Genomic DNA, 275,000 nt, shown 5'->3' with positions numbered 1-275,000 from the left:
AGCCCCTGCTATTTTTACGTTGCATAGCCTTTTCTTTGCTTTTAAGGAAAACCTGTTTCTATTTAAAATACCCCAACCTATCCATTTAAAATATAAAAAATATAGGGGGCGGAGAGTATTCTTGCCTGGGTGTCTTTGCTCTAGGTCTGGTCCTGCAACAGTTTGTAGATAAATCTGAAGCATACAGTTATCTAGAACTACACTTCTCATTACACACAACAAGACCCCAGCAGCAAATGTTTTCACACTATCATGGCTACTTCTGTCTGAATGTATCTCATTCCCATGAATAATTTCACAAGGTTTGCCTTTGTAAAAATGTTATCAAAATATAATTGAAAAAATAATTGGACATGTGTCTACTACAGTAAAAGATAAAGTCCCTTTGGAAAGATCTTTCCCGACGCAAACATCCAGGAGGCCCAGATGAGAGCAGGGTTTGTGGGAAGTGTCATGTGTCATGGAACACACACGAATAATGCAATGGGGGTCTTTTGTGACAGCTGTCATCTTTTTCATGGAGCATTTACTAGTTTCTAGCATTATTAACATAAATATATAGCTTTATGGTTCTAGAAACACGCACACATTAACATTGTTTTCTTCTTCCCATTTGTTTTCATGTACTCAGATCAACACAAGAACATACAGTTAGCTAACGAAATTCTACCTTTAGCAATGCGTTATAAAATATGTTCTCCTTAACATATAGAGTTTTAGTATAGTCGTGTGCATTTAACTGTTATTCTTATGCTTTCTTTTTTCAAATAGTTTCTTAAAATATCCTACATGATTCCATAAAATACACCACATTCACATATTTACAACCATTCATGCATGACACAAATAGCCTGTCTCCAAAGCTTCCTGCTCCTGCCTTTTTAATAGAGTGTGAAATATATTTATTATAAAGCTTAACTGTATTTGGCACCAATATGAGACTTGATATATTTGCCAGATTTAAAGGTTTTGGTTCAGTTGTGTTACTACTGGTCCACAAGTTTAGTACATCTGGAGAATGATGAATAATGTCATCTGCTTACAGCAAGTCCCCAATTGCCCTTCACGGTTTTGTAGAAAGGCTTTGCAACACGGGCACTTGCCAAACCTATACATGTCTCTTTAGCCTTTTTCTCCCAATCTCTTCTCCTTAGTTCCGTCTGTTTCTTTTTTCATTCTGTCTGTACTTTCATCTTTCTCTGTCTTCTATTTAACCCTTCCTAACCCAACCTTTAGGGTTAGAAAAAACAGGTAGTGATTTAAAGCACGTTGAAACAACTTCATATGTTTTTATTCACCTTCAGGCATTCTGAGTTTCCAGTTTACTCCATAAACATTTCTTTTTCATCCCAATAAATCTTCTTCACCACATTATCCAATAGGCAATCAATTCTTCTCATGTCATGACGTTTACAACATTCGGCCTGTTTAGGACAGGACAAAAATCCCAGTGGTTTCCTCATTCTAAATGGACGATTTTCACATGTTACAAAGTATTACCACACTGTAAAAAAATGTCCATTGTACAAACATGAAAATGTACTCATTGAACAGTCAACACTGGGAAAAAATTCCCTAAATCATTCAGCATGTTGGAAACAGTGAATTCAACCCAATGATTTATAGTGATCGAGTTAGTGAGCTTTGCATGATCTTTAAAAACCGTATTGAATGGCAGGATTTGAAGGACATAAAATACAAACATTTGATTTCGCAATGTTATTGAGCATTGATAGAACCAAAATTGTGCACACTATGAGCTAGAGTAGAATGTTACCTGTATTAAAGCAGGGATTCAATCTGTGATATACACTACATGACTAAAAGTATGTGGGCACCTGACCATCACACCTACATGAGCTTGTTGGATATCCCATTCCATTATCACAGGCATTAATTACATTACATTTATTTATAAAGCGCCGGCAGCAGGCCCGGACTGGGACAAAAAATAGGCTCAGGCATTTAAGACTGAGCAGCCCATTTTTATTTATTGTTAAAGCCCACCCTTCATGTACCATCTTTGCATTTCCCCAAATCACTTAAACATTCATGATAGACACAAACACTTACTCACTCATTCACACAAATCATTTACACATATTCATTAATGCAGTCTCACAAATCATTCAAGCAATTCATCCACACATGAATTCATTAATTCTCATGCGCATTCACACACTTCATCCACACATTTATTCATTCATTCTTGTACGCATTCACACTACCCCCTCTCCCCATCCCCTTCTTATCTGCCCCTTCTAACTATGTTCCCCCTTATCACTATGTACCCCCTTCCCCATTTCTCAATCTGTACCCCCTCTCACTATCTATCCCCTCTACGCCTTTCTATCTAACCCCTCTCCCCCTCCTCACTGCACCCCATTCCTCACTGCACCCCCCTCCCTCACTGCACCCCCCTCCCTTACCCTACTTACCTTGTTGCCGGAGTAAGCACCAACTGCGACCGGGTCCGCCACTCTAGGAGGCCGGGCAGTCCCCACCAGGGCCGGCCTTAAGGGTGCGCGGCCGCACAGGGCTTAAATTAAAACATCGTGGTTTTTGTGTTTTTTTTTTTTAACTTTATTTAACATCCTCCATGTTTGAGAAAGGACAGTTCTAGCAAATTGTCTTGAGCTGTATCCACTCATTGAGAAGAATCTGTGAAGAGTAGTGTCATGGAGCAAGTTTGTACAGGACAATGGAAAAACAGAGTTGAAAGAGATAAAAAGACACAGCCTGGGGACATGTACAGAACTCATCGAGCAATGACATTTTTACTAGAACTTTCCAGGTAATAGATTTTCCTGACATTAAGTTACCTTTTGTTGCATGAGAATCAAATATGTTTCCCTTTAGGAAAAAACAAACAAGTAATGCTAGAGGTTGTCAGTGCCACCATCTACAGATACAGCTGCTTCATCCCAAATTATTCTAAATGTTGCAAACTCTCATCACTGAATAATAACAAGTTAAGTACCCAGTCAAATGTTTGGAAATATTTTCAAACTAGATTGTAATTGGCCTAAAAACACAAGTGGAAACACGTGGCTATGTTCCCAGACTGGTCATCATTGAAAAGATTACATTTGTATTTAGGTTACTTTTAAAAAATACACTATATGACTTAGTAATGGGTATGACTGAAACACCTAAACTAACAGGTGGATAAAATAAGCCCATAGGCAGCAATCTCTATAGGCAAAGATTGGCAATAAATCGGGTCATACTGAAGAACTGACACTAAACTGACGCCACATTAATGCCCATGGTTTTGGAATGGGATCTCCAACAAGCTCATACAGTTGTGATGGCCAAGTGTCCACAGACTTTTGGTTATATCGTGTATATGCAAAAAAGAAATGTAAGGCGACCGATGGAAAGGGAAAAAATGTTTATAAATAAAAAATAATACCCAAAGTGTCAATATGCTGCAAAAGTGCAAAAAGAGGGCACTGTCACTGCCTTCCCCATTGAGGAGAGTGCTTTTGGAGTCAAATTAAGTTAAAATTTATTATAAAAGAAATTCAATATTTAAAATTAACAGCCGAAAAAAGTTTTTCCAATGGATTAAGGTGAACCTGATTCTTCCTGAAACGCTGCTATACACAGCTCCACGTTTGATAACTGAGTTGAACCATTTATTCCTTTTTCATTTTATCAGTCTGTTGACACTATTGCACTGTATTTTTCTCTTTTCCTTTTTTATGGTTGTCTTTTCATATGTGAGACATTGAGCTCTATAAGTAAGTTGTTTTTTCATTTTATATCTCCTATGGGGTATTTAAGTTACCGTGTTAACCGTGCAGGGTCCAGTTTATTTTCTGTCATATCGTGTATATATCATTACAGGTGTAAACGGATATTAGTCTGCTAAGCAATGCCAGGAGAAAGTGCCCTATTACTGGAGGAAAACCCCTCCATAAGTTTGCCGCAGGACAGACATTCCTGGCAGGGCAATACAAATGGAAAGTGATTTAAGTAAATTAAAAGAGAGCACAGCAGAAGAGAGAACAGAGTAAATAATTCACTTGGGACTAAAAATCCAAATGCTGAATGTAGCATTGGGGGGCCTGTGCTGCCAGCGACAACAGGAATGAGGAACCTGGGGGGTAGTTGTTTCTGAGGACTTGTTTTTTGTTTGTTTTTTTTTTTTTTGGAGCCCGAGGTGCGTGCTCCTGGGTGGAGGGTCGGATCTCGAGTCTCACCCCGAAGAGTGAGACTCCATTGCCTTCTTTGGAGAGAAGAGGCCAGAAGGCTCCCAATCCTCCTCCAGCAAAGTCCAGGCTTCACTGCCTCTAAAAAGAAAACAGTGTCCAAAAACGTAGTGACCAAATCTTGTGCCAAATCGTGAAAAGGGCCTCGCCGTGAGATCAAAAAAAAAACGTGAAATCAAAACAGGGAAATTAATTGGCACTCGTGAAAAAACGAAGTGATGTATAAATTAAAGAAAAATAAATAAGGACAGGCCATTTCTGGCCTACCCAGATACAAAAATAAATCATCTTAACCCCAAGACCTGATGGTAGAGGGGAAAAGGAAGTGAGAGGGGTCCGCCAGTGGGATCGTGTGCTCACCGTGTGCAGGGGCATGCAATACATGGTGACTCCAGCATTTCTGCCGGGGCAAATCAGCACCTCGGGCTCCATTGCTTTCCCAGCCCTAAGGCCAGAGGATCAGTGTATCTCCCCCCCAACATAGGGGGACTGCACTTGATCTTAGCCAAAAGGCCAAGAAGAGGACTTGTTTGTACACCCAATCTACACCAGGATATTGATATTCTGAAGAGAGGTCAAAGCAGGTCCATTTAAATGGTAATGGTTTGCAGAGTAAAAATTATCAGAAAATACTGAGGCATCTCAATATTACCGTCTTGAGGGGAGGAGAAGATAATAAGGGGATAGGAGAGAAAGAAAGATGGGGGAGAGGAACGAGAGATGGGGAGAGAGAGGAGATAGAGGGGATGGAAAAGATAGAGGGGATGGGAGAGAGATATTTATATACATAAGGGGATTTAACAAAGACAGAAGGAAAGTTTATTAGGGAAGTATTAGTTTCAAAGGACGAAAAATGTTGCAACCAGAGACCATAATCTAAAACTAGAGAGTCAGAGGCTTAGATGGAATGGAAGGAAGCTTTACTTTTGGATGAGGTGATAGATAAGTGGAACAGCCTCCCAGCAGAAGTGGTACATGGTAATACAGTGAGCGTATTAAACAGGCATGGGATAGACATATGGCTACTGAATACAAGATGAGACCCAATGACTGATTAAGTCTTAACAGCAGAAAAAAAGGACAGATTAGATGGTTAGATGATCTAACAGCAGGTTCTATGTTTCTATGAATAATCTAAACATGTGGGGTATATCCATAAATACTGTGTAAAAAAATGCTAAGCTATTTAAAAAAAAGCGTAATCATTGCAATCATTTTGTCAGAAATTGGTGGCCAAATGGCTACATGCCGAATCCTCCTAGTTAAATTCTCCGGGTTGACGGTTTTCCAGGAGTATTTACTTGTGTGGGTAATTTGGCATTAAAATTACAAGCCACATTCTCTCTGTAAAAAATCAAGGCTTCCATCCAGTAGCTTGTACCTCATAATATTACCCAGAAAGATTTGGGAATTCTATATATATGAGGTATTTCCAAGATCAGTTTGAGGGTATTTCTGTTAACTCAATAGATGAAAAGTTGTTATTAGGAAGAAGCCAGTCATGCCCTTGTTTCACACGTTCTCCGTTGAAAGCCGAAGACTAAAAAGAAAGTATTTTAAAAAATAAAATAAACAGGCTTTCTGACAAATAAACACTTCTTAAAAAGACAGTCTAGTGTTGCTGTCAACATCGCCAACAAAGGATGAACATTTAAGTACCTTGAATGTATTATTTAAGCTCTCGTGAAAAAACTTAGAAGAAGCTGAAGTGGGACACCACCTCCATGGTCCAATTTTTGCTTAAATCAGGCAGTAAAGGACTGCAATTGAAATCGATGGGAGCACGTGCAGAGCAGGGGTCTCATTAGACACCCCTCAGAATGGTTGTTGAGGCAGTGCTGGAGCTGGGTGTGAGTATTCCTCATGGGTGAAGGCGTCCGAACATTCTCATGATTCCCTGTGCATATGGAAATTCAAAGGGATCGCTTTGGCATCATATACATTAAATAGATGGCTAGCCCTTTAATTCTGATGAAAATACACTATTTTGCACCACATTTAACATGATTCCTCTGCAGTAAAAATACCTGGGGAGGTGTTGCCTCTATTACACCTTTAGCTCCCATCAGGTCTCCCTGGGAGTTCGGCGCGACTCCTCCTTGCTCCCCCCCTTCTCTCGTGTCCCCCCTTTTTCCTCTATGTTTCCTTTCTTTTCTTTTCTCTTATACTTCTCCTCCCTTTCTTCTCTCTTCTCATCTCTTTTTTTTTACTGCTCCCGGTTCGCATTTCTTTTATTTCTGTTGTTTTGATTTCTATGTATAAAAACGTGAAAACCACATCTGTGATATGCTCTGTCTGATACGTCTCTCATGTCAGGATTGAAGTGACTTATGTCTGCCGGTTGTACCCGGCTCCTCTGCTTTATTGAGACATTTGTTTGCTTCGTCATGTTTTGCTGATGTAACCCTGCTGGACATTGTCTCTTGCGTCTCTTCATGTGTTGTACGACATGCTTTGTTTTGGTCAACAGATGTCAATAAAAACGATTTAAAAAAAAAAAAAAAAAATACCTGGGGAGTTGCAAGGCTTTCCTTTGTCTCACATGGGTTATTTCCAACTGGGAAAAAGGGGGCATCAGGGGAGAAAACGGGCTCATGGCAAGAGGATAAGGGGCCCGGGACACAGAGAGGGACTATTGGTAGATATGCACATCCCAAACCCATCTGCACACACTGTGCCTTATCCTTCCTCAGCAGCTGCTGATGTCATCCGACAGACTGAAATCTAACACCAAAAGGCAGGGTTTTGTCTCCCCTCTCAGCACTTGCATCCCAGCTGCTCAGGAGCCCTCGCTCAGCCCCTGCCTGCAATGCAGCCCAGTTCCCTGCCTGCCCTGGAGTTGGACTGTAGCTGGTAGCCCAGGAAGTAATGCTCAGGCTCTGGGGTTACATGGACAGCACCTGAACCTCTGATTTCGGACAGAGCTTCGCTGTGCGGACAAATGCAGACAAATGCATTTAGGGGCCCAAAGGACCAGGAGTGGAAACATCTCTCCCCCAGCAAACAGGTAAGAACCCGGTAACCAGCAGCTTGCCCTGGGCTCCTTGCTTTGCTGCCACAGGCTCCTCACTCTGCTGCTCTGGGCTATTTGCTTTGCTGCTTCCTAATCTTAAAGCAGGGGAATCGATTACATAGGAAAGATCTGCCATTGCCAAGGTTAAAGCCAAACAGGAGCCTGAAACAAGCACTTAGCAGGCACTGTGGCACTTGTACAGAGCAGAGCCCCTAGACCATTGTGACTGTGTGACCACCATGACTTTCATTCTGAAAACAGGTTGCATTACTTTCCGCTGCTATGACTACGATAGATTGCCTGCTCTTTGGAGTCTGTCATTCAATAACATTGACTGTATAGGAAACATCAGCTGTAATGGGGATTTAAGGGTTAAAGGAGACAAATATTGGAAGCGCGTGGCAGTAGATTCATTTGTTGGTAGAGCGTGTGCTGTAAATACAGCCCGGACCTGACAGAGTAAATGCTGCTCAATATCCCTTAGGGCTGGACTTGTCTGTAAAGTATGTCTTTGAAAATAGCAGAGGATTAAATGGCAAAAAACGGGAGCCAGCAGGACCAGCACCAGATGAGCCCAGGGCTATTTATAGAGGGGAGAATGTGCCTGGGTGTCTGTTCCACACTAACCCCAAGGAGTGCATCTGTCACGTAATGCCCCAGTGCCAGAATGGATCTATTTAAAGGGCTGCATGATTCTCTGTTACAGTGATGTGCTCTCTGGGATCCCTGACATATCTGTACGGACTTGTAAGAGGGGCCAAGTCTGTAGCGTTGTTTCAGCAGATCCTCTACGTCTGTGCGGAGTCGGGTTTCACGATGTGTTTAGATTCCTTATCCCTTTTTATGTTGGATTTGCCTGGTTACAGAACTGAAGTAGATATAGAAATTATGCCCATTACTTGTAAGGAGCGATTCAGATGCAAAGTCTGAAAAATGATCATAGAGATACCAAATTTGACAAATTTGGCCTATTGAGTCTATTCTGCTCCTTAGCAACCAATGGAATTGCTTAAAAAACAGGGACCGTCCTTTGGTTGCTATGGTAATAGGGCCACTCTTCAAACGTTTTATACTAAGCTGCTTTAGTCCCTTTACCTGTATCAGAACCTGGTGCTTATTCAAAACATTGCCTGCGTTTGAGCCCCAGGACCATGGCCAGGGGCATTGCTAGGTTCCAAAAAGATATGGGGCCAAAGCACATTACCTGTTGTGACTTTGTCCTGGATGAGCTGACCATCATTATGGTGGCTGTAGGGCCCTAAACATAATAAAACAATTGTTGGATATTTGATACATTGTAACTGAATGGCAACAACCGAGAATTATTACTATTACAGCCTTTGTGGTTGTATCTCTCTCTCTTCACTGCAAATGGACATCATCGTTAAATATGCCAACTCAGCATTTTCCTGAGAGGGATAACAGGCAGACTTTTTTTACCGCAAGAAAACAGATATTTGGAGGATATATCTGTGGAAGCAGAAAGTTATTCCCTAGCATAGATTCACCACCAGGAGCTTCTCAAACATACCCTGCCTTAAAGACGCTGATGTCCTACAGAACGCAGCTTTACTAAATACTAACAGGATTACGAGGCCAACCTACTCTGTCGCCTATTCACCTGCCACAAAATCCAGGTCTGCCATTAACGGATGGATGAAGAGACCTTTTTAATGGTCAGTACTGGAGCCCTCGTCACAGTCAGCTAAGCAAAGCTCATTGGGAAATCTGAGCCAAGCAAACATTAATCTGATAAAATCAAATACCAGGTTGGAATATTCTCAAGTATTTGGGCTGCATGACAGTTTGCAGATTAAACATGTCACTCACCCGATGAGGCTGCCGTAGCCAGAACTCCTGGCAAGAAACTGACTTTTCCTGGATCGGTCAGGATGTAGGCGCATGCGTAGAAAAAAACCTGGAAGTAGCAACAGATGATGATTAAATCATTATGTGCCTTTTATTAGTTTTTAAGATCAGAGATTAAACTAGGATCTGTTCCATCTGCTTAAAAATGATTAAGAGACACTGGATAGATAAAAGACTCATTGCTCTCAGTATCGGGCAAATTAAGTTATTTCCTTAATATAAACTATAAGCAATGTATATGATGCTTGCGCGGAACTTTCACCCAACTCATATTCACAGAAACATAGAACCTTCCGGCAGATTGGCCCTGTTGGCCCGCCTAGTCATTCATCTCTCCTGCTGTAAAGACTCAAACCTTAATCACTCGTTGGTCTTGTCTTGTCTTAGATTCAGGAGCCGTATGCCTATCCCATGCATGTTTAATACCCTCACTGTATTACCCTCTACCACTTCTGCTGGGAGGCCATTTCATTACTTAAATCACTAGCCATTTGATGTGTTGTCTTAGAAATGGCTGCCCTGCTGCAGACTTTTGTGTCATCTGCAAAAAGACAGACCGCACCGTTAAGACTTTTTGTAATATCGCTAATAAAGATATTTTAAAAAATGAGCCCCGGTACCAACCCCTAAGGGGCCCCGCTAGTAACTTGTCCTTCCTCTGAAAATACCTCATTAATCCCAATCCAGATAGGTCATATCTACTGCCCCCCCCCGGGTACTATTTGTTACTAAAAACTAGACTTGGGTGATGGCTAACTCTTCGTGTTCGTCTTTGAGGGGAAAAAAATCTTCAGATTCCACGAATATTCGCCCGTTCCTGTGTTCGGTTTGGGCGAATATTTGTGTACATTCTTTGTGTCCGTTTTGTTTCTTTGTTTCTTTTATTTTTAGAAGGGGTTAATATGGGGTTAACGCGGTACACAGCAGCTTTGGCGCCAGGATTCTAAAGGTCCGTAAAAGGTCCAATTGGTTGATGCCAAAGGAAGTCCGTGTAGGCAACCAATAGAGTCGCTCGCACGGCCCTTTACCTCCTTGCGTGATCCTATGGATTCCCGCTCCCGTTAGCCACTGCATTGCTGCATAGACAAGGTAGGCTAGAAAGGGGACGGGACCGGGGAGATTAGTTATTGCACGTTTTCATGTTCACCCGAATATGAATGCACAAGTCTACTAAAAAACAGATATGTCATATCTACTGCCCCCCCCGGTGTATTATTTCTTAATGAAATCCTGTTTCTCACACTTGTGATACCGAAATGTTTTGCGGGGACACATTCCTCTGGATTTTTGGCTTAGTAGCAGGTTGCTTCCCCTTTAACTACTACAAACACAACCTTTAAAAATACCCCCATCCATTTTTTTCTTTGTAAAGTTGAAAAACACCTGTTGGGGCAGCTGCTTGGGAATTACAGTCATTCGTTTTACTACCATTCATAAAATACTCGCAGTTTTTATGTTTGTGGATGGGATAAGGGTGCCTTCCTATTTATCACTTACAGTGTTATCCTCAAAAAACAGGATGATATCAATTCAGTTTCTTTTTGCTGTTTTCCTAATATTATTTTTGTCGATAACTTCTCCCGTGTACATAAAATTGGAATATTTCATTTTTATGAGGAAAACCTCTCTACGGATTGAAAACATGTACTGTTTTTATTATACTTAAAAAGACAGAGCTGGATAATTATCAGGAATCTGGCCTTTAAACCAAAATGTCAAAAGACCACAATTCTAAGAATGGCCTGGAGACATAAACCGCGCAGGGGGCTGGGTTATCCTACGCAGTGGGCGGGGAAATCAGGTGCAACGGGCAGGGTTTACCTGCAATAAAACGTTTAGGACATTTTTCACAGGTGGCAGGATCTCTGTTCCCAGCCAAAAAACGCTCCCATCCGAAAGGAAAGGAATGTTAGGCATGTGGAGGGAGATTACTCAGGGGATTGCGAGGTTAAAGGCCAAATATCATTCATTTTCTTTTTCCATGTGTCATAGAGTTCAGTGATAGCGAAACCAAAAACACTTTATTTTACATTCTGTGTACTGAACTCTTTGAGTGTGTGGAATGGCAAACCCTTTGACGTTTTCATTTCGCTCATACACACACATTATTTTTTGTCATTTCTCTAAGTTCTTCGTGTAACTCTGACCATTGTGCTTCCAACCATCATGATGGGCGATAGGCCTGAAATATCCCAGTGCCCCTGACTTACTGGGAGCTCAGACTCTGCTGAAATGAAAGTAACGTTCTTTTCTGCCCTAGACCTGGGAGCCGTGCAGTCTTCTATCCCAACATTATAATAATAATGGCAGATTTCAGAGCAAGAGAGGCACAGGTAATATAAAGAATACTGCTGGACACATGTACATACTAAATGAGGGGCAGCGCCACCACCAGCTCCCCCCTCCAAACCACTATACAAACTATGACATCAGCATAAGACATCATACTTGCCTAACCCTAATCACTGAATATATCCAGAAAGATTAGCAAAGAGTGGTGGTCCTTGGATTTAACAGTGAATAAGTTATTGTTCACTTTAGTAAGAGTGGTCTCAGTAGAGTGTCAAGAGTGGAAATTCAGACTGGAGAGGGCCAAATAAAGAGTTGGAATTTAGAACGTTAATAATTTGGATGTATGCAAGTCATCCAAGAAGCTTGTAGATAAGATGAGAGATGGGGAGGCAGTTTGACAGACTTTTCCAAGATGGAAGTTGTGGTGGCACGTTTGACGGAGGGTGTGAAGGATCCAGTGGCTCTGTTTAAGATCTCGCAAAAGAAGAAACTGACCCAGAGATTCCAGGTCAAACCCAGAGGGTTCCCAGCTGGCTAAGGCTGGTTAAGTGTGGATAGATTTACCCGACAAAGGTGCAGACGACAGAAAATACAGTGGTTGGCCTTGGAGTTGTTTTTACATTTTCAATTTAGAATTAGGACAAGATACTGTTTCCTGATGTTCTGTACATTTATTTCTTGTATTGGAAGGTCAGCTGCTGCATTTTTTACAGCTCCATTCAGCTTGAGGTACCTGACTTGTGAAACTTGCAAAATGATGAAGTTGCTGAGGTTGCTTTGTTTAAAGTTAGGGATGTGAATCCCTAAACTGTATTTGCATCCCATGACTAAGTCTGCCAGCACTTGTTTTTTATACTTGTTCTTCAGATTTTTTTGCTTGTTCAATCAAATCTAATTCTTATCTCCTTTGTATTTTTTAGGATAACATTTATCTGTTTAATTGCAATATGCACAGCTTTTGGTGCTGCAGAGACACGAGGTAAGACTATTTATTACTCTTTATAATAATAATGATCTGAAAGGTTTTGACATAGTTGGGGGAGCTTCACGGAGATTGCGGTTTAGTTGCTCATAAGTGCTGCGTTTTTTTCAAGTGACCAAACTGGTAGTGGAGTCAGGACTGCCCACGTACCTTACCTGAAAAGACACCTTGCAATGCTTCAGAGCATCACAATGTGGCCACATGGGAGATGAGATCAATTTGACAGCTCCCTGGAGAAGCGACGGGCACTCAGAGGCTCTCCCCAACCATCCTGTGATCCCCACTAGGGACTGTATGTAGTATACAGCTCCTGCACATTGGTAGTGTTCATTTTGCTGGGTGGTTTTACTGGGATCTGCAGAAATGTACTTTTTTTTTACCTCTTTACATCTTTACTCTTTGTTAAATGTTGATGTTTTGCTGGATTTATGGATCTTTATCATTTTCAGGGTTAACACAGTCTCAACCTTTCTGTAAATGTCTCTTAACTTATTGCTAAATAGCAAACGCCAAACATGACCAAGGATATTCTGTACCCGTTTAATTTTTTCTAGATGTTTTTTCTATTTCCCATTTAATGTTTTATTTTAATGATAAGTAGGACCATGTTTCTTATGATTTGCACAAGATTTTCAAGGGTTTAAGCTATTACCCTGCAGGGTGCATGACAGAAATGGGATGAGTACTGTAGCATGACCTATCCTGAATTTAAGACAAGATCAAGGAGTAATTAAGACTTAAGAGTCTTACATCAGAAAAAATGGGCAGACCAGATGGACCAAATGGGTCTTATCTGATGTCAAATGCTATGTTTCTATGACTGTGGCTTTTCTAAGGTTCCAAAACAATCAGTGGAAGATGTGGAGACATCTGAGCCTTCAAGACCACAGACACTTTATGCCTGAAGAATGGATCTCTGAAGACTCAAGTGACTCTAGGTTTTACCTCATAATGATAGCCACAAAAATTCTCAAGCCTCTTCCATATTTTTGTAAAAAAAAAGTTTGCTGGAAGGAGAAAAATACAGTACCAGGTATTTTCATGTCATAGTGTCGGAGGTTCTGGAATGTGTGCAGATTATTTATTCTGGATTATCTGAGGTTTTTTTAAATGTCACTTAAATGTGCAGTGAAAGCTTTGCTGTGAGTTTTGGAGAAGGTTAAGGTTAGCCTTTTCATTTATTCTTTCTTATTTGAAGTTTGAAACATATTTGAAGCCAAAGAGTGTGAACTAATCCATCACCTTTTCCATTCTAGGTCTAGATATTCTTCAGAAGATTGTGGTAGACCACAAGAATTCTGCATTTGTTTCCGTTTTGAATGCTAATGCTTGGCCGTTTCTTCCAAAAGCTCAAGGTCTTGACCTGAAGGAACCAGGACTCGTGTTAACAAGAAATTCCAATTTTGAATTTTCAATCGACAATTTTTCCTTAGCTCCGAAGCAGCCTTTTTTAGTGTTAATAAGTCTCCGTTCAGACAGGGAAAACAATGCTTTTCTTTTCAGCATCAGGAACAAAAGCCATCTTTATTTTGGCGTGCAGTTACTACCAAGAAAAGTAGTTGTGTTCACAGGAGGGAAGCAGTCAGTGTTCTTTAATTACAGCGTCCAGGATGGAAGATGGCATGACTTTGCTATTGGTGTCGGAAAGCAGTCTGTCTCCTTGGTTGCGGAGTGCGGGAAGACGTACTTCAGTAAAACGATTGTCTTTGATAATCAGACGCTCGGGGCTGGTGGCCTGATTTCCGTAGGGAGGATGAACCGTCGCTCTGTTCAGTTTGAGGGGGCGATTTGTCAGTTAGAGATTATCCCATCGGCAGAAGCAGAAGAAAATTACTGTCAGTATATAAAACAGCATTGTCGCCACGCAGACACGTACAGGTCCATGGGACATAGACCAGAAGCCACGCTGGGCCAATCTGCACTACATAAATTTGTGAAAAATCCCACTAATAAACCCAGCCTGCAGTCTGAAGGGCCAGTATCATCTCATAAAGCAGAAAGTCTATCAGCGAATGTTACTTTTGGCGAAGCAATGTCACCGCACCATGTTCAGGAGTCTGATGGCAATAAATCTCCCCAAATTAAGAATGTACATAAACCAAAGTACCAAAGCCGTATGGCTGAAAGCATCCCAGACATGACAGGGATACATAGTAATTCATCAATGAATGATGCCATGCCAGCGGAAATATCACTGGACAAATGGATCAAGGGAAAGAGCAGCAGCAGGAAAGACATATCAGTTATAAGGCAAATCTACAACAGGACGTTATACCGGGATCCCAGTGACTACAATCTGCTGGATCAAGACGAGCTCTTTGGGGAAGACGATGATTATAATTTTGAGAACGCTTATGACAATTATGATTATGATTATGAGGAGATCAATGCATTGTTCGAAATTGAGCAGCTAAAAGGAGAAAAAGGAGACCCAGGGCTTCCAGTAAGTAACCATTACCCTTCCAGACAACCAGCAATGGCTTAAAGAAGTGACAGTAAGATCAGTGAAATTAATTTATTCTATAATAGTTTCAATGTTTTTTTCAATACATGCTGGATTGACAAACTGCTTTAGCAAAGAGATGTTGTTAAAATCCCGAGAGCTGCACATCCCCTCTCCCTGCCTACCTTTTGGAAAAGTAGGGTCAATTCTCTATTTTGGCTTTATTGTTGTTGAATGAATCATAACACGGTGTAATATGTCATGTGTTTTTGTTCATCTGAGGTTGCATTTACCTAATTTTTAGACCTACAAAGGAACATATGATTGTTAATATGTCCTGATATGTAAAACCATAGAATTTAAAGAAGGTGTACTTTCTTTTTCACACAACTGTATATATACACTATATGGTCAAAAGTATTTTGGCACCTGACTATTACACAAACAGAGACATTATAATGAAGTTGGTCCCCCCCCCCCTTTGCAGCGATAATGGCTCCCGCTCTTCTGGGAAGGATTTCCACAATATTTTGGGGAGTTTCTATGGAAATTTTTTTCCCATTCATCCAGTCGAGCATTTGTGAGGTCATGCACTGATGCTTGATGAGAAGGCCCGGCTTGGAACCTCCGTTCCAGTTCAACCCAAACCAAACTCCTTTAACTATGTCTTTATGGAGCTTGCTTTGTGCTCCAGACCCAGTCATGATGGAATAGAAAAGAGTTACCCCAAACTGTTTCCACAAAGTTGGAAGCTGAGCATACTAGACCGGGGCCTAGTCTGTCTAGGCCAGAAAATGCCACTGGTTGGTGCCCCTCAAAGATCAGTCGCATTCCACCCCTTCCTCACCCAAGAAGCCACAAAAACCCTGATTGTAATGTAAGCCTGAGCAGTAATGCTGCTAGGCTTACATAGTATTCATCTCCACAATTTTGAAGCCATCCACTGGCTCCCTATTACCTCAATAATACAATTCAAAATCCTTATATTAACATACATAGCTGTCCGTGGTACTGCCCCCCCTTACATTTATGCCCTTGTTGGAAAATACTCCACTAATTGATCTTCTTCCCATGGGACACAGCTTTCCTTCTCCCTTGTCATCTCTTCTTCTGCCCCAACGTGCCCCGTACCCCTGGAACCCCAGCTTTTGCTTTCTCTTAATATTCAAGAAAAATTGTACCATCTTTGTAGCTAGAACTTTTCTGCCACAAATAGAGCTCATATTTCCCTAGACCGTTCTACACCCCACTCCCTCTAGAGTGTAAGCTTTCAAACTGGGCCCTCTTTACCTAATGTATTGGTTCATCTTTGTCTGTCATTTCAAGCTTTGTCAAACTCTTTGAAGTGTTGCATAAAGTGGGCGCTATATAAAGAAAAAAGAAAAAAAATATATTACTTTATCTGAGACAAAACATTAAGAGCTTGGTAGAGGCAGGGACTTGGCATTTGGTCTGTCAGGAGCCGGGTTAGCTGCAGTGACGATGTTGGTGTCTTTTCCATTTATTGTGTTCTTTACATCTGTTTTAAATATTGTATTATTGTAATATTTAATTTTATACATTGCTTCTCAAATTGTCATTTTAATGTTCTCATAAATCCAATTGAGATCTGCAGCAGTAAGTTTCACTTAATTCATACAAGTATAGAAAACCAGTTTTAAAAAATTGACAAAAAGAAAAAAAAAGTAAGACTTTTTTAAGTGCTTAAATCCAGCCACAACTTCAGCCATGTTACTCCATAAGGTTTTTAATGTCTTTCCGAAATTCCAATGCTTATTTAAAGTGTTAGTAACACAGTAAGATAGATAGTTACAGACTATGGCACAAAACGTTTTAAGAATAATATATTTCTGTATTTCTTTCTATTAAGGGCCCACAAGGACCACCAGGATTACCAGGCCTGCCGGGGAAAAGAGGTCCAAGGGTAAGTAATCAACGCATTTTCAATGTGGCAAAATATAACAATTTAACTTCAAAAAAGCCTGCTCTTCATAGATTTTCTTTCATTTTGTAAAGCAAACGCTGGTTTACTAGGAACTACCGTACCGGCAACCGCTGCCTCCTTATGGCTGGGTCCACATTCTTTATTTAATTCTCTAGCACCTCCCCCAACACATTAATAAGTTTTGGTAGCCGTATAAACTGCTTTGTGTGTCCACTATGTAGGAGGTGAGAGTAGGTTCTCACCCTATTGAGAGTGTGCCTTGACGTGGCGGGTGAGCTTAATTATGCTTTGGCCAATTCATATAACCAAAACCTCTCATTTATATTATGTTTATATATTTGTTGCCAACTTTATTAGGGTAAGAAGCGCAGACAGTTTTTGTTTTTTGTTTAATTCTCTAGCACCAGGCAAAAGAGCACATAATTAAACCCCTAATGATGTTGGCTGTGTCAGTGGCATGGGAGCCTTCTTACTGGACTGTTACTATAAATAACATCATTCATCAAAATAATATCTAACATTATGTTTGGCAATTTTATCACATATTCTTCGACATCAAGTTCACCCCAAGCCAACCCTAACCCAAACCCTCATTATAAGCCAACTGGTTCTCACCGTTGCAGATAGCATAGATGTCCTGCATCACCTTGTTGGGATGCTGGTGGGGACTTAATAGTACTTCCAAAATACGGCTTCTGTCTGAGCTCTATTCGTGTCAATTGCTGATGGGAACATCTTGGAATCTGGGATTTTAAGGCAGCAGCAACAGCAGATAGTTTGGATCTCAATGTCCGACCCATTAACAGCTGTGCTGTGTGATATACCATTAATTATATACCTGTAATTGATGTTTCGCGTAGCTCTAAGAGTGCTTATGCTGGGATCTCCAGCTCTTTCCCATGACTTTTGCAGCATAAATGTAATCACCCTTAGAGTCCTCTCTATTAAGTCATTTCATTAGTAGTAACCTGGACTAGGATAAGTGAACTTTACACCACATTTTGCAAATGTCCCGGTTTCATCACACGCACATAGTCACTGATAACTTTAGTAGGGATGCTATGCTAGACGGTCGTCTTAGTCTTCTGTATTCCTTTCATGGGTCACCACAATTTTCTCAAACAACAGCAAAAGTCCATCTTCCATTCACAGCATGTGCTTTAATTGCCGGAATGGCTGCAGGCTAGGTGTGAATTGTTTTTTTTCCCTTGGTGACCAATAAGTGAAGAAAACTTTTTCAAGTCACTTATGTCATCTTCTATGGAGGCCTGCAAGTAAGGGAACAACTCTACTCCAATTGTTGTGGATGCAGATAAAGTAAAGGTGATCCTCTCTTTAGAGCGCATGTCCTGTTTTTGCCTTGATGGGCCCACTGTAGCCCTGGACAAGGGGTTGAAAATGAGCATTTTACTCACTTGTTGTATACAATGTTAAGGTCAGATTTTTGAAGTTGTAGGAGCATCCCCTGAAACCTTATGTTGATTAGTGGTCTCATATCTATTGCTTTCACTTACTGGACTTACTGGACTGTTACTATAAATAACATCATTCATCAAAATAATATCTAACATTATGTTTGGCAATTTTATCACATATTCTTCGACATCAGGTACAGGAGCTGATGGAACTTCTATGTGGCATATACTTTGGCCACCAGTTCATTCTCAATCTGTGCATAGTCCTACTCTGCAGCAGTCATTGCCTATGATGCATATGGGATTGGGTGATCTTCTTGTGCCAAACATGCATCAAGACAGATTTGGATGCACCAGCCTGAAGCACCACATGTTTTGTTGGATCACAGAGTCTACTGTGTGCTGCGAGCCCCACTACCAAATTACATGCTTACAGAGCAGTTGCCTCAGTAGTGTGAGCCTTCCCAGGGATATATTGGTGGGCACTTTTCTATTTTATGGATTATGCATTTTGCCAACAACTTGGACTTCTTCTTTATCTGGCTGCGTTACTTTTGGAGTGATCACATATCCCATATATCAAACTTCAGACAATTTGAATTGGATTTTGTCTGGATTAAACTTAATATTTGCAACGGCTGGGCTGTGAGTGTTTAGTGGGGAAGTAAAGTCACCCAGAGGCTGGTATTCCAGAGATTCAAGGTAGGTAGCAAAGATTCTTATACGGGTTTACAAGCCAAGGTAGTGGGACAGGAGAGAGACCGGGCAATCCAGAGAGCAAGCCAAGGGTCAGAAGCCCGAGGTGAATTGAGGCCAGTGAACTGTAGCAAGGAACACAAGGGACCACGCTAAGACACCACTGCTTGGCAACATACAAGCACAGACTGCAGTCAGTAGGGGGTTCTACAGGGCTGTAGATTAGCGGCTCCTTCTATTAGCATAAGTGTGCCAACCTCTCAGATTTACTGTGAAGGGCCTGAAAGATTCTGCCCCCTTCTTCCCAGCAATAAGGAAGCATCATTGGGAGATAAGACACCCTCGTCAGCTTCAATACCTTCACTCCACTGAACGTGACACGCAAGCTACATGTTCTGCAACTGCACAGTCCGGAGGATGCTGCCCCACGCCGCTCAGAAGCAGGACCCGGAGCCTGACAATATTTTTATCCAAAGTTCTAGTTATCACCTGGCTAAGGATGCAATTGTGCGACAATATAAACATGTGGATCCAACATAAACAGCCAATGTTGTGTTTGTGTCATGTGCACATTGCCAGGGATCTTGCTGGTAACACATTCACCTCTCCTCCAGGGATCAATTTGGAGAAGATCGGAGTGCCACCACAGAGCATCATGCTGACCTTTGTTGTTTGTCATGGTCAGACTTTCGTCTTTTTTTATTGCTCCTACAAATAAAGTCTTTACTGCTGCCCTGGTGTCTGCTCTCTATTTTGTAATGAGCAGCATTTTGCAAAGTGGTTCTTTTTATTGCAGGTGTACAAAAATGCACCCAAAGCTGTGTGACTCTTTGGAATACGAACCCTACTGCGTTAAAGCATGTACCCTGCTGCGCATCTTTAGAATATTGATTCTTGTTGACTTTAATGTCTGCTTTTTTAATGTAGTTTTGCTTTCCAGCGCATGAATAGTCTGATCTGTGCTTGCAGACTTTTGCGTTTTGGTGGCTTCAGCTCATTGACATTTCTCCACGGCCTTTTGTAGTGTGAGGTTAGTTTTTGTGAGAAATCTTTTTGAAGCTTGAGATCTGTAACACCGTAAAGACTAATTTGTCCCTTGGTGTGTCATCTAATACAGGTCCAACCTCATAGGTCTTCTCACAGGCTCCTTCTGAGCTCTGTCATGAATCTCTAAATGCCTTCATCCTCCAAATGGAGAATGTGACGGGAACGACCTGTACCCCGACTGGGTACACCCGCCAAACGTTGCTTCCTCCTCCCCATGGCCACTGGGACACCAGCGATTAACCCCTTCAGCGCCAGACAGAACCAGCGTGCAAAGAGAAGGGGCTGCTTTATCACCGTGGCTAGCCGAAGCTGAGCTACACAGTGGGGCTTTTGTCCTGAAAAGGACAATAAGTGATCATAGCAGAGGACACAGCTCTTCAGGAACCTCGGCGGCACTGTAGTATACAGAAGTATAGCAATACAGAGCTCTACCGCCCTGATAAGGGCAGCGCCGAGGCTTACCTCAATAACAAGACGAGACTCGTATTGAGGTTGAACAGGAACTCTTTATTTGGGAAACACACAGGCTTATATATAGGTTAGGTGAGAAACAAACCGAAAATCATGTCCACATCTTTTGCCCAGCCCAGACAGTCCGGCGCCACACTTAGGCCACAGAGCCCTGCAATGTCCGAATAACTTTAGCCGTCATTCTCGAGGTGATGCCGAGGGGGCGACGGCGATCCCAGTGTACCGAACCACCCCTGGTCTGTACTACACCACCTGTGGGTTAACTCCATGAAAGGGGTGCTCCGGTGTGGTTGATGGTGTCCAGGCTATACAGGGATAAAGTCTGTGGGCAGGGTATGTGGAATATGAACAGGGCAGTACATGAGGGAACAAAAAGCACAACAATAATCACACATATACTGAGACAAACAGAAATCAAACAATAGCTACTACAGACGGCACTTATTAACCCTGGGCCATCATAGAGGTGTCCAGAACTGATGTCTCTCAAACGCAACATTTTTTCAATCGCGGTAATCCCTGAACACTTTTAATAACTGTCTGTTTGCTGAACACCTCTTGTGCATCTGCTGAACATACAGAGCTATTAAAGGTTCACTCTAATGCCTCTTGACCAACAAAGAATGAATATTAGAGTTTATAAGAGAAGGATATACCTAATGAAAAAGCTGCTGCTATTTCACATGTGAGTTAAGTGTATATACTAAACCTGATACAGAGCTCTGGGATATGATGTCATACTCTAGTAGCTGGCACCACACAGATAGCAAAGCAGGAAGCCTTAATGGAAATATCTGTACCAGCCATTGCAGAGAACTGTCACCTCTGGGCGACGGAGGTCCCGGGGAGGAAGCTCGCCCAATGCCCCAATAAGGTGTAATGCCCTGATGAAGTGCCAGTGATTGCTTGGGGGCAATTGCCTTCTGAGCCACAGCAATTTCTACAACCAGGGTTGTCTGGTATTACCCTTGGCACTGGACTAGCCCGCGGGAGGCCAGTGGAGTCACATAATGCAGTTACGTAACCCCATAGTAGCAGTGCAGAAGCTCACAATATGCGCGAGCAGAAGAGAAACCAGGCAGCAGATGAGTTAAAGGTCTGGTGTGCGTGATTTTTTAAGCATTGGTGGGTGTGTAGGTAAATTCATGTGGGGTTGGGGTGGTGGATGGTCACTTAGCTGCATGTTCCCCACAGACCAAAAGATACTAGCCCTCACCTGCAGAGATCACTGCAGGAAATTTTTAAGGTGCAGCCGATGCTTATCGAAATGCCACAGAAGTGTGTACCCAGAGCCATGAGTCTTTGGGACCTCAGAGACTTCTTCTTCGGAGACACAGGGGTTCCAGGATTAGACACTAAACTAGGACCAACACCCTTGGACCATAAAACTCATTTTGCAATCCGTGAGGGGCACAGATGGTACCCCTTGTTGTTGTCCTGATGATGATAATCTGTATATACCCAGTCCAGTTCAGGCAGCCTAAGGGTTCCCCAACTGTCACTAATTTACTGATGGCAGTTACTTGCCTCCCCCTTCTACCCAGGCGCAGGTAGGTTCCAAAGGGAGCACTGCTTTTATTTTAATCAGGGATATGATGTGGCCCTGGTGCAGGCACAGGAACATGTGACATCTGAATTAGGGACTGTAATGGACATTCTTTGTTACATGGTTCTCCTAATTAAAAGGGGCATTCACATAAAAAGAAAAAAATCATTTGTTTTATTAGGAAGTACCTTTTTCTTGAATGAAAAATACTACAGTTTTATCAAAATCCATTCCTTACTTTTAGGGAGAGATTGGACCTCACGGGATCCCTGGTTCACCTGGTCCACCTGGTCCCAAGGTAGGTAGCATTCAATAATTTGATTTATTTAAAACAAGGTGATAAAATGATAAGTAACTGATACAGTAACTGCTACAGGGAAGTACCTGAAAACAGAATGGGCTCTGAACACGCATATTAAGACATTACCTGACCCATTGGGCTCATCGTATGAGGGCCACCTAGAGCTCCCTCTCCTGGTTAACAGCAGAATGCCACCTGCCCAGGAAAGCAAAAGGGAACACGCGGGATCTCTGTACTGTTACTGTATTGTGGTTCTGTCTGACATGTGTTCAGGGCAATGCTTTGAAGAGAAGCGCGTTGTCTCTGTGCTGGGGGTTAGCGATCCACATGTGTTTACAATCCTTACCACAGCATGTGTCAAACATCCGGGAAAAAGAGGTTCAGCTACACAAAGGGTTTTTAAGTGCACATAGATGAAAAACAAGAAACAGGAATTTAAGAATATCCATTATAAGTGAAAACAGATGTTTCTGTTAAAGTCATTCTAAAGAAATAATAGTAAATGCTTCCACCTGCCTTACTTTAACACAGTCATTGTCCAAAATATAGCAGGAATAAGATACAATGATACAAATGATATCCCTGGCTGCAATAAATTAGTAGCTTTTTTACTGCGTCACTCATATAAGAATATAATAATTTACTAGAAAAAGCTGCCTAAAGGCCCTGAACTACTGCCAACTCCTGTCCGGAGACACAAATGTACAGAATGTCTCAATATGTAACTCCTCTACTACAAGGTGTCTTGCTTTCTGATTCCGTACCTATAGTTCCATAGGTCCCTCATAATATGCCCGCTATTACGGACAGATTTATGTAATCTGCTTGCTTTGTCTCAAACTCTGTGACCCCGCTCCTTAAATAAAATTATTGAGTGTTTCATCTATTTCAAAAGAATGTGTTTTGAAACGGACCACTTAAAAAAACAAAAAGTGACAAAAAGCTATTCCTTCTTCTTATTTTTACACAAACATTTGTATTGCAGTTAGAAATGTCTATTGTGATAAACCAGGGTTAGGGTTTTAAGTTTGTGCTCCAGGAACCTATGAATCCCAGGAGAATCACCATTCAAATTTACCATTAAACAAAATAATGCGTATGTTTGCATTTATTTACTATTATCACTGAGTACACTATTATGTGATGTTTTTGAAAGAAAATAGAGATAAAATCAATGATTATACACCCAACCTGAGAGAGTAGTCTTTGGACTTTGCAGGGACGACTGTGATTACAGAGTGTGGAACAGACAACAGGAAGCGGGGAATCTGGAATACATTTCAAATCCTCCTCTAGATGTCTTTGAATAGACCCAACATGATAACTTTGGATTCTATCCAGCTATAGTCCTTCTAGAATGGTGTCTATTTCAGAAACATGTGGAACTGATACAGATTCCTTTTGTGTTTCTTTCCTGCTCCGTGTACTGTGGGCAGAGGCTTTCAACCTTCCCGTGAATGGAATGTTATTTAAGGAGGGGGTAGCAGAGTAGGAGAGCCTCTACTGTAACCTGAGAGAAATAGAACAAAAATAACAAAACATTAAAACTGACAACATACAATTTGACAATAAGATTAAGAAACAAGGCTGCTTGGCTTGGTTGATCTCACTGTAGAGAGCGTGATGTGGAGAAGTTAGTGGACAGAGATCTTGAAGGTGGAGAGGACAGATCGTTTCTTCATGGTATTAGGAAATAGATTATCAGCTTCTCTGAACAGATGGGCTTTTAGTGAGTGTTTAAAGTTAGAATAAGCAGGGGAGAGACAGAATGCTGCAAGAAATTCCAGAGAATAGGTACCGCGCAGGTAACATCCTGGAGACAGGATTGGGAAACATTATAAAAGTTGAAGAGACGCTGGCCACGGGAAGGGTGGTTAGAAGAGTATTTGGAGATAGAGAAAAGGTAAATTGCTGTCAGCATAGAAGTAGAACTATGCTGATAGAGATGAGGCCCCAACAGAGAGGTAGGGGAGAGGAATAAGGGCAGAGAAGGAGACGTTAAAGGAAGCCAGGGAAATTCAATGCCATGGATGCCACATGTTAGAAGGGTTTGCAGGAGAAGAGGCTGGACAGCAGTGTCAAAGGCTGTAGAGAGGTCCAAGAGGATGAGCAGGGACAGGTGACCAGTGGTTTAAGTGGTGAGGAGCTTGTTCGTTACATTTTTGTGAGGCCTGTCTCAATAAAGTGTTGCAGGAGACAGAGTGAACCTCAAAGGAAGATGTTATTAGTGGCAAATGGAAAGGTGAAGCAGGGAGAGAGAAGCAACCAACATCCCCTCCCAGTCTGCAGGGCCCGGCCTTTGGCCGGCGTGTCGGCCACAGATACAAAGAGCAGCAGGAGAAATATCAGAGGAAAGAAGTCGGTTTCAGTGCTAGGGATGAGGCTGAAGAGTAAGAAATAAAGAGGTCATGAACAGCAATGAGTTTGTTTTGCAGAGAGTGTGCCTACCAGAAGGGGCAGGAGAAGGGGGTAGTGGGGCTTCACTACCTGTGAGGTAGGCAATGTTGCTCGGGATGAGGAGGTCTTTTAAAATTTGTGAGGACAGGGGCAAGTAAGGATAGGGAGACCCCAGAACATAGAATGAACATAGAAGGAGAAGGAGGAAGAAGGATAAGATGTGTGATCAGAATCTGGATGGATGGGCTGCCTTCATCTGGTATTAGTAGCAAATGTTTTAAGAAAGCAGAGTGCATGTGAGGTGATCTGGGGTGATGACAAAAGGAAGGGGGAGCTATGGGTTGCCCTGTGGTTGTTATGAGGGGAGGAATAAGCAGTATATTTAAGGGGAAAGGACCAATAACATGAAGGACGTCATGACAAAAGTTGGAGGAGGTAAGATGAGGAAATTAGGCAGAGTATCTGGTGATGCTAAAGTTGATGGTGTTTCTGCTCTGAACATATTGCTTGGTTGTCTGTGGGTCTTTCATGGTCATAATGTCAGAACACCGTACCTTTCCCCCTCCAGGAGACAGTGGCCTCTGGACATCAGTTCCATTAGAATCAGGAACATGGACACATGTGGCATCAAGGGGAAAGAGGATTTCTTGGTCCATTTTTCTTTGTTAATTTTATTATCTGGCATTAATAATAAGCTTCTTTACACTCTGCGCTGTATAATTGAGTCATTTATTATAAAACCAATTAACAGGCCAATAATCTCATTTCCTTATTTACTTTTAATGTCTTTAAAAGGGTCCAAAAGGAGATCCAGGATCCTCACCTGGTCAGGCAGCACCTGGACAAAAGGTATTGATACCAGCTCTTGGAAAGTCACATTTGTGGCAGGTTTCTCTATAACATTGTCACATGTTGAGTGGACTTGTAAACACACACACATGCATATATACACTCACTGGCCACTTAATTAGGTACACCTGTTCAATTGCTTGTCAACACAAATAGCTAATCAGCCAATCACATGGCAGAAACTCAATGCATTTAGGCATGTAGACGCGGTCAAGACAACTTGCTGAAGTTCAAACCGGGCATCAGAATGGGGAAGAAAGGGGATTTAAGTGACTTTGAACATGGCATGTTGGTTGTTGGTGCCAGACGGGGTGCTCTGAGTTTTTCAGAAACTACTGATGTACTGGGATTTTCACACGCAACCATCTCTAGGGTTTACAGAGAATAGTCTAAAAAAGAGAAAATATCCAGTGAGTGGCAGTTGTGTAACAGAAATGCCTTGTTGATGTCAGAGACTGGTTCGAGATGGCAGAAAGGCAACAGTAACTCAAATAACCACTTGTTACAACCAAGAAATGCAGAATACCATCTCTGAACGCACAACAAGTTGAACCTTGAAGCACATGGGCTACAGCAGCACACCGGGTGCCACTCCTGTCAGCTAAGAATAGGAGACTGGAAGAACGTTGCCGGGTCTGATGAGTCTCAATTACAGCTGCAACATTCACAAGCCCGGGTCAGACTTTGGAGTAAACAACATGAAAGCATGGATCCATCCTGCCTTGTATCAACGGTTCAGGCTGGTGGTGGTGGTGTAATGGTGCGGGGGACATTTTCTTGGCACACTTTGGGCCCCTACCAATTGAGCATTGTTTAAATGTGATAGCCTACCTGAGTATTGTTGCTGACCATGTACATCCCTTTGTGACCAGAGTGCACCCATCTTCTGATGGGGACTTCCAGCAGGATGATGCACCATGTCACAAGGCTAACATCATCTCAAACTGGTTTCTTGAACATGACAATGAGTTCACTGAACTCCAATGGCCTCCACAGTCACCAGATCTCAATCCAATAGAGCACCTTTGGGATGTGGTGGATGTGCAGCCGACAAATCTGCAGCAACTGAGTGATGCCATCATGTCCATATGGACCAAAATCTCTGAGGAATGCTTCCAGCACCTTGTAGAAAGTCTGCCACAAAGAATGAAGGCAAAATGGGGTCCGAACTGGTACTAGCAAAGTGTACCTTATAAAGTAGTCAGTGAGTGTGTGTATATATATATATATATATATATATATAAAAATAGATTTTTAATAGTTTTTTTATGTTTTAAACATAACCCAAAAGCAAGCAGGCAATGGTAAACTATATTACAAATAAAGCCTTAGTATGTGTGACGTTCAGTTCAATAAAACCTCTGCACTTGCAACATTTTATTGGATTTAATTTGTGTGCATACATCATTCGAGAAACTTTTTTCACTAGAAATATATTAATTGAATTTTTTACGAAAAATAATAATATTTAATGCTAATATTTTCTGCATCATAGGGGGATCGAGGGTCAATGGGTTTGATGGGGGAGCGGGGTCCTGAAGGCCAAAAGGTAAGAACAATTTTTACTTTTAATATGTTCCCTATTTGACCCCAGTTTTTTTGTTACAGTAAGTGGCTTATTTACCTTTGGCACTGCCCTAGGCCTAACCCAGGGTAGCCTTACCAGCCAAATCCTCCATAGCCGTAGTGGGCTGGTTGGGGAGATCAATGATCTCCCTTTTAATAGGCCCATTGAACAGGGGCCCTACAGGGAGATAGTTACCCTGTTTTGCAGCACACTGGCTGCTGTCCCCCTGGGCCTGCCACCCTAGGCCTGGGCCACAATACACCTCTGGTTAAACGGTGGATCCCCAACTGTGCCTAAGCTCCTTGCTCAGCAAACTTGTGTTAAGGTTTTGATCAGTTCAATGATCCATCTGTAATTTAGATTTTTGCTGTTAAAGGCTACAATGATACTCACAAGTAAGCAATTCAACACACACAACACAAATCTAAGAGACAATTGTGAACTCAAATACACATAGACATTTGGCAAGTATTTCATAATTAAAGGAACGCTTGCAAGATCAAAGGAAAACTTCTCATTGACATTAGTGTGGATTTTGCAAGAACAGAAGTTAATTAAAGATAATGAGATACAGCCAGTAATGGGAGTATTTGCGTAAGTATACTTCCTGCACATGCACTGTAGCCTTCACTATTGAAATCAGTAGGAATACTGACAGCCAATGACATGAATGCTAACTGAACACTGAGATTGGCTGCTGCTCCTCCAATGGGAGGACTATGGCGCATGTGTACAAAGTGTAATCATCTAGAAAACATGATTATGAAGACCAAGAAGGTATAAAACAAGCCTAGAAAACAATCCTGGACCAATCAGAGGTGGGTTATAATACCCCAAACCAGAAGCATCTCCAGAGTGCTGTTATATCCGTTAGTAAAAACAATATATTACATCAGATCTGTCTAGTCCAAGAGGGCAGAGGAGCAGTCAAGAGGTTGGTGGTAACTATGAATGAGCCACGCAGATTCACCATGGGACACCTCACCTGGTGCTGGAATATATATGGCTGGAAGCTATTCCAGAACAAAATCATATATAATCTTGTTTAGATGTTGCTATGCCAATACTGCTTAAGGGAGAGAGAAATACTGGGGTTAAACAAAATGGGGATGGCTTCGTGTTGGGGATTCTTTTTACTGGCAAGTCTGGAGTGGTTACAAGAACAAAAACGACTTGGAGTGGCCGATAACAATCCAGATCTTGTGATAACACCTGGAAAATGTTGTCACCCCAAAGTCCCATCAATCCTAAGGGAACTTCATTAGGAGCACAGGAGGGTACAGGTATGAGCTAGACCTTATTGTGGTTGGACAGGAGCAAGTAGGTAGATAGATTGGCCAGGGTTGCCATTAATGACCTCTAAACATAAAAGGAGCATAGAAGGAAGAGGAATATGGTTAAAAGATATGGTTGGCGGTTTGGGTAATTGAGCTGCCTTGACATCAGTTAGGTTGGTAGTTGGGAATGTTTTAAGATTGGGGCAAGATGCTCCAGTCCCCTGCAGTCTCCATCAGTTGAACAATGTAACCCTCATCAGGCCACCTATGATGTCATGAAGTAATCTGGGTCAAGGCCACAAAGATCTCTAGGAATCATTTGGATCTGCCCCAGGAGGACCAATAAATAATCACTTTTGATGAAATCAGTGACGTGTGTAGCTTACTTCTATGCCATACTCCAAGTGTTAATATTAAGGTTCTTGCTTTTACCTCCGCAGGGTGCGAAAGGTTATCCCGGACCCCCTGGTCCTCCCGGAGAAAAGGTAAACATTGTAAACGGTATATATATATATATAGAGAGAGAGAGAGACAGACATAAGAACATTTCATCTACGGTTATGAAAATCGTCAGGTGACAGAGAGAGACAGGGGGTTGTAGGTATCTATAGATTTGTGTCTATGGAGAAAATGGCTTCACGCGAGCAGCTCTCCACTTTCCATACCTCTCAGCCTTGGAAGTGGGATGTGGGCTACAGTCATATCTGGGATGCTGAATCGAGTTAAGGGTTAGCTGGGATTGCGTGCCCTTGCATGCTAATGATTGTAAAACAACCTGCTTACTCAATAATATTTATGAGTGCACGTGTGTGTCTGCGAGTGGAATAAAAATGTCTTCACCCGAAACTGAATAAAAGGCTTAAAAAGTTGCTCAAAAACTATTTGATGATAATTGACCCCTTTCCATGAGCAGAGGTGCAGGTAATAGAATAAACGTGGGAAGTATAGGGCTCAGGTATGCATTAGCCCTAATCCGATACCCTGGCCAGGAGGATGACAAGGGTTAAAGTCAGGACTTCCCTACCATGGGTCCGGGTGGGGGTTATATTGGGTTACAAAGCCCATTTATAGAGCATTTGGCGGAAATGTATTGGGGCCATTCGCACATATCTGGTTTGTAGTATAATAAAGGGGATGTACAGTAAATGCAGTCATATAATAAGTAGATGATGTAATAAACACGGTTCAATAAATAAATACATTCGGAAATCATGTTTACAGGATTGAACCATCATCCTTAACAGCTGCATCTGCTTAATTCTTTCTGCAATTGGTGGGTGACTTCTGGTAACCATTAACATGGAGGTTAAAAGGAGCCGGTGTGATGACAAAATCTACCCACATCAGAGGGCTTTTCACTACGGAAGGAACAACGCTAACTGTATTCATATAAAAACTTGGAGGCAAAAAACATTTACGTAATCCGGGCCCTTTAAGTAAAAATACATCTGCTGGGGCTGACAGTCAAGTTTCTGATACAATCTGCACTGAGGGATCAAGAGAAATGGAGAGGATTTACACTTTTATGTGAAACAAGTAAATGCAGCTGAGGAATAGCCTGTTGACATGCTAAATCTCATCCCGTAAATACTCCTCTACCAACAGGGTGTAAACTGATTGTAAGCTCTTATGTCCAGCTATTTCCTTGTCGGGACTGGTTGCCAGCGCCTGGTTTTGTTTTTTCCATTCAGCTACTACTTTGGCCTCTCGTTTTCTTGCGATCTCTGTTGTTTCGCTATATTTTTAGTTTCAAGGCGTTGTTTTTTTCTGTGTTTTGCAGGGAATTCCTGGCTTGTCTGGATACGCGGGGGCAGTTGGTTACCCTGGCAGGCAGGTGCAGTGAATGTGCTGTAAATATTGTACCCATAAAATTTGCTGCTATAGGTTGAGGCAAAAAAACAATATTATTACTAACAAATTCTGAACGATTGGTAAAATACTTGAAATGGTTACTTTCCATGAAACTTTTCTGGAAACTGTAAATTATTCCATTGTAACTTTTATCTATCTACAAATATACATTTATTTTGGTAAATAGACTGACAGATTTTTTTATCCAAGGAGTGGTTATTGTCATATTTTATGTGAACGTGGAGGCGCGTTATATATATATATATATACATATATATATATATATAGAAATAATATTAGGGGTGATTAGAATGTGTAGAAACATTTAATAAAGTTTAATTCATTTAATAAATTAATGAAGTGAAATGTTGTCATGTTGTTGTTAGGGTTCAGCTGGACCTGAAGGATTTCCTGGCCCTAAAGGCATTGGGGTAGGTATTCATAAGACTATAGAGCACCCAATTACCAACTTTTAGTGCATTACGATAAAATATAGGGGATGACAATAAGCACAATCATATTTAGTAAAGTCCCTGTCCCAAAGAGCTTACAGTTAGATAGCAGTTCTTAAGCTACTTGCTTTATGGAAAAGTATGAATATTAAGGGTAAATCAGACATTTTGTCTCGAATAGAAATATACAGTTTAAGTTCATTTTGCTATATTTATATGAGGGGAAATAATGTAAAGGCTCCCGAACATGCAATCGATGCCCCAGGACACGCAGTCAACGTTTATTTCATGCAGAATGTTTGTGGTTTCCACCTCCCTTTTTGCTGTGGTTTCCAACCGAAGCCCTCAAGTTCTGCTGTCGGTGATGGAGGAGCCGTAAGGGTCTCAGCTGGCAGTGAAGGCTGTTTATTTGAATTACTTTTCTAGGGCTTTATTGGAATAGCTGGGGTGCCTGGACCCCCTGGACCTGAAGGGGAGAGGGTGAGTTGTAAGCTTCTTCCACACCTGCTTCTGTCTCATTGTTATGTTATATACTAATTGTCATGTCCTGATTGCAAAATGTACAGCGCCACGGAATATGATGACGCTATATATATATATATATAAAACAATAAATAATGATAAGTTCCTACCATGCTTTCCTAAAGTGCCACAACTAGTCCTGGTGAATTAAGTGACATTGTCCATTGTTCATTTACATTTCTCTTTGATCAAAGGGAGCGTCGGGGGCCCCGGGGATCAAAGGACCCAAAGGAGTTCAGGTAAATAGTACAGCATAGTACACACCACCTGATACACGCCATGCACTAAACTATACACATTACATTACATTACATTTATTTATGGAGCGCGGGCAGATTCTTCAGCGCTGCACACGCCATGAACTCAACTGTACACCATGCATAGAACTATACACACCATGCGCAGAACTATACACACCATGCACAGAACTATACACACCATGCACTGAACTATACACACCATGCGCAGAACTATACACACCATGCACTGAACTATACACACCATACACTGAACTATACACACCATACACTGAACTATACACACCATGCACTGAACTATACACACCATGCACTGAACTATACACACCATGCACTGAACTATACACACCATGCACTGAACTATACACACCATGCACTGAACTATACACACCATGCGCAGAACTATACACACCATACACTGAACTATACACACCATGCACAGAACTATACACACCATGCGCAGAACTATACACACCATGCACAGAACTATACACACCATGCGCAGAACTATACACACCATGCACAGAACTATACACACCATGCACTGAACTATACACACCATACACTGAACTATACACACCATGCACTGAACTATACACACCATACACTGAACTATACACACCATACACTGAACTATACACACCATGCACTGAACTATACACACCATGCGCAGAACTATACACACCATGCACAGAACTATACACACCATGCACTGAACTATACACACCATGCGCAGAACTATACACACCATGCACTGAACTATACACACCATGCACTGAACTATACACACCATACACTGAACTATACACACCATGCACTGAACTATACACACCATGCACAGAACTATACACACCATACACTGAACTATACACACCATACACTGAACTATACACACCATGCACAGAACTATACACACCATGCACTGAACTATACACACCATGCACTGAACTATACACACCATGCGCAGAACTATACACACCATGCACTGAACTATACACACCATACACTGAACTATACACACCATGCACTGAACTATACACACCATGCACTGAACTATACACACCATACACTGAACTATACACACCATGCACTGAACTATACACACCATACACTGATCTATACACACCATACACTGAACTATACACACCATGCACTGAACTATACACACCATGCGCAGAACTATACACACCATACACTGAACTATACACACCATGCACTGAACTATACACACCATACACTGAACTATACACACCATGCACTGAACTATACACACCATACACTGAACTATACACACCATACACTGAACTATACACACCATGCACTGAACTATACACACCATACACTGAACTATACACACCATGCACTAAACTATACACATTACATTACATTACATTTATTTATAGAGCGCGGGCAGATTCTTCAGCGCTGCACACGCCATGAACTCAACTGTACACACCATGCACAGAACTATACACACCATGCACAGAACTATACACACCATGCACTGAACTATACACACCATGCGCAGAACTATACACACCATGCACTGAACTATACACACCATGCACTGAACTATACACACCATACACTGAACTATACACACCATGCACAGAACTATACACACCATGCACTGAACTATACACACCATGCACTGAACTATACACACCATGCGCAGAACTATACACACCATACACTGAACTATACACACCATGCACTGAACTATACACACCATACACTGAACTATACACACCATGCACTGAACTATACACACCATACACTGAACTATACACACCATTCACTGAACTATACACACCATGCACTGAACTATACACACCATACACTGAACTATACACACCATGCACTGAACTATACACACCATACACTGAACTATACACACCATGCACTGAACTATACACACCATGCACTGAACTATACACACCATGCACAGAACTATACACACCATGCGCAGAACTATACACACCATGCACAGAACTATACACACCATGCACTGAACTATACACACCATGCACTGAACTATACACACCATGCACTGAACTATACACACCATGCACTGAACTATACACACCATGCACTGAACTATACACACCATGCACTGAACTATACACACCATGCACAGAACTATACACACCATGCGCAGAACTATACACACCATGCACAGAACTATACACACCATGCACTGAACTATACACACCATGCACTGAACTATACACACCATGCACTGAACTATACACACCATGCACTGAACTATACACACCATGCACTGAACTATACACACCATGCACTGAACTATACACACCATGCACTGAATTATACACACCATGCACTGAATTATACACACCATGCGCAGAACTATACACACCATACACTGAACTATACACACCATACACTGAACTATACACACCATGCACAGAACTATACACACCATGCACTGAACTATACACACCATGCACTGAACTATACACACCATGCACTGAACTATACACACCATGCGCAGAACTATACACACCATGCGCTGAACTATACACACCATGCACTGAACTATACACACCATACACTGAACTATACACACCATACACTGAACTATATACACCATGCACTGAACTATACACACCATGCACTGAACTATACACACAATATACTACACAATGTGCACCACATACCATGCTATACACACCAAGCAATACAAAGTACACAACACATAGCTTTACGATACCTTATTATAATATGATGCCCAAGGACCCAGTTATATGAGTCATGAAAAGATTTAATACCTTGTTTTTTGGGGGGTTTTTTATTGTTTTTTTTTTAAGGAGTTTTCTCCTTTTTAGCACGGTTCAGCAAGTCCCATAAGGATGTTGTTTCAGTGGTTTAAATCAGATTGAATGGATCATATACATGTTCAGCCCCAGTTGTTCAGGAGGTGTCACGTATGTGCCTGTGTTTGGGTTAGAACCCCTTGTTCTATAAATAAGTCTCTGCAAATAACTGTGGGTTTCCTGCCGGTAACCGTCTGGATTCAGTTTTCACTGTGTGGAGTTAAGTTACAAAGAGAAGCCCTCACTGGTGGCGCCTGTTGGGCTGTAAATATAGAAATATATAGAGAGAGCTTCTCCATCGTGAAACATTCTGCTTTTGTGGTTGACGCTGCGTGTGGCTCGTGCCTTTTAACATGGGATGGAGATTGGTAACAAAATCCTCAGATATGTGCAGTAGATGCCTGTGTATCGCTGTGTTAGCGGAAATCAAAACAACCGTATCACACACACACACACTACACCTCGATAAAGCCGCTTCAATCAAAAACAGACCTATGTCTCAGGGCTGAGGGTACACAACGACATCATATACACATATATAGTATATATATGTAAGGCCTGCATTTCTTTCAATGAGTCATTGATGGTCTTTTGGATTCATTTTGCTCGGCTGACCACCCCTGGAAAGGTTCATCACCATCCCAAGTTTTCTCCATTTGTAGATAACGGTTATTGCAGTGATTTGCTGGAGTCCCAGAGCCTTAGAAATGACATTGTAATCCTTTCCAGACTGATAAATGCCAGTGAATTGTTTCTCATCTGTTCTTGAATTTCTTTAGATCGCAGCATCGCGTGCTGCTTTTCGAGACCTTTTAGTCGATTTTATGTTTAGATTTAGTGAGGTTGGCAGTAATCACGACTGGGTGTTTCTTGTGAAACTGAACCCAATTACCAATCAAATTTGGTTAATTAGTTTATTTATTAACTAAGGGGCAAATATAAATAGATATATAACATTTACTACACAGCATCACTTGGGGTTTCTCAAAGACACGCCATAACACAGTATTCCACAGTGACCTGGGTGGGCAGTCCATTAGGGTTAGCACATTTCGACATTTTAGTTATTAAAGTCAGTGCTTAATCATCAGCCAGTACCGGCCCTTCTAAATCAGATTTTATCCTTATGAAGAATTGAAATCCCACTCCTGCAACTCAAAGGTACAGGTTCTCAAAGGACCGAGCTGGAGTCCCCGGTGTTCTCTCCTGGGCTTAGGAGACCTTACAGCAGTTACTATGTTCACTCAACTACACAGTAAGGCTTCATTCCTGTATAGTGCGGGTGCAGCAGGCCTTTAAAGAAAGGCAACCTATTAATTAAATGAGGGGGGTTAAAATGCCACTGATGCTCCCACAGATGGTTTTATTGGCAAATGATACTCTGAGGCCAGTATTTTTAGATCTTGCTTACCCAACTGTCTTACGAGACACTTTCCTCCACTCCCTACCTTAATGGTCTTTTCCATGTTTTAGGGTGTTCATGGAGACTTTGGTGAAAGAGGCCCCCCAGGTCCAGATGGAAGCCCCGTAAGTATTAGATCAGTGCACATCTTGATAATGCTTTAAGGTGTCCAGCTGCGGGACTCCAAAGGTTTGGTTTGTTTGTAAATCAGATTTTATTATGGATTTACAAAGATGTACTTGAAGGACAAAACAATGTGAAGCACCCATTGCCACCAACTGTAGTATAACGTCACAATAATTCCCTGGGCTAGCTCACTCAGGATTTCCCCATATGAGAAGAGGAGGACAGCAAACTTCCTTGAAATAAAGAAAATGGGTGGGGAAAAGGTGAGAAGAGGACTCCAAACATTAGGTTTGCTTCACTTGGTTCAAATTTCTTGGTTCTTTGGACAGGTTAGGAATTCCATCCCATATCTAATGTATACAATTAGGGTAAATATAACAGGTCATATTGCATCGGCATGATTGCACATTAATGGTTCCTCCACCGATAAGAAGAGATCTAGTCAAGGCTATTCAAAAAACATATACAGAATTCCAGAACATGACTGTCAGGCTACTGATATTTAAAAAAAAATAAAAACCCATCTCCCTCAAATATTACCGGGCACGTTGCATATAATTACATTGTCTTTTAAACCCCAGTCCCAAAATCATTGGGGCAATGAAAACCACAATGTATGCAGGGTTGAGAGAGACAAGGAAGCAGAGATAATCCTTTTAGTTTTAGCCCAAATCCCATCATGTTCAGGATGGGGGGCCTGACAAAGATTATGTATCCCAACCCCCTTGATTAATTTATAGGACAGGTTAACAACATTGAATTTGTCCAGTATTCTCTTAACAAAGCTTTTTTTTAGGGACCGGTTGGAGGTTTAGGGCCACCTGGATTTCCTGGTCTGAGAGTGAGTAGAGTTTTTTACATGATATTTATTTACTGGAGCACCTAATAACAAAGCCTTTTCTATGTTTAAAGGAACAGTCCGGGCATTTGGTTTTTTATATTCCAGATGTTTTTTTGGTGTTTCTTTGTTTTCCATTCAGCAATATTGGGATCTAAACTCAGAGATCGCAGAGATCGTCTGTCTGATCTCCCTGACCTAAACCGGTACTGCTCCTGATCCTGACTTTAGATTGTGATGGAGACCCGGGTTCCTGTCCTCAATTGCTCAAGGGATTAACCCTTTGTAATCACCCAAGCATTAGTCGATACTTGGCGTATGGTGCAAACAGGACTAGGTTTATTGAAAACAACAAACATAATCAGATAATCCCATCAACTACCAGATAGCCTCCAGCCAGCAATGGCCACCTGGTAAAGAGTCTTTATTTCAGGGTGATCCCGAGGGAGCCGCAGCATTCCAGGGGTACCAATGGAGAGCCCAAGGTCCTTACCGGCTTGTAGTTCCCACTCCTCCCTACTGGCTTTCTTGTCAGTGGGCAGAACATACGTGATTAACTGTGACTGGTTAAATAAATTCGTTACCGGTTTTGCTAGTAACCCACTAAGCTTATTTAATAACTTTGGGTGAATCTCATCAGCCCCCACCGACTTGTTTGTCTTTACGTTAGACGGCTGAAACCCTTTCCTATGTTTTCTGTAAAAACTGAACAAAAATGTATCTTTTGTCCTCTTAATTAATGAATTGCCCTCTACTTGCAGGGGGATGTTGGTGAGGTGGGACCAGTTGGACCATCAGGGATTCCTGGACCTCAGGTATTACTTAGTATTTTATGGAAATCATGTGACATGCCATGGGAATCTTCGCTTTCAGAATATTAACGGCCATTCTTTGCCCCGTAGGGACCTCCTGGGAACATGGGAGCACCTGGAATCAAAGGTGATAAGGTGATCTAAATATATTTCATTATCATAGAGACAATCTCTGAACCTTTAGCTGCTTTATTTATAATACAAAATGGTTTAAATGTAGAATAACTTCTTTGCACATTATTCCAGAGTCACATAATTATAAGCACAGGAATCATTAAATAAAGTCATGTTTTCAGGAATTAAGCTCCAGACAGAGCATTTCATCTTTTAGATGCTTTCTAGGATATTTGAAATAAAAGGTTTAGGATTTCACTGGATGTTAGGAGGGGGAGAATCATTGGAAACGGCTATAAGCTGAGCGTGAGATAATTATTTATTATATCATAGCGGGTTATTATACTTTTATATTATATTATATTAAGCACAACAAAATCCTCAAACACATTTCCAAGTCGTTTTTACTTATAGAATCTGTATCTGAATGTAAGTGTTTTATCTGTGTCTGCGTAACAATATGTTATTTAGGGTGAACGTGGATTTTCAGGAGAACCAGGAGAGCTCGGGTACCCAGGAGATAAGGTGTATATATATCCGTGATATAAAATTCCAGTGTTTAAATGGTAATGTGATGATACGGTGACAGGAGGGTGAGATCAGACCAAAAGGGTTGAAAGAGAGCTTAGAACTAGAGGATGGAAGAAGAGGTCAGAGTGAGAGGATGGAAGGAGAGGTCAGAGTGAGAGGATGGGGAGAGGTCAGAGTGAGAGGATGGGGGGTCAGAGTGAAAGGATGGGGGGAGAGGTCAGAATGAGAGGATGAAAGGAGAGGTCAGAGTGAAAGGATGAAAGGAGAGGTCAGAGTGAAAGGATGGGGGGAGAGGTCAGAATGAGAGGATGAAAGGAGAGGTCAGAGTGAAAGGATGGGGGGAGAGGTCAGAATGAGAGGATGGAAGGAGACGTCAGAGTGAGAGGATGGAAGGAGACGTCAGAGTGAGAGGATGGAGGGAGAGGTCGGAGTGAAAGGATGCAGGGAGAGGTCAGAGTGAGAGGATGGTGGGAGAGGTGGGAGTGAGAGGATGGAAGGAGACGTCGGAGTGAGAGGATGGAGGGAGAGGTCAGAGTGAGAGGATGGTGGGAGAGGTGGGAGTGAGAGGATGGGGGGAGATGTCAGAGTGAGAGGATGGAGGGAGAGGTCAGAGTGAAAGGATGAAAGGAGAGGTCAGAGTGAGATGATGGTGTGAGAGGATGGAAGGAGACGTCAGAGTGAGAGGATGGAAGGAGACGTCAGAGTGATAGGATGGGGGAGAGGTCAGAGTGAAAGGATGGAAAGAGAGGTCAGAGTGAGACGATGGTGTGAGAGGATGGAGGGAGACGTCAGAGTGAGAGGATGGGGGAGAGGTCATTGTGAAATGTTAATTACATTTTCTTGTAATTTTTTTTAATAGGGCGCAGCAGGTCTCCCAGGGCCTCCAGGACCCAAAGGAAAGCAGGGACCTCTGGTACGTTGCCCAAACATTTCTTTTAAAAAAATCATTGGGTGTCAAACAAAGATCATTCATTTTGTTTATCAGGGATAGAATGAAATATAAAGGTTACTTTGTATTTTGACTTAAATAGATGCCAAAAATGTTTACGCCCTGAGTGCTGCGAGCTCTGGGATGGTAGATTGGAGAGATGGCGCCAGTCTAATGGGAACTGGTGTAACAGATCAGAGCACTGATTGCTCTAGAATTGCATGCTTACTTATTTGTGGATACATGGTATTAATGTGTAATGTGGCGGAATCTCGTGCAATTAACACAAGATCCCTTTGCTGCAGAACCCTGTTCACGCAGGTGTCACCCACAGATACCTGGAAGCTCCGGACTCTACAATTCACCTTCCCCTTTCTCCAGCCATGCCCACTTCCCTCCAACTCCCAGTTTATTTAAGCCTATGTGGGGCTAGCCCCACCTCCACAGATGATTAGCCACTCCCCCAGAAGATTGAGCCCACCCTGGGCCCACCCTGGGACGTTTCCATGTATGCACAATGAGCTCCATCATTATCTGCATGCTCCTCGCTCCATCCTGTGCTTGTTATCACGAGTGAGAGAGAGTATCTTCGTTGTCCTTCCGCAGGGAATAATGTATCAGTATTTTCTTTATATATTATGTATGTATATTTTAGTTGTAGTGAAATGTGTTCCAGAACAATCCATAGCTGGAGAATATACAGCCTGACCGGAGCACTTTCATCTGCTAATAACAGTCGTGTCCTGTATCCTAACTTTTATATGATTCAATGCAGGGTTTATATATACCGTATATATATATATATATATATATATATATATATAATATTATTTATGTGCCTGATTGGAATACTTGTCAAATGATTCATTTTTATGTGTATAACATTTTAGGGGAAAATTGGTGATCGAGGTCTCAGAGGACCCCCTGGACCCCCCGGGCCTGAGGTAATAATATCAGCGTTAAACTTGTTTGGGTTCCTTAATGCTGGTTGGCTCAGTTAGTGCTTCATAGTTGCTGCTGCACATGCTGACCTCTGACCAAACCAAAGTCACATGACATGTCACATGACAGGATATCAGGAACAATACTTACTTATTATTTACATTTTATTAAAGGTATAATCTGATTTACCCGCAGTGCATAAATCCGTCCCCTTTAATCTTAAAGTATTCTTCTGCTTTTTTAGGGGTTTCCTGGAGACATTGGGTTACCTGGTGTGAATGGACCCGAAGGGCCAAAGGTAAAAACTTACACTCCACCTTTCATTATTCTCAAATTAGAGCTGTCATTCCCCGGAAGTTTTTCCAGTTGAAAAGCCTCAAACCTTGATTCCTGATATATCTGCGTGAAAAATAAATTCATTAAATAACAAATTGGTACCCAAAAGGAGGACTCTCCCATACAGAACATTTCTCAGAACACAAACCATGTCCAGGTTTAGTGTCAATAGATATTCACAAAAAGGGACTATAATGTAGTAGAGTTGTGTATTTGGATTGGTACGAATTGCAAAGTTACAGATTTTTGGCCCTTTTACTCACTCTCTCTCTTTCTAAATGTTTCCCTACCTTCTCTGCTGACCACTTCCGCTTCTGCATCTTCCTGATCTCAATCTTCTCTTTTACCTTCTATCACTGCCTGCTTATCTGCGAACATAACTTGGCATGAAGTTCTGAAATATGGCCAAGCTTCCTCTGACTCCATCCTCCAGAGGGGCACGTCACCGAAAGCACTTTGGCGGAAGTTCACTTTAGGGCAAAATGGTGGCACTTCTGGTCACATTCTGTCACCTGATTGGAGGATTGGACATAATCCAGTGCGAGAGGGCCATTTTGGCAGAAGCTCGTGTAAGGTGATGTCTGTGGAGATGCAGACGAAGATAGAAGATAAAAGAAAGAATATGATGAACAAGAACATGCAAAAGCAGAAGTGATCATCAGAGAACATAGGGACACAGTTAGAGAGTGAATGCGAGTGTGGGAGACGTTATTGAGAATAAATGTGGGCAACAGGCAACAAATGTGAAAAATAACTCATTCTAATCCATGTTCTACTAAACCTTCACTGTTTCTTACAGGGTGTTCCTGGAGACAGAGGGCCAATGGGCCCCCAGGGTCCAAAGGGTGTAGAGGTAGGAAACATCACTGCCTGTGTCTGCACCCCCACCCCAATATATCATAACTACCAGTGTCTGCACCCCAATATACTATCACTGCTGGTGTTTGCACATCTTACCCTCTTGCCAGCATGATTTTTTGTCCTTTTTGTATTTGAAAACACAATCGCTGCATGGTGCAAATCGCTATTAGTTTATTTATTTTTCTGACACCATCTCTGCATAAAGATCATTTTACCTTAAAAAAACTATTTAACGTGCCCCCATATCTCCAGCGCCCTCTATATCAAATTATATTTATTGGGGACTTTAAAACCTGCAATGCTTATTTGTCTCATTCTTATAAAACAGGGAGAAGAAGGACCAGAAGGACCTCGAGGTGCCATCGGACCAAGGGTAAGATGCTATTAACTCTTTCTCCAGGGAGATCTTTTACATCCTGCAGTTACATATTTTTTTTTGGGGGGGGGATTGCACTGTGCATTATGAAGGGTGACCACAGGGAGCTTCTTTCACAGGAAGGGCAGACCCCGGGAGGATTCTCCTGGAGCACCCAAGGGAGCTTCTCCTGGAGCAAGGGCCAACCCTGGGTGATTCTCCTGGAGGAAGGACCGACCCGGGAGCTTTTCTCAGGAAGAACTCACAGGCCTCTCCTGCAGGAAGGACCAACCCCAGTGAGCTTGTCCAGGAGAAAGGGTTGTGCCCAGGCAGTTTATTTATTGAGGAAGGACTGACCCTGGGGAGCCTCTCCTGGAGGAACGCTGACCCTGGAGAGCCTCTCCTGGAGGAAGGGCTGACCCCAGGGAGCTTCTCTTGGAGGAAGGAAGGTTGACTAAGGGGAGCATCTCCTGGAGGAGGGGCTGACCCTGGGGAGCTTCTCCTGGAGGAAGGGTTGACCATGGGGAGCTTCTCCTGGGGGAAGGGCTGACCCTGGGGAGCTTCTCTTGGAGGAAGGGTTGACCCTGGGGAGCTTCTCCTGGAGGAAGGGCTGACCCTGGGGAGCTTCTCCTGGAGGAAAGGGCTGAACCAGGGTAGCTTCTCCTGGAGGAAAGGTTGACCCTGAGGAGCTTCTCCTGGAAGAAGGGCTGACCCTGGGGAGCTTCTCCTGGAAGAAGAGCTGACCCCTGGGGATCTTGTCCTGGAGGTATGAGCGATCCTGGGGAGCTTCTCTGCAAAAATGGCCTATTGCAAGCCTTTAGGAAATAAATGCACTATTATGTTTCAACAAACCTGTGGACTGAACAGAGAGCAATGGCAGTTACCCCATGGTCAGTCAAGCCCATGGTTTGTACTGTATCCATGCCACACATTACCAGTCCTGTCTTTCTGAGAGATGACAGTCTGTATAACACATTAATCAGTTAATGTAAAGAGGAAGCAAGCCATATTCTAAATGTTTAGGTTGCCAAAAACCTTGAAATAGAGCAGACACATTACCTTTCCAAGTAGGATCAGTAAAGCCCAGTAGGTCTAGAGGCTAATGGAATCTGAGGTTTAAAGCCCCTTTCACCTTATGTATCCCCTTTGATGGTTACAGACATACCTGGCCCCTGTTATGCAGGAAACCAAACATCTGGTAAAATAGCCAGGAACCCCTCGTCCGTCCCGGGTGATTGATGAACGCTGATTCACTTCCCTGCCCTGCTGTTCGCTGTTATTTATGTGGCAGACATTCCCTTGGAGTCGCTGGAGTTTGGGGCCCTTTTTTTTATGTTTCTCTTGTAAAACTCGTACAATCTCGTGATGCAGAAGGGCCAAAACATGGGATTAACAGCCTCACCGACCCGTTTTACCTTATGGGCTCAGCTCTGATTAAAGACTTACAGTTCAGTAATGAGTATGGTTAAAAATATAGTTACTAAGACTTGTACGTTGGTGCGAGATCAGGAATTGTGCATGTCTAACACTCAGTTCTTTACAAATTTCTATGTAAATAATGTTTCTTATTTTTTTGGGCAGGGAAGACCAGGACGGAAAGGCTATGCCGGTGAACCAGGTCTAGAGGGATTAAAGGTAACTTCATCAAGTTTAATTGTTTTGATCTGTTCACTAAGAAATCAAGGAACTTGACTGAGGTCACAGACCCGCGCATGCTAACAGCTTTCCTAAAATGCAAGTTGTTAGTGAATGTGAGTGTCTGCTACTTTAAATTTTAAACAACCCCCATTTATTTATTTTTTAAGAAGAGGTTTGGGGATGGGGGAGACTAACACCTCTCGCGACCCCTGGGGATCTTAGTTGCATATTTCATTTATAATTCACAGGTTAATGAATTTGCAAGTTTCTTGTTTTTTTCAGCTCACATCCAAGGGGGGTAAGGGGGCATTGACATAATTATTCCCCAGGTTCATTTAATTACACCGTGCCTCACCTTGCACAAGGGCAATAGTGACTTTGGTTAATAGATAATCTGTAGAAGAGTCAAGTGGATGCGAGCTGAAAAATCAAGTAACTCAGATTCATTAACCTGAACATTGCAAACCTAGGAGGTTGCGAGACTTGTGAGCACCCCAGCAATACAAGCAATACTAACTAACTAAATAATTACATTTAAAAAAGAAATGCGGTCCCAGTACCCCTACTAACCAATGTGGGGTAGTGACTGTGCGCTCCATCACACCCTCATCCTGTTAAAGATTCTAAATTATACTTTGGGGGGCACTTCCATAATCTAACCTGGAGATAAAGATGTAATGTAAAAAAAATTTAACTTTATCAAGTATGGGAGCTAAGCAGAATGTCCTCCCACTAGACTAGATGGGCCGAATGGGGCTGAACTGCGGCAGGGTCTATGTTTCTATGTTTACATCCATAAAGACTGTTCCATGAGATGAGGACACAAAGTGTGCCACTTGTAAACCAAGAAAAAGTTACTTACCTTTTTAAGGGCCAATCCAGTGATAATCTCACAATTTTCAGGCCATTGAAACAGGCCATCCAGAAAAAATAAGACTTAACCTTGCTGGAACAAACGCTCCATCTTCACGTCATGGCGCTGTCAAAGGTGGCTGCTACCTGTGCTGGATATACACTAATGCACAATAGTGGCCCGCAGTGTTAGAAGTCTGTATTACATCTCCATTGACTTAAACTGACTAATTAGACTTGAATGAGGTACATTGAAGTAAATGAAGATGTAATGCAGACATCTAACACTGGGGGCCACTGGTGTGCATTGGTATATGAGAATGGTCCTGCGCAGCCATTCCAGAAAAAGTGCCTCCGGCAATAATGTTTTTGCTCCCCTTTTTTGGATGGCTCCTTTCCATGGACTGAAAACTGAGGCGTAAGAGCTTTGTGAATTATTCCTGGATTTGCCCTTAAAAAGCTAAGTGACTCCTTTTTTCTTTACAGGTGGCATCCTTTAGGGTTCGAATTTATTTGAGAGTTGTCTGCGTTCTTAAACTTGCATGCACTCACATATACTCACAACATCTGTGTGTACAGGCAGATACACTTGAGGAGACGGGAACATGGTCGGGTCACATAGCACAATGTCACACAATCCTGCAGTAAAATGCAAGGCTCAAAAGAAAACTCCATGCAAGGGGATGGAGTAAGAGGGTGAGGGGGTTAGGAAGGGACTTTGTATGTGTAAGTGTGTGTGTGAGAGTAAGTATGTGTGTTAATGTGGGAGTGTGCCAGTGGATATATTAGTTACCGGGGTCTCGGGGGGCTAAATGGGTCTTTTGTCTTTTTCTGTGCCCTGGACCAGAAGATGCTAATGCGAGTTGGCTTTAGTGAATTTGCGAGCTGAACTTAGTGAATAGACCCCAAAGAGTTAATTGAGCAAAAATATTTATAGCTCAGCTCTTCCAGCCTGTCCAGCACAATACCCACCCATGGCCAGCATCCCTCTGAAGCCCCACAGTCAGCTGAGACCAGTTCTGCATCCCCCAAATGTTGCAATAACGTATCTACTGGTACATTTCCCATTAAGAGTGAAAAGATCTAAAATTTGGGATATATGCAGTTATACGGAGTCCTGTGTACCTTAAAGACAGAGTTAGGGTATCACACTTTTAGATTTCATAGGTGGACTAACTGTCCTGACAAACATAAAACAATATCATATCATGCTCTATTGACCTGTAATGGGATATTAATTATACATCATATTCAAATTGTGCTTTATATGATTGTTTGTTGCATTAGAATTTTAATGACCTTGTTCTTTATTAGGGTGAAACTGGAGACTTAGGAAATGTTGGAAAAATCGGTGAAGCCGTAAGTTGTATTTTTTTCTGTTCTTGGTATTTGCTTTTTAATGAAAAAAGTTGATTGGAGTTTATACTGTTTAATGTTTGTTTTCAATGTATAGAAACATTTTAATTTAGAATGTAGATCAGTAACATAATTTTAAAAAGCACTAGCGCTCCCAAAACATAACACTCAGATATTGGAGATGGAAGTGTATGCGAGTTGAAAAAATCAGGCGACGAATTCACTAGTTTGCATGCAACTTTAAATGTGAGTTCTAACTAACAAATGGACGGATGACAATTATACCCTACCTTCCCACACTCCGTACATGGAGGAGGTAATAAAATTACCCATGGGAGTTTATGCAGACAACTGTATTGGTACTAAGCTGGGAGGGAAATTTTGTTCCAGAAAAGGATCAGCCTGGGCAAAGGCTTCCCCAGTGAGAGTGACATGATGAACAAGAGTCTGAAATCATGGTTGACAAAAACGTGATGTTGATTACAGAAGTATAATACTTCTGTAGAACCCCCGACAGTGCTTGGGACCTCGTCAGAGATCTAGCAATGGCCCGTGTAGGTCTAACAACTACTAGTCTCCAGGAGGACCCTTGGTCTGAGACAACTAGGGAGTCCCTAACAGTGCAGGTCTTCATACTGTGTCGGTTGAGCCTCCAGGTACTATGGGCACATGGACTTAGCAGCTATTCTCCAGACTCCAATGAGCCAATCCTAAATCATAGTCAAGGTTCAGGCCAAATGGCCAGGGCATGCTGAGTTTGAGCAAAGTCCAAATAACAAGGTCAGTGACGTTAAACCAAGGCCTGGAATACCAAAAAATCAAACCATTGCACACCCAAAACATTACCAAAAGGATCACTACAGAGACGATGATACGCATCTAGTACCTGGTTTAAGTAGTCATTTGATCATGAAATTCCAGATGAAGCCAAAACATTTTGATACCGGAATGTACACAGAGGTGCAGTAAAAGACATCCAATGCGTAGAACGGTGCATATGGATTAGACGCTAAGACGTGACTAGGAAGGTATCTCATCTGCACCAGGGAATGAGACAGAACCCAATGACATCACCTAAAGCCCAAGGACAGGCAAGCAGCGTAAGATGTAAGGCCCTCACGACAAATGCAACTTTGTTCCCACTGTAATAAAGAATGAGCTCAGTGTGACTGACAGCAATGGCGGCCTCCAGGTAATTTAATGGAATTCGCAGGGTATTACCGCAAAATAAATAGTATATTTCTGACCATGAACAACTTCATCTAGAGTCAAGACACGATGAACTATAGGAAGCTTCAAAAACACCCTGCAAAGGCATGAAAAACCTCAGTATACCAGTTACAATTTAACCTTCTAATAATAACACATGGTCTGCACTAACATCATACGTCGTGCTATGCCTATGAGATATGTACGCTAATCATGTACATTTCAACAATTAGTGATGATTGCTAAGTAATTCGCTCTCAGTGAGTTTCATTACGTAAGATTTTGGTGAAATAAGTCAGTTTTGTCTTTATGGTAAGCGCATTGTTTTATCAACATTATTCTCAAACTGTCTTACAGGGGCCGGCTGGGTTACCTGGAGAGGCTGGACCTCCTGGCATTCCTGGAGAAAAGGTAAGATTTCCTCTGTCACTCTAATCCTAACATATATACCCTAACATTTTGAAATGGCATTTTAGCAACATATGTTTATTTAAGGCTGCGTAATTCCATCAAGAGGCTTCTCATTTTGGGTCTGTAATGGTAATGTTCTCTGTTATCTAGAAGGGAAATGTTCGCAGGGATCTGTAGAGGGGTGTTCTCAAGGATCTGGAGGGGCAATGTTCTCAAGGATCTGGAGGGGGGGATGTTCTCAAGGATCTGGAGGGGGGGATGTTCTCAAGGATCTGGAGGGGGGGGTGTTCTCAAGGATCTGGAGGGGAATGTTCTCAAGGATCTGGAGGGGAATGTTCTCAAGGATCTGGAGGGGGAATGTTCTCAAGGATCTGGAGGGGGGGATGTTCTCAAGGATCTGGAGGGGGAATGTTCTCAAGGATCTGGAGGGGGAATGTTGGCAGGGATCTGGAGGGGGAATGTTGGCAGGGATCTGAAGGGGGAATGTTCACAGGGACCTGGAGGGGGAATGTTGGCAGGGATCTGGAGGGGGAATGTTCTCAAGGATCTGGAGGGGGAATGTTCTCAAGGATCTGGAGGGGGGATGTCCTCAAGGATCTGAAGGGGGGATGTTCTCAAGGATCTGGAGGGGGAATGTTCTCAAGGATCTGGAGGGGGAATGTTCTCAAGGATCTGGAGGGGGAATGTTCTCAAGGATCTGGAGGGGGAATGTTCTCAAGGATCTGGAGGGGGAATGTTGGCAGGGATCTGGAGGGGGAATGTTCACAGGGATCTGGAGGGGGAATGTCCTCAAGGATCTGGAGGGGGAATGTTCACAGGGATCTGGAGGGGGAATGTTCACAGGGATCTGGAGGGGGGATGTTGGCAGGGATCTGGAGGGGGAATGTTCACAGGGATCTGGAGGGGGAATGTTCACAGGGATCTGGAGGGGGAATGTTGACAGGGATCTGGAGGGGGAATGTTGGCAGGGATCTGGAGGGGGAATGTTGGCAGGGATCTGGAGGGGGAATGTTGGCAGGGATCTGGAGGGGGAATGTTGGCAGGGATCAGGAGGGGGAATGTTGGCAGGGATCAGGAGGGGGAATGTTTGCAGGGGTTTGGAAGGGTATTTTTTCACTGATCTGGAGGAGTTTACCTATCCTAAGACATCATCAGATGACTTCATGAAAAGTGTGAATGATATGTCAGATATTATATGGATATTGCTCTTGGTCTGAAATAGGTTTCACTCAACTAAGCCTATGTTCATTTATGAAAGAAGCTGTCAAATTTTCCACAAGACAAAAGCTGCCATCATAGAGAAACACTCAATCTTGGAGACCTTATAGGTTGTTAGGAGTAACAGAAAATTGATGTTAAAAACACCCAAATGCGATGAATAATGGAAATAATTTCAGTGAGTGTGCCACTTTACAAAGGTCAGCAGAGAGCAATATATCCAGCATTTATAAAGAGATGCTAAGCACTGCATTGAGTAAAGAGCTTACAGTCTATCTCTAGACCTGCACGGAAGGTTGGGATGTTCATGGTCCTTTATGAACGCTTAATGGCGGAGCCTGCGGTCAATATTTGGATTTTACAGAATTTTGAGGCTTTACAGGTTCAGCTCACAGCAGCAAGAATCAAGGTAGATAGAAAACTCACATTGTAATGTTTTACAGGGTGAGCGAGGAACTCCTGGTCCTGAGGGACCTTCTGGTGAAAAGGGAACAATAGTAAGTACCAAATAGTCACTACTCGGGGGAACGGGATGGGGACCTTGTTGGAGAATGGTGTATTTATGGTATCCTATGGATCAGCCCAACTCCCGTCAGTTTGCTCAGTGTTTGGCAATTAGACCTAATTGTCTGATATGGGGTACAAATAATTCAAGTAGTGTTGAAACTGTCTTTGCGTGGTTTTCTTTCTGTTAATTCTGTGGAATGGTTACCCCCTCAGTAAACCATTTACCGTTTTAGTCAAACACTGCAGAGATACCAAAGGCATAAGTAATACTACTCTGCCATCTATTATTCTTACTGAACTATGTCCCAGTGAGTCCAAAATTACTTGTTAAATTCTGTGTTTTAATCTCCAGGGTTATCTAGGAATTCCGGGATTGCCGGGCGTGATCGGGCCCCCAGGATTACCTGTGAGTAACAAGAACTCAATTTCCATTAGACGCAGATGGCTGAATGTTTTTTTTTTTAGCCATCTGATCTAGAATCAGACAGTCTGGCCCAGGCTCAGGTCTCTTGTCTTGCAGAGTTGTTCCATATTCGAGCAAGGTGGTTGGGGTCCCTCCAGACTCCTCTTGGACCTGTGACTATCTGTGAATATCTCTAAACTGATCATAGACGTTACTTTTCCACAAAGTGATAGGACCTCGATTCAGAAAGGCTTCCTAAAACCATGGTCCTCTCAGCTGTCAGGAATGGGCACTGGGCACATTAGGAGGTCTTCTACTCGACTAAGTGATTAGACCCTTAACATAAAGCTGATGATTGTGAGTCCTTGAGCCACGGCTTTCTAAGCCTGAATCTTTCTATCCATAGAGACAAAACTGCCTTCAAGGGTCAAGACTATAGGCATTGACCTCTAGAACAACAACAAACGCCAAACTATTGGTCCGTGAGGTTATGGACCCACTTGCTAACACTTTTTATTTCACACTGTCTGACTTAGCATTGGAATTATTTTTATGTTATAATTTATTTTGTGTTTTACTATATTTTGTTCTAAAATCTTTTCATGTTAGGGGCCATCTGGACCACGGGGGTCTCCAGGGGAGCAAGGACCAAAGGGCTTAATAGTAAGTTGGCAAAACTACAGTATTACAAACCAACAGCACTTACCATTTATTACTGTGAATTATTCTTGTTATGGTCATGGTGGAGTCGCAGTCACCAGATATTATTATTACATTTTATATAGAGAGCAACAAGAGGTTGGAGGGGAATAAGACAGAATGAGATGGATCGTTCCTAGTGATGCCATAACATTCATAACACCTTTATTAAAATGTCACTGCACCCAATACCCCACTAAGTCTCCCAGTTAGAAGGGGATGAGCTCCATCCAAGCAACCATTGGTTGCCATTAGGGTGGCCAGTGAAAATCACCACCCCCTTGCGCAGGGCTGCTGCTCCGTTCCAGAGATCTGATGCTAAAGTCCTATAGTAACAGTGACGTATAATGGTCGCCAACATGTTTACCCTAACCATAATCTACATTTCCTGCACTTCTCCTTACCGCTGCCACCCACACGCATTCTAACACCATATACTAACAAACACACTCTTACACTAAACAGTAACACACACTCACCCTAGAACAACATATGCTTACACACATGCTAACACTATACACTAACACGTGCACTCCAATGGCATACAGTCGCACACTCTAACACCATACACTTACATATGCACACACACACTCATTCTCCTCCTCTCCCTCCCTCTTACCTTACAGCGAGCTGCTGCCCTACTACTTCAGTGTCACAACCCCTCGTTTACCAGGGCACCTTAATGCAGGACTGGTGGGAGTATGGGGTGAGGAGGAAGCAGCAGGTGGCTCCAGATACTCTGGGCTAGAGTACACTTCAACCTCATAGTCCACTTTTGGGTCTGCCCAGCAAAACACTTGGGGCTTCAGCCTCCTTAGGCCATGCCTAGCAGCGCACTGAGTATATATATATGTATATATACTCAGGGATACTCACAGGTTCATGACTTTGTGAGCCACTTGCTTTTTTCACTTTGCATCCACTCGGCTCGGTTTTTGCAAGTGTTGCTTGTTTTTTGCCAGCTGGCAAACAGTTGCAGTTTAGTTCTCCGGACATTTCTTTGTGGGTTTTTCATTTTTTTAACAAAATCTTTCTGCGTGACTGCTAATTATTTATCCAGATTGCAGAGTGTGGTTTATAATGTTTGTTAAAGCAAGCTGAAATATGTTTATTGCCGTTTCTGTTTCTGTTGTGTTAGAAAATAAATGGATTGTGAGTGCTAAATAATATGCGAATCTGATATACATTTCCACATTTTCCTGGTTGCGCTCGGTAGTTATAATCAGCTTGCATGTAAATGTTGCCTTATGGGCTAACAATTATTTGTATGCAGTGAACATAATGTTTGCTGATGCTGATTTGTTTATTAAAATGGTTTTGGAAAAATATACTAATTAGATGACCCTCTGCTATGTCTGTAAGAAGCGGTAAAGCTGCAGAACATGGACAACCATCAGCCTTTCAGTCTGTACCCGGCAGAGAAACAGTAGAACAAGTTTATAGAACGGGGCAGAAAGAGGAAAATAAGAGCGGATGAAGAATGCTTCCAGGGACCCCAAAACACGCATCCAGTGTGTAGAGCACCCCAACTCCCATGGGCCCCAAAACAAAGCTGATGCATGCATAGAACTCCAACTGGATAGGACCCAAACATGTGAGCACCCCAACCCCCAAGGCTTAGTGTGTAGAGCTGGCCCTAACCATCAATCCCCTCCCTTATCTCCTATTAAAAATATATATCTGATGCAGAGTACACTTAACAATTGATCTCTTTTCAAGTTGACTTTTCTCCGTGACCTGCCTTTGGGTTCCACGCTTTCGTCTTTTGTCTGTCCTGTAATGCAGTAAAAACCCAAATAGACTTCAGCCCTCTTCATATCAGAAACCCCTGCAAACAAATAGACCATGCGTGGGTATAAAGGCTAGACACCATGGGAGGCTGGTGGGTGAACATAGGCTGTCTGGATCTGCCCCTGAGTAATGTCAGAGGAATGGACCCAGACGATTTCATGTTGCTATTTCTGGTTTATCTTTAAATAATGCAATTCCATGGAAATTATTTAGCTGTAACAGCATGGGGTCATGTTAAGGAATATCCTATGTAATGTGTCATGGTGTCCAATTAGCTCAGATTTACATTCACAGGACAGGAACATAAATTCCGAGACAGCCTTGTTAGAACTTGCAAATACTAATTACACGCACTCCTCGGAATTCCTGCGCAGATGGACGTTATCTCCAACTTCACTTGGAATCACAAGACACAAACTTGCTTTGGGGGAAATGTTATAGATCAGAGGCAAACACTTTAAATTCTCTTCTGTCTCCTTCAAACATTTGGTTTTACAAATACAAACCGAATAAAATAGGGAGAAGTTTAGGTGCGGTTTTCCTTATAAATAACAGATGTTTAACCAATCTTTCCTCTTTCGCAATATGCGCTTCGGTTGCACCCAGACAATATTTTTAATGTGAATCTGTGTTTACAGATTAAAATAAACAATGTGTGTATATATATATACCATATATATATATATATATAGTGAGAGAAAGATACACACACATATATACCTTATCATTCAAATGTTTCGGGGAATACTGATTTTTAATGGAATCTCTTCATACAGAGGCACTTTATCAGTCCCATCACTCCTGCGTTCCGATGGCCCTTTATTACTCCCATCACTCCAATGGCACGTTGTGTTCCTTAATCCAAGTTTAAGTTTAAAAGGGTAATTGATTGTTAGAAAACCCTTTTTTGCAATTATGTTACAGCTAGAAATGTATATATATATTTAACTTATATATAAATACAGTACCAGGTGTGGCAAAATGCAGTAAAGTAAGAGTGCTTTAAAGAATAGACCTGGTAAAAGTTTATTTTTATCATTTAACAATACAAAGTGAGTGAACAGAAGAAAAACCTAAATTAAATCAATATTTGCTTTGCCCATCCTTTGGTGCGACCACCCACAGCATCGATTCTTCACTGGCACACAGTTTTTTAAGGAACTCGGTAGGTAGGTTGTTCCAAAAATCTTGGAAGACTAACTGCAGTTCTTCCGTGGATTTGGGCCCCTCAGTTGCTCCCCTCTCTTCATGTAATCCCAAATAGAGTCAATGATTTTACGATCTGGGCTCTGTGGAGGTCATAGCATCACTTCCAGGACTCTTTGTTCTTCTTTACACTGAAGATAGTTCTTAATGGCTTTGGCAGTTTGGGTCATTGTCATGCTGCAGAATACATGTGGACAGTAGATGGTGGCTTCAGGGTCCCACTGTTTTCTGCCAATGCTGAGCTGATGGCACCTTTTCTGATTGCAAAGGAAAGTAAGCATGATTTGTCTTTCATTTGCTGCACTGTTTCCTTGGCTGACCACTGTGTCTACAGTCCTTCTACAAAAGATCTTGGACAGAAGATCCAAAATCCCCTGTCTGCCTTGGACATTCTGCCTGGGAGAGACCTTATTAATGTAGTACAACTACTTTGTGTCTTGTTGCTGTGCTCAGTCTTGCCAAGATGTGACTTTTGATATTAAACAGCAACCTCACCCGGTTTTATTCCTTCTACACAACTGTTGTTCAGTTAATGATTGTGTTTCAACCTATATATATTACATTTATGATCATGAGCACCTGTTTGGTATAATTGTTTAATCATACACCTAAGTATATAACTACAAAATACCTGACTTCGTGAAAGTGAATTTACGCTGTTTTAAAGGCAAAAGGGTGTTGACACTAATTATTGATTTGATTTAGATTTCTCTTCTGTTCACTCTTTGCATTTTGTTAAAAAAAGATCTTTACATCTCAAGTGCATTACTTACATTACTTAAATTACATTTATTAACATTAAACTGCAGCTGCCGCACTCGCAACCATTCTTCTAATTTATTTTAGTCATTTGCCGCCTGACTGGTTCCACCTGCTGCAGACCTTTGTATCATCTGCAAAAAGACATTCCAGACGGTTAAGACCTTCTGTAATACCACTAATAAAAATATTCAAATGTTTGGGTCCCAATACTAATCCCTGAGGGGCCCAACTAATAACAATAAGTCCTTCCTCTGAATATACCCCATTAACTACAACCTTCTGCCTCCTGTCATTATCCATTCAACTATTTGTACATCCAAACCCAAAGAGTGCAGTTTGTGTATACATTTTCTATGGAGGACAATGTTGAAGGCCTTACTGAAATCTAGAGCCTCCAAGAGAGGCTCTCCAGAGTGTGTCCTCCAAAACAAGTATTCCAGGCCAAGTATTTCAGAGTATTTCCTTGTTTTATAACATTATTTTTACAACCTAACACAGCCTGGTAAAGATATTAGCAGAGTTCTGGGGGGACATTCCCGACTGGTTAGGTCTGTTCTGACCTCTGATGGGATAATTAGTCACTTTAGATCACAACCACATCTAAGGTCCTGCCCCAGCTGGGATTTTAGGGATATGGAAAATAACAGAGAGGTGAGTCATGGGGGGTCTTCACGTCTTCCCTCTGTTGTCTCCTGAGATGTAGGCCATGTTTATCTTTCCTAAATGACCTTTTATTTTGTTTTAGGGTCCAAGGGGTCCTGACGGTCCACTAGGAGAACAGGGCATAACAGGACCCAAGGTAACTAAAGATAATCAATCAATCAATGTACTTAAACTTATTTTACTTCTGCAAAAATAGCTTCATTTTGCTTTGCTTTTTAGGGTGAAAGAGGAGAACCAGGCAAAAAAGGCATCCCTGGACGGATTGTAAGTTTATCTTGGAAACAATATTCTTTCAGCATTGCAGCATCATATTAGCAAATAGCTCTGAAGAGAAATGGGTTTTATCTAATTTTGTCCCCAAAAAATCCCCCTTTATCTGCTGACCTGGGGGCCATTATTGTTGTCAGTCATGGGATATTTTGGGTGACTCTCAGCTTAAACAGCACACTGAGCTGATTCTTTATGGCAATGCTAAAGAAGTCAGTACAGTCCCCAGTAGTGTAAATATGACAGCTGGGAAGGTGTGAGATCTCCTGCTGGCCTAAGCCTAGTCGACTGGCCAGAATACACCGCTGCTAGTGACGGATGGTAGAAAAAGTGACTTTTCTACATTGGTCCTTCTCTGCCATCAAATTCTATTTCTGAATTTAAGTGAAAAGAATGGTTTTCTCGTGGACGTATTCTCTGGCTGATGAAAGTTTTACAAAAGCTTTTTTTTCCAGGGAAAAGCTGGAAATCCTGGAGAAAGGGGTGACCCAGGAAAGCCTGTGAGTAAAGTCCTGATGTTTCCAGATGTCCACATAAATAAGACCGATTGTAATGTACAGATTTTAGGTCACTGGAATGTGTCTTTGTGTGTTATTCGTAAGCCTGTGTGATTTGCATTGTCTTTAGGGATCCCCAGGCCCAGCAGGAAGCACCGGGGACAGGGGAGCGAGTGGAGAGCCGGTAAGTATCCTCCAGTTCGTCTAATGACTTAATACTGATTTATACAAAGCTCACAAGGAGTTAGGAGAGCCAGAAAGTGTGATTTATAACTAAAGAAGCTTTGGGTACTTATAACTAATGGAATTCACTGAGCCTCATGTAGCGTGTCCAGCGCCACGTGCTTCGCCTTTGTGGACATACGTGTTGAGAGATAGTAGTCAGAGGGTCTTCTGTGTTTGGCTTCACATTCTTATTTTTCGCATTTGTGCTTTAGTTAAGGAAACTGCCACATGAAGCTTTAGTGTTGGTTTGAAAGTTTCAATGCACAGGGTGTCACTCAGTAGGATAGCAGGAAAAATGGCTTTCCTTGAAATCCCAATTGGTGCAGAAACATTTCTGTGAAATAGAATTTGAAAGGGCTGATGATACACATCATGACTGCAGATCTCTTTCTGTATTTTAACCCACGGTATAAACGGCACTATATATGTAAAAAAAATCAAGAGCTGATGAATCCCAAGTTTAACGGATAGGAATATATTTGTTGCAGCGCTACGGAATCTGTTAGCACTATATAAATGTAAATTCGCACTGACTCATCACCGGGTTCTAGAAAAAGATTTGTTGGCTGTGGCAAAACCCCAAAAATTCACCTTTACACAGTTCCTCTGCCAGATAAACTCAGAGCCGTTACCAGTAGCAAAGTCCTAGAATGAGGCACAGGTTCATTCGTACGCTTAGTTACTTCCATCCCCCACGCGTTTCCTGTGCTTCAAGTAATGCATGAAACATGTTTTACTTCATAAACACGACTCAGAGATGGTCTATTTTTGTTTGGTTGCACAATAATTCAAACTACAAAGGAGCTCTCTAATAGAAGACAAAGCGTATGGAGAAATATAGAGCAGATTTACTGAATCTGCCAACATTTTCCATATGTTTATCATTTGTTAAATTACCAAGTAAATGTGCTGAGCTTAATGACACGGGACCTCACACGCGGTTATTAAGCCAACTGAAACATGCATGTTTACATTAAGCTCCATTGTCTTAAAGAAATTTTACAGTGAATCTGACCAGAAGAAAAAACAACAAATTATGTGCATTAGAGAAATGCTGTTTGAAGAATAAATTCAAAATATTAGAACTGGCTAACGTGTGATTTCTGTTACACTTAAAGGGACCAAGGGGCCTGCAAGGAGATCCTGGATCCCCAGGAGAAATGGGATCTGAGGTCAGTTACATGAACTGGAAATATCTCTTTGGAAATTCTTATAATATGTTTTTACTTAGGCTCATTGCAAAATAATTAAAATAAATGCTGCATAAAAGCCTTATGTGGCCTGTTTACCGGACTCAAGAAGGTACTGTAAGATCCCACTAGAAGTGCCACCTACTGGTAAAGTGGCAGAACTATTTATTAGGGCATTAAAGAGTCCACCTAATACCCAGGGAAGAGGACTCTCAATGATCATGTGACATCACTGAAATTTAACAGCTATGACGTAACTTTCATCAAATAGGGTCTGCCTGGAACTGACGGGGAAGTTGGTTTACAAGGAGAACCTGGAGGAAAGGTGAGCTGGGTCAAAAAAAGCCTTGGAAAGAAAGAATGGTGGGTAGAGGGCATGGAGAGAAAGAATGGTGGGTAAAGGTCTGGGTGAAGTGGACAAAGTAATGTCTGGGATTGTAAATGGGGATTCAGATAACGCGGCCCCTTCCATTGTTTGGGAGTGTAAGGGGTAAAAGGGGTATAAGGCTTCCAGGGCGGAGGAGCTTGCTGATCCTAATGGTTGCAAAGTTAATTTTCCATCTGATGAGGAGAATTATCCAACATGCCTCAGCTTTTTAGGGTAATGACATGCCCTCCAGGGCTTCCCGCTGAGCTGTGAAAACCGGCAAATTCTACAAAACAGACTTCAAACACAAAAGGTGAATCCCACGCATCCCACAGGCCGCTTCTGCTTATTCAAAGCTTACAATAAACACAAGGAAGGGACATGTTTCAATCGGTAGCTGTCCTTTCAGATCATACGTGTAGCACGACACGTAGTGCATGGATTTTCCATTCAGAGCCTGTCTGTTCTTTATAGGGAGTCCTTGGACCTCCGGGGAACACTGGGGAGCCCGGCGAACCTGGAATACGGGTGAGATAAGAATGAACACCACTAGAGACAGACAGAGGGACAGATGTGGGCAAACACAGCAGGAGGGAGTGTAATGGGGGCTCTGACTGACTGACATAGGTTGGGCAGACAGACATTGGGACAGAGAGGAGTGGATAGATGGCCTGACTATATCTAGGCAGAGAAAGGGAAACATAGAAACTCAATGTAAACGCTTCTCATAAACCTGAGTTACACTTTATGGCTGATTGGGGAATATAACCTCTTACCCGGCACAGGGGGTGGATTATAATGTTATATCAGAACTCAGTGTCCCCAAGCAAAAAGCTTCGCAATTAAGGCCGTAAATAACGCGTCTCCAACCAGGCGACCTGAGACAAATCCACCCCATTACGCAGCAGGGTATTGTGGGCGATCCAACAGAATGGGGAGGAATTAGTTACTGGTGATGCCACGATGGACAATCAGTATCAGAACAATAATGTTTAGTTTGACATTTTGAATTTCATATTCAAATAACATATTTAGTTTTTTGTTTAAATGTAGACTTTGTACACGTTTTTGTACTGGTTTCTAGTAGATTTTGGGAAACATGCTACATTTTAGTTACTGGGTAGAAATGCATTTATTTCAATTTTTTTCAGGGGGATCCTGGCCCTCCTGGGGAAGATGGCGTTCCGGGCAAAGATGGATCAAAGGTGATCTATTTGTTAGAATTAGATCAAGAGTGACTGGATTGCCTGGATTGATTCAGGAGTCTATTCCAAGCAGGTTTAAATTTGTTAATAAATAACCTCCTAAATAATATTTGTGTAAATAACCTCCGTCACTTCTGCTGGGAGATTGTTCCAGTTATCCACCACTCTCTCTGTAAAATAAAACTTCCTTCTATTCCATCTAAGCCTCTAATCCTGTAATGTTAGGTGTTGTAATCCATTAGAATGCTCGTTTCTTGTGACACAAATTAACATTCCTCGGAAAACTTGTTTTCACAGGGAGAACCAGGAGACCCCGGTCTGCAAGGAGAGGACGGCGAAAAAGGAGACCCGGGGATTCCTGGAAATCCTGGTCCTAATGGAGAAACTGGCAGAATGGGTTTACCGGTAACTACGCTTTACACCTACAGTGTGAAATATACCGGTGCAGCTACAGTGTTACGCATAATGTGCCCCGGGATCTCACTTTACAGATATAGCTAAATATATATATATATATATATATATATATATCTGTATTTATGTGTATATAGTGTAACGTGCCCCAGAGGTTACAGGTTATCACAGTGGATATCTGTAGCGTAATGTGCCCCGGGATCTTACTTTATAGATATATCTATCTATCTATATATATATACTGTATATATATATATATATATATATATATATATATATATATGTATGTGTATATAGTGTAACTGTTTTGGATGCTTTCCAATAAAGCCTTTCTTCAATTGTTGAACTGCTCCAAATTATGTGAATATAAATGTACGTGCACGGAGAGAAAAATAAGACACACGACACACTCTGGGTCAGGTCCAAAATCACTCTGCTTTATTTTGTTTATATTATAGATTATATAGTCCCCGGAAAGAGGGACGTCAGGTTACGTAAAACTTATTAATTGGTTAATCCTGAAACTATGCGGAAATAGGCAGAAAGGCAGAAAACCGTTAGAAACAAATATTAGATACTTTCCTGCAACAAGATATAGCCAGAATGGCGCTTGCGATTAGTAAAATATAGATAACTGAATACACTGCTACTTGCGTCTCTCATGTATCTGCGTGAGGTGTAACCCTTTATTGGTCGAGGCCAGCTTATATTCATTAAAGCAATAAGCGTTTCTTGCTGATATATATAATGGTTCCATAACATAACATGCCCCAGAGGTTACAGGTTATCACAGTGGATATCTGTAGCGTAATGTGCCCCGGGATCTTACTTTATAGATATATCTATCTATCTATATATATACCGTATATATATATATATATATATATATATATGTGTATATAGTGTAACATGCCCCAGAGGTTACAGGTTATCACAGTGGATATCTGTAGCGTAATGTGCCCCGGGATCTTACTTTATAGATATATCTATCTATCTATATATATACTGTATATATATATATATATATATCTATATGTATGTGTATATAGTGTAACATGCCCCAGAGGTTACAGGTTATCACAGTGGATATCTGTAGCGTAATGTGCCCCGGGATCTTACTTTATAGATATATCTATCTATCTATATATATACTGTATATATATATATATATATATATATCTATATGTATGTGTATATAGTGTAACATGCCCCAGAGGTTACAGGTTATCACAGTGGATATCTGTAGCGTAATGTGCCCCGGGATCTTACTTTATAGATATATCTATCTATCTATATATATACCGTATATATATATATATATATATATATATATATATATATATATATATGTATGTGTATATAGTGTAACATGCCCCAGAGGTTACAGGTTATCGAAGTGGATATCTGTAGTGTAATGTGCCCCGGGATCTTACTTTATAGATATATCTATCTATCTATATATATACCGTATATATATAGATATATATATATATATATATATATATATATATATATATATGTGTGTGTGTATATAGTGTAACATGCCCCAGAGGTTACAGGTTATCACAGTGGATATCTGTAGCGTAATGTGCCCCGGGATCTTACTTTATAGATATATCTATCTATCTATATAAATACTGTATATATATATATATATCTATATGTATGTGTATATAGTGTAACATGCCCCAGAGGTTACAGGTTATCACAGTGGATATCTGTAGCGTAATGTGCCCCGGGATCTTACTTTATAGATATATCTATCTATATATATACCGTATATATATATATATATATATATGTATGTGTATATAGTGTAACATGCCCCAGAGGTTACAGGTTATCGAAGTGGATATCTGTAGTGTAATGTGCCCTGGGAGTTGCCGGTATCACCATGCATGGCTACAGCATAACGTAGCATGCCCCAGGGGTTATTTCATATTGTATACGATAAGTTTTATTATATGATCTATATAGTGAGCATAGTTATATTATTCTGTACCATACTATTTACTAAAAATGGTATATCATTTATATGGTGAGCATTGGTATACAAATGCTTTTATATACTATAAAATGTAATGAACATTTTTATACTATACTGTACTATACTATAAATGTTATATGAACTATATAGTGAGCATTGTGCAAATTTATGTTATCGACCATAAATTTCTGTGAGAAGTTTCATTTTTTATGGTGCATTTTAGAAGTAATCACTCAAATCTCTTCTGATCAGCCATGTTCTCTCACACAGGGGCCTGAAGGAAAAGCTGGACATGCGGGTCAGAGGGGTCGACCAGGCAGAAAGGTGGGTTTTTAATCTCAGCATTAGGTGTTATCTTTACCATGGCTTTGTTAGCCCTTTGACAGAAAGAATTACCCCAAAGTCCCTCCTTTCTGTTGTTACCGACAGCACAGGGGCCCCTAATGTTATATTCTGCCTTTCTGTCCCAAGTGCATTATTTTACATTTATCAACATTAAACTGCAGCTGCCATGCGCTCCCCATTCTTCTCATTTAATTAAATCATTAGCCATTTGGCTTGTTCAACCCTGTTTCAGACCTTTTTTGTATTCTTCACAAAGACACCCTTCACCATTAAGTTCCTTTGCAATGACACTAATAAAAATATGGGTCCCGGTACCGACCCCTAGGGGCAAGGCCTTCCTCTAACTACACTCCATGAATCCCAACCTTCTGTCTCCTGTCACTCAGCCATTGCCTTATCCATTCAACCATTTTAACATCCATACCCTGAATTTTTTTTTGGAGTCTTCTATGTGGGACATTGTCAGATGTCTTAGTGAAATCCAGATAACTACTGCCCCTCCCTGCTTTCATGTGCACTTATTGTGATGTCTGTTACAGGGAGAGAAGGGGCAGATGGGGCCAGTTGGTGAAATTGGAAGCCAGGGTCATCAGGGTATCCAAGGCAAATCAGGATTGAAGGGGACTCGAGGAACAAGAGGGCTATTGGTTTGTATTAAAGTACATGAACCCATTGAAACGCGGTATAACACTGATAAACCTATAATAATCGGTTCTCTGGGGCATTTACCCAACCTGTACGGCATATCCTGAGAAACAGTTATTACCCCAGATACCCCCTTCATAAGATCAAGCGACTGTAAACATTTCCCAGGGTACTCTCATGCAGTCAGGGCCTCTGGATAGAGGGGCCATAGGCAGAAGTTCCTAGTCTCGTCATCTACTCTTTGCTTAGCGGATGTCCTCCCTCAACGACCATCAGGTAGACTGTATGATGATCATATTCCATGGCATGTGGCAACCTTCAGGACATATAAGAAGGGTGGTAATCCCCGTTAAGAAGGCATCGTCAGGAGAACAGACCGGGACCTTTGAATAAAATTTTCAGATTTAAGAAAGATTACAAAAGGAATGGGAACTTTGGATCATAATCTTGAATATCAGGCACATTAGATTGCGAACAGCCATTCAAAGCATCCACTTCAGGAACATGAACCAGACAGAAACACGATTAGGGGATGATCAGAACCAGATATAAGCGGGGGTCCAGAGTGCCGGTTAATATCCAGTTGCAGATACCCTTGGGACGAGACCCTTCTTGGCAAACTGTCGGGGGTCATCTACACACATAATGCCAGCGGTCTGCATAGAAAATCTGTGGGCAGAAGGGGTCCTCGGGAGGCTTTTGACCTTTAATTACAGAGCACTAGCAGATTCCATATAAAAATCCATATACCTTTATAAAAGGGGTAAACGTTAAAGGGACAATATATTTATTAAACTGTAGTTATTTGTAGCATGTAAATAATGCAATAATGAATTAGAATGGGCATCTCCCGAGGGGATATAGATCTATGGCAATGCTGAGTTGCCCCGTAGTTACTAAGCATCACATGGGTAGTAGTTTCACATCTGGGACACTCAGCGGCTTTAGGCTTTAGAAACTGAATCTCTGCCCCTCGCTTAGTGCCCACCCGGGATGTTTCACGCTTTGCCTGACCTTTACTTGTGTTTAACAGGGGAGTTCAGGTCCACTGGGGCCCGAAGGAGAGCCTGGAATTTCGGGGTACACGGTAAGGAGCTGCTGCTTCTCTGCTTCTTTATTCAGTACGGTAATATTATTGGGCCTCTCGCTTTGGCTCGCCGCTGCCCCCTTTTGCTTTGAGGTAAAGACAGTCTGATGGTTTCCACTGGGTGCCAGAACCTGGCCAGTGCTAATGCTTGTATCTCCAGACATTTAAGATCCGGGAAAATGAATTGTCTTCAGACTGACCTTTGGTTCTCGTGCAAAGATCCTTCAGGTCCTTTACAGGCTGTACAAACAATATAGACTGTCCAGAATAGGAGCACAGAAAGGACCTAGCCAGTGCGGAAATGCTGCCGAAATCCTCATTACTGTAGATCTTTCTTGTCTCCTGTTTATTTCTAACAATTATTAAAAAAATTGTTTTATCTTTTTAGGGTCATCAAGGTCAAGCAGGACACCCAGGTGCCCCCGGAACTAAGGGAGAAAAGGTATGTTTTTGCTAAGTACTTTGTGGCTGACTTGCTGTTAATGGGCCGAATGGAATTGATGAAGTGCCTGCTGATGCCTCCTTACGTCTGCCCTGGGATGGCGCAAGAATCCGTCCTCTGCTCCGAGCGGAGAGAAAAGTTTCCAGCACCCAGGCGGCACGGACGGGAGCTCTTTGTATGGCCGCTCTGACTCAAAGACCTTCCCAGCAGGGCTGGAAAAGACATTGGGTTCTTGGTATTAATAATGACCGGTGACTACAGGATGGGGCCGGGTGTAGATAAAGTATTAAGGCCCCAAACCTTTCTCTAGTTTGCACTAGAGCCAGAACCTCCTTCCCAGAACCCTAACGCTAACAACACACCATCCTAATGCAGATAACGCAAAGTTCTATATATAAATTCTATAAGAAATCTTTTTGTTTTCCAAACCATAAAAATATTGTTTTGTTAAAGTGTCCCGGACTGTCAAACGCCTTCTTCCCATTAAAATGTTTGTTACGTTGCTCTCATTACAAATGTAGGATCAATAACATCCCTTGGAACTCTGCATGCAAACTGGAAGATTATTTCCCATGACGTGTAAATTCCTCTGTTGCAGGGTTACCCTGGAGAGGGCAGTACCGCGATGGGTCCAACGGGCGCCCCAGGTGAACCAGTAGGTTTTTCTCTAAAACATTCTTGTGCTCGGAGCTAAATGCATTCATTGCTCTGACGCGATTTGAACCAAAATTTACTTTCAATAGTTTTTTATTAATTTTCAAAGAAATAAGAAGTACAAATAACACCAATAGTAATACATGGGAGACAGTCACAGCTGTCAGTTATGATCAAACCAAGACAGTTGCAGCTGTCATTACAGTGAAAATTCAAACCATCTTGATAAGCATGTATCTCAGTTACATTGTAACGTTATAAGGTAATAAAAAACGTAAACAAGAAAACTTCCCTGTAAAGGAAGAGGAGCAGAACAGTATGCCTGAGTGAATTTTTTAAAAATGCTCAAGTATTTTATAGTGAATAGTTTTAATAGTTGACATGCCATACCAGTGAGGATGACTGTAGTTACAGATAGCATTTGTTAAATTGTAGAGAGTTGGTCTGGAATATACTAAAGAACCTTAAATATCTATACAATAGGATGAAGAATACCATGGTTTCCATATGATAGAGAATTTTTTTGTGTTGCCTGAACCTCTAGCTAGAATTTTTTTGAACCAAAATTTAGAATAAACTATAAATAGTTTACGAGGAGAGATTCTTAAAGCTTTGGAGTGGGCTGTAAGTGGTAGGTATCACTGGGTGGCCCTGGTGACTCTGTGAGACTGTAGAACCTGAGTGGAAGGAGTCAGTAGATGGCCCCGGTGACACAGTGGGACTGGGTGGTAGCAGTCAGTAGATGGCCCAGGTGACACAGTGGGACTGGGTGGAAGGAGTCAGTAGATGGCCCCGGTGACACAGTGGGACTGAGTGGAAGGAGTCAGTAGATGGCCCCGGTGACACAGTGGTACTGGGTGGTAGCAGTCAGTAGATGGCCCAGGTGACACAGTGGGACTGAGTGGAAGGAGTCAGTAGATGGCCCCGGTGACACAGTGGGACTGAGTGGAAGGAGTCAGTAGATGGCCCCGGTGACACAGTGGGACTGAGTGGAAGGAGTCAGTAGATGGCCCCGGTGACACAGTGGAACTGAGTGGAAGGAGTCAGTGGGCGGCCCGGGTGACACAGTGGAACTGAGTGGTAGGAGTCAGTAGATGGCCCGGGTGACACAGTGGGACTGAGTGGAAGGAGTCAGTGGGCGGCCCGGGTGACACAGTGAAACTGAGTGGAAGGAGTCAATGGGCGGCCCGGGTGACACAGTGGAACTGAGTGGAAGGAGTCAGTGGGCGGCCCGGGTGTCACAGTGGGACTGAGTGGAAGGAGTCAGTAGATGGCCCGGGTGACACAGTGGAACTGAGTGGAAGGAGTCAGTGGGCGGCCCGGGTGACACAGTGAAACTGAGTGGAAGGAGTCAATGGGCGGCCCGGGTGACACAGTGGAACTGAGTGGAAGGGGTCAGTGGAATTGTACCTCCATTCTTCACTTCTTTCTGTCTAATCTGTTTACCCAAAGCCACCCTGGCACCCAACCTGCCATTCTCACCCATTAATAATAAACTAGTATCTGCAGATATATAGAGAGGACATGGTCTGTCTTAGATCATCTTGCTGCCATTATCACTGAAGTGTTCATGTGGGTAGATTGCATTAAATAGAACATTTAAAATGATGATGAGGGTATGAATGGTGTAACGGGTTCACCAAGAGAGCTGCAGTAACTCTCAGAGATTACCCACATGTATCCTCCTGTTGTCCCCGGAATCGCTTCCAGCACCAGCCAGCATGCGCACCTTGGAACCCTGCTATGTGTACCCAATAACTACCTTGAACTGAGTACAGCAGGAATGAACAGTTTATTGTAAACCTAGACTGATATAGCCACAGAACTTCATTAACATAAATTAACAGATACATGTATTCAACCCAACCTTTAATCCCCTTTAGCTACTGAATATCCCCCTGGTAGCCATCCTGTTAATGGGATTAGTTTAACAATGGAGTTCCTGCCTGTTTGGCAGCCAGGCTGGAGCCATCTCTGAGTACTTTGGGCTCCTGTATGACAGCTCATTCTGTCACAAATGGTCTTTAGTTTTAAACAATATATCTGCGCCATGATCTCAGAGTTAATGGCGCCAGGCATGCCTCCTCCATTTTCAGTGGCGTTTGTACGGGTGGCAGCTGCCTGTGCTTCTGTTACCTGGAGGGGTTTCTGTACGTTGGGAGTGACGTTACCTGGAGGGTTTAGTGGGTTTGTACTAACACTTTGCTGTTACACGCAGGGTCCATCTGGGGTTTCTGGAGACAGAGGAGAACCAGGCGATGAAGGTTACCCGGTAAGAGACGCTCCTTTTGGGCGGCTGGTTAACAGGGTGGTAATATTATGGCTTCCCAAGAAACCTCTGTGATGTCTTCCCTTTATGTCTTAGCAGAGACAGCTCAGTGCTCGGGGGGACAGGGAAATGTCTTAACTTTTCACAGAAAACCAGCTTTGCTTTGTGTTTTTTGTTAATGGGGTTAATGATGGTTTCCTCTGGCAGCTACTGACATCTAGTGGTCAAAAATAAATTATACAACAAAGGCGCCAGGAGCATGTAGGTCAACTTGTCAACTGAATAATGAGATGAAATAGTTTGGTTTTATATGATTTCTGATATTTATTGTTTCTTGTACATGTTTAGGGTCATCCTGGTGTTATGGGACCAAGAGGAGCAGTTGGTCAGCAAGGAGAACCAGTAGGTTTAATATTTCTGGGAAGGGACTTTTTAGGGTACTGGGACAGATAGCGCAACATTAGTATACACAGAAAAAGCATCTGCAGGGTTAATATGTAGTAATATTGGGCAACAGAAGGGAATGTGCAGGATTAATATGTAACAGGTAATATCATCAGGAAGGAACCCAAAGGGCACATGTAGGGTTATTATTTAAAACGGTCAGGTAGGGAATGCACAGGGTTAATGTTTAATAAGACGTTTTAAATAAACATTTGTTGATTGCTGTACTGAGTGCCAGGAGCCAGAGAGAATGGAGAAAACTGGCACAAAATTAACCAAATCCTCTAAATTGTAAAACCCATAAGAATGACTGCTCTGTTAAACACAATTTATATATTAATAAAACATTAAAACATAAAGAACCGCAGATAAGACCAGCATAACATGGTATATGGAATTGCCCCATCCCGGGGTAACTCATATTCTTCAATATGTTTATTAAAAGGGTGATCCTGGTCTGACTGGTGAACAGGGAAGGAAGGGGGTGCGCGGCGAGGAGGTGAGTGTCTTGTGGGGATAGTATTGGGAGTCCATCATACATGTGATGCCTGAAGCCACAATTTAGTGAGACTAATTATTTTTAATAAAATATGCAGATTGAAATAGAGTAAATAACACAAAACCTTTACTTTTCCTCTCACTGATTTCTGGGCCTAGAAAGTTTTGTCCTCTGAAGTGACTACAAATTTAAGAAAGAGTTTTAATTCTGGATAAGTTCTATTTATCCCTACAGTAAGTAAAGTACCAGGAAACAGATGAGCAAACACACACCAGGACAGGCTCTGCCACACCGACCGACAAACACACACACACCAGGACAGGCTCTGCCACACTGACAAACAAACACACACACCAGGACAGGCTCTGGCACACCAACACCCAAACACACACACCAGAACAGGCCCTGCCACACTGACCCACACACACCAGGACAGGCTCTGCCACACCGACCGACAAACACACACACACACCAGGACAGGCTCTGCCACACCGACCGACAAACACACACACACCAGGACAGGCTCTGCCACACTGACAAACAAACACACACACCAGGACAGGCTCTGGCACACCAACACCCAAACACACACACCAGAACAGGCTCTGCCACACTGACCCACACACACCAGGACAGGCTCTGCCACACCAACACCTAAAAACACACATACCAGGACAGGCTCTGCGACATGGACACGAACACACACACACCAGGACAGGCTCTGCCACACCGACACACCAAACACACACACACATGCACCAGGACAGGCACTGCCACACTGCTTTGTTGTTGACCATGCTTTTGTGTTTTTGCTTGCTTGTGTATTTCCCCAGCCAGCCCCCATTGTGACATTGTTGTCACAACGATGTAATGTCATCTTCAAGGGGGCAGCACGAAGAGCTTCACTGAGGCATTAGGCGGCATGGCACACACAAGCCAGCGACCTTAACAGCATTAGGTAGCCGTTGGAGGTGGTCGTGCAGCCGCATTGCATCGCGCAGCTCCGGTGCTCCACCGGTCCCCAGACCAGTCAGCCCACTGGGAAATCCCCCTTTTTCCCAGTTGGCCTGTCTGGCCATTGGGAATTTAATCCATATCAGAGTCTAGAACAGGAAATGTTTCTGCTCTGTGACCTCAGGCACATGCTGTCACAGCTATATATATACATGTGCTCGGTGACCTCTGCGTGCTGTCTCCATTTTGTTGCCAAGTCTGTGATTTATTTTGCCAAACTCCCTGTGATTATAGGGTGTTCAAGCAGACTTTTTTAATGCAGTTACCCTATCCTCCTCTTACATCCAGCTGTTCCCCAAAATGCCCCTTTACATTTAACATTTCTGGGTTCCTTGAAACCTGGAATTTGAGCAATGGCAAAAATGTTTTGGCAACTTAACTGAACGACGGCCTTTTTATTTTTAGGGAGAAAAGGGGAAGAAGGGAACGAGAGGAGCGATGGGGAGACCCGGAATTCCTGTGAGTCGGATAATAATTTCAATATGGTTGTAATGCTGATAAGTATTTGATTAAAAGCCCCGAGCATCTGCCCATAGGCACATGATGACCCGATGTCAAAATTCCATGTTTGAAAAATTGAAATGCACATGTCCCAAGTGTGTCCTTGTAGCCCCAGAACAACTGGGGTCGCAGTGCCGGCATTTCATGCTGAGCGCCGGAATATGATGCCGGGATATGACGTCATATTCCGGTGCTCAGCAGTGAAGCAGCGCGCACCGCGGCAGAGCAGGAAGACAGAGGCCTTGTGCTCATAGGTGTATAATTGATTTGTCAAAAAGACAAAGATGGTATAAGCAGGGTGTTTAAGCATTGGGGACCAAGATGGCACAGGCAGGGTGTTTATGGGACAAAGATGGTACAGGTAGCGTGTTTATGGGACAAAGATGGCGTACGCTCGGCTGTTTGGGGACAATAAACTACTAAATCAATATAAATCAATATGTAAAACGTGTTGTTCACACCCTGTGATATCAAAAATGAATATAAAAAATGGATACATATAGTTATATCCGAATGTGGAAGGACCATATGTATCCATTTTTTATATTAAGTTTTTGATATCACAGGGTGTGAACAACACATTTTACATATTGATTTATATTGATTTAGTTATTTATTATCCACAGCTCACCTACTCTAAGTTTCTTTTTTCACTTTATTGTTTTTGGGTGTGTTCAAGGGAGACCACCTTGAGTATTTCACTTCAGGTGACTCTTCAATCTGAATCAATGTCATGGAACTTTCTTCCGCTTTTAGGGGACACCAGGTCCACCTGGAGTCAGAGGAGCAGAGGGGTATCCTGGACCTGATTCTGTTACCGGAAATCCTGGAAAGCTTGGTTTGCCTGGACATCCTGGTCTACGGGTCAGTAGTCTCTTTCTCCATTGGTTATTTCTGTATCCAGATTGGGGATGATAAGGGTGGATACGTGGGTACTTGGTGCCAGTGACCTAGCCAGCTGCATGTACCGTACACTTTATATATATTGCTTTCCTCAAAGCATGTTGCGCTGTCTTTTAATTCCGTCTCTCTCTGTCTTTCTGTCTCTCTCTCCATTAAAAAGTTGCTCATTATAACTTTACTCGGCTAATGCAAAAAAGCAACGAAAACTGAATGTATTAATAACAGTATTTTCATTTACTACCATGCATGTATTAGGGATTGTGTTGTCTAGGTGGCCCCCAGTGGAAACCCTCTCTGCCCCCATTTATAAGATGTACTACCTCCCCCCAAACATCCATTCATATATAAATTATAAAATATTTTTTATATATTTATTTATATAAAGATCCACTCTTTGCCAGAATACTAACATGAGTGATCAGAACTGTAGTCCTCAAAAACATGTGTGTCAGTGGTGCAAAAAAGTTGGCATAAGTTATACATTCCCCATACTATAGGGCAGCATTTTATCTGGGCTGGTCAGCATTATGTAAAAATGATGTGTGTCCTGGAAAAGATGGCCGATGTGGTCACCCTACCATGTGGGATCCCAATCAGCGTTCTTGAAAGGGAAGACTCCAGGTAGCCTGAGACTGGATGTTCTTACCCCAGACGTCTCCAGCGCTGAGGTCCCAGGAAATTTAAAGAACCTCTACCTTTTCCGCCCCCATCATCTCTTAGCTGAGACAGGGGGTAGTAAGCGACTCTGTTCATTGAGAAATAACTCCTTATTTCACTCACCTTATTGCACACAGGCTGTGATTCCCTACGTTTGGTGGCCAGCACTGATAGGGACCCGTTATCTATGAGTTACGTGTGAGCTGCTAACGATTTTCTTTTTCTAGGGTGAGAAGGGTAGCCCAGGTGTAGATGGACTGGCTGGCTTACCAGGCCCCCCTGGCAAGAGAGGCATGATGGGCATTCCTGGCTCCACAGGACCTCCGGGATTAAAGGTATATACATATAAACATGATTAAATTAATTTAATATCACTGGTAACTCGACAACAGAGGTGAACAGGGCCGGCCAACCACCAAGTGCAAGTCATATCCAAGTACAGCTCCGTTAACCAATGAGAAAACACAGAGGAAATTTCATGGGATCACAGAAAGGATCCAGCAATGGCGAGAATGTTGCCCAGATCCATGAAGTGGTTCTTGCTTGTTCCCATAATGCAAATAACATCACAAATTTAGTGGTTAGCTATTCCAAGCATCTTGATCACAAACATTTCAATAAATTCCATGTGATTTCCCCTCCATATTGGCAGGTCACCGTGTGCCTAGAGCTCATCCTGCGCAGCCACGATTCAGACTCACGAGCACAATTAGGGTTCGTTGTCATAATTTATACTTTCTTGTTTGATGCACCTTCTTTCTCCTTTCCCTCGCAGGGAGAACATGGATTACGAGGCCATCCAGGAAAACCAGGTGGGAGAGGTTTTCTGGGAACACAAGGAGACCAAGGGCCCAAAGGGGATTTGGGAATAAAGGGACTTCCAGTAAGTGGATTGTGATTGAGTGAGTGTGTAATAAAGTAAGCAATGTGTGTGCGTGTTAATACCTATTGTGTTAGATTCATGCAGTGTGTATGATGTGTTACACCTTTCAGATGATGATTGTTACGCCAGCCTTACATATTCCTGCTTCATTCCCCACTTGTTTTACGTGCGGACTGCGAAATGCAATGGAATAAAAGTTAAGCAATTCTTTCTTTTTTGCAGGGAGACGATGGTGACTTCGGCCTGATGGGGTTTCAGGGTTTTCCAGGTCCAAAGGTACGGATTTCCATTATTTTTATGAAGGCCTGAGCTAACGCAAAGCTTGGCAGCTCCCTCTCGGTCTATGACCTCTTCATTTTCATTCTGATGCTGTTTGGGGTATTTCCACCCCTCTTGCTCAATCTCAGCTGCCAACTGATTCTGTCTGTAGAAGCATCAAATCCATAAGCAGAAAGGCAGCAGAGTTTTGACTAATTAGGTACATGTTCACTGATGAATTAAAGTCATGCATACCGTATTGTGTCTCATATTGTAGGGTCCTACTGGAGACTTTGGCCACGTGGGCATTACTGGCCCCAAAGGTCCATCCGGACAAGCTGTAAGTAGTGCCGTTGGCTTGTGTTTCTTGAACAAATTCAAGTGAAACTTGTTGATATCCTAGAAGAATTGCTCTAGAAATAGTACCTCAATCTCTGATGCATAACTCCCAAGTCTCCTCTTTTTAAGAGGGATTTTCTCGAGTTTTGGGCACTGTACCACAGTGCTGCCCCATTGTTCTGCTTTTTGGGCACTATAGATCATGAGCCCATTGATGAAGTCAGAGATCTCCCCTGGCCACCCATTGAGCTGTAAAATGGAGATGTGACATCATATCACTGAGTTCTCTTTCAACACATCATGGGGTGGCTAGATAGGTAAGGTAGGTGAATTGTCTTGCTCCTGGCCCCCTTAACCACATCACCCAAGTGAAGGTGTCCTGCCTGGGCACCTGAGTTGCTGTGGGGGGGAATATACTGGTGGTGAAGACGTGGAATAGTAGTATATATATATATATATATATATATATTCTGTTTTGCTATATATAGTAGAACATTATGTTATATCCTAGAAAAGGCACACTTAGTACTGGGAGCAGAAGCTGGAAGGAGAAGCCTCGTTTCAGCTCAGTCCTAAATTCAGACAGCCAACCACCTTCAATATGCAGGATTAGATGTAACACATTTTAAAGCTGGCCCCAGGCTAAATTCATAGACGCCCATCCGCTTTCTTGTCTATAGGTCTTGGATTATTTAATAATTCTTTAATCCTCACATTTCATTTTTAAAGGGTTCTAGTGGTCCAGCGGGGCCAGATGGTATTATTGGACCCACTGGTTTATTGGTGAGTACAGATTCTTCCTTTCACCTGTATGTCTCGCTGCAGACTCCTTCTGCTTCATGGCTGAAGTCACTTCCTTTTGCATACCTCTCAAGTGTCCTATTTTAAGTAGCAAAGTCCTAATTGTCAGGCATTGTTGCACCAAGTCTGTCCAGTAGGAATCATGGGCTGGTTGAAGAGGATAAGAGATGGCCCCTGACCACTCATTGAGCCATAAAATCAATGGGGCCTGTGCCAGCTCCCGTGTGGCCATCTTGATATCCTGGTGCTTTAATCCATTGCAATGTGCCTTGACTGGTAGGGTAGGTGGGTGAGCCTGTCTCCAGCCCCGCCTCTAACCATGCCCCCCCCCTTAAAATGGTGGGGGACAGTGTTGGTAAAATCTGGTGCCAGAAGGGTAGGTCAGGGATGACGGAAATCCAATCTCCTCATGTCCTGATGCTTCACCTTGAGGTTGCTTCCTCCACCTGGTGGTTTCATGCCAGTTGGCCAACACAAGCATTACACGGCAGCATATATACATACGGCTTGTATTCAGAAGTGGTAAAGGCTACTCCAGCGAGGGAATTTAACACGCATGGGATGTCGTCTTCAGTATTATTTACATTCATTTATAGGTGTTGTATTCGGTAAACAAAAATCAGCTGCTGCCATTGTTGTTAAAATTGTTGATTTCTCATTTGATTTAAGAGGGTTTATGGAGCAGGGACCAAGGCCAGGAGATCAGAGACATCGCTATGTCTTCAGCTCATGTGACTCTGTTAGGATAATTACATTATTTTGGACTCTGCTTTTCTTGAAGGAAGTGGCTTTTTCTGTACCTTAATTTACTAAATTATGAAGTTGCTTTTGTTTTATTAGGGATACAAAGGAGAAAGGGGCACAAAAGGAGACATGGTGAGAATTCTATTAATTAATGTGATATTATGGGGAAAAATATGATTGTGCGGCTCTTGATTTGTGTGGGCTGTGGTGTGGAGTGGGAGCCATCGTAAGCTGTGGCAAGGAGTAGAAGTCAGCGTGGGCTGTAGTGCAGACCAGGAGCTAGTATGGCCTGTGGTGTGGAAGTTGGAGTGGCCTGTGGTGTGGAAGTTGGAGTGGCCTGTGGTGTGGGATTTGGAGTGGCCTGTGGTGTGGGATTTGGAGTGGCCTGTGGTGTGGGATTTGGAGTGGCCTGTGGTGTGGGAGTTGGAGTGGCCTGTGGTGTGGGAGTTGGAGTGGCCTGTGGTGTGGGAGTTGGAGTGGCCTGTGGTGTGGGAGTTGGAGTGGCCTGTGGTGTGGGAGTTGGAGTGGCCTGTGGTGTGGGAGTTGGAGTGGCCTGTGGTGTGGGAGTTGGAGTGGCCTGTGGTGTGGGAGTTGGAGTGACCTGTGGTGTGGGAGTTGGAGTGGCCTACGGAGCGATAGCCATTGTTGGTTGTTTTACCAAAGGGTGTGAAAGAATTTTGTAAAATGTTCGCAATAAGCTCCAGTAAATACACCCAGACTGATTACTTTGTCTTTTTTCAGGGACCTCAAGGACCACCAGGTCATCCTGGGCCCCCGGTGCGTATGATGTCATAGTATTATTGAGAAATTGTTGCTTTCTGATCTGTAGGGAAGGTCACCCCATGTCCCATAGAAAGAAGTTATGAGGTTCTGGGGATGATACCAAAGCTATGGGGGTCTGAATCTGAGATTTAAACGGGATTTAAAAACATTTTCATAAGAATGTGGGAACACATAATGAACGAATTCTTATTTGGGATATTGTCTCTTAATCCGTGTAACGGATCAGGGAGCCGCTTCCTTTAACTTCTTCTGTGGAACCATAAACAGGACTATGCCCGTCAGTCCCAAGCATCGCCCCTCTAGATGCCAGTCAGAGGCTCACGGTACAGAATAAAGCTGGTTGGGGTTAATTGATCACTAATGAAGGCCCCAACCGATCCAGAGGCTGTAGGTGCTGGAAGGAGATGAAAAGTTCCAATCCTTTTAAGGGAGAGGATTAGAAGTTAAACACTTGGATTAAATAACATAAGGGAACGGATCTAAAACAGAGGATAAAAATAATGAAATATAACACGTTCTTTTCTAGGGTCCTCCAGGAATTCCAGGGCCAACAGTAAGTATATTTATAGAAATAAATCATTGTTTGTATGGGATTGCGCTCAGTGCCAGCTGTGACCATCGTAAAGGGACATTTCAGGCATTATTCAGGAATAATTTCACCAATCTTTATGGATGTTCAGCTTTTGGGTCACACTGGCGAAGTGATTTGTTTGAACGTTTGAGAAAAATCCATCCAACTAATTTTAAGTTTCTCTGAAATGAGACGATATTCAGCGGCCGTGGGGTGACCCATGAGAGATGCCCAGAACCGCCCCAGCATGGGGACCTTTCACCCGTAATATTAGAAATGTTTATCCAAATGATATGATTGGCAGGAGAGTTAAACATTGTCCTTGTTTCCTACAGAGGCAGCTGAGTATAAACTCTGCCATCCAAGCCCTAATCGAGTCGAGCGCCGCGCTGCACATGGAGGTAGGCACCACCCCGGCAGTCCCGGCATTACTCACTAAACCAGTATGTTGGAGGAACGGGCTGGCATCATGGGGGTTCACCTCCTGTTGCCATGCCCCAAAGCCTGCAAGGACCCAGACATGTGTAGCGGGCTGCAGAAGGCCATGTTGGCCGAGTACCAGGTAGTGAGAGAGCCCATGGCAGATCAGGAAGGCCGGGCCCCCTTGCTTACCTGGGCTCCATACATGTGTATTGGTTATGGTGGCATAACACATATTGGTTATTATTCAGATGCTAGCGGAAGGCGTTTGTTACTAACCAGATAACGCACTTAACCTTTATTTGTGTAACTCACAAGGCCTGTTGGAAAACACACAGAGGGCTCTCTACAAGCATTAATCTGAGATATCCCAGCATGACGGGACCAAAAAAATAACACACATCATAAACAAACCTTTAATATTATTAACAATCCATCATGAAATGCACCACGGAGCGGCTGAATATATCGGCCCACCGCTTGTGAGCAGTTAAAGGAACAGATTTGTTTTCTATTATTTTAAGTGTCCTTATCTCTCATCTAGTGATGTTTAGCAGACAAATCAGAAATCATAGATTAATAATATTATTAATAAATAATATTAATATTACTGTAACCGCCCTGCTCTGATTAATAAATGAATGCCTGTGTACGATTCCGGATGTAATTCTGTTTCCCGCATTAATCATTGCCTGTTGCTCTACTTATGGGACAGAATTACCAGAATACGGAGGTGACAGACTTCAGCGCAGAGATATTTAAAACGTTGCGTTATCTGGCTGATTTAATGCACAGTATTAAGAATCCACCGGGAACTCGGGAAAACCCTGCGCGGATCTGCCGTGACCTGCTGAGCTGTGAACACAAACTCCCCGACGGTAGGTACCGTATTAAACGTATTCAATTCTGGATACATTCTACCCACCTGAAGTGTATCCATAAGACTTCCTTAGGTTTTTTAGTAGGAAAATGCTAGAAATTCTAGAGAATGTTGAGTTGGTTGGTGAGAATCTGACTTTATCTCCATGAACAGAAATTCCAGAGAATGTAAAAGATGAGCTTTTGTTTTGGTGCCAAATATTACATTAAACAGCGAGGAGTGAATTGTTAATTTTCCCTTAATGCTGAGCCTCTATAATGTCGTATTTTGTGCACAGTGTCTTTGTACCTCCTGCCAGTAGGATTTCCAGTCAACCTGGACCAGCAGATATTTTACATTACTGAATGATAGTTAAGCAGAACAGCCTCCTAGCAGAAGTGGTAGAGGGTAAAACAGTGAGGGTATTAAACATGCATGGGATAGACATACGGCTCCAGAAGATGAGCCCAACGACTGATTAAGTTTGAGTCTTTATGGCATTAGAGAAATGAACAGATTCCATATGGTCTGCGTCTTTTACCCGCCAGGAAGCTTTAGGCTCCTCTGTAATCATCTGTTTCCCTTTTCAAGGAAAATACTGGATTGATCCAAACCTTGGATGCCCTTCAGATGCCATTGAGGTTTATTGCAACTTCACAGCCGGTGGGCAGACATGCCTGTCACCAGTTGCCATTGCAAAGGTAACATCTTTTCCCCACAAACTATTTATTAAATGTGTAAACCTGTTCTGCAAATTATCATTTACCTTACGTAGCGCCGTCACGTTCGCTGTACAATGGGATGATTACGAGAGATAACCCCCGTTTTCTCACTATATCTTTCTCTGAACATGAGTGAGGAAATTGCCCGTTTCTTGAGGTTATTTAAAGGGATCGGCTATTATTTGCCTGCTCTTGGCATGCATGCACTCCCATTCTCCCCTATGAGATGAGTTCAGGACAGATCACAGGAGTCCCATGTTTGTCCAGTGTGCTGAAGCATGGAAAGAAGAGGGACAAGAATCCCGCAGAGGGTTTCTCATAGGAGTTGGACTATGGAGTCAGGGGAATAGTTTATTTTCACAAACTATAAAAGTAGGGCACCTTTACTACCTGTACTGTAAGACCATCATGCCTTCCTTGTCCCCCATTGGGTAAATTGGAGGTGATACATGTAACAAAGTATATAATAATATTAATATAACATTGATATGGTCCGGCTGATAGAGGCCTGAAACACTGAGGTTTCTTCATGGCTGCTTTACTGCAGAATTTCCTACAACCTTAGAGGACACATATTTTATTCAGATCCCTGTATACATGTCCCACAGATGTCTTATTTCCAGAACAATTCACGGGTCGTGTAAAACTGTAATGATTTGGGGGGCTTTTTTGCCCCTTTTTCTTACCCCAGCTGGAGTTTGTTGTGGGGAAAGTGCAGATGAACTTCTTGCATTTGTTGAGCTTGGAGGCCGTCCACACGATCACCGTCCATTGTCTGAACTCCCCCGTCTTAATACATCAGCCGACAATCGTCTTCAAGGGATGGAACGGTCACCTGTTTGAAGGAAACAGATTACTTGAAAGAAACGTTATCACAGACGAATGCCAGGTACGACATTTCGGGATGATTGTGTAAGCCGTGGGAATTCCTCCAGGCTTTGTCCTTTTTGGCACGAGTACCCTTCCTATGTGACCAAAAACATACAATTATAATATAATATATAATTATAATATAACATTCTATTGTTCCGATCTTTGGGGAGTGTGTGTGTGTGGGGAGATAGTCCCTTTCAAACCAAGGATCTCCAAACCAATTACACCCAATAACCAACAAAAAGCACGAGCTGCATCGTTTTAATGAACGTAGCAAAGTGCATGTGATAGTTTAATGGAACAGCCATGTTTAATGTGCTTAATTCTTTAGCCATGAAAGAGCAGAAATTACAGCTTTTTGCACATTTTTTTCTTGCAGATTAAGGACGACAGGTGGCACAAGACGCAGTTCATTTTTCGCACTCAGGAAACAAATCAGCTTCCCGTGACCGAGGTTTCAGGGCTCCCTTCTCAGGAAGGCGAACGCCACTATTTAGAGAGCGGCCCAGTTTGCTTTTTCTGATACATCTGGGGAAACTTTCACCCCTCGATCCCAGTATCGGACAGCTCTGGCCGGTTTATGGCAGCTGTTTGGAAGTCCTGCTACCAGATAACCACAAAGATGCCACTAGTGACGGTGAAATGGAAGCCACCACTGCCTTCTTGTTGACGGAGTAGTATGTGCAGGGTACGGGCAGGTACTCGGTACCTTTTTAGGAAACTTATTTCACGGAAATCCTCATCATAATTAGGGCGACGCTTATTAAATGGGACAGAGTAATAAATTCACCCGATGCTCTCCAGGAGCCCCTCCAGGGATTGACGTCTCAGACAGGAAATAGTGAACGGTGATTTTTACGCAGCCAAAGGTGACCTGTGCGACCGTAACACCAACAGCATCGGCTGAAGGATCGTTTCGAACAGTATTGGTTTCCTTGCGGAAAATGGGTTATTGTGTCCATGTAAAAAGCATCTTTTAGCACTGCTGCATATACCTCTGGGTAGAGGTGTCCGACCTCACCCCCCACCACAAGTTCCCAGTGACTTTAATCCTGTATGTACTGGATACATCACAGTAACTCCTTTAAAAGCAGGCTGTAGTTTAAGCCCAAGCATTATTTATGTGAAGTTTTCTACGTATGTAAAAGTGATTTGTGATCCTGCTCCATTTTATAGCCCGAAGAGGACTGCGTATCAGCAGAATATGATAAGCAGGATTTATTACACTTTTCTGTGACTGGGATGTACTTATTTTTTCAAACATCCAAAGATGTTAACATGTATATATTTGTAACATTTAAAAAAATTTTAATTCAGCAAATATTTAAAAAAAAATGCTGATTTTAAGTTATAATAATCAATTCTGATGTGTTCAGCAATATTACCTGGTGCTAACTTTTAATTTAATTTTATTTGTCCCAAAATAAAAATGTTTTAATAAAATACTTTGGAAAAATTGTTTATTTTTGCTGCTCATGGTTCAAACATCTTCTTTTATTCTGTCTTAGGAGGCAGGAAAATGCATTGTTTCCTATACAGTGACAGGTTCATAATCAGGACAGGCTCATGCAGCGCCAGGTTTGTATCTAAGATAGCAGAGGGTACTGACCATTATCAGGACAGGCTCACACAGCTCTGGCTCTGTATCTGATACAGCAGAGGGTACTGACCATTATCAGGACAGGCTCACACAGCTCTGGCTCTGTATCTGATACAGCAGAGGGTACTGACCATTGTCAGGACAGGCTCACACAGCTCTGGCTCTGTATCTGATACAGCAGAGGGTACTGACCATTGTCAGGACAGGCTCACACAGTGCCAGGTTTCTTGACTATCACTAGGCTGCTTATCCAATCTGTGCTCTGTTGTACTGGTGCTATTATACCTCTTTTCTGAAGGTCTTGGAGTTCTGCTTTCAGAGGGTTTACCATGGACACAGGCACCCTCCTTTTGGGTAGTTTTGTTGGTTCAATTCTATTATTCACTTCTAATTTATATCTACCTTCCAGACATCCATCTCCCTCAAACACATCTGAGAATGGTGCTTGTAAGGTATGCAAATCAATAGGTGCCTGGCTGTCAGTTTGCTGTGGCCCTGTGTGACAATCCATTGCCATAATGTTGTGAAACTGCACTTGTATTAAATTCATTGCCTGAACAGCTTTTATTCCCAGCAGAGGAACATGGTCACCCTCATTTACCACTGTAAATTCCAACCTATAACATTTGTTGTTACGTGGGTTTTGCAGTTTAATTCTGCACTTACCCACAGGTTTAAGAATTCTTTCATTGTACATCATTAGGACTTGATCTGTAGATTGTATGTCTACTGTCTACTGAAATTGGATGGGCTTTTTATCCAGCATCATAGTGGCAAAGAGCTGGGTTGCTCTGTTTGTAGTTGGTTGTTGTATTACATTTACACTGCCTGCTCCAGGTTGTAACTGAATCCACATCACATCCTCATAACTATCTGATGCTGCGTCCTCTGTGACTGCATGTACTTTCATGTGCTTAATGTTTTCTTTCAGCTTACACTGTGTAGAAAAATGGTTGCTTTTGCCACGACTCCTGCATGTCTGTCCATAAGCTGGGCAATTCTCTTTGTTTCGCTCATGTCTTTTCTCACAGTATTTACACAGCAGAAGATATCCAGTACTCTTACTTGCATTAACATGTGCCTTTCTTACTTTTGGTGTTACAGCATGCACCATGGAATGAGAAGGACTCTCTATCATTTTCACACTTTCTCTTGTCAGTTGTGAGGCTCTACATATTTGGAGACACTTTTCAAGATTCAGCTCATCTTCTCTTAAAAGTCTCTCTCTTAATTGGGAATCCCTTATACCACAGGCTATTCTGTCCCTGATTAAAGAGTCTCTTATATCCCCAAACTCACAGGTTGTTGCTAACCTTTTCAAATGTGTGACATATGAGTCCATTTTCTCTTCTGGCTCCTGATTCCTTTAAAAAAACTTATATCTTTCCACAGTTTCATTCTTTCTTGGGTCACAATATTTATCAAATGCTTGTATAATGTCTCTCAGTGCAGGGGTCTCTGTATCACCTGGGATGCTTAGTGTCTTGGCTATTTCTCTACCTTCCACACCAATCAAATAATAACATAGTTTTACCTTCTTGCTCTCATCTCTCGCTGTCAGTGTCAGATCCACATACAGAGTAAACTCCTCTTTCCAGCTTCTCCAAGCTTGTGACAAGGTAGCAGCACTGAGATTCAAGCTTTCTGGTGGTTTTAGGACAGCTTCCATGATATAATCAGTAAGCTTACAGTGTTCTCTGCTGTATATAAGTCTGCTACTCAAACAGGCTTCCCGGTGCTCTGAAGGCCTCTCTGTGCCTCTGCTGTATATTGCTCAAAAGCTCCAGGTTTTCTTTTGCAGTTTAGAAATTCAGTATTATCCACATACCGCTGCCACCGTGTTTTGATACCTCCTATGCATAGATTGATGCACTCCATGCTGAGCTGGTTAGCTCCCAACTACTCCAGTTACTACAACTCATGCTGAACTCTCTAGCACCCTCCGCAGGTTGCTTGTATAACATTGCTACAGCTAGGTCAGCTGGATTATTTGATTTGGCGCTCGCCCGAATGATTTACATATCTGATTGTTGAGATGTTGGCCATCCTGAGAAGGACACAACAATGCAGTTTTTTGGTTCTAAAATATGTTAAGACAAAAGAACCTGCTTTTCCAGCTACCAGTCTCTGGTAGTCAAATGACTTAAATGGGTCCCCTGACCATATAGACTCTGAATAGGTTCTATAACATCTGGAGTTCGCCAAAATCTCTTTCCCGTTTCAAGCTTAGAAATGTTTGTGCCCCAAAAGTGTTTTACACTTGCATTGGTAGATAAGAAGATGTCTGAATATCACAAACCTTTCAGAAGATGTTTGGCCTTCAACCATTGAAGAAGCCTGTAATGTAAAGGACCTGGTATAGATACAGAGAGCACTCCTACTACGTACTCATTTGTCTTATAGAAGATGAGAGTTATCCAAATTTATTTTTTTATTACAAAACACAGACCGGACGGTCAATGCGAAGCCGATTGGGTATGACGGGACATTTGAAGGAGGTTTTGGATATGAAAAGAATGGTATCCAGGTAAATTCTGAGCATGACACCTCCGCTCTGCCGAATATCGGACAGCAGAAGCTTGAAGGACCGACTGATCACATACTTTATTGGGGATAGTAGGTCTAGGATATTCCTGACTTACTTCGAACTGCTTTGTCCGGGGGCTTTCTGATGGAATTTGCTTTACACTTAGAGAAATTAGGTGTAAGGACCCATTCTCAGAAAGGGGGGTCAAAAAGCATTTCCCAAAAAGATTATTATCAGGGTAATACAGAGAAACATTTAGATTTTAATCTACGGTTCTATCAGATTCTGAATCGGCAGTCGTAGGAAAATCAGGGTTACTAGAATCTTACAAAGAGAAAGGATCTGGGATTTATCTTTTAGGATAATATTCGCCTCCCGTCTATAATATAAGTTAGCGGAAAGCGGATAGGAGGCGCGGCACGAAGCAGGGTGTCCAACAGGACATGTGACGTTACCGTACGGCACCGGCGCAGGGGGCAGCGTGTGGATCAAATCACACGTTGCAGAGGGTGGCACATGAATTATGTGACATGTATGTGACTCCTGGAAGACACGACCGACAGGCTCGCCCGGGGTGTTTGGGGGGTTATTGTCCGTCCTTATAGGGAACACCGAGCTCTGACTGTAGGGATCAAAGTGTAAGATGTGTGGCTGAGGAGATGAGATTTACCCCCTGCCATGGCCAGACCCTGATTCCCCCTGAAGGCGGCCACGGCTTAGAACAGTGAACACCGAACAGACATCATAAACGCTGGGGGCAGCGCGACTGATACCCCAGGGATCCCTATAATATATTTATATATAATCTATACAATGTTCACCGCCAGTGGTTTATCTCTCGCCACAACCGCTCAGTAGCGCCGGAAGGATTAGTATTCCCGTCACAACATGCCAGACGCAGCGCTTGCCAGCCATAATATGGCGTCTCTTCCGGCGCCCGGAAAAACAGGAAGTTCGGTGCACGTGTGTCACCAGGACCGGCATGGAGGAGTCGCGGGTTTCGGACAGTGTGGGATTCCGGGAGGATCCAGAGGAGAGTCAACAGACAGGTTGTTCCAAACGGAAGATGTCTTTCCACAGGTGAGAACGACCCCAGGCCTGGGATCTGCCTCCAGCAACCCACGGTGTCAAGCTCAGTAACTGCCCCATACGCTGCGTGAACTATGTACAGTGGGCCAGACGGCCCCTGGGTACAATGTGCTTGCCTCCCCCTTATGTAGTGCTATCCTGGGTACAGTGTAAGTCTCCTTCTGTACTCTACCCCTGGGTACCATGTGCTTCCCCTCTGTAGTGCTCTCTTGGGTACCATGTGCTTCCCCTCTGTAGTGCACCCCTGGGTACCATGTGTGCCCCCCCCTCTGTAGTGGACCCCTGGGTACCATGTGTGCCCCCCTCTGTAGTGGACCCCTGGGTACCATGTGCGCCGCCTCTGTAGTGCACCCTTGGGTACCATGTGCGCCGCCTCTGTAGTGCACCCTTGGGTACCATGTGCGCCGCCTCTGTAGTGCACCCTTGGGTACCATGTGCGCCGCCTCTGTAGTGCACCCTTGGGTACCATGTGCGCCGCCTCTGTAGTGCACCCTTGGGTACCATGTGCGCCGCCTCTGTAGTGCACCCTTGGGTACCATGTGCGCCGCCTCTGTAGTGCACCCTTGGGTACCATGTGCGCCGCCTCTGTAGTGCACCCTTGGGTACCATGTGCGCCGCCTCTGTAGTGCACCCTTGGGTACCATGTGCGCTGCCTCTGAAGTGCACCCTTGGGTACCATGTGCTCCCCCTCTGTAGTGCACCCCTGGGTCCAATATGTGCCCCTTCTGTAGTGCACTCCTAGATACAGTGTGTTGCCCTGGGTACCCCAGTATGTTATCCCTATCCCATTATAGTTACAGCTCTGTCCTGGTCACGTTCTTCCTGTAGGTGTGAGATCTGCGGTGGAGAAGAAGCCAAGTACAGATGCCCCGGGTGCCTGAAATATTCATGCAGGTAAACATGCCCAGCCTGTTGTCCGTTTGTCGCTTAGGGACCCGAGGATTTTTAATATATATATATTTTTATTTCTCCCCAAGTTTGCCATGTGTAAAAAAGCACAAGACAGACGCCGGGTGCAGCGGGGTCCGAGACAAGACGATGTTTGTTCCGCTTAACAAATTCAACGAAATAAACCTTCTGAGCGGTGAGTGAGGCCCTGGGGCCGGCGCCATGTGTTTCTTATGCTTTACCCTTTTTCCTGGGAAATTAAGCGGCTGGACTCTTTTTGCTTTTGCAGATTATCGTTTTCTGGAAGATGCTGGGCGAGTGAGCGAGAGCGCAGCTCGAGACCGCTTGTTACCCCGCCAAACCAGTAACAAATATGTACGTTCGCATTTAATACAGATTGCTTTTCCATGGAGTCTCTTAACCCAGCGCCGTCCACACGAGGCTGGTGCTGGAGCTGCCCCCCATAGCAGCACGAGGGCTGGAGGTGGTCCACGCTATGGGGCAGCTTCAGAGTGGTGTGATGCGGTTTGGGGGTATTTTGTGTGATATGAGTGTCATAGAGTATTCGTAGCGATGCCATTCAGATGTTTTGTAAGAGGAGTTCTGTAAAATCTTGTGCGATCCGTAAAGTAAACTCTGCAGATTTAACGGCTTCGTGATCCTGGGTTGTAACTTTTGTTCTGCAGCTAAACTTCATGAAGAACCGAGCGAGGAAGCAGGGCATCGATCTGAAGATACTGCCGATCGGTTTTACGAAGAGACGAGCAAACAGCACGTTCTTCCACAAGAAGTAAGTCTCTCCTACAGATAAAAGGGACCCCCAGCCCCGGGGAATATAAAATTGAATACTCGAGGAATCTTCATCACAATAAAGCGTCTTTAGAATAATTCTGGGCAGAACGGGCTTTTGGAGTTTGTTCACAATAGAAAACTTTAGAGGGCTTTGAAAGATGATTTGGGGTCTGGAAGAATCTTATTTCGGGGGCCCCAGGTTTCCCTGAGTACGCAGGTGCCAGTCTGTCATACCCAGGTAACTGTTAACAGATTGCATCCCGTTGTACAGCGCTATGGAATATGATGGTGCTATATATATAATAAAGGATAATAAGCAGTGCCGCTTGCTCTGGTTATTCTCGCTGCTGAATGCTGCGTTTGCGGGTAGGTTTAGGGGGAATGCTGACCGCTGCCATAATAATTTGGTCCGTCTTCTTTGTGTTCTCCACCTTGAGTTCTTTGTGTTCTCCACCTGCGGGAATAATGTGAACGTTCCTGTATCTGCAGGTTGTGACCCTTTCTAGGTTTGCTGTTGGACTTGTTAACTAGTTTGTCAGTTTGTTCCAAGAATTCGTGTCAATGTGAGAGTTTCCGGCCGGCGTATAATCTGAGGCCGAGGAATTTCTTGTCTGCGGCCCGGAGCTCAGCTTTAATGTGTTATGTCGTCTCAATGTTAGCTCGTTCTTTGCGGTCTCCTGGCTTTAGCTAAAGCTCGATACTCTGGGCACCGGCGCACACCGTTCTCTTCTTTCCATCATAAAGCGTTTCCTAAACCGGTATGAGAGAGGGGCAGAGAGGTAACCTGGATGATGAGTAGGGGCAAAGGTTGCCATTCTTATGTGCCCCGTGTAACACCGTGTACCGTAATGCTGCATGAACAGACTGCTTGTCTTTTTTTTTTATTTATTTTTTTTTTTTAAGACTTTTAGATGATGTTTGGGCCAAAGTGAAAATGTCTTTTTATCTCTTTGCAGAGAGCAGAGGTTTTATTGGCATCTGAAGCTGCAGTTCCCCCAGAGTCAGGCCGAATACACAGAAAAAAGGTACAGTTTGGGGACATTTCAGATAATCGTTTTTGTGAACTAAAGACCCAAAAGCTGTTGCTTGCAAATCAGATATCTGATGCAAATCTTTCTCCTTGTTTCGGGGCAGGATACCAGACAATAAAAAACTTGAGGAAATTCTGCAGAAATACATTGATCCGGAAGCATCAGATGCAGTCATTCGACAAAGGTATTTATACAATGACTAAACTTTATACAAAGTCAATACTGCCCTCTGGTAAAAGACAGCAGCCAAATGCCCTTCCGGGTAACGGTTGGAGGGGACAGCTTGAGAACCCCGGTGTATGTATTATGCACCAGGAATAAACCCCACCATGAATCTTCTGTCTTGCAGGTTGAGGGTTTACACGTCGTCTTCGTCAGGTGTGAAAGTCTTTATGGTGCTTGAACAGAAAGGGCCGGGCCTGGACAGGTAGGATGGTTTAGCCCCTTGGAAGGGTCATATTTATCACCGTAGAGCCATGCAATTCGATTTTCTTTTTTTGTTTGTTTTTTGCTTTACATCTCATGTTTTGATCCTGGCTGTCTTCTGGGTTTTTAATAAATGCCCCGAAGAAGGGGATATCGCAGTGGTGTAGTACAAGGAATGCATCTATGGACCTCTTTGTATGCCAGCTGACCACAAATTATTTACAAAAAATTAAAATTGTCGTTGTTACTGTGATGTACGTATGACCATGACTCCGGGGGTAATGGGAGCTCACGTTGTATTTTAAGGTTCAGTGAACTGGATCTGAATAAATCCCTCCTGGAAAACCTGAGGAATAAGACGGTAATAGAGTATCCGACGCTGCGCGTGCTGTTGAAGGACCACGTTGGTGACCTGCACGTGCTGTTGAAGGACCACGTTGGCGACCTGCGCGATGTGGCACGTGGTAAGCTGCCTCCTGACACCCCCTGCACTTTGGGTTTGTTAGATTAGTACCATAGTTCATAAGGTTGAAAAAAGACCAAAGTCCATCAAGCTCAACCTATATACATATTGTGTCCCTACTGTGTTGATCCAGAGGAAGGCAAAAAACCCTTATGAAGCCGATGCCAATTGCCCCGTACCAGGGGGAAAATTCCTTCCCGACTCCAAATATGGATCCAGAATAAATCCCTGGATCAACGTTCTGTCCCTAATATCCATAACTTGTAATATTATTGCTTTCAAGAAACACGTCCAGATTGTGTGGAGACTATTTCTGGGGGCCTCTAAAAAGTGTATTTTAACCCTAAACGCTGGCTTTTTTTTTTTATCAGATTCATATTAAAATTGGAATTCCGTATGAAATTATTGTGTTCGAGTAACTTGTATAGGAAGTAAGATTCTGGGTGTGATAAATGGTCTTTTTTTACTCGCTGTCTCGTACGATGAGGCCATTTTCTGTGTTACTTAAATCCTGGGAATAATGTTTTCCGTGGTATTAGTTAAGTATCGTTTTAGTCATCTCCCTTGGATACATGTATTGTAAAACGCTCTGCGTGAATTGATTCATACGAATATTATTGCAGAGTGTGAGCTTCCCGCATCCTGATTAACTGGATGAGAGACGTCTGAGCAAAACCCCCACCTTGAAGACTCATGGACGCGGATGCTTCTGTGACATGTATTTATCAGAAGACATCAAACTACTGGATAAACTGCTATTCCTGCCCCCCACAAACTGCTATTCCTGCCCCTACGCATGTTTTTTGTTTTAATTTTTTTTTTTTTTTTAGCCGTCAATCTGAGAGCAGCAACGGTAATAAATATCTATCGTTTTCTTTAAGTCAGATTCCTAGGGATGGAATAATAATGGCCCCGTTGCTCAATTTGCCCTGGATTCTGGTTTATGGACCCTTCTGGTGTCTTGTAGATTTCTGTAAATCCACAGTCTATGCCCAGATCTGCCGGTGGGAGATTTTTGGATTCCGTGATCATTTGGATTAATGGGGCAGTTCGGTGTAAACCTGATGTGACTGATTTTAATCTTCCTGTAATGTTTTTGGGGCCGATGTCACCCCATGGAATGCATTTATCGTGCGCGGACTTTGCTTTGTCGCAGGCATCTTCCAGATGAATCTTGCGCAGGGTGGAATCTTTCTCTTCCGCTGAAATGTATTTTGTAAAACGTCTGCCGGTTAAGATCCTGACTTCCGTGAAACGCGTCACGTTATCTCCTTGATCCTGGATGCTCCTCATGCCGCAGTCTGACCAGATGTGAACCTGCGCAAGTTTCCAGGAACTTGATTGATTCTGTATCTCATTTATTACGTTTATTTTAATTTTGTCATGTAATTACGTTTTCGTAATGGTCATAAACATGGTTGCCATGGTAACGATTCTTCTTTCTCTAGTATATTTTTGGCATTCATTTTTACTGATTGTTCCTGGAAACCGATAAGGAGCAGCTGCGTCTCGTTTCAGTTGTTGTTGTTTCCAAGTATTTGTTTGAACTTTTTTGCTTTTAAGTAACCTTTCGTTTTTTCGTAAACAATCTACGCTGGCCGTTAAACGGTCATTAATGCCACAGATTTACCTGCGCAGCCACGTTCTTTCAGCCCTGTCAACCGGCGCATGAAGGTTCCATAAAGATTACCGATCTGTTGTCTCGGTATTATCCTCTGCGTCCGTCTGCTTTCCCAGGGCCCCGGTTTTTATCCCTCCGTTTAGATGCATTTTATGTTTATTCTGGCGATGTGGGAACCTCCATATTGCTTTAATATCTGGCTGCTGAAATCTTGGCGGAATTCTCCGCTGACTCTTAGAACAACCGTGCGGAAAATTGCATGTGACGGACAAAGATGGTTCCTCTTGAAAAAAAATAAAAAGGGAACGGAGCAGAGCTTAGTTAACAGCTGGAAGAAGGACCGGGATCGTTCAGTCTTAATCACTAATGAAAGTCTATGGAGGAACGGACTTCATTACCATTGCCATAAAGCATCAGCTCAGTGTGCTGAACGATCTATTAGTACAGACATTGGTGCCGCATGTCAGGAGTTGCCAGCAAAAATTTTACATGATTAAATATTTTTGGGGCATTGAGCGGGGCTTATATTTACTTAGAAAAGGGTTAAATTGGGGGACAGCAGAAAAGGAAGTTGCCTATTATCCCCACTAGATGGCCACTTTTACTGTATTTCTTTCTCTGCCGGCAGCTTGGACCCCCGTCGGCCGTCTACTCTCACGTTTCAACTGCTTTTAAAGACTCAAACCTTAATCAGCCGTTGGTCTCGTCAGGAGCCGGATGTCTATCCCATGCATGTTTCATACCCTCACTGTATTACCCTCTACCACTTCCACGGGGAGGCTGTTCTGCTTATCTACCACCCTCTCTATGTTCAGAAACCATATGATTACCCCACACATGTTTAAATTATCTCGCTGTATTACCCTCTACCACTTCTGCTGAGAGGCTGCAAAGTATCTAAAGTTCAGAGACCTATTGCAGCCCAGTGTGGCTGGAGGGGGTGGCATGTTATTGGCGGTGTGGCTGGAGGGGTGGCATGTAATGGGCGGTGTGGCTGAAGGGGGTGGCATGTAATGGGCGGTGTGGCTGAAGGGGGTGGCATGTAATGGGCGATTTGGCTGGAGGGGGTGGCATGTAATGGGCAATGTGGCTGGAGGGGGTGGCATGTAATGGGCGGTGTGGCTGGAGGGGGTGGCATGTAATGGGCGGTGTGGCTGGAGGGGATGGCATGTAATGGGCGGTGTGGCTGGAAGGGGTGACATGTAATGGGCGATGTGACTGGAGGGATGGCATGTAATGGGCGGTGTGGCTGGAGGGGGTGGCATGTAATGGGCGGTGTGGCTGGAGGGGATGGCATGTAATGGGCGGTGTGGCTGGAAGGGGTGACATGTAATGGGCGATGTGACTGGAGGGATGGCATGTAATGGGCGGTGTGGCTGGAGGGGGTGGCATGTAATGGGCGGTGTGGCTGGAAGGGGTGACATGTAATGGGCGATGTGACTGGAGGGATGGCATGTAATGGGCGGTGTGACTGGAGGGATGGCATGTAATGGGCGGTGTGGCTGGAGGGGGATGCATGTAATGGGCGGTGTGGCTGGAGGGGGCGGCATGTAATGGAGGGGGTGGCATGTAATGGGCGATGTGGCTGGAGGGGGTAGTATTTACTCGCCAGGGTCCTGAGCTGGAAGATTGTAGCTGTGAATCTCTCCCTGTGAGGTGTAAAACTGCACGGAAGGCATTTCTGCCCCAGGGGCAGGTGATGCCGTCGCAGACATGTCCCGTCCTGTTTTTTTCCATATCATCCAAATTTTATCAGGTTTTTGAAATCCAGAGAATTTTATAGCGTAAACGATTATCTGTTTAAAGGAGTTAAATGATCTCAGACACGGAGCGGGGAGAGGGTATCTGGAGATTAAATGGTGTTTGTGCCATAGGAGTCGTTTTTGGGCTGTGCTCTGAATACATCTTCTCGGCACCGATTTCTGAATACAACACAGAATAAATGCCGGAGTGAATGGGGAGGCGGATTATGGGGTATTTACTACTAATCTCATTACTGTGCACGTGTGAAGCCATCTGGTGGGGTAATGGTTAGGAGGACTAACTACCAGAGACAGGGTTGCTGGCGCTAACCCTCATGGCTCCTGACACCCAAATTCCAGGTGGAAGAGATCAATCTTATCAAACAGATCCCAATACGTGTTCGTTGGCAAAGTCGGCCCTCCACATGCGCACGCTATTGTGGAGTCCTCCAAGTCTGATAAAAATACGTTATTTCTAAACATTGATAAACAGTCTTAATGTTGCTTGAAACAAGAAAAAAATCCCAAATGAGAACTACCCATTAAACCGGCCCCTATTCCTAAATAGTGAAACATTTCTATGAATTGAGGTTAAATGTAAAATAGGGGCCGCGCACAGAAGCAAATCTCGCTTAGATCCCCTGCTAAGAAACAGATCGGGCAGCTAAGGACGTGGGCTACCAATCCACTCCACAAACCCATCCGACAAACGAAACACTTTCCCTCGGCCGCTTTATTCTCCAACGTGATCACCGTCCCCATCACAGCGGCACTAAAAGGACTAAACCGGCCGACATCGATTCCTGGTGCCCCCTGCCCGGGCAGTCCGCTCACCTTGGCTCCCCAACATCTCCTACAACCTCCGCTCCCCCCCAGTGTCCTACCCCTGGTTCCACATTCCAAGAAGGCCGAGACGCTTTCTCCTACAGAGACACCACATGATGGGGTAAATACCTTTAAATACTTTTCGGAGCCGGCAGATCACGTAGAAGATGTCAAATAATTTGAGTTTTTTATGAAGCAGAAATGTTCGCCGGGGGGGGGGTTGGGGAGAGAAATTTTGCATTTTCGTAACCCAAGAAGAATCCAAGTAACCAGGAGGTGACGTTTCTAATGTTTTTAAACTATTTTGTCTATTTTTCGTTTTTGAGAATTTTGTAAGCCCTTTTGTATTCAGCGATGGAAATGTCTTAAGGCTCCAAAATATTTTCTTCGCTAAATCATTGGTAAATAAAACCCAGGAATTTTGGGGTCAGCAGATGTGGATGGTTCTCATTACCAGATACAAACGCCATGTTCGTATAAATCAATTCCAGAGCAAAAACACAAAGCTGATTCTTCGTCATGCGTTTTTGGGGGTTCCCAGGTCTGCTTTTCCCTGATCAGACGCAGCTCGATTTTACTGATCTGGAAGCGAAGGATGCCGCAGGTGTCGGTAATGTTCTTGAGAATAGGTGAAGGGGTGTCTATAATGTTCTTGAGAATAGGTGAAGAGGTGTGGGTAATGTTCTTGAGAATAGGTGAAAAGGTGTCTGTTATGTTCTTGAGAATAGGTGAAGAGGTGTGGGTAATGTTCTTGAGAATAGGTGAAAAGGTGTCTGTTATGTTCTTGAGAATAGGTGAAGAGGTGTCTGTAATGTTCTTGAGAATAGGTGAAGAGATGTTGGTAATGTTCTTGAGAATAGGTAAAGAGGTGTCGGTAATGTTCTTGAGAATAGGTAAAGAGGTGTCGGTAATGTTCTTGAGAATAGGTGAAGAGGTGTCTGTAATGTTCTTGAGAATAGGTGAAGAGGTGTCTGTAATGTTCTTGAGAATAGGTGAAGAGGTGTCTGTAATGTTCTTGAGAATAGGTAAAGAGGTGTTGGTAATGTTCTTGAGAATAGGTGAAGAGGTGTCGGTAATGTTCTTGAGAATAGGTGAAGAGGTGTCGGTAATGTTCTTGAGAATAGGTGAAGAGGTGTCTGTAATGTTCTTGAGAATAGGTGAAGAGGTGTTGGTAATTTTCTTGAGAATAGGTGAAGAGGTGTTGGTAATGTTCTTGAGAATAGGTGAAGAGGTGTTGGTAATGTTCTTGAGAATAGGTGAAGAGGTGTCGGTAATGTTCTTGAGAATAGGTGAAGAGATGTCGGTAATGTTCTTGAGAATAGGTGAAGAGTATGAAGATTATTGATGGTTTGTGTAGGGCAGATACTTTGTTTTCCTTGCAGATAATGGTCTTTGAGGTACGCATGATGAGGCCGATGGTAGCTGACGGGCTGTAGACCCCGTGACGACTCGCGTGGCGTTAACACTAAAGAGATCTGTTTGTTATCAGCGGCAGACGATAAATGCTTTGAAGTTAACGTTATGATGACAAACCCCCCAATTTCCCTTCTGTTTCCCCGAAATTTGCTGCTCGGGCCGGGGATGCGGTAGAACTCGCGCATGCGTTCAATGGAACTATTTGATTATTTGCTGAATGATCTGGACGGAGGGGCTTTTCATTTTTAAACTTGTAGAACTTGTTTGTAAAACATTTTTGGATGAAAAATATTTACGCTTCGACTAACCTGAAAAATAGGTGAATCCCAAAGAATCTGCATTCAGCAGAACGGCCCTGAATATGAAACGCGATAAACCGTGGGAACCGTCCAACGTGTTTTCATTCCACGCGGACCCCGATCTTCTTCTCGTTTGAAGGCCTAATCCCGGAATATGTGTTTATTAAGGTTAATCTGTTACGTGCCAGATCTTTGAAGCTCCTGCGAAGGAATGTCTCCAGGAGCTTGGAATACGGGCAGCGGAAGCCACAGCATGCGCCGTCTGTTTAAATGGAAACCAGAGAAACATTTCAAGAAATACTTTCTCTGTTTCTCTAGAAAACAGGAAGGCGAAAAAAGTTTTTCCAGATTCTTGGCCACAAATCTCTTTACACAAACTTGTTTTTGTCTTTTAATGAAGGTTCCTCCAACACAGAGAGGCTGTATGCAGACATTATTGCTGCCCTCAGGGTCTGCGGGGCCCTGGTGCATGGAGGGTTTGTGGGGTCCCTTTTTGCTTAGGAAGAGCGGTGGGATTCTCGCTCTCCTCCACGCTTACCGTCTCTGCGTCGCTCGCAGCCAGGGCTGGATGATGCAAGCATTAGAGCGCTGTAAGCAGTGGTACAGCGGGGCCCTCCGATGTGTGAAGCCCAGGGTGGGAGCCACGCTCAACCCTGCCTCTGCAATCAAAAAACAACTGAAAGTAGTATAATGGAGAAGTGGCGTAAAACCCCGCGGAGATAGCTGTACAAAAATCTACAAGTGAAAAACAGGGATTTTAGGAATTTCTGCGGGATCTGCAGCCGCAGGACGACTCCTAATGTTGATCCTATGGAGCTGGAAGGGTCTGTGGATCCGGCCTCCTCTCTGCCCCGTCTCCATTGCTCACTGGGGGGTCTCTAATGGCCAGGGGGTATCGTTCTCCCCCTAATGGGGTTGGGGATGCGACTGCATTAGCTGTGTTTGGTTAAGAGGTTGCAGCGCAGGAATGCATAAACATCATTGTGGACGGCACAAAACATGAGTTGTTTTTTGTATTGTTGCTATGGGATTGGATTAAAGCGAACGCGGAAGAGACGCCGCTGTTTGGATTAGATGTTACCATGGCTCAGCATATGGTTTTATTTGGGATAATTTGCATTATGTCCCAGGACAGCCACGGAGATGAGAGCGTTCACAATAAATAAATGACTGCTGCGGAGACGGAATAAATTCCCCAGAGATGGACAAACATCCTGTTTGGGGGTTTTGAGGAAAACTTTGAGGATTTCTGTCCTAATACTGTCTCGGGATGCGTTCTGTATTTGGGGAGCGACCCCCGCTGTACTCACATCACCAGACGTGGCCTCATCCCCTGGAGGATGATGTCCAGTCAGACCTATCACCTAAAATGTCACCGACTAAACTTTCAGTGCCTTCTCTAAGGCCGAGCGGAGAGTCTTGGCCAGATATTGCCAGATGCCCGTCCTCTGTCGCTTCGCTCACTGCAGATTTCCGGGAGTCTTTGGGGCAGATCTGGGTTTGGCAGATGCCAGGAGGGCGCTCTCCAGCGGTATTCATAGCGCCTGCGGTAACGTTTGGGGGGAGGGGTAACGGTCTGGGGCTGTTTTCAGGGTTCCAGTGAAGTGAAATCTTAATGGCACCATACCAAGACATTTTAGGCAATGGTATGCTTCACTTTTTGTGGCCCCAGTTTAGGGAAATATTGTTCCCGCTTGCGTAACTACAGTGGGCGCAGCTGCGATGGGGCCCGTGTCTCTAGGGGGCCCAGAGCAACCCTGCGACCCCTTGTTCCTTGCTCCTCCTACAGGTCAAAATAGTTTAGAAAGGGCTTTCTGACCTGAACCACACCGCGGGGAGACAGGAGCGAACCGGGGTCACGTGACCCAGCGCTAAAATATAGTCTGCCCACACCGTGTGAGATAAAGCTGCGGGAGTGGGGGCAGCCGGGATGTATGTATCTGTGTAAATATGTATGTATGTATGTATGTATGTGCAGTATATGTACAGTATATATATCTATGTCTAAATATATAGAAACGCACACACATAACCCCTGATTTCAGCCATATTATACAATGTTTTTTATTGTTTTTTCAGCTTCACGGTGCTTGAAATTCCTGAATAACCTGCATATATATTCCGCAATTAGGAGGCACACGTATTTCTGGAGTTCTGGATCCCAGTTGCATGCCAGGAATAAATGCCGGGGATTTGAAGGGAATGTCTGTGGACGGCAGGACAGAGCCGCGTGTGTTCAGCCTGAAAATAACTGAGGAATGTTTGTTCTTCTAACTGATGAACGGAAACTCAGGAAGTTCTAGAAAGAATGTTTATAAACCAGACTGGACCCTCCATCTGCCCCATCAGGAAAAACTTCATGAGATGTCAACAGCCCCATTCCATACATTTCAGCTGATGTGGAGGTGGCATATATATATATACATAACAGTTAAACTTAATGACAAATCATTGAAAAAGGAAAAAACCCTAAGAAATGGATTCGAGACATAATCTCAAAACTTTTAAACTGTGACTGACAAACCCGGCGAAAACTTCTCAATGCCATTTTTAAAATCATTTTTCCGTTGTTCTGTGTGATGTCGCCACTCGTTGTGGAGTTTAACTGATTTTTATCTTTTATTGTGTGAAAAGCCTCCTTCTGGGAGGCTTGGGCTCTAAAGTGTAGATAGCAATCCACGATTCAGCATTAATGATGGCCGCACATGGAATGTCATTAACAGACACAGGGCCCACGTTCAAGTGAGTGGGGATTGGGCAGAAGGCTTTAGTGACATCAGAAGGGGTGGGGCTTGTGAGCAGGGACCATGGGTGGCAGTGGCGTGTTCTTCCCCAACTGGCCCGTTAACACCAGGATAGACTGTGCTGGGTCATCACAGTCCACCATAGCTTCCTTTTGTGCCGCGCCAGGATATGATATCATATCCCGATGCCTAGATGTAAAGACAGCATGGCGGAGGGGGTGGCAAGTGGCGCTGCCCTTAGTTAGGCCTAGGGCAGCGCCAAAGATAAATGCATGGCTGATGGGAAGCTTTACTGCCTGACCTCTTTGGAAGAATCTGTTTCCCTACCGTCCAACGGCCCTGCTCTGTCCCCGTATGCTCAAGCGCAGTTCACAGCATCCTTCATATATACAAATGTAAATGTGACTCTCCCAGCTGGGATCAGAACACGTTGCCTGCATCGGGCCACCAGGCTTCTGTCTCATCATTGGGGTTAAAATAACCCTGAAAGTCCTTTATGTGTTTTGTTAAGTAATATTAGAGCAGAAGACATTCCTCTAAATCCTAAAATGTTCCAGTTTTCTAATAATTTTTGTTCAGACAAGACCACCTGCTCTGCAGCGAACATCGGGTGGTATTTTGGTTCCATAACAGCTAAAAATGTACAATGCCTTTGGCAAAAAATTCTGATCCTGAGATATCGGCTGTAACTCCTCGGCTGTCAAGAAAGTCTCCTACATTCATTTTAAACACGTGACATTCTGCTCCAGGAAAGAGACTTCTCTATAATTCTGCGGCAGCTCCATGTCACCTTTCTGTCATGGAACCTCTTTCTTCTCACTGTAGGCCTCAGTCCTGATTCTTCAGCTGCTTCTGGGTTCGTGGCTGTGCCTCATGAGAGTGCAAGCCGTAATAATTCATCGAAAAAACAGACGTCAAAGTCCAGCTCTCTGCTACTTGATCCCAAGATCCAGGACCCCACATAATCCTGACCCAAAACCCCAACAGACCGAGGACCCAGCAGGAAACCCTGTGAAAAGGTGAGGAGCCTCTCCATGAAGCCTGTGTCGTACCTTCCCCTGTGGATATCCCAGAATCTCACATGTCGGGACTTGGCTTAATAAGCACAGGGTAATTGGTGGAGCCATGGGGGGCTCTGATACCCTTCAAAAACCTGGTTGAAGTGCCACATCTGCAGCTGTCAACAAGCTTCTTGTGACACAACTGACATGGCCTCCACCGGCCAGAAAAGAGGCCTTGTCCTCTAACAAGTGGAGCAGTAACAGAAAGAAAACTTTTCACTTGGATTGCCTTTTATACGAGGATCGTAAACAAAAGTGCCCCCCTCCCCGCAATGACTTCCTCCACTTTCTGCCCATACCCCATGTATCCTCTCCCACATCTTCCTCTGCTTCCCTTCCTATCTTCCCTCTCCCTCCCCTCATCTTTCTCATGCTCCTAATTACCTCACACTTACCCCTTGCTGCCTCTTTTGCCCCCACCGCTCTCCTCCTTCATCCACCCCCGAAACTCCCGCTACTTGACATTCTTTCACCCCCTGCATAGTCTGAAAGTATCATGTAATTAAAAAGCAGGGTTTTTTCCTGGCCTTTATCCTCATTTGGAACAGCAATTCGAATTCTTGGCATTCCCGTCCATTAATCAGCATTTTCACTTGTAATCAGTTATTAGGCTCCAAGCTCATTAAGTTAAAGCAAACTCTCCCCTGCTGGGGTAATTCTGTTTTTATCCGCAGAACCGCAAACCCCTCCTGACACAGAACCTGTAACGATAATTCTATGGAGTTTATGATTACAAAACCTGCTCCGTGTAAATACCCCGAGGCTCCTGGACACAAACTTCCAGGTCATTGTTGTTTATCTGAGAAGGTCAGACTCTCCGGTCCCTGCTTGGGGTGATTCTGCTCTCAAAGCTCACGGTTCTGGAATGTGATGGAAAACGATGGAAATCACAGAACTTGACGTATAATCCGACCCCATGGAGGTACTGGCAGGGGATTCTATACCCTGGGAAAGACACATTTGGGGGGCTAAAGTGCTAAACAGGCTAGGGAAGGGGTAATCACCGGACCCAGGCAACTTGGGACTCGCTGGGTTTTCCATCTGATGGCGGATTTGGCCGAGTTGCCAGATCAATGAGCGTTGTGCTCCAAGCTCACTAAGTTACACTCACAGGTAAATCCTTAGAGTGGTCGCTCAATGAATCCACGTTTAAGAAATGTTATTTCTCCTGCCTGTAATAAAACTAGAAGACATTAAATCCCCATTTCTTCTCGCTTAAGATCTCCGTCCCTCATGCTAGTTTGTGGATTCAGTTCTCACGTCTGAGTTCAGGTCAAGAAAGAGACAGACAGTCATTCATGGAGCTCAAGACTTGGCCGCCCTGTGACTGAGCCTTATATTATTATTATTATGTATAGTTTTATATAGCGCCATCATATTCCGCAGTGCTGTACAACGGGTATCCCGTTAATTGTTTAGGTTATTTAATGCTTCAACAGAAAATGACTTTGCTGCTGGGGATTCAGTTAAAGTTAAAACGTCACATGAGTCTCCTGTCTTTACGTTGCATATCATTTACATCTAAATAAAAACCCAAAACACTTAGTAATATTCAGTCGATGGAAGCAGCCATCTTGGTCTTTCCAATTCAACATTCCTGCGACCTATATTGATCTATGCGGGAATGACCCGAGCCCACCTACTTCCTGTGGTCTATGGCCATCCGCCACGTTTTCCTGGACATGTTAAATTTTCGTACGTTACTGACCCTGGTGGCACAGGTAAAGTGCTGCCCCCTGCAGTATGTTGGCTGTATAGACTCATGGAAGGGAGTCAGCAATATGTCCCGCATCCTGCAGGGGGCAGCACTTCACCTGTGTAGATTTGCACCAAGTCCTTTATGACATGGCTGATGTAGTCACGGATCCGCCATCTCAGCTAGTACTCAGCTATACTTCTCACACCCTGCAGGGGGCAGCACATTACCTACTCTGATCAGCAATAAAAAAAATGGCTCATGTGGTCAGCCTACTCTAGTCGGAGCCAGTGGTCAGAGCCAGTTTATTAGCCCTGTATTCGTACACATGGGAACAGATACCCTGTGGAGGGGGGAACCCTCCCCAACATGCTCCTATTCCTCTTACCTGCGGCAAAATAATAGGCCATACTCATCTTAAGTTAAAGACATAGGTGACAAACCCTCCATCAGCTGAATACCCCACGTAGGGGCATGAATGCTGCCCAAAATATGTCTTTAGGTCAATTTTGTGATTTTTTTTCACAGTGGTACTTATAAACTGCCCAATTTCACACAAAGTGATATGGGGGCAGGGGGCAAATAAGATCAGCCAATTAGGATGTGTCACTACAGGAAGCATCAGTTATACACCTTGTGCTAAGTACATAACACCCTCTGGTACCACGAATGGGGTAGGATCACAACTCCAGGTCCAGGAATAGAAGTAAACCAGAAACTTAAAAAGCAGGTAAGAGCCGTCAGTCCTGCCTCATCTGCCCCTTTTATTCAGTTCTTGGCCTTGTGCTCGGGACCTTATGCCTGCCCTGCGCATGTTTAAAGGGGAAGCCCACGGAAAATCTATTTTAACTGCATACAATAATATACCCCCAGCACTGTATACAGTAATATAACCCCCCAGCGCTGTATACAGTAATATAACCCCCAGCACTCTATACAGTAATATAACCCCCCAGTGCTGTATACAGTAATATAACCCCCAGTGCTGTATACAGTAATATAACCCCCAGCGCTGTATACAGTAATATAACCCCCAGCGCTGTATACAGTAATATAACCCCCAGCGCTGTATACAGTAATATAACCCCCCAGTGCTGTATACAGTAATATAACCCCCCAGTGCTGTATACAGTAATATAACCCCCAGTGCTGTATACAGCAGAATAACCCCCCAGCACTGTATACAGTAATATAACCCCCAGCGCTGTATACAGTAATAGCCCCCCAGCGCTGTATACAATAATAATCCCCCAGCAATGTATACAGTAATAACCCCCAGCACTGTATACAGTAATATAACCCACAGCGCTGTATACAGTAATAACCCTTAAAGCTTATTTTGTATTAGAAACAGAGACAAAAGAGAAAATAATATATAAAAATAGGTAAATATTTTTTATTAATTGATTATTCCATAAATAAATTCTTCAGTTCATTGAATATCAAAATTAAATCAATTTACAATTTATTCCAGTATTACATTTAACACAAACGCTACCTTTTGATAAATAAAACGACATTTCATTAGGGAGTAAAGAGCCACGCAGGCTTGCAGGACTGTAGTAGCTGCCACAGGCGTTCGCTCCGCCAGGAAGGAGCGTGACGTGGAACTGACTCTCGCCGGCGTAGGAATAGCTCTTAACAACACATAATTTACTAACAAAAACATGAAAATATTATAAAAATGCTCCGAAAACGAAGCGAATCGTTGGCTCCAGTACTATGAAGCAGTAAATTCTCAGTCCAGATGTCACGGCCGCAGTACCCCAAAACGTCCATAGGGGGAGCAGAGCTTCCACAACAGTAACATCCTTAGAGTTAAGTTCCTCGTGTTAAGGCGCCGGGCCCCGCTCCGAGCGGGACCGTGGGTTTAGTCTCGGAATTTGTGGATATCATTGGATAATCTGTAATAGGGGTAAGCCTCGTTGGCGTGGGGGCAGTTGTAGTTGCACCTGCAGGTCTGGATCATCATGACATTTTTGGAGAAGGTCTCCCCGTCCTCGCAGCGGAATCTGATCTTAACGGTCTTTGTCTCCTGGGGGGTGCAGCACCGTCCATCAACGCACGACCCGCAGTATTTAGGACGGTATTTCTTCATGCTGGAGCAGCCGGCGTATGTGTACCTCACTGGAGCGTGAGACCTCTTTGTTTTCGTGCATTTCTTTCCCTTCTGGGGGAGAGAGGAGACATACCTGTGTTAGTGAACTCTCAGAAACTGCGCAGCACAGTGCTGGACTTCATGCAGAGAAGAGGCCATCCCACCCACCACAGGGTCACTTCTTACCTTTAGACTTGCGTAGCTCAGCTGCTCGCATGGCCGGACCTCGCAGATACGAGACTCCCTCACCAGCCGGCAGTTACTGTTGTCATTGGTGACTCTGGTGGAGATGCCCTTCCCGCAGGTCTTTGAGCACTGAGACCAGGACGTGGTCTGAATGATACACTTCTGACTGTCAACCGTATGACTTTGGGGGTCGGACGCAAATACTATAGAAGGACAATAAAGTAAAAACATTTAGTCTATGAATTAACAATATGTGCCAACAACCCCGGGCATCGGGACGGGCACTTTACCAAGAAACCCCACGGCCACAGAGCAGCCACTTCTCCCCATTTACAGCAACAAGAGCAGAGGGACACTCACCTGGTAACATCTTTAATCCTCCTTTGACGAAGGCCACCAGTTCGTTCTTGCTGGTGAGGTCTCCCTCGCTAGGGTCCAGTCCCAACCCCTTATTGAAGAAGTCGTCCAGCTCCTGCATGGTTTCCTTGGCCGAGTCGCACACCCACTCCTCGCAGCACTGACCGGGCACCTTAACGAGGCGAGGGTTGGGGCAGCCCAGGTTGGGCAGCGAAAGTTCTTGGGGGCACAGAGGGAGGCAGCCGACGGCCCCGTCGATGCACGTGCACTGGTGCTTGCAGTTGGGCTGGAAGCTCTCCCCATTCTGGTAGATCCGGGAGTTGTACTCGCAGGGTCTGCCCTCCGACTTGGCTGCAGAGGAGAGAAATAGCCCTTTAGCTGGAGGTGCCTTCCCACCCAAGGTTTGCTGTGGGGGGCTGTTTGGGAAACTGCATGCACCCAGTTGTGATGTGCCACCTCTTACCTCTGCAGATTCCCTTGGTGGCCCTAGGGCTGGCCCCGAAGTTGCACTCCAGCCCCTTGGTGTGGTCGCATGGTTGGCTGGAGCTGCAGTCGTCGTTGAGCTGCCCAGCGCACACCTTGCAGCAGCCGCATCCATCCAGGACAAGCCCGACCCCGGGGGCACACTGGGGCACCGCTAGGGGGCAGCGGCAGACGGAGGGGCAGGAGCCCAACACCTGGGGGAGGAAGCAAGAAAGAGATTTAGACACTGTGGCTCCAAGGGCATCATGGGATCTGGGGGCCAAACAATAACTGGGGCCCTAGGAGGAGCGGAGGATGCACATTAACTAGGGCCCTATCAGGAGCGGGGGGGGCACACAATAACCAGGGTCCTATCGGGAGCGGGGGGGGGCACACAATAGCCAGGGCCCTAGCGGGGGGCTACACAATAACCAGGGCCCTAGCGGGAGCGGGGGGCCACACAACAGAAATAAGAAGAAGAAGCGTACCTGCTCCGGCAGAGCGGCGGCCGCGAGAAGGAGAACGGCGGCAAGAACGGGGCAGCTTCCCGGCAGAGCCATCGGTATGAGCAGGGTCCGTGCGGGAAAAAGTCGGGGGTCTCTGTCTGAGCTGGTCTCCTTAATGTATTTTACTGGTTTCCTTTCTGGATTATACTGGTTTCTCTCCCTGTGCTCGTGTCGTTTGCTGGGATATACTGGTATCCTTTGCTGGGTTATACAGGTCTCTTCTCCCGTGCTGGTCCCGTTTGCTGGGATATACTGGTATCCTTTGCTGGGTTATACTGGTCTCTTCTCCTGTGCTGGTCCCGTTTGCTGGGTTGTGCTGGTCCCGTTTGCTGGGTTATACTGGTCACACTGGTCTCCCCAGCGCTCTCCCAGTTTATATAGGCTGTTGCCACGCGTGACGTCAGCGAGTTCCAGCATCTGCAAAGAATCCGAGGAATGCGCGGGGGGGCGAACCGCGGCCGGGGGGGAGCACGCGGGCTGCAACACCGGATCCCGGCCAATGAGGGGGGCAGGGGGGACCCGGTGAGGTGAAAGAAAGTCAGGGGGGACCCGGTGTGGTGGAAGAGAGCCAGGGGGGACCCGGTGAGGTGAAAGAGAGTCAGGGGGGACCCGGTGTGGTGGAAGAAAGTCAGGGGGGACCCGGTGAGGTGAAAGAAAGTTGGGGGGGGGCGGTGAGGTGAAACAGAACTGGGGGGAACCCGGTGAGGGGAAAGTCGACCTGGTGATGTAAAAGTCGGGGGGGGCGGTAAGGCGCACCTAGCAGGGAGTGAAGAAAAGTAGTGATAAATAAGCAGATATTCTCCTTCCTATATTTGGGTTTTATTGATATGGCACCAACAGGTTCTGCAGAGATGTACAAAGAGGCGCCAGATTAAAGGGACACCCCAGACAGGTGATGCGCAGTGTCCTGGCCATAGAGCTCGCAATCTAATGGAGCCCAGCACACGGGGTGCAGATGGCTGGCGACCGTGGGTGCTCAGAGATCAGGGCTTACGGTGGCCAGCCGTCTGCACCCCGTGTGCTGGGCTCCTTTAGATTGTTGAGGGACCGGGCCACCTCACCCCGATTCCTCTTTGTCTGGAACAGGTAGGAAGGAGCGCGTCACCGGACAAGAACTGTATGCCTCCTCTCTCCATGTGTTTAAATGGATACTTTGAGGGGTAAGATTGCGATGGGGGGGGGTATTTCTCCATATATTTAAAAGCCAGACTGTATCCTAAACTAGGGTACATCTACCTATGGAGCTTTCCTAATCTGCCCCTTCATAGCACAGACTCAGGGGGCAGATTCTTGTGGCATTAGCTGCATTCTGGGCATTTTCCTTCGACATGACATTCATTTCTCTGCTAATTAAGTGACATATTTTCCTGCACGGCTCATCCGGAGCCCTCAGAGGCTTCTCTTTCCTTTTTCCAGAATAGGAGGCTTAGGGCTCAGACTTCTGGATGTTGTGTCTCTGGCCGCAGCGCTAACCGTTTCCAGATGCGGAGTCACTTTTAGAATATTTCCATATTTGGTTAGCACGAGGCCTGCGTTTTTTGCATTTTTTCCCCCTCTTATCCAACCACAAGATGTTCTTGACAGCTTTAGATGCTGTTAAATATAGACGTCGCGCATGTTCCAGGGCAGGAAACTCGGTGGAATTTCTGTGTTTCTTTTTCACGCAATGTGTCTTTAGTGAGATTTTGTAGACAAACCCACTGGCCGCGTGAGGTGTTCAGATATGGAATAGGGACCAGGCATCCAGACGCCCCACGGCATGAAATAAATATTATCGCGCAGATTTCTCCCGTCACTCTGCTGCTTGCTGTAAACAAGATGGATCTCCGGCAGATATTTACCCCAACCGGGACCGCTGTGCCCTGCCACGGAGCCCCAGAGCCCACGCAGGAGGTCCCGTGGCTGTGTGTGGGGCACAAGGAGGACACGGCAGGAGGGTGATCAGAGGCCGTGTGAACGTCATCCTTGGGGATCCAGCACTGCGAAGGTAAGTCGGCCACGACCTGCTGATTTGGCAGCGCAGTTTGGTACCTCCTGGTACCAGTTATCCTAATACCTGCCTGTTACTCCCATTACCTGCCTGTTACTCCTAGTACCTGCCCGTTACTCCTAATACCTGCTTGTAACTCGTAATACCTGCCCCTTACTCCTAATATCTGCCTGTTACTCGTAATACCCGCCTTTTATCCTAATATTTGCCTGTTACTCCTAATACCTGCCCATTACTCCTAATACCTGCCCATTACTTATACCTGCCCGTAACTGGTAATACCTGCCCATTACCCCTAATACCTGCCCGTTACTCATAGTACCTGCCCTTTATCCTAATACCTGCCCGTTACTTGAAATACCTGCCCATTACTCCTAAAACCTGCCCTTTATCCTAATACCTGCCTGGTACTCCTAATACCTGCCCGTTACTTGTAATACCTGCCCATTACTCCTAAAACCTGCCCTTTATCCTAATTCCTGCCCGTTAATCCTTATACCTGCCCGTAATGCCTAATACCTGCCCGTTACTCCTAATACCTGCCCGTAATGCCTAAGACGTGCCTGTTACTCCTAATACTTGGCTGTTTGATACTCTTACCTGTTGGTTGTAAGTGTTAATACCTTTCTCTGCCTCGTCCTGAACCTCAATAACTGACCTCTGTGCCTCCTGGTACCTGCCTGATACACCTCAGTACCTGTGTGTACCTATTGCTGGCTATTTTTGCGACTGAGTGAGGAATTTAGAAGAAGCGTACTGGCTTTTGTTTACCCCGTTAAAGAACCCTGTGATACCCTCACATCCAGTAAACACTCTTAAAGAGGAGCATTAGGGAAGGAAAGAGGGCATCAGAGAGGGATTGTATTAAGGAACCGGGCACCTGGAAGGTATGTTTTAGGGTGGTGCCTATGGCAGGTAATGGGCTTCTTATTAATAAGTGAGGTAGATATTAATGAGATGTCAGTCATAATGATGATAATATTTCCACATGGATATCCGCTTGTGTTCAGAAAGGCTTTTCGTGCTCCTTAGTCCTCTGGATGCGAAGGAAGACTTTACTTACTCGAGCCTTCAGAGCCCTTGTGTAGATTTGCAGTTCCTTCGGGGGTTAATTAACCCTTAGAGGAATCTTGCCTGGTGTGAATACTCTGCTGTCTCTGATACTCTGTACCTGGTGCAGGAATTTTTGTGTCCTCACTTTGTTGGTCCTGATCCATCACTCGTGCCAACTTCCCGAGTGCCATACGGCGCGTTTTGGGAGCGCATGTTCCATGGTGCTTTTGGAGGGACATGGGGGGTATCTGACATCTTTACAATCTCAGCTTTCTCATAAAATGGATCCTGAGAATTCCATGAACTGAGTTAGATCCTATTCCAGATACTGCTGTTCTAGAAACATTTCCTCTTGGTGGTTGCTTGACTCACATCAACCTTTTCTAGAGCACTTTTGGGCCATTGTGCCCATGTTATTCCCCTAACTATTCTGACTGCAGCCAATAATGTTGTAGGAGTGACTTAATATTAACCGGGTCACTGAAGGGACATTCGTATTTCAGAAGGCCTAAAACTGCCTTTTGTGCCATCAGTTTTACAGTTTTCCGCTGCATGTTCTTTGAGAAGCCCGTATAGAGTGAAGCCAGAACGACTGGTTTAAGTAACCGGAGTCCAAGGCTTTCTTATAAAATCATTTGCCGCTCAGCTTGAGATGATTTTGTATCTAACGGCCCCTGGGAGAGCATCCTGGCAGAGGCCTTTGTGACGGGACCTGAATGTATGTGGAGTCTGTGGTGTATGATTGAGGTGACTGGCCGGGTCAATTCAGGGCATGAATTACAGTCCTAGGTATGGGGATGCAAGGGGCACAAGGGTAAAATTGGGAGCCTTTCACCCAAATCATTTACTCCCTCCTGATTGAGCTGGTGATGGCACCGAGGAAGAGATGTTTCTATCAGCCGGTGGAAGGTAGGATATGGGTGAGTACCCAGGAGGTCTCAATGTGATCCCAAGTCTTGGGGGGTTTTATTCACTCTCAGGGTGGATGGGCAGATTCCCAGGGTTCCACTGTCCATTGGTAATTACGGGACTGCATGGGCCAGCTTTCTAGCTGGTGGTAGTCAGTGGTATTTATTAGTCATCAGTAGCAGTTATTGGTACTTGTAGTCAGGAGTAGTTACTAGCAGTCAGGAGCAGTTATTAGCAGTCAGTAGTAGTTACTAGCAGCCAGTAGTAGTTACTAGCCATCAGTAGTACTCAGTAGTAGTTAATAGCAGTCAGTAGTAGTTACTAGCAGCCAGTAGTAGTTACTAGCCATCAGTAGTAGTTAATAGCCGTCAGTAGTAGTTACTAGCCGTCAGTAGTAGTTAATAGCAGTCTATAGTAGTAGTAGTTACTAGCAGTCGCTAGCAGTTTGATACTCAAAGTAGCAGATCTTAGGGTTAGTTGCCTCTGGAGCTCTACGACGAAGATTTAGTCTCATTTCCATGTTACAAAGTTAAAATTTAAAATCTTTAAATTTGCGTGGTTCCACCCTTATTTATCTCAATAACGGTGAGTTTGATGACAGTTACCATGGTAATGCGTGTGATCAGCTCATCTTATAATATATGGTGTTTTTGTTTGCGGATATGCCGAACCTCGGCATACCAACCACAATCTTGCCCTGTTTACCAATGTTTAACCCTTCGGTACCCACCACATGGCAGTACCGTGTTTACGCTGGATGGTACTGATGGAGACTTGGTTCGCTGGCTGACTTTTTGTGCTGCATACACATTTTAAACATTCTGGAAAAACTAAGAAAACTGTGATTTTTATTGAAGAAAAATAACTTTCTTTCATTGTATTTGGCAACAGAACAGTAAAGGAATGATGACTTATTTAACTGTTGCATTTCTGGCTGGAGAATGAATGCAGCCTTTTCATGCCAGTCCTGTAGGTGGCCAGATCCTCCATGTTAGTGTCTCGGATGCGAGGAAGTAGCTGTTTTTGGCCGGGACGTGTGTCAGCCCTCAGGAATGTATCAGACGCCGGAGAGAAAGATTCTTTGTGCTGTTTGTTGCGTGAGCTGCCGTTCTGCCATTAAGAAAAAAGTTTGTACAGAGTTTCTTCTAGGGCCCTCACCTCTACCGCTCTGTGATGACCTGTATTACTGGGGGTCCCTTACCTGCTGACATCTCAGGGGTTAGGTGACTACAGTTATAATGTATATAGGTGTGTATATATATATATATATATGTATGTATGTTAGTGAATTATATGGTAAGATTCCTTTCTGCAGCCTGTGGGTCATCATCCCTGAATACAAGTAAAGGAATTGATTACAAATTAGTGGAGAACTCGTGACATGTATTGGATTTACTGTCTCTTTAAGACAAGGTATTTTTTTATGTATAGCTAATTTAGGAACATTTTGTGGGCCCACAGGTGACATGGCTTGTCACGCGTGCATTTGCTTCATGTAAACTGCTTTACAATTGGCTAATATAAACACTAATATAACCCACATCAGGCAGACAAGGGGTTAATGGCTGATTAGCTGATATTTTTTCTGATATTTCAGTCCCTTCCCTGATTTTAAATATTTCGATGTGGAGCATGTAGACTGAAAATCTTGTTCTAAGAAGTTTTGTCTTTAATTAAAACATTTTTTTTAATAAACCATTCCTTTTGTTTCATAAATCAAACGTGTGCGATTTTTACATATTCCCCTAAATATTTTCCAGGTCTCCAGGCGAGGATTCCTCTTCCTAATGTGTCATTTCATGTTTGGCGCATAGTTTAGTGTCATTAATCCTTGCGTTTTGACACATGTGAAGTGCCCTGCGCACGCTCGGCTGAGCTCGGCTCCCTATACACGGTTAATAATCTCGATGTATTTACATATCTCTAGCCGGAGGACAGTGTAATTGAATGTACAGCCATGATGTCGTGGTACAAATATGTGAAGAAGCAGTTTAGAATTTTCCGATCTCCAGAGAATTCCAAACCTACGTGGAATGGTTTTCTGTGCTTTTTGAATCTCGTAATCCCTGAGGATGTATCGCTTGGCCGGACATTTTTCTGTGATGGTTCTTCCATCCAGTAGTCTGTGGACATACTTTGTGCGTGAAGTAAGTCTGCATCCACCTGAGACCAGACAGGATGTATTAAAACGAGAAGTCTGCATGTACCGGGGTAATTTATTGCAGTATAAAAGAGAGTAAATATAGAAACAAGAGATCATACTTACACAGAGTGGCTGCATGATGGCGACCTCCAGCGCTTTTCGAGGGGAATAGTCAAAGTACTTTAACTCTTTCCACCTATAGAGACAATATGGGTAGTTGGCTTTGTTTATGGTTGGTATAGACAGGTGATCAACCTGGAAGTATCAAGAGATCCAGGATGACTCCAGCCTTTGAAGGCAGAAAACGACCCAATGTTACGAGACCCTCTGTGTGTTGCACATGTTGTGAGCGATAACGTACGTCACAATGTGCTAATAAGACACCTGATTTGAAGCCATTTAACCCATAGAAACAGTTTGGGTTTTGTTTGTAGTTCCTTTCCAAACTATATCCCATAGATAATTCCATGAATTTAGCATGTATGCTATATGTATGGCTGTCTGTGTATGAAGCTTTCGGGGCTTCCAGTTCATTATTTGTCTGGAACAAGGTCCCTCTGTCCTTCCAGCAACAAGATAAATCCTCAAGGTTTCTGTGATTGCAGAAAGCAGAGGAGACATTGAATATAATGAGGGACTGGGGTATAACGAGGCACTGGGATATAACGAAGCAATGGAATATAACGAGGCACTGGAATATAACGAGGCACTGGGATATAACGAAGCAATGGGATATAACGAGGCACTGGAATATAACGAGGCACTGGAATATAACGAGGCACTGGGATATAACGAAGCACTGGAATATAACGAGGCACTGGAACATAACAAAGCACTGGAATATAACGAAGCACGGGAATATAACGAGGCACTGGGACATAACGAGGCACTGGAATATAACCAAACACGGGAATATAACGAGGCACTGGGACATAACGAGGCACTGAAATATAACGAAGCACTGGGACATAACGAGGCACTGGAATATAACGAGGCACTGGAATATAACGAGGCACTGGGACATAACGAGGCACTGGAATATAACGAAGCACTGGAATATAATTAAGGACTTGGATATAAAGAGGCACTGGGACGGATGGCATTACGTAATGCCTTCAGAACACATAAATATTTAGTCTGATTCCTGATGAGCTTTTGCTAGGAATGTCTGACAATAGACAGTGAAACATAAGCATCAGTATGGAAACTTTCCACATTCCTCCCGTCTGAGAGAACTTTTCCCTGGACAAAAAATGAGCAGGCGTATAACTCCCAGCGGGATCTTTCCAGGCGCGTTCAGCCGAGTTTCCGACATGTGGCCAAACAGACTGAGAATGAGACGTGATGCTGGAAAAACAGTTCGGCTCCAGGATTAGATCCGTGTCCGACACGTATAGCATCATTCCTTCCCAGTATAAAGCATGTATAGCACCAAGGATATATCTAGAACCCAAACTACATGTATGGATTTTATACGTACATAGCATGTACAGTGTATGTAGCATGTGCACAGTAAATGTACATGCATATGCACGGGTACAGGCACAAAAACACCAGGTCACTCATGGGCCTCACACGTGGAAAGTATTATCTCCTGTAACATATTGGTTCCAGTGAACGTATCACGACATTGGACAATACAACAGAATGAAAAACATGACCCTATCTAATATCACAAAATAGTTAATTTAACTGTCTTGGAGCAGGGCATCCGATGCTTGTCTCTGTTGAGCCCAGTAGTAGTTTTTCCATGTCTGTGCTGTGTGTCAGATGAGGTGGTGTGAAGTCTTTTTGGCAGTCTGTCATGTCACTTGCTCTGTGTATGTAATCGTAGGAAATAAATCAGGCTGGATGCAGTACGAGCTAAAGTGCGAGACTTCATAATAAGTGAGAACTGTAAGACCGAGTTTCTTATGTGGCGGGTTCAGGCTTTCAGGCGAGGACATGCTTTTTCATTAAGTTTGAATCCCCTCAACTGAAACTCACAAAATTTAAAGTGGTTTGTTCTGTGAGTTGTTTTGGAGCTGGTAGCATGTGACCGCCATTGAATCTTGTCAGTTACCCCAAACCGGGACACCTTTGTTAGGGGGGGGTCAAACTTGTGGAGGGCTGGGCAGGAGGGAGGGCGAGGGTAGGATTGCCCACTTACCTTTCCCTGAAAAGCCACCTTGCGGCACTCAGCTTCCGAGTGCCTCAAGGTGACCACATGGGAAGCTTGACTGGGGTCACCTATTAAAAGCTCCCTCTCCCTCAATGATCCCCACTGGCCTCAAAGCAGGAATGTGCTGTGAAAAGAGGACATATGATGTAGTGGATGCATGGAAGGGTAATCCAACAGAGGTGGTTTGTTTGTGTAAGCATTGAATGGGTTAATCTGATGTTGATTTAAATCAGTGTGCATGCCCTCTGTATCTGTTCTGGCTGGAGGCATCATCTTCCCAGGACCCCTGTGGTGATTCATGGCCCGACTGATAAGGACCCTGAGTTATAGGAATTCCATTCCTAGCCTAAGTGGAGGGGTTTCTATCACTTTTACCCCACCATAACTTATTGGCAGATCAAAGATGGGAACCAATTCTTTGAAAAGGTGTCATATAATTGGTAATGTGGCCAGAGGGGTGTTTTAGGGGCAATGCAGCCACCTCAATGAAGAACTCCACAATTTACTCTGATTGGAAAAACATCGTAAGAAACCACCTGGACTTAAGGAGTTCCCACAGGCCGGCTTATTGATGAACCCGTGGCTGAGGGGCCTGCTTATCGAAGAAACTTGTGAGTGAGGGCCCTGTGTTTAAGTCCCATTGTTTTTAAGAACTGTTTGCTTGTTTTGTTATTTTTTATAAGCCTTGTTTTTTGTAATTGTGGCACTGTGTAATCTTTGGACTCTAGTATTGATATCCACAAACCCTAAGAGAGGGTAACACGTTACCAAATTGTTATTTTCTAATTTCTAGAGGATATATATATATAGAGGGATATTTTAATTCGGGTATCTCACGAATCCGGTATCAAAATCGTGATGGTGGCAGACTATCTGGGGGGATACAGGCAGGATTTGGGGGTTAATTTGGTATAACTGATGCCTTGTTAAGGAGTGAAGTTAGTAAATCCAGAGGCCTGGTGCTATTAACCCCTTCATGCCCACGCCCTCCACACAGTCACGGCTTGACAAGTAGTCCTGACCGTGACAGGGACCGTCGGGAAGTATGTAATATGGCCATTCTGCAGCAAATTCTGCAGTTGATTTTGAAAGAACTTTGTGGCATGAAAAATATGGACTTTTGACCCAAAATAGTTCTGCATTCCATTAATAAGCATATCCAATGTTGACATTTCTTAGTGAGACGTGAAAGGCGAACCTGAGCAGCTGTCTCTCCATCTTACTCCATCTCTCCATCTCAATACCGTGGCACAGACTGACATGATTTACAAAAATGTCCTCGTTGCACCACACACGTTTACTGTGAATGATCTCATCAGATGTGCATTTGTTTATTGTTAGGATTAAGTGCTTTGCTTTGGATCGAAGCCTTTGTTTGCATAGATTTTTATTATACCAGGAATGTTATAAACCTCTTCTCTTCTGAGAACTGGGTTGAGAACCAGTCTAGTGGTCCAAGAAATATAAGATGTCTTAGGGTCCATGAGATGAAACTTGTGTATAGGTCCACGAGATATTATGAGTCTAGAGGTCCACGAGATATTATGAGTCTATTATGAGGTCCACCAGATTCAGCACGTTTTGTAATCCATGAGATATATGGTGTCTCGGGGTTCATGTGATGTAACATGTCTAGAGGTCAGTGAGATGTAGCATGTCTTGGGTTCATGAGATGTTACATGTCTAGCAGTCCATGAGATGTGAATTGTCTACCAAGTGAACTACCGCTTCCTTACATTACGTATAAGCCTTTGAACCTCTAGTTTTAGATTGTAGATTTTAGATTCTAGTTCTCCTTTGAAATGTTACAGTTTAGGGAAAACAGGACAGAGAGAGCGTGATAGGAACATTTAAATGCATAAAGGGGTTAAACACGGCACAAGAGGGAAGGACATTTTCAAAGGAGAAGAAATGCGTCTATGTTATCACTATTTACCAGGAAATTTAGCTGTTTGTTACAAGGACATGTAAACATAAGACACATTGGTAGGGATGGAAGGTCTTGCTCTTGTGAGCTTACATTCTATTAGACAGTCATCCTATCTGAGATAGAAGGTCAGGGCACAGATTGAACAGGAATGACTTAATACTAGTGAAATTACAAAATGGCTGTTTGGGTGCCTTTTCTCCCCTGCAAATCTTAGAAGAATTGGCATTTCAGGATGTTTTAGGCTTGCAGGAAAAGAAGCAGAGGGTCCCCAGATAGGGCCCCTTCCTCTCGTATGAGGCACCTTTGTACCCTTTGGGCTGCATTTTACTCACAGTTATGGATAAGGTTACAGAGGGTAACTGACATATGATGGCATTTTATGTTAAAGACCCCAAAGTAATTGGCCTCGGGCTCTCTCTCCTTGACTGTCCTCTTCACCCACATTGTGACCTCGAAATCACAAAAAATAAGGTTATTATGGGGCTCGATGCTCGATGTACCTGAACGTCTGGGGGTAGGTAACACACAATACCTTCTCCCCACTGAATATTAAAACAACTTTTTCTGTCCTCACACCTTGGAAAATATGTCAGGATGACATGTATGTATGACATGTATGTTTGTGTCAGAGATTAATGACTTTCTTTTGCTGTAGACTGGAATGTCATCAATGGAAAGTGGATGGAAAGAAAAAGACAGATTATCTTTCCAAATTTTCCAGAATTCTGTGTAGAACGTTCCTGCAGTTGAATGGAGAGATCATTCCTTTTGAAGGGTTGATTGTCCTTTACTTTCCGTAAATATGGAACATACTTTCCTGTACATTGGAAAATACCGCGTGTGAAACATTTAACAGAGAATCTCTTCATTTTGTCATTAAATCTCTTCAGCTGTCATAAAGAAAGGGGTTGTTAGGAGGGAAGTTTTATTTCAAAGGAGGAGAAATATTACATCAAGAGACCAGAATCGAACACTAGGGGGTCAGAGGCTGAGATGGAATTGGAGGAAGTTTTTCTTTACTGAGAGGGTAGTAGAAAAGTGGAAAAGCCTCCCAGCAGAAGTGGTAGGGGGTAATACAGTGAGGGGATTAAACATGCATGGGATAGACATACAGCTCCTGAATCTAAGACAAGACCAACGACCGATTAAGGTTTCAGTCTTTACAGCAGGAGAGATGGGCGACTAGACGGAGGCTGAATCGAGCTGATCTGCTAGCAAGTTCTATGTTTCTATGACAGATGGACAGCCACTAGAGTTGTGAAGGGGCTTGTATTTAACTTGTTTGACTGTTTTTTAAGGGTCCAGTTGATTTGAAGCCATGACTGGTTCTATAGAGGGGCTTTTTTTTTTTTAAGGGAGGAGGTTGTATTTGCAGCCATCACTGGCCTCTCACTGTCACAATGTAATGGCTCAAACATTTAAAGGGACGGTGGAGTCGTCATATCCATTTTAATGTATACGAAAGACTACCTTATGCCCAGAGACGATGAGCTCCAGGATTGATTAGCGAGAGGGGCATATCTCACCTCCTTGGACATAATCTGGGAATGCTGGCTCCAGACGTAGTCTCTAAAGCTGTGGTCATCATACTGTTTCATTTATACCAGTTCAAGGTAAAACCCTTCGAGAGGTACGTAGACCGTCTATAGGAAATCTTGGGCCGGCCATCTCAAGCACCTGGATCAGGTGCCGGGCCACATCCATCCATGCAGAAAAATTAACAGCATGCAGAAAAATTAACAGGTGTGAAGACATAGCGTAGCCCAATGACGACAGTGCCTGAGATGAGCAAAATACATAAGTACTGGCATTCTTTGGGTATTATCCCAATTTGGTTTCCTGCTATAGGGCTGACTCCATCTTTGGGCTCCTGGATTTGGCCTCCTTGATTTAAAAAAAGATTTTTGGTAGGGTTAGGCCTCAATGTCTGGCTTGGGAGCCAAATCAAGCCAAGTGAGGATCGAGTGGTTGGTTTACGCAGTCATAAAAAATGTATGTCTAGTCCTGGTGTGGGCTCTCAAGAAACTGTACCCCTGCCTCGATTGGGGGAACTTCATGGACCATAAGCTCCAAATATGGCGCCTGCTGCGTTGGAGCCTGTCCAGAAACTTCACCATTCAGTAGTGACCCGAAAGGGACAACGCAGACGGAATGTCCAGACAACAAGGCACAACATTGTGTAACATGGAGTTATCTCATTGTCCCTTCAATCTTTTCCCCCAAATAAAGCTTCACAAAGGGTCTTATTATGACCCCAATGCAGCAGGGGTACTTTCCTGGGACCCTGTAAGAGGAGCAACCAGCAACCACAGCCAAGATTTAACCCTTGTAACCCTGGTTCCCAACCATGTCTCCCTGCCCCCACAAGCAGGTGAGATACAATGTAACCAACAAATGGCACCTCTGTCCAGTCTGTTCTTTTCTGTGTGCTTAACCTCTTCAGTGCCAAACATTTTGTGTGCATGTGTGTGATTAACATCTCCAGTGCTGGTGTCTAAGCCTTCCTCATGTTTGTGTGTAGTTAACCTTTTCAATACTTCTTCAGTATTGGCGTGAAAACCTTTGTGAGCGCAATGGCATATCGTAAACAATGTGCCAAGGGTGGGTTTGTGGCATCCTTGCTGCGATGCAGGGCCCAGGGCATACTTACTTACATACTTTGATAAGGTTGGATTTTTTCTGTTTTGAATTTGGGGACTCGTAACAGCCGTACAAAGACGTACACAGACATTTGTTAGGAAGGAAACAGTTAAATGCAGACAGGCCAAGACTGAGACAAACAGGGGTTTTCCCCTAATCTCATAGGCAGGTCCTTAGAGAGTATGGTGGATTCTCTTGGTGTATGGGGCAGATTCTATGGGTGAATAGGGCAGCTACACAGACCATTTTAATGAGGTTAATGTGGAATGTGAGCAGTTACATGACTGGAAGAATCCAGACTGGGAAGTGCATTATGTGTAACTCTCCTGGATGGGATTGTTTATAAGGTGCAAGCAGTGAGGCATTAAAACGTTCCTGAATGCCATTCATGAGACACCTCCTGGGAATAGTCACTTTTAGGAGAGCAGAGAGGGTCAGACATTCCTCAGAGTTCAGCAAATAAATTCACCACAGAATAAGACACAGAAATGTCTCTTCAGGAAGACGTGGATTCCTCTCACACGCGTGTGCGACTTTTCACGTTTCCTGTAAGATATGATTGTAAGATGTTTCTTCAGCCAGGACGGCTCAGAAAGGAATGTGTCCAGCCCTGAAGGTGCAGCCACCGAATAGTCAAATGCTTCTATGCTTTAACCCATGAAGATGCTGGAGACCTTCACATATACATTCAAATCTATGCCGATCCATTATAAACTAAAAGCCACTATGTGGAAACCTGGAACAGAAACATGAAGTCGTTTCAGACAAGTGGAATTAACACGCAGCGACTGCATTTCGTCTTTAACCAGCAGACATATCAATTCATAATGTTAAAGCAAAAGTTTAAAACTAAAATCTTGAAATGCAGATATCCTAAACCAATCTGCTGCACTAAGAATATGTTCAAGTCTAACTGCAGAGGAGAATTCCTTAGACTCTAGCTCCACCGGCTGAGTGAGATTTAAAATATGTAGTATTTAAGAAATTAAAAGTTAAAAGGTGCAACACTGCTGTCCTATCCAAGTAATGTTGCAAACATTACACAACACATAAATTGGGGTGATTAGGAAAACTAGAATAAAAATGTCTCCACCTGAAGAACCTCAATAACTGGGAATTCAGATGGGTTCATATTTTGATTTCTTGCGGCTAAAATCTTTGAGGTGTCCGGAGTACCTATCTGCAATTGTGTTCGAGAGGCCAGATATGTATTCTGTTTGGATGGTAATGCCTCGAACCAAGCAGGAATGGCAGAATTTTTTTGCCAAATCCATTATTAGCTTTGATTTTATGCAATTCAAGCAATTCTAGATAATTGATGTGAAGATCTGGCGTCTGACTCAAATGTTCGTCAAATGAAGCTTTCTTTACCAGGATGGACTTAATTTCTTTCTTCCAATTCCAGTTGGGTTTGAGGAATTGCCATACATTTTTTCCAATTTATGAGGAAACCTAAGTCCATGAAGGTTTTATTGTCCATTTGGTATGTAATAGCTTCGTTTTCAGCCATTCTGAGAATGTTGTCCCAATAGATTATCTTACCCCTCTGCTTCTAAAAATAGAAATCACAGGTTTCATCAGTTTTGTAAATCACAAGGAGGCTGATGTTAGGCCGGAAGGTAATCTTCATCCTGTTGCCCGGAAAAGATTTGTGTCTCTTAAACTGTGTATCCGTTCCATTCTGAAATGATTATAAGAAACCCATTTGTTTAATTCTTCCTTTTTTTTTTACAAGAAAGGGATTGCTGGCTGGAGCAGACGCTGGAACAGGCATGATCACTCTTTTTCCTCTAAATCTTGTACCTCTGTGTTCATCAATCTTACACCCATAGACATTCAAATCTATGCCGATCCATTATAAACTAAAAGCCACTATGTGGAAACCTGGAACAGAAACATGAAGTCGTTTCAGACAAGTGGAATTAACACGCAGCGACTGCATTTCGTCTTTAACCAGCAGACATATCAATTCATAATGTTAAAGCAAAAGTTTAAAACTAAAATCTTGAAATGCAGATATCCTAAACCAATCTGCTGCCCTAAGAATATGTTCAAGTCTAACTGCAGAGGAGAATTCCTTAGACTCTAGCTCCACCGGCTAAAAAATAAAGTGGATGAAGCGGTTTTGGGGTCTGCGGTCATTTTTAACCATTACTGGGAAAAAATTAGTCTGCCACCTACTTTTTCCAGAGAAAAAAGAATGGTTTTAAATCTTACCTGAAGCAGACTTGGATCTCGGATATCTTCTGCCTCCCATGGACCTCTAAAAATGTCATCTTGATGGGAAGAAAGTGGGTCTGTTTAATAGATCCATTTGCTGGAACTGAATGTCGTTTCCGGAGCCTCTACTCAAAGTTGGGGTATGAGATATTGAGTGGCACGAATATCGGCTCCATCCTTTCCCAGGCCTTTTTGAAAACCTTGGGGGAAAAACTTTTTGATTGAGCTTTTAGCTTTGTCAAAAAAGTGAATGTATTCACTAGACTTGTGTTCGGTTAACGCGGTACGCAGGCGGAAATCCGTTTTGCCGTCAGGAGTTAAAGGGCCATAAGAACGACTTTATTGGTCACCGGCAGGGGCCTCCTCTAGCATCAACCAATTGATAGCGCCATCAGATTCTGCAGCACTGTACAATGGGTAGGCAGGACATAATGGTATATAACATAACAAGATGACATACAGAAACAACAGGTCAGGAGGGCCCGGCTTAAATGAGCTTCCAATCTAGAAGGTGGACCAGGTTCTTTATTAAATAACTGCGCCAACGGAGGATCAAGATGAAGCAGAAGAAAGCTTCCCCTTTTTATAGTTAATGCTGAGTTAGCACTTCCCAGCAGGCACACGGACCTTTGTATCCACGTATCTTCTTTACATACCCACATCAACAGGAGAGTTATTTGTTTTAGGGGCTCACCCACTTTATGGTTCCACGGGCTTACAAATCGAGCATTCAACAAATGGGGTGTTGGTTTCCTTTCCGAGGAACAGGGAATGTCGCTTTATGTAAGGCTTTTCCCGATATTATCGCCAATAACTGATGTTACAGGGGTTTGGGGAATCCCTACAAGGGAGTCTCAGAAGTGTTTTAATCTTTTATAACATGTCCGACATGGCTGAATGTATAGCTTTGCAGATTAATTTGTCTCCGTAAGCGTTGGAAATCGCATGTCTGTATAACATGAATCATTCTCCCTGTCAGGAGATAAGCATCCATATAAGCAGAATTGGATCTTGGAGAAAAAACCTTCAGTATATATATATATATATATATATATATTGTGACAAACCCTATAGCATTAGGGCCACACATGTCACTTTTTAGGGGTCCTAAGCACAGTCCTCTAGGGCAATCAGAGTCAGGAACAGCAGCTTTGAACAAAATAGCGCTTTATTTTTAATCGCTCAAACCCCAAAACCAAATCATAAAACGAAAACCTAGCTCCTAATTGGAGCCCTCTCTAACTAAACTACGCTGGTGCAGACTGACCAGCCTAATCACCCACTATCTCAACCTCCCAGCCAGACCCAGCTACGCCAGGCTCTGGAAAACCTCCCCCAGACAGCACACAAAAGAGTCCAGGCAGGTATTGCCTCACTTGGCTCAGGGATGATCTTGTTCAGGGCCTCTCCTTGCCCTGGGAGTACAGGGAACTTCCTCTTCCCCCAACAGTCTCCCTGAGTATTAGGCTCCAGGGGTTTTTAATGTCCAGCACCTGTGCCTGATGCCGGCCTCATAGAAATCCCGGACCGGATCCTGCAGATTTCTTGCCTGCTGAAAAACCCGGCATGGAGTTTCCACAGAATGGGGGAATGGAGCATTGGCCCACCCTGCTCTCCAATTGCTCCACCCCAGGGACCCTTACCATGTTTTGCAAACTGCCAGTAGTGCAGTTTGTAATAAAACATCTTTCCCTGGGACATATTTTAAGGCAGACTACTATTGACCAAGGCTGGTCTAATATACCTGCCATCTACCACTTTACCAGACCTTGTGTCACAATATATATATATAGGGAATATCCCAATAAATGTATGTAATAATAAATAGAATAAATATAGTAACTAGAATTTATATGATGTATATAAATGTATTTTGTATAGAAATAAATATTATTGTATCAAGTTTTCTTTTAGTTTACAACTATAAACGACCTGCAGGAGAGGAAAAAATGCCACTGGAAACGTTAATAAACTGCACTTTTTGATCATGAACCAAATAGCTGCATTGAAGTATTTGTTTCCTGATCATGATCAGCTATAGTGCACAACCTGAAGTACCGTGCATGCGCAAAACACCCGCTTCACGCATACCCGGAAATAAAAGAAGGAAATCAACAACATTGAAAATCAGGGCCGCAACGGACCCTCAACCGCCGCTGCCAGAAGCCAGCACTTCAACATGACTCTCCGATACCGAGACATAGGAGTAGACGCAGCCGCTTCCACGGAAATAGACGCGCCCAACAAGGTAGCAACAGACAAATAAATATAAAATATGTGGCATAAAGCTCTGTTGTAATGTTATTGGTGCATTGAAGATCCCTTAGTAAAGGGATCACCCAATTACCTCCAAGACACCCCTGATCTCCTAAACAATCTTGCCAACATCGGCACAGTTCCCGATTGCACCATTCTTGCTATCACGCTGCAAATACCTGCAACAGGAGAACCTAGGAATGGAACCCATAACACAACTAATACAGTTTATCCTCAATCACAATTACTTCATATTTGGACAGAACTATTATCTCCAGAAAATGGGGACTGCAATGGGCACACGAATGGCACCACAATATGCCAATCTGTTCATGGCCAAACTGGAGGAGGACTACATCTCCAACTGCCACAACAAACCACTGGTATATCTCAGCTACATTGACCATATACTAATCATCTGGACTGGTAGCGAGGAGTATGGTATAGAGTTCCCAACTCTTACCATACAAATTATGCAACACTGTTACATTCGCAGTGACATAAAATATACAGGTCAAACATAACAAAACCTCACCTCCACTTAAGGGCAAAATAGATTGGAGTACTGGGCTTAGACTCTTGTAAGCAGTTAACCCTTTCTTCAGGGAACCACTTATACACGCCATCACAAATGCCTTTCATCCTAATACAAACCTGAAACTGACCTACTCCAACGCTAACATCCAATTCATAGACACTACCATTTACATTAAGAACAAGTCCATTAAGACTTCACTCTACCGTAAACCAACAGATAGACCAACCTGCTTGAAACACGTCAGCTTCCATCCCAGACATACCAAAAACTCAATCATCTACAGTCAAGCCATCTGATATAATCACATCTGTTTAGATTCTATGGACCAGGATAAACATCTCCAGAATCTCACGAAGGAATTTATAAACCATGGGTACAGTATAAAAAAAATCACAGACTCCCGAATTCAGAAAGCTATCAGTGTCCCCAGAGAAAACCTCCTGAGATAGCAGCAGCCACAAAAAAAGAGATTGAGTACCATTAGTGGTCACCTACAATCCACAAATGTAAGCCTTACGCAAGATCTCAAGGGAACTACAAGCAATCCTGCACACTACAGACTTCGGACAATATTCCCACATCCCCCAGTACTTTCATTCAAACCCTAACCCCAACCTCAAACAATGTATGGTGAACTGCCAACAAAACAGATGTGAGACCTGCGCCCACATCCCCACCACAGATAAAATACTAATACCAGACTCACACTTACACCACAAAATCAATGACTGTTTTACATGCAAATCATCTAAAGTGGTGAACCTCATTATGTGTGTTAAATGCCCAACACTAACGGTTTAATTCCAACAGACATCCCATCAATCAGAAACAAACAGATACACCTGTTGGAGAGCATTTCTGTCAGCCTCGACACAGCATATGAAATGCAAAGCTCTAAGTACTGATGGGATCTTAGTACTAATGGGATCGTTCCGTACCCAGAGGGAGAGAAAAATATGGGAGGTCAAACTAATATGTCGGTTTAATGCCCTACTCACTGACCTCAATAGAAACAGAATTCATCTTCCATTATAACATTACAAATCATTAATCCTCTCAAAAACATTGGGTTAACTACAGCTTATTCCTGCTAACATTTGACACCTTCATGGATCTGGCATGTGTCAGATGGTTTTATGGCCCCTCTAAACAGGGAGTAAACTGACCTAAGATGCTCTGACTGAACCCTATCTGTCTATTAGATCTCTGTTAGTCCGGCTAATTTACTGCTGAGCAAATCCCCCAATACCTCTGTGTTTATTTAAAGTTTTTGTTAACGTGTCAATTGTGCTTTTGTATTTAGATAACTCTGTTTTAGCTTCATTAATGCCGGAGGAAGGGACCGGACAACTTGGTCTCGAAAGCTAGCAATTAAACTCTCAGCCAACAAATGGTATCATTTTAACTATACTTTTCTCATGTTTTCAACGGCTAACGTGGTACAACCTTTTTTTATCATTGGAAGATTAAAAGCACCCATTGTTGAGCTTACAGTGTACATAATACATGTGCGTTGCTCCTATGTGCTCAGACATTATTCCTGCCCGAGGTGATGAGTTAAAGGGACAGTGCAGATTTCCTGCTGCTCCTGATTGTCTGAGAACGTTTCAGGGGGGAGGACTTGATGCCTTTCATTTGGCTGGAAAGGAGAACCTATCACGAGAGCATGTCCTGTCAAGACACAGGCACACCAGCCAATGAGGAGCTTGCTTACATCTCTGCATCAGAAGCTAGCTTTCATACAAGTGGGTCTATACATTGAATGAGTGGCTGCCCCTGTCCACACGTTGTGTGTTTTTTTTCCTACGTTGCCATCAGAAGGGTTTTATAATTAACCGTTTCCTGAATTATGGCCGGCCTGGCTGCCTCCCAGTTCGGACTCTACACGCATGCCGTAGTCCGTGCCATTCCCAAGTCGCTGTGTGCTCATGCTTTGAGGACTGACACAGAGAAATCGGTTGAGTTTGCGCGAAGCGTGCAGCAGCACGAGCAGTATATCACGGCGCTGAGACACACGTTGGGCCTGAACGTGGTGGAACTGCCAGCTGACGAAGATCTTCCAGACTCGCCATTTGTGGAGGACACAGCAGTGGTGTGCGGAGGGACGGCACTGGTTACCAGAACGGGAGCGCCCAGCCGTCGGAGAGAGGTACCATGGTCAGCTTACCCAAACCGAGCCGGATTGCGGCAGAGTGATCCGGGAACGTTCGGTGTGCAAAGCCATCGGACTGGTACAGGTTACCTAAAAATATCAAAACCTACAATCTTTTCCAATGACAGTTCGGCCCCCATTCGGCCCCTGTCCAGTCCCCTATTTTTCCTGCTGTTAAGACTCAAACCTTAATCAGTCGTTGGTCTTGTCTTACATTCACAAGCCGTATGCCTATCCCATGCGTGTTTACATTTCTTCACTATGTTAACCTTTACTGCTTCTGCTGGGAGGCTGTTCCACTTATCCACCACCTACAGAAAAATGACTCTTGTGAAATGCTTTGGGATACAGAAATCTGATGTTTACCTTTTATACCTAAGAACAGCATTCATAAAGGGCTACTAGTTAAGTCTAATTAACAGCACTATTATTATTATCTTTTATTTATATAGCGCCAACAATTCACACAGCACTTAATACAATACATATATTCAAGGGATTTGACGGGAATTGACAGACTAAGACAAACCGATACATTAGGTTAGAGAGGCTCGGCTCGCAAGCTTACGGCACTAACCCAGTGTATCTGCTGATATTAATGCTGCGAAGACGCCATCATTTTTCATCTATGGGTAATATCAGGATGGTTATTATTGACCTTTAGTGCACACTTGCCTTTCATGCACCCGTTTGTAGCGTATTAAAGTGAATGTTATGTAACCAGCGATTGCGAGGGACTCCTGTCCGCTTTGAGAAACTTTTAGCGCCACGTTTTCTGGTGACACGGAACTGAAAGGCGCGGGACCGTTTACGCTATGCGTTAGGCATGACGTTTTGATGCAGAGTCTGGCTGATTGCATTCAGAGCTGGAATCTGCCCATCCGGTGGGATTTAATCATTTACGTGAGATTTTAGTATCCTTTCAAAATCTAGAGACGTAATGTTTAAAAATGGCCACTTTACGTGTTTAAAAACTCCTGCCGGTTGCTTTAGTAGCGTTGTATGCCGTGCATAGATTGCGGCGACCTGATAACATGGTGGCTGTGTGTGTGGCACTTGGCTCTTTGTGGCATCACTTAGTCGCTGACTTCTGGCCCCGTACTCCGAATGATATAATTAGATTTAGGTTTCTTTTTGTGCAGCTGATTTTGTGTTGTTTTGTTAAAATGTTCATTTGCTTTAAACCATTCAAAAATAAATCAAACCTCAAGGGGATTATTAAAAAAACGCTACTCCCATCATTCTTATCCTGACAACGGGCTGTAAAAGCATGATGAGTTTGGCTGCCAATTTGAATCCCAGTGAGTGTGATGGGAGTTGCAGTACAGAGAAGCTAGTTGACAGGCACAGGTTTATTCTGGAGCTCCGCATGTTGACATTAAGCTGCGCCACGTTTAGTCAGTATCTGGCTGAGAGTAATGTGAGCCGAAGTGGCTGGCGGCAGATACACGCACTTAACAATGAATAAAAAAATGCCTGTTGGTTATGTTCTTCCCTAAACTGGAAGTGTTTAACGGGCCCTAGATTTCAGGTTTGGGGTGACCATAAGTTCTGCTGAGGGACTGGTTGAAATTTCTCCCTGTGGCTTCTCTCGCCCGTCAATCTCCATCCTGCGCAGAGATAAATGTGTCAGGTGCAAAGCTTCTGCCAAATGTGAGGGTTTGCGCTTCTTCCCAGGCAGCCATACGTATTCTAGGAGACGAGAGCTGTGCTGCTTGGGGGGTATCTGTACAGCCTGGTGCTGCCCCTCCTTGGGGTTTGTTCTACCTCCATCACCAGCCCTGTGCCAGGTCCTTGGGGTGCAGAGCCCATAGTTCAGGTAAATTCCACCGCCCATGAGTACCAGTGCCGGGGGAGGTGAGGTGAGAAGGGAAAGGCGACAGGCTAAAAGGGTTAAAACCAGATAGTTTTTGGGGAATGTGGATGGCTTTGGGACAATGAGTCGGCCTCTCCTCTCCGTTATATATGCAGTGGGGGAGGGATTCTGCTGCCAGGCTCCCTGGGGATGGGGTTATTTTGGGGGTCTTTTGTGATATTTCCAGATTTTCTCATTTGTTGGCTCCATTCAGATCTGTCACATGTTGCATAACAATTCTCAGGGGCAGCGAAGAGTCCGTACCCAGTGTCCATGACAATGCTTGTCGGAGTCATCGTTACTTTAGGGGCATTTAGTCAAAATCCCTTCACAGAGAATGTCGCTGCGTCTGCCTGCCGGCAACTGATGACTCTCTGGCCCTGACCGGCGTTCTGCCTGGAAGGGGTGAAAGTCAGCTTTTAAAGCCCGAGCTGCCCGATCAGTGGCCAATCAGGTGCCAGTGATAAGTGACCAATTGCAGTCTTGATTACATCTCTGTTTTAGGGACCGCTTTACATCCTGCTGCCTCCCTCCAGTGCATTGTTATTGGGGCTTATTGACCGTGCCCCGTGCAGTCTGTCCCTGCTTCCTTTGGCTGGTGCATTTGTTACTGGGCTTTGCAGATCGTGCCCCGTGCAGTCTGTCCCTGCTTCCTTTGGCTGGTGCATTTGTTACTGGGCTTTGCAGATCGTGCCCCGTGCAGTCTGTCCCTGCTTCCGTTGGCTGGTGCATTTGTTACTGGGCTTTGCAGATCGTGCCCTGTGCAGCCTGTCCCCGCTGCCTTTGGCTTGTGAATTGTCTTTGGGGGTCCTTTTAATTGTGCCCCGTGCTGCCTCCCTCCTGTACGTTGTTACTCGCGTCTGCTGGTTGTGCCCCGTGCTGCCTCCCTCCGGTTCGCTACTGCCGAGGTTCTCTGATTGTGCCCCATATTGCCTCCCTCCAGTGCATTGTTATTGGGGTTCCCTGATTGTGCCCTCGTTGCTGCTATGGCTGAGCAGAAGGTATCGGACTTTGGGCAGTGCACCCACGTCGTGGTGCGCTCCATCCCGGACTCTTTCAGCCAGCAGGCTCTCAGGATGAATGATTGTGGCACCGTGAACCTGGCCGGGGCGCGCCGGGAGCTGGAGCTCTATGTCCGGGTCTTAAGGGACAAGCTGGGGCTGCAGGTGGTGGAGTTACCCTCCGACGACTCCATGCCAGACGCCGTGTTTGTGGAAGACGTTGCTGTGATTTTGGATGAGACGGCGCTAATAACCAGACCGGGGGCTCCCAGCAGAAGGAGAGAGGTAACCGCTGCAGCTTCCACCCTCACGAATTAACCCCTTCCCTGCCAGCAGGGCCTGATGACATTTCAATATACATGTGGACATGCCGGCAGTGGTGAGGTTAAATATGTCATTGGGAAACTGTGAAGTGGCCTCAGCGTTTGATGCAATGTGTGTGTTTTGTTGATGCGACAGTCAAGGGTTAAAGGCGTGGCCACTTCCTCGGTGCTACTGGCAGTGAAAGGGTAAAACACTCGCGTTTGGAATACAATTCAGCCATTGCTTGTCTTTTAGTGTAAAAAAAAAAAAAAGGCACATTTTGTGTGTCATGTCGCAGGCAGCGTGTGTAGCGCAGAGTATAAGGCTGGTGCTGTAGAAACCAGGAGGTAGCAAACCCTTACTTCTCTCGAAATATTATTCTAGCTGGGGGTGATGGGCATGGGGTGGATTGTTCAGACAAGGTGTGGTATGTCTGCAGAAAGATGCATCTAGCGCTATGTCCATTGAAGGACTGGACCTTTAGGGATGTATCTACTAAATGGCTGGAACTTTGTGGGATGTGTCCACTAAATGGCTGGACCACCCTGGTGGCATGTCAGCAAAATGGATGGAACTGTGTGGGGCATATGTGCTAAAGGGCTGGACCCCTGGAGGGTAATTCTAGGAAATAAGAGGAACCCCTGGGCCATATTCTTTAAATGGCTGCACCCTTGGGGCAATGTCTTCCAAATGGCAAGGCCACAGAATTCGCTTCACGACTGGTGGAAGAATATACAGAAGATAAATGGTGGGTGAGTTGCGTTTTCATGGTGACTGCTCCACTTTGCGGAAGAATTGCATCTTATACAGAACCCATATAGTTCCTCTCCAGACCACCGTGAGTCTCTTTAGTGGATGGTGGCCCTCGGTGGGGCAGGTTTTAAGGGTCCTGGTGGGTGGTGTGACCGAGTTGGGAGGCCCCTCAGGACAGCAAAGCAGTTGGATACTGAAAGTCGAAGTTTCTTCTAAGATATGAAGGTTATTTAGTGTTTCGAGACGCCAAAATGTTTTAGTCGCGATTCAGTCTAGAAAAAGAAAAAAAGAAACCTGTAAATCGGGTGGGCGCTGACGCCCATCCGTAATATGGTTGTAAAAATGTTTTTTTCTGAACTCCTTAACCATTTCTTGTGAATCCGGTGGAAAGGCTTGTATGTTATAAGTGGCTGTCCTTTGTTTACTTTAGTCGTTCTCAAGACAAATCCTCATTATGCAGGTAATTTGATTATCGTCGCCGCGCCCTGGTCCTCGGACCCTCAGCCGCTCTCTGTCCTAAACACGAGAAAAAGCCACCTTTACCTTTTTCTTTACATGTGGCTATAGTGACAATAACTTTTGCGATTTATATATAAAATAGTAACTATGTTTCTAAAATGTTAACCTGTTTCGCAGAGTGAGCTTGATTTCTCATGGTAAAGGGACTTATAGCACGTGTCCCCCCCGAGAATACAACGTCAATAAATGTATGAAGGGGACATCCTCCTTCCGTCAGGTTGCCGACGTTCTTTTCTCCTTTTATTTTTTATATTTGGTGGCAGTGGCTGTGATTCATTCTCTAATCTTAGAGTTGCCCTGAATCCTCATCAGAAGTGTTCCCTGAACTTGCTGCCCCCGGGTGTCCCTGCCGCTCAGAACGCGGGAGTCGGAGCTCTGTGACGGGGATCACACTGGCCCACAGGGAGCCGATCCACCATGAAAGATAGAAGTGATCTAACCATCTGCCGTCACCGGGCTGTTGCCGTGTGTTTCTGGATAAAACCTGCAGTCTGACAGCCTGGAAGAACCGCCGGAACAATCTGAAATAAAAGCCCGTTCAGTTCTTGGCCTTGTCGAACTGCATGCAGTTATGTTGATTAACGCTGCCAAAAACTTGGGTTTATTTCATTTTGTTACAATAAACTTCCTTGGCAGAAGCGATGCCAATACGGTCGTTAAATTCCGATATAAAGACACAGAGGTTGGAGATAAAAGGCCGCAGGTTAGATGAAGCAGCTGATCATATATGTTCTCTTAAACTGATGAGATTTTTGATGATTGGCTGGTGTACCCTGAGCCCGCCGACCTAGGCGTAGCACTGGGGGGTCCCTGAGAAGACCGACCAAGGTGTAGCACGGGGGGTCCCCGAGACGACCGACGTAGGCGTAGCACGGGGGGGGGTCCCCGAGACGATCGGCATAACATTCCATCACAGTCGGCACACTGCTTACCACTCACCAGAGATCCGACCTGCAGTACTTGTGCTAGTGATGTCCGAATTCATTGTACCTCAATCAGCTACGTGCTGCATGGATGCCGGCCCTCAGGGGCCCCTGCCATCACCGATCATCTTAATCTAAAACAAATTAAAAAGGGAGGGGGGGTGACAAGTTTATCCAGATTTATCTCTTCCTTTTATAACCTTCCATGGTTCTGGCTCACAAGCCCCTCTCCTTTCCAGGTCTACATCAAGCTGAACCCCGGGCCCTGTGTATGATAATGATATTTAATGCGTAGTAGATTTGTGCATTCCAATTCACACAACATTTTTAACTAATGTTGCCTAATTTGTGCATTCGTATGAATCTCTGAAAACGAGGAGGAACCCCCAACCAATCAAAAGAAAACAAAAATTAAGATGTTATTAAGATCCAATCAGCAGGGTTTTCTATAGTGCTGCTTGCTGGCCCATCCTCACTAGGACGATCCCTGCCGCGTGTCTGTAGTCGGGGACTTTCATACAAGAGTGTATTGAAGCCTAATTCGTGAGATGTACTCTATGATCTCCTGCCCTAGTGGATAACTTATATATCCCTCATATACTAAATGCTTTATTAAAAAATATTAGGCAGGGTGCTGGGAGTTCCACTGTAAGGTATGTCTCAGGTGGAGTCATTTCCTAGAAAGTCTTGCCAACAAAGAATTGAACCATTATAGTAAAATTGGTAGAGAAAATAAGATTTCTCCCTCGTTCCCCTGCCATGGTCTCCTGAAGCCTCATGTAGGCAGCGACATGTAAGGTGTAAAGCATTTGGCTTTCAAGTTGTTTTTTAATTCTGTATTAAAAAGTCCTGGTTTACATTCCATGACGCCCCCTAGTGGGATCCCAGTGAGCTGCACAATGAAGCCACTTCTCATGGGAGATTCTGGGGCCACAGTGTCCAAAACGGTAGCCTCTTCCTGGACAAATTCTGTGGGTTTAATATTTTTTTTGCTCTTCTTTAGACATATGATCTATGGATCTAGATAATGAATATATTTAATTTTTTTGCTCTTCTTTAGACATATGATCTATGGATCTAGATAATGAATATATTTAATAAATGGGACACATTGGTTATTTATTTTTTATACAACGTAGGGTTACAACATAATTGCTGCTACGGCCGTGACCCAGGAGCGCTCACCCCAGTCCTGAAACACCCAGCAAAGTGTTGAGTCCTAAGATAAGCAAAGCCTGGATGATCCCCAAAGTGAGGAGGCTCAGGTAAAGGTAGATGTAAATAGTCTAAGTAGCAAACCACTACAGGAATAGACAGATACCTGTATAGGGAATGCCGCAGGTAAATGCCAGGACAGGTGCCACAGAAAGCCAGGCCAGGTGCACAGAGCAGGTAGGATAGCCAGGTATGGTGCACAGAGCAGGTAGTCAGGATAGTTAGGTATGGTGCACAGAACAGGTAGTCGGGATAGCCAGGTATGGTGCACAGATAATGTCTCCAGGGTATGAAATCGTAAGGCAGAGGGTAGTCAGACAAGCCAGGAATCAAATTTCATATAAAGCAAGGAGCAAACCACGGTGCCTCTGCATAGCAGTTCCTGATCTTTAAATCCTGTGCCTGCCCCTTGCTGCCCACAGGTGCGCTTCTGGCGTTTCTGGACCCGGCAGCAGGCTGCTTTCATCTAAGTGCATGTCGAGAGGTCCCAGTGATGTCGCAATAATATTACCTCACGATACTGGGGTGAAAAAAACTAGGAATTTAAGCTCCTCAAAACTTGCTATCAGTTGCAGTCCTCCCCACAGCACGTACGAGCTCCATACACAAGCCAATGTGGCCAGTCACTTATTTATCTTTGGCGCTGCCTGAGGCCTAACCCAAGGCAGGGCCACCTGGCACCCCGCTTTTGAAAGTACAGCTGGCACAGACTTCCATGTTGGGGAGATCAGCAATCACCCTTTTAACCGGCCCATTGAGTAGTGACGATCAGACTCCCTGTTATGAGGGGCCTAGGCCTGAATACGCCACTGCATGGAGCATGGAGGGAAAGGGAGGGCAGTAAAGCAAAGGAAGAGCAAACAGCCAATTGGCGTGAATGCTGTACATTAAAGCCCTCCCGCACCTCTCTGCCGGGGTCCTCACCGCTCAGGCTACTAGTAATCAAGAAAATTTACCACAGGATGGGGCCTAGGGCCCCTAACACTCAGGGCCCTGGGGCAAAGGTCGTCCAGAAATGGGAAGTGCCCACAGCATCATGACTATTTCAGCACAATTTCCAGGGTGACGGGGTGACAGGGCCGCTATAACCGTCGCTTGGAATGTGGTGATTCAAGTTCTCGAGCAGAGAAGACGTCAGTCTGTAGCTGTCGGAGGCGGCATCGGCCTGGAGGAAGTAATTTCTGTTTATTTAAAGCATTTTGAACACGATGGCAGACTCCATTCCGGCTGAGCATACAATGCATATTATTTCATGCTTTATGTAACAGAAACTGCAAGGAGGTGGTTACATCATCTCTGCTGGCACCGCACTCCGCATCTGGTCCAGAGTAAAGAATTAAAGCTCCGACGGCAGAGATTTCTTCCCATTAGCAGAACGCGTTGACCGCTTCTCTCTGTATCTTCTAGTGATATCCGTGTAAGGCGTGACCTAAGCGTGTTTGCGTTTGTTTGTCACGCTGCAGCAGTATCTGGATCAATGACAATAATTACTGGCTGGCTTTACAAACACATTGAATGTACTGGGATTGCATCATGGCGAATAAATACGAGGTCACAGAGTCAGCCATGACGAGCTGGGATTCAGGGGTTGTACATGTATGTGACGTGTACATACAGGGTACACGCTGGGAATAATAATGCGCTGGGCTTTGGGGTACTTGTTCCACATTCTGCCTCCAACACCTTCCTGAGAACAATGCCGATACCGATTTCTGCCCCGTCCGTCACAATCGTCCGGATGAAGACACTTGTTGTGGCCGCTTGTTGGCGGCCGGATTTCCTCCACGTTTGCTCCAATATCGATCTCCAGTGGAGGACAGAAAGTGACTTTTTCTCGAACAGACGTTGATGAATGGCTGTATTTTCAGGGTTACCTGCGCTTTCATACGGAAAGTCATTACTTTTGAATAAATGCCAAACTATTCCTGGCCGCTCGGTTTGCTGGCCGCGGACCAGGATTCCTGTATAATACCCGTCGCTGCCGAGGACAAGGAAAGGCCTATTTCTGTCTTGTTTTTAAGGGTTCAGTCCCACATAGCGAATCCAAGGAAAATATTGTGAGAACAAATTGCCTTTCATTCCTCAGGATGTCGGCCCCAACCGCCCTCTGAGCCTCGAATGGAAGCAGAACGTTCTGGAAAGATGTTCTCAGGTTCAGATAAACATTCGAGTCACTTTGAGGTCTGAATGTGCCTCCCCTGACAGGAACCGCTCTCTCCATATACGCATGTGTGTGTGTATATGTGTGTGTGTGTGTATATAAGTATATAATATATTTGCCCCTCGTTATTTACCCCGTGTTAATGCCTTCATCCAGCTCGGCCACATATGAAAGATGTCGGAATGGCTTGATAAAGACTGTAAGGTGGAAACGTTGCCGTGTTGCTGAATTAAATATACCTCACTGGAGTGCTGAGCGACTCTATTTGTGATATTTTGGGGCAGTTCAGGCACCAGAAACATTGGAGTGCTGTTCTGCTGTTTCTACGTTGGAAAGCTGGGGCATTGGCAGCACCGGAGTCCTCTTCGTAGCCCAACCTGCGTAACGTGCTCAGATAATATCGTAACATCAGCTCTACGCTAACATCGCTTGGATTTATAGGATGTGCCAAACGAGACACTCGTTTTAAACACGGAAATTACTGGAAATAATGTTACAATAAATCTCCGGTGTAAACAGCAGGAATTCCGTTTCATCTCAGGACCTGTTTTCATGGCCTGTGGCCTCTTTTAGTTATTAAATAGATAATGAGGATTCTGTCTCCTCCCCGGCTGTCTTGGCTGAAAGAACGGAGCGTACCTCGGTACACCTCTTGCACGCGCTCAGTAGCTCTTCCATTTTTGTTAATAGGAGCAGGGTTTCCATTTAAATTAGTAGGAGTAGCAGCAGCCAATCACATGCATGCTATTTGAGCATTGATGTTGTTTTTTTTTTTTTTTAGCATGCATGTGATTGGCTGCTGCTTCATTGTGTGTGCAAGATGTGTACATGAGAATGCATCCTGGGCTCGGTAGAGGCAGCCGTGGGAAGAGTTACATGGGGCAGAAACTCCATTTTCTGTCTGCCATAACTAGAGGATGCATGCGCCGATCTGCATGCTGGAAAATGCATTATAATATTCCTAATAATAATAATATTCCTAATAATAATATACGTAAAAAACTGTCCAAAAAGGGACAGTTTTGGCCTAAACTGTCCCTTTTTAATTATGGATCGCATAAAATCTCATGAATCTATTAAAATAATTGCCGTGAAGCTGCTGTCCTACTGTGACATTAAATGTCCAGAACTCACCAGGAAGGGCCGTGTTGTGCTTTGGGGTTTCCACTTTGCCTGCCTGGGTGCGTTCGTGGCAGTTCTGGAGCGACGCGGGCAAAGCCGCCTGTTCTGGATGAGGCGCTTTCTTGGAAAGATTATTGCGGTTAATGAGCAGACTGGACCGGCGCGTTTCTGGTCTTCTTTAGAATTACACAGTAATTTATATTTTTGGTTCATAAAGCAAAATAATGGAGGGAAAGTGAATGTGCAACAACTAAGTTATATCGGGGAGGAATGGGGTGCCCAGGGTGGGTGCCTGCCTAGGCCCCAGAGTCTGCCTGTTACACCTCACAGAGCAGAAGGTTCAGCTTCACAAACTGACCCTCATCTGGCACTCACACTCCCCAACTCACACTAACTGATCACTCCCCCTCATACTTGTCTCACTCTCCCCCTCACTCTTGCTTAATCCCCCACTCACCTTGCCCCTTCCCAATCTCCTCACTCTTACCTCGGTCCCATCCCACACTCTTCTCACCCTCCACTCACACTCAGCCCCCCCGCATTCTCCTCTCTCCCCCTCACACTTTCCTCGCTCCCCCTCTCACTCGTTGTCTGTTTTTCTGTTCTCTGCTGTTTTATGGTTTTATTTTTCCTGTCGAAACCCTGAATGTGGAACATGCTGTCCTCAGAAACTGCATGAGACGGGTAAACGCATTTTATGGGGCAAAGGATGTGAGCGCGAGGAATGCGGCGCGGATATAACCGAAAGAATAAAGTTTCTGTAATTTGGGTATAAAACAGAAATGTTGCCCCCCCCGACGCATTCCTCCGGGGTGATTCATGAAATAAAGTCTCTGGAAAACTCCTCATCGTCCAGATCCCAAAGCTTTGTGTCTAGCATACAGCCTGTCCAGCTGGCCCTCTGTGTACTGCCGCATATACTGGCTGGCCGGCCCTCAGCAAAATCTTGGGTCCATGTTTTTGAGCTTGGCCATACCTAAGAGAGAAACGGGGGCCACATCACAGAGGCCACTAAGAGCCCTCTGATTGGCTGTTCCTGACATGTGGCCCTTAATGGCATACAAATGGCTGATATGACGCTTTGTGAAAACATTATATTATGGGGCAAAAAAGGCAACTGGTTTGAAAAGGAAAACATTTATTTTTAATCCTGAATTATTTAGTGAAAATTAAACGGTGGGAGACCCTCTTTTGGTCACCCCCCCCATGCTTCGTTTTCCACGGTCGTGTTTTTTTCGGCTTTTTTTCTTGTAGGGGGAAGCCCTGCGTTTTCCTATAACCCGCTTGCTTGGTCTGGAATTTGTTGTTTCTAGAAGCCACGTTGAATAATAAAAGGTCCGAAGCCGACCTGAGCAGGAATCGCAGAGACGGAGTAAAAAGTCAGTCCGTATTGGAGACTCCCAGGTTTCAGCTCAGATCTTTTTTAAGGAAATGACCGCAGCTCTATTATCGTCAGCGAGAGAAAATATTTTCATTTGATATCCCTGGCGGGTTTTGTTCCAGATGTTTTTTTCCGAGTCCCGCTCGAATGCTGAAGGATTTTCCGAGCTCCAGATGATAATCACAACACAAAGGAATCCAAACGTTCAGAGGCCGCTTTTGGCTTCTGCTCATTTCAACAGCTGCAAAAAATCTGTTTAAAGGCGCCAGTTTCCGGACATCATCGTTTTTCCTTATAAGGTAAAAGAGCGAGTTGGTGTCTCGCGGACATTCGCGTCACGGCACTTTTTGCCAGAGACTTTCCGCTGTGCGCCGGCATGTTCTAGACTCCGCTTTCTATGTATTGAGAAGAACTCGGAACGTTTAAGCTTTGAAATTGAAAGAAATGATTTATTTAGTGGGTTATTGGATTTATGAGGCTTTTTCCCCAAGATCCTGTAGAGACCTGCGCGTCCCGGCATTCTGTTGCATTCTGTCTCGCTGGTCATATCATGGGGTAGCTCTCCAGCTGCGGTAAAACCTCGATCACCAATTACCTTCAACTTCCTCAGCCTGGTCCGTGACTCTGAAATACGTTGTTCTGTAGCTGTGGATAATGGGGGTATCATTATTTCTGGAGCAGCACATGGACCCCCTATCCACCCACGCTCCCTGAGGCACATAATAATGCCGCATGATAGAATGGGACCGAGTAAGGATCGGAAATGTACGGTAATAACCCCCGGTACACGTAGCTGCCGCTGGTCAGTGCAAACATTGCATATTTTGGCTTGTTTTACACCTTTTCCAGATATCACCCCTTTCATTGGGACTGGCGGAGAAGCCAGATACAATCAGTTATTTATTTTTAACCCCTTTGAGGTGGGGACAGGTAGTGAGCTGTTGTACAGTTTGCACAGTTTGAGGCCACATGACCTCTTTCGCCTCGAATTGGCTTTTTAACATACACGCGTCATGGGGTCCCGTCATGCCCCGGGCAGTTGTGACACACGTGTCAGTGGGTAACACGGTCTCTTCATGTCCCGGTTGCAGCAGTGCAGAAAAACGATCAGACAATATGTGGGACGTGGATGATTCGGCGTCACGTCGGATTCTGTAAACCCCAATCCTTATTCTGATTCAACAGAGGATGGGGTTGGAGGCAGATTCTACAATCAATCCACGGAAGGGCTGGTGTGCTCCACGTTACGGATAATCTGCCGTAACTCCCTCTCATGTCTAAAATCCCCGCGTTCCTGTCTGTAGAGGACTTGGCTTCCAGTGTCATTAACACAAATACGCGACAATTTACAACATTACAACAAACGTTATTGCTTTTCATCAGAAACTGGAGTCTGGCTCTTGGGGAAGCTTCCCACCTGGGGCTGTGTCTGGGGGACTGTACCCTACCCCAGGCCATGTCTGGGGGTGCAGCTGAACACCTGGGGCTCTGTCTGGGGGACTGTACCCTACCCCGTGATATGTCTGGGAGTGCAGCTTCACACCTGGGGCTCTGTCTGGGGGACTGTACCCTACTCCGGGATATGTCTGGGGGTGCAGCTTCACACCTGGGGCTCTGTCTGGGGGACTGTACCCTACCCCGGGATATGTCTGGGGGTGCAGCTACACACCTGGGGCTCTGTCTGGGGGACTGTACCCTACTCCGGGATATGTCTGGGGGTGCAGCTTCACACCTGGGGGACTGTACCCTACCCTGGGCTATGTCTGGGGGTGCAGCTTCACACCTGGGGCTCTGTCTGGGGGGCCGACTATTGGCGGAAGGTAACCTCCCCGGCCTGTACGCCGTTGCAGCCTCTGAACACTGACTGTTTTGTTTATCTGCCAAGTCTTTCCCTGCGTAGGAGAAATGCGACCCTGGCTTTTCTTTCTCTGCAGGGTCGTCAGATTAGACTCCTCACTCCTCCCAGCTCCTAATTCTTTCCACAACATAACTGCAGAATATAATCATCCGGAAAAAATGGCCCCCATGACTCCCATTATGGGTTTTGCTTCCTCCCCGGGGGTTGCCATATAAAGAAATCAAAGTACGGTTTGTACAAATCTCTGGGCGAATGCTAATGGCCGAGCTGGAGAAATCACGTCATCGGGCGGGAGGTCAAACTCTATTCCTAAAGGGGAGAGCCGCGCAACTTAAAAAAAGAAAAGGGATCCCCTTTAAACGATGACTCAGCCAAGAACCGAAATTCACTGCAGGAGCCAGGATTTCATTCACAGCGGGACGATTTCACTGGGATCTGTTAGTGAACGAGGTTTGTGTCGCACGGAAAAAATGCGTCTGCACAGACTGGGAAATCAAAAATCGAAAGATTCTCCCCCGGTCCGGGACATAAAAAAAAAAATAAAAAAATCCCCCCCAAAAAACGTTTTCTCTCTCCAAAAGAGATTAATTCACAATAGACTGCAGTGCGTGAATTAGAGCGTAAGTCTGTCTATGTAGAGGCAGCGGCGGAGTTGTACATAACAGAACATACAAAGTCTGATCTCCGTGACGGATACCGGACGATATAATAATTCTAACGACAACGCTTCTAGCCGCCTGTTACATCGGTAGGAAAACATGGTGGGGCAGCAACGCCAATGGCTGATAGGTCGATAGAGCTGGATTACCACCGCACTTCATTGTACCTTTGAGTGCCCCAACCAGACACTCTGGACACGGCTGCACACCTGACCCCACCGGGGGACATTTTTCTTAACTGGGAACAAGCACAGAAACCTAGAACCCGCTGGAAGATCAGCCCCATTCGGCCCAATTAGTCTGCGCATGTTTCCTTCTGTTATCAGTTGTTGGTTCAGGAGCCAAATGTCTATCCCAAGCATGTTAAAATCCCTCACTGTATTGGTCTCTTATGCACTTATCCACCACCCTAGCAGCAAATCCAGCCCGGCTGGTTCCCTCCCGTGCTCCTTTTAAGTGCTTTCTATGCAGGTGTGATTGGGCTGCTCTATTCTCGGTGGTTGGTCTTTCCCCTCGGACTGGAAGCCAGCGTCTGCTTGCGGACAGTATTTCCCAGCTGGTGATGGGAGATGGACATGGGGCAGGTTGGGACTGTCTGGGTTAGTTGGGTTGGATTGGGGCTGGGTATTTCTCAGTTACAGTTAGAATGGGTTTTTTGTTTGTTTCTGGAGAGCTGACATTTATTGGGATTTTTTTTTTTTAAGGATACAATCGCAGTCGCGCTCCCTGGTGCCCACCGCAGGCTACGGACTGGCTTCGGCTCTGGTCGTCGACCATTCGACTCCCACACATTGAAGTTTGCATTACATGCGGTGGCCCTCTGGTTTGCAGTCGAGTGAGGGCCGGGCCCTTTAAGTGGTGGCCGGATTGCAGCCCCGAAAGGAATTCTGATCATGTTAATTAGCAATTTAATGGCCGTAATAATAGCTCCCGGAGAGGGGCCTTTTCTGCTCTCCTGTTCCCATACCCTTCGGAATGACTAGAATGCGACCGTCCGCCTTTCAACAAGCTTCATGAATTTTAAATAGTTTTGGCGAGATAATAGGACCCATGTCGTGCGCCGGGGGCTTCTCTGGGTATTTGGGGATATTTGGTGTTTGAAAGATAATGAATTCTTGGCCCAGCGAGGGGCACCAGATGGAAGAGAAACGTTTCCCTGTGCGCCGTCGTGTAGGAAAGAGCTTGGTGCCGCGTGTCGTCCTCCTTATCACACGGAATCTGGAATGCCTCTGGATGCCTCGAAAATGTTTTCCTTGACCCCGGCTTCAGCTTTTTCCGACCTTTAATAAATTCCTGTCTTTTTCTGACAGAGGCCGTGTTTTCATAACCAACAAACGGTGATATCTTGGTGCTTATGCAGGGTGTCCGGCAGGGGCCACCGAAACCTGGCAGCGCTAATTAACTTCACTGATACTCGTCTTCTCTGTCAGGTTTTGGCGGTACCCCTAGGACATTTCCAGAAATCTGCGTAGGGTCTGGTATTCACATTGTGGGGATAAAATGCAACCTGTGTGGGAATTTGATATAAAATACAAAACGTAACGGACTGGTCAGTACAGGACGGTCTGATTGTGAAGGAACGAGGAAATAAATGTTACTTTTTTTGCTTTAAATATAAAGGAAATAAGCAAACCTGGAAAAAGAACAGACGTGCCGACCACCGCGTGAGACCTGATGATATACGGATCAGCGGCTGGTAAATCGTAATCCGTTTTCAACGACGTCAACAGCAATTTGTAAAGCTGTTTTCATGAACTGAACGACGATTCAGATGCTTGTCGAGGTAGACGGAGCAGAAACGTTACACGTTGCGTTTAGCGAAGGCGAGGTTATGCATTTGGCACAAAAATCACTTTTTAAACTTTTGATGATTTTTGTACCGGCAGTTGGGAATTTTCCATAATGTTAAATAGTAGCTGTAAATATCAGATAATGGAGCGTCTGGAATATTGGGATAGAACTCCGCACTGCGACGTATCCATGGTAGGCAAGTGCTGGGAACGCTTTTAAAACTCTCAGTTATTTACTGGGATAAACGGGAATTGTTTTTTCAGCGTTATTGCCCCTTCTGTTGCGTAAGCTAGTTATTGTTTGTTTGTTGTAAAGTTTGTATGCGGTTTGCTCAGAGATCTTTCACGGAGTTTAAATGAACTGAGACGGTTGTGAAACGCGTTGGGGCCTCATGTTCCGGCCAGGTCTCTGGAGCGGCGCGTCTCGTCTCTCCCTACATTCGCTGCGTAGAAGATCAGACCCCCCCCCCCCGGCTTTATCTTTGTTCATTTGTCTCAGACACTTTGGGTTGTTGTTGGTCGAATGCGGCCGGTCGAGTCTCTAAACGTGTTTCATCTGAAAAAGACTGGAATCTCTTTCTTAGAAATGTCAAACATTTATTGCCTTTTTCCCAGAACTCTAAATTCTGAGCCTCTCATCTAGATTTGCCAAACGGAACTCTCTGCGGCACAGGTGTGTGCGTGCGCAACGCAAATCAAAGCGTTCCGAGGAAAAACAATCCAGATCTCGGATGGAATGCAATATTTTAATGTCAATTGACAAGTTTTTTTTTGAAGTGAAGTCTGCTTTGAATTTTTTAGTTAACGATTCGACGTCTTTGGCTCCTTAGATTCTGTCATTCTTTCCATTTGGCTCCTGATCGGCGTCGATTTCATTCCAATCCGCGGATAGAATTAATTGTTTCATTTCTAGGGACTCGTTTATTTCTCTTAATCGGGGGTCTCTGAACTGCAGGGGTCTCTGAAGCATCATTACGCACTGATCTCATCCTTTACGCAGGTTTGGGGGGGAATAAACGTAGATTAGAGTTTGATTATAACTCTGCTGCCCCTTTGTGTTAAGTGGAGGGCTTTCCATCACCTTTACCCCACCATAGCAACAAATTCTCATCTTAATGATAGCACAGAGGTAATTTACTGGGGAGGAATAATCACGCAGATCCTGATAGTTGCTGCATTCCCCTGTAAACTCCGTTATGCGGCGTTATTGCCGTAACGTGTAACCGCTTGTATTTGGGGAAAGTGGAGGATGTGTGATTTTGGTTTCTCGTTCTGGATTATTCTCCCAAATGGGGTCTTTTTTACTTGAGGTTCTAGAACACCTTGATATCTCATGGGATTAAGAAGACTGATCGGCTCCAGGCACACACCTGTTCCAAAGCAGGGATCCCTTTACATAAGGTTTGCGGGCGGCGGGCGCTCCTTCGTGGCTTTTGTGTAACCTGTTGATCTGACGTCATTGCCGGCGGGTAAGGCCATTGCTGTAATTCTCTCTCAAATACTTGGGAAGGTTTCAGTTTTCTCACCAAAATGTCAGCGATGTTTTGTGTGGCGGCGTGAGAAGGTACGGTGTGCATGCGCAGCGTATCCTGAGCAGCGATATACAGCAGATACGCTATCGCGGCAGCCAAGGCCTCGGGCCACAGAGACACTAAACACGAAGGAGCAGGTCTGGCGTGGAATGCTTTGCATTTTTTCGGGGATTTGTAAATGAACATGCGCGTCATCCGAGGTCCGGCTTCTCTACGCGGAAGTCGCCGTCTGCCAAACGCCGCAGCCTTTCGTGACAATCGCAGGTTTTGTGAATGAAATGCAACAAAAAGTCCCCAAAGTATGAGAATTAAGCGCTGAGGTCTCGCTCTCTTCATTCTAGGTGGAAGCCGTTAAGAAAGCTCTGCAGGACCTCCGGCTGAACGTCGTCGAGATGACGGATGAAAGCGCCACCCTAGACGGTGGAGACGTTCTGTTTACAGGTAATTAGTAAAGATTTCGGGTTCTTCTTGGTGCTGATGATGTCATGTTTGGTGGGTTGGGGTTAGTAGGGGGTATTAGTCGGTAGCGCAGCTCCCGAGTAGGATGTAAATATATATTTATCAAAAGAATTTGTTTATTTCTTGCAGGAAGAGAGTTTTTTGTGGGTTTGTCAAAAAGAACCAACCAGCGCGGAGCGGAGATTCTGGCCGACGCGTTTAAGGTCAGTAATCGACCTGAAAGCTCAACGGAATCAAACGAAACATTCGCGAAAAGAGACCTCGATACCAAAATGTGACGGGGCCGGGCAGCAGCGGTATATGAGCAGCAGCAGCGTGCAGTGCATCGCGCAGAGAGTATATGAGCAGCGGCAGCGTGCAGTGCATCGCGCAGAGAGTATATGAGCAGCGGCAGCGTGCAGTGCATCGCGCAGAGAGTATATGAGCAGCGGCAGCGTGCAGTGCATCGCGCAGAGAGTATATGAGCAGCGGCAGCGTGCAGTGCATCGCGCAGAGAGTATATGAGCAGCGGCAGCGTGCAGTGCATCGCGCAGAGAGTATATGAGCAGCGGCAGCGTGCAGTGCATCGCGCAGAGAGTATATGAGCAGTGGCAGCATGCAGTGCAGGTTGCGGTATGAGCCGGGTGGCCCAGGGTATATTGGCGGCAGGTTGCGGTATGAGCCGGGTGGCGCAGGGTATATTGGCGGCAGGTTGCGGTATGAGCCGAGTCGCGCAGGGTATATTGGCAGCAGGTTGCAGTACAGAGCAGAGTATATTCACAGCAGGCTGCATTATTCCTTTCCTCCTGTTTTTGGCCCAGGATTACGCGGTTTCCACGGTTCCCGTTTACGACAATCTGCATTTGAAGAGTTTCTGCAGCATGGCGGCTCCGAACCTTATCGTTATTGGATCCAGTGAAGGAGCCCAAAAAGCTCTGAAGGTAAATAATACGAGGGGGCATTTTACTCTCCAAGCTGCTTCATGGTCTTGCTGCTCGTTGGCTCACTGGCAGCGCTGGGTCTCTGCGCATGCATTCGCATGTTTTCAGTGCATTATCCCCTGCGACGGGGCTCCAGATTGCCAGCTGCACAGACTAATGCAGGAGGTTGTTTTTTCCTGCTGTGGCGCTCGGCTTGTACAAGGAGTGCGGACGCCGCTACGTATTAAGCTGCTCATGTCCCATCTTTCCCCCATCCCCAGCTTCTCACGTTCGCATCCCATTCCCTGGAAAATCCACCGCAACTTCATCCAAATTGTATGGCCCTGCAGATAAAAGATTGGAAAAGTTGTTGTGTTCATCCCCTGTAATTCAAGGGGTTAATGAGAATACCGCTGAAAATGTTCAGCCAGATCCTGAATTTCATAGAAGTTCCTATAATTTAATGCAGCTGTAAGAGAGCCCGGTTCATGCGCGATCTCCTGGTTTCGTCTCGCCTGGGGAAGTGTCAGCGTGGAAAGATGGCTGCCCTGCGACGTCGGCCCCTGGCGATTGGTCTTTCTGCTGATTGGGGAATGTTGGTTGAAGTTGCAGATTTGTTTTTTCATTTTATGATGTCATCGTACTGTTTTTATTCTGCTCGTACGTTTGTTTCCGGGGAGTATCCAGGCGGCTGCTCAGTCTGTCCACAAAGCGTGGGCCGTGGATGAAGCCGCTGCGTCGGGGGAGAAGCGGCAGATTTCTAAGGAGGTTTCCTCTGCTTTTCCACGGATTTCGTGCTTCTGATGAATTGGCAGAAACCCCGCTAAGTAACCCAGAATTTGTTGAAATTCTTTGTGTTTTTAGCCAGCGGAGGAGGGGTTCTGTCCATGAGAACGCGGTAACCCCCCAGCACGTAGACGAAACACGTAGACCCTATAGAAACCCCAGCTATGCCTCAGACCCCGTGGCTCGTCTAGGGAGCTGACGCTCTTCTTTTTTCTTGGCCGTGTACCCGCTGGAGGTTTTACTGCGGCAGCTGAAGCGTTCAGACACAGAACATTTTGTTCAGTTGACGTCAGGCGAGACTCCCTCTAACACCAAAGGGAACATCGCATTTTTAACTCACTCCTAAAAATAAACCCTCTCCCTCGGCCAAATCCTCTCCCGTCTCCCCACGAGGGATCCGCTCAGAAAATGCCATTAAAGTCGGGGAAAAATACTCCGCTGGTCAGCTATTTAAATTGACCAAAGTATGAGATAATCAGAAACGACGCAGAATGCATGAGGTTCAAATGACGACCTTTAAGGACGAAGATCGGGGGCGTAAATCTCCGACGCGAGGAGTGGACGGACCGGCCGGGTGGAGAGCAGAATCCGGCCCTCGTGGATCTGGGATGAAGGTGCAGACGCGTGGAGGCCGCTGTCGCCTCTTTCCTCGGAGCCGTTAAAGTTTTAATTAGTTCCGCGGCTCTCGATTTTTGGAAGCAAATGTTTTTAGCGCAGCAAAGACCTAAACGTTTATAGAATTCTGCTGATTTTCACCCAAAAAGACGTGAGGTTAGAAGCTCGATGTGGACACTTTGGTTGGGTCGCCTCGCGTATGACGGTTGGGTGGCCTCGCATATGTATATGCGTGTTTGCTCGAGTTTATGATTCACACGTTAGGACAAAATGGAGGCTGAGGTCATGTGACTAATGGGTGGAGCCAGAAGCATAGAACAAACTTTAATGTAACGCACACAGACGCTGGGCTGGGTAATAACAGAAAGTAACTTTGTATGAACGTCGAGCGCGCTTCTGTTTTGCAGACCATGCAGCAGATGAGCGATCACCGCTACGACAAGCTGACCGTCCCCGACGACGCGGCAGCCAACTGCGTCTATTTAAACGTCCCGGGGAAAGGCCACGTCCTGCTGCACCGCGCGCCCGAGGAGTTTCCAGAAAGTGTCAAGGTTTGCCCCAAAACTATCTGATTATCTGTTCTCGTACGTGAATGTTTGTCGCGTTTCGTGTCCAGGTTTAAAGCGGCCAATTCAACGTGTCCTGTTTCAGAGACAGTCTGGCCGTTGTGTCCGTCAGATTAAATACCGCATAATGAGAACAACTAGAAATTCAATAACCGGGCTAAGGAAAAGCCGGGGCCGGCGGCCTCCCCGTCAGACAGCCGGGGCCAGCGGCCTCCCCGTCAGACATTACGTTGCTGGCAGGCTCACACCTTTCATTATTTTCTCTGTTTCCAGGTGTTTGAGAAGCTGAAGGACCATATGCTGATTCCCGTGGCCAACAGCGAGTTGGCAAAAGTAGACGGCTGCCTGACCTGCTGCTCCCTTCTCATCAACAAAAAAAATGATCCCTGAAGCTGTTAATTGTCACTTAAATGACCGAGTCCGTGGCCTCGCTCTGCCACGGAGTCCCGTATGTGTTTAGTTCAGTCTCGTAAAAGATTAGAGAGAACTTCACCTCTTCCTTGAATGCCGGCCTGATTGGCTGGTCTTCACGTCGTATCCCCCGTTACAAACGCACCAACCCTTTGTGAATGAAACACAACGTTACGTGTCGGGATTTCACGCTGCGTCTGTTGGTGGAGCGTTCCCTCTGATCTCGGTTTGATATGTAGATTTCTAAAGTTGAGTTCTCAGTCCAGACACCAAGCAATTTCAGCATCGGGGTCCCACAGCAACTCACCAGGGATCCCTTAAATCAGAGAGATCGGATTCCACGGAGGGCATTTCTCCTCTGATAATGGGAGTTTTTTTACCCCGTAGTGGGATACATTGGATGAATGTGAGTAGATTGAATTTATAACATAATGGCCTTAAATCTTTATACATCCGAGCAAAAATTATGCATTTAACTACATCTAAAGTATGTAAAACGTGATAAAATCAGTCAATTTATTCCAGATTAGTAAAAACCATCAATGGTGCCATGACAGCAATTATCTGACATATTACAGGCAGGACAAACCCCCCGCCCCGCTTCTATCGATACCATGCGGGAATGAGCTGCCGGGGGAGATCTCAGGAGGTTTATAAAATAGAGTGCATTTAGTGCGACCCTCGCAGACAATATTAGTGAACAATTTATGACAAATGAAACATGTTGAGGAGAATCTGTTGATATTGTAAATGAACGACGGTTTCATAACAGAACGCTGGAGAATTCAGACAATAAATGAAATCCGCAGATCAGAGCTTAACTCAGCATGTAGCCAGCAGGGGGAGCCGTCCACGCAACATCAGGGGTTACGTTATTCTAGCGAGAGAGAGCTTCTCGTCGTCCTCCCCTCGGAATAATCAAGCTCCTTGCTGCTAGAAATAATCTTTTATATCACAGTTATTGACCGAGTCTTCTATCCGTGATCACAGGGGTAAAAGTGGCATTTTCCAGACTCCTCTGCCCCTATATGCGTAATAAATTAGGAACAAGCGAAAGGTTTGAGGGATTAATATTAAGGGCTGGTGATCGCTGCTTAGATCACAATGACTTTCTTTAATGCTGTTGACAATCTCACAACGTCTGCGAGTGTTGGTGCCGCAATCCATATTCACCCCGCAGCAGCGCATGTGGACGTTTAAACCTAGATTTTCATTCAGAGGGACTGCAGGTCTTAAGTCTGCTCCTGAGACCTGCGGCCGTACCTGTCAGACACCCTGAAGAGTAGGGACTTGCCTTAATTGCCCCACAGTACAGCTTGAAGAATTTTACCCCAAAATTCCCCATGTAATGAGGCTTTGGTATGGATTTAAAGGCGGTGTAACGGATCTCAGTACCCCGAATGGGTAAATCCACTAAAGTCCGCTTCGTCCTCTACGCCGACCGATTAACCCCTTGCTTATTATCAGCTGATGTCAGAAAATCAGCCGCTAATGCCTTCCCCCTCAAGAAACATCAGCCGACACGAGATGCTTGAGGGTAAAACACTCTGATATTTAAACGGTACAAGGGGGTAATTTACATATAAGAGTAACCGCAAAACACACATTGTTCTCTATCTGGCCTCCTTTGCACACAGCTCAGTATTTGCACTTGGCCCACCTCAGCCCAGTAGCGGGTTGCTATTGTAGTCGGTAGCCTACCAGGGGGAAGAAGTAGTCCCAATGGACGCCCTGTCTCCACCTCCCCAAAAACAGAACCCCTTCCAAGGCCAGGGCCCACAGTCTGTAGGGAGGAGGCTGGCCGTCGTGGCCCCTCCAGGGCACGGAGGCTTGGATGCCAGGGGGTTTATTCAAACTTCGTGGAACTCAGCATCGGGGGCTTCAGGACAGAATGATTTGGTGCGGATTAAACGAACAGCAGCTCAATGCTCGGATGTAACAAGATTTTACATTAGATGGATAAATGTGTCAACATTAAAACAAGGGCTTAAAACAACATCTCCATGACATCACAACGACATCATAACGGTAACATGAAAATGACATAATGATCACAGCTTGAAACATGCCCCGTGTACGTCTCCCTTTGGTCCTGGTGTCTGAAATGTGTATGATTTATGAAACGAGTCTCTAGTAAATGTGCACTCGATTTATTACCGAGCGAGCCACGTCTCAGTATTCTCACTCGTCCATGCGCAGCGTGTAGTGGACTTTCCCACATTTACTCTTAATACGTAACGTACAAAGTGCACCCTTATTACACTGTGATGGTGATTCTTCTGTTACCGGACCTCAGGTGTTTTCTGTTCTGTATTAGTCTTTCTGTGGCCTTTGGTGGCCGTGGCCAGTGAACACGGCAGATTGCGAGGTTTTATATTCCACCCTCATTATATTAACGTCCATCTTTGGAGGGTCTGGCCCTGAATGGGACGTCACCGATCCAAAACTGATATGGATTGTGAATGCAGCTCACGTACATTAGATTAAAAGCTGCTTTCTGTGCTTTATCTGCAGCCTGCGCATGTTTTCCCTTTAACGGGTGCAACATGTAGAGGTTCCTGCATCTCATGGTCTCTGGTGCCAGTGACGCGGCCCCCAAGGGCCAATTTTTGGAGGGGGTGTCAGCCCCTCTCCCACAAATTAATCTGTGTAATAGAAAGTATGCAGCATAGTAAGCGTGTTTCTCTGTGTAGCATGTGGTGTATACAGTGCTTGGCCCTCGTGCATCAGTAAAGGAGCAGGGAGCTAAAACACAGAACCATCATTCCGTTCTCCCAGTAACCAGGTTTAGTCTTTATGAAATAAAACACAATTATCCAAACGCTGAAACCGTGATTTATTGAACGTTCGTATTTACTTTTGGGAAACGGGTTCATCCGGCGCTTTAGGGGTTAACAGGCATCAGGAAAACCTTCATTTCGGGTTTCATTTCCTTAATGCACGTTCTGCGAATACGGATGTGAGGGTTTCGTTACCAAAATAACTCCAGTTCCTTGTATGATTGGTGTACTCACTTTTGCTGCCAAGTTGTTAGACATTAATGGCTGTGTATTGAGTTATTTTGAGGGGTTAATGGCTGTGTGTTGGGTTATATTGAGGGGTTAATGGGTGTGTGTTGAGTTATTTTGAGGGGTTAATGGCTGCGTGTTGGATTATTTTGAGGGGTTAATGGCTGCGTGTTGGATTATTTTGAGGGGTTAATGGCTGTGTGTTGGGTTATATTTGAGGGGTTAATGGCTGTGTGTTGAGTTATGTTTTTGAGGGGTTAATGGCTGTGTGTTGGGTTATATTTGAGGGGTTAATGGCTGTGTGTTGAGTTATGTTTTTGAGGGGTTAATGGCTGTGTGTTGGGTTATATTTGAGGGGTTAATGGCTGTGTGTTGAGTTATATTGAGGGGTTAATGGCTATGTGTTGGGTTATATTTGGGGGGGTTAATGGCTGTGCGTTATATTGAGGGGTTAATGGCTGTGTGTTGGGTTATATTTGAGGGGTTAATGGCTGTGTGTTATATTGAGGGGTTAATGGCTGTGTGTTGGGTTATATTGAGGGGTTAATGGCTGTGTGTTGGGATATATTGAGGGGTTAATGGCTGTGTGTTGGGTTATATTGAGGGGTTAATGGCTGTGTGTTGGGATATATTGAGGGGTTAATGGCTGTGTGTTGGGTTATATTGAGGGGTTAATGGCTGTGTGTTGGGTTATATTTGAGGGGTTAATGGCTGTGTGTTATATTGAGGGGTTAATGGCTATGTGTTGGGTTATATTTGGGGGGGTTAATGGCTGTGCGTTATATTGAGGGGTTAATGGCTGTGTGTTGGGTTATATTTGAGGTGTTAATGGCTGTGTGTTATATTGAGGGGTTAATGGCTGTGTGTTGGGTTATATTGAGGGGTTAATGGCTGTGTGTTGGGATATATTGAGGGGTTAATGGCTGTGTGTTGGGTTATATTGAGGGGTTAATGGCTGTGTGTTGGGTTATATTTGAGGTGTTAATGGCTGTGTGTTATATTGAGGGGTTAATGGCTGTGTGTTGGGTTATATTGAGGGGTTAATGGCTGTGTGTTGGGTTATATTTGAGGTGTTAATGGCTGTGTGTTATATTGAGGGGTTAATGGCTGTGTGTTGGGTTATATTGAGGGGTTAATGGCTGTGTGTTGGGTTATATTGAGGGGTTAATGGCTGTGTGTTGGGTTATATTGAGGGGTTAATGGCTGTGTGTTGGGTTATATTTGAGGGGGCAGTAAAGTTACTCTGTTATACAGGCTGTACACTCACTACGTTACATTGTAGCAGAGAGTCACTGAAAAGATATAATAAGATATTTACAGAAAATAGGGGTGGAATCACTTTTGTGAGATACTGTATGTAAGGATGCGCACGTATATACCTTGTTTCCCTGAAAATAAGACATACCCATAAAATAAGCCGTAGCAGGATTTCTAAGCATTTACGCAATATAACACCCCGAAAATAAGACGTAGTGACAGGCGTGATGCAGAGCACCGGCGCGGAGCGGTAAAGAAGACGGGCAGCCCTTCTCATCTGCCCCATCGTGACAGCTGCTATCTCGGAGGTGACCGGAGAGGTGCGGGCAGCCCCATCAACAAGGTCGGCTCCCCCTGTCAGGTCTATATTTGAATAAATGTAGATTGTTGTTCCATACTTAATAAAAATAAGACATCCCCTGTAAATAAGCCATAGTGTGTCTTCTTTAGGAAAAACAAATATAAGACTTATTTTCGGGGAAACATGGTATAGGGATGCGCAGGTATCTATAGGGATGCGCAGGTATCTATAGGGATGCGCATATATATATATATATATATATATATATATATATATATATATATATATATATATATATATATATATATATATATATATATGGATGCGCACGTATCTATAGGGATACATAGATATAGGAATGTTTCTGAGATCACAAATTGTCTTAAATCAAAAATATCTACACAAGGACTCCATGATCGCTCTAAATATGATTTTGAGACAACGGAAACAATGTTTTATTTGTTCTACCCTATGGAACATCACATTTAGAGGAACCCTTCAGCATGGTAATGACCTCCACCTGTGCTCCCTATCCACACCGAGACAACCTCCCAAAAACCCTCTCTGCACTTTCTGATCAGGAGGGAGAGGGCGCCCTCTGCTGGGCATTTCCGGAAGTGTGTGCAGTGTTTATTGTCCCAGAGGTAACTGTCCAGTTATTTCTATGAAATACACACAGACCCATGGAAGGTTTGCACTACAGCACTGTAGATGTCAGCTACACTCAGACTATTTGGCACTCTAGCACTGAAGAGGTTAACTGCCCCCATTCATATGGAAGCTTTGCACACAAACATCGAAGAGATTAAAAACACACAGACTTATGGAAGCTTGAAAGCTATGGATGCACGCAAGCATTGAAAGGGTTAAAGACACACATATACATGGATAGTTTGCACACCAACACTGCAGAGGGTAGCTACACAAATGCATGGATGGTCTGTATTTCAACATTAAAAAGGTTAATTACACAAATACACATGGATATTTTGCATTCCAGCCCTGAAAGGGTTAACCGCACACATACATATGGAAGTTTTCCATTTGAGCATTAAAGAGGTTAACTGCAAACATGCAGTTTTGCACCTCAGCCCTTAAGAGCTTAACTATACATACACTTAGAGGTTTTGCATTTCAGTGCTGAAGAGGTTAATGACACACATCAAGGGATGTTTTTGCACTCCAGCATTGAAGAGGTTAACTACACATATACACATGTATATGGTTTTGCACATCACCACTGAAGAAGTTAACCACACACAGACAATTTGGACTCCATCACTGAAGAGGTTAACTTACTACATCCACATGTCAGTTTCGCACACCAGCATTAAAACTCAACAGATCCACAGAACTTTTTCACTCGAGCTTTGAAAGGGTTAAATATACACTTACACGCGGGCATTTTCCACTACAGCACTGAACAGGTAAACTACAGACATGTGGAGGTTTTGCACTCAGACTGTACACAGGTATTAAGTGGAGGCCTCAGGGGTCTCTCCTTGGTCCTCTTCTTTTTAATTTATTTATAAATGATCTCCCAAGCTGCATTGAGAGCCACGTCACAGTTTTTGCTGCTGACACAAAATTAGGCCGGGAATTCACACTAATCTTTGCAGGAGGATTTAGACAGAGTTGGGGCTGGGCGTGCGAGTGGCATGAGGAGGTTAATTTATTTTAGAAAGGCATGACATACAGGGATATAAATAGAATTAATATTTTAAAGCTTCTTGATCCAAGGAGAAATCAAATTGCCTTTTGTAGTCAAGAAGGAATTTTTTCCCCTGATGGCAGAATTCGATGTTGCTTAATTAGGGTTTTTTTGCCTCCTTTTGGATCAAGAGTAGTAAGGTTAGGGTTGAACTTGATGGACTTAGGTCTTTTTTCAACCTTATGTACTATGTAAACCATTGAAGAGGTTAAATAAATACACGTGGGCATTTTGCACCCCTGCATTGCAGAGGGCCACTACACACATACACATGAAAGTTGTGCACTCCAGCACTGTAGAGGTTAATTACATACATACATTGAAGTTTTGTATTGCAACTCTGAAGAGGTTAAACACGTAGAGAGACAATTTGGATTCCACCACTGAAGAGATTAACTACACACAGTGCAAGTTTGCACTACAGCACTGAAGAGGTTAACTGAACACATAACATCTAAGAGGTGCACTCCAGCATTTAAGGGGTTAAAAACACAGACATATGGACGTTTTTCCTTTTCACGCTGAAGAGGTTAACTATCCGTATACAAATTCAAGTTTTTCACATCAGCAATTAAGAGGTTAACCACATATGGGCAAGGGAGGTTTTGCCCTTCAGCACTTATGGAGTTAATTACACACATAAATGGAAGTTTTGCATTCCGGCATTGAAAAGATTAAATACACACACGCGGAAGGCTCGCATTCCAGCACTGAAGAGGTTAAGTATGTACATACAAGTCAAATATTTGTGTTCCAGCTCTGAAGAGGTTAACTATACACATGCTTGTATGTTTTGCATTTCAGCACTGACGAGGTTAACCACACACACACACGCGGACATAGAACCTTTGGAACTCTGGAAGTGAAGAGGTTAACCACACAAAGATTGTAAGCTTGTGAGCCGGGCTCTCTCCACCAAATGTATCGGTTTGTCTTCGTCTGTCAATTCTCGTCTTACCCCTTGAATATATGTATTGTATTAAGAGCTGCGTAATAAAAGATAATAATAATAAATGGAGGTTTTGCACATCAGCACTGAAAAGGTTAACTACACACGTCTGGAAGCGAATACCCCGCACGCACTGCAGGGGGCAGCACTCAGTAATATGTGAAAATGACATGTGTCCTGGAAGACATGGCTGATCTGGTCACCCTGCCTGACACTGGGTGAGCTGTCCTTCCGCCGCCCCTGTCCTGGAGGGGGCAATTCTTCCAGTGTCAATGGGGGGGCAAGTTGCCCAGGAGGGGGGGCAGCTCTCCCAGTGTCACAAGGGGGGCAGCGGGGTCTCACCTAGTGTTGAGAGGGAGAGGTGGGCCAACCTACCCAGTGTCAAAATGTAACTCTGGTTGAGTTACCCTTTACCACCTCCTGACACTGGGTGACTTCCCCTCTCTCCGCCCCTCCCAACATGGGGTGAGCTGCCCCTGCCCCTGGGTGCTTCGATCCTTGAGGATCCATTGAGGGCGTCCCGGGCTCCGTTAAGTTGTTCTTGGCTGAAACCTGTCAGACAGGAAGTGAGTGCGAAGACGTCACAAGAGGAAGCAGAGATTGTTACAATCTGTATCGTCCCGACAGGAAGCTGAACCTGCAGCATTAAACACGGCACATTAGAGTGTTAGCTCTTCTATGTCCCTGACAGCGGAGGGACCCTGTTGAGATGGCCCTGACCAGCCCCCCAAAACTCAGCGAAGATGATATGGCTGAAGTGAAGAGAGATGTGAGTATGTACCTGGTGAATGTTTCTGCGCTTCAAAGGAACAGACAAGCCAATATTTTTTGGTCATGGCTGCGCTGGAGCCTCCTGGTGCCATGCGCGGTCTCCTGGAGCTCAGCCTGACCAGTAGCCAATAGCAGCCACGCAAACTCAGCGAATAGTGTGAGCATGTCTGGCCCTTTAGGAACAGGTTATGCCGTGAAGTGTATCAGGAAATGAGTGTCAGCTCCTGGGAACACAGACGTGTGATGGCGTGTTACATGGTCCTGCCTCGCTGTAAACGCGGTGTTACACGCATTGCCCAGGTTAAGTTACATGTATGCACCAAGCTCACTCCATTATGTGGAATGTAAGGCGTCGCAGCCGTGTATCCTCCATGCCTCGCCATCTCTTAAGTGTTTCAGATTGAGCGACTGACAAGGATAATTGCCCCCCCGGGGGGAGCTGGGGCACCCGACTGTATGAATGGTGAGCATTTGGGGCTACATACCTTCCTCCCCAGTGAGAGGTGAATGACGTCTTGCGCAGGATCAGTCCTCTGGTTGTCTCCACCATTTATCCCCTATTTACCCCAAACCTTCTGCCTCCTAGATCCTCTGAATTTACCCCAAACCTTCTGCCTCCTGTCACTCAACCATTACTTTATCCATTCAACTATCTAAACCCCCAAATATTTTAGTGATGAAGGGAACAGACCCCCAACACATTAACTACAGCAGTGGAGACTGGGAAGGGTGAAGACAGAAGGGTTAATACGCCTCTGATCGATGATTCTTTGGCGCTGAGTGTCTGAAGACGCAGAGGGTGGGACAAGTGGCTAACAAGAGGTTTCATTGGCTTACGTTAGTTTATTGACAGGTAAATGAGGAGGCCACCATCAGTAAATTAATAATTATAATGACCGGTATATACAATATAAACAGAATATATATATATATACATATATATACATACAGACTGCCATTCAGAACTTTGGGGTCACTCAGCTCTTTTCATGGAAAACAAGGACATTTCTGGCTCTAACATAATCGCAAAAGGGTTTCCTAACGATTAATCAGCCTTTTAAACTTAAACTTCTATCAGTGAACACAACGTGCAACGTGCCATTGGAACCCAGGACTGAATGGAGTGATAAATGGCCATTGGAACACAGGAGTGATGGGAGTGATAAAGGGCCATTGGAACCCAGGACTGAATGAAGTGATAAATGGCCATTGGAACACAGGAGTGATGGGAGTGATAAAGGGCTACTAGAACACGGGAGTGATAAAGGGCTACTGGAACATGAGAGTGATAAAGGGCCATTGGAACAGAGGAGTGATGGGAGTGACAAAGGGCCATTGGAACCCAGGAGTGAATGGAGTGATAAATGGCTATTGGAACACAGGAGTGATGGGAGTGATAAAGGGCCATTGGAACAGAGGAGTGATGGGAGTGACAAAGGGCCATTGGAACCCAGGAGTGAATGGAGTGATAAAGGGCCACTGGAACAGAGGAGTGATGGGAGTGACAAAGGGCCATTGGAACCCAGGAGTGAATGGAGTGATAAATGGCTATTGGAACACAGGAGTGATGGGAGTGATAAAAGGCTACTGGAACACAGGAGTGATGGGAGTGATAAAGGGCCATTGGGACACAGGAGTGATGTTCGCCTATGAAGAGATTCCATTAAAAATCATTTACAACATTAACCCCGCCTGCGCTGGATTTCTCATCCATTTCATGTTATTTTGGGGGAATGTGCTTTTCTTTAAAAAACAAGGACGTTTCTAAGTGACCCCAGACTTTTGAAAGGTAATGTATATACGTGTATGTATATTTATATATATATTTATGTGTGTGCGCATGTATATTTTTACTGTGCAGCATATATATACACACACACACACACACACACACACACACACACACACACACACACACACACACACACACACACACAGCGATCAGCCATAGCATTCAGTGCACTGACAGGTGAAGGGAATAACACGGATAATCTCGTTATCATGGCGCCTGTCACTGGGGGGATATATTAGGCAGCGGGTGAACATTTCATCCTCAAAGGAATAATGGGCAGTGTAAGGATCTGAGCGGCTTTGACCAAATTGTGACGGCGAGACGACTGGGTCAGAGAATCTCCAAAACTGCGGCTCCTGCTAGGGGTTTCCGGTCTGCAGCAGTCGGTATCTATCAAAAGAGGTCCAAGGAACCGGCGACAGGGTCATGTGCAGCCGAGGCTCATTGATGCACCTGGGGGGCGAAGGCTGTCCGTGGGGCAAAATCCAACAGACAAGCGACTGCAGCTTAAACTGCTTAAAAAGTGACTGCCGGTTCTGATAGAAAGGAGTCGGAAAACACGCAGTGCGTCGCAGTTTGTTGCGTTTGGGGCTACGTAGCCGCAGAGCATCGCAGTTTGTTGCGTTTGGGGCCACGTAGCCACAGACCAGTCAAGGTGCCCATGCTGACCCCCATCCAGTGCCCAAAGCGCCTACAGAACCACGGAGCAATGGAAGAAGGTGCCGGTCTGATGAATCCCCTTTTCTTTTACATCACGTGGATGGCCGGGTGCGTCGCTGGAGAACACCGGCCCCGGACGCATCATGGGGGCCGCACCTCGCAGCTTACAGGACTTAAATGTCTCGGTGCCGGATACCACAGTACAGCTTCAGAGGTCTAGTGGAGTCCGTGCCTCGACGGGGCAAAAGGGGGACCCAGACAGTATTAGGCAGACGCTCATAATGTTACGGCTGATTGGTGTATGTGTGTAAATGTATATATGTAATAGTGAATTACCCCAATATGTCCCAGACAAAAATACACCCGTCCCGCTGACCTCCCTCCCAGCTCAATACCTCAAATACTGTTCTTCTCATAGGTTCTAGAATCATTGAGACACTATCTGTGCGAAAAGATCATCGCGGAAAGACATTTTGACTACTTGCGATCCCAAAAGATACTGAACAGAGATGACACGGAAGAAATTTTGTGTCAAACGAACAGTCGTAAGAAAGCCGGAGAGCTGCTGGACCGCGTGGCCAAAAACCCCAAAGGACTTGATGCCTTCGTCGAATCCATCAGGTTACTAAAGACACAGGATTTCCTAATAGACAAAATCACGGACGAGGTCCAGAGAGCCAGAAACAGGAAGCTGGCGTCCATCCGGGGTAGGTAATCAGGTCCCGGGGAAGGGGCTTTTACATATGTGTCTGCAAAAGGTGTACTCAACGCTTTACAGTATCAAGGGGGGCTAACACTACAACTCGCTTAACTTCCAACAGGGGATGGAAGAGGATCATGAGAGTTGTGGCGCAAACTGCTCACTCCACGCACCCTCTTTTAAGTTCAATAACTCCATAGCGAGGTTTAGAAACCCTCCAAGTTTTTTTTCCTCCAACCAACATGCAGATTCTCTGCCAAAGCTGACCGACGCGCTCGGCTCTGTTACGGCACAAACCCTCTTTAATAGAAAAACCAACCACCATTTTCCAAACGAGAACAGTTGGCTCCTCGGCAGAGTCCAGAGAAAAGGTGAACAGGTTTAGGCCTCAGAGGTATCCTGTCTGCAGTATGGACACTTCTTTATCTATAGAATTGTATGGATTCATGTAATAAAGTAGGTGAGCGTTTGCATCATATCCATAGATCAGCTGGAAGTCGCGTATGCACGTACAGAGTGTACTGCGCTCCAGAACATGATGGCGCTATTTAAGGGCAGGAATTTGGCGGCACGTCCTGTCCGTGTGATACGCGTCACTCTGTGTATATTCACAATCTGCATCATTTCCTTTTTTAGGTGACAGTTTAGAAGACATTAATATTCTAAGGACTCCAAACGGGTCTGTGCAGGAAGCAAATTACACGTACTCCATGGACGACAAGCTGTTTGCACCTGAAAAGGAATCGACGGCTCTCTATCACCCCGAAAGTGAGGCCAGCCTCCCCCTGTACTTTAATACATCTCTGACCTTAATCAACCAATCAGATTCAGAGCCAGGGGTTACCAGACAAAGTGTCCCCCTATCAAGCAGGCTTCCAGTACCAGGAGAACCTGGGGCCCCACCACTTCCCCGTAGCCCCCAGGAAGCCTGCTCAAACTCAGCATTCGACAACCAGTTTCTGCCTCTAAGGTCAAGCTCATTTTCTGCGCCATGACGGTGTAGTAGTAGACACCCGGCTGCATGACGCAGCGACTGAGACTTGAAATCACTGGATAAAGTCAAAGTAACAAGAAATAAATGAAATCCTATAACAGACGCGGAACATAATTTTATATTTTTATCGCGTAGATTGTACAGTATGTAGTATAAATGCTGTATGTGGGCCTTTTCTTGGGAAACGAATATTATTAACTTCTTTTCGCCAAATGATTACATGTTTGTTCTTGTTTTTATACGCATTATGCGAGGTTGCATTACATGCATGTAAAACATTCTGCCGCATTCCTAAATACTTTGTGTAAACAAATTCGAATCCAAACTTTCAAACATGGTCTTATTGCCTTGGCAACCAAGAGAATGGTCCAATCAGCACGACTGTTCCATTGGTTGCTATGGAGACTTGATTACTTCCCACTTTATGTTTTACCCCGCTGACATTTTTCTTACCTTTTGCTGAGTGGAAGCCGGGAAAACCTGGAATAAAAAGTAGCAAATTGTTTCAAACTGTTGCACAAACATTGTAATTTTCAGTAAATAATGTGTCACGTTTGCAGCCACCGACGACCTGTAGTAATGTAGTAATATAGTAAAGGTTGTAATATATAAGTAGAGTAATATAGTGATGTAGTAATATAGTGGTGTAGTAATATAGTATAGGTTGTGATATATAGGTATAGTATTATAGTAAAGTAGTAATATAGTAATCTAGTATAGTGTATATAGTATAGGTTGTAATATATAGGTCTAGTAGTATAGTAATGTAGTAATATAGTATAGGTTATAATATATAGGTATAGTAATGTAGTAATATAGTGGTGTAGTAATATAGTATAGGTTGTGATATATAGGTATAGTATTATAGTAAAGTAGTAATATAGTAATCTAGTATAGTGTATATAGTATAGGTTGTAATATATAGGTCTAGTAGTATAGTAATGTAGTAATATAGTATAGGTTATAATATATAGGTATAGTAATGTAGTAATATAGTGGTGTAGTAATATAGTATAGGTTGTGATATATAGGTATAGTAATGTAGTAATATAGTAATCTAGTATAGTGTATATAGTATAGGTTGTAATATATAGGTCTAGTAATATAGTAATGTAGTAAAATAGTATAGGTTATAATATATAGGTATAGTAATGTAGTAATATAGTAATGTAGTAATATAGTATAGGTTGTAATATATAGGTATAGTAATGTAGTCATATTGTATAGTATATATAGTGTAGGTTGTAATATATAGGTATAGCAATATAGTAATGTAGTCATATTGTATAGTATATATATATATATATATATATATATATATATATATATATATATATAGCGTTGGTTGTAATATATAGGAATAGTAAAAAAAACTTTCACACGTACCCACTTCTAAAGTTCCTAAGTTGATCCAAAAGAAGGCAAAAAACCCTACTTGGGGCAATTACCAATTATGCCACAACAGGGGGAAAAAATCCTTCTTGATTCTATAGCAGCAATCAGATTACTCTCTGGATCAACTTGCTGATACGACTGTCCTTTTAACAGTTGTAGCGCTTTATGTCATGCTGAACCAGAAAAGAATCCAAACTTTTCTCAAAACTATCCAAGGAGTTACATAATACAACATCCTCTGGCAGAGAGTTCCATATTCTGATCGTTCTTTCTGTGAAGAACCCTTTCCAATGCTGAAATCTCCTTTCCTCGAGTCTCAGCTGATGTCCGCGTGTCTTTTGTAGAGACCTCTTGTCTAATAGATCACTAGAGATCATTTTATACTGACCTGGTATGTATTTGTATAATGCCGCCAGCAGGCATTTTATGTAAAAAGTAACCCTCCTCCCTGCATGTAAACTACAAGCCCAAAAGTCCGTGGCTCCCTCCCAATTACTGAGTTCAGGTGTTTCCGTCGCTCCCACTGCTAACAGGTTTATAAAATCAGCCCATAGGCAGCCATCTCCACTTCAGTGACTAAACATGGCTCCATCACAGGATGCCACCTTGGCCTCAAGTCAGTTGGTGGAATTTCTGCCCCGGTCCGCTGTTAAGTGCCATTTTTGTAAAGCGGGAGCGTCTAGGAGTATCAACAGCTCAGCCACGAAACGGTAGACCACGTACACTCACAGAGCGGGGCTGCCGAGTGCTGAAGCTCGTGGCCTGGCGCACACACAGCAAGCTCCCCATAATGACACAGCTGAAGGAGTTTGGCGCGGAAGAACTTGGGATGAACTGGAACGGAGATTGCGAGCCGGGCGTCTCGTCCAAGATCAGCGTCTGACCTCACAAACGCTCTACTGGATGAACGGCCAAAAATTCCAAAGAAACCCAAAATCTTGTGGAAATCCTTCCCAGAAGACCGGGAGCCGTTATATCTGCAAAGGGAGTACCGATTTCATATTAACGTCGATGGTTTTGGAAAGGGATGTCCCTCAAGCTCGTACACGTGTGAGGGTCAGGGTATAATTTATTACATGCATTTCTCCTCAGACACCCAATCCTCGCATGTATTTTCCGCGTTCCCTGAGCGTTCTGCATTCCCCGCTCCCGCGTGAGGCAGACTTGTTACATGTGAGGATGTTTTCCCGGTTCCCGCGTGAGGCAGACCTGTTACACGTGAGGGATGTTTTCCTGGCTCCCGCGTGAGGCAGACTTGTTACATGTGAGGGATGTTTTCCCGGTTGCCGCGTGAGGCAGACTTGTTACACGTGAGGGATGTTTTCCCGGCTCCCGTGTGAGGCAGACTTGTTACATGTGAGGATATTTTCCCGGTTCCTGCGTGAGGCAGACCTGTTACACGTGAGGGATGTTTTCCTGGCTCCCGCGTGAGGCAGACTTGTTACACGTGAGGGATGTTTTCCCGGTTCCCGCGTGAGGCAGACTTGTTACATGTGAAGGATGTTTTCCCGGTTCCCGCGTGAGGCAGACTTGTTACATGTGAGGGATGTTTTCCCGGTTTCCGTGTGAGGCAGACCTGTTACATGTGAGGGATGTTTTCCCTGTTCCCGTGTAGGGCAGACTTGTTACATGTGAGGGATGTTTTCCCGGTTCCCGTGAGGCAGACTTGTTACATGTGAGGGATGTTTTCCCTGTTCCCGTGTAGGGCAGACTTGTTACATGTGAGGGATGTTTTCCCGGTTCCCGTGTAGGGCAGACTTGTTACATGTGAGGGATGTTTTCCCGGTTCCCGTGTGAGGCAGACCTGTTACATGTGAGGGATGTTTTCCCTGTTCCCGTGTAGGGCAGACTTGTTACATGTGAGGGATGTTTTCCCGGTTCCCGTGAGGCAGACTTGTTACATGTGAAGGATGTTTTCCCTGTTCCCGTGTAGGGCAGACTTGTTACATGTGAGGCAGACTTGTTACATGTGAGGGATGTTTTCCCGACTCCTGCGTAGGGCAGACTTGTTACATGTGAGGGATTTTTTTCCCGGCTCTCGGCGCCGCCTGGTGTCCGCGAAGGTTTGCGCTCCCTGTACCCGGAACCCTGGTGCTGGTGCCGTGTGTTCGGGGGAGGCTTTTTCCAACGCACTCTCCGCCATGGCTGCTGAGGAACGGGATCCCCTAGGCTTCTTCGCGGCCGATGGCGGCTCCAGCTCCGAGGACGAGCAGGAGGACAGGGAGCGGACTAAGGGCCTGGCCCCGACGGTTAAGAAGCTACTCCCTTCCCCCGGGAACCCCCTGCCCCGGCCGGAGCAGCTCTTCCAGACAGTGCGGACCCCGGCCTTCCTCACTAACCCCTTGAACCGGAACATCGACTGGAGCAGCAGGGTCCTGCGGGCACCAGAGGAGGTAAAACGGAGGCCGGTGAATAAAGTTCAAAGGGAGGACATGGTTAACACAAGGGAATGAAGGGCAAAGCGGAGGGGCAGAATGCAAGGAAGGGAGTAAAGCAGGCAGAAGTTTGGGAAGCAGCTAAAACCCCGCGTGACGGGCTGTGCCACGTATCCGGTGCCCCTTTTATCCCGCTTTCCTACAGTATGTGATGCCCCAGCCTGAGGGGTGGTGTGGGGCGCGAGTGCAGTAATGTCCGATTAATGAAATAATTTATTGATTGCGCTAATTACACCAGAGATCTCGCGGTAATTAATGGGGTTGGTGGTCTGTTCTGGTGACGTGTTTTTTTATTAGTATGAATTGCATGGCAGGCGTTACTCATATTGTCGTTCTCTGACGTCTTCCCTCATCTTTTATGTTGCAGCCTCCTAAAGAGTTTAAAGTCTGGAAGACCAACGCGGTCCCTCCGCCTGAGTCCTACCAAACGCAGGAGAAGAGAGCGCCTCCCCCCGAGATGGACCGAGCGATCAAGTGGTCCGGAATCTACCAGGACAATGGCGATGACGCCCCGCAGAGCGCAAGCCGAGCCAAGTTCCTGCCGGACGAGGAACCGCAGGAGGATCCGGCCGCGGCGGGTGAGTAGAATTGAATAAAGTGTGTGGTGATTGGTTCCGTTTAGTAAGAAATCGTTAGTTCTGGTCAGCCCTTGTGTGTACAACCAGGTGGCCATCAGCTCGAGGAGGTCGAGGAACCCATCAGCATCTGTCTCTGGAACCGAATACAATCCGATCCCTGCTCCGGGATCTGTTTGAGGAGCTGTCTGCTGCCGTAGAAATGTCAGGAACACATAAATGTCACTGCATGCTGCCGCTGACCTCTTGTTAGATGATTTTGCCGGCATGCTGGGACTGTCATGGCGTTCGTGCTAACATGCGGGGATCTCTGGTACCCTGTTATAGTGCACAGATGGTCATCACCCTTATGCCATTTAACTCTTTATTTTCTGAGTGCCTGCGCTGTGCTGCCGTGCAGTGAGATGAGCGTATTATGCCGTGTGCTCTGTAGATTACAAAAACTATACCGTTACCTGAGCATGTGGGGATTTTCTGTAACCTGGAGGGGCAGCTGAATACATTTTTGGTGATGTTATTTTTTGTGCACTCGCGCACAAAAAATGCTAAACATCGTAAGAGTCTTTTTTGTTTTTAAATAATAAATAATGGCCGACTTTACCAAGATGGCGGCCAAAAGGCTATAGGACTAGAGCCAACAAGCACCGGTGCGATACCCCTGATACATGCACTTTATGGCTAATTTGTTTCATTTGTTATACCCGTAACAAACCCCTCTACTGAATGTGAAAATAATGCACGGCTCTGATACAGCGATGGATACCTTCTAATATTAACCCTATAATTGCCACAAAGACAGGAACTCAAGGCACTGAAAGTAATGTATGTTGCTTGACTACTTTAGCGGTAATTATCAGTTAAAATTATACAAAATAACTATGTTTTTTAGTTCAAAATACCTTCAGTAAATAAGGGGTTAAATGTGTATCCTTGTTTTATTAATATTATGGCATTTTTAACCCCTTATGCACTAAAGAACTGTGAAGGAATCATGTGAAAGGCACAAATGCCCTAACGCCTTTTTCTCTTACAGATGATGATCAAGACAAATCGTCATCAGCTAAAAAACGTAAAGTCCAGTAGTTTATTTGGGAGTCACTGCGGAGTCGTGAAGAGACGTTCCTGTACGCTCGCTTGGCTGTGATTGGCTGTAACAGTCTGCGGGCGCATTTCCGTTATTAATCTGGGATGGAAAGTACTGTGTGACGGCGACTTCGTCCATCGTGTGCCCTGCAAAGTCAGAGGAAAGATCTGCCTCCAAGAGATACCTGGAGATGTGTTCATATTTCTTTCAAAGTAATGGCTGCCTTTGGGGTTCTGCTGTTTGTCTGCATTAATAGAAACCTTTTATAAAGGTCTATGTTTTCAGATACCGGGTTAACCACGGATGGTGATGATGCCACAAGAGGCTGTTTTAGAAGTGTCTTGTAAATATATGACTGGAATTAAAAGTAGATTTCATACTCTCTGCTGCCATCAATTTCCATCCCACTCATATTAACAGATGTATCAGAATTTGTGTTTCCAGTAAAAAAGTGCAGATGTCCAGAACGCCTCTCGTTTGTGAGTAAAACGGGGTGTGCAGTCCGAATCCTGGCAGGCAGGGGAGACGCTGCTTCCTGTGCCTGGTACCCCGCTGTCACCCACGTGTTTCCACGCGCAGACTGGCCGCAGACAAAACCGGACTCTCATACAGTTAACGGTCAGAGTGTGAATTATTCCGATTCTGGAGATTCGCCGGTGACCTCCGATAAATTCCAGAGCCCAGAAAGCGTTCCTGTTGAAGGCTGAATATTTATGTCCTGGTTCATTTTCTTTAAATAGGAAGATTTTTTTGTGTATACAATCATGTTAAAATTACAATATCTTTCCAATGTTCTCAGATTTAACTGACACGTATCAAGTAAATTGTAGCATGCTGTAATGCGTTCAGTGTGGGTGACATGTGGCTTTCAGTACCCCATCAAAAGAAAAACTTGGTGATTTTGATACTAAAGAAAACCAGATGTTTTACTCCGGATCCTGGTGGCTGCTGTGTTTGATATGGGGAGAGATGGGTTAATTTGAGCCTCCATTAACTGCTCTTTACATTATTCTTCTGTTGAAGGGCATACATGGGGCGGATTTTGTCAGCTCCAATTGACCTGCACATCAGCCCCATCTGATTCTTAAAACAATGGAATCCCTGCAAGGAGCCGTGAGACAGGTCAGGCTGGATGTGTCCCAGTTCCCTGCTGTAAATGGAATGTTCTAGCCACATTAACCCTGTACAGTGCGGTTTTAAATTGGGCTTATAGTATATAAATCAGACAGGACACGTTGCCCATAAGGGTATCATGTAATAAAGACAATTTGTTAGTGTGCATTAACCCTCTCCTTATGGTGCTGGACGGCTGTTTGGGAAACGTTACCTGAGAATCATTAGCACTTTATACTTGGCACAAACCACAAAATACCCTTTTAAGCTCTTTTTTAAGATATTTTGTTTAATTGCTTTAACCCTTGATACATCCACTAGAAGGTGCAGGTGGCAGGGAGTGCACCCTCTGCAATATAACGCACCCAAGGATCAACCACAGACCTGGCACTTTGATGGTTGTCGTCGAGCCAAGGGCCAAATGACGTGGCTTACTGCTTGCTAGGTGTCCTGTGTCCTGCTCTCCACATGTGATTAGTGGATAATTAAAGACCATTTCTCTGAGACATCTTGTCCTTATTCTGCCTCTCCTGATACCTCCAGCCTCTTTAAACTTGCAACTCATGTATTTATAGTTATAGCTAACCTGATTGGGGTTCGACCATGGCTTGGGAGTTAATATTTCCTGGAGCTCTATATAGTCAGTGGTTCCAGGCCAGGCTGGGTCTGGTATCCCTGACCTTTGTGTCATTGAACAGGCCAAGTAGTTTAGCCCTCAATATGGAGGTGATGTCCTCTTTGGCTTGGGTGTGGGCTGGCTGTGGCCCTGTGTGGAAAGTTTGTTGCAGGATTATGGTGGAACTTGCACGGTTTCCTCTGCCTGTATTTTGAGTTGTGATTGAGGTGAGAATTTGGAGCTATTAACATTCCTGAACCAAAACACAAGAACCATCATGAATTATGTGAGGCTGGGCAGCTCCTGCTGCTGACAGCTTCAGATAAGTCAGAACCAGCTGTTAATTTCCCAGTAATAAGACAGACTTGGGTAATTGAGTAACTTGTTAACAGCTTTTTAAAGTCAAATTAACAGCAAATCGCCCACTTACCTTCAAATAAAATACTCTATTGAATATAATTGATAACCAGTGTCACGCATTTTGCCCTGGAAAACCTTGAACCCTTTCAACTAAAAAAAAGGTTTGGTTGTAGGTACATACCTGATCCCGTGCCATTTGGCCCCTCAAAAAGCGATTTTCTTTTCATTTTAAAACAAAGGCAATCCATTGAGTAGAAACAAACGTCTGGTGGGAATATATTTGTCCCGACCCAGATAAGTCCGGGACAATTGGATGTCAGTTTTCTAGAGCTACAGCTGTAAGGCGGTCAAGGTGAAAATTCTTTCTACGCTCACTCAGGTTGTTCGTTACCCGGTACCTGCGAGATTGCTCAGTTGGTTGCAGATTCAAATCCCGGCAGGGTCCACTCAGCCCTTCGTTCTTCCGAGGTTGATAGATGAGTACCATTCATTGGGTAATAATAACTATTATTCAGCTGTTGATTCTGAGGGTGTGCACAAAAAGCGCTTTGAGACCCACTTGGAGAAAGACGTTATATATAGTAAGGTCCCCAAAATACTTGGACACTGACACAAGTTTTGTTATTTCATATGTTTACCAAAATAATTTCAAGTTACAGTTAAATAATGAATATGGGCTTAAAGTGCAGTCTTTCATCTTTTATTTGGGCATTTGCATTCAAAATTGGAGGAAGGCTTTAAGAATTACAGCTCTTTAATATGTAGCCAACTCTTTTTTCAAGTGACCAAAAGTAATTGGACAATTGACTCAAAAGTTGTTTCATGGACAGATGTGGGGTATTCCTTTGTTAGTTCTTCATCAATTAAGCAGGTAAAAGGTCTGGACTTGATTCGAGGTGTGGCATTCACGTTTGGAAGCTGTTGCTCTGATCCCACAACATGTGGTCAAAAGAGCTCTCAATGCAAGTGAAACACCATTCTTAGGCTGCAAAAAAAGCAAAAAATCCATAAGGCAGATATTAAGAGCGGCCAAATCAACAATTTGGTACATTCTGAGAAAAAAAAGGATTCACTGGTGAGCTCTGCAACACGAAGAGGCCCGGACGTCCACGGAAGACCACAGTGGTGGATGATCGTAGGATCCTTCCCATGGTTAAGAAAAACCCATTCACAGCATCCAGACAAGCGAAGAACACTCTCCAGGCGGTAAGCATATCATTATACAAGAGAAGACTGCGAGAGCAAATACAGAGGGTGCAAACCATTCATATCCTTCAAAAATAGAAAGGCCAGATTAAACTTTTCCAAAGAAACATCTAAAAAGACCAGCCCAGTTTTGGAATACCATTCTTTGGACAGATGAAACCAAGATCAACCTGTACAAGAATGATGGAAGAAGAAAGTATGCAGAAGGCTTGGAATGGCTCATGATCCGAAGCATGTCACATCATTTGTAAAACACGCTGGAGGCAGTGTGATGGAGTGGGCATGCATGGCTTCCAATGGCACCGGGTCACTAAAGCAGGCGGATGAATTCTGAAGTGTATAGGGGGGGTATATATTGTCTGCTCAGATTCAGCAGAATTCAGCAAAGTTTATTGGACGGCGTTTTGCTTTACAGATGGACGATGACCCAAAACCGACTGCAAAAGCAACCCAGGAGTTTTTTAAGGCAAAGAAGTGGAATATTCTGCAATGGCCGAGTCAATCACCTGATCTCTACCGGTTCGAGCATACATTTCACTTCCTGAAGGAAAAACGTAAAGACCCACAAACGAAGGCATAAAGACCCACAAACAACTGAAGACAGCTGCCGTGATGGCCCCACAAAGGAGGAAACCCAGTGTTTGGTGCTGTCCATGCGTTCCAGACTTCAAGCAGTCATTCCCTACAAAAGATTCTCGACAAAGTATTAAAAAAGAACATTTTATTTTTTATTGTTCTGATTTGTCCAATTACATCTAAAATATGCAGGCTGTGTATGAAAATAATTGCATTTCCTAAACGTTTTATGCAATCTTTTTTGTTCAGCCCCTTGAGTTAAAGCTTTTATATATTTATGTACCAGGCAGATACCAGGCATCATGTCTTAATCACTAATGTTTGGCAGCCAGCAGTGTTCATTAAGGAGTTAATTTTATGAATATCCTGTGACGTAGGCGCAGAAAAGGGGCATCGGGGGTCTCAGATTGAATAAAGTTTGCTGTTCCCAGAAGGACACATCCAAGCTGCATGCAATCCACGTGTTAAGCAGGTTGTGTATTTCTCTGAAAAGCCAGGACAGGTGATGCCGGCAGCATCAGCTCCGCGACGCGTTTTGCTGTTATTTCTTAAAGAGTGTCTCCTGCTTTTATTATATTTGTTAAGCAAATAAACAGCACCGTCTTCCCACAGTTCCCATTGAGACAAAACAATTTGTTTCTGCAACTTTGGCAGCCAAGCGGAAAAGTGTATTTCTCCCAGATCTCTCGGGAGATTTGGAATGTCCTGCCGGCACATTTTCCCAGACAACAGCTGCAAAAAGTTTGAAATTATCCTTTTTTTTGCAGAAAAAATCAACAGGAAAGATATTGTACTTATTGAATTATTTCCATAACTGAAGAAACATCTGTTATGAGAAAAGGGGTAAAACCAATTAATTTGCCTTCAAATCCAGTGGTTGACGGCATCCATGTGTGCGAAATGGTTAAGGGTAACTCTTAGGTCAGTGTTGCATACTTACCAAATATCCTAGTTTTGGGCAAGTCGGTCCTGACAGAGTTGTACTCCCTGCTAGGATAATCAAAGCCACCGTCCGTGAGCAATGTTTTTTCAGTGAAGCGGGGGGGGGGGTCACTATGCTGCCATGTTATTTGGGGCTGGTTGTTTCAGATACGCCTGGCTGTCCAATAGTCAAGTATATTGTAGTAAATGGCACCAAAGTCTTGGGATAATGGGCTATATTTGCAGTGGAAAAACAATGGGTGAAGAATTCCTTCTTTTTGGTGATTTTGGCACAAACCATCCCATTATGTCTGATTAACCCTTCAGTACCAGAGAGAGATATTGTACAGCCATCTCAGGGTAGTTGATCTGTGGCACGAATTTGATGTCTTACTGACCGTTGGGATATCTGGAGTGAATCCTGATGGCCGGGCCTGAGGGCTGACTCCTGCCAGGATTGCACTAGATCAGTGTCAAGCCGGTAGTTAAACTACGTCGTAAAATGTGCGCTCGGAAGTATAGGGAGCTTGGAATAGCAGATGTTTGTCATATATTTAAGGTGATTTTTGCATTTTGAGTACATTGGAATTATTTAATAACCATTTCTGCTGAAAAATGCCTGTGCTGGTCCTGCGCAACCCACCGTTCGAGCAGCATGGTGACGTATGAGAAATATCACTGAGCCAGCCGTAGATAATACGCGGCTGGACAAATCTTCTTGCAGCAGCAGCTCATCAGAATTGACTGTCCTCAAAGTGGGCTGCGCATGTCCACCTGCAGTGGAAGCCAAAAAATGTTGTTTAAAACCCATAAAAGGTCACTGTACAAATCAAGAGATCTGCGTAGGCAACATTATTTGCACCTGGATTGAAAACTGGCGTAAAGATGGAGCTTAGAGAGTTGTTAATGGGAAATCCTCCAGCTGGACAAGGGGTAGAGGGGGCCACAGAGGGGTCTGTCCTGCGCCCCTGCTATTTAATATTGGGAGAACACCATCCGCTCTCTTATGACCTGTTTGTCAATAGGACTGTGTTTTGTGTCTACTCATTATGATGCAAACTACATAGTAACAGAGTCATTTGGTTCGAATTCAACCTTTCGTTTATCCCGGTCCTCGCCGGTGATCGAGACGAAGGAGAAAAACACCACATAGAAGCGATTTCTAATTCTGCCTCAAAACGGGGGATACACTCCTTCTTTACTCCATATATAAATATATATATATATGTATAATATATAATATGAGGAATATACAGGGATATAACGGGTTATAAGGACGGGATTAGTTATACGGGGGAGAGTATGTAATATATAATATGAGGAATATACAGGATATAACGGGTTATAAGGACGGGATTAGTTATACGGGAGAGAGTATATAATATATAATATGAGGAATATACAGGATATAACGGGTTATAAGGACGGGATTAGTTATACGGGGGAGAGTATGTAATATATAATATGAGGAATATACAGGATATAACGGGTTATAAGGACGGGATTAGTTATACGGGGGAGAGTATGTAATATATAATATGAGGAATATACAGGATATAACGGGTTATAAGGACGGGATTAGTTATACGGGGGAGAGTATGTAATATATAATATGAGGAATATACAGGATATAACGGGTTATAAGGACGGAATTAGTTATACGGCCGGAGAGTATATAATTTATAATATGAGGAATATACAGGATATAACGGGTTATAAGGACGGGATTAGTTATACGGCCGGAGAGTATATAATATATAATATGAGGAATATACAGGATATAACGGGTTATAAGGACGGAATTAGTTATACGGCCGGAGAGTATATAATTTATAATATGAGGAATATACAGGATATAACAGGTTATAAGGACGGGATTAGTTATACGGCCGGAGAGTATATAATATATAATATGAGGAATATACAGGATATAACATTAATTTCAGTCCGATTGGTAAAAAAAATTCTTCTTCGGTGTAGCATACACACAGGTGACAGAGTCAATCAACCATAAGTAGAAAAGTAGATGTTTTTTACCAATCTGACTGAAATTAACGTCCATTAAAAGGCCTAATTATCATCCACGCTTGTGAGTGGCATTCATTCAATATACACCACATATTGCTCCATACTATATTACACTATCTTGTTTTTCCCCTTATGTATTTGCGCCCCATGTGGAGGAGTATGGTTTAAAGTGGTACCCGAGGAGTACTTTTGGGAGCAGCAGTGCAGTAGGGGAGTTATATTATATTTTGTATTTATTTGCACATTTATATTCACTTTGTGGTTTTGTTTATTTTGCAGTTTCTTAAAATATTATACCTGAACTAACGGAGTTAAGGAGGAGGGGCTCTGGCACTCACAGGGTTAATAAATTAACTGTCCCTTTTCATGTGATGTTTATGCCTGCCTGTTGTTCAGGGCCAGGGCACAAATATGTTGCTGTACCATGCAGGATAAAGGCGATTGATAAGCGGTCTGCGTTATAGGGCTCTTATGGCTGATAATCAGTAAACTTTATGAATCCCGTGTGGTCCTGCGCGGCCTCCTCACAGTATTTATGTTTCTTTTCCTGATTTCGGCACATTGCGTGTATGTGGGACGTTAGACAGGAATGCGTGGCCTGCAGAAGCACTTTAAATGCTGACGAATGGTGCAATAATGTACCTGAGGGTAAGTGTTACCACCAGAACAATGTCTGCCCTCCATCGAGTTAACACCTTATGTGCCTCATTCTTGCTGTCAGGTGCCATGCAATTCCTGCTCCTCGGTTCTCCAATGAGAAAATGGTGAACATTAAACCATTAGGAAATGGTGCATAGATTTGTTAGGCTGGAGACCACCTTTCAACCCGCATTGCCCCAAATGTGAAGCGGCTGCTTCTGGTCTTCGAAGGTCTGCAGCACATAGTGAAGCAGCAGGAGGGTCTGTGGGCCGTGCATAGTCAGCACATTGTTTCAGGAAAGGCCACATACCTTATATTTTTCATACATTTTAAAACTGAACTCTTTTTTTCTCGCATTATTCCAGTTATGTAAGAAGTCTCCCGAGGTCCCTCAGGGTTCATAACTAACTGCAGGACTTGGGTTAAGCTTTATGGAAAGCATGAGGAGACACACATAGCATAGAAAGGGCCCGGCCCACAAGCTCACAATCTACTGGGAACAGGGGTGACACACAGCCCAGCTCAGAAGCTTACAATCTTGAGGAAATGATGAGACACAGGGTATAGAGAAGGCCCGGCTCAAAAGCGCTTCAATGTATTGGGAACTGAGTAGAAGCATAATATAGAGAAAGTGGTCACCTCCCACTGTAGAAGGAACGGGGGAGACATAGTATAAAGTGGGCTCACCTCACAAGCTTACAGTCTAATAAGAACAGAGGGCGCCCGCTCTCCAAGCTTACAATGTCCAGGGAACGTGGGAGACAGAATAGAGAGGACGCAGCCCTCAAAGCTTACAATTTAACGGGAACAGAGAAGACGCGATGTGTAGAGAGGTCTCGGCTCACCAGCTCGCAATCTAAGCAGCAATGTTTTCAAAATGTCTCGCCGGGAACATTTAAAGGAACCGGTATTTGGCGTGCGACATGCGCTGCACCAGACGCAGACTGTGGAAATAAGGCATGAAAGAAGATTCCGGTGAAGTCATTTTATCGTCACCGTGCGTCCTGCGCTTACATTCACAGTAATTCAAATTTGTAGAGAAAGCGGTTCTATGAATAGAATAACATAATGTGGAGGAAACATGTTGCTTACATCCCGTCACAGAGCCTTTCCAATAACCTTTGCGAACCGTTATTAAGACTCCAGTTCCTGGGAATTGGAGTGTTTTCCTGTGCTTTACACATTAGGATGAGTCCAAATAAGTTAAAAAGGGATTCAGAAAAAGGACAATAGAGGGGCAATTGGCTCGTTCCCATAACTATTTTTGGATCTATGACTCGTCTCATTTTCTTCTTCCCTGCTTGCCTCTACCGGGTGCCCATCTCTTATATGTAGCAACACATGGCATCTTCACTTGCATTAATGCCACCAATTAGCCGGTATGAGAGTATGTGTGAGAGGGGCGATGGGACATCGGGAGGGGCAGGAGGTGGCAATCTCGCCTATCAATGTTATCAGATTAGACGCCAGTCACTTACAGCCGAATCAGGTCACAAACGATTAATGGCTAACGATGTGTCCAGATCTTGGGGCTTCAATTAAAAAAGATCCTTTCTATTGAACAGAATAAAGAGCCATCGACCAGCGTGACCTCCTTTCCCCGAAGCAGCTTCTCCAGGACGCAGAAAACCAAACCATTTCCTGGGATAATAACGTTAACTTAATGCAATTTTAGAGACTTTTATTAAAACCACATTCTGTCTACAAATATTTCAAATTCTGTGGGTTTTTTGTGGCCATCTTTCCATTTGAAGCCCCCATAAGCACGCTTTTAATTCTTGTTTTGCTCTGTGGATTCGACACATTCCAGGTGATGTTAGACATCGTCCGCAGACCCGATTAATCTTTTAGGGTAAATCAAATTTTATTGTATTTTCAAACAGTAGAGGGAGGGATACAGAAAGGAAAAAAGGGAGGGGGGGGGCATAGGTAGCATCACAGTAGATTACAGGAGTGGTTCCCAGCATGCCGTCGCGTAACAAAAGACGGGCCATGAGGAAATGCAAGAACAATATCACACGGAATGACATATGCAATGCCAACGGAACAAGGGAACAGGCGCATGTCCCTCAAAAAGAGGATACAGCATGGAGGAATCCAAAAGCACGCAGGTGAATGTTAACACAGGTTCACGAACAGCAGAGCAGGTGGACACCATGTAGTAGTGTAACGTGTGTGAGGCAGATGGGCGAAATTAGGAAAATGAAGGCAGCATCCGCAGGGTCGCGGAAACAGCACAAGCGGACCATGAGACAAGGTCCAGGACCAGCGGGTCAAGCGTGTGAGAAAGAAGGAGCCCAGTAGCACATAGGAAAGGGCTCATAAGAGGATAGCAATTGCCGTGGCACCGCGAGACCGGGAAACCTGACCACGGAGCAACAGGGACACAGACGGGAGGCGTAGGAAGGATAAGGAGGGGGAAAGGAGACAAAAAAAAAGGGGGGGTAAGAAAGGGGAGAGAAAGAAAGAAGAAAGAAAAGGAGGGGGAATCAAGGAGAACTGGCGAGAGAGCAAAAGTAGCGGATTTAGGTAAGCAGAGAGCTAACCAGGGGACCAGACATAAAGGGGGACCGGTACCAACGTGCAAGCAATTTATATAACATCTCTTGATCTCTGTTACTCCTGGAGCAGTGGCGGGTGAGGGCACAGATCTTCCTCCATTGCTCTGAAGAGAGAACAATCTGAAGCTCAGACTCCCACCGCCCCATAAACGGGGGGTGGTCAGGGTTGGAGGCCTCAAGGAGCAGGCCATAGAGACGCGAGATACCGTGAGCAGGGAGTGAGGGCGCTGCGCAGAGGTCCTCAAACCGCGTGAGGGCACGCAACACATTGGAGCAGGTGGCAGGCCCTATAATAAGAGCGTGGACAAGGCAAGGCCAGCCCACCTAGGGGCTTAGGCAAAATCAGAGTAGTGAAGCGGATCCGGGGGGTCCGCGAGTTCCACACAAATCGCATGAAAGCCGTCCTGAGCGAGGCAAACAAACTGCAGACCGGATGTAAGAATTAATTTATCTCCCACTCGGTAAGGCGTGAAATCAGCGGCGTGGAACACGGCAGTTGGCGGGGGTCTTAAGGGCTTAAACGGCCAGAATACGGCCACCTATGTTTAATGTTTTAGGTAAAACTGTTGAAAATGTGATTTTTTTCCTTAAACTTTCCAGCTCCTCCTTTTATATTTTTTCACACCAAATGATTTTGTATGTATACATATATCTATATCTATTGCTTCAAAAGAAAGGCCGACTTCTCCCCCCAAAAAAACAATAATTTGTGCAGCTGAACTAAACGAGAAGGGAGGGAGTTCTGACTAGAAATACGATAGTAAAAGCGCCAAAAACACCTCACAAGAAATAAAACAGCTTTACTCCTCAACGGGTTAATCATGCTTCTACCGCTTTCATCATGAGCGGCGCACTAATAGGTGGTGACGTAGGATAACGTTAGACACGTCTGTATGATCTATATACCCAGAGCGCCACAAACCGGAACGACCACTATGAGGACAGGCGGGGGTCCCAAAGCTTCCCAGCACAGGCTCCGCCCCAACGCGCAGTGCACAGACTCTGGAGGCGGACTAGGATTCCAGACATGTGCAGTCGGGTTCGGATTCCGGGCATGCGCAGTCGGCCGCAAGTCGGGTCCAGATTCCAGGCATGCGCAGTGGGGGGCCAGTCAGGCTCGGATTCCGGGCATGCGCAGTGGGCTGTCAGACGCCGAGAGTGGGGAGAAGGCACCGAGCGGCGGGACTGAGCGGGAATCCGCCGGTAATGAGAGCGGCTGGGGGCGCTGACTAGACCCCGGGTAGCAGACATGGTGCCCCAGTATCCGGTCGCTCGGGGGGCTCAGGGGGTCGGTCTCCGGGCCCCCCCCCAGTGAGGGGGCCGCAGGGCAGGAATGGCCGACCCTCTGCGGAGGACCCTGTCGAAACTGCGGGGAAGGAGAGCGAAGAAGGAGTGTAACGGAGAAGGTAAAGGGGGCCTCGGGGAAGGCAAAGGGGACAATGACAACGGAGGCAGGGCAGGTGCCACCAAGTGGTATAATGGGGGCACTGTCTGGGAGGGAGGGACAAGGGCCACAGATGGGGTTGACATGGGGTACAGGGCAAGACCCACAGATTTGGCTGGTGTGGGCCATAGGACAGGGGCTACAGACAGCATGGGGTGCAGAGCAGGGGCCACAGAGCGGGTCAGCGTTGGGTATGGGGCAGAGTCCTTAGGATTACCCAGTCAGAATCACAATAACAATAACTACTGGTGTTCCCTGATTTTGGGGTCCTCAGGCCCTGTGCCAGGCAGCGGACCCTCTTTCTACAGTAATCACGGGGTACGAGGGGAGGACCATTCAGCCAAGCGTAGAGTCAGCTGTCACGCGGACGCCCACATCTACTACAGGGGGTACGCAGCTAATCCGCTCCCTCCGCCGAGGCCCCCTGCAAGCGCGCCATGTATTGGAGGCTCCGCTATGGAGAGGGTGCCCCCCTACACCTCCCCAGCTCCTTCTTTGACCTTTGTGTTCCCTGAGCAGTCTCTGGCAGGCGGCCCCCAGGAGTCTCACCCCAGTATGGGCTTGCCCAACTCTGCCTACTGCTACCCTGGTGTTTTGGGGGGCAGTTATATCCAGTCACCCTCTCCGGACTGCTCTGATCTCTTGGGTGGCCCGATTTGTGGGAGCCCTCGGCACCATTCGGAGGACAGCGAGGACGAGGATTATTATGACAACAGCACCGCGGACGCTTTGTGTAACGGTGCGTGTCATTTGCCAAGAGCAGACCCGACGCACAGGGCCATCACCTCCCCGCCAGCTGGCCACGGCCACCAGCACCGGGCAGACGCTGTCAATATTTACCTGGAGAATGACCGTCTGAGGTCTCAGTTGCAAGAAGCGTATTATTTCCTGATTCACGCCATGCATGACATGCCTCTTGGAAAGCACACCGATAGCCCCACGTCCAGGGCAGAGAGACAGCCTTCCACCTCCCAGTCCCAAGACAGCGTTTACTCGTCATCTTCAGTCAGAGCTCTAGAGAGTGACGTGTGGTCTTCAGATGAAGGCAGTCTCAGGCGAGTGCCACCCGGGGCATCAGGGAGCCGCACAACTACCCGGCAGCAGCTATTAAGTAAAAGTTTGGATGCCGTAAATTCCTTGCCTGGTCCCGGACAGCAGGCCTTGCAGCGATGTCACAGTGACAGTCTAATAAAGTACAATCCCTTCCCCAGTCCCCTGTCCTCGGATTATGTCCTGGAATGGTGCCAGGGCAACGAGGGCAGTTCCGGCCTCCAGCCCATCCTCTGCCCAGCGAGCTGGGAACACTCACACTTTGGCAGTGAGGCTCAGTCGGACGCCACGCACAACGGTGCTCGTGACAGGGACAGTAATGCCGGTCCCGGGGCCCATAGGTTTTCACAAAAGCAGTCGGGACTAACTGTCGGGAAGATGCAGAAATGGATGTACAAAGGACGCTTGTTATCTTTGGACATGAAGGAACGCCTCATCGGATCGTCTCAGAGAGCCAACGGGTCCTGTAAGCCGGCGTCCAATCGTTCTGAGAGCGGACGGGCCCAGCTGCCCCAGGGTACTTCAGATCTGGCGCCTGGAGGGAACCAGAGGCCCCCGCTGACAGGTAGGCGAGTCCGGCACCGGTCCTGGACACAGCCGGGAACCCTTCTCTTCACTGGTGGAGGAACCTTTTCTTTTTCTGTTAGTGCTAACGGGTGGCGGAGCTCATCGCTGGTCTCCTTGGCCCTTAGGTGGTGCTTTCTGTTACCCCCTTGCATGATCTTCATGTCTTGGAGCGATTTTCTGAAGTTCTTATTGTATTTTATATGTTCGTATATTTTTATATGGTTTGCGGTTATGAGACAGGGTCAGAAATTGGTAAGACCCCTGCATGTCTTCTGCACCAGAGCTAAATAATGCCCCACGAAAAAAATCTCCCTCCGGTTCCGCTGGTTTTTGGGGAGGTGGGCCCCCAAAGATAGATTGTTTTGTTCTTACGGTATGATTAGAGCGTGCCTACGTTCTGGATTTAATCACGAGGCAGACTAAACACTGGGAATTCCTTTGTCCCGTCTGCCTGGGATTACCATATAAAGGTTCGTTCGCATTCTACGGAAGCGCAACGTGAAGAGTGGGGGCAGAGACCTCGCTATGGACCCCCTGACTGCCCTGGCTGCGGCGTGCCACAGCGCAGCTATTATGGCGCCGAGGTTCCGCTTTAATGAGCGTCCGCGGTGGCCGCTTTGTTTTTAGGGCTTTATGAAGAAGAGGCAAATTACACAGCCGTGCAGGCAGCAATTTGTTGTGGGCAGAGCAATTAGCCGCGCGCTTCCTAGCGTTTACAGAGCGGCCCGCGGGACGGCAGCGAGGGCCGCCGGGTTACCCGCGTTTATCTGAACGCGGTCGGGCACCCGTCTCTGGCCGTCTCTCCCAGTCCCCCCAGTAACGGGCTTTAAACCGCACACCCCAGAAACCTGCCGGTGTCCCGGGCCCTTAACCCTTCCCTTCCCACAGCTCTGTGCGCTGGCTTTTAAAGCGCTAAGGAAAAGACGAGCCGTTTGTTTTTATCTCTCCGGCTGCACGTTTCTGACGCCGATTTCTCCGCATTCCAGTGAAATAGTTTTTAGTCGCTGAACCCAAAGTCAACTTTTTTTTTGTGCCAAAGGAGCGTCTGAAAAGGCCTGGAATGTGAAGCTGTCGCTGCAGGCCTGGGGCTCGCAGGGAGACGGAGAGGCATTTATCAAACGGGAGGCTACGGGGCACTATGTCAACTACTTCTTTAGATCTGCGACTGGGCACGATTCGCCGTAACCCTCTTGTCTTTCCTGATTGCGGCGCAGCCATTCCGTTTCTTTCCTTATTACAGCATAAGTAGCAGCTTTAAGTAATTCACTAAATGGTGATGATTTTAACCTTTGGAGGCCAAGAGGGGCCAAAAGCGCCTTTCGCCATTCATAAGAATCAAACCTGCAGTTTAAGACGTTATCAGGAGAAATACTTCCAACTGAGCTGGCATCAGCCGACGTATGCTTCCTATAGAGCTCCGTACCCCCACGACCAGCCGAACCCCTGTAATCAGGGGAATGAGGTCACGTGTTTGGGGGGAATGAGGTCACGTGATCGGGGGAATGAGGTCACGTGCTGCGTAATCGGCTTCTTTCAGGTTGTTAATGAGATTTTTGAAGCTGGCAATTCCTTAAACGAAACCCCCAAAATCCGTGACTTTTGCGTGCATGGGGCCCATAGACTGGGTTTAAACCTGAAGCTGCTGATTGGTCAGTGAGTGGCGTGCGACGCCCCCTCGGGGTGAGAATGTTAGACGCTCGCCTTTGCCCTGTAACGCCGGTCTCGCGCATGTCGCTTGTTTGGTGTACGGACGGTAACGGGGGGTATTTGGCCGGACTGCTTTTAAATAGAAAATTAAGTTTTTCTACTTGTTTTAGCTGTCGCCTGATTGGCCCAGCCGGTAAATAAAAAAGTGACAAAAGGTGCCTGTGCAGGGGGTGACATTGGGCGTGATTGCCCCGGGCAGGGGGTGACATTGGGTGGGTTTGCCCCGGGAGGGGGTGACATTGGGCGGGATTGCCCGGGGGCAGATGGTGGAGTGTTTATTGATGCCGCTGAAGGGTAACCCGCAGCCGGCACTGAGCGGCCCCTTTGTTTGCTCCGTGTTTTTTTCGTTCTTGGAATGCAGGGACTTGTGTAAACGTGTCGGGGCATCCGGCCGGCGCCGTGTCAATAGACTCTCTGTTAGGACTTTAGTAACATGAAGTCTGGCGGCGCATGGCTTCCTGAGTGAGGATACGGAGAGCGGCGGCCGGCGTGCTGTGCGTGTGGGGGATGGGTTATATAGTAGCATGACAGATTGACCTGCGCAAAGGAGCTTACAATCTAGAACATTTCACTATTCAGCTGAAGCTCAACTGGCTGGCGGTCGTAGGAGTCATCTGCACAATAAACACTTTACTTCCACTCTAAAGCAGAAAGTGTTATAACAGACCTGTGTGTAAGCAGGGTTCGCAGTGTCTGTAACCCACTGCAGGCTGTCAAAGATGCAGGGACACACCTGTGTATAAGCAGGACAGGCAGCATCTGTAACCTCTGCTGGCTCCTGCCGGTGCAGGGACACACCTGTGTATAAGCAGGGGACGCAGTGTCTAATGCTTTGCAGGCTATGTTGGTGGAAGCTGCTGCAAACACCCCCGTAACGGTGGAAAGGGGACCTTTGCTGCTCTCTGGCCTGGTGGGGATTGTAAATTATACCTGATTTCTGGCAGATTAATAAAGGTGGCAGAGTGTCTCTGAGTATTCGGCCCTCGGGCCGTGAGCTGGGCAGCCGGGCCTCGCGTATTAAAACGTGTTGTTCTCCTTCTTTGTAGATTTGATAGAAAATGTTTATTCCTCGTCGGCCGTCAGAAAAGATGTTAAGGTTCCGGAGCAGAACGAGCAGAACCTGCAGAGAACCCGGATCACCGTCTCCAAGAAAAGGACGTGGCTGGCGCAGAGCTCGCAGAAATCGCTGCGCAGGAACGAGAACAATGCTTCCCGCGGCCCCCCGGCAATCAGCCCGGCCCTTCACCCCCACAACGCCGCGCCGCCCCCCCTGCAGTCCCCCGCCGGCACCTCCGGCGACGAGAACGATGCCGACGACGAAGGCGAGATTTGGTACAATCCTATCCCTGAGGATGATGAGCCGCCTCCCAGCGGTGACGTTAATTCGCCGGATTCGTTCCGTTCCCCCAACCGCAGTCTGCAAACGCCGGGAGCCGGACCTGTGGGGAGCGAGACGGCCGAGGAGTTACCCAAAGCCAAATGCGCCAAAGCAGGTAGGGGCTCCTGGCTTAAACCCCGGTGGGATTTTTATATTTTCTGGAATGTCGTTTGCAGATCCGCTGAGAAGCTGTCTGTCCGTCTCTCTTGCTATAACCTTATTTATTCCTCATGGTCTCATCTTAGATTCCGGAGCCGTATGTCTATCCCATGCATGTTTAATCCCCTCACTGTATTACCCTCTACCACTTCTGCTGGGACGCTGTTCCACTTATCTACCACCCTCTCACTAAAGTAAAACTTCCTTCCGTTCCATCTCAGTCTCTGACCCTCTAGTGTTGGATTCCGGCCTCTCCTTGTAACTTTTCTCCCCTCCTGTCTTTTGTTAAATCCTTTTTTACTTCAATGTTTTGTGTCCCCTCTGCTGGCCCCGGGGCCCGATGTTCATGTGCGTGGGATCCGTCACCCCCAGGGGGCAGTTTTAAAGAGACTTTTACATATTTTCCCATAAAAGGTTTCCTGCAAACAGTTTTGTTGTTGAGACATTTTTTGGCTGAGTGGCCCCTGGGCCCTGCCCCCCCCACGACTCCGGTGACCCTCGTTCCGTTCAGACGTTCCGGGCGCTGTGGCTTTCTTTCTAAGGGTGTTTTGGCTCGTTGTTCGCTGCCATTCCTAGAATGCCTGGCTTATTTCTTTACGGCTGCAGCCTGTAGGGGAGGATTGTGGGAATGCGTGCCGTGCTCGGCTGACCGAGTGGGGTGGCCGGGGTCAGTAACAGCGGAGCCGCAAGTTTGTGCCTGTACTGAGTTCTTATCGGTTTGGAACGGAATGAAGGTAATGCGGCCCCTTCTAACCCCACAAAGAAAGTACCAAACGGTGTCAGTTACAGAATGCCAGACCGTCATATGGAGCTAAAGGGGCTGCGGCGTTAAAATCCATAAAAACGTGCGCGGCCGTTACGTCCCGACGCGTCCGCAGAGACATCATAAAAACGCCCCCCCGTTACGTGTACCCGACGCGTCCGCAGAGACATCACAAAAACCCGGCACGTGTCCCCGACGCGTCCGCAGAGACATCACAAAAACCCGGTACGTGTCCCCGACGCGTCCGCAGAGACATCACAAAAACCCGGTACGTGTCCCCGATGCATCCGCAGAGACATCACCGTAACGCCCCCCCGTTATGTGTCCCTGACGCGTCCGCGGAGAGGTGTGAACAAAGCGCCTGATGCTGGGTATACATTTGCCTCCATAGTTTGCCTGTTAGGCTGTGTTTGCGTGGAGTGGGTTGGGCGGATAGCCGAATGCCCTAAGAGATCAGATTTGACCTTCACAGAGGTCATTGGGTCTTGGGGGGGGGGCGTCATTGTGTTCTCCCTCTGACGCCCGTGTGAAGCTCATTTGGATCTTTATGTCTTTTAGGTCCTGATCTTCAGAGTCCCATAAAGTTGAATTCTGCCCCGGCAACTGACTTTTCACCCCCGACGACTGACTTTTCACCCCCGTCTAGTCCCAGCCCCACAAAGAAAGCAGGCAGCATTAGTTGGTCTCTGCCGGATAAAATCAAGTCCCCCCGGACGGTGCGCAAGCTCTCGATGAAGATGAAGAAGCTGCCTGAACTCAGCCGAAAGCTGAGTGTGAGAGCGACTTCCAACCACGCGAGCTCAGACCATCCCGCTTCCAAAGGACGCGTCCGGGACGCCAGCCACGCGCCATCTTTATCCACCGCCGGCAGCTCGACGGCCGCCAGCAGAAACGTCATCAGCCGATACCATCTGGACAGCAGCGTGTCCTCCCAGCCCCAGAAGAAGCAAAGCAGCAGCTCCAAATCCTCGAGCAAAGGCGGCTACCTCAGCGATGGAGACTCCCCGGAGCTCATCTCCAAGTCCGGGAAACACGGGCCTGAAAGCAGAGCGCCGAGGGCCAAAGACGCTCTGCCGGCCAACAACCTAAAGGGCGACATAGACATCGACGCTTTTCGACACTACAGCTTTTCCGATCAGCCCAAGTGCGGCCAGTACGTTTCGGGGCTGGTGAGCGCCCACTTCTACGGGGCCGAGGACTTAAAGCCGCCGAGGATAGACTCCAAAGACGTGTTCTGCGCCATTCAGGTGGATTCGGTGAATAAAGCCCGGACCGCGCTGCTCACCTGCCGGACCACCTTCCTGGACATGGATCACACCTTTAATATCGAGCTGGAGAACGCGCAGCACCTGAAGCTCGTCGTGTTCAGCTGGGATCCGGCACCTCGCAGGAACCGCGTCTGCTGCCACGGGACGGTGGTTCTGCCGACGCTCTTCCGCGTGGTAAAGACTCATCAGCTGGCCGTGAAGCTGGAGCCGCGGGGGCTCATCTACGTGAAGCTGAGTCTCATGGAGCAGTGGGACAATTCCGTGGACCGCGTCGGAGGCGGTCGAGAGTCGGAAATATTCGGGGTGGAAGCCAGGAAAGTGGTTGAGAAGGAAAACGCGGGCTGCATGGTGCCGCTCCTGATCGAGAAATGCATCACGGAGATTGAAAAGAGGGGCTGCCAGGTAATGCCCCCCCCCATGGCATGGAAATGGTCAGCGGGGGCTTTTGTTTCACAGAGAGGGTAGTGGATGAAGGGAACATCTTTCAATTAGTAGAGGTTGATCCACTGAAGGAATTTAAGCCTGCACAGGACAGATATAAGCTTTATGTCGTGTCGTGTGTGTGAGTAACGTGTCGTGTGTGTGTGTGTGAGTAACGTGTGTGTAACGTGTGTGAGTAACGTGTCGTGTGTGTGTGTGTGTGAGTAACGTATCGTGTTGTGTGTGTGAGTAACGCGTGTGTGTGTGTGTGTGTGTGTGTGTGTACCGTGTCCTATATACAGGTATGATGGGTATGCCAGGGAAGCCTCTTGACCCATCTGCCGATATGTCCCGTAATATAGCAGTACTGAGCACGACACACGCTGCGCTCAGCGATCCCGCGCCTGGTTGTTGGTCGCGCAGGGGCAGCACCGAGCCGTTTATTGGTGTCTGAGGAGATGGCAAACACTGTCATTTAGATGATTTGTTTGCACATCTTGCAAGCAGACGCGTTGATGAGACGAGAAGCTGACGTGTTCTCCTTGTCCTGTCTACATCTGGGTCTCGGCTGGAAGGTGGGGGAGGGGGCCTGCGATGGTGACATGGGGGGGGTGACATTTTGGGCCATTAATATAACATTCTTCCTCTTTCAGGTTGTGGGATTGTATCGTTTGTGCGGCTCGGCTGCGGTGAAGAAGGAGCTCCGAGAGGCCTTTGAGAGAGACTGTAAAGCGGTCGGCTTGGGGGAAAACGACTATCCCGACATCAATGTGATAACAGGTACCACCGAGGGAACATACCCCACAGGGTGCAACGGGGGGGGGTCTAAGGGCTAAGCCCCTCACCATTGCTGTGATTGGCTGCTTTGCCTGTCTGACAGTCTGACACTCAAAAGCGTGGGCAGGGGGGTATAAATGTGTCCAGTTCATGCGCAGTAACCCTTCCACAGATATATCGCCGCGTCCTCGTAGAAATGATGCTCAGGTCCCGGTCCTTAAGAACAAACTGCCCCGACGCTCTTGGAACTGAACTTCTAGCGATGATGGCGGCTGGGCAGGCGATTCTCGGTCCTTCGAACGTAAATCCCCCGGCGGCCTCGGCTCATACTTGTGCGCTTGCATCACGTCTGCTGTCATCCATGTCACACGCTTAACGGCTCAGCGACTCTGAAAACGAGGAGCTAATGAGGTGGAGAGCCCTGTGCCGGCTGTCTAAACTCGTTGGCGCAGAGACTGTGCGAGACGTCAGACGAGCTTAAATATAACAATCCGACCGGCATCTGACTCCTGCCACAAACACCAACCCCTCCCCGGTCCCCCCCACCCCGTGGTAACGATACGCTCAGCTTCGCGGTCGATAAGTTTTATTTACCATAAGAAGTCAGTTTCATGCTGGGAAAGTTACAATTTCATGAATGAAGAGTTTCGTGAGCTGTTGGTGGAGGAGGTGAGAGAGTTTCTGTAATGCCCTGCAGCGATGTATACGGTAATTACCCCCTGCGCTGGGGGTACCAGTAATGCTGGTCGGCATTGACGGAAACCTGGTTTTATCTCATTTTCTCCCAATAAACTCCTGTTATCTGCAGACCTGGAGCCGCCGTCGCTGTCAGTCATGTCATGTTTTGGTGACTTTCCCCTCTAACACCACACTGAGCTGATGCTTTATGGCGATGCTAATGAAGTCCGTCCCTCCATAGACTTTCATTAGTCAGCGGGTCCTGCTGCAGATGCTTTATGGCGATGCTAATGAAGTCCGTCCCTCCATAGACTTTCATTAGTCAGCAGGTCCTGCTGCAGATGCTTTATGGCAATGCTAATGAAGTCCGTCCCTCCATAGACTTTCATTAGTCAGAGGGTTTTGCTGGATGATTAAGACTGAGCCATTCTATTGTTCCCCACAGGCAGTATGATAAGGAGTCAGAGTGTTTGTTTAGTAGATCAGGGCTCGGATAACAGAGCGAGAACTCGTACAAATGGCTGATATGCAAAAACTACAACTGGGGTAAAACTAACAAAGAACACTATTTTTGAAAACAGATTTTTGTGTATCGTGTAAAGTTTGGTTAATTTTGTCTGTTTTGGCCAGAGTTTGTCCATGCGCTCGTGCGCACTGACATTTGAAATGTGATCCGATTAATAAAAAGAATCGGTGGGAGAGCCCCTTGAATAAGTACGTTTTAAACTCTGTTCATCAGTTTGGAAGCTTCAGCGGCCGCTTTAAACCTCAACTCCTAACCTGCAAAAGGAAAAGCGGCGATCCGATTGGCTGATAGAACGAGGGCCGCGTCTGGCCACTCAGTTGCTGCTCTGGATGCGTTGAGTGCTCCGGCCGCCGCGCTGCGATCTCAAGGACCTTTCCTTGGCGTTTCTTTGTTTAGGACAAAGACCGAGGAGGTTTGTGTGTCCCGGGATTGGCGATCGGACGTTTTCTGGCAGATTTGGTGATGTTGTGGGAGGCGAGATTATCGGGGAGTGTCGACAGAAGCGACGTTATCCAATGAATTTTCAGCCCTGATTACGATTCCTCCATCCGGCCCCAGACGGACACGCAGGCGTCTCGGTGCGGGCCGGGGGCGTTTGGAGTGTATTCTCTGACACGCCGAGGCTGCGCTGCACAGAATTGCGTGTTCTGTCCATGCATCGCATCAAAGCACAACGCGGGGAATCTGTTGGCGCATGGCGTGGGGGGTTCATCTTCAGGATCTTGCTGGCTATCGGCATCCGGATCCTGGGAATTTCTGGCCGTTAAAGTCTGAATTCCCTTTCCTTAGAGGCCGTTTCTCTCGTTGGTTCTGATATTAGACGTTCTTTGCGCAGCTTGACCTTTCACAGTTTTTTTTTCCGTGTTGTGGGGATTTTTCAGCTTCTGTCTGATCCCAGATCTATTAAACCAGTTTAGTTAATCGAACCCTGAAAATCGCATCGCTGCGGCCGTCGCTGGCGCCGCTGTTTAAATCTCAGATGTGAGGACCCTGCGTTGCCCCCTTTTTACCGACTTCAGAGATGAATAAGATTTTCGTTAATTCTGCGGTAATGCCCCCCCCGTGTCTTGCTTTGTTTCTGCCGATATGATTAATTTCACGCGTTTAATCCTTTCAGGTGTTTTAAAAGATTATTTACGGGAACTGCCTTCCCCTCTGATTACGAAACAGTTATATGAAGCGGTGTTGAACGCGATGGCCGTGAAGCCCCTGAAGATGACCGCAAGCGGCTGTGAGAACGATCCCAAGGATTCAGAGCTGACGGTCGAGCTCCTGGACTGCCTCCCAGATGTGGAGAGGGTAGGAGCCGTCTGGGGTCCTAGTCAGCGACTTCACATGATCTTCTGGCACCGTATTCCTCACCCCGTATTTATTTGTTCCTGAAATCCTTTGAATGCAAATAATGGGCAGAAATATAAACAAATTCCACAGCATTGCCTGGCGTTAGTAATGTTTTCTGGGCAAAGTGCGTGACGAGGCAGGCGCGGTGAGAACCTGCTCTGGAACCCTCTGTAGGTTGGGTTGAGTGGTGGAGGTTGTGCCTTTAAAGAGGCGATATGGCTATTTTTGTATTTTTTTATGTATAGAAGCGATGGGCCAGCGTTCCTTCTCTTAGGCATTAAATTACTTTCACCAAAGTAGCCATAACCGGGGGGTTCCTGACTTTCCTCCAGTGGCGTTTGGGGGGCATCGTTTGTAAGATTTGCGGCCGTGATATTTCCTATGTTTGATTTTCTATATTCTGCTTTACTGGGAATCGCTTTTTTCGCAGAACCCGGCTTTGCGTTTCTGTTCCTTGGTTTCTTGCCGGGTGAGAATAGTCTTTGTAATTATTTTCTTGCATACGTTACCGCAGGCAACCTTGAAAATGCTTCTTGACCACTTGAAACTGGTGGCTTCGTACCATGAAGTGAACAAGATGACGTGCCAGAACCTGGCCGTGTGCTTCGGGCCCGTCCTGCTGAGCCAAAGGCAGGAAACTTCCGTTCACAGTAACAGAGTCTTCATCGATTCGGAGGAACTGGCCAGCGCCCTGGACTTCAAGAAGCACATAGAGGTTCTTCACTATCTGCTGCAGATGTGGCCAGGTAAATGGGGTAAATAAGTCGACCGGTATGTACGTCTGGGGCAGTTCTCGGTATGTCCTCATATCCCTGAGCTGTCTGCAAAACGTTATAATCCATCATAGTTAATCCGGATTTTATAAAGGAATGTAATGTAGAGATTAGGAAATGCTTTAGGTGAAGGAAGACTTGGACATTCTCAGGAGCCATCAACATGCTGCTCTTCATCCCATAAATAAGGCTCCAACGTGACCATCAGCGTGACCCTGCCCGAGGGCAAAGCTTTATAAACTTTAATTTTATCCGTTATCCGCTGTGGGACAGCTGCTGTTTGGGTGCGTTTTTCTGATGGTAATAATTCTGTATGTAAATCACGGAAATGGTTATAGTTTTATGGGTCCAAGAGAAGACTAGCGGGTCAGCATAGAAAATGTCACATGAGCTTTGAGACCTCACAGGTCTTTTCTTCAGATTGAAAAAGCGATCTGGGGGCCAGAAAGCTTATGTTTCTGTGTTGGCCCAGTAATAGTTGTCCCTATATATATATATATATATATATATATATATATATATATATATATATATATATATCAGTCAATGAGTCCCTGACACTCGGTATGTTGGGTATGAGGCTGTCTCCTCGCGTAGGAAGGAATAAACCAACTGTCCCATTTGCCGCAGGGAACCAGTAAAGACGAGGCACTTAGCAGCCTTGGATCAGGTAACCCACGCCTCCAGGTTTGGGCCTGCATGGCGGCGTGTAACGCATGCGCGTTTGCTGTCCACCCTACAAGTCGTAACCTGCTGGCTGTGACATTGAGGATCTCGTGTTCTGCATCTTAACACCCAGCATTGGTTGGGTTTTTTTCTTAACCGTGTTTGTGTGTTAGCTGCGTGGCTGCGTCTATCAGTAATCACAGTCGCAAATGGTGACGTTATTAACCCTTTAAAGGCATGATTTGGTTTGAATTGCATTTATTGTTCTTTTAATAATGGGAATCTCTAAAATATTGTTTCTCTGGCAGTGAAAAGCGCAAAATCCCCAACCAGCCCGGCGTCTGGACAGCAGCCATGCCTTCGACGAAAGAAGCCTCGTCCTCAGATGTTGAATCTGGGCAGCACTGAAATGTCTGGGGTGCTGAGGCCCCGGGTCGCCCGGCTGGACAGTCCTTCGAGTAACCGCTACGCCGGAGACTGGAGCAGCTGCCGGGACGGCTACTTCGTATCCCAGAGCGAAGATGCAGATAATCAGAACGTCACCTCGGACGGTCTCGGGATCCGGACGCAGTCAGGTAGTGCGAGGCAGCAAATAATCACGAAGGAACGCTCACTCGGGGACTTCCTATCCCACCACGGAAGAGACGTTTCCGAGGAACAAGGAGTGAACCTGCATGACTTACAGGAGAGCATCGACACCCTGCTGGGGAACTTAGAGAGGGAGCTGAACAAAAATAAGTTAAATGTTCGTATTTAACTCTCCAAAATGTTCCCTTCCCATCGCTACCCGCTCACCTTATTAACTGTTTCTTCTTATTAGAAGAATGATATTGATTTTAACCCCTTGGGGGTCTCCTTAAAATGTTTCTGAATCATGCACCTCACGGTACAATTTACGTAACTGTCTTCATCCAGTCCGAGTTCAGCTATTTGCAATGCAAAAGCTGCTATGTTATTCGTGTCTCAAAACGAAGACTTTGTTGCATTTTATAATATTTACGCTTAAAGCAATTATTTAAATGTCCAGAAATATAAATCCTATTTTTTTTAATTGTTACTTTCATATGATTCTTGAAGGATCTCTCTTGGTGGCGAGAAGCCACTGGAATGGCGGTTCTAGATTACTGCTCATACAGTGTTTCGTTTCACGGCTCTCATAGTTGGCATGTTGCTCAGAAGATATATGTAAGAACATGAGACGTGGAGGAATCCTAAAACTCGGGTGGGATTCTCATCCTCTTTCAGGTCTCGGCATCCCAAGGTCAGGACTGTGAATGTCAGGAAGGTGTCTGTCTGTCCAGAAATGTCTGTCTTTCTGTGCCACCTTAATCACTTTAACTCCACAGGGAGGTCAGGTCCCCTCTTTCTAGATTTCTGAACCCTTTCCAGAGATAGAAGCTTCTTGGCAGCTGATGTGTGAATCTTGGCGCCACGAGCGATGCAAGAGCCCAAGTGTGACAGTTTTGCGGGAATTCTTTATGTTCGGTTCTAGAGCAGACGGGTCACTTTTGCGTATGTGGAAAATTCCCTAAAGATTACTGAAGGAAAAAATGTAGAAGAGATTGACTTTTATCGTCCTTTACTCCGACTTACTGAAACGTTACGAGAATATTAAGGTCAAGGGAGTTTTATTTTACCCCAAGTCTTCAAACTGAATAAATCTCACGCAGGGCTGGCCCTTTAGGAAGGGGCAAGTACAGCAATGTGTTTGGGTTGGGTGCTGACCTAGGGCCGTTCCCCAGCACCCTCTTCTCTGCAACCTCTGCCTTTTACTACTAAGTGCCAATATATGACATCGTATCCGTGTCTTCCTCTTTACCCAGACGCTCAGAGACCGCAAATTAATAACAATCTTCTGATTCTGGTAACTTTATACATTGTGAAAGGGTGACACTGAGGAGCTTCTTCAGAAAGGGCTGAGCTGGCCCTATATAATGTATAGTTAAATCAGTGAGCCGGCCCTGTATAATATTATAGCAATAAATGCCAGCTCAGCCCTTCCTGAAGGAAAAGCTTCCAGGTTGGGTGTTATTTAGTGAATAAGCCTTTAACGTAGAACGTTCTATCAATGATTCCTTCTCCAAAGGGCCAGAGATCTTAAGGATGATCCATGCCCCCAAATCCATTATAATACCGATAATGTAACCCACCACAAAGTTAAAGCCAAGCAGCTTGGTCTTCATGGAATCCATGTTTACTCCCTTCACGCCTGATGTCATCCTCATTTAGAATGCGGTACTCGTCGCGGTACGATCTCTTACACAGAGAATGTTTTTGTTCCTTTTTCCCTTAATCTGAGCTTCATCGTTCTCCATGTTAGTTTTTATAATTTAGTTTATCTCAATCTGTCGATTAATATGTATACTAATACCGAGTATGTAGCTTCCTCGGTACAGCGCCGAGTGCACTGTGTTGGTTCGGTACCAGATTTATTCGTATAATATATATTATGTATATACAAGAGCTCCAAATATAACGAAGACAAAATAATTCCAGCGGCTAATAATATGTCTGCGGAAAATGTACATAGAAATTGGAATATTTTTAAATTGTGTTTTTATTGTGCAATCCTGAGTATACCGTCAGATGTTATCTCGGCGTCCTGAATTCTGGAATATGCAGAATTTATAGAAATCTTAATGTTTGTGAACGAGGGTCAGAGGTTCTCTCATCGGCTAATCGGCTGGGTAGCAAAAAGCGGCCGGAGCCAACGTCTCCCGTCGGCAAAACAGCCCAAGCACAACACGAGCGGAAGCCAAGAGGAGCTGCGAGTCGGGACGATTTGGTGGCACTTTTTCAAATCACCCTTTATTTTCATAGATAGGATGGAGATCGTCTGAGTTACGAGTGAAGGACGCGGCGACTCTGTGTCTGAAACTCCAGTGTCTATTTTTGTACGTAATATTTTTACTGCAGATAATGCCATTTTATAGTAAAACATTGAAGTATTTTGAATATTTTCATTTTGTGATCCAGTTGCCACAGTTTGGTAAATGATGCAAATGTTTGTTTACACAAAACAATGTGAAATGATAAGAAAGCACCGGCTTCGATGAAATGCTCCCAGAAAATGTATTTTCTATATTATAATTTATATCAAAGTATATATTGTATTTCTTGTATTCATTAACTGTTACATACAAGCAAAATCCTGGCACACAACTGTTTCAGTTTTTCATTTCATTTCTGTCTGAGGAATAGCTTTTATTTGAAATGTTCCTGTTTTATGATATTCTAGTGCAAAAACCCCAGCAGAGAACTCAGACCCCCAGCCCATCCTTCGCGTCACTGCTGACGTCACCCGGAAGGTCATCGGAGGACAGGGTATCCCCTGCGACGTCTGTCTAGACCTTTCTGGGATATCCGATCGCTCAGATGAGGCACTGATCTTTACGCAAGTCTGTGGGGACTTGCATAGAGATCACGGAGTGATCAGTGCAGGGGGATCGCAGGGATTCACATGCTGAAATACAAAACAAAAATACAGAAAAAAAAATCACTAAATTACAATAAACAAAGTGAGCTAAGTGATGTCATTGTGACCCGAAGAGGACCTCTAACCATGCTGCACTGATAACTACAATTTTATTTAAAAAAAAAAATACAAAAAATATAAAAAAAAAACCCTTACGCCCGTGGACCTCGTGCTGGGTCGGTTCATTGACACCTACGGGAAGGGAGTCCCTGCTGCTGCAGGAAAGGCGGCATATACCAGTACGTCCTCAGGGACATCTTGCTTCACCTTTTCTGGATGTACCGGTAACTTCCATAATGCAGCGAATGCAATAAAATATTTACTGCTGAAGGATCTTTGCTTTTCATTTTCCTTTAGATTCGCAGGAAGCCAGGAAGCATCGTTGTCGCCATTTTTCCCAAATCCTGCACTTTACAGTTTTATGCACCAAATAAACAAAGCAGAGATTACAGTTTAAAAAAAACGATATATTTATTTATTTGTTACAACCCCCCCACTGCGAGAGCAGCCCTCGGGATCTGCAGGATTATTCCTCCCGTTACCCCCTCTACCGGTAAACTGCTGACTGTTACTTGGTTCAGGCAGTCTTTGTGAGGGTAACAGGAATTCTGGTACAGGGTTAGACGGAGCGACGGAGCCGGTTTAAACGCGCCCGGGTTCCGGTTCGGTGTTCAGCGCGGAGAGGACCGTTTGTTCGAACGTCGCGTACGACTCGTATTCTCGGACAAATTCTTCTTCGCTCTGTTCTGCTGATTTTACTGGAGGGGGGATTTCCTTGTTGAATAAAAACGCGTATTAAATAATGATCGTTACGTAGAAAGTATAACGGGAAATCGGGGACTGGATTCGTTCAGAAAGAGTCATAATTAATGAAAATATAAACCAGGGAAAAAACACTAAACTCATCTTATGACCCAAGGCAGATTTTAACTGAACATAAATAAGCTCCTGCTACATAATATATATATATTTATATATATATATTTATATTATCAGTGATGATACAGGTATATACACATATATACACACACAGTATATATATACACAGTATATATATATATATATATACATATATACATATATATATATATATATATATATATATATATATATATATATATATATATATATATACACATATATACACACACACACACACAGTATATAAATATATTATATATATATATATATATATATATATATATATATATACATACACACACACACACTATATATATATATATATATATACATATATATATATACACACACACACACAGTATATATATATATACATATATATATACACACACACACAGTATATATATATATATATATATATACACACACACACACACACACACACACAGTATATATATATATATATATATATATATACATATATATATACACACACAGTAATATATATAGATATAGTGAATATAAACTCAAACAGCCTGAAGGGGCGGCGTTCCCCGTAAATCCCACACTCACAGGCATCATGTGCGGCTCCCGCTTCCCAAGGGTTCCGTCCTTCTTGCGCCGCTCCGAGTATTCAAGGTGTTTCACTTCTCTGTCGAAGTAATTCTGGACGGTGGAGACCTGCGGAGACGGCACCGGCCACACAAAGAAAAAGCCCTTTATTGGCTGAAGTAGAATAGATTGCAAGCTTTTGAGACTATCCAGGCAAGAAACAGATGGGTTTTTTTTTCAGTTTGGGGGGGGGTGTCCTGCTTGTTGCTGATTGGACACTCCGTAGCTGTTAAAACTTAGACCCTGCTGGCATTATGTGAATAAATTAAGTGGAATCCGCAGGGTTTTCACCTCTTTCTTTTAATTAGAATTCTAGCCAATAATACGCCGTTTGCCGAAATGCTGCATTTTAATTGGATCACAAACCTCGTTTGCCGACGGCTGGCGCAGGGTCCACGGCATTTCCAGAATGTGCAGAGTCCCGCAATCGTCTCCGAGCGCCACAAAGTGCTGCTTTGCTGCAAGGCAGAGGAAGGGGTTAGGGGTCTCTCCGTCGCGATGAGTCCCGTGAAGCGAATAACTCACGTTATTATATCGGGGGGGGCGGCATCTCCCTGCAGCGTCATTTAAACTCACCATTCAGCGGACTGAGCCCCTCGCCCCCCCAGCATCATCCGCAGAAGGGGGTGAGGGGACGAAAGATTCTAAATCTGCCCTAGCGTGGGACATTTACTAGCGGCAGGACCCACAAACCCCCCCAGAGAGGCATCGGCCCCTTCCACGTACTCTCCACACGTTATCTAAACAGATTTCTCTCTCATCCGCGGCTCCTGGGGAGAAATAACTAAATCCGGGGGGCGATCTGGAAACGGGGCGTAAAGAATCTCCGTACCGGACGCGATCCACGGCGTGATGGATGTGATCGCCGCCCCCGACACGTTCTGCGTCTGCGACGCTTCGTGGGTTTTCTCCAGCAGATCCCAGATATCGACGTTTCCGTCTTCTCTGCCAATGAAGAAGAGCCCGGCTCGGGCCGGCGACCAATGGGCTGCCGTGTATCTCCTCCGAGAGCAGCGAGACTGCAGGATGGGGCCGCCCTGGAACGAGGATGAAGAGAGAGCGTTAACCCCTTCCGCGACGGAGAGCCCACTAACTCCTTCCGCGACAGAGAAAGAGTTAACCCCTTCCGCGACAGAGAAAGAGTTAACCCCTTCCGCGACAGAGAAAGAGTTAACCCCTTCCGCGACAGAGAGAGCGTTAACCCCTTCCGCGACAGAGAGAGCGTTAACCCCTTCCGCGACAGAGAGCGTTAACCCCTTCCGTGACAGAGAAAGCGTTAACCCCTTCCGCGACAGAGAAAGCGTTAACCCCTTCCGCGACAGAGAAAGCGTTAACCCCTTCCGCGACAGAGAAAGCGTTAACCCCTTCCACAACAGAGAGCCCGCTAACCCCTTCCACGACAGAGAGCCCGCTAACCCCTTCCGCGTCAGAGAGAGCGCTAACCCCTTCCGTGACAGGGAGCCCGTTTTTCCGTGCTGTTTACATGCAATCAGACAGCGCAGGAACACGTACCGTCACCCCTTCCCTCCAAATGGCGAAGCTCCATCCCCCGACCGTGAGTACGATATCCTTCAGGAACGGAGATCTCTGTACCGTATGAACAACACCGTCATGCATGACACACGTCTGTGACGGCTTCATACCTGGGAACATAAAAACTCTGAATATCTCTAATGTGCAGAGTACGCTCAGAGCCTGGAACGCAGAGTACGCTCAGAGCCTGGAACGCAGAGTACGCTCAGAGAACGGAACGCAGAGTACGCTCAGAGCACGGAACGCAGAGTACGCTCAGAGCACGGAACGCAGAGTACGCTCAGAGCACGGAACGCAGAGTACGCTCAGAGCACGGAACGCAGAGTACGCTCAGAGCACGGAACGCAGAGTACGCTCAGAGCCCGGAACGCAGAGTACGCTCAGAGCCCGGAACGCAGAGTACGCTCAGAGGCCGGAACGCAGAGTACGCTCAGAGGCCGGAACGCAGAGTACGCTCAGAGGCCGGAACGCAGAGTACGCTCAGAGGCCGGAACGCAGAGTACGCTCAGAGCCCGGAACGCAGAGTACGCTCAGAGCCCGGAACGCAGAGTACGCTCAGAGCCCGGAACGCAGAGTACGCTCAGAGCCCGGAACGCAGAGTACGCTCAGAGACCGGAACGCAGAGTACGCTCAGAGACCGGAACGCAGAGTACGCTCAGAGACCGGAACGCAGAGTACGCTCAGAGACCGGAACGCAGAGTACGCTCAGAGACCGGAACGCAGAGTACGCTCAGAGACCGGAACGCAGGGTACGCTCAGAGAATGGAACGCAGGGTACGCTCAGAGAATGGAACGCAGGGTACGCTCAGAGCCCCGGAAGCAGAGTACGCTCAGAGCCCCGGACGCAGAGTACGCTCAGAGCCCCGGACGCAGAGTACGCTCAGAGCCCCGGACGCAGAGTACGCTCAGAGCCCCGGACGCAGAGTACGCTCAGAGCCCCGGACGCAGAGTACGCTCAGAGCCCCGGACGCAGAGTACGCTCAGAGCCCCGGACGCAGAGTACGCTCAGAGCCCCGGACGCAGAGTACGCTCAGAGCCCCGGACGCAGAGTACGCTCAGAGCCCCGGACGCAGAGTACGCTCAGAGCCCCGGACGCAGAGTACGCTCAGAGCCCCGGACGCAGAGTACGCTCAGAGCCCCGGACGCAGAGTACGCTCAGAGCCCCGGACGCAGAGTACGCTCAGAGCCCCGGACGCAGAGTACGCTCAGAGCCCCGGACGCAGAGTACGCTCAGAGCCCCGGACGCAGAGTACGCTCAGAGCCCCGGACGCAGAGTACGCTCAGAGCCCCGGACGCAGAGTACGCTCAGAGCCCCGGACGCAGAGTACGCTCAGAGCCCCGGACGCAGAGTACGCTCAGAGCCCCGGACGCAGAGTACGCTCAGAGCCCCGGACGCAGAGTACGCTCAGAGACCGGAACGCTGAGCATGCTCAGAGACCGGAACGCAGAGTACGCTCAGAGACCGGAACGCAGAGTACGCTCGGAAACCGGAACGCAGAGTACGCTCGGAAACCGGAACGCAGAGTACGCTCGGAAACCGGAACGCAGAGTACGCTCCGAGACCGGAACGCAGAGTACGCTCAGAGCCCGGAACGCAGAGTACGCTCAGAGCCCGGAACGCAGAGTACGCTCAGAGCCCGGAACGCAGAGTACGCTCAGAGCCCGGAACGCAGAGTACGCTCAGAGCCCGGAACGCAGAGTACGCTCAGAGCCCGGAACGCAGAGTACGCTCAGAGCCCGGAACGCAGAATACGCTCAGAGCCCCGGACGCAGAGAGCCCGGAACGCAGAGTACGCTCAGAGACCGGAACGCAGAGTACACTCACTTATTAATTTTCCGGTGTCTCCATCCCTTTCCATCTTCCAGTCGGTGTAAATCACCTCCCCGTCCTGCAACGGACAACAAACACACATTACATATTGGAAGACACTTTCCTCCTGCCACGTGCACTCACACTCACCGGGACTCCCTCCACTCACTGATCACACGCACACTCACAGATATTACATACTCACAATCACACGCACAGTTACTGATAGTTACACTCACAGATACTCACAGGAACTCCTCCACACAGTAATCACACACTCACTGATATTTACATACACACAATCCGTGATGTATTCACACTCACTCGTGCACTCACACGCCTGCACCCCTCGTATGATATAACCCAGGGACACGTCGTCCCTCCGGCGCTCACCTCGGTCCCGGCGAAATAATTGGTGTTAATATCATCCCGAATCTTCGCATGTTTAGCCGACGAAGCCCTTAATTTTCCGTAGTCGACGCCTCGTTCGATTTTTGGCTCTTTTGCCGGAATCTGCAGTTTATCTGAAGGGAAAACGACCGTGAATCCCAGCTCTGCTTATTCCTCCCCGATGGACCTCCATCCCAAAGATGTTACGAGCTCCGGTCTGGGTTATTGTACGGAGCTACAGAATGCGTGAGCGCTATATACACGCAACATACAGTCACACGGTTTCATTTCGCTCTCACCGGCTGTCCGGCTGTGAAAATCTTCCTCTCTCAGGCTGATCCTCAAGGGGCTCGATTCTCCTCCAATCGCGATCCTCGGAATCGTGGCCTTAAAACAAGAGCCGCTAACAAGTATTGTCTTACACAAAGCCTCCATCGCCACGGACAGGGGCCACGTATACCACCTCCACACCATGTACAGGGGCCACGTATACCACCTCTACACCATGTACAGGGGCCACGTATACCACCTCCACACCATGTACAGGGGCCACGTATACCACCTCCACACCATGTACAGGGGCCACGTATACCACCTCCACACCATGTACAGGGGCCACGTATACCACCTCCACACCATGTACAGGGGCCACGTATACCACCTCCACACCATGTACAGGGGCCACGTATACCACCTCCACACCATGTACAGGGGCCACGTATACCACCTCCACACCATGTACAGGGGCCACGTATACCACCTCCACACCATGTACAGGGGCCACGTATACCACCTCCACACCATGTACAGGGGCCACGTATACCACCTCTACACCATGTACAGGGGCCACGTATACCACCTCCACACCATGTACAGGGGCCACGTATACCACCTCCACACCATGTACAGGGGCCACGTATACCACCTCCACACTGAATAATCATGCAGAACCTAATAACCGGGAGTTAAGATGGCTGTTGCCGTGGGTTGCCCACAGGGGTTAGGTTACCTTTCTTTTAAGATGTGCTGCATTCAGCATACGCCCCGCTGCCCCTGAAATAGGGTGATAAGGGCAGGTATAGAGTTCTAGGTCATCTCACCCCCCGAGCCTGTATAGACTGACCACATGTAATAATACAGAACCCCACGTATGATCTAAGGGGCAGGTTACATGTATGTGAGTGGCGTGTTCCACACATGGGGTACCTTGATGAGGGGCCGCCAGACCAGGTCAAGGTGTCTGAAAGTGTCTGGGACCCCCTGGGGCTTTTCCGGTTGATTTTTCTCTATTTTCTGCCCCGGGGGTTTCTGCGATCGGATGTCCCAGAACATGACGGAGCTGCAAACACAGAGGCTGCACCGTTACCCCTGTCATCAGAATGCACACGCGGGAGGGGGGGCGGCATGGATTGGGGTAAATAGGGGCAAACGCTAATGTCCCGAAATCTGCATCCGGGGAATCTTTACATTATTGTATAAAACGCACCACTCCGTAGAACACGTGACGAGCTGAACGCAGAACCCGCTTCTATTCTCATACGGAGACCCGGTTCTCGTGACCTAGAAAGCAAAAGGAATCAATGAGGGGGAGAGGGGTATATCGGGGAGGAGAGAGAGAGGGGTACATCGGGGAGGAGAGAGAGAGGGGTACATCGGGGAGGAGAGAGAGAGGGGTACATCGGGGAGGAGAGAGAGAGAGGTACTTCGGGGAGGAGAGAGAGGGGTATATCGGGAAGGAGAGAGGGGTATTTCGGGGAGGAGAGAGAGAGAGGGGTATTTCGGGGAGGAGAGAGAGAGAGGGGTATTTCGGGGAGGGGCGAGAGAGGGGTATTTCGGGGAGGGGCGAGAGAGGGGTATTTCGGGGGTAGAGAGAGGGATATATCGGGGAGGAGAGAGAGAGGGGTATATCGGGGGGTAGAGAGAGGGGTATATCGGGGGTAGAGAGAGGGGTATATCGGGGAGGAGAGAGAGGGGTATATCGGGGAGGAGAGAGAGGGGTATATCGTGAAGGAGAGAGAGGGGTATATCGGGGAGGCGAGAGAGAGGGGTATATCATGGAGGAGAGAGAGGGGTATATCGGGGAGGTGAGAGAGGGGTACTTCGGGGAGGAGAGAGAGAGGGGTATATCGGGGAGGTGAGAGAGGGGTATATCGGGGAGGTGAGAGAGGGGTATATCGGGGGTAGAGAGAGGGGTATATCGGGGAGGTGAGAGAGGGGTATATCGGGGAGGAGAGAGAGGGGTATATCGGGGGTAGAGAGAGGGGTATGTCGGGGGTAGAGAGAGGGGTATGTCGGGGGTAGAGAGAGGGGTATATCGGGGGGGTAGAGAGAGGGGTATATCGGGAGGTGAGAGAGGGGTATATCGGGGAGGAGAGAGAGGGGTATATCGGGGAGGAGAGAGAGGGGTATATCGGGGGTAGAGAGAGGGGTATATTTCAGGGGTGGAGAGAGGGGTATATCGGGGGTAGAGAGAGGGGTATATCGGGGAGGTGAGAGAGGGGTATATCGGGGGTGGAGAGAGGGGTATATCGGGGGTGGAGAGAGGGGTATATCGGGGGTAGAGAGAGGGGTATATCGGGGAGGTGAGAGAGGGGTATATCGGGGAGGTGAGAGAGGGGTATTTCGGGGAGGAGAGAGAGAGGGGTATATCGGGGAGGTGAGAGAGGGGTATATCGGGGGTAGAGAGAGGGGTATGTCGGGGTAGAGAGAGGGGTATATCGGGGGTAGAGAGAGGGGTATATCGGGGGTAGAGAGAGGGGTATATCGGGGAGGTGAGAGAGGGGTATATCGGGGGTGGAGAGAGGGGTATATCGGGGGTGGAGAGAGGGGTATATCGGGGGTAGAGAGAGGGGTATATCGGGGAGGTGAGAGAGGGGTACTTCGGGGAGGTGAGAGAGGGGTATATCGGGGAGGTGAGAGAGGGGTATATCGGGGAGGTGAGAGAAGGGTATATCTGGGGTAGAGAGAGGGGTATGTCGGGGTAGAGAGAGGGGTATATCGGGGGTAGAGAGAGGGGTATATCGGGGGTAGAGAGAGGGGTATATCGGGGGTAGAGAGAGGGGTATATCGGGGGTAGAGAGAGGGGTATATCGGGGAGGTGAGAGAGGGGTGTGTCCAGAGCTGGGCGGCATGCGTGTGCGCAATACAGAGCAAGGGTGTTTTTCACGTGACTTTGCACATACGAGCGTCATGGGGCAGGTGGGTGATTTTCTGCGTGGCTTTGCGCATGCGTGTGGTTTTGGCCATGCATGTGGCACGGGGCAGGAGGGTATTTTCCCGCGTGGCTTTGCGCATGCGTGTGGCGCGAAGGTGTCAGAAGACATTGCGGCGTTTGTGGCCCTCAGTCTGTTATAAAGAGGACTGAATGTTCCCCAGGCTCACGGGTCCCGCGTGATGGCGTCCGTGTCGCGCAGGCTCAGGGAAGCGCATGAAGCTCTTCAGTTACATCGTTTGCCAGGCCGGCGGAGCCGAGTTCTATGTCTGCGTGATTTACCTCGAAGTGGTCGGGGAGCCAGTGTATGTCGGTGACGGCGCCCCTGTGGCCGTGCTCGATGGAGGAGAGCGCGCAGAACCTCACCAGCGGCGGCTCGCCGGACACCGTGGGCTCCAGCGGGTTCTGGAATCGGGAAAGGGTTACAGATACAATGCGTGGAGAGGACGCCCAGAAGCCGCCGTCTCCTCCGACATACAAAACGCTCACCTGGGGAGAGGAGCTGCTGCCGGCGTTGGTCTTCGCTGCCAGCTTCTCTTCATACGCCGAGATATCCCACACAACGACCTACGGAGAAGACGCACTCGGTCACAGCGCCACAGGAAACACGCGAACCAGGCTCCACACAGACCCGTGACACGCAATCACACGCTAGAACACGCCATGCAATGAACCCAATCGAGCTCCATGCAGGCCACGCGCAGATAATAAGGGTATTAAACATGCATGGGATAGACATACGGCTCCTGAATCTAAGACGAGACCTACGACTGATTAAGGTTTGAGTCTTTACAGCAGGAGCAACGGGTGACTAGACGGGGGCCAGATGGGGCCGATGAGATGCTTACCTGCTGAGATAGGTGGCAGCCTGTGGCAGAGACAGTATTATTTGATAATTGTGCAGGTTTAGGCCGTGAGATGGCTGCTCCCGCAGGGTACCGGGATATATATTGTGATCTGCAGGCGGCGTTACGCGGGTTCACGGGATTTGGGATCAGTTTTACGCGGCAGGTCACTTTTGCTTATAAATGCCGGGAAGGCGAATCAATGATCGGCCCGCAGCTGTCCCGATCCTGAGCTTCATGTCACGGCCCGTGTATTATTATTTCCCGTGTATTATAAGTAATACTTCCCGTCTATTATAAGTAATACTTCCCATGTATTATAAGTAATACTTCCCGTGTATTATTATTTCCCGTGTATTATAAGTAATACTTCCCGTGTATTATCAGTAATACTTCCCGTGTATTATAAGTAATACTTCCCGTGTATTATAAGTAATACTTCCCTTGTATTATTAGTAATACTTCCCGTGTATTATTAGTAATACTTCCCGTGTATTATTAGTAATACTTTCTGTGTATTATTATTTCCCGTGTATTATAAGTAATACTTCCTATGTATTATAAGTAATACTTCCTGTGTATTATTATTTCCCGTGTATTATTATAAGTAATACTTCCCATGTATTATAAGTAATACTTCCCATGTATTATTAGTAATACTTCCCATGTATTATTATTTCCCGTGTATTATGAGTAATACTTCCCGTGTATTATTTCCAGTGTATTATAAGTAATACTTCCCATGTATTATAAGTAATACTTCCCGTGTATTAATATTTCCCGTGTATTAAAAGTAATACTTCCCGTGTATTACTATTTCCCGTGTATAATAAGTAATACTTCCTATGTATTATAAGTAATACTTCCTGTGTATTATTATTTCCCGTGTATTATTATTTCCCGTGTATTATAAGTAATACTTCCCGTGTATTATAAGTAATACTTCCCGTGTATTATAAGTAATACTTCCCTTGTATTATTAGTAATACTTCCCGTGTATTATTAGTAATACTTCCCGTGTATTATTAGTAATACTTCCTGTGTATTATTATTTCCCGTGTATTATAAGTAATACTTCCTATGTATTATAAGTAATACTTCCTGTGTATTATTATTTCCCGTGTATTATTATTTCCCGTGTATTATAAGTAATACTTCCCATGTATTATAAGTAATACTTCCCGTGTATTATTAGTAATACTTCCTGTGTATTATTAGTAATACTTCCTGTGTATTATTATTTCCCATGTATTATCAGTAATACTTCCTGTGTATTATTATTTCCCGTGTATTATAAGTAATACTTCCTGTGTATTATAAGTAATACTTCCCGTGTATTATAATTTCCCGCGTATTATAAGTAATACTTCCCATGTATTATTATTTCCCATGTATTATAAGTAATACTTCCCGTGTATTATTTCCCGTGTATTATAAGTAATACTTCCCGTGTATTATTATTTCCTGTGTATTATAAGTAATACTTCCCATGTTTTATAAGTAATACTTCCCATGTATTAGTATTTCCAGTGTATTATTTCCCGTGTATTATAAGTAATACTTCCCATGTATTATAAGTAATACTTCCCGTATATTATAAGTAATACTTCCCATGTATTATTATTTCCCGTGTATTATGAGTAATACTTCCCGTGTATTATTATTTCCAGTGTATTATAAGTAATACTTCCCGTGTATTATTATTTCCCGTGTATTATAAGTAATGCTTCCCATGTATTATAAGTAATACTTCCCATGTATTATAAGTAATACTTCCCATGTATTATTATTTCCCATGTATTATAAGTAATGCTTCCCATGTATTATTATTCCATGTGTATTATTATTTCCCGTGTATTATAAGTAATGCTTCCCATGTATTATAAGTAATACTTCCCGTGTATTATTATTTCCCATGTATTATAAGTAATACTTCCCATGTATTATAAGTAATACTTCCCATGTATTATAAGTAAAACTTCCCATGTATTATAAGTAATACTTCCCATGTATTATAAGTACCGTATTTGCTCGATTATAAGACGAGGTTTTTTTCAGAGCAAATGCTCTGAAAAATACCCCTCGTCTTCTAATCGGGGTCGTCTTCTAATCAGACCTCAAATAGAGGTCTGATTAGGAGACTAAGATCCAGATCCCCCGCACCGCTGCAGGGGACCTGGATCCTCCTGTCTCAACCCCCCCCCCATCATACACACACACTTACCTGTGCTTCCTGCTGTGTTGCCGGGGCAGCGGGTTGACGTCTACGCGATCCGCGTAGACAACGTCCGCTGCAGCCGGAAGGAGGTGTGGCTAGCAGCGGGGGTTGTCTGCGTCCGTCGCGTATACCTTCCCCGACTGTCAGAGATCAGAGCTCCCCGCACCGGTGCGGGGAACTCTGATCTCTGACAGCCGGGGAAAGTATATGCGACGGACGCATACAAACCCCCGCTGCCAACTCCACCTCCTTCCGGCTGCAGCGGAACGCGACGTCAACCCGCTGCCCTGGCTGGAAGCACCGGTAAGAGAGGAGTGAGAGTGTGAGTGTGTGTGTGTGTGTGTAAGTGTGTGTTAGTTAAATGGGGGTATAGGGTGTGTGTGTGTGTTAAATGGGGGCATAGGGCATTTCTGGAGTGGCGTTAAGGGGGCATTTAATAGAGCACTCTGCCTCCTGAAATGCCTTATACCTCCCTATTTGGCACTCTGCCCCATAATATGCCTTTTAACCCCCTAAATGCCAGAGTGGCATATAGGGGTATAAGACATTTCTGGAGGCAGAGTGCTCTATACAATGCCTTTTAACTCCCTTAATGCCACTCTGCCTCCTGAAATGCCTTATACCTCCCTATATGCCACTCTGCCCCATAATATGCATTTTAACCCCCTAAATGCCAGAAAGGCATACCATGGGGCACAGTGGCATATAGAGGGTTAAAAGGCATATCATGGGCCACAGTGCCATATTGGAGTGGCAAGCCTGGGGGCAGATGTGCGTAACTGGGGGACAGGTTGGAAAATACAAGAAATAAAAACAAAAAAAATAATTTTTCTCAATCATAGCTTCTATTAAAAAAAATAGTTTACATGAATTAACATTTACTGGTAAAACTTTTTTCCTTTGGGGTCGTCTTATATTCAGGCTTTTTCTTTTTTTCCTAAGTTAATATTCAGATTTTGGGGGGTCGTCTTATAATCAGGGTCGTCTTATAATCGAGCAAATACGGTAATACTTCCCATGTATTATTATTCCATGTGTATTATTATTTCCCGTGTATTATAAGTAATACTTCCGGTGTATTATTACTTCCTGTGTATTATTATTTCCCGTGTATTATAAGTAATACTTCCGGTGTATTATTACTTCCTGTGTATTATTATTTCCCGTGTATTATAAGTAATACTTCCCAAGTAATACTTCCCATGTATTATAAGTAATACTTCCCATGTATTATAAGTAATACTTCCCATGTATTATAAGTAATACTTCCCATGTATTATAAGTAATACTTCCCATGTATTATAAGTAACACTTCCCGTGTATTATAAGTAATACTTCCCGTGTATTATATCCCGGACATGCTCCGTTCGCCCCACTGAAGGAGAACGAGTCTCACCTGGCCGTTTATGCAGCCGCCGACAATGATATTCGGGTCGCTTGGACTAAACTGAAAGCAGGAGACATCCTCGGGGGATTGTAGCATCAGCTGGACCAATAGAATGACAGAATATATCAGCAAGAAACGCTTATTGCTTTAATGAATATAAGCTGGCCTCGACCAATATAAAGGGTTACACCTCACGCAGATACATGAGAGACGCAAGTAGCAGTGTATTCAGTTATCTATGTTTTACTAATCGCAAGCACCATCCGGCTATATCTAGTTGCAGGAAAGTATCTAATATTTGTTTCTAACGGTTTTCTGCCTTTCTGCCTATTTCCGCATAGTTTCAGGATTAACCAATTAATAAGCTTTAGGTAACCTGACGTCCCTCTTTCCGGACACTATATAATCTATAATATAAACAAAATAAAGCAGAGTGTGTCGTGTGTCTTATTTCTCTCTCCGTGCACGTACATTTATATTCACATAATTTGGAGCAGTTCAACAATTGAAGAAAGGCTTTATTGGAAAGCATCCAAAACACAGTTATTACAACAAGTTAGTGGATCGGCCCCCAATAACAGCTAGTGGCCCCTGGGCTGCAGGTAAAGCTCACATCCCACACGGCGCTCAGCAGATTGCAAGCTCCATGGAACATATTTCGTTTAAACGTGAAACAGCCCGAACATGGCCTTAATTTCCTAAAAAGCTAGAAAGGGTTTGGGGTAATGAAACCCCCGGGGGCCCTGGGGCCTTTTACCTGAGGGTGTATGGGGTCCGCAAAGCTCCACAGGAGGATGAGCGAGGGCTTCAGGACTAGCTTCGATGACAAATTCACACGATCCTCAAACGAAAGGCGTTCTGTTACAGAGACGGCGACCAGCCCTGCGGGGGTAACACCGATAATGTAATAAAAGCCCCCGGAGTCGGGGGAGAGAGCCGCACAGAGCGAGCGCACTCACCGGGGACAGTCGGGTGCCAATTCACGCAGCTAACGCTTTTATTTTTGCAGAAATGGTGTTCTGTGAATGACTGGAACTCCTTCAGGTGACAGTCGGATTTGCCTCCGAAGGCGCTCTCGTCCTCACACAGCGCTCTCCAGTCGTCCCAGAAGGCGTTCATGATTTCGTTTTGCTGCAGCGCCATTTCCAGCCTACGAGACGGACGGCAGAACGAACCATTCAATGAATGTTCCTTCGGAAGACCCCCCACCCTGCGCTCGGGCACCCCATATATACGCAATGGTCAACTTATAACCCCGATGGTTATTACACTCGTTAAATCCCGGGCCATGGAGGACGCTCGCTGGTCGCTGCCCCCAACGTCCTCCACAGGGGGCTATCTGTACGCACGTTTTAGATACTCGGCTGGTCGCAGTTTGATTGAAATACAATTTATTATTTAGGGATAAGGAGCTTTTTGTCTGCTGTACAGGCGGACGGAATAATAAATACTAATAATGATAATAATAAATAATAATAATCCATGATTAATGTACAGAAAGGCTGCGCATGTCCGGGAGTCGGAATAAAATGACATGGATCCTACCGGACAGAGACCGAGTTGATAAACTCCTTCACAGCCTTAGATGACAGACGGCTCTCTGTTTCTTCTTCGGAAAACGTTCGAGGCTCGTACTGGGTGCAGGAATTTCTGGGGTACGTCCTGCGGGAAATGATAACTATTAATGCACTCTAATAAGAAAGCCGGCGGTCCCACATGGGATCTAGCGGGACCAAGCCGCTGGCTTCCCCCAAGAACTCTCCAGCAGCAACAGATTTATGAAAGAGGTACCTTGGAGTCACAGCGAGATGTACCGTTTACTCTGCGCTCTCTCGCAACAGAGCGAGACGCACCGTTTACTCGGCACGCTCTCGCGACAGAGCGAGACGCACCGTTTAGTATGCGCGCTCTCGCGACAGAGGGAGACGCACCGTTTACTTGGCACGCTCTCGCGACAGAGCGAGACGCACCGTTTAGTATGCACGCTCTCGCGACAGAGGGAGAAGCACCGTTTACTCGGCACGCTCTCGCGACAGAGCGAGACGCACCGTTTACTCTGCGCGCTCTCACGACAGAGCGAGACGCACCGTTTACTCGGCACGCTCTCGCGACAGAGCGAGACGCACCGTTTACTCGGCACGCTCTCGCGACGGTGCCAGACGTACCATTTAGTCTGTGTGCTCTTGTCCTGTAGGACGGGAACGGCCTGCACTCCCGAGTCTCTTTCTCTGTACGCGATGCGGAGTTGCGTGTCGGGGTAACTCACGCACTCCATGTACCCGTCTCTAACCTCTGATGCGTTGGAATCGCTGAAAGTAACTTGAGAACCAAATTCCCGGTGAACCCTCGAAATCACGAACTTTATCTGCAGAAAACATTAAAAACATTTGCAGCATATATATATATACACACACACATAGTAGATATATACACACATACACACACACAGTATATATATATATATATATATATATATATATATATATATATATATATTCACATACACACACACACAGTAGATATATATTGTGACAGTGTGAACCCCAGGGAGATGATTAGCATGGCATCTGAGTACAGCTGCTATGCAGATTATACATATGGGTCCCTGGGGTGCAGCAATTGGAGAGCAGGGTGGGCCAATGCTCCATTCCCCCATTCTGTGGAAACTCCATGCCGGGTTTCCAGGAGGCAAGACATCTGCAGGATCCGGTCCGGGATCTCTATGAGGCCGGCGTCAGGCCCAGGTGCTGGGCATTAAAAACCCCTGGAGCCTGATACTCAGGGAGACTGTTGGGGAAGAGGAAGCTCCCTGAGCTCCCAGGGCAAGGAGAGGCCCTGCACAAGAGGACCATCCCTGAGCCAAGTGAGGCATCACCTGCCTGGACTTTTTGTGTGTTGTCTGGGGGAGATTTTTCAGAGCCTGGCGTAGCTGGGTCTGGCTGGGAGGTTGAGGTAGTGGGTGATTAGGCAGTGGGTGATTAGGCTGGTCAGTCTGGACCAGCATAGTTCAGTTAGAGAGGGCTCCAATTGGGAGCTAGGTTTTCTTTTTATGATTTGGTTTTTGGGGTTTAAGCAGTTAAAATAAAGCGCTGTTTTGTTCAAAGCTGCTGTTCCTGACTCTGATTGCCCTAGAGGACTGTGCTTAGGACCCCTAAAAGTGACATGTATGGCCCTCATGCTATAGGGTTTGTCACATATGGTGGAGAATGCGGGCAAAGCACTGCTATGGTCTGTGGGCAATATATAAAGTCCAAAATTAACAATTACACTCCAATCACCACTTTTTCTGCCCGGGGCCAAGTAGCTGCAACAGCAAATCATACAATATCCAAAAATAGTTACCGGCACATGTCCTGATGAAAGTCTACAATAAATAGACTGAAACGTTGATTGGAAACTTGGAGTTTCTTGAGTATATATATATATATATATATATATATATATATATATATATATATACACACACACACAGTAATATATATATATATATATATATATATATATATATATATTACTGTGTGTGTGTGTATATATATATATATATATATATATATATATATATACATACATACATACATACATATACATACACACACACACACACAGTATATATAAATACTATATATATATATATATATATATATATATATATATATATATATATATATATGGGAATCTGGTATATTTGGATATTATTTATTGTTCTATTTAGCACCACCATATTCCACAGGGCTGTACAATGGGATATATTGTCCTCTGACCTGTGCACGCGCAGGTTTCAAAGTTTCATCTTCAATTTCCACTTCACTTCCCAGTGAGACCCAGGGCCTGACGACTAGAGGCTGGGGAACGTATTCCTCAACATCTTCATCCTTCTCCTCTTCATCAGTCGCGGCTTCTGGGGGCTACAAACAGGAAGCAAATTGTGATCTGAAGAGAGGGATTCTGGGAAAAGCCTCCTCACCAGGTGGGGCCGCTTTACAAATACATGCTTAGACCCTGAACACTTCCACCGCATGACAACCCCCTCCACCAATTTAACTATACATTATACAGGGGCCGGCTCACTGATTTAACTATACACTATACAGGGGCCGGCTCACTGATTTAACTATACATTATACAGGGGGCCCGTCACTGATTTATCTATACATTATACAGGGGGCCGGCTCACTGATTTAACTTTATATTATTCAGGGGCCAGCTCACTGATTTAACTATACATTATACAGGGGGCCGGCATCTTGCTGATTTAACTATACATTAAACAGGGGGCCGGCTCACTGATTTAACTATACATTAAATAGGGGCCGGCATCTTGCTGATTTAACTAGACATTATACAGGGACCAGGCATTGATTTAACTATACATTATCCGGGGGCGACGTGATTTTGTTGATGTCGACAGGTTTTCTGCTTACGTGGAGAATGAGATCTTTTGCCTCTTCTGTAGACACCAGATAGAAGTTCTGTCCGTATTTAAATTCTCCATCAAAGACCAGCAGCAGCTCCTCTCCCGGGTACTCCTGCCACGGAGAAAAGACAATTTCAGGCCAAACCGAACACCAGCATACCATGGGCAGAAGGCGGCCGATTGACCGGCCCTTGGACCCGGACTCTGGCACTGGGGGCCGCACACAACAGGATAAAATGTTACCATGGCACTCGGGAAAATGATTAGTGATCTGTGAGATTGGCCGTTGCACGTCCGTCACGCGCACTTCATTTACACGGCACACGCGGTTCTACTGAGCGAAGCCGTCACCATAATCCGCTTTATTCTCCTCGGATTTATCGCCGTGACGCATCGGGATTACGAAGGCTGCAGACTTACCGCGATAACAGACTTCAGCGGATGGAAATCGGACACGGCGGCTCTCGCTCGCAGGTCGCCGAGGACGTCATCTTTCTTTAGGAGCTTGAAAGGCTTCTCCTGCGTGACGTCTTCGTTGGCGCGGCACTGAAAGATTTCCTGGGTCTTCGAGGTTAAAACAAGAGGGGCGATATAATCCGGGTGACCTGAGACACAGGAGCGTTTAATTCACCAATAAAATCCGACTCAAAATTCTCACCAAAAAGGAAAAAACACTAATCCTGAAACTAACAACAAACACGATAAACAATAACATTAAGGAACGTACCTACAGTGGAAGCTGCAGCCGAATCTTCACGTTTCTTGGCTGAAAAATAAAGGCATACTGAAGAACACAGACACGCTGCCCCCACCCATCACAAACACATGAACAAGAGACCTCTGTGCCTCCAGATTTGTTTACGAATAACTGTATTTTTAAATCTAGGGGGGAATTGCTACCCCCAGTGATTGACTGAACCGCGGTAATTTCCCCCCTTCTGGGGATTCTGCAATATAAGGGCTGTGTTATATGGATACATTTTAGCCGCGGTCAACGAACGGCAGAAGGATGCCGAGACAGCACGCCAAGCAAATTAAGACATGGAGCCAGCAGCGAGACAGCACACCATGCGTATTGTGACGGAAGCCTTCCGTCACTGGGGCCACTGGAGAGGCCTGACGGCCAGCCTCCTCCCTACTGACTATGGGCCCTGGGTTTGTAGAGACTTCTGTGGCTACCCCCAGCAGTATCATCTCATCACTGGCTGAGGGGATAATCTCCGGCAGACAGCCAGGATCTGCCACCAGGGAGAGACCACCATTGTTTTAGTTTAATGTCAGTTCCTCCCTCACATGGTGCATTATTATGTTGAATAAGTTAGCCCCCCCGTGGTGCATTAATATGTTGTATAAATCAGTCCCCCCTTCCCCCCAGTTCCACCACTACAGACATTTACCCCGGCCAATCCCTGGAACTGGTTTTGGCCAGTAATAGATAGTGGAGGTTGGTACCCCTATTGTATTGTTAATCCCATTACTGCCCCTGTTGTCTCTGGGAGGCAGTTTAAGGGGGCGATTTGTACCCCAATATCTTGTTTTATGTCAATGCCAGGAGACAGCTGACAGAGCCCATTAAAGTGCCCTGTGGCCGCTACGATAATTACCAGACTGCCTGCCTTTTCGTTTGGTGCCTCCTGATTTCTTCTCTATACTTTTAGGTCTTTTTGGCGATCCTCTGGAACCTCTTGATGGCGATCTGGACACTTCCTTGGCAGACATGTCTGAAAAACACAGAAAAAGTATAAATACATTAAAGATATTCACAGCATCCCCAGCTGGCTATTCCTGCCCCGAACAGACGAGCGGAGACATTAGGCAGCAGCGACCGTTACCTCGGCCACTGTTAGAACTTTAAGACCAAACCAATAACCCGTCCAATAGAAGAACTTTTTACACTGACAGCAGGATCCCATTACCCCGCCGACAAAGGGTCTCACCGGTTCAGCAGTGAAACCCGTTCCCCAGGGGAGTCAGTAACAAGCTCGGTGCCGAGCACAGCAGGGTCACCACACCGGGTTCGGGTGCCGCATGTTGTGTTTGTGCCGCAGCGTAAGGGGTGGTTTTAGGATGGAATCTGCCCCACACCATGCCTTGGCCTCCCCGCTGCAGCTCTATCCTCTGCTAGGCGACGAAATATGACATCATATCTCAGTGCTCCGCCTCTGGAGCATGAGTGGCACCGGGTAGCAGTACTATGGAGGCCCAGAGAGCCAACGGGACAATCCCCAACAAACCAACTGCCCCGGACCTAACCGTATACAGCCGTGTTACTGGGACACATATACATTTAGCATGTTTCTTATCAGCACATATAGCGAGGCCCCTCGGCAGCACGTGGCACGTATAAACCAGTAAACCGCTCTGCACCAGCGTCCATAAGTTACCCCAAATTACCGGCCCCACTTGCCCCCAGACTATATATTAAATTGCCTGCGGATCAGGTATCGGTCCTCCTGTCCTGTCGTTGTTTCTGGGAATGGGAGATGAGAGCTCCTGCCTTTGGGTATATTTCATGTGCCACGCAGGGCATCGCGCGGCTGAGGAGGATGATAAGATTCCGAGTAGGGGTCTACTAATTGCCCCCCCACCTGTAACACGCCTCCTTGTTACCGGACACGCGGGGAGTGCGCAGAAACGGCAGGTTATACGTAAAGTTTTCTGCAAAAGCGTTAATTTCACCTGCGAGTCGTACGCAGCAGGAAGTGGTCGGGGCCGCGGGGGCCAATGCGCAGCCGGCTACAATAAGAGGAACGCGTCGCGTTTCCATAGACCACCTTCCCCCGTAACCCGTGGTTACCGTCGGACATTCCTCGCCAGCAAAATATTCTTGAGAAAGTTAACTCTTTGCCTGCCAATAACCAACAGGCAACACCTGATCCTTTCCCATAAGCTGCGGATAAAATGGGGTAAATAAAGTGCATGCGCAGCCGGTAGAAGCTTCTACGAGAAAACCCCGAACACTTATACGGCAGCCGATAAAACGGGGGACGCTCCGGGATGACGCCAGATTTCCCCTTGTGGTTTTTCCATGCGCTGTCCCAGGCGTCCGAACGTTTTTAGAATGAGCCGTCAGCCACGTGGAAAAATGATTCATTTCTGAGTAACGCTGAACACCCGTGATTTCGCCTTAAAAACTGTGCCATCTGCCCAGGTCTGTGTCACGCGGGGTGACCCACCTACCATCTGCCTGTCACCAACCAAGCGAAGCGGCCACAAACCCACGCCATCTGCCTGTTCCGAGTCTCCGGGAAACGCCATTCTCCCCGGCGACGCGCTTCGCTGCAGGCGATTATCAGGCGTGGAGGGACTCGGCGGGTTTTTATTCTCGGCAGGTACATTATTCTTATTAATATAGACAAGACCCGGTCAGACCCGCTGCCAGATACCACAAAATACGTATTACCATAAAATACCGTTGGAGTCCCTGAAAAGAGTGACAACTGACGAAGAGACCTCTGAGATATTAAGATGACTCTGTTTTCTCTGTAATGTTATTGAAACGGGATCAAAAAAATATCCGGACTCTCAATAAACCGTTAGGCTGTGGCGTCGAGCTGTGCTACCGGGTGAGTTTTGGGGTTGCTTTACCGGATAGGGGGTGGCGTTGCAACGTGTTACCGGACAGGGGCTGGCGTCGCGCTGTGTTACCAGGTGAATTTTGGGGTTGCTTTACCGGATAGGGGGGGGCGTTGTGATGTGTTAGCGGACAGGGGGCTGGTGTCGCGCTGTGCTACCGGGTGAATTTTGGGGTTGCTTTACCGGATAGGAGGTGGCGTTGTGATGTGTTAGCGGACAGGGGGTGGCATCGCGCTGCGTTACCGGGTGAGTTTTGGGGTTGCTTTACCGGATAGGGGGTGGCGTTGTGATGTGTTAGCGGACAGGGGCTGGCGTCGCGCTGTGTTACCGGGTGAGTTTTGGGGTTGCTTTACCGGATAGGAGGTGGCGATGTGATGTGTTAGCAGACAGGGGGCTGGCGTCGCGCTGTGTTACCGGGTGAGTTTTGGGGTTGCTTTACCGGATAGGGGGTGGCGTTGCAACGTGTTACCGGACAGGGGCTGGCATCGCGCTGCGTTACCAGGTGCATTTTGGGGTTGCTTTACCGGATAGGGGGTGGCGTTGCAACGTGTTACCGGACAGGGGCTGGCGTCGCGCTGTGTTACCAGGTGAATTGTGGGGTTGCTTTACCGGATAGGGGGGGGCGTTGTGATGTGTTAGCGGACAGGGGGCTGGTGTCGCGCTGTGCTACCGGGTGAATTTTGGGGTTGCTTTACCGGATAGGAGGTGGCGTTGTGATGTGTTAGCGGACAGGGGGTGGCATCGCGCTGCGTTACCGGGTGAGTTTTGGGGTTGCTTTACCGGATAGGGGGTGGCGTTGTGATGTGTTAGCGGACAGGGGGCTGGCGTTGTGATGTGTTAGCGGACAGGGGGCTGGCGTTGTGATGTGTTAGCGGACAGGGGGCTGGCGTCGCGCTGTGTTACCGGGTGAGTTTTGGGGTTGCTTTACCGGATAGGGGGTGGCGTTGCGCTGTATAACAGGGTGCAGGATGGGGGGGGGGGGTTAGGGGGGGTGGCACTCCGCTGTGTTAACTGGCAGGGGTGGAGTTGCGCTCTGTTACCGGGAGGTGGACGGTGGGGCAGTTCTTTGTATTTTCCGTGAAATCTTTGAGTATGGATTACACACAGTCCAGGCACTTGGGTCGGAGCAGGGGCCGCAATCCGGTGTTAGCCCTGCATATTTTTACATTTGGGATGCAGAAGTTATTGCTCTGACTTTGGCCCCCAGACTGTACATGTGGCCCTGCTGCTCTGTACCTGTGCTCCCTGGATGCCTGTATCCTCGGAATGGTCAGTATCCGTGGCCCCCGGACTAGTCCTATGGACCCGGAATGTATCTATGGCCCTTGTTCCGGATTTGTGGCCCCCGAAATAGGCCTATGACCCCAGAATGTACCTGTGGACCCTGGTTCTTCGGCGTTGTCTCAGTTCGGCGTCCAAGGGAACGACAAGTTGCCGGGGTAACACATGCACTGGATCAGTTACAGATCGACGGCCAATCCCAGTCTCTCTCCCAGCAGATGGGGCGGGGACGCCGAGTGATTGGCAGCTGCACATTGCGCGGGATTAAGATTGACTCCGCCTACTGTTCCCGGCCGGACTGGCGAGTCACCGCCTGAGAGACGGTTACAGATACTGACTGACAGAGACAGACCGTGATAGACAGATGGTTACAGATACTGACTGACAGAGACAGACCGTGATACAGACAGACAGACAGACAGACACTGACTGACAGAGACAGATCGTGATACAGACAGACAGTTACATATACTGACTGACAGAGTTAGACCGTGATACAGACAGATGGTTACAGATACTGACTGACAGAGACAGACCGTAATACAGACAGACAGACAGACACTGACTGACAGAGACAGATCGTGATACAGACAGACAGACAGTTACATATACTGACTGACAGGGACAGACCGTGATACAGACAGACTGTTACAGATACTGACAGAGACAGACCATGATACATACAGAGACAGATGTTACATATACTGTATACAGTCATGTGGGGTGTTGCAGTTACCTGGCAGAGTGCGCGGCCCCGGAGCGGCAGCGGGGTTCCGGGGCGGCTGACGGTTACAGAGCAGTTCGGCTGCGGGGTTCAGACCAGGGGCAGTGTGACAGGGCCAGGTTAATTGGAGTTGCCCCGACCTGCTGTGTCCGGGCAGAGACAGACGTTTTCGTGGAACTCTGGGTCGGGTTGTCTTGGGGCAATTTGCACAAAGTGTTTCGTTGAGGGGGGGTTTAGGTCTTTGTTGGGGATTCGTGTGCGGTTTAGCTGGGTCATTGAGTGTGCGTTTGTGTCCTGTTTCTGATCCGGCGACCCGGTAATATTTTATAGGATGTTTTATAGCTGGACTGAATGGATTGGGTTCTGTGTACTCCCCGATCTCATGGGATTTGGGGTTGGGTTCTGTGTACTCCCCGATCTCATGGGATTTGGGGTTGGGTTCTGTGTACTCCCTGAGCTGATGCGGTTTGGGGTTGGGTTCTGTGTACTCCCCGATCTCATGGGATTTGGGGTTGGGTTCTGTGTACTCCCGGGGTGATGGGATCTGGGGTTGGGTTCTGGGTGTATTGAGAACGTCTGTTAAAGGAATGTTGATAGAATTAAGAATCTATATGTTTTTGTAATAAAAGAGTTCTTCTTTTACTGCACGAATGGTGGTCTGACTGACCCGTGAATAGCAGGAGGTCCATATGAGGGTACTAACTGGTGTTTCCTCAGCCCTCAAACAGGGGTACCCAGCCTTGGATATGGTGACCCTGTAACAGGCGGCATTAAAAAGAGACGGCAGGTGAAACAGATACGTTCAGAGGCAGTCTGAGATACTGGGGTATTCAGGAACAGCCAGAGAGACAGTGATATATATTCGGAGACATGAAAGTAATGTGTCCGGAGACAAGAGACATTATTGCATGAGACACCAATGTTTTTTAAAGAGCCTGATGGATGCCAAAATATTCTGACAGTCCGTGACACTGATATATTTAGAGACAGTTGGAGAGATACTGATATATTTAGAGACAGCCCATGATATCGATGTATTCTGAGACATTCGGAGAAATAGTGATATATTTAGAGACAGTCGGGAGATGCTGATATACTTAGAGACAGTCCATGATAATGTATACACAGACAGTCTGAGAGATACTGATATATCTAGAGACAGCCCATGACACTGATGTATTCAAAAACAGTTGGGATGATACTGATATATTTAGAGACAGCCCTGACACTGATATTATTTATTGTTTTATTTAGCGACATCATATTAAGAGACAGTCAAGGAGATTCTGATATATTTAGAGATAGCCCTGTCACGTTAACCCCTTAAGGCAGAGGACTCATGGGGGTATGTTTGAGTTGGGGAGGGGGGCACTGTTGGACTCCTTACCTGCCTTCCCAGTCCCTTCTTATGTCTAAGTAATCCTGTGCACATTGGGGGGCACAGGATTAGGTGACCAGGAAATCCCGGCTGGTCTGCCGGAACCAGACTCCCATGGACTAGCCGGCTATGGAGGCTGTACAAGCCAGGAAACGCTTGATCAGGACCTAGCCGTGAATTCATGGAACGGCTAAGAACCGTGGCGATGCCCGCCGACAATTGGAACAGGGAACCCTGAGAGACACTTATATATTTAGAGACAGCCCATGTCTCTGATGTATTCCGGCTGAGATGTCAGTAGGAAGGAAGAAAGGGGCCGGATTTCTTGAGCTGGTTGTTCTGGGTCCGATTACGGGGTAAACAGGACTACCAGCTGTACAGACAGGTGAGACGTACGCTGCCCTCTGTGTACCTGGAGGTGCAAGAGGCTTCTTAGTAGGTGCAGGATAGTGGCAGAGAGCTGAAGCATTGGACAGGTAGGTGCAGGAAAGTGGCAGAGAGCTGCAGTATTGGACAGGTAGGTGCAGAATAGTGGCAGAGAGCTGCAGTATTGGACAGCTGCAGTATTGGACAGCTGCAGTATTGGACAGGTAAGTGCAGATTAGTGGCAGAGAGCTGCAGTATTGGACAGGTAGGTGCAGGATAGTGAGCTTTGTGAGCCCGCGTGTGATGCTTCAGTGCAGGCAGTGGCTCTGGGTCGCAGGGGATCCCTGGATACGTCATGTTTGCCCATCGTGTTTATTTGAAATGAATTTTGCGTTTGATGCATCAGTAGATGAATAAAGCCAAGCTTGAAGTGTAGCAGTTATTCCAGGTCATCGCATTTATTTAATAAATACCATTATTGTCAAAGACGTCCCGTGACAGTCACAAACTACAATTACCGGCCCCAGGGCCCCTCGTATGGGAGGTATCACTGCCCCAGGACATGTCATTGTCCCGCATACAATGCATTCACTGTTTGTGCTCTCGGACGGCAGACTCTTCAGATCACTGGCCGTGGAGAATCGAAGGCAGCGGATCCTTACTTTGGCATATACTATGAGCGTAAGGGGTTAATGGATTTGGGGTGTGCAAGGGGTAGAAAGGTCTGGGTGGGATATATAATGCACGTCCTCCTTTAATCCGGTGAGGGAATGTTATGCGTGGGATAGGCATATGGCTATAAGACAAGACCAACAACTCATAAAAGAAACGGGCAACTAGATGGGCCAACGGGCGCCGATGTGCCGCCAGAACTGTCTTGTGTTTTCCGAATCGATATCTGTTCTCATTGGATTCTTTTCTTTCCAGCGCTTAAAGCTCATCTTTTGAGAATTAGACACCTGATCCCCTCCTCGCTCAGAAGGTGATATTACCAGAGGGACCCCCTGACGGTAACTACATCAAAAGAAGGACCCCCCGACGGTAACAACATAAAAAAAGACGGTAACAAGTTGTGAATAATTATTTCTGTTCATTTGCGTAGATTTTGGTAAAAGGCTTTTTGGCTCCTGTGCGTTTCGCTGAATTATTGTTGTTCGCTTGTTTTGAGGGAATTGTTTCTTCCCACTCAGGGAGGCGTTATTATCTCCCACTGCAATAACTGCCTGTACCAACCTTGCGGGAAGGTGATTTTATGTGTCCACTTCTGTTCTGTAAAGCCGCGTTTTGTTCTTTTTGCCTGCCTCTAGCTATCCCTTTACTCTGTAATGAATCTTTGTTACCTCTATGCATGTATAGTAGTAGCGAGCCTCTGTTTATGTTCTCTTGATCTTGCACTGCGGCGGCCCGTCTCTTTCTGGGTCCTCACACCTTGAGACCTGTGCAAGGCAGGGAAGCACAAGTGAGGAGACGGAGCAGCTCTAGTGTGAGAGGAACCGGGGACTGGGACCTTAATGGATTGCTTCAGTGTGCCGCGGGGGTCAGCGCAGGATTACGCGGGGGCATTAGGAGCAAATAAGTGATACAATTCTTACCTGTCTGTAATAGAGATGGAACACCCGGAGTTAATCGCCCCGGCGTGCAGTTACCCAGATGAGTGCGACCCCCTGTATGGCGGGCAGTGTCGCCCCGAGCGGCTCCTCATAGAAGATCAGCTGAGACGAAAACTCCGATTCTTTTTCATGAACCCTTGTGAGAAATTCCGAGCTCGGGGTCGCAAACCATGGAAACTTTGTATCCAGATCTTAAAAATTGCTATTGTGACAATTCAAGTAAGTAATTCGGTCCCACGGAAGGGTGGGAGGGGGGTGAAGCTCCCTGCCAAGTAAGAGCTTTTACCAGCAGTGGGTTCGCATACTGTGTGGCTCATGAGTAAAATAACCTGGCCGGTGAACATGCGCCACACAGTCTTCACACAGAGGTGGCCAAAATCTGCAGTGATTTCTGACATTAGTGTGCAAAGTAAATAGGGCTACCGGTGGTGGTGAAAACTGCCTTAGCGCAGCAGGTCCAGGGGCAGATCGCCCCCTTGGGTGCACAGATGCAGGAGGTCAGAGATCTGCCTTGGAACCGCTCAAAAACACGATGACGTCACCCAAATAAATACACCACTGCTCGCTAAATGGCAACTTCGCCCCGTTCCTGCGATCAGCAGCACGTATCGCGAAAAAACAGGCGGATTGGACGAGCCAAACGGATGTTTCTATCACTTTATAGTAAGCCACAGACTGGCCTTCATGTGATGCTGCCCCACGTGTGTAAACCAATGTAATAATAAAAGGGATCTTAGTCACGTGTCTATAATATGTACCCGGCCGTGTGCATTCAGCATCACGTGAGAGGCGTGATCTTCTACTACTCATTTCTTTTCTTAGCTTAAGGTCCTCCGTGTGACCTCATTCGTTTCCTGGAGGGTTAGAAAATAGTAAAGCCAAATTAAAGTGTACTGCTATCTGTATCTGCAGGATTATTCCTCCCCGTTAAGTAATCTTTATCATTCTCCTGGCGTTATGGTTTATTTTGTAAAATCTGTGATGGCCACCATTATCTCTCAGTGCCAGCCACATGCGTGTTCGTCAGAAAAGGAGCAGGATGCCGAGCATGTATGTGGTGGCACTTTGGGTCGTCTGCGATCAGCTCCTGAGACTTCCAGTAAATAGGAAAGCCTGGCGGTTAGAGTTAAATGCTGCCTATGGAGAGAATGCTGCTGATTGGTTGCAGACTCCATTTATTCTAAAAGCTGATAGGCTGAGCAGCCATGTTTTTCAGGACGTTTTCACCTATTGCTAAGCCGCGCAGGTAAACTGCTGCCACCTGCTGGCTGTGGGAGGGATAACTGAGTTACCTGTGCAGACCAGTGATATGTGAAAATCTTATTCGTCCCGGAAAACGTGGCCAATGTGGTCAGTAAAATCAGTGTAAGATCTACTCGATCCGCACACTGAGGAGGGAGCCTAATATGGCCACTCAGTAGTAACGTAGCACTAACAGAAAGTGCATGTCACGGCGTCTATTGTGGGATCAGCTAGCATGCTGATAAAATGTCTGATCCCTGTCGGCATGCTGGGATCATGATAAAAACTTAAAATAAAAAACTATTTCAAAAGAAAAATGTCCAATGACTACAATGTCCACCAGGATGATGGGAATTGTAGCCCATGGAAATGTGTATGTTTTAGCATGATTATGGAGGTGCTCTCCACGTTTCTGTCCAACCACCTCATAAAGGAGGTCACGGTGGATTTATAGCAATTTGAAGTTTATCCCTGATTAGAGGGCAAATGGGGTGAGCACCGCGCCATCAGAGCTGCCCTCAGTTTGATCGCATAGCTTTGTCTCGCGACTGGTTAACAAAAAGACTATAGAACCCTAAATAAAAGAACATTTAGCCGCTGAAGTCACACGCCGGGGGGAGTGATGTCACGCGTATAGTAAACATTTTGCTGGCGCTACGGAGGTTGTTGTGTAAATCGTGGCGGCTCGTTAATAGTTGTGCTTTTGTGTCCAGCTTGTTTTGTTTGGCCTCAGTAATCAGATGGTCGTCACTTTCAAGGAAGAAAACACAATGGCGTTCAAGCATCTCTTCCTCGAAGGATTTTTGGCTTCCCAGGATGAGCCGTACGCCGTTTACCGGCAGGAAGATGTCCGCGCCCGCGTTGATTTTATCATCAAACAGGTAAAGATGGAAACTTGTCCCGTTATTTCATCTCCGTAACAATAAAAAATGGCTGTTGGAGATTTTCCGCGAAATCCTTTGGAATTCTAGGATTTGGAGCTGATCGCAAACCTTCATGTTTCAGTGGCAACTTATCTCAGAGCCGCTGGGTGTTCCCGCTGATATTTTTAACACAAATGGTTAATCCATAAGCATAAAGGATGTAAATGTATATCATGAGGCTCCAGCAGGGGTTAACTTCTACCCGCAGGGCTGTCCAGCGCCTCGCAGCCCAGAATGAAACGTAACAGAACGGGCCGGGGACAGCGCCACGTCTCTCAGTGCAGAATATTCACCGTTCTAGCCGTTCCCAGTAATAACGGAACAATATTCCCGTATTAACCATTTCAACCCCCGCCGCAGTACTTGGATCTGCAGAACGTCTCTGTTGGCAATTACGCCTATGGCAGTGAAGGCGAGGAGCAGAGCCGTCTGTCCGTCTGTCAACACTTCTACAGACGCTGCAGCATCTTCCCTGGAAACGGAACGTTTGACATCGATCCTGACATCGAGACGGGTAATTCGTGAAAGTTTATCCTCTCTGAGCCGCTTGTGATACGTGTTTCCCCTTTCACTGATCTGGGGAGGACTGACAGCATTCAGTCCGGGGGTTAATTCTATACAAAAAGAAAACATGCCCAAAGTGTACTTCCCGATCTAGTCCAGAACACATTAACAGAAAGCAAAGGGAACACAGAAAGGATCCAGTCAATGAGTTACTCCTTAAGAACGTGTTATTTTAGACCCTGTGCTAGCTGTATGAGGAAAGTGAACTACGAGGAGATGGTTAATAGGTATTTGCTTGTTTGTGAAGGTGCGTGTATATACTAGCATTCAAAAGTTTGGGGTCACTCACCTATTTTCATGGGTGTGTCACGAGTGGGCTGACAATGTACGCGCAGATAACCGTCTGTCTGGGTTTCAGAATGCCTGTACATTAAACCGATGTCGCCGTCCAACGATGGGCCGGGTGACCGATCCAACATGACTCTAGACTTTCACAGGTACGTTTTACAGACAGCTGATCCCCTCAGCGCACGGCCCGGTTTATCCAGTAAATTGGGGGTCCGTCTGCAGTCAGCAGCGCTGATTCCCCCCCCCAGCGCACGGCCCGGTTTATCCAGTAAATTGGGGATCCGTCTGCGGTTGGCACGGCTGATCCCCCTCAAAGAGATATCACGTGATAAGATATGGTGGGCAACTTGGCTTTAGTTAATAATGAGGCTATTAGCCACGTTCACCCCGACAGCTGCTAACAGATGCTTTATTTCTTCTTACAGACTGGTTACAATAGAAATTGTGTTTAAGCTGAAAGCAATAAACCTTCAGACGATTCGCCATCACGAGCTGCCCAACTGCTACGTCTTTACAGTGACGGTAAGTGCCCTCGATGAATCCATAACAACCGGCGCTGGGGCAACAACCGGCGCTGGGTGATCAAACAGCCTCTAGTCCGGGCTGCGGAGGAAAGTCCGTAAATTTCAGGGACGATTACTGGTGACCACGTGAGGGACTCTTGTGTAAAATATTTCAATGACTTGAATCAGGACCAACCGACTCGTCAAGCCTCGCGCTTCGTTACTTCCCCCGACAGCGTAATGCACTCGGCCCTTATCCTGCCCCCTAGCTTTTTTTCGCAGTAGTATCGGAGGGTGACCAGGTGAGGCCCATGGCTGTCGCTGAGTGCCGGGTGAGTCCGAAGCTGGCCCCGGCGGTAAGGAAATGCGGCTTTAAGGTTTTGTGATGGGGACTTCGTAAGTTTATTTTGAATCTTTGTCAAGCTTGCGAGCCGAGTCTCTCCGCCTGACGTATCGGTTTGTCTTCGTCTGTCGATTCCCGTCTTACTTAGCCCAGATAATTGTTTAAGAGGTTTCCACCACGCGGGGTATATGCAGCTTGACATCTATATGTCTCCAATTCCCAACAGATAACCTTTGATAATAAAGCTCACAGCGGAAAGATTAAAATAAGTCTGGACAATGATGCTGCTATCCAGGAATGCAGAGATTGGCACGTGTCCGGCTCCAGTGAGTGTCCGCTTATACGGCGTGAAGTGTGCGGTTTTATCCCATGTTATATGATGGCTTCCATGAAGGGGTTAAATCAGCCAGGGGGAGAGAGGCTGTTATGGAGTTTAGTGATCTGTAGAAATGCATACATTAAAGTGTGATGGAATAAAGATCACCCCTCTACATGCATATATTTAGATACATACATTACATGCGTACATTAAATATACATTACATACAGACATTACATGCATATATAAATTACATGCATGCATACATACATGTGGGACTAGAGATGTAGGGACAGTTCTATAGGTCCTCTGGGTCTGCCGTATATAAAGTAGCAGAGATTGAAAGCTATGATGTATCCGCGCAGGACTCTGTGCGTAGAAAGCACATTATTATAGTTTGTTATTTATTCATCATGAATTATAGCACATTATTATAGATTATAATATTTGCTTTATTCATCGTAAATTATAGCTTATTATATTATTATTATTTTCATTATTTATTGTGAATTAGAGCACCTTATTATAGTATTTATAATTATTATATTTTCATTATCCATCGTGAATGACTATTTTCCTGCAGTACAGAAGAACACCCATTATATGATGATTTTTGACGCCGTGGTTATATTGGTCTGCTTATCGTCCGTCACGCTCTGCACGCGCTCCGTGGTTAACGGGATTCACCTTCAAAGGGTGCGTCTCGAAATGCATCGCTGCTTGGGGCTCGGTTACTAAGCGACACATCAGTATATATATATATATATATATATATATATATATATATATATATATAATATATATTATATTAGTGATAAACGTCCTCATTAAAATGTGGGCCGGGACCCTGCGCCTGTTACACCAGAGATTTCACAGAATAAAAGCCCCTCTGCGCAGTAAATGAATGACCCCGATCTCTGCCTCACTGGGGCGCTGATTACTCCAGAACTGACAAGTATAAAGATTTTCTGAAATCTCACCAACTCACTAGTGATAAGGGCAGCGGGTTCCGAGAGTAGGTGGCCCCAGGGCCCCCGTCGCTCCCTTTATGTCCACTACTGGATTAGTGACACGTTCTCTTGTTCACTTTAAGGAGTATGTGGCCTTTGTGCAGCATCAGCTGTCCCGGAGGGTGCCGTGGGCCGACCGCATGGAGTTTGTCAACGGCTGGTACCTTTCAATCATTTGCAGCGATTTTCTGTCTATCGCCGGCTCGGTCCTGAAAATGGAGATCCAGGCGAAGGTGAGCGACGGAGAGAGGCACGTTATTCCCGCGGACCGGAAACGTCTGCAGATGGTCCGCTTCCTCTCACATACTGTTACTGCATGGACAGGCAGGGGTTAACCCCGTACAGCAGTCTCTTACAGCCTCCCCATCTCTCCTACCTGTGGCTGGGCTTTGCGGGTCACCCACTCCCCAGCGTTCATTAGGTTTGGGGGTCTCCATCAAGTAAATCCCTGTTTAAGAGTAAAATAGCCCGCAGTGGTTTGCCTGCCAATCACGAAGGGGGAAACTATTGTTTTACTGGTATATTTTATATTTATCGCATGATAAGCACAGACTGTCCCCGATCTCTCGTCCACAGAGTCTATCGAGCTACGACGTGTGCAGCATCCTCCTAGGTTCCGCCACCCTGCTGGTGTGGCTGGGAGTCATTCGTTACCTGGGCTTCTTCCGGAAATACAATGTAAGAAGCGCTACATAAGACAGTATATAATAATGCGCCGTATATATTGTATAGCCTGCGTTTGAATCTCCCCCATAGAAGACCCTCTTATTATGTATAAGTAGTTGAATGGGGCAGTTGGTGTTAAATGTTCTGAAGGGAACGGTGGAAACAACGCAGATAAGGAAGTAGCTTAACGTAAAAATTCAAAGACTGGGGGCGACCGTACCTGGGAACCCGGCACAGATAACAGGTGCAGTAATTGCTGCAGACCCCCAAATATCCGTATTAAGGGGAAGAACAGCTTTTATTACAAACTGACAAAGCTGCGTATCTGGGCCGCGTTTTAGCCAGAGGAGATTTCAATTACACAGACATTAAGTGAAACAAAAAACCAGAAACGCACATTTTTAACCTGTTAGACGACGGCTTCGTGTCACAATTAGCGGAGACTCCAACCAGAAAGGACCCCTGTCTGGATCTCATGATAACTAAAAATGTAGCGCTTTTGTCGAATATTCCAGTAGAAATAACCTTTTGGGAACAAAGACCATAGAGATTTATTCACAGACACATCTAGTAAAAGCTCAAAAAAAGACAGAATTTTAGAAAGGAGACTTCAACAGGTTAAGGGTGTCCCGGAGCTCAGGGACTGGGATAAACTGGTCTCAGTTTAAAGATATCCCCCTTATCTTCTGTGTTTCCTAATAACATTCAAAAAGTACAAGCATTAGACTCATGCATGAGGAATATACAGGGATATAACTAGTTATAAGGATGGGATTGTGGTAGATGGCGGAACAGCCTGCCAGCAGAAGTGGTAGAGGGTAATACAGTGACGGGATTATTAAACATGCATGGGATAGGCATACGGCTCCTGAATCTAAGACGAGACCAACGACTGATTAAGGTTTGAGTCTTTACAGCAGGAGAAACGGGCGATTAGACGGGGGCCGAATGATTCTTACCTGCTGTCACTTTCTCTGTTTCTTTGCTCCAGCTCCTGATCCTCACACTAAGGGCAGCTCTCCCTAATGTCATCCGGTTTTGCTGCTGTGCAGCCATGATCTACCTGGGCTACTGCTTCTGCGGGTGGATCGTTTTGGGTCCTTATCACGTGAAGGTAGATTTGTCACGGCCCGTTCCCCGTGATTGCAGTGACTTCTGTTCTATCACCCCCTTCAGTCTCGTGTCTTTCCCCTGTCACCCCTTCAGCCTCCGGCCTTCTCCCTGCGCGCTCCGCCTGTCGCCGCCCTTCTCCCTGCGCGCTCCGCCTGTCGCCGCCCTTCTCCCTGCGCTCTCCGCCTGTCGCCGCCCTTCTCCCTGCGCGCTCCGCCTGTCGCCGCCCTTCTCCCTGCTCGCTCCGCCTGTCGCAGCCCTTCTCCCTGCGCGCTCCGCCTGTCGTCGGTCTCCTCCCACGTCACCCCGTCTGTGTTTTCTGTCTGCAGTTCCGTTCTCTGAACATGGTGTCCGAGTGTCTGTTCTCGCTCATTAATGGAGATGACATGTTCACCACGTTTTCCATCATGCAGCAGAAGAGTTACCTGGTTTGGCTGTTCAGCCGGATTTACTTGTACTCTTTTATCAGTCTCTTTATCTACATGGTTCTCAGTCTCTTCATAGCGTTGATCACAGACACATACGATACAATCAAGGTAGGTGCATCTCTTCCACCGACAAATAAAATGTTAATATAATGTGAACACATAGAAATATGCTGGGGCAGAGGGAAAGAGGACCCTGATCTTTGGAGCTTACAATCTAATAGGAGGCAGAGGGGAGGAGTAAAGAGGGTGGTTAGAGATCAGAGCAGACATATAGGGATTGCAGGGTGTTAAGGGCTGAATAGTAAGGGGGTCACCCCAGTCACATGCTGCATCTTTTTCATAGTTTGGGATAGCTGGATAAGGAGTCATTAGGAGTTTTTTGCTTCCAAGTGGAACTGAAGTATAATCCAGTCACAATTTAACGTTTGTAGAATTATCAGAAAGATGGCTTTCCAGAGTCTGAGCTCCATGCGTTTGTCTCAGAATCTAAAGACTTGGCAATAACGAGCTGCTACAAACAGGGAGAGGAGGCTGCGGCGGTGTCTGCGCTCTGCTGCTGAGACCGGTAACGTTTGGATAATAATATATATTTATGATTTAATAATAATTCATCATTTGTAATAAACTGAACTCAACCTCCTTTATTTCATTCCTTTTCTTCCTTTTCCTTATAGGTATCTGGGATCCAAAGTAACGATAAAGAAACTATCCTTGAAACCAGGTGTGGGATGTCTGAACCTGTCTCGTGCGTACACCAGGCTGTCGATGCGCCCCCTGGCTTACCGCTCAGTTATATACAATGCTAATTGCTTAAATATTCTGTATTGAAATATATATTGGGTACTGACCCGCAGCGGCGACATATAAGGAACATGTGATTGTTATATGAGTACAAATGGTTTTTCTAAAACACGATCCCTTCTTACTAAGGGTCTTAAAGAGCCGCCGGTGGACTCGCGCGGGCCGAGGACAGCGGATCCTGGGGGGCAAACCCAACCCAACCCAACCCGTGCATTCAGTCTGTTGGTGCATTCAGCAGGTCTGTTGGTACATGCACCAGGACACGATAATATATGTATATGTGTGTGTGTATATATATATTAGTGTTCATTCAATAATAAACAGTACACCCGACATAATCCATAATGCATTGACATGAAATACAGCAATTATAACACGATGGCAAAAACGTTTAAGAGTTCCAGGGGCTCAGAAGAACCGATATCGCGTTCTTTTGTTCTTCTTCCTGAGCCCCCGCTGGCTGATTTTATGGAGCGGTTACAAACAAACATGGGATTGGCTGACACAGGAAAAGTAATCCTTGGGCCGCACGGTCTACACCCAAAGGGGGTTGCTACTTAAGGAGCGAAGCCTAATTCTGACCAGAACGCTATTTTTGATATTTATGGGTCCTTTTAGTTCAGGTACAGCACCAATAGACTGGTGTAGGGCAGATATGGTGCCCATATGTAAAGAGGGATCAAAATCTCAGCTGTGCGGCTACAGGCCAGTGAGCTTGACATCCATAGTGGGGAAAAGTATTTGAAGGGTTGTTAAAGGCATACATTTGAATCAGAATATAATTAGTAGAAGACAGAGCGGTTTTGTGAAAGACAGGTCTTATCAAACCAACCTAATAGCACTCTATGAAGGTGTGAGTGAAAATATAGATGGGAGCGAGAGTAGGGGTGATGCATGGCAGTAGATGGGAGCGAGAGTAGGGGTGATGCATGGCAGTAGATGGGAGCGAGAGTAGGGGTGATGCATGGCAGTAGATGGGAGCGAGAGTAGGGGTGATGCATGGCAGTAGATGGGAGCGAGAGTAGGGGTGATGCATGGCAGTAGATGGGAGCGAGAGTAGGGGTGATGCATGGCAGTAGATGGGAGCGAGAGTAGGGGTGATGCATGGCAGTAGATGGGAGCGAGAGTAGGGGTGATGCATGGCAGTAGATGGGAGCGGGAGTAGGGGTGATGCATGGCAGTAGATGGGAGCGAGAGTAGGGGTGATGCATGGCAGATGGGAGCGAGAGTAGGGGTGATGCATGGCAGTAGATGGGAGCGAGAGTAGGGGTGATGCATGGCAGTAGATGGGAGCGAGAGTAGGGGTGATGCATGGCAGTAGATGGGAGCGGGAGTAGGGGTGATGCATGGCAGTAGATGGGAGCGGGAGTAGGGGTGATGCATGGCAGTAGATGGGAGCGAGAGTAGGGGTGATGCATGGCAGTAGATGGGAGCGGGAGTAGGGGGTGATGCATGGCAGTAGATGGGAGCGGGAGTAGGGGTGATGCATGGCAGTAGATGGGAGCGGGAGTAGGGGTGATGCATGGCAGTAGATGGGAGCGGGAGTAGGGGGTGATGCATGGCAGTAGATGGGAGCGAGAGTAGGGGTGATGCATGGCAGTAGATGGGAGCGAGAGTAGGGGTGATGCATGGCAGTAGATGGGAGCGGGAGTAGGGGGTGATGCATGGCAGTAGATGGGAGCGAGAGTAGGGGTGATGCATGGCAGTAGATGGGAGCGAGAGTAGGGGTGACGCATGGCAGTAGATGGGAGCGAGAGTAGGGGTGACGCATGGCAGTAGATGGGAGCGAGAGTAGGGGTGACGCATGGCAGTAGATGGGAGCGGGAGTAGGCGTGATGCGGGGAGCGGGAGTAGGGGTGATGCATGGCAGTAGATGGGAGTGAGAGTAGGGGTGATGCATGGCAGTAGATGGGAGTGAGAGTAGGGGTGATGCATGGCAGTAGATGGGAGCGGGAGTAGGGGTGATGCATGGCAGTAGATGGGAGCGGGAGTAGGGGTGATGCATGGCAGTAGATGGGAGCGGGAGTAGGGGTGATGCATGGCAGTAGATGGGAGCGAGAGTAGGGGTGATGCATGGCAGTAGATGGGAGCGGGAGTAGGGGTGATGCATGGCAGTAGATGGGAGCGGGAGTAGGGGTGATGCATGGCAGTAGATGGGAGCGGGAGTAGGGGTGATGCATGGCAGTAGATGGGAGCGAGAGTAGGGGTGATGCATGGCAGTAGATGGGAGCGGGAGTAGGGGTGATGCATGGCAGTAGATGGGAGCGAGAGTAGGCGTGATGCGGGGAGCGGGAGTAGGGGTGATGCATGGCAGTAGATGGGAGCGTGAGTAGGGGTGATGCATGGCAGTAGATGGGAGCGGGAGTAGGGGTGATGCATGGCAGTAGATGGGAGCGGGAGTAGGGGTGATGCATGGCAGTAGATGGGAGCGGGAGTAGGGGTGATGCATGGCAGTAGATGGGAGCGAGAGTAAGGGTGATGCATGGCAGTAGATGGGAGCGGGAGTAGGGGGTGATGCATGGCAGTAGATGGGAGCGGGAGTAGGGGTGATGCATGGCAGTAGATGGGAGCGGGAGTAGGGGTGATGCATGGCAGTAGATGGGAGCGAGAGTAGGGGTGATGCATGGCAGTAGATGGGAGCGGGAGTAGGGGGTGATGCATGGCAGTAGATGGGAGCGAGAGTAGGGGTGATGCATGGCAGTAGATGGGAGCGAGAGTAGGGGTGACGCATGGCAGTAGATGGGAGTGAGAGTAGGGGTGATGCATGGCAGTAGATGGGAGCGGGAGTAGGGGTGATGCATGGCAGTAGATGGGAGCGGGAGTAGGGGTGATGCATGGCAGTAGATGGGAGCGAGAGTAGGCGTGATGCGGGGAGCGGGAGTAGGGGTGATGCATGGCAGTAGATGGGAGTGAGAGTAGGGGTGATGCATGGCAGTAGATGGGAGTGAGAGTAGGGGTGATGCATGGCAGTAGATGGGAGCGGGAGTAGGGGGTGATGCATGGCAGTAGATGGGAGCGAGAGTAGGGGTGATGCATGGCAGTAGATGGGAGCGAGAGTAGGGGTGACGCATGGCAGTAGATGGGAGTGAGAGTAGGGGTGACGCATGGCAGTAGATGGGAGCGGGAGTAGGGGTGATGCATGGCAGTAGATGGGAGTGAGAGTAGGGGTGATGCATGGCAGTAGATGGGAGCGGGAGTAGGGGGTGATGCATGGCAGTAGATGGGAGCGAGAGTAGGGGTGATGCATGGCAGTAGATGGGAGCGAGAGTAGGGGTGACGCATGGCAGTAGATGGGAGTGAGAGTAGGGGTGATGCATGGCAGTAGATGGGAGTGAGAGTAGGGGTGATGTATGGCAGTAGATGGGAGCGGGAGTAGGGGTGATGCATGGCAGTAGATGGGAGCGAGAGTAGGCGTGATGCGGGGAGCGGGAGTAGGGGTGATGCATGGCAGTAGATGGGAGCGGGAGTAGGGGTGATGCATGGCAGTAGATGGGAGCGAGAGTAGGGGTGACGCATGGCAGTAGATGGGAGTGAGAGTAGGGGTGACGCATGGCAGTAGATGGGAGTGAGAGTAGGGGTGATGCATGGCAGTAGATGGGAGCGGGAGTAGGGGTGATGCATGGCAGTAGATGGGAGCGAGAGTAGGCGTGATGCGGGGAGCGGGAGTAGGGGTGATGCATGGCAGTAGATGGGAGCGGGAGTAGGGGTGATGCATGGCAGTAGATGGGAGCGGGAGTAGGGGTGATGCATGGCAGTAGATGTGATCTATTTGCACTTTGCTAAAGCATTTGATACAGTTCCACATCAAAGGTTACGGGACAGATTGTCAGAAATAGGCTTAGGGGCAGGTAGATGTACTTGGATTGGAAATTGGGCAAAATATAGAATGCAAAGGGTGGTTGTAAATGGAAAATTCTCATACTGGGCCAAGGTGTTAAGTGGAGACCTCGGCGGTCTGTCCAGGGTCCTCTTCTTTTTTATTTATTAATAATCTCTCGTATTGCATTGAGAGCCGTATCTCACTATTTGCTAACCTGAATGTTGCTTCTCTGCAAGAGGATTTAGACAGAATGGGGGACCGGGCAGGCATGAGGGGGACCGGGCAGGCATGAGGGGGACGGGACAATATATATATATATATATATATATATATATATATAAAATCTAGACAAAGGCCATCTCAGAGGGCATATTATAACATTGTATGAATATGTGCGGGGCTGATATAAATAGCTCTGCAGTTACCCGTTCATTAACAGAAATGTACAAAGAACGAGAGGTTGCCCTCTGAGACGGGAAGAGCAAAGATTTCTTACAGGATTCTTTACAGCGAGGGCTGTAAAGGTAGGGAATTCACCGCCGAGAGAGGGGGTTCTATCCCTCTTGCTACATTAAAATTAAAAAATGGATAAGTGGATGGGGGGGTTAGCTTTTGGGGTTGTGGTGAAATTTGTGAGTTGCAACTAAAGTTCCAGCTCGCGTGTAAAGTTGCTCAGGTATGTTTTTTTTTTTTTTTGCTAGTTTGCTTTGGTGCAAATTGACAGTTTTTGCCAACTTGCAAGCACTCGCGCTTTAGTGAATAGATCCGTTTATCTCCATCTTCTGTCTTTCTTCTGGTGAGATGATCTCCATTTTATTCAGTCTAGCATCACAGGGCGGCCATTGGGGGCAACCCTAACCACACTTCCTGCCCCATCTCTTGCCCCCCATACACGTGTCCTGATTTGGATGCCCAAAATGCTTACAAAACAACCAATCAGCTTGGAGAATTTGCATCCATTTTTTTCTACCAGAGTTTCATCCTCTGTTTCTGGGTCTATTTACCATGACTTTGCAGGAGAGTTTAACGCGTTATGAAGGCCCTGTATAATGTATAGATAAATCAGTGACCGGCCCCTGTATAATGTATAGATAAATCAGTGACCGGCCCCCTGTATAACGTATAGATAAATCAGCGACCGCCCCCCTGTATAATGTATAGATAAATCAGTGACCGGCCCCTGTATAATGTATAGATAAATCAGTGACCGGCCCCCTGTATAATGTATAGATAAATCAGTGACCGGCCCCCTGTATAATGTATAGTTAAATCAGTGAGATGTCCTGCATAATGTATAATATAATGCTCCATCTCTCACTTGCTCCAGAAACTCCCTCTTCTCCATTTCTTCCCTGCCCCCAGAACCTTCCCCCCACCCCATTCCTCACCTGCCCCACCTTCCCCAGAACCTGCCCCAGCACCCATGTCTAGGGGTTTTCTGCAGTCTCTTCAGTCGGAGCTCAGCTTCGATGGATATTTCTCTGAAGTGCTTTGGTGTTGGGGATGTCAGGTGGGTGGAAACGGCCCGTGGGGCAGACTCTAGAGGTCTTTATGTTTTGGTTTATGTCGTTACTTTATTATTTCCCGTCTCGCTGTATTATTATATTCATGAACTGGTTTTGTAAAATCCCTCTGAGGCATTGAATGGGTTAAACGATAGGACCTATTGATACAGCACCAGCAGGTGTACTCAGTGCTTAGAAAATCCGAATGCAAGAGGGAAATTGTAATGCGCCCAATGGAACCTCAAAAAGGTAGGCCTTGGGTTCCTTGCCCCAAGAGCTTACAGCTTAAATAGGACAGGGTAAGTACGCTGACTTGGGTAAAAGGGCAGATCAGCGTTCCCAGTAACAGGAGATTCTGAAAACCCAAACTGATTGATGGGAAACGGATCAGAATCTGAATGGCTTCACAGACGAATTGGATTAAAGAGATCCTTCTAGAATTCAGCAAATGGTGGAACCCAAACCGGGAATTTCTGCTGAATTCCGAGGAGATTCCTTTAAGCGGAATAATTTATCGGTGTTCAGCTGTTCCCCATCAGGTCTGAAGGGTTTCATTATGTTCCTAATCACTGACCCCAGGCGTTATCTGCCCGGGAGGGGGCTATTCCAGCGTTATATATTCCTAAATTGCCATTATCCTGTTGCCTGCAATCCGGCGTCTGCCGTCCCTCTCTAAGGTTCTTTTAATGTTCCGTTTATTGCCTGTAAAAGTGTTTAATGCGCCGCAAGTAAGTAATTTTGGCAAATATTTTCATGTCATCCCCTGAAGTTTGCGTTTGCTTGCGTTGTCTGCGGATTGATACATTGTTTCCTTAATACTGTTACTGATTTGTGTGCCACCTACAGGACAGACTGGTTACTGCAGCGCATCTGCACTTCACACCCGCTGCCCGTAGGCCGTACTGTGCATCGGGGCTGTCACGGAGCTGGTTAGTCCGAGCGACTACCTCCGCTGGCTTGTGCTCCCTTAGGATGGGACTCACACTCTTTCCCCGGTCACTCGCCGATACTCCGTGTCGGGTAAAACCAAACGAAGACTGATTTATTTCTCACATAGGACTGGATATATCCAGCAAAACCCACATTTACATAAAACAAGATATTGGGGTACAAACCGCCCCCCCTTAATCTCCCAGAGACAACAGGGGCAGTAACGGGATTAACAGTGAGACCGATTTATACAAAATTAAACTAAAACAATGGTGGTCTCTCCCTGGTGGCAGATCCTGGCTGTCTGCCGGAGATAATCCCCTCAGCCGGTGATGAGATGATACTGCTGGGGGGACACAGAAGTCTTTACAAACCCAGGGCCCATAGTCAATAGGGAGGAGGCTGGCCGTCAGGCCTCTCCAGTGGCCCCAGTGACGGAGCCTTCCATCACAGAGGCCAAACCCAGGACCTTCCTAAATCATCTAACCCGAGACCCCCAAATATTTTACTTTAAAAACCCATAGACTCCCAAACAGTTTTAATAGCAGTCCTTATGGCAATCGTGACTTGTCAGGAGGTAAAGATATTCTGAATGAAGTCACCTGTATTCAAGCAGGGATTACAGCTGTGTAGGAGTCGGCTCCAGACCACATGACCCTGAGAATCTGCCCATTCACCCCAACACAGGGATAAAAACCATGAGAATCTACCCCCCCCCGCCAAGATGCTGACATTGTGGTAATCATCGCTGTTGGTTCCGTTCACTTTTTGTTTTAAGCTTTCAGTCCAGTGGAAGACTCTTGGTAGTGAAAGAGTTAACCCATCCCATTTACATCTGGTTGTTTTTGTAGGAAATCTGCTGAAATTGAATGATTTATTGTTTCTTTTGTTTATGGAACTTGGTTAACATCCGTGGGACTTGTTGGGAAGCCGGGTATTCCAGCTGTTTGAAGACCCGACGCGTTTCTCTCACTTAGTGGGACTTGTTGGGAAGCCGGGTATTCCAGCTGTTTGAAGACCCCACGTGTTTCTCTCACTTAGTGGGACTTGTTGGGAAGCCGGGTATTCCAGCTGTTTGAAGACCCGACGCGTTTCTCTCACTTAGTGGGACTTGTTGGGAAGCCGGGTATTCCAGCTGTTTGAAGACCCCACGTGTTTCTCTCACTTAGTGGGACTTGTTGGGAAGCCGGGTATTCCAGCTGTTTGAAGACCCGACGCGTTTCTCTCACTTAGTGGGACTTGTTGGGAAGCCGGGTGTTCCAGCTGTTTGAAGACCCCACGTGTTTCTCTCACTTAGTGGGACTTGTTGGGAAGCCGGGTATTCCAGCTGTTTGAAGACCCGACGCGTTTCTCTCACTTAGTGGGACTTGTTGGGAAGCCGGGTATTCTAGCTGTTTGAAGACCCCACGCGTTTCTCTCACTTAGTGGGACTTCGATGGCTCAGCTGGAATTGGACCAGGAGGGAAGTCTGAAGGAGGACCTGAGGTTTTACTTTATGAATCCCTGCGATAAATACCGAGCCAGGCGCCAGATTCCATGGAAACTCTTTCTACAGGTTTTAAAGATCGTCATGGTGACGACACAGGTAATGTTGGGGTACTTAGTACACTGTCCTTTAATACTGGGGTACATTAGTGCCTCTATTACTTTCACAATGACCTTGTGAGCAAATTAACCTGCCAGCTCCAGCTTTGTACCCTCTGCCACCGCTCCCCCCTGGGGGTAAATAAGAGTCCTGGGATCTCTGGCAGTGAAATATTTATTATACGGGGAACTGCAGCGGCCTCCGTGTGAAATGCTCGGACTACTTACATGTTACAGGAAGTCATGACTGTCACACGCGGCATGACTCACACGTGCAAGGTGCATTAACCCTTTGTTATTCGTATGGGTTTGTGGGATCGTGTTATGATTAGGGGCTTAACACCTAAACCTGTGTAGAATATGATTCCCTTGGGTTTTGCGCTGGGTCGGGAGAGAATCCATGGAGAAGACGTAGGTCTCACGCAGTTTGGCTCCCGGCCCCCAGGACTTCTGGCTAATCCCAACCTTTCCAATTAATGTTCCAATGTTAAGCGTGAGTTTAAGTCGAGTCCGCTGTGGCTCGTTACGTGGGGAATACCCCTGAAACGGAGATCTTTTCTTCCAGCTGGTCCTGTTCGGTCTCAGTAACCAGCTGGTGGTTTCCTTCAAAGAAGAGACCACGCTGGCCTTCAAGCACCTGTTCATTAAAAGCTACGCCGGAGCTGATGAAGATGATTACAGTCGCACCGTATACACTCAGAAGGAGCTTACTGACAGCATCTTCTTTGCTATTGACCAGGTAACACAAGCGGGGGCAAATTCTTTACCCCAGAAACCTAAAATAAAACAGGTTTTCTAAAAAGACAAAAAAACACTAGCTGTGTACAGTAATATAACCCCCTGTGCTGTATACAGTAATATAACCCCCAGCGCTGTATACAGTAATATAACCCCCCAGCGCTGTATACAGTAATATAACCCCCCAGCGCTGTATACAGTAATATAACCCCCTGTGCTGTATACAGTAATATAACCCCCAGCGCTGTATACAGTAATATAACCCCCAGGCGCTGTATAGAGTAATATAACCCCCAGGTGCTGTGTACAGTAATATAACCCCCCAGCGCTGTATACAGTTATATAACCCCCCTGTGCTGTATACAGTAATATACCCCTAGCACTGTATACAGTAATATACCCCCCAGCGCTGTATACAGTAATATACCCCCCAGCGCTGTATACAGTAATATACCCCCCAGCGCTGTATACAGTAATATACCCCCCAGCGCTGTATACAGTAATATACCCCCAGCACTGTATACAGTAATATACCCCCAGCGCTGTATACAGTAATATACCCCCAGCGCTGTATACAGTAATATACCCCCAGCGCTGTATACAGTAATATAACCCCCAGCTCTGTATACAGTAATATAACCCCCAGGCGCTGTATACAGTAATATAACCCCCCTGTGCTGTATACAGTAATATAACCCCCAGCGCTGTATACAGTAATATAACCCCCAGGCGCTGTATAGAGTAATATAACCCCCAGGTGCTGTATACATTAATATAACCCCCCAGCGCTGTATACAGTTATATAACCCCCCTGTGCTGTATACAGTAATATACCCCTAGCACTGTATACAGTAATATACCCCCCAGCGCTGTATACAGTAATATAACCCCCAGCGCTGTATACAGTAATATAACCCCCAGCTCTGTATACAGTAATATAACCCCCAGCACTGTATACAGTAATATACCCCCAGCGCTGTATACAGTAATATACCCCCAGCGCTGTATACAGTAATATACCCCCCAGCGCTGTATACAGTAATATACCCCCCAGCGCTGTATACAGTAATATACCCCCAGCACTGTATACAGTAATATACCCCCAGCGCTGTATACAGTAATATACCCCCAGCACTGTATACAGTAATATACCCCCAGCGCTGTATACAGTAATATACCCCCAGCGCTGTATACAGTAATATACCCCCAGCGCTGTATACAGTAATATACCCCCAGCGCTGTATACAGTAATATACCCCCAGCGCTGTATACAGTAATATACCCCCAGCGCTGTATACAGTAATATAACCCCCAGCGCTGTATACAGTAATATAACCCCCAGGCGCTGTGTACAGTAATATAACCCCCAGGCGCTGTGTACAGTAATATAACCCCCAGGCGCTGTGTACAGTAATATAACCCCCCAGCGCTGTATACAGTAATATAACCCCCAGCGCTGTATACAGTAATATAACCCCCAGCGCTGTATACAGTAATATAACCCCCCCAGCGCTGTATACAGTAATATAACCCCAGGCGCTGTATACAGTAATATAACCCCCCGGGCTGTATACAGTAATATAACCCCCCAGCGCTGTATACAGTAATATAACCCCCAGTGCTATATACAGTAATATAACCCCCAGCGCTGTATACAGTAATATAACCCCCCCAGCGCTGTATACAGTAATATAACCCCCAGGCCCTGTGTACAGTAATATAACCCCCCAGCGCTGTATACAGTAATATAACCCCCCGTGCTGTATACAGTAATATAACCCCCCAGCGCTGTATACAGTAATATAACCCCCAGTGCTATATACAGTAATATAACCCCCCAGCGCTGTATACAGTAATATAACCCCCCGGCGCTGTATACAGTAATATAACCCCCCGGCGCTGTGTACAGTAATATAACCCCCAACGCTGTATACAGTAATATAACCCCCCGCCGCTGTATACAGTAATCTAACCCCCCGCCGCTGTATACAGTAATCTAACCCCCCCGGCGCTGTGTACAGTAATGTCAGTATTGACAAAAACCTGTCATTTTGTCCCAATAAACTCCCTTTATCTGCTGACCTGGAGGCGCCATCGTTGTCAGTCATGCAATGACCTTCCCGGCTCAGACACCACAGCTGTTGCTTTATGGCAATGCTAATGAAGTCCTTCAACTGAGGGTGACTAAGACTGAGTGAGCCATTGGTTTGTTTAGTAGATCGGGGCTCAGATAACAGAGCGAGAATACAAATGGCGTGTTTTTAGCGGCCTGAAAACATTATATTATGGCCACAAACTATGCCTGGGGTAAATTGGTATCGCCTGATACTGGTAATAATAATAAAACAAAATTGGGAGTTCCCCTTTTAAAAGGGGGCTCCTGAGGGGCCGTCGGGAGATGTCTCACGGCAGACTCTGTTACATTGATGCAGTGGACCAACGGTCGGCTGCGCAGGAGGTTATTTGCCCCCAGTCCAACGTTCTTTAGACTGGATCGCCGAGGTAGGAAGTCGTAATATTGCGGCTGCTTGCGCAGAAAAGAAGGGGTGAGGCAAGCGTGTCGGGTGGGAGATGTGATGACGGTGAGTTTTGATATGTGAGGTGTTACTTGTGATAGGTGAGATAGGAGTGAAGTGTTATGTGATGAGAGGGATAGGTGTGATGGGAGTGAGGTGTGCATATATTAGTTACCGGCTGGTGGGGGGGTGCATATATTAGTTACCGGCTGGTGGGGGGGTTCAGAAGGAGCGGACTGAGAGGCCAGCGATGGAGAATGCCGCGTCTTGATTCTGTTCACATTCTGTCTTCCTTTCTAAAGTCTCCAACGAATGCTTCTGTTTATAGTACCGGCGGCTGAGGAACGTCTCCCTGGGCACCCTGGCCTACGACAGCCACGAAAAACACAAAGGTGTTAAAATCTGCAAGCAGCACTTCCGCCGCGGCTCCGTCCACCCGTCCAACGACACTTTCTACATAGACCCCACTGTGGAAACCGGTGCGTTTCACAACGTTTCATGCTGCCGGATTGTGCTTCTTCTGTTAATGGGTTGGTTAGACCCTCCAGCTGCCCCTGGGGTAGAGCCCAGAGCACTCCCATCAGGACCAGGCAGGACGGGGGGTTTGTTTAACTTCTGAATATTATATCTATTATTCTGAACCTTCTGATATTTCTTCTCCTCACAGAGTGTCTGCACATCGAGCAGGAATTATTGGCCAAGAAACCCCTCGGTGATATCGCTGTCATTAACTCTTCCTTCTTCAGCTTCGAGTTCTACAGGTAACGCGGTCTCCGGCGCGGACCCCCGGCCTGTGCTGCTTCGCCGCTCTGACGCTCTGTCTTTGGTCGTAGATTGATAAAAGTTGACATTTCTTTCAAGCTGAAAGGGATCGATCTGCAGACGATCCGGGTCCGTGAGCTGCCGGACTGCTATTTGTTTCACAATAAGGTAAATTTCTCCTCAATTGTATCGAATGATGAAAAATCTCCGCTCTGCGGCTCCTGAGCCACGCCGGCCGAACGAGAAACGATCACAAAACCTTCGTGAAGGATCCGGCTTGGAGCGCTCCAAACACCGGCCTGTCTGTAACTCTGCGCCGTTTGCCATGGAAACCAATTATATATTTCTGCTCCGCATTTAAACAAAATAGCTCTTTTGTACATTTTCTCCGCTCTTTAGTGGCGGAAGTCGCGGCCGCTGCCTGATCTTCTGCTCTTTGAGTTGCAGATAATATTTAATAACCAGGCCCACAGCGGGAAAATAAAGATCTTCTTTGTGAGCGACGCGACCATCCAGGACTGTAAGGACTGGCATATTGCGGGGTCCAGTAAGTGTCTTTATTGATATTAATAAATCAGGGACCAAACACCGGCCATGTTTTTAAGGCCATCCTGTGAAACTCACCTGTGCTAAAGCAGGCTCAGCCCATGAAAACTTTGTGATTTAAAATGCCAGGAATGGGTTTTCAAACTCTGGGGCCCTGGAAGGAACGGAGAATTCCAGTATTCCTGCTTACCTTCTGGGTCACCTGCTGCAGGATGGGGTAACCCTGGGTGCTGGATGGGCCGTCCTGGACGGGCCGTTGCTTTGACCGCTGGACGGGCCCTCCTGGGGGCGCAGTTGCTTTGGCCGCTGGACGGGCCCTCCTGGGGGGCCGTTGCTTTGGCCGCTGGACGGGCCCTCCTGGGGGGCCGTTGCTTTGGCCGCTGGACGGGCCCTCCTGGGGGGCCGTTGCTTTGGCCGCTGGACGGGCCCTCCTGGGGGGCCGTTGCTTTGGCCGCTGGACGGGCCCTCCTGGGGGGCCGTTGCTTTGGCCGCTGGACGGGCCCTCCTGGGGGGCCGTTGCTTTGGCCGCTGGACGGGCCCTCCTGGGGGGCCGTTGCTTTGGCCGCTGGACGGGCCCTCCTGGGGGCGCAGTTGCTTTGGCCGCTGGACGGGCCCTCCTGGGGGGCCGTTGCTTTGGCCGCTGGACGGGCCCTCCTGGGGGGCCGTTGCTTTGGCCGCTGGACGGGCCCTCCTGGGGGGCCGTTGCTTTGGCCGCTGGACGGGCCCTCCTGGGGGGCCGTTGCTTTGGCCGCTGGACGGGCCCTCTTGGGGGCGCAGTTGCTTTGGCCGCTGGAAGGGCCCTCTTGGGGGCGCAGTTGCTTTGGCCGCTGGACGGGCCCTCCTGGGGGGCCGTTGCTTTGGCCGCTGGACGGGCCCTCCTGGGGGGCCGTTGCTTTGGCCGCTGGACGGGCCCTCCTGGGGGGCCGTTGCTTTGGCCGCTGGACGGGCCCTCCTGGGGGGCCGTTGCTTTGGCCGCTGGACGGGCCCTCCTGGGGGGCCGTTGCTTTGGCCGCTGGACGGGCCCTCCTGGGGGGCCGTTGCTTTGGCCGCTGGACGGGCCCTCCTGGGGGGCCGTTGCTTTGGCCGCTGGACGGGCCCTCCTGGGGCGCAGTTGCTTTGGCCGCTGGACGGGCCCTCCTGGGGCGCAGTTGCTTTGGCCGCTGGACGGGCCCTCCTGGGGGCGCAGTTGCTTTGGCCGCTGGACGGGCCCTCCTGGGGCGCAGTTGCTTTGGCCGCTGGACGGGCCCTCCTGGGGCCGCAGTTGCTTTGGCCGCTGGACGGGCCCTCCTGGGGGCGCAGTTGCTTTGGCCGCTGGACGGGCCCTCCTGGGGCGCAGTTGCTTTGGCCGCTGGACGGGCCCTCCTGGGGCCGCAGTTGCTTTGGCCGCTGGACGGGCCCTCCTGGGGGGCCGTTGCTTTGGCCGCTGGACGGGCCCTCCTGGGGGGCCGTTGCTTTGGCCGCTGGACGGGCCCTCCTGGGGGGCCGTTGCTTTGGCCGCTGGGCCGGCGGATGGCGGTTACGTGTTTTCTCTCTGTTTCCTCAGCCCAGAAGAACACGCATTATATTCTGGTGTTCGACGGATTTGTGATTTTGACGTGTTTGACGTCTCTAATTCTCTGCACGCGATCCATCGTTCTCGCTGTTAGGCTACAAAAAGTAAGTGAATAATTTCACTCCACAAAATGGGCAATAAGATTAACAACCGGTCGGAAGGAGAAGAGAGCCCTGCCCCTGTGAGCTTACAATTTATTGGTGAATAAAAGGCACAGAGGATTATTTACGCAACCCCCCCCCCCGGTGTTATCGGAGTAAATCTGCTATTTTTCTGAGAATCGGGTTTATAATTCGCCGGGTTTTGTTCTTCTAATGCAGAGATTTGTTCGCTTTTTCTTGGAAAGACGCAAACGTCGCGTATGTTCGTCTGACCGGCTGCAGTTTATAAACGGTTGGTACGTCCTGGTGATCATCAGCGATTTGATGACGATAATCGGCTCGGTAATGAAGATGGAAATCAAAGCCAAGGTGAGTCTGCGGAGGCTTCCTGTCTGCCCCAAATAATGATATTTAAATGCCGAAAATTCCTGAAACGCGGGGAATTTAACTCGGAAACTGTAATGGGGATTCCAGGGGTGCTTCTTTTTGGAATTTACGGCCTTTTTTATAGATATATTTTCATATTTACTGCAGTGTTTTTGCTAAATATTCACTTTTTCCTCCCCTTAGAACCTGAGCTCTTACGATGTTTGCAGCCTCTTACTAGGAACCTCCACCCTCCTTGTTTGGGTCGGCGTCATCCGGTACCTGGGATATTTCCAAAAATACAATGTAAGTTCAGCTCGTCGGGTGACGGATGGGACGTATCGCCCTTTAAACCGGCGGCGGTATGGATTTAATGTACGGACCGGCAAGGGGGGGCGGCTGCTGCATCGTATGGATTTAATGTACGGACCGGCGAGGGAGGCCGGCTGCTGCATGGTATGGATTTAATGTACGGACCGGCGAGGGGGGGCTGGCTAATGCATTGTATGGATTTAATGTACGGACCGGCGAGGGGGGGCTGGCTGCTGCATCATCCTATGGATTTAATGTACGGACCGGCGAGGGGGGCTGGCTGCTGCATCATCGTATGGATTTAATGTACGGACCGGCAAGGGGGGGCGGCTGCTGCATCGTATGGATTTAATGTACGGACCGGCGAGGGGGGGCTGGCTGCTGCATCGTATGGATTTAATGTACAGACCGGCGAGGGGGGGCTGGCTGCTGCATCATCGTATAGATTTAATGTACGGACCGGCTGGGGGGGGCTGCTGCATCGTATGGATTTAATGTACTGACCGGCGAAGGGGGCTGGCTGCTGCATCATCGTATGGATTTAATGTACGGACCGGCGAGGGGGGCCGGCTGCTGCATCGTATGGATTTAATGTACGGACCGGCGAGGGGGGCCGGCTGCTGCATCGTATGGATTTAATGTACGGACCGGCGAGGGGGGCCGGCTGCTGCATTGTATGGATTTAATGAACGGACCGGCAAGGGGGGCCGGCTGCTGCATCGTATGGATTTAATGTACGGACCGGCGAGGGGGGCCGGCTGCTGCATCGTATGGATTTAATGTACGGACCGGCGAGGGGGGCCGGCTGCTGCATTGTATGGATTTAATGAACGGACCGGCAAGGGGGGCTGCTGCATCGTATGGATTTAATGTACGGACCGGCGAGGGGGGGCTGGCTGCTGCATCATCGTATGGATTTAATGTACGGACCGGCTGCTGCATCGTATGGATTTAATGTACGGACCGGCGAGGGGGGCTGGCTAATGCATTGTATGGATTTAATGTACGGACCGGCGAGGGGGGGCTGGCTGCTCCATCATCGTATGGATTTAATGTACGGACCGGCGAGGGGGGGCTGGCTGCTGCATCATCGTATGGATTTAATGTACGGACCGGCGAGGGGGGGCTGGCTGCTGCATCGTATGGATTTAATGTACGGACCGGCGAGGGGGGCCGGCTGCTGCATTATCGTATGGATTTAATGTACTGACCGGCGAAGGGGGGCTGGCTAATGCATCGTATGGATTTAATGTACGAACCGGCGAGGGGGGCCGGCTGCTGCATCGTATAGATTTAATGTACGGACCGGCTGGGGGGGGGCTGCTGCATCGTATGGATTTAATGTACGGACCGGCTGGGGGGCCGGCTGCTGCATCGTATGGATTTAATGTACGGACCGGCGAGGGGGGGTTGGCTGCTGCATCGTATGGATTTAATGTACGGACCGGCGAGGGGGGTTGGCTGCTGCATCGTATGGATTTAATGTACGGACTGGCCAGAAAGGGGCGGGGAGTGGGTGTAACCAAGTGGCAAGTGGGTGGAGCAAAACCCACCAGCCCTCGGGGATCACAATCCAGCTGCGATAACCCTGGACCTGTGTTTATGGATCTCCTCCTTAAAATGTTTTCCTCGGAGGTCAGAGACCCCCGGAGATCCTCACCCCCAGAGGTTTGGTAATTACCTGGGTGTCTTTAACACAGGTGTATGGAGCAGATGCCGCAGCGATGCCGAGACGTCTTTTTATGGTGGATAGAATTTAATCTGAGCGCCGTTTGTCTCTTTCTAGGTTCTTATATTAACAATGCAAGCGTCGCTACCCAAAGTGCTGCGCTTTTGTTGCTGCGCAGGGATGATTTACCTGGGGTACATGTTCTGCGGCTGGATCGTGTTAGGGCCTTATCACGAGAAGGTATGTACGGAGATTTTTATTCAGCCAACCGATGTACTTGGCACTTTACGGTATAATAATAGTACATTAAGTGCCGTCATAGAGAACCCCCCAAAAACCGATTTCTAACAACCTACAGTCGGGGTCCATCAGGCTTGCCCCCGGGTGGTATTTTATCAGGCTTGCCCCCGGGTGGTATTTTATCAGGCTTGCCCCCGGGTGGTATTTTATCAGGATTGCCCCCGGGTGGTATTTTAGCAGGCTTGCCCCCGGGTGGTATTTTATCAGGATTGCCCCCGGGTGGTATTTTAGCAGGCTTGCCCCCGGGTGGTATTTTAGCAGGATTGCCCCCGGGTGGTATTTTAGCAGGCTTGCCCCCGGGTGGTATTTTATCAGGATTGCCCCCGGGTGGTATTTTAGCAGGCTTGCCCCCGGGTGGTATTTTATCAGGATTGCCCCCGGGTGGTATTTTATCAGGATTGCCCCCGGGTGGTATTTTATCAGGATTGCCCCCGGGTGGTATTTTATCAGGATTGCCCCCGGGTGGTATTTTATCAGGATTGCCCCCGGGTGGTATTTTATCAGGATTGCCCCGGGTGGTATTTTATCAGGATTGCCCCCGGGTGGTATTTTATCAGGATTGCCCCCGGGTGGTATTTTAGCAGGCTTGCCCCCGGGTGGTATTTTAGCAGGCTTGCCCCCGGGTGGTATTTTATCAGGATTGCCCCCGGGTGGTATTTTATCAGGATTGCCCCCGGGTGGTATTTTATCAGGATTGCCCCCGGGTGGTATTTTATCAGGATTGCCCCCGGGTGGTATTTTATCAGGATTGCCCCCGGGTGGTATTTTATCAGGATTGCCCCCGGGTGGTATTTTATCAGGATTGCCCCCGGGTGGTATTTTATCAGGATTGCCCCCGGGTGGTATTTTAGCAGGCTTGCCTCATGAGTGCTGCCACCCGGTGGCCACCGTGAGGAACCCCGGAGAGGCCGCCGATGGAGGTCGGTTAGCGGATCGTAACGGGAAATGGCGTGACGTCTCTGAAGGTTTTATGAGTCTGCGGAGACTTGGCAGTAATTAGACGAAGCTCTCTGCGCTCGCTCAGCCTTCCATTTGCCGAACTGTTTACCCGGCTGGGTTTCTTATTTCCCGAAATGATTGTTCGTTTCCTGATCCAGCAGCGGGGGACGTGACGGAGAAAGCCTCGCTTGGGGCAATCAGTGCCTTCCATTAATTCATAAAGTGCTCAAGCGGCTGCGCTTACTGAGATCTTTAACTCTAAAGCGGCAATTATCGTCTGGAAATGTTAGCGACCCCCCCCCCGCGTCGTGTAGAGCTTCTTCTGGGGGCTGCGGATGGCGTCATCGGCTTCTGCGCATGTCATTCACGTGTCTTTCGTGGGGGCTCTCGCTGACCACCTCGTCTTCTCGGCATGCGGTTCACGTGTCTCAGGCCAACCTGGGGCTGCCGTTAGCCGTATCGGTTTCTGCGTATGTGACGTTACGTGCATTAAACCAAGAAGCCGATGAGACCGGCAGCAGCCGCATGGATCGCATACCCCGAAACCGACAGGGCTGATGGCAGCCCCCCATGAGTGGAAGGCGAGGAGGCCAACGACGCCCCCCCCAGCCCGGCGTGAGACACGTGGCGAGAGCGATTGGTTATTTGGTGTCTGCGGATTATTTGGGTTAAATGTCTGTGTATTTGGGGGCGTTGTGGAAGGAGCGCGCTGGGACAGAAGCTGGATCCGTGTCGCACCCCAGGATGTACGAGATTACGGGTTCCGCTAAACCTGCCGTTCCTGCCGTTGCAGTTCGAGGATCTGAACACGGTGGCTGAGTGTCTCTTCTCCCTGGTGAACGGCGACGACATGTTTGCCACGTTTGCCCAGGTCCAGCAGAAGAGTCCCCTGGTTTGGTTGTTCAGCCGGCTTTACCTCTACTCGTTCATCAGCCTCTTCATCTACATGATCCTCAGTCTGTTCATCGCGCTCATCACCGACTCGTACGAAACCATCAAGGTGAGGCGGACACTCATCCTGCGCGAGGAGACGCCTCGAAGGAGTCTGGCGATAAATGCCGCTCCTCGGAGCCGCGCTGCTGCCCTGCTATCACCTATCGCATGGGGGGATTTCTCTAGAACGTCCTTATCTTTGTTCTAGACTGCAAGCTCCGGGGACAACCCTTTCCTGTCTTCTCTTTCTAGAAATACCAGCAGCATGGCTTCCCGGCCACCGACCTCCACGAATTCCTCCAGGGAAGCGATGCCGCAGCCGGGGGAGAAAACGCGGCTGAGAAGGCGGATCGCGCCATTTCTCTCTTCTGCTGCTGCGCGAGGTTTGTATTCACGACGAGCGGGAGAATTTATCTGATTTATCCGATACCCTCGAGAGTGAGGGCCGCAAAGACCCCCTCGTTACCCCCCCTCGAGAGTGAGGGCCGCAAAGACCCCCTCGTTACCCCCCCTCGAGAGTGAGGGCAGCAAAGACCCCCTCGTTACCCCCCCTTCCAGAATGAGGACAACAAAGACCCCACTGGCCCATCTAGTCTGCTCCCTTTGAATGGCGTCTTTAGCCACGTCTGAAGCCTCAGTTCCTTGTGCTTGGCCCCCGGGGCCCCCCAGTTCTCCTTGGTGCTGATACAGCCTTGTGAAGCTGCTCAGATGCCGTCTGCTGCTGGTGGCCTCTGTAATGGTTTATTGGCGGACATGCGCTGGGTGGTCCTGTATATAACGGGCGTGCGGGATGGATACATTTGTACTTTTTTCACCCCGATGTGTTGTTTGCGTCTCTGCAGACCGTGTGGAGACGACGAGATGCTGCTAAGGAACTGAGATGGCGTTGGATGCGATCAGAGGAAACGGGGGGGCGTAAAGACTTCTTACCCCCCCGTCCGAGGAGCGGCCACGCTCTCTGCGCATGCTCAGCCGTTCTGGGATTGGAAATTCCGACTCTTATTTTTGATATTTTGCTGTAAATTAAGGGTTTTCCTGACGAACGTTTATTACATGGATTAAGTTTGTATCATAAATAAAAATTGGGTAATTTGTGTCTCGGTTCAGCGAATGTTCGTGGATTTTCTTTTTTTTTTTTTTTTTTTAATCCCTGCCGGTTGCTGTTTTTCTTATTTCCCCTCTTTTCCGTACGTAGAATTACCTGTTTTTGTCCCCGCAGATAGGAGCCACGTTTCTCATCTGCCCGTTTTTCCTGCTTGGTAATCGGTCTCGTCTTATGCATGTTTCACTTCCCTCTGCTGCTTCTGCTGGGCGTCTGATCCACTTATCTAGCACCCCCTCGATGAAGCGCCTTGCATCACACCTAAGCTTTGATTAGTAACGCGATCCGCTGTCTGGTCGCTCGGGAAGTGGAATCGGCGGCAGAGCTTTTAGCTGAAGCTCCCTGCATCGCGCTTTGGTGTCCCGCCAGCTACCGAGCAGTAAGTGGAAGAAGATGTTTTATGTCCGCTGGTGGCGGGTGGCACGGAAAGAAGCGGATCTGCGGGAACGTCGCTGGAGTAGGTATGGAGACGCTGAGAGTGCGTGGTGTGTGTGTGGGCGCGAGAGGGTGTGCGCGCGGTGTGAGGGTGTATGCGGTGTGAGAGTGCTGCGAGAGGGTGTGCGCGCGGTGTGAGGGTGTATGCGGTGTGAGAGTGCTGCGAGAGGGTGTGCGCGCGGTCTGAGGGTGTGTGCGGTGTGAGAGTGCTGCGAGAGGGTGTGCGCGCGGTGTGAGAGGGTGTGCGTGCGGTGTGAGAGGGTGTGCGTGCGGTGTGAGAGTGCTGCGAGAGGTGTGAGGGTGGGTGAGAGGGTGTGCGTGCGGTGTGAGAGTGCTGCGAGAGGGTGTGTGAGGTGTGAGGGTGGGTGAGAGGGTGTGCGTCCGAGAGCGCCGACAAATTCTGTTTCTGAATAATAAAAGCCCCCGAATTCCTGCCGAACCGAAAGGCTGGAGATGAATGATCCCGAAACGAAGCGTTTGTCCGAACCGCGTTTGGGGAGTAAAATCGCCCGCTCTGCTGCGAGTCGCCCGCTCTGCTGCGAGTCGCCCGCTCTGCTGCGAGTCGCCCGCGTGTTAAGCTGAAACTCGGTCCTGGGGGGGTCTCCAAACAATATCTGTGTTTGTTGCAGAATAAATAACGCGTTGCCGCGAGCCGCTGCGCGGGGGGGTTGTCTCCGCACCGTTCCTTGTGCGGCGTAATGAACACGAGGGACGGCGACACGTGTGACGTCTGCTTTTGTGTGATGTAATAGGTAAACGGGGGGGGGGTGTGAACGTATAGAAATAGTTTCTACAGATTCTTCTTTAGTTCCCCAAAAATATACATTTTTAAGCTATTTTTCTTAACGGTTCTTAGACCTCCCCGACGGCCCCCCCCCCCCCATGTCTGCTTCTGATAAGCGTTTTCTTCTTTAACGCAGAATGTTAGATTCTGTTAACCGTTTCCTGACCTAAAAACCCAAAATGTAAGCCAAGCTTCTAAACGTAAAGGGCTCCTATTTATTATTTATACTCCGCACAGAACGGGGGTAAAAACATAAAGCTGGTAAGACGGATCATATAACGGATCAGATAACGTACTTATTAAGAATTTGCGCCTTTATTCACCATAAATGTGATATTTATTCCGTCCTTATCTCTGAGCCATGGTGGCTGCTAAATGGTTAAGTGATGCTTTTGAATGCATAGAGGGAGCCTATAACAGGCCGTGCTGTGGAATCTGCACTGGCGATTCGACGAAGCCCTCTGACCTTCCAATAACCGCCAGGATCGTCCGCCGGGGGCGCAGGTCTCTCCCCTATAACTACGTGCGAGCGGCTGGCAGGGGACGTGTATTGACGGGCGGCGATGGGGGGGGGGGGAGGGCGTCGATGGAGGGAGGGCGCGTCGAGGCTTGCTCAGCCTGCAGGCGGATGCCGGCCTTTAACAGACAATGAAAGCCATTAACGTTGAATATTATTTAAAGACATAATGGCTCGATCTTCTTCTCCGCGAGGGACGTTTCGGGGGGGGGGGGATCCTGAGCCGCCGTAAAACTGGTGATTCTCCATCAAACGCTTCCCGTCCGTGACCTGCGTGCAGAGCGTCCCGCGTACGCGGCGTAGAGAAGCCTGCAGAGGAAGCCGTCCTCTCTCCTTTTCCTTTCTCGTTTCATGTCAGTCTCTCTCAGCAGCACTCGTTTAGCTTTTACATGTCTGTGGTCGCCTCTGCTGGATGTTTGTTCCCTGCATCCACTGCCTTCTTCAGTAAAATGGCAATTAGTTGTCAGAGATGGGCAGAAGCTACGAGGCCCCTGGGTAAAGGAGGAGAGAGCGGCACTTTCTGTACCGTATCAGGGACAGTTCTGGAGACCCCCCATCCAAAAGCAGATTAACATTCTGGAAGAGTTCAGAAGAGGCGATAAAAATGATCAGGAAAACCTGCAGGATTGGGGGAGAGGAGATGGTGGAGAGAGAGACGGGGAGATGAGAGAGAGGGGATGGGAGAGCGAGAGAAAGAGACGGGGAGATGAGAGAGAGGGGATGGGAGAGCGAGAGAAAGAGACGGGGAGATGAGAGAGAGGGGATGGGAGAGCGAGAGAAAGAGACGGGGAGATGAGAGAGAGGGGATGGGAGAGTGAGAGAAAGAGACGGGGAGATGAGAGAGAGGGGATGGGAGAGCGAGAGAAGGAGACGGGGAGATGACAGAGAGCGGTTGGGAGAGAGAGAGAAGGAGACTGGGAGATGAGAGAGAGGGGTTGGGAGAGACATTTAAATCCACAAAGGGATAAAGGATGGGAGGGAAATTTATTTCAAAGGAGGAGAAAAGTTACAACAAGAGACCGGAATCTAACGCTAGAGGATCAGAGGCTGAGATGAGATGGGATGGAAGGAAGTATTTACTGAGGGAGTTGTAGATAAGTGGAACAGCCTGCCAGCAGAGGCGGTAGAGGGTAATACAGTGAGGGTATTAAACATGCATGGCATAGACATACGGCTGCTGAATCTAAGACGAGACCAACCACTGATTAAGGTTTGAGTCTTTACAGCGGGAGAAACGGGAGATTAGACGGGGGCCGGATGGGGCCGATCTGCCGACGGGTTCTATGTTGACTACGTTTTTAGGAGAAATTTGCACGGAAACGTAGGGCGGATCGGTCACCCGGCAACATTGTTACTAAATGTGTAGAAAAGGTTGTATTCCGGACCCCTCGCTCCTGTCTCAGAATGCTTGCCGGGGGAGCGCTGCGTCTCTGCATTTACTGCGATCTGCATGGAGAAGGGAGGATCACGGTGGGCCGAGGCATCGGGGCCGTCACTAGCAGAGGACCCCAGGATCCCGTTATCGTTGATCTCCGTTGTCATTCAGTCTGTGTTACCCACCCGAGAGCGTTTCCGTGTTTTTCGGGGGACCCCCGAAAAAACCTCTTTCCTAATCTACGCTTCTTCTGGGTCCGCGGCCCCCGCACTCGCTCATGCTACAGGTTACAATTTGGAGCCTAAAAAGGCCTTGCGTGTAGCATAATAGTTTGCGTGTGTGTGACGTGGGGGATACTCGGCAGAGCTGTGTTGGGTAATAGTGCGTTGCACATGCAGAGTGTGGGATGAGTTTATCTGGGTGGGGAGAGCGGCTCTTACTGGGATGAGACAATCTGCCGGCAAGTCTCAACCAGCTCCTGCGCTCCGTACCATTATCCAACACGCATACACACACAATACCACACGCTCGCTCCGTACCATTATCCAACACGCATACACACAATACCACACGCTCGCTCCGTACCATTATCCAACACGCATACACACACAATACCACACGCTCGCTCCGTACCATTATCCAACACGCATACACACACAATACCACACGCTCGCTCCGTACCAATACACACTGCACACTCGCATACACACACAATAACACCACACGCTCGCTCCGTACCAATACACACTGCACACTCGCATACACACACAATAACACCACACGCTCGCTCCGTACCAATACACACTGCACACTCGCATACACACACAATAACACCACACGCTCGCTCTGTACCAATACACACTGCACACTCGCATACACACACAATAACACCACACGCTCGCTCTGTACCAATACACACTGCACACTCGCTCCGTACTATTACACACTGCACACTCGCATACACACAATAACGGCACACACACTGCACACACGCTCGGTACCATTATACACTGAATACATACTCGGTACCATTGCTCACTGCGGACACGCCGGTTCAGACGGGGAAGAGTAGTTTGTTCCTCGGGCTCCTCTGGCACGATGCTGCCACTTGCCCCAGTGCTCAATACCTGCAGGACAAAGGGGGGCATCTGACTGCCAGGAGGCGCTTGTGGTGAGTTTTTTTTCTCCTTTCTGGTCGGTTTGGGTCTCTGAATAATATGAGTTTCCGTGTTTTGGGTGTCAGTAATATGAGGTTCCCTGTTTTTGGGGTGAATAATATGAGTTTCTGTGTTTTGGGTGTCAGTAATATGAGGTTCCCTGTTTTTGGGGTGAATAATATGAGTTTCCGTGTTTTGGGTGTCAGTAATATGAGGTTCCCTGTTTTTGGGGTGAATAATATGAGTTTCCGTGTTTTGGGTGTCAGTAATATGAGGCTCTCTGTTTTTGGGACAAGTAATAGGAGGTTCAATGTTTTTGGGTCAGAAATATAAGTCTCTGGTTTTGGTTTTAGTAATATGAGGTTCTGTGTTTTTGGGGGTCAGTAATATGAGGGTCTCTGGTTTTTGGGTCAGTAATATTAGGTTTTGTGCTTTTAGGGTCTGTAATAGGAGGTTCCCTCTCTTTGGGGTCTGTAATAGGAGGTTCCCTCTTTTTGCGCGGTCAGTAATATGAGGTTCTGTGTTTTGGGGGTCAGTGATATGAGGTTCTGTGTTTTTTGGGTCAGTAATATGAGGTTCTGTGTTTTGGGGGTCAGTAATATAAGAATCTCTGGTTTTGGGTTCAGTAACATGAGGTTCCCTCTTTTTAGGGTCGGTAATATGAAGTTCTGTGTTTTGGGGTCAGTTTAGGGGTTTTCCACTGAAACATGAATCAGTAAAAAGGGAAATACAGAATCTGAAACCTCACTTAAGGCATAAAATAAGTGAAATGCGTCAGGTTTAATGTTACGCTGATTAGCATTTCGTGTCCGGAGGATCCTGCGTGAGAAAGCGGAAAGTCAATAGTTTTAGGGAATTCAATCTTTCCTTTTTCATCCCCATTCTTCTAACATTAAACTGCAGCCGCCACACTCTCCCCCATTCTTCTAACATTAAACTGCAGCCACCGCGCTCTCCCCCATTCTTATAACATTAAACTGCAGCCACCGCGCTCTCCCCCATTCTTCTAACATTAAACTGCAGCCACCGCGCTCTCCCCCATTCTTATAACATTAAACTGCAGCCACCGCGCTCTCCCCCATTCTTCTAACATTAAACTGCAGCCGCCACACTCTCCCCCATTCTTCTAACATTAAACTGCAGCCACCGCGCTCTCCCCCATTCTTATAACATTAAACTGCAGCCACCGCGCTCTCCCCCATTCTTCTAACATTAAACTGCAGCCGCCACACTCTCCCCCATTCTTCTAACATTAAACTGCAGCCACCGCGCTCTCCCCCATTCTTATAACATTAAACTGCAGCCACTGCGCTCTCCCCCATTCTTCTAACATTAAACTGCAGCCACCGCGCTCTCCCCCATTCTTCTAACATTAAACTGCAGCCACCGCGCTCTCCCCCATTCTTATAACATTAAACTGCAGCCACCGCGCTCTCCCCCATTCTTCTAACATTAAACTGCAGCCACCGCGCTCTCCCCATTCCTCTAACATTAAACTGCAGCCGCTGTGCTCTCCCCCACTCTTCTAACATTAAACTGCAGCCACCGCGCTCTCCCCCGTTCTTCTAACATTAAACTGCAGCCACCGCGCTCTCCCCCATCCTCCTAACATTAAACTGCAGCTGCCGCGCTCTCCCCCATTCTTCTTACATTAAACTGCAGCCGCTGCGCTCTCCCCCATTCTTATAACATTAATCTGCAGCCGCCACGCTCTCCCCCATTCTTCTAACATTAAACTGCAGCCACCGCGCTCTCCCCCGTTCTTCTAACATTAAACTGCAGCCGCCGCGCTCTCCCCCATTCCTCTAACATTAAACTGCAGCAGCCGCGCTCTCCCCCATTCTTCTAACATTAAACTGCAGCCGCCACGCTCTCCCCCATTCTTCTAACATTAAACTGCAGCTGCCGCGCTCTCCCCCATTCTCCTAATTTACTTAAATCCGTCGCCGTTCGCTTTGTTCTCCCAGGAACGGCCCCCCCGCTGCAGGGCTTTAGATCATCTGCAGAGACAGACGTCATCATTAACGCCGCTAATAAAAATGTATAAAGGTCTGGGCCCCGCTACTGACCCTCGAGGGCCCCGCTAGTAACATTTCCTTCCCCTGATTAAACCCCATTAACCCCAACCTTCTGCCTCCTGTCGTCGCCTCATCCATTCAACTGATTCCCATCCAAACCCTGCAGATTCTTTGTATAAATAAATGGTGTTAGTTTGACGGATCTCCGTGTTTTAACCCCGCGCTGTCCTTGTAAACCATCTACATGCAGATATTTAAACATCCTTTCTGTTTCCCAGCCGCTGACGTAAGACTTACTGATCTGCAGCTGCCTGAGTGTTCCCTGCAAACGTTTTTGTGGTGTGGGGCTCAACCTGCCAGCTCGCAGTCTTCGGGGTCTGTCGCTGTTGTTAGCGATCCGTTAAGTGATTTAGCGTTTTTACTTTTGCGGGTAGAACGGTAAAGATCCGCGTCTCTCACGCGTTGCATTTTCTTTTTCTGGTTCCTTCGCCTTCCTCTGTAAAGACTGAAGAGAATTTACTCTTCATCCTCATTTATAGAACTCCCTGCATTTCGCCTCCTGAAGCTCAGCTTTAGAATGATTTACCTTCTTGAATACATGCGCAACTCCTGCGACGTACCGTCCTGGTTGGCTCTTTCTTTTAGTCTCGTTAACACGTTTAATGCGTTTAGTGGAGAATCTTTAAAACAATGACCTGGACGCCGTTTAAAGCTGTCCAGTCCAGTCTTTCTATAACGTAAACCTTTGTTTTAGTGCGGCTGAAGCGCAATCTCTCTCCTTATATTAACCCCCCTGATCTCTCTCCTTATATTAACCCCCCTGATCTCTCTCCTTATATTAACCCCCCCTGATCTCTCTCCTTATATTAGCCCCCCCGCCGCAGATCCTTACTCAGATACAGAGAATGCCCCCCGCCGCACATCCTTACTCGGATACAGAGAATGCCCCCGCCGCAGATCCTTACTCAGATACAGAGAATGCCCCCCCGCCACAGATCCTTACTCAGATACAGAGAATGCCCCCCCGCCGCAGATCCTTACTCAGATACAGAGAATGCCCCCCGCCGCAGATCCTTACTCAGATACAGAGAATGCCCCCCGACACAGATCCTTACTCAGATACAGAGAATGCACCTGCCGCAGATCCTTACTCAGATGCAGAGAATGCCCCCCGACGCAGATCCTTACTGATACAGAGAATGCCCCCCGACGCAGATCCTTACTCAGATACAGAGAATGCCCCCCGCCGCAGATCCTTACTCAGATACAGAGAATGCCACCTGCCGCAGATCCTTACTTAGATACAGAGAATGCCACCTGCTGCAGATCCTTACTCAGATACAGAGAATGCCCCCTGCCGCAGATCCTTACTCAGATACAGAGAATGCCCCCCGCCGCAGATCCTTACTCAGATACAGAGAATGCCCCCCGACACAGATCCTTACTCAGATACAGAGAATGCACCTGCCGCAGATCCTTACTCAGATGCAGAGAATGCCCCCCGACGCAGATCCTTACTGATACAGAGAATGCCCCCCGACGCAGATCCTTACTCAGATACAGAGAATGCCCCCCGCCGCAGATCCTTACTCAGATACAGAGAATGCCACCTGCCGCAGATCCTTACTTAGATACAGAGAATGCCACCTGCTGCAGATCCTTACTCAGATACAGAGAATGCCCCCTGCCGCAGATCCTTACTCAGATACAGAGAATGCCCCCCGCCGCAGATCCTTACTCATGTACAGAGAATGCCCCCCGCCGCAGATCCTTACTCAGATACAGAGAATGCCCCCCGCCGCAGATCCTTACTCAGATTCAGAGAATGCCACCTGCTGCAGATCCTTACTCAGATGCAGAGAATGCCCCCCCGCCGCAGATCCTTACTCAGATACAGAGAATGCCCCCCGCCGCAGATCCTTACTCAGATGCAGAGAACGCGACCTGCTGCAGATCCTTACTCAGATACAGAGAATGCCCCCTGCTGCAGATCCTTACTCAGATACAGAGAATGCCCCCCGCCGCAGATCCTTACTCAGATACAGAGAATGCGCCCTGCTGCAGATCCTTACTCAGATACAGAGAATGCCCCCCGCCGCAGATCCTTACTCAGATACAGAGAATGCCCCCCGCCGCAGATCCTTACTCAGATACAGAGAACATGTATGAAGTAGAGGGCATAGTGCTCCGGGCAACACCACCCATTAACCAACCACCCACCACTTACCAAATAATACGCGGACAACAGAGTTATGGATGAAAACAGGCCACAGCTTTTATTACATAACACACAAACCATGTTAGCCTATATTTTGGAGAAAAACATATTTATAAACAACATTATCCATAAATAACATACACAAACAGCCAAGAGCTAACACAGATTAATTAACTCCGTCCTTGCCGGCCCGGCTTCACTGCTTAAAACCACCGAGGTACTCACCTCCCCCCTCGTCCAGCATCACCAAACAGCTCCCTGCGCTGCCATCTACCAGTGCTGACCACCAGCCGACCATAAGCTCGGTGGGCACGACCAATGTCATAGACCTTACCACAAGAGGTTAGGGGAGGATTGAGACCCGCCCTCCGTCCTTACACCACCTTCCATATCCAGCCACACCAATTCCTGACCGGCAAGGACACGACACCCGCCTGCTGTGACAAAGAAAGAAAATGAGACAAAGAAAATGACAAAATACAAATACAGGGAGGGAGGGAGGGAAGTGACAGCTAGCCGGCTATTAAAATGGCAATGACCCTGGACCTATAGGACACCCCTATATACACTCTGACATGCACGCCCCCACGCCATACACCCACCAATCACTACGCACCAACCCCCACTCATACATGTGCCCTGTACATTAAGCTACGCTAATTCCCAGGGGCCTCGACCCGCTGCAGATCCTTACTCAGATACAGAGAATGCGCCCTGCTCCAGATCCTTACTCAGATACAGAGAACACGACCCGCTGCAGATCCTTACTCAGATGCAGAGAATGCCCCCCGCCACAGATCCTTACTCAGATACAGAGAATGCCCCCCGCCGCAGATTCTTACTCAGATACAGAGAATGCCCCCCGCCACAGATCCTTACTGATACAGAGAATGCCCCCCGCCGCAGATCCTTACTCAGATACAGAGAATGCGACCTGCTGCAGAGCCTTACTCAGATACAGAGAATGCCCCCCGCCGCAGATCCTTACTCAGATACAGAGAATGCCACCTGCCGCAGATCCTTACTCAGATACAGAGAATGCCCCCCGCCACAGATCCTTACTGATACAGAGAATGCCCCCCGCCGCAGATCCTTACTCAGATACAGAGAATGCCCCCCGCCGCAGATTCTTACTCAGATACAGAGAATGCCCCCCGCCGCAGATTCTTACTCAGATACAGAGAATGCCACCTGCTGCAGATCCTTACTCAGATACAGAGAATGTGCCCTGCTGCAGATCCTTACTCAGATACAGAGAATGCCCCCTGCTGCAGATCCTTACTCAGATACAGAGAATGCCCCCTGCTGCAGATCCTTACTCAGATACAGAGAATGCCCCCTGCCGCAGATCCTTACTCAGATACACAGAATGCCCCCCGCCACAGATCCTTACTCAGATACAGAGAATGTGCCCTGCTGCAGATCCTTACTCAGATACAGAGAATGCCCCCTGCTGCAGATCCTTACTCAGATACAGAGAATGCCCCCTGCTGCAGATCCTTACTCAGATACAGAGAATGCCCCCTGCCGCAGATCCTTACTCAGATACAGAGAATGTCCCCTGCCGCAGATCCTTACTCAGATACAGAGAATGCCCCCCGCCGCAGATCCTTACTCAGATACAGAGAATGCCCCCCGCCGCAGATCCTTACTCAGATACAGAGAATGCCCCCCGCCACAGATCCTTACTCAGATACAGAGAATGCGCCCTGCCGCAGAGCCTTACTCAGATACAGAGAATGCCCCCCGCCGCAGATCCTTACTCAGATACAGAGAATGCCCCCTGCTGCAGATCCTTACTCAGATACAGAGAATGCCACCTGCCGCAGATCCTTACTCAGATACAGAGAATGCCCCCCGCCGCAGATCCTTACTCAGACGCAGAGAATGCCCCCCGACGCAGATCCTTACTCAGATGCAGAGAACGCGACCTGCTGCAGATCCTTACTCAGATACAGAGAATGTCCCCTGCTGCAGATCCTTACTCAGATACAGAGAATGCGCCCCGCTGCAGATCCTTACTCAGATACAGAGAATGCCCCCTGCTGCAGATCTTTACTCAGATACAGAGAATGCGCCCCGCTGCAGATCCTTACTCAGATACAGAGAATGCCCCCCGCAGCAGATCCTTACTTAGATACAGAGAATGCCCCCCGCAGCAGATCCTTACTCAGATGCAGAGAACGCGACCTGCTGCAGATCCTTACTCAGATACAGAGAATGCACCTGCTGCAGATCCTTACTCAGATACAGAGAATGCCCCCCCCGCCGCAGATCCTTACTCAGATGCAGAGAATCCCCCCCGACGCAGATCCTTACTCAGATGCAGAGAACGCGACCTGCTGCAGATCCTTACTCAGATACAGAGAATGCGCCCTGCTGCAGATCCTTACTCAGATACAGAGAATGCCCCCCGCCGCAGATCTTTACTCAGATACAGAGAATGCCCCCCGCCGCAGATCCTTACTCAGATACAGAGAATGCCCCCCGCCGCAGATCCTTACTCAGATACAGAGAATGCCACCTGCCGCAGATCCTTACTCAGACACGGAGTATGCCCCCCGCCGCAAATCCTTACTCAGATACAGAGAATGTCCCCTGCTGCAGATCCTTACTCAGATACAGAGAATGCGCCCCGCCGCAGATCCTTACTCAGATACAGAGAATGCCCCCCGCCGCAGATTCTTACTCAGATACAGAGAATGCGCCCTGCTGCAGATCCTTACTCAGATACAGAGAATTCCGCCCGCTGCAGATCCTTACTCACATACAGAGAATGCCCCCTGCCACAGATCCTTACTCAGATACAGAGAATGCGCCCTGCTGCAGATACTTACTCAGATACAGAGAATGCCCCCGACGCAGATCCTTACTCAGATTCAGAGAATGCGCCCTGCTGCAGATCCTTACTCAGATACAGAGAATGCCCCCCGCAGCAGATCCTTACTCAGATACAGAGAATGCGCCCCACTGCAGATCCTTACTCAGATGCAGAGAATGCCCCCCGCCGCAGATCATTACTCAGATACAGAGAATGCCCCCCGCCGCAGATCCTTACTCAGATGCAGAGAATGCACCTGCCGCAGATCCTTACTCAGATACAGAGAATGCCCCCTGCCGCAGATCCTTACTCAGATACAGAGAATGCCCCCGCCGCAGATCCTTACTCAGATACAGAGAATGCCCCCGATGCAGATCCTTACTCAGATGCAGAGAATGCCCCCCGACGCAGATCCTTACTCAGATACAGAGAATGCCCCCCGCAGCAGATCCTTACTCAGATGCAGAGAACGCGACCTGCTGCAGATCCTTACTCAGATACAGAGAATGCCCCCTGCTGCAGATCCTTTCTCAGATACAGAGAATGCCCCCTGCTGCAGATCCTTACTCAGATACAGAGAATGCCCCCCGCCGCAGATCTTTACTCAGATACAGAGAATGCCCCCTGCTGCAGATCCTTACTCAGATACAGAGAATGCCCCCCGCCGCAGATCCTTACTCAGACGCAGAGAATGCCCCCCGACGCAGATCCTTACTCAGATGCAGAGAACGCGACCTGCTGCAGATCCTTACTCAGATACAGAGAATGCGCCCTGCTGCAGATCCTTACTCAGATACAGAGAATGCCCCCTGCTGCAGATCCTTACTCAGATACAGAGAATGCCCCCTGCTGCAGATCCTTACTCAGATACAGAGAATGCCACCTGCTGCAGATCTTTACTCAGATACAGAGAATGCGCCCCGCTGCAGATCCTTACTCAGATACAGAGAATGCCCCCCGCAGCAGATCCTTACTCAGATACAGAGAATGCCCCCCGCAGCAGATCCTTACTCAGATGCAGAGAACGCGACCTGCTGCAGATCCTTACTCAGATACAGAGAATGCACCTGCTGCAGATCCTTACTCAGATACAGAGAATGCCCCCCCCCGCCGCAGATCCTTACTCAGATGCAGAGAATCCCCCCCGACGCAGATCCTTACTCAGATGCAGAGAACGCGACCTGCTGCAGATCCTTACTCAGATACAGAGAATGCGCCCTGCTGCAGATCCTTACTCAGGTACAGAGAATGCCCCCCGCCGCAGATCTTTACTCAGATACAGAGAATGCCCCCCGCCGCAGATCCTTACTCAGATACAGAGAATGCCCCCCGCCGCAAATCCTTACTCAGATACAGAGAATGTCCCCTGCTGCAGATCCTTACTCAGATACAGAGAATGCGCCCCGCCGCAGATCCTTACTCAGATACAGAGAATGCGCCCTGCTGCAGATCCTTACTCAGATACAGAGAATGCCCCCCTGCCACAGATCCTTACTCAGATACAGAGAATGCGCCCTGCTGCAGATACTTACTCAGATACAGAGAATGCGCCCTGCTGCAGATCCTTACTCAGATACAGAGAATGCCCCCGACGCAGATCCTTACTCAGATACAGAGAATGCCCCCCGCCGCAGATCCTTACTCAGATACAGAGAATGCCCCCCGCAGCAGATCCTTACTCAGATACAGAGAATGCGCCCCGCTGCAGATCCTTACTCAGATGCAGAGAATGCCCCCCGCCGCAGATCATTACTCAGATACAGAGAATGCCCCCCGCCGCAGATCCTTACTCAGATACAGAGAATGCCACCTGCTGCAGATCCTTACTCAGATACAGAGAATGCCCCCCGCCGCAGATCCTTACTCAGATACAGAGAATGCCCCCTGCTGCAGATCCTTACTCAGATACAGAGAATGCCCCTGCTGCAGATCCTTACTCAGATACAGAGAATGCGCCCTGCCGCAGATCCTTACTCAGATACAGAGAATGCCCCCGCCGCAGATCCTTACTCAGATACAGAGAATGCCCCCGATGCAGATCCTTACTCAGATGCAGAGAATGCCCCCCGACGCAGATCCTTACTCAGATACAGAGAATGCCCCCCGCAGCAGATCCTTACTCAGATGCAGAGAACGCGACCTGCTGCAGATCCTTACTCAGATACAGAGAATGCCCCCTGCTGCAGATCCTTACTCAGATACAGAGAATGCCCCCTACAGCAGATCCTTACTCAAATGCAGAGAATGCCACCTGCTGCAGATCCTTACTCAGATACAGAGAATGCCCCCTGCCGCAGATCCTTACTCAGATACAGAGAATGCCCCCTGCTGCAGATCCTTACTCAGATACAGAGAATGCCCCCTGCCGCAGATCCTTACTCAGATACAGAGAATGCCCCCCGCAGCAGATCCTTACTCAGATGCAGAGAATGCCACCTGCTGCAGATCCTTACTCAGATACAGAGAATGCCCCCCCACCGCAGATCCTTACTCAGATACAGAGAATGCCCCCCTGCTGCAGATCCTTACTCAGATACAGAGAATGCCCCCTGCTGCAGATCCTTACTCAGATACAGAGAACACGACCCGCTGCAGATCCTTACTCAGATACAGAGAATGCCCCCTGCCGCAGATCCTTACTCAGACACAGAGAAAGCCCCCGCCGCAAATCCTTACTCAGATACAGAGAATGCCCCCCGCCACAGATCCTTACTCAGATACAGAGAATGCCCCCTGCCGTAGATCCTTACTCAGATACAGAGAATGCACTCCGCCGCAGATCCTTACTCAGATGCAGAGAACGCGACCTGCTGCAGATCCTTACTCAGATACAGAGAATGCCCCCCGCCGCAGATCCTTACTCAGATACAGAGAATGCCCCCCGCCGCAGATCCTTACTCAGATACAGAGAACACGACCCGCTGCAGATCCTTACTCAGATACAGAGAATGCCCCCCCCCCGCAGCAGATCCTTACTCAGACACAGAGAATGCCCCCCGCCGCAGATCCTTACTCAGATACAGAGTATGCCCCCCGCCGCAGATCCTTACTCAGATACAGAGAATGCCCCCCGCCGCAGATCCTTACTCGGATACAGAGAATGCCCCCCGCCGCAGATCTTTACTCAGATACAGAGAATGCCCCCCGCATACTCAGATGCAGGGAATTTGATCTGCTGCAGAGGTAGTTTTTAGAAATCCCCCAGTAGGGTCCCAAAGTCTCCGTTGGGGTTTATAGGAAGCAGAGGAACGGAAAGGTTCAGAAACTTAAAACAGGAGAGTTAAAAGGACGCGGCCATCGCAAAATGTCTGTTTTTACGTGCGGATGAGTGTTGTCGTTTTGTGAATATTTTCTTTCTCCACCCTTTTTTTTACATCTTTCTCTTCTCTGAAATATGCAGCTCAGATCTTCCCAGTGGCTTGGCTTCTTCAGAGCTAAATGTTGGTAGCTCCTCACCTGAAACAACCATAGGATTTAATGTGTGACGTCATAGAGTAAATACCCCGCTCTCCAGGCAATTGATGAATTTGTATGTTTGTAAAAAATTGAGTGTTTCTATTCCCAGGACCCGCTCTGAACGGTTACCGTGGGTTATAATTTCGTTAGACATCGGTCGCAATCACATGCAGCAAAGTGTTGGTGTAATACTGATTAACGCTCTCTCTGTGTCCCCAGGACGCGTGGCGCCCGTAAGGATGAACCACTGTCATTACGACAAACTCATGGACTTTTTCTACAATCAGAGTAACTCTCAGACAGAGGACGACTGGTCGGGGACCAAACTCATCGTCGTTTTGTCTTTTGGAGCCTGTTGTTGTCTCTTCATTTTTGTCTCCAACTTGCTGGTCATCGCAGCCGTCATTAAAAATAAGCGCTTCCATTTTCCGTTCTATTACCTTCTCGCTAACCTGGCGGCCGCCGACTTCTTTGCCGGGATTGCCTATGTCTTCCTTATGTTCCATACGGGGCCGGTGTCCAAGACTCTAACTGTCCACAGATGGCTGCTGCGCCAAGGTCTTCTAGACACGAGCATGACCGCCTCTCTGTTAAATCTGCTGGTAATCGCTGTGGAGAGACACATGTCCATCGTAAGAATGAAGATTCACAGCAACCTGACCAAGCGGAGGGTCACCTGCCTGATTCTGCTCATCTGGGCAGTGGCCATTTTTATGGGGGCTCTTCCTGCTTTTGGCTGGAATTGTATCTGCAGCCTAAGGACCTGTTCCTCCTTGGCCCCCGTCTACAGCCGGAGTTATTTAACCTTCTGGACGGTGTCCAACCTTGTGCTCTTCTCTATTATGTTGATCGTTTACCTGAGAATCTACATGTATGTCCAGAGGAAAACCTTGGTTCTGTCTCCACACACCACTGGCTCCATAAGCCGGAGAAGGACGCCCATCAAACTAATGAAGACAGTCATGACGGTGCTAGGTAAGAAATTCCCTAAGAATGAATAAAGGGACTGCCCGGGTAACGCAGTTGATTGCTGGGGGCCCCGCGGCAGCCTTTTGACCTAAGGAGTAGCATTAGCTGTGTCCACTTCCCACCCCGTTCCGCCCTTAGGACTTAAACCTGAGTGAAGGTTTCACCGGCACCGCCGGCTGGGAATAGTTAGATGGGTAAAGGGGTCTGCACAGCTTACGCACGGCCCTCGCCAGATACTGCTCACTGTTCCTCTTACTTTGTCTAACTTTAAACGTTTCATGAAAGATGGCGGCACGTCAGTTGGGATGCGGTCCTGGTACAGCGAGCCGTGTTTGCTGCACGGACTGCACATGGAATTGGCTTCCTTCTACTGTTACACAAAACGTGAAAAGCAATGCACACAAATACTTAAAACAAAAGGCCCCGCTTGCGATCTTACAGTCACGCTTCTGCTCTCACCTGCCAAGCAAAGGAATATTTCGCTTCAGTTTTAGTCTAATTAGTAAATATCCTCAATCTCCGTTAACTGAGCCCCTGCTGCGGCGTGTCGGCGTACGTAGCAGATGTACTGAGGGCTGTGCAGGGTTGGGGTACAGGGTAGTGGTTGGAGACGTAATGCTGGGGGCCCAGTGGGTATGAATGTGCGTGTGGGGTGTGTTTTGGGGGCGGCTGACTCAGTGGCTTTGCCCGTTCAGACAGAGCACTTTGTTTCACAGGCGCAGGGTGTTTCCTGGGTATTTATCCCTCGTGTCGGGACCTGTTCAGTTTGCTTTTCATGTGAGTCTTTGTAGAAAAGGACAGAAGTCTCTTTCGCCATAAACTGCCGCGGCTCTCGTGTTTCAAACATCCGGAGAGTAACGTGTGAGCGGCTCGAATAAACATCTTCCCAACACTGCATTCAGGGACCCCGCCAGCTGCTCTGTGTCACGCGGGGTCATGAATACACCAGGAACCCCCTCCAAAACTCTGGAGCGCACCTGGTAAAGCTCATTAAAGGGCCAGTGATGGCTTATAACAACTAAAGATTATATTTACAACAATACATTCATTTATATAGCGCCAACAGATTACGTAGCGCTGTCAGGGGACAGGTAAAATATTTAACGAAACTATTTAAAATTGAAAATAACTTTAACACGATTAAGACTGTTCTGTTAAGAGAAGAGAACCCTGCTCGGACGCGCTTATACTTAGGGTTAGAATAATTTGATGTCGGTGTTTGCCTACCAGGAGGGGTCCGTTTATTGCTTTATAGTGAGGGGATTTAAACGCTTTGCTTCCTCTCTTTACAGCCCCTTTAGCAGGATTTATAAACAGTCATCGCTTTTCCGGGCGCGCAGGTTCTTGTGAAACTCTTTGTGTGTCATGTGCATTGTGTGTAAATCACCCGGTATCACCAGCTGAGCAACATAAACCAGATGGAGAATCCGGCAAATGCCCCCAGAACCTGGACCGTTGTCACTAGACTTAATTGCACTTCATTGGTTGATGGAAGACGAGCCCCCTGTTGGCGACCAATAGAGTCGCACGTACAGACTTTTAAAAACCTGGTGCCGCAACTTGGCCGAGGGAGACCACTGGTCTCCCCGCTCCATGAGTTAGAGATCCGTACGAACGATAGAGTCGCCCACACGGACCTTTACCCCTTTGGAGCGTCAAGTTCCGCCGTCAGGAGTTAAAGGGCTGTGTGGGCGACTCTATTGGGCGCCTGCAGGGGCCTCCTCTGGCATCAACCGAATTCACAAGTCTAATTATTATTATTGTTGTTAAGATAGAGGTTAAATGGACACAATCCCTGGGGGTAGTTGGGTTGCTGGGGGGGGCCTCTGGGGGTAGTTGGGCCCTGCAGTGGAACGGATGCCATTAATTTTGCCAGCTCACATTAACCCTTGTCATCCCTCTCTAGGTGCGTTCGTCATTTGCTGGACGCCAGGAATGGTAGTTTTGCTTCTCGACGGCCTAAACTGCACTAAATGTGGTGTTCAGCAAGTAAAAAGATGGTTCCTTCTTCTTGCCCTTATGAACTCTGTCATAAACCCCATCATTTACTCCTATAAAGATGAGGAAATGTGGAGGACATTCAAGAGGATGATCTGCTGCTTCCTTTATAACAGAGGAATGCGACGTTCCTCCCGCGTGCCTTCAACAGTCCACAGCACAAAAAGCAATGACACCACCTGTCAGTATCTGGAGGAGCTCGGTAGCCAGTTACCGGTGACCAATGGCGTGTGAACACAGTGACCAATGGCGTGTGGACCCGGTAACCTGTAACCAATGGCATGTGAACCCTGTCACCGGTGACCAACGGCGTGTGAACCCTGTCACTGGTGACCAATGGCGTGTGGACCCGGTCACCTGTAACCAGTGGCGTGTGAACCCGGTCACCGGTGACCAATGGTGTGTGACCTCAATCACCAGTGACCAATAGCATGTGACTTTAAACACTAGTGGCCAAAGTGTCCCCCAGTCACAGGTGACCCCAGTCTTCAATGGCCAAAGACGAGTGACCCTAAATTAATGTCAACACAAACAGCATGGAAAACTGAAATATTGTAGCACAGAAATAACAGAAACAGTTTGAAAGGTTGTATAAACAGCACTAGAGTGTAAGCTCTTTGTCTTGGGCCCCCTCCCGCCGTGGCCTTTCCCACGGACACAATGTATCATGTATGTAGTCCCATGCTGAGGGGCAAGCGTCTTCCTGCCGGATAGGTGAGCGTGGCTGGACCACCAATCCTAGTGTAACCACCCCTGCCGTTCCTTTAGAGTGTAAGCTTCTAGGGACAGGCCATTTCTCCAGCCAGAGTTTTAAATGTTGTGTCTGTTTATTGTACAACGTTGTGAAGTATACTGGCGATTTTTATAAATAAAATGTTACTGTCCCGTTCCGTCTCGGAGTCTTTTCCTGGAATTATAAATTATTTGGACGTGTCCACGGAGGTGCAACAAGCTTTACAAGAGAGACAAAAAAATCCCTTTAGGGACAATAAGCCGGGCATTTCGCTGGAGGGAACAGCTGCCGGATTAAGACTTATTTCCCAAATGTCTAATTTATCTCGTTATCCTCAGTATCTGTGCTGTCAGAGATGGAAGACGACCTTGGTCTGAACAAGAATCGTTTTACTCAAATCTTTGGTTTCTGCGATCGCTGAAAGCAAAGCAGATAAAAGTGTTTACGGAGACCGCCAATTAACACGTTCCCTTCCTGTACAGATCACATCTCCCATCATTCAAGGCAGCCATAATGTCATCCTGTTACACATTTTTATGAACTACCCCTGTTATATTATCCCACCCTTTGCTGTAAGATAAGGGTGCAGGGTGGGAACAGCCTCCCAGCAGAAGTGGTAGAGGGTAATACAGTGAGGGTATTAAACATGCATGGGATAGACATACGGCTCCTGAATCTAAGACGAGACCAATGACTGATTACAGAGAAACGAGCGACTAGGTGGGCCGATGGGGCCAAATCTGCTGTCTATGTGTCCATCTCACGCTGGCGATACATGGCAATGAAGGCAGTCAAAGCGACGCTGTCATTAGAATGACCGCCAAATGTTCTTACTAAGGAATAACCATAATGGGTATAATTCCAAAAATAAGAACCTCTGGAGCCTCTAAATCCTGTAGATTAGTTGTGGCCCCTGGGAACCAGTAATCACTGAGCATGTGACCCAGCGTCCTGCTCATATAACACAAAAAGCTCACAAGTATACACAGTGCTGTCTCTTCCGTGTCACGTCTGTGTGCCTTCCCGTGTCACATGCATGTTATACTTAGGATCACACGTTTGGATATACCTTTCCATGTCATACCAACGATCACACGCCTGAAGAGCTCATCCATGTTCTGGACACGTCTTCGGGTAAATGTGAGATCAGTGCCGCGAATCTTCCGTGGCAGGCAGGTGCTTTCAGGTGTACTCCGTGGCACCTGAGATAACAGTCATTTTATTGTCTTGTGTTACAGCTGCCGGACCGAATGCTGCTAATTACTGGCTTCCAGCTGCTCCTCTGTACGGTAAGCGAATCGTGCCCTTGCACATATGTAACATGTAATGAAGTCCCTTCTAACGATTGGATTTACAGGTCATGCGCAGCATGATAACGTATTAAAGTTGTGTCAGAAAAAGCTTAAGTTTGGTTTTTCATTGGCTTGAGAAAGTCCCCTTTTTCCGCCATATAATGCGATTTTCATTTTTTTATTGTGAATGTGCCATTATGACATTACTTCCACGGTATTTTGTCTCAGATGGTTGGTTGCTGGCATGACCTGGATAACACGGAGTTTGACTGCTGGCCGGAGGAGCAGCCAAACGAGCAAAACATGATCGACTGCATGGGTGCGTGTGTCACGGGTTTACATGGGTGAGAGTAGAGTCTCATTAATTAGATATCAATTAATCAGACTCAGCGGGTGCAATGCATAGTGCCCTTACATAGTACATTAAGGGTTAACGTCAATTATTGTAGAGATTAGTGGTCAGTGCTGTAGTACTGTAAGGGTTAATGGCTAAGTACTCTAGAGATTAATAGTCAGCACAGCAGTACTGTAGGGGTCAGCAGCCATTAAAACAGCACTGCAGGGGTTAATGGTCAGCATTGCTCTTGTAGGTCTTGAGATGACTTGGATCGATCGCCCCCCTGAGAAGGTCGCCACCGGCCAGGAGTTTAACGTCACCTACTCGGTCTCCGTTCCCGACAGTTTCTACCAGAAAGCCGTCCGGCAAAAAGTCTTAGAATTTAGGTGATTTGGCCTCTGTTCCTCGTTAATGTGTTTTTGGTTTCTGCCATTTATTTCTCGGGTGGGTTTGGTTGATGCTCTGTATTTACTGCCAGGCTGACCAGTCCCGTGTATTTTCACCGCAGCAATGCCAGCGTGGCCAAACATTTCTGTGAGCAGGTGGAATGCCCGTCAGATTGGAAATACGCCACGGCAGAGAACTGCTGCATTTATCACGCCAACATACACTCCTGCCCGCTGGCGTTCATGGTGAGGCTTCCGCTGCTAAACTGTGTGTCTGATTAGTGAATCCAGGCGGGAGACTCGCTCTCCTCGCCCAAAGTTATCCCCAGGAACCTGTTCACCTCTCCATCAGAAACCGAGGTCCCGGGGATGAGACCGGAGTCGCTGCAGTCTCCAACGCCTTAGCCAAGCTGTCCTGATATGTTCGGCGTTCTGTGTGTGCCATTGTGTATGTGTTGCTGTGTGTCACTGTGTGTGTCTTTTTTAACGTGTCCATCTCGTTGCAATAATCCAGAGGGAATATCACAGGGGAGTGGGTTAGTATTTTGGTCGTTACTTGTGTGAGGAAGGGGTAGATGCGGGAGATGTTTTTCAGGTGAAGGCAGCAGGATTTGGTGAGGGACTGGATGTGCGGGATGGAGGACAGTCAGGTGTGACACCAAAGGCAGCGAACTGTTGTCTGTTGGTTGGATGTCAGGAATTGGAAGGAGTGGATGGCGGGATCACCATAAACTCAGACTTGGAGATGTTGAGCTTTAGGCGACAGGACGCCATCCATTATGTTATTTCTGAAAGACAGACGGTGAGGTGAGTTGGGAGAGAGCGCAGAAGGTCAGGAGAGGAGATATGGATTAGGGTGTCATCCGCGTATAGTTGGTAGTGGAAGCCAAAGGAAGGTATAAATTGTCCAAAGAGGTGTAGATGTGCAAAGTAGAGATCCTGAAAGTGAGCCCTGAGAAATACCAAGAGAGCGTCTTATCAGAAGGGAACAAGTTCCAGATAACGAGACAGTAAAGGCACGATCCGAGAGGTATGACTTGATCCAATGTCATGGATGCCATGAGAATGAAGGTGGTCAAACAGAGTGGAGAGAAGAGAGACAGAGTGACCTTTAAAAGGAGAGAAAGAGAGAGAGAGGGGGAGGGACTGAAAGGTCCAGTTGGTAACGAGAAGTGAGCGGCTGAGATGGAGGCCACCATAAGAGAGAGAGCGGCAGGAGAGGAAGGGTCGGAAGACACCAGCCACGTTCCAGTGCCGGAGGCCAAGGTGGTTAGGAAAGATCACAATTCAAGCAGCACCCGATGTAGAGGTTACATGGTGGCCGGGGTCTGGATAAACATGTAGTTAGATGGTTTTTAATGGCACTATGTGAAGATTCATGTAACAAGCTCTCTGGTGCCATGCAGCAACGTGGGATCTGTGGCCCGTGGATCCCGGATGATGGGAAGATTGTGACGCACACGGTTTCCCAGGCCGGCAAAATGACTCAAGGAAACTGGACGTCGAAGGTAAATGCAGGTTCAATGCGTCTTCCAACCACAGCACCGCCGGCCTTCTCTCCGCATGCTTCGGGTGCAGCCTCGCTTGACCTCCAACTCTAGAAAATGTCACAGCCCGTCGGGGTGGAAAAAGTGACATTAGAAGAAAAGGAGTAGTCCCTGACATATCTTCTGAGAGAAATAGCCTTAAACCCATAGAGCCAATTATATAATAAATAATATATATACACAACCAAGCGATTCATGACATTATTGGCCACTGTTTATGTGTTGATTGGATATTATATATATATATATATTTCTATTTTATTTCAGGTGGTTCTGGTAAATTTGGGTGTAACCTCCCTAATTGCTCACATCAAGGTCGGCCGTATGCACGCAGCCTTAGAGGCCAAATCCACTGTCCTCAGCGGCAAAGGTACCGCGCACATCGGTCGTTATAACCCGGCGCACGCTAGTCATAATAACCCCGCCATGAACCCAGCCAATGAGAAGCCATTTTTACTACAGGGCGCCCAAATTGTAACGATTCTTCAACATGAGCTGTCCGAGCAAATAGAACGCGCTCTAAGAGAAGAGAAAGGCATTATTACCTTTATTATTAGTTTTCAGCAGTCACAAGTTTTTCTGGTAACCGTGTCAGCGTTTCGTGAAGCATGTAATCTGTTTTATTCCACGTGTATCTCTTTCCGTATAAATGTTCTGCACGTTCCTCACAGTTTGTGGCGATGGCGTCTGCACCACCAGCGAGAGCTGCGCTCTGTGTCCAGCCGACTGCGGTCCATGTCCAATGGCAATGTCTGTGAAGGTCTCCATCGGACTTCCCCTCGCGCTGATCTGCTGCGGATTTATATCCGTCATCGTGGTGATTTTATTTTTCATCTAACTTGTAAATATTAAGGTTTTTTACCGTTCTGTCACAGTTTCGAATACTTCACGTTAAAGTGAGACTGATGTATACGGCAGAGCTGGGGTTATTCACAAAACGGACGTACTCGTAGCGCATTGCGGTGTTCCTGCGCAGCGGGATCAGCAGCCTCGTCTGCTCTGATCCGATCCCAGGGCCCTGCCGTCGATACATTTTATTTTCACAATCTGGGAGTCCGACCCCAACTGAAAAAGATATGTAAAAAATATATAAAAGCGACGTCCAGCATCTGATGATGTTTTATGCAGTTAAATAGTGGGATTATGCTAATTTATACATATTTAGCGATACGGGGAGACGATGTTCATTAACCGGTCCGGTTTTATTTCTGCTCAGTGGTTCCAGTACCAGAAACAGAAGATGCTTTGGGATGAGAGCTGGATCCTTGATGTGAAGGAGTTACCCGGTATGTCTTTTATCTCCCGGTTATTATTATGCAATTCATACAGCACCATATTCCGCAGCGCTGTACAACGGGTAAACGAGACTAGGCCATTAGCGCACCACATAACAATTTGGACAGAAACTAAAGGTGAGGAGGTCCTGCTCAAGCTAGCTTTTTGCACAATATGCTCCTCAGGGGACACGTTCTGGAGCGAGCTCGGGAGCAGCCTTAGTCTGAAGCAGAATAATAACTCGTTGATGCCGAGTCACCGGGAGGAGAGACCGTCCAACATGGTGTTTATATGCGAGTCGGCCACACAGAGCTTCATCCAAACCGGAATCTAGTGAGTACCGGGTAACACCGGCCGCTGCACTTATAGGGATGTTTTAATATTCTGGGAGCTCTCCCTTTAGGCAGTGGAAATTTGCCCAGGGTACGTCTTTCCTAGGACACTGCAGGGGTGAAAGGGTACAGTAACCCTGTCCACCCTCGGCCAAATGCCCCCGCACGCTAGCCATGTGCCACTCAATGCTAGTCCAACATAATTTCAGACCATGTCCAGATTTTGCTTCGCGAAAACGTTTCAGTATTTTATCTCCTTATATTAATTGTTTCTGAAGCAAAAGGAGAGGCGGCAGTTTTGTAACGAAACCATCTGGTAATCTGCGAAATGTCCTCCCTTTCTCTGCAGCGACGGGCGAATCGTCGCTGTGAAGAGAATATATAAGAACAATTTCACTATTTCCAAAGTGATCAGAAGGGAAGTTCAGCAGGTCCGGTGAGTAGATTCCTGTCTGTATAAATACTGGAGGTGCAAGAACTCCCCCTTCAACAAAACAAAATACCCTCAGGGCTGATAAAGGGAACTTTCTGGACCCCGATATTGTTTCATTAAACAAGGTAACAGGAACCCTACAGCTTCTTTCAAGTTCCAGGAGCTCTCTTTATACGAGTTTGATGCACAGAAAGCCCCATAGACCCAAATCATTCCGCACTTGTGGTGGCCACGATGGCACCTCCATCTTTTATTATTCAGGAGTTTCAGCTTTAGCCGTATTTTTGCAAATCATTTCCTAAAATTCTGAATCTGCAGGAAACTGGACCACCAGAACATTTCTAAATTCTTTGGAGGCTCAGTGGAAGGAAACATTTTCATAGTTACAGAATATTGCCCCAAAGGGAGTTTGGCTGATGTCCTCTTGAATGATGATGTCCCTTTAAACTGGGGGTTTCGGTGAGTAAACTATATATACATATATTCTGGGGGTAAACCAACAGTAAAAAAGTTACTCTAAATACTTAAAATATGGTTAGAGAAGGGGCAGTAAAATGAGGATTAATGAATGGTAAGGGGATGGGGCAGTGAGATTGGGTGAATGGTGACTGGGGAGTACAGTAGGGGACTTCCTCATGGCCAGTCCCACGATTAATACCCATCCTTTTTACCCCCTACAGATTATCTTTTGCTACAGACATTGCTCGGGGGATGGCGTACCTTCACCACCATAAGATCTACCATGGTCGACTGACCTCATACAACTGTGTCATAGACGACCGTTGGGTTTGCAAAATCTCTGGTACTTTTGCTGGTGAAATATGAAATTATGGGCAATATGGGAAAAAAGTGTGAAGAATGGTCACTAACAGTAAACACACAATTGGTACAATAAACGTCCTCAGATTAGGGCGGATTTCACATTATATTATATTATACAGTAGTTTTAATCTATTCAAAATGTGATGTTTCATTAATTTAGATTTAATATATATATATATATATTACAATATTGTCTCTTTCAGATCACGGGCTGATGATTTACAGAAAAGATGAGCTCAAGGAACTTATAGAGAAAAAACCAGCGCGCCTCTACTGCCCTCCGGAGGCCAACCTCAGCAACAGCACCTGTGGGACCCCAACACCTGCAGCCGACGTTTACAGGTGAAAATGTCTTCTGGAGGAGCAGCTGCCCTCTGGTGCACACTGTGCCAGCCGTACCCTCTCTGGGCTTCCTGACAATTTATTATTAATAACAGTAATAATTTAGATTGATTGTATGTCCCTGTTTTTGCTGACAGTGGCCTCATTGAGGCTTCCCACTGTTTTACTTTACTGGTAGATAAATAGAACAGCCTCCCAGCAGAAGTGGTAGAGTGAGGAAATAAGGGAATGTAAACATGCATGGGATAGACAGCTGGCTCCTGAATCTAAAAGACAGGATCATGATCGTGTATTTGTGAATTCTGAGACGTACTATTATGTCCATTGTCACAAAGACATCAAAAGTGTTAAATGCAATAATATGCATCTGTCATACTGGGGGCATAAAAATACAAACCATTTTGTTTTAGTGAATAATACCCTTTAGCAAAACATTATCAGTATGGAATTGAAGAAACATTTCCCACAGTTCCATAGGGTCCAGTAGTGTGCGACACCGGCCACCCCTCATCCACCTGGCCACTTACAATGGATATAAAAAGTCTACACGCCGCTGTTAAAGTGCCCGCTTCTTGTGATCTTACAGAATGAGACAAAGATAAATCAGAACTTTTTCCACCTTTAATGTGACCGATAACGCAAACTATTCATTTGCAAAACAAACTGAAATCTTTGAGGGGGACAAAAAAAACCTCACAATAGCCTGGTTGCATAAATGTGCGGACCCCCTCATTACTGGGGGCCGTGCCTTTGTTCAGAATTAACTTTTTATATCCACTGTAGATAACTGCATGAAGAATGTCCATGGATTTTGCTTACAAATCCTGGTCACTTGTTGCCCGTTTCACCCGTTGGTTTTTAAATCCTCTGACTAATTTCCCACGTGGCTTCACATCCTCACATTTTGCTTCCTAATATTTTTCTAAATACATCTGTTTTTTTCCCCCCCAGCTATGCCATTATCCTCGTCGAAATCGCTGGCAGATGTGATCCTTTTCTGGTTGGTTTATTAACTACTTAGGGGCTGGTATCACTTTTGATTGTTACTAACAACAAGAAATAAGGCAGCATTTATACTTCATGTATGTAAGCGAGGTCCCATGTCTCCGTGTAAAGAATAATAAACAGCGTGTTAGATTTTTATTTGATTTTGTAAAGAAGAAAAGCTGACAGCTGCAGTTAGCGGCTCAGGGCCGAGTGGCTGGGTAACAATGAAGGGACAGGATGGAGACGTTTTCGCTTCATCTGATGGCGTTTTCTCCATATATCTCTGTCTGTCTGTTGAGTTGTCATCTCTTCCCCAGTTACAGCCAGGAGATGCTTTCCTTAATGATGTGTCCTGGAGACCACCCATCCCCGACCTGGGCTCAGGAAAACACGACCACGATTGCCCGGATCCGGCGGATTATTCCGAGGTAGGCGTTACTTTAACGGAGCGGTGAAGCCATATCCCTCAGGTCAATGGGATGGCAGTATTACCCAGTGTCAAGTGACCCAGAGTATTAACAGGGGGCAGTAATAATCAGTGTCAGGACAACGCACAGCATTAACAAGTATTACGATGGGATCAGGATTTTTTAAACCAAAATTATTTTTAAGCAATAATTCTGGGAATTTTAAGTGTTTTTTGGTTTTGACGTCACCTAAATTTGACTTTAGTCTGCTTGTTCAAGTTAATTAAACGATGTTGGTCCCATAATCCGATGGCGCGGCCCCCATTTGAGCAAATAAAGAAGATCCTGGACAAGATGAATCCTCACAAAGTGAGCCCTGTGGACATGATGATGACTCTGGTGAGTGGGAGACACAAAGAGGTATAGATATCCCAGTGTAGGGTACATCTGCCCCAGCTCATGTTTAGGGCATGTCTGTTTTCTTTTAATAACCGCGTTGGATGGTTGTGCAGATGGAGAAGTACAGCAAACACCTGGAGACCATCGTGGCGGAAAGAACACAAGATCTGTTACAAGAAAAGCAAAAGACTGATCGGCTTCTGTACAGTGAGTAGCTGCTCACGGTGGGCTGACTGATCCAACCACTCAGTGATCAAGACATGGGGTGGCCAAATACACAAAAAAATTATAGACGTTCACCCCAAATAAATATAAATCAAACGAGGCTCAGGTGCCCTTTAACAGAAGCGGCCTCTACATTTCAAAACTGCGAAAAATCCTGGTGCAGCACTGGGGGGTTTTGTTTTTACTCCTATGAAAAGTGGTGCAGACATGATGTTTTTACGCACAGGTTCGGGGTGGCGCCAAGGTAATTTACACACCGCTTGGGGTAGCACGGAGATGATTTATGTGCCGGTTTAGGGTGGCGCAGAGATGATTTAAGTTCAGGTTCGGGGTGGTGCGGAGACTCATTCATATTCATTTCATTCAACTGTTGTAGTCCAGCATTCTTACCCTGGCACTGAAGACAACAAAAAATATGCTGAAAATGTCAGATTGCATTTACGGTCCATGTGTGTGAATCACACCGGTTCATACATTGAATGGCTATTACATGTCTTGCCACTTGCGGACAGCAGTGATCTTAGGTCGGTTGGGGAGATTCTCTGGTCTTCCCTCACCAGACCACCATCCTGACCACCACACTAAAGCACAATGTGGCCCTTCGAGTAAAGCGGGCAGACGGTCCAGTCCAATTCTTCCTTTCTTACCTTTGCCACGCACGCCGCATTAATCTGCCTCCATCATTTTGTGTTTCCAGGCATGCTCCCAAAACCTGTCGCTGACGACCTGCGCCAAGGGCTGACCTGTGAAGCGCAAAGCTATGCAAACGCCACTATCTACTTCAGGTTATTACATGACATCATATGTGACATCATTCTGGCGAGTAGATGTAATATGATGTAATCTGGATCACTGACATCACTCAGAGTGGATCCTTTGTGAAATATTTATTCCCTTTTAAGGTCAAATTCTGGAGGGAAGCCCAAACTGTAAAAATAATAAGTCAATATTTGCGGGATAGACGGTTTTCTTTACACGTATCTGATTTCTCATGGACGTCACACTAATGTGTGTCTCTTTGTACCAGTGACATTGTGGGATTCACCTCTCTGTCGGGGGCCAGCACGCCCCACCAGGTGGTCAATTTTCTTAACAAGCTGTATACTCAGTTTGATGATATTATCGACAATTATGATGTTTACAAGGTGGAGACCATAGGAGACGCATGTAAGTATTGAGTTCATTAGATAACTCCAGGCTGTGTGACTGCTTTAGAACAGAAGGTATTACCGGATTCCTCCACAATATTAATTGAATGTGTCAATTCACGGTGATTTACCCATATACCCCACTTAAGGAAAGGGTCCGAGCTTAAACTAAGGGTCATATTTATTAAGGGAAAAGATTTGTAGTTCTGCAGCAATTGGCTTCCATATTACTTGGGCTCCGTTTCCATGATAAATACTGTGTTGTGGAGGCAGCGGGTCGCTAATGAATCCCAGTTCCGCGTATGGTTAAGCTGACCTGTGAACCCGTGTCCTGCAGACATGGTTGTATCCGGTGTCCCCAAAGAGAATGGCATAAACCACGCGGCTGAGATTGCCAGCATGGCGCTTGACATGGTTGCGGTTTGCCAAAGCTTTCAGATTCCACACATACCAGACACTAAACTGAAGATCCGAGCTGGTATTCACTCAGGTAAAGGCCATGCGTGTAGCACCCAGTATCTGTTCAGTGCTGCGCATGCATGTAGTTTACACGTATCTGTTCCGTGCTGCGCATGCATGTAATTTACACGTATCTGTACCGTGCTGTGCATGCATGTAGTTTACACATATCTGTACCGTGCTGCGCATGCATGTAATTTACACGTATCTGTACCGTGATGTGCATGCATGTAGTTTACACGTATCTGTACCATGCTGCGCATGCATGTAATTTACACGTATCTGTACCGTGCTGTGCATGCATGTAGTTTACACGTATCTGTACCGTGCTGCGCATGCATGTAGTTTACACGTATCTGTACTGTGCTGCTCAGTGTCATTTATGTTCCAAGTAAACCGCTTCCATAATTGGGTCATATTAGAAACTATCATATCTGTGTCCCTTTATATGAAGGTCCAGTTGTCGCTGGGGTTGTTGGGACTAAAATGCCGCGTTACTGTTTGTTTGGAGATACCGTGAACACAGCTTCAAGAATGGAGTCAAACAGCGAAGGTACAAACACGGGTCACACTAAGAGAGGTACAATTGGCCCCGTTCGCACATCCAAGGGCGCCAATTGTCATCAACAGACATTAACAGTCTGCCAGCAAAGGAAGGAACACGCATAATTTGTTAATGCGCCAGCAAAGTAATGAACACGCATGTTTTGTTAATGCGCCAGCAAAGGAATGAACATGCATGTTTTGTTAATGCACCATCAAAGGAATGAACACGCATGTTACATTAATGTGCCAGCAAAGGAATGAACATGCATGTTACGTTAATGCACCAGCAAAGGAATGAACACGCATGTTACGTTAATGTGCCAGCAAAGGAATGAACACGCATGTTACGTTAAAGCGCGAGCAAAGGAATGAACACGCATGTTACGTTAATGTGCCAGCAAAGGAATGAACACACATGTTATGTTAAAGCGCGAGCAAAGGAATGAACATGCATGTTTTGTTAATGCACCATCAAAGAAATGAACATGCATGTTACATTAACACGCCAGCAAAGGAATGAACATGCATGTTACGTTAATGCGCCAGCAAAGGAATGAACACGCATGTTACGTTAAAGCGCGAGCAAAGGAATGAACACGCATGTTACGTTAATGCGCCAGCAAAGGAATAAACACGCATGTAACGTTAAAGCACACTAGTAAAATCTGCAGTAAATGACAGGTTTTCAATCCTTTTCCTTAGCCTTAAAAATCCAGTGTAGTTCCAGCACCGCCGACCTGCTCCAGGAGTTTGGTGGCTTTGTCCTCAGCTGCCGGGGGACACTGGATGTTAAGGTAAAGATAAAGGCACAAGGACTGTCGGAGTTGTCCATGCCTATGGAGAGCTGCTGGCCCGGATGCTGAGTTACCCTGCCCCCGACACGGCACTTAAATTAATCAAAACTTTCCTGCAATTCCTATATTAACCCCTTTATGTCAAATCTTCTTTAGCTCATAAAGATAAGCTACCCACAAAACCTGTTTAGTACTAAAACTTTCCCCCAAAAAACCCTACCGGATCCAGTGCAGAACTAAATCTTCCCCCAAAAAACCCTACTGGATCCAGTGCAGTACTAAATCTTCCCCCAAAAAACCCTAAAGGATCCAGCGCAGTACTAAATATTCCACTAAAAAAACCCTACCGGATCCTGCGCAGAAGTACCGTATTTGCTCGATTATAAGACGACCCTGATTATAAGACGACCCCCCAAAATCTGAATATTAACTTAGGAAAAAAAGAAAAAGCCTGAATATAAGACGACCCCAAAGGAAAAAAGTTTTACCAGTAAATGTTAATTCATGTAAACTATTTTTTTTAATAAAAGCTAAGATTGAGAAAAATATTTTTTTTTTGTTTTTATTTCTTGTATTTTCCAACCTGTCCCCCAGTTACGCACATCTGCCCCCAGGCTTGCCGCACCAATATGGCACTGTGGCCCATGATATGCCTTTTAACCCTCTATATGCCACTGTGCCCCATGGTATGCCTTTTGACCCCCTATGTGCCACTCTGCCTCCAGAAATGCCTTATACCCCTAAATCCCATTCTGGCATTTAGGGGGTTAAAATGCATATTATGGGGCAGAGTGGCATATAGGGAGGTATAAGGCATTCCAGGAGGCAGAGTGGCATTAAGGGAGTTAAAAGGCATTATATAGAGCACTCTGCCTCCAGAAATGTCTTATACCCCTATATGCCACTCTGGCATTTAGGGGGTTAAAAGGCATATTATGGGGCAGAGTGGCATATAGGGAGGTATAAGGCATTTCAGGAGGCAGAGTGCACTATTAAATGCCCCCTTAACGCCACTCTGCCTCCTGAAATACCTCCCTATATGCCACTCTGCCCCATAATATGCCTTTTAACCCCCTAAGTGCCAGAGTGGCATATAGGGGTGTAAGGCATTCCAGAAATGCCCTACACACACACACACACACACACACACACACACACACACACACACACACACACACTTACTTACTTACCGGTGCTTCCAATTTCCTGCTGTATTGCCGGGGCAGCGGGTTGACATCTCATTCCGCGGCAGCCGGAAGGAGGTGGAGTTGGCAGCGGGGGTTTGTATGCGTCCGTCGCAAATACCTTCCCCGGCTGTCAGAGATCAGGAACTCTTGAACTCTGATCTCTGACAGTCGGGGAAGGTATTTGCGACGGACGCATACAAACCCCCGCTGCCAACTTCACCTCCGGAAGCACCGGTAAGTGTGTGTGTGTGGGGGGGGGGGCGACGACAGGAGGATCCAGGTCCCCTGCAGCGGTGCGGGGGATCTGGATCTTAGTCTCCTAATCAGACCTCTATTTGAGGTCTGATTAGAAGATGACCCCGATTATAAGACGAGGGGTATTTTTCAGAGCATTTGCTCTGAAAAAAACCTCGTCTTATAATCGAGCAAATACGGTAAATCCACTCCTACCCCCTACTGGCTCCCGTGAGTATATATATATAACCAATTTAGCTGTTTTTGAGATGAAATCCATAACATTGAAATGTTTATTTCTTTTCAGGGTAAAGGTACCATGGTAACCTGGTGGCTGGAAGGAAAGGCCCACAAAAGAAATGTGAAGATTTAACATGAAATGAGTGTTTGGGGCCATCTGTTAAACCAGCGCGGCTCCTACATCGTTATATATTAACTGAATAGGTAGAGATTAAAACATAGTTTCTATTAGATAATGCCTAAAAACAAGTGTTTGCCGGGGTCTGTAAGAAGCGTCTAAAGAGTGGGGGCAGAGAACGGCAGGACCGGGGCAGAGAACGGCAGGACCGGGCCAGAGAACGGCAGGACCGGGCCAGAGAACGGCAGGGCCGGGGCAGAGAACGGCAGGGCCGGGACAGAGAACTTTTATTTTTAATGTATGGAACATTTTGTTGGCTCTTGGGGCAGATGCCGTATTACCCCGCTAGCTGCAGCCGACCTCTCGTCACAGAGACACTTTCACGCGACCCCCTAAAGAGTCATTCAACGGATAAAAAATAAAATGCTGCCCCTTTTAGTCCTGCCTGGTCAGCAGCAGAGAGCCAGGCGGGGAGGGGAACATAGAAAAGCTGAAAGAAGTTCGTCAAGCCTGCGCCCAGTAGCATCGATCCAGATTAAGGCCCGCGGTAGCATCGATCCAGATTAAGGCCCGCGGTAGCATCGATCCAGATTAAGGCCCGTGGTAGCATCGATCCAGATTAAGGCACCCGGAAGCATCAATCCAGAGTAAGGCTTCTTTTCACATCCATGCCGAATTTGCCCCAAATCATGCCGAATGAGTCCTTTATGCTCCGTGTGCACTGAAATCACCGGGTCTCCCGGAACAACCTTTCTTACCAGAAAGCAATGCGGTTCATTCGGAACGGATTTACAGCCTTCGCCACGAAGAGTCTCCTTCTTAGTTTAAGATAATACTGCGGCTCCTACCAATTATAATACGCGGCGTCTCCTCCGTGGGGTGAATATTCCTCCTGCAAGGACCACATATGGACTTTTAATTAATTTGTATGTTGTGATGATGTCATACTTTAGGTAAATAAATGTAATTTAGCTAAAAGTTCCTCATCTTTTTAATGATTTTCTTGGCTCTTCTTGTCTCTTTCCGAATTCGGTTGCATCTTTCCTATGAATTGGCGCCCAAACGTGAACTTGGTTTTGTAAACGAGGGGTGATGCTTTGAGTAGAAGGTCGCAGACACGCTGCCACTTGACGTTCACTCTCGGTCCCTTGGGTGTCACATTTATAGTTTATAATTAACACGGAAGCCACCCAGAGCTCCTCCTCTTGGGAGCAGCTTAATGAAGAGGTAAGGCTAACCACATGAAGGGGGTGTGGCTAGCCACAAACAGTCATTAGTGGGTGGGGGATGAGTGTGGCCAGATGGCTTCCCTCTAAGAACTGACCCAGGGAAGCAAGGCTTCACCCGGAGACTCCAGGTCGAACCCGGAGAGTTCCCAGGCATGATAGTGTGTGTATCTGTATGTGTGTGTGTGTGTGTGCGTGCGTGTTTGCCAGCGTTTTGGGGGTGTATGTGTGTGCGGACGTATAGGTGCGTGTGTGTGTATGCGTGTGCTCTGCCAAAATGCATTTTACAGGAATTGCAGCGGTAATTGACATTAAATCATTGAAATCATTCTGCAACAAACTCCCGTCACAAGCTGAATTTACACCAAACGAATCGTGTTTGCGTAATAAATTATAACAATAATGAAATATAAACTTTTAACAAACTTTTATATCAAAGAGTTATAACCAACAGGAAGAAATAGAAGCTGCAGCGGAGGACTTACCAGCGACGTAGAACCACAACGCGTTTCACCACGGCTTGGCTTCTTCCACTTACATACCTCACAAGCCCCGCTTCCTCTCTACCCCGGTGCCCCCTCTTTTCTAGGAGGTCAGAATGTTTGCTGGGTATGAGGGTATCGCAGGGTTCTACAGCCCTAAAAGCCCCGATAATGGGTATAAAAACAGGCGATCCTCCCAGTAACAGCGCACCAACCAGGATGCGTGGAACGCACATTTTTTATTGGGGAAAAACAGCTCGTCTTTAAGGCCAACGAGACAGAGAGGCCTTTCTGTGAACACATTATAACATAACCCGGTAACGGGGCCGGCTACACCAGCCTGTCTTTCTTTACTTCCCGTACGAAGCGTTTGCCCTCAGTGTAGTCGGGCAGCCAGGAGGCGCTGCACCCAACAGCAAACCCCAGCCGTTCACAACGTTTTACCCCATCGCGGAAGCCGGGGGTCGCCGGGCAGGACCTCATCTCCGTGACGCATCCTAATTCATCCTAGTAATTAGGAGAGCCCTCTCTGTGTGAAGAAGTTCTGCCCATAGGATGCCCCCCGGATCCGGCCTACACTCCAAGCCCTGTGTGTAGCAATGACACTGACAGTTGCACATATGGGTGGTAGGAACTGCCTCCCAGCAGAAGTGGTAGAGGGTAATATAGTGAGGGTATTAAACATGCATGGGATAGACATACGGCTCCTGAATCCAAGACGAGACCAACCACTGATTAAGGTTTGTTGTCTTTACAGACCGGACGGGCCGCCAGGGTTTTACGTATCCATTCGCATGGCCTTGAATGC

General features: G+C 46.3%; 12 protein-coding genes and 1 long non-coding RNA gene across 15 annotated transcripts; 11 read left to right on the top strand and 2 right to left on the bottom strand.

Moving 5' to 3' along the window:
* The first annotated feature begins 7,005 nt into the window (after positions 1 to 7,005).
* LOC128500130 (uncharacterized) lies at positions 7,006 to 13,698 on the top strand. The gene is made up of 4 exons (XR_008354894.1): positions 7,006 to 7,224; positions 11,360 to 11,432; positions 12,312 to 12,370; positions 13,630 to 13,698. It is a non-coding gene; the product is annotated as an uncharacterized LOC128500130 (long non-coding RNA).
* Positions 13,699 to 14,319: 621 nt separating this feature from the next.
* On the top strand, positions 14,320 to 78,514 carry COL24A1 (collagen type XXIV alpha 1 chain). Its single transcript, XM_053469165.1, has 58 exons — positions 14,320 to 14,816; positions 16,687 to 16,740; positions 22,181 to 22,234; positions 25,430 to 25,483; positions 26,979 to 27,032; positions 28,768 to 28,812; positions 30,108 to 30,161; positions 30,565 to 30,609; positions 31,057 to 31,110; positions 31,347 to 31,391; positions 35,720 to 35,773; positions 36,571 to 36,615; positions 37,374 to 37,427; positions 37,515 to 37,559; positions 38,010 to 38,063; positions 38,929 to 38,982; positions 39,888 to 39,941; positions 40,184 to 40,237; positions 41,075 to 41,128; positions 41,465 to 41,509; positions 43,073 to 43,126; positions 45,296 to 45,340; positions 46,904 to 46,957; positions 48,619 to 48,672; positions 49,035 to 49,088; positions 49,695 to 49,748; positions 54,289 to 54,342; positions 54,426 to 54,470; positions 54,929 to 54,973; positions 55,101 to 55,154; positions 56,314 to 56,367; positions 56,657 to 56,710; positions 57,227 to 57,280; positions 57,904 to 57,957; positions 58,255 to 58,362; positions 60,629 to 60,682; positions 61,243 to 61,350; positions 62,382 to 62,435; positions 62,824 to 62,877; positions 63,476 to 63,532; positions 65,750 to 65,803; positions 66,149 to 66,202; positions 66,690 to 66,743; positions 68,163 to 68,216; positions 69,015 to 69,122; positions 70,046 to 70,153; positions 70,594 to 70,701; positions 70,924 to 70,977; positions 71,237 to 71,299; positions 72,028 to 72,081; positions 72,940 to 72,975; positions 73,585 to 73,620; positions 74,153 to 74,179; positions 74,533 to 74,598; positions 75,333 to 75,495; positions 76,068 to 76,177; positions 76,890 to 77,087; positions 77,451 to 78,514. The coding sequence occupies exons 1-58, from the start codon at positions 14,406 to 14,408 to the stop codon at positions 77,592 to 77,594; spliced, it is 4,038 nt and encodes a 1,345-aa protein (XP_053325140.1). The 5' UTR covers positions 14,320 to 14,405; the 3' UTR covers positions 77,595 to 78,514.
* Positions 78,515 to 82,153: 3,639 nt separating this feature from the next.
* ZNHIT6 (zinc finger HIT-type containing 6) lies at positions 82,154 to 86,928 on the top strand. Its single transcript, XM_053470358.1, has 10 exons — positions 82,154 to 82,278; positions 83,116 to 83,181; positions 83,265 to 83,371; positions 83,465 to 83,550; positions 83,862 to 83,965; positions 84,924 to 84,992; positions 85,102 to 85,182; positions 85,348 to 85,425; positions 85,731 to 85,888; positions 86,855 to 86,928. Exons 1-10 carry the CDS (start codon positions 82,181 to 82,183, stop codon positions 86,926 to 86,928), a joined length of 921 nt encoding a protein of 306 aa, XP_053326333.1. The 5' UTR covers positions 82,154 to 82,180.
* Positions 86,929 to 98,660: 11,732 nt separating this feature from the next.
* On the bottom strand, positions 98,661 to 101,191 carry CCN1 (cellular communication network factor 1). The gene is made up of 6 exons (XM_053468952.1): positions 101,154 to 101,191; positions 100,883 to 101,065; positions 100,396 to 100,609; positions 99,936 to 100,283; positions 99,576 to 99,778; positions 98,661 to 99,461 (listed from the first exon to the last, which is right to left on the bottom strand). The coding sequence occupies exons 2-6, from the start codon at positions 100,952 to 100,954 to the stop codon at positions 99,162 to 99,164; spliced, it is 1,137 nt and encodes a 378-aa protein (XP_053324927.1). The 5' UTR covers positions 100,955 to 101,065; positions 101,154 to 101,191; the 3' UTR covers positions 98,661 to 99,161.
* Positions 101,192 to 120,500: 19,309 nt separating this feature from the next.
* On the top strand, positions 120,501 to 142,510 carry DDAH1 (dimethylarginine dimethylaminohydrolase 1). 2 transcript variants are annotated; one of them, XM_053469477.1, is made up of 6 exons: positions 120,501 to 120,889; positions 138,306 to 138,405; positions 138,553 to 138,626; positions 139,224 to 139,343; positions 141,131 to 141,274; positions 141,563 to 142,510. In XM_053469477.1, the coding sequence occupies exons 1-6, from the start codon at positions 120,590 to 120,592 to the stop codon at positions 141,677 to 141,679; spliced, it is 855 nt and encodes a 284-aa protein (XP_053325452.1). In that variant the 5' UTR covers positions 120,501 to 120,589; the 3' UTR covers positions 141,680 to 142,510. The 2 variants fall into 2 exon arrangements, with proteins under 2 accessions (XP_053325452.1, XP_053325453.1); XM_053469478.1 differs by lacking the exon at positions 120,501 to 120,889 and adding an exon at positions 123,713 to 124,033.
* A 6,994-nt stretch (positions 142,511 to 149,504) lies between these two features.
* On the top strand, positions 149,505 to 154,353 carry BCL10 (BCL10 immune signaling adaptor). Its single transcript, XM_053469003.1, has 3 exons — positions 149,505 to 149,695; positions 152,568 to 152,856; positions 153,486 to 154,353. Exons 1-3 carry the CDS (start codon positions 149,636 to 149,638, stop codon positions 153,842 to 153,844), a joined length of 708 nt encoding a protein of 235 aa, XP_053324978.1. The 5' UTR covers positions 149,505 to 149,635; the 3' UTR covers positions 153,845 to 154,353.
* Positions 154,354 to 157,334: 2,981 nt separating this feature from the next.
* C6H1orf52 (chromosome 6 C1orf52 homolog) lies at positions 157,335 to 159,716 on the top strand. The gene is made up of 3 exons (XM_053468723.1): positions 157,335 to 157,631; positions 158,041 to 158,251; positions 159,282 to 159,716. The coding sequence occupies exons 1-3, from the start codon at positions 157,380 to 157,382 to the stop codon at positions 159,329 to 159,331; spliced, it is 513 nt and encodes a 170-aa protein (XP_053324698.1). The 5' UTR covers positions 157,335 to 157,379; the 3' UTR covers positions 159,332 to 159,716.
* Positions 159,717 to 170,503: 10,787 nt separating this feature from the next.
* SYDE2 (synapse defective Rho GTPase homolog 2) lies at positions 170,504 to 184,409 on the top strand. 2 transcript variants are annotated; one of them, XM_053469938.1, is made up of 7 exons: positions 170,504 to 170,759; positions 175,168 to 175,614; positions 176,980 to 178,091; positions 178,763 to 178,889; positions 181,208 to 181,389; positions 181,946 to 182,177; positions 183,179 to 184,409. In XM_053469938.1, exons 1-7 carry the CDS (start codon positions 170,687 to 170,689, stop codon positions 183,625 to 183,627), a joined length of 2,622 nt encoding a protein of 873 aa, XP_053325913.1. In that variant the 5' UTR covers positions 170,504 to 170,686; the 3' UTR covers positions 183,628 to 184,409. The 2 variants fall into 2 exon arrangements, with proteins under 2 accessions (XP_053325913.1, XP_053325912.1); XM_053469937.1 differs by lacking the exon at positions 170,504 to 170,759 and adding an exon at positions 170,889 to 172,412.
* Positions 184,410 to 186,765: 2,356 nt separating this feature from the next.
* On the bottom strand, positions 186,766 to 212,684 carry DNAI3 (dynein axonemal intermediate chain 3). Its single transcript, XM_053470059.1, has 23 exons — positions 212,604 to 212,684; positions 205,291 to 205,407; positions 204,414 to 204,452; positions 204,107 to 204,291; positions 203,694 to 203,798; positions 203,034 to 203,177; positions 201,438 to 201,637; positions 200,818 to 200,934; positions 200,232 to 200,422; positions 200,030 to 200,154; positions 199,282 to 199,371; positions 195,312 to 195,389; positions 195,105 to 195,227; positions 193,098 to 193,171; positions 192,818 to 192,950; positions 191,911 to 191,998; positions 191,615 to 191,745; positions 191,237 to 191,300; positions 189,391 to 189,521; positions 188,711 to 188,915; positions 188,245 to 188,336; positions 187,840 to 187,947; positions 186,766 to 187,119 (listed from the first exon to the last, which is right to left on the bottom strand). Exons 2-23 carry the CDS (start codon positions 205,403 to 205,405, stop codon positions 186,988 to 186,990), a joined length of 2,670 nt encoding a protein of 889 aa, XP_053326034.1. The 5' UTR covers positions 205,406 to 205,407; positions 212,604 to 212,684; the 3' UTR covers positions 186,766 to 186,987.
* On the top strand, positions 212,619 to 220,891 carry LOC128500792 (mucolipin-3-like). Its single transcript, XM_053470060.1, has 13 exons — positions 212,619 to 212,840; positions 214,577 to 214,744; positions 215,147 to 215,300; positions 215,709 to 215,787; positions 216,064 to 216,160; positions 216,711 to 216,810; positions 217,387 to 217,499; positions 217,897 to 218,046; positions 218,390 to 218,491; positions 219,471 to 219,593; positions 219,919 to 220,125; positions 220,449 to 220,582; positions 220,692 to 220,891. The coding sequence occupies exons 1-12, from the start codon at positions 212,619 to 212,621 to the stop codon at positions 220,575 to 220,577; spliced, it is 1,644 nt and encodes a 547-aa protein (XP_053326035.1). The 3' UTR covers positions 220,578 to 220,582; positions 220,692 to 220,891.
* A 7,617-nt stretch (positions 220,892 to 228,508) lies between these two features.
* On the top strand, positions 228,509 to 240,493 carry MCOLN2 (mucolipin TRP cation channel 2). The gene is made up of 13 exons (XM_053470357.1): positions 228,509 to 228,658; positions 229,223 to 229,396; positions 232,240 to 232,390; positions 232,579 to 232,672; positions 232,745 to 232,841; positions 233,121 to 233,220; positions 234,763 to 234,875; positions 235,092 to 235,241; positions 235,443 to 235,544; positions 237,337 to 237,459; positions 239,252 to 239,458; positions 239,644 to 239,774; positions 240,234 to 240,493. Exons 1-13 carry the CDS (start codon positions 228,509 to 228,511, stop codon positions 240,268 to 240,270), a joined length of 1,629 nt encoding a protein of 542 aa, XP_053326332.1. The 3' UTR covers positions 240,271 to 240,493.
* Positions 240,494 to 244,696: 4,203 nt separating this feature from the next.
* Positions 244,697 to 258,502, top strand: LPAR3 (lysophosphatidic acid receptor 3). Its single transcript, XM_053469473.1, has 3 exons — positions 244,697 to 244,775; positions 255,494 to 256,249; positions 258,150 to 258,502. Exons 2-3 carry the CDS (start codon positions 255,514 to 255,516, stop codon positions 258,473 to 258,475), a joined length of 1,062 nt encoding a protein of 353 aa, XP_053325448.1. The 5' UTR covers positions 244,697 to 244,775; positions 255,494 to 255,513; the 3' UTR covers positions 258,476 to 258,502.
* Positions 258,503 to 260,006: 1,504 nt separating this feature from the next.
* LOC128500984 (atrial natriuretic peptide receptor 2-like) lies at positions 260,007 to 272,612 on the top strand. Its single transcript, XM_053470356.1, has 25 exons — positions 260,007 to 260,108; positions 260,213 to 260,263; positions 260,495 to 260,585; positions 260,857 to 260,989; positions 261,091 to 261,235; positions 261,789 to 261,791; positions 262,396 to 262,497; positions 262,804 to 262,906; positions 263,208 to 263,353; positions 263,753 to 263,822; positions 263,997 to 264,144; positions 264,493 to 264,579; positions 264,895 to 265,035; positions 265,257 to 265,378; positions 265,602 to 265,740; positions 266,692 to 266,740; positions 267,027 to 267,155; positions 267,414 to 267,533; positions 267,647 to 267,740; positions 268,456 to 268,543; positions 268,786 to 268,925; positions 269,244 to 269,396; positions 269,820 to 269,918; positions 270,614 to 270,705; positions 272,434 to 272,612. Exons 1-25 carry the CDS (start codon positions 260,007 to 260,009, stop codon positions 272,497 to 272,499), a joined length of 2,613 nt encoding a protein of 870 aa, XP_053326331.1. The 3' UTR covers positions 272,500 to 272,612.
* Positions 272,613 to 275,000: the final 2,388 nt, after the last annotated feature.

Source organism: Spea bombifrons, chromosome 6, assembly GCF_027358695.1.
Source record: "Spea bombifrons isolate aSpeBom1 chromosome 6, aSpeBom1.2.pri, whole genome shotgun sequence".
Lineage (NCBI taxonomy): Eukaryota > Metazoa > Chordata > Amphibia > Anura > Pelobatidae > Spea > Spea bombifrons.
This window is presented reverse-complemented; position numbering and strand designations above follow the sequence as displayed.

Bases quoted from the DNA above. Each gene is read 5' to 3' on its own strand.
- COL24A1 (XM_053469165.1), top strand. From the start codon at position 14,406: ATGTCACCGCACCATGTTCAGGAGTCTGATGGCAATAAATCTCCCCAA. The intron at 63,533-65,749 runs GTAGGTTTTTCT...TGTTACACGCAG, and splicing joins CGGGCGCCCCAGGTGAACCA to GGTCCATCTGGGGTTTCTGG. The intron at 70,978-71,236 runs GTACGGATTTCC...CTCATATTGTAG, and splicing joins AGGGTTTTCCAGGTCCAAAG to GGTCCTACTGGAGACTTTGG.
- ZNHIT6 (XM_053470358.1), top strand. From the start codon at position 82,181: ATGGAGGAGTCGCGGGTTTCGGACAGTGTGGGATTCCGGGAGGATCCA. The intron at 83,966-84,923 runs GTAAGTCTCTCC...ATCTCTTTGCAG, and splicing joins AGCACGTTCTTCCACAAGAA to AGAGCAGAGGTTTTATTGGC. The intron at 85,183-85,347 runs GTATTTATACAA...TCTGTCTTGCAG, and splicing joins GATGCAGTCATTCGACAAAG to GTTGAGGGTTTACACGTCGT.
- CCN1 (XM_053468952.1), bottom strand. From the start codon at position 100,954: ATGGCTCTGCCGGGAAGCTGCCCCGTTCTTGCCGCCGTTCTCCTTCTC. The intron at 100,284-100,395 runs GTAAGAGGTGGC...TCTCCTCTGCAG, and splicing joins CACCAAGGGAATCTGCAGAG to CCAAGTCGGAGGGCAGACCC. The intron at 99,462-99,575 runs GTAAGAAGTGAC...TCTCTCCCCCAG, and splicing joins TGAGCTACGCAAGTCTAAAG to AAGGGAAAGAAATGCACGAA.
- DDAH1 (XM_053469477.1), top strand. From the start codon at position 120,590: ATGGCCGGCCTGGCTGCCTCCCAGTTCGGACTCTACACGCATGCCGTA. The intron at 138,406-138,552 runs GTAATTAGTAAA...TATTTCTTGCAG, and splicing joins TGGAGACGTTCTGTTTACAG to GAAGAGAGTTTTTTGTGGGT. The intron at 139,344-141,130 runs GTAAATAATACG...TCTGTTTTGCAG, and splicing joins GAGCCCAAAAAGCTCTGAAG to ACCATGCAGCAGATGAGCGA.
- BCL10 (XM_053469003.1), top strand. From the start codon at position 149,636: ATGGCCCTGACCAGCCCCCCAAAACTCAGCGAAGATGATATGGCTGAA. The intron at 149,696-152,567 runs GTGAGTATGTAC...TTCTTCTCATAG, and splicing joins TGGCTGAAGTGAAGAGAGAT to GTTCTAGAATCATTGAGACA. The intron at 152,857-153,485 runs GTAGGTAATCAG...TTCCTTTTTTAG, and splicing joins GAAGCTGGCGTCCATCCGGG to GTGACAGTTTAGAAGACATT.
- C6H1orf52 (XM_053468723.1), top strand. From the start codon at position 157,380: ATGGCTGCTGAGGAACGGGATCCCCTAGGCTTCTTCGCGGCCGATGGC. The intron at 157,632-158,040 runs GTAAAACGGAGG...TTTATGTTGCAG, and splicing joins TCCTGCGGGCACCAGAGGAG to CCTCCTAAAGAGTTTAAAGT. The intron at 158,252-159,281 runs GTGAGTAGAATT...TTTCTCTTACAG, and splicing joins GGAGGATCCGGCCGCGGCGG to ATGATGATCAAGACAAATCG.
- SYDE2 (XM_053469937.1), top strand. From the start codon at position 170,948: ATGGGGTGCAGAGCAGGGGCCACAGAGCGGGTCAGCGTTGGGTATGGG. The intron at 178,890-181,207 runs GTACCACCGAGG...TAATCCTTTCAG, and splicing joins CGACATCAATGTGATAACAG to GTGTTTTAAAAGATTATTTA. The intron at 182,178-183,178 runs GTAAATGGGGTA...TTTCTCTGGCAG, and splicing joins TCTGCTGCAGATGTGGCCAG to TGAAAAGCGCAAAATCCCCA.
- DNAI3 (XM_053470059.1), bottom strand. From the start codon at position 205,405: ATGTCTGCCAAGGAAGTGTCCAGATCGCCATCAAGAGGTTCCAGAGGA. The intron at 193,172-195,104 runs GTAAATCACGCA...TTTGCTTTCTAG, and splicing joins GGCTCCCCGACCACTTCGAG to GTCACGAGAACCGGGTCTCC. The intron at 191,746-191,910 runs GTGAGAGCGAAA...TTTTCCCTTCAG, and splicing joins TTTTCACAGCCGGACAGCCG to ATAAACTGCAGATTCCGGCA.
- LOC128500792 (XM_053470060.1), top strand. From the start codon at position 212,619: ATGGAACACCCGGAGTTAATCGCCCCGGCGTGCAGTTACCCAGATGAG. The intron at 216,811-217,386 runs GTGAGTGTCCGC...ATTTTCCTGCAG, and splicing joins TTGGCACGTGTCCGGCTCCA to TACAGAAGAACACCCATTAT. The intron at 218,492-219,470 runs GTAAGAAGCGCT...TCTTTGCTCCAG, and splicing joins GCTTCTTCCGGAAATACAAT to CTCCTGATCCTCACACTAAG.
- MCOLN2 (XM_053470357.1), top strand. From the start codon at position 228,509: ATGGCTCAGCTGGAATTGGACCAGGAGGGAAGTCTGAAGGAGGACCTG. The intron at 233,221-234,762 runs GTAAGTGTCTTT...CTGTTTCCTCAG, and splicing joins CTGGCATATTGCGGGGTCCA to CCCAGAAGAACACGCATTAT. The intron at 235,242-235,442 runs GTGAGTCTGCGG...TCCTCCCCTTAG, and splicing joins AGATGGAAATCAAAGCCAAG to AACCTGAGCTCTTACGATGT.
- LPAR3 (XM_053469473.1), top strand. From the start codon at position 255,514: ATGAACCACTGTCATTACGACAAACTCATGGACTTTTTCTACAATCAG. The intron at 256,250-258,149 runs GTAAGAAATTCC...ATCCCTCTCTAG, and splicing joins GACAGTCATGACGGTGCTAG to GTGCGTTCGTCATTTGCTGG.
- LOC128500984 (XM_053470356.1), top strand. From the start codon at position 260,007: ATGCATGTTATACTTAGGATCACACGTTTGGATATACCTTTCCATGTC. The intron at 264,580-264,894 runs GTGAGTAGATTC...CTGAATCTGCAG, and splicing joins AGGGAAGTTCAGCAGGTCCG to GAAACTGGACCACCAGAACA. The intron at 266,741-267,026 runs GTTGGTTTATTA...CTGTCTGTTGAG, and splicing joins GCAGATGTGATCCTTTTCTG to TTGTCATCTCTTCCCCAGTT.